The following is a 225,521-nucleotide window of genomic DNA, read 5'->3' as shown; positions in this document are numbered from 1 at the left end:
AAAATAGGGAGTGAGCTTTTGAGTCCAGCAGAACTCTTCATTTGGCTGAATGTTAAGCCACTAAAGCGGAGGGAGGGGGAATTGAGAAGGGGGCAAACTGGCTTGGTTTTGAAACCATAATGTTTCTCCTGGCAAGTGGAAACGTGACTGTAGAAGGAGGTCTGAGCACCAGCTAATGCACAGGGAGTCCAATCCAGTTTGCATTGGCAACCCCAGACCCTGCAAAAAGCAGGATTTAACTCAGCTGACACACAGGGAGCTAAATTCTGCTTTTCTGCAGTTTCACATGGACACACACACCAGCTCCATCCTTATTTCAGACATGGTGATATCGGTATACCACAATGTTTAGCTGGTGATATATCGCACTGTTGAAGACCAGGGGTCGCCCAGCCCTAGCTGTGACCTGTCCCAGTCAGGCTATGCCCAGAAGGATCAAAACACAGATGACATAATACAGATAAAGTAAATGAGTTTAACCAAAGGTAAGAAAAGTGTTGCAATATTTTCAGAATATTTGAGGTGGGGAAGTGTGTCCTGACTATACTCTTATCTCTGCAGCAAGCATGAAGCACTTTCCTTGAACTGAGCAAGCAGTACACCCCCCCCCCCCGCCTTTCCTCTCACACAAAATAGGCGCGGTTTTCGCTTGCCTCTGACTGCAAACAGTTTACGCTGCTTTTTTTACTGCATTCAAAGTGATGGTGGCCCCTTGGCTGACTGCACCCCCCCCCCAATCCCATTCGCATTTAGCTTCTTCTCGGGGTCATGGGTTCAAGCTCCATGTTGGGCAAAATGATTCCTACATTGCAGGGGGCTGGACTAGATGACCCCCGTGGTCCCTTCCAGGTCTGCAGTTCTATGGGTCTGTGATCCCAGAAGGTTCTTCTCCTACAATGTGGGGCTACCTTTGAAGGTGACCCGGAAACTACAACTAATCCAGAATGCGGCAGCTAGACTGGTGACTGAGCGGCCGCCGAGACCACATAACTCCGGTCTTGAAAGACCTACATTGGCTCCCAGTACGTTTCCGAGCACAATTCAAAGTGTTGGTGCTGACCTTTAAAGCCCTAAACGGCCTCGGTCCAGTATATCTGAAGGAGCGTCTCCACCCCCATCGTTCTACCCGGACACTGAGGTCCAGCTCCGAGGGCCTTCTGGCAGTTCCCTCACTGCGAGAAGCCAAGTTACAGGGAACCAGGCAAAGGGCCTTCTCGGTGGTGGCACCCGCCCTGTGGAACACCCTCCCACCAGATGTCAAAGAGAGCAACAACTACCAGACTTTTAGAAGACATCTGAAGGCAGCCCTGTTTAGGGAAGCTTTTAATGTTTGATGTATTACAGTATTTTAATATTTTTTGGAAGCCGCCCAGAGTGGCTGGAGAGGCCCAGCCAGATGGGTAGGGTATAAATAATAAATTATTATTATTATTATTATTATTATTATTATTATTATTATTATTATTATTATTATTACAATGTGTTCTACTCTCTTTTTTAAAAAAAAATTTTTTAATTAGGAGTTTCAAAATAACAATTTATCAAAAATACATCCTCCTCACCCCCCCCATTTTTCTCTCCCCCCTCCCCGAAAAGAGATTTCTTGATGTTAGCCATATCCCTAAATACTCGACCTTTTTATGGACTTCTATCTCAATATTTTGCTCTAAATCCTTTTTTTCCCCTTCCTTCAAATTTCTGACTAATAGTTGGGTTTTATTCCTATTTAATTTAAATCCTGCCACTTCCCCAAATTTCTGAATCTTTTCTATTTACTTTGGGGACAATGAGTTCTACTTTCATCCAAATGTAAGAACTTGTTTTCTCCGTTTGCTGATTTCCCCAATTCCTAGCAGGTTTTCTTCTCTGGGCGGCAGTGGTGGTAGGGAGAGCTCCAGCCCTCTTCCAAAATCCCCAGTCTTCTTTGAGTCCCCCTTCCACACTCACCAGCCCGGATTCAACTGGCTAAAACACACACACAACCAGATTTATTGTTTGTCCTCGTCGTTTCTCTCCCAAGCGACGGTGCTGTTTTTGCAGAGGATGGAGATGGGTGTGTGGAATTGAAAGAGGAAGATAACAGCACCGTTGCTGCTTCACAACCGTTTCGGAACTTCCTCTCGTGTTGAAATGTCAAATGAGAAAATGCCAGCGAAATCAGGACGACGGAAACCTGCACACACACACACGCACACACGGGTGTTGTTGGCCAAGGTGGTTTTTTTTTATTATGCCCGCATGGCCACAGCCACAAACACAGAAGCAAGGAATGCCTTAAGGCACAGGAATCCCACCACGGGCTGCTCTCAGCTCCTCTGTGTCCTTTGCAAAGGGCTTGTTTAAGAAAAGGAGGGTCTAAAAAGCCAGGAGACGAGGAGGATTCAGGTCCCTGCAGCAGCTGGGGATGCCTGGAGGGCTCCCGTCCCCGCTGCTGCTGGCTTGGGTTAAAATCCAGACATAAAACAAAACCCGTTCGCAAAAATTGATAACGAGAGGCCCACAGCCCGACTTTCCCCAGGAGAGAGAGAGAGAGTCACTGTAGGATGAGGCCCTTTGAGGATGTTGCTTTGGCAGTGTCAGCTGGGCACAATCCATCTCCGGACATGGGAGCCGGTCACTCCTCGCCACCAGGCCTCTTCAGCACCGCACTGTACTTCAAGGGGACGTTGTCGGACCTCAGGACGACCTCCACCAAGGTGAAAACAGTAATGACCTTGAGCGACAAGGAAGAAGAAGGGCAGCAGGTTAGCTGGCTGGCAAGTGATTGATTCGAAAAGGCTGAGATGTCCCTGAAAGCCACCCCTTCTGGTCTAGGAAAGCAGGAAGTTCACAGAAGGTGATCTGAAGGTAAAAGGTAAAGGTAAAGGGACCCTTGACCATTAGGTCCAGTCATGGACGACTCTGGGGTTGCAGCGCTCATCTCGCTTTATTGGCCAAGGGAGCTGGCGTACAGGTTACAGGTCATGTGGCCAGCAGGACTAAGCCACTTCTGGCGAACCAGAGCAGTGCACGGAAACACCATTTACCTTCCCGCTGGAGCAGTACCTATTTATCTACTTGCACTTTGACGTGCTTTTGAACTGCTAGGTTGGCAGGAGCAGGGACCAAGCAACGGGAGCTGACCCCGTCGCAGGGATTCAAACCACCGCCCTTCTGATTGGCAAGTCCTAGGCTCTGTAGTTTAACCCACAGTACCACCTGCGTCCCTGATCTGAAGGTATTTGGTAGCTAAACAGAACCTCTCTACACAGAGGCAGTCTATCTTAGAATCCCTGACAAGCACTACCCAGGCAGGAAGGTGCAAGAAGGCCGGTGCCAAAGATTATAGTGCTAAGCCCCATTTAGTTTTGTGTGGATGGCAAAGGTCAACAAGGGGCACAGGGTTATAACTTCGTCAGTATTTATAAGGCAGCTTCCTGTGTCCCTGTGGATTCTTCAGGGAAGGACCACAGCTCAGTGCATGCAGAAGTTCTCGGGGGGAAGCAGGGTCTTCCTTTCTCTGGCGCTGATGACACTGGGGGCCGCGTGAAATGCCGCTGTGGGCCACAGGCAGCATGTGAGCTGAAGGTCCCGGGAGTTTTCTCTTCCGGCAAGAGACAGTCCTATTGCTCCACCCTTTGGTTCTGCCTTACTTTGCAGAAGCATCTCCTTGGAAGGACTAGGGATCTCTGCTTGCGCGTTAGTAGCCCCCTTTGCCTTACGCCCAGCGCCCCTCGTTCCCAGCCAGGTGGCAGGACCAGGGGCCCCTTGCCAAGGACTGCAAAACAATTAGCCAGGGCGCTGCAGGGAGGGCTGCCAACTTGTGCTTGGCACCAGAGCAGAGCTTAATCAAACCCAACAAATGCCTCCCTGCGGCTGAGTTACTTATTTAATGGATGCGAGGGACACGCACAAGAGAGAGGGAGGGAGAGAGGTTCTATTAAAGCATCTGACACCACGTCACAGGAAATCTGTTTTAGGAGCAGGGGGCTGGCATGCAAGGATTCTTGGATCTGAGCACTGCCGCGGGAATTGGAGGCAGAGCAGGATGCATGCTAGGACAGCACAGTGGGAAGGCTGGGGATCGTGGTCTCCCCAGGAGGAGAGACGAGACAAGAACAAGAGCAACAGCCTGGAAGGGGAAGGAGCAAACAGCGTATCAATTAAGTTTTTGGAAGAGGGCTTAACCAGGAAGGCATTGCAAAGAAGTCAGACAATACAGCTGCCAAGTAATGCCAATGAGCCTAAATTCCATCGTTTTTATTAATTAATTTTACACACTGTCCTCTCTCTGAAGATCACAGGGCGGTCTGCAACATAAACAGCCCTGATCACAGAAAGCTGCCTTCTGCGTAGTTGGACCACTGGTCCATCTAGCTCAGTGCTGTCTACACTGACTGGCAGCAGCTCCACAGGTTTCAGAGAGGAGTCTTCTCCCAGGCCTACCTGAGATGTCGCCAGGGATTGAACCAGGTACCGCCTGCAGATGGGCTACTACAGCCCTTACCTGTTCAGTTTGGGGGAATTGTCCATAATGGGGGAATTGCAGAGGAGCAAAGGGGCCACTCCACAAATTGGCAGGCCGGGAGGTAATGTGGATGGGCTTGAATGGAAGGGACAGTATTGGAGTATTTGGTTCCAATTACCCACTGAAACCTTTTTAGTATCATTAAGATAGTGAATCTTGGTTAGACAGCAGACTTGCAATCACACACACACAGACCCAGACCCAGACCCAGACACACACACACACACACACACACACACACACACACACACACACACACACAGTGCTTGTAGGTAAGAGAATAAAAGTGAAGCAAGTTATTGTAGGAAAGACATACAGCCAAACCACGGTTGTCGAATGTAATCCATTCCGGAAGCCTGTCTGGCTTCCAAAATGTTTGACAACCGAGGTGTGGCTTCTGATTGGCTGCAGGAGCTTCCTGCACTCAAAAAGAAGCCGCGTTGGAAGTTAGGCTTCTGAAAAACGTTCGTAAACCGGAACACTTCCAGGTTTTTGGTGTTTGGAAGCCGAAACGTTCCAAAACGGAGGTGTCTGGGAACCGAGGTTTGACTGTACCTGGACAGAAAAGTTCCTAGTTCTACCTAGTCTAAGCCATCTGTAGCACAACAAGGCAGCCACACCGGCTACTTGCTCTCTCAGAGGATAGCTGCAGCCTGACCTCTGATCTTTAGGACGCAGACTGACCGAACCCAAAGGGTGCTCATCAATGGTTCCTCTTCATCCTGGGGTGCCACAGGGTTCTGTCTTGGGCCCGGTCTTATTCAACATCTTTATCAACGACTTGGATGATGGACTCAAGGGCATCCTGATCAAATTTGCAGATGACACCAAACTGGGAGGGGTGGCTAACACCCCAGAGGACAGGATCACACTTCAAAACGACCCTGACAGATTAGAGAACTGGGCCAAAACAAACAAGATGAACTTTAACAGGGAGAAATGTAAAGTATTGCACTTGGGCAAAAAAAATGAGAGGCACAAATACAAGATGGGGGACACCTGGCTTGAGAGCAGTACATGTGAAAAGGATCTAGGAGTCTTGGTTGACCACAAACTTGACATGAGCCAACAGTGTGACGCGGCAGCTAAAAAAGCCAATGCAATTCTGGGCTGCATCAATAGGAGTATAGCATCTAGATCAAGGGAAGTAATAGTGCCACTGTATTCTGCTCTGGTCAGACCTCACCTGGAGTGCTGTGTCCAGTTCTGGGCACCACAGTTTAAGAAGGACACTGACAAACTGGAACGTGTCCAGAGGAGGGCAACCAAAATGGTCAAAGGCCTGGAAACGATGCCTTATGAGGAACGGCTAAGGGAGCTGGGCATGTTTAGCCTGGAGAAGAGGAGGGTAAGGGGTGATATGATAGCCATGTTCAAATATATAAAAGGATGTCACATAGAGGAGGGAGAAAGGTTGTTTTCTGCTGCTCCAGAGAAGCGGACACGGAGCAATGGATCCAAACTACAAGAAAGAAGATTCCACCTAAACATTAGGAAGAACTTCCTGACAGTAAGAGCTGTTTGACAGTGGAATTTGCTGCCAAGGAGTGTGGTGGAGTCTCCTTCTTTGGAGGTCTTTAAGCAGAGGCTTGACAACCATATGTCAGGAGTGCTCTGATGGTGTTTCCTGCTTGGCAGGGGGTTGGACTCGATGGCCCTTGTGGTCTATTCCAACTCTATGCTTCTATGATTCTAAGAAGGAAGAAGCTGTAAGCATGAAGCAACCTGAGAGGCACCAGTCTAAACACCAAAGAGGTCAGCTCAAGAGGTTCAAGTGGAGGGATAGTCTGGGAACCTGGAGGCCGCCAAGTCCGTTTGTCTTAACTCATGCAAGAGTCCTCTTCTGTGCAAGCTCAGTTGCACCCTAACGTACAACAGAGAGAGTGAGTGAGGGTGCAAGCAAGCGAGAGAGGCAGGAGGAGGGGCTGCAAGTGCAGCAGTAGGACACCTGCTTTGCATGTAGAAGGCCTCTGGCTCAATGCCCTGAGGGCACCCCTGGTTAAAAGGATCAGGAAGGAATTAATAGGAAAGGCACGAGGCAACTTCCTGCATTCACCCACAGCCATGCCCCACACTCCTGGCGAAGGGAAGGACTGGGGCGGGCAGGGGCTTTACCTGTTGCACAGCATCCTGCTCCAAGCTCTCTGGCTCCCACATCAGAGTCAGCTGTGGCTTCTTGCCCAGCTTCTGGAACTGGAAGCCCACCAGCGGCAGGGCCTGCAAGAGGAAAGAAGAGACCAGGTGCTCTTACGGAAATGCGCAAAACGGTGCGTGGCATCGGGTGCTGATGCAGCCACTGTTATGACGGCCATTTATTGCGTTTACATTATTCACGTTTATTAGATTTCTATCCCGTCCTTCCTCCCCAAGGGCAGGAAACACACAAACGGTGCAACCATCAAAACATGCCAGCCTAGGATCCTTGTACCTACAGGACCGCCTCTCCCGATATGCCCCGCGGAAGACCTTAAGGTCCATAAATAGCAACACCCTAGAGGTCCTGGGCCCTAAGGAAGTCAGATTAGCCTCAACCAGAGCCAAGGCCTTTTCAGCACTGGCTCCGGCCTGGTGGAACGCTCTGTCTCATGAGACCAGGGCCCTGCAGGATCTGATTTCTTTCCGCAGGACCTCTAAGACAGAGTTGTTCTGCCTGGCCTTTGGCTTGGAATCAACTTGATTCCCTCCCCTCTTTTCTTTTTCCTTTCTCCTTCTGTGATGGAACTCCTATTTGGGGACTTCCCTGGCTTTTTTTCTGGCCCACGTAGGACCAGTCTGGATAGTTGGCTTTAGGGAAAATATGACGTTTTCATCCCCAAAAAGTTTTTGGTTTGAGTTTCTACTGAAATGGGGCTGCATTTTAATGTTGTATTTTAATCTTGTTTTTAAGTTGTATTTTAATCAACTGTTTTTATACCTGGTGTTAGCCGCCCTGAGCCCGGTCTTGGCTGGGAAGGGCAGGGTATGAATAAAATTATTATTATTATTATTATTATTATTATTATTATTATTATTATTATTATTATTTAAAGTGGGCGTTCTGGCTGTTGCATGATGGGACTTGTGGTCCTATTCTTCTGGAAGGCACGTGAATGGTGAAGGCTGGGCTAGGCACATCCCTGGGATCTCAGGGAGAAGAGGTCTGGAATGGGCCAGGTGTATCTTCCTCAAGCGTTTTCCTGATTTCACCCACTGCCAACCACCCTGGTTCTGTGAGATGGCTCCTGCCAAAGCTCAGCATAGGTGCAGAACAACCAGAGAAAGGCTGGCTGCTGGTTTCAAAGGGATTGGAGCCAGGAGTAATCTACCCCGGGATTCAGGGGTATATAATAATTTATAATTTATACCCCACCCATCTGGCTGAGTTTCCCCAGCCACTTCCCAATCGAGTGTTGAAAACAATACAGCATTAAATATTTAAAAAATCCCTAAACAGGGCTGCCTTCAGATGTCTTCTGAATGTCAGGTACTTGTTTATCTCTTTGACATCTGATGGGAGGGCGTTCCACAGGGCGGGTGCCACCACCGAGAAGGCCCTCTCCCTGGTTCCCTGTAACCTCACTTCTCGCAGGGAGGGAACCGCCAGAAGGTCCTTGGAGCTGGACCTCAGTGTCCAGGCAGAACGATGGAGGTGGAGACGCTCCTTCAGGTATACTGGACCGAGGCCGTTTAGGGCTTTAAAGGTCAGCACCAACATTTTTAATTGTGCTCGGAAACGTACTGGGAGCCAATGAAGATCTCTCAGGACCGATGTTATGCAACAATTTTCTGCAGGCACCCCATGCTCAAAATGTAATTAAAATTGGATGACCGAAAGTCTGCATTGATCAGATAGGCCGTCCCCAAGGTGAGCGACAGCTTGTGAGGCAGGAGAGTCTGCCTGTGTGTGTACAGATTCCATTTGCAATTAAAAAATAAATAAATCTTTTCTCTAAGTCCAGAGAGCTCTCTGTGCAAAGCACAGGAAACACACAAAGCAGAAGCCACAGGAGACCCCCCCCCTCATCGCCCCCCCGACTCCCTTCCATGTCGCATAACCTTGTAGCTGGCAGAAGCTTCTACCTCTCACAAGTGCCAGGGAACAGCGGACCGAGTGCCCGGCGCCCCTGAGCTCCCGTTTCCGAAGCTGAAATTAAAACCAAGGTCTCCCCGTTCCCTCGTTTGCAGAGGCAAAAGCCCTCGCCACGCCGCCTCTCCTCGGTTTTATGGCTGCTGCGAAGGGATAACGACCCCCCCTGGAAGGGTCTGATGGAGGGGCAGATGGCGGGCGGAGGAGTCGGAGGCACCCCCTCGAGGCAGCTGCGCTGAGGACGGTTCATTATCGCCGAACGCCAAGGCACAAGAGCCCCCCAAACAGCAATCAGGGAAGGCAAACGAGCCGGGATGGCGGCAAAGAGGACTTACAGGGGACGGGGAAGGGAAGCTGCCTGGAGAAGACGGCTGCTGCGTCTCCAAGAACTGGAGAGCTCCAGGATCCCCCTAAAACCCCTCAGAGCCAGAGCTTGCTAGGAATGGCAACCTAGCCCTGGCCGTGTTCGACTAAGAGGCATGCCTCTCTCTCGAGTGTCTCTTATACACCGGCCCTGCCTCACTCCCATTTCACAGATGGAGGAGCGGAGACTGAGAAAACAGGCCTTAAAGAGAACCAAGGGGAGAAAAAGCCCTTGAACCACGATGGGGCAAGACGGACTGCAGAAGCAGTTAAAGGGGCCCCTACTCTTTTTTCTTTTTTGAAATCATTTTTCTTTGATTTTACAAAGAACCCATCGTTCTACCCGGACACTGAGGTCCAGCGCCAAGGGCCTTCTGGTGGTTCCCTCACTGCGAGAAGCCAAGTTACAGGGAACCAGGCAGAGGGCCTTCTCGGTGGTGGCACCCGCCCTGTGGAACGCCCTCCCATCAGATGTCAAAGAGAACAAGAACTACCAGGCTTTTAGAAGACATCTGAAGGCAGCCCTGTTTAGGGAAGCTTTTAATGTTTGATGCATAAATAAATTATTATTATTATTATTATTAATTTAAACAATACCAAATATATATCCGTATAAAGAGATTTCTCTGAATCTGGAGACTCCCCCCCCCCATCCCCTCCATGGGTCCTATTGCCAACATTTTCTACTGCGTATTATATTGTAATCTCTATTGTATATCTATCCATATTGTCCATAGTAACTGTAACATTACAAGTGAGCTCTCCCCCCCCCCCCCCGGCACTCTTAAGGCTGTGGGACACCATCTGACAGGAACATCTCTTGCATGAGGCCCTTGGAAGAAGCTACTAGATAGATAGATAAATTTATTGTCATTGTCCGTATATACACAGTATACACAACAACGAAAATCAAACACCCACCCAAAGACCGGGTTCACATACACATTTGCACGTATCTCCTAGCCAAGATGGCATCAAGATGGGGAGGGGAGGTGGTTCTCAGTGCTAACAATTCAAAAACAATTATGTTCCTTGGCGTTCCAAATTCTGGGGGTGGGGGGAACATCCTGAATTCTTCAACCTTTATGTGGGAAATGATACTCAAATAACTTCTTATGTTATTTAATTATTACAGTCATACCTCGGGTTACAGCCACTTCAGATTGCGTTTTTTTGGGTTGTGGACTGCCGAAACCCAGAAGTACGGGAACAGGTTACTTCCAGGTTTCAGCAGTTGTGCATGCGCAGAAGCCCTAAATTGTGTTTCGCGCATGCGCAGTAGCGCTGAATCACAACCTGCGCGTGTGCAGACACGCAGACCTGGGTTGCGAACATGCATCCCACACGGATCACATTCGCAACCCGAGCATCCACTGTATTATTATTATTATTACTACATAAAATGAATGCACCACCTGACTGCGTTCTCCAGGGATCAAAGGGGAACCTGGGGACTGCAAGGAGCTGCAGATGCTGCTGGCACAGGCCTGGCAGGGGATTTGCTTACAAACTGCCTCTCTGCCCAAGGAGCCCAAAGACATACGGCGCAGGGAGATGATAAGCAATCAGGCAGCACAGCACAGTTAAATCAAAAATCTATACCCAGTTAAAAAGATTCAAGCCAATGTCATGATTGGATCCATGGGCGCCTGCATGGCTGGGAGAGAGGACACTTACGTTGCAGTAGATCCGCTTCTGGACGCCAAACCTCAGAACCAGGACGTCGAAGGCTTCATTGAGGACGCCCATCACCATGGCTTCCGACTCCAGGGGGCCGCACTCCTGGGAGAGGATAAAGGGAGGGTGTGTTAAGCAGAGCGGGCACAAGACCCTCCTTCCTAGCGGACCCTGGGATATTGCCCAGGCAGACCCCAGGCAACAGAGACGGGCTGTGCAAAAGACCCAAGGAAAACAGGAGGGATAAGCCCCCCCGCCACACCCCCAAGGGCTGCCTCGCCTCACCTTGACAAAGATGGCAAAGAAGAGATCGGCGCTGAGCTCCTGCACCCGCTTGGAAGCCATTTTCCTGTCGTTGCAGTGCTCAGCCTGCTGCTGGATATCGCCCTCCTCCATCCTTTGGGCAGGGCCATCGCCTGGAAAAGGGGGTGGGGGGTCGTCAGAAGAGGCAGAGGGAGCAGCAGCCTGCTCACCCCCTTTGGGGCTGCGCTGCATCTGGGGCCAAACCAGGAGGTGGGGGCCTGCGGCTTGGATCCCAACTTGCTTTCCCGTTAACACAAGGGCTTGCGATTTCTGCCAAACACCTCTCCGTAAGAACATAGGCAGAGCCCTGCAGGATCAGGCCAAAGACCCATTTAGTCCAGCATCCTGTTCCCACAAGCAGCCCCCAAATCATCTTCCCGGCTGAGTTCTACAAGAGCAACCCTAAGATGCAGGAGGACACCAATAGGCAGCACCACCCTGGGCAGGATGCCACCCTCGTTGGTGTGGCCCAGCAGGGCGGGTCATGCAGTGGCCCAGCCCCTCTCCCTTCTCCTGAGCAGCCCAGCCTGACCCCAGGGAGGGGGAGCTGGGGGCATCTCCCCAGGGAAACCCACCCAGGGAAGCAGAGAGCAGTCGGTGCACCATGATGTCCGGGTAGCGGCGGATGGGCGACGTGAAGTGGGTGTAGAGGGGCACGTTGAGGGCATAGTGGCGGAAGAGGGTCTCGTCCTCCAGGGTCCCAGCACAGAAATACACAGCCATCTGCGAGGAGAGAAAGGAGGCGGGGTCAGAGCTCTTGCAAGTGGGGGGGCGGGGGCGGGCAAAAGGCAGAACAAGGCCCAAAGAGGGTGCACGGTCGCACAAGTGGCTCCTTACGGCAAAGCTTTGTGATCCACACGTGGTGGTGGAAATGTCTCCATTTCCTAATGCCAAGGAGCGAGCCGGCAGTAAATCACACCGTTCAAAGTTGGAGTTAACTCTTTATTAGCAAAAGCACAATCTCCGCAGACTTGGCTGCGTGTCAAGCCTAATGAGGACAGCAACTCATCCCCATGAATCAAGTTGCCGAGACTGAAAATCCTCGCTCGCCTCGCCACAGCCCTCACCCCTAGGGCTTTTTTCCAAGCAACTGGAGACTGCGCCCGCACGAAGCCTGCTGCTGCCCTGCCCTTTTCATGCCTCTTCTGGTTCTGGGAGACCAGTGGGGAGGAGAGCTTGTTGCAGCAGGAGGGGGAGACAGCTGTGACTCTTCACCAGCTGGACTCATCTCTGCCTCTTGGCCTCACCCGTTCCCCTTGCCTGCTTCAGTTTCTCCTTCCGAGTCTGGACTTCTCTTTGCCACTGCCATCCCACCACCACTCCCTGGGCTCTGAGCCTTCTTCACTTGGGGGTTCCCCAGCTGCTGCCTCTTACCAGGGGTGCCAGCTTGGCCCTTTGACCGTGGGTGCCTGGGTCCGTGGGTGCCATGCAGCATGCATGGCCCTGGCACTGAAATTTGTGGGTGCCCAGTCCTTTCATGGGGAATTTTGTGGGTGCTTGGGCACCCAGGACCCCAGGGAGTTGCCCCCCGCCATTTCTCTGTGACCAACCAGTCTGTGACACCCAATAGATTAATGCAGCCCTTTCCCAACCTGGTGCTCTTCAGGGATTTTATCGGCTGGGGTTGATGGGAGCTGTGGTCCAAAATCATTGGACAGCACCACATTGGAGAAGGCTGGATTAGTGCCTGGAACAGGATTCTCCCCACTCCGCCCCACCAGAAAAGGGCTTGAACACCCATCTCTTTTCTGACAGCTTTTCCTCCTCCACCGTCTTGCCGTGCTGACAACTGATTGACAACTGCCCATCAAGCATTTAATGAAGCAGAACAGCTACCGCCTCTTGCTTTCTCGACATGCCTGCTTTTGGAGAACGGACGCTCAAGGCAAGGAGGCGGCTGGATATTGTTAAGCACTTGCTAGCTGCCATTGCTGCACTAATGGTTAGAAAAGGGAAGGGGAAAAGGAAGCTGCGCGTTGGGTTCTCATCCGTGGGATTAGCAGTGGAAATGTTAACTGAGTGCAACCTCCTCTGGCTGAGAGGCTGAGTTGGGGACTCACTTCTTCATCAGCTTTGTCTTCCTTACAACCCTCCTGCAAGGTAGGCCCAGGCAGGATCATAAGGCTGTTAATGGCTGCTAGCCGTGATGGCTCTGCTCTGCTTCATGAACGCTGGAAGATTCAGGAGAGACAAAAGAGAATACGGTGGTACCTCGGGTTACGAACTTAATTTGTTCCAGAGGTCCATTCTTAACCCAAAACCATTCTTAACCTGAGGCATGCTTTCACTAACGGGGCCTCCCACTGCCGCGCAATTTCCGTTCTCATCCTGGGGCAAAGTTCGCAACCCGAGGTACTACTCCCGGGTTAGCGGAGTTTGTAACCCGAAGCGTTTGTAACCTGAGGTACCACTGTACTTCTTCACAAAACACATCGTGAAACTGCGGAACTCGCTGCCACAAGAGGCAATGCTCACCACCAACCTAGAGGACTTTAAAAAGAGGGCTGGACAGATCCGTGGAGCAGGAGACTCTTGAGGGGCACCAGCTACAATGGCTCTGCTCTGCTGCCACAGCTGGAGGCACAGGAGGGGAGAGGGCTCTTGGGCTCGGATCCTGCTTCTGAGTTACTTACAGAAACGGTCTCCCTCCCTCAGGAAGTTGTGGACTCTCCTTCCTTGGAGGTTTTTAAGGTGAGGTTGGATGGCCATCTGCCATGGATAATTCAGCAGAAATTTCTGCATTGCAGGGGGTTGGGTTAAGGACCCTTCGAGTCTCTTCCAACTATTTGATTTGATGTTCTGGGTAGCCACTGTGAGAACAGGATGCTGGACCAAATGGGTCATTGACCTGTGGGGTTATTCTTATGTTCTTAGCCCTGCCTCCGTATCACAGAAGAGGCGGCTGAGAAAAGAAACCCCTGTTCTCTTCACCCCTCCTTCTGAAATGGGGGTCGGGGAGGGGAGAGTAATAATGCAAGAGTGATCTACTTGATGGAAGAGCTGTTTGAGTGACAGGGCTAACATATAAATGAAAAATAAAATAAACGCAGCATCAGCAGCAAGTATTATTAGGATGAAGGAAACAGAACGTCAAAATGGGTCGTCTTTCTCCAGAGTTTTAGGCAGGCTCTGTTTCATCTCTCGCGTTGCCAAACTCAGGAGCGTGACCTCCTTTTGCAGCCAGACTCGTCCGAGGCAAAGGAGGCTGGAAACAAGCAAAGGAGGAGGGACGGCTGTGCCTGTGAAGGGGCAGGGCAAGCCCAGGTGATGGATGGGGCAGGAGGACCAGGCAAACGGTTGAACAGATGGGCTTGCGCGTCACGGAAGGATTTCCGCTGGGGCTGCCACGGGCCTCGGAGCGAGGGAGTCGGAGCCAGGGGATCGGCCTTTTTCGGCACCCCAAATCCACCTCGGAGCGGTCCAAGGTCCCCTCGACCTTGTTTGCGGAGCACAGCTTCCCGTCGGCAGGGTTCCCGCGCAGCCACACACGCACAGGAGCACACCTGCCTCTCTCGCCGTCCGCAACGGGAGTCATCCTTCATCTCCTGATGCAATCACTCATGGAGACCGAGGGAAGGACTTGGCACCGTGTGCTTCCCCCTCCCGACGGCTTTCGATCTAAAGATCAGCCCCGTAATAAATCAAGGCCCACTCTGCACAGACCGCCTTACTCTGTGGAAAGGCGCAATCTCCTCGAGACGGCTGCCTAAACCGCAGGAGGTCAGGCTGCTTTGCTCTGGGGCTTTGGATAAACACGGCAAAACCCCTGCCCGGGGGAGGCTTGGGCAGGAGGGAGCAGTTTCAAAACGCTGATATTCCCATGAGGAAGTGGGACACAGCCACACACCAGGAGCCGGGATCTAGACTGACCCCATTTCTGCTTCGGTTCCTGAGTTTCTCATGCTGGGCAGAGTCCCCATGTTGTTTTTCTCCCTACCCCACACCCACCTCCATTGGAGGGGAGGCTGGAACCCACAAGGAAGGTGTCCTTGACTGAGACCCCAGTGAGCTGTTGTCGGTCAGTGCTGGCAATGCTGAGCTAGATCGACCAATTGTCTATCTCAGTGTAAGGCGGCTTCCTAGGCTGTGGCTACCGCCACTCCTTGTGGCAGTGAGTTCTGTAAGCTAATCAGTAGAAAAACAGCCCATTTAGTCTCCACCAAGATTATTGTGGGAACTTAAGAGATGAACAAGTTTATAGAGGGTGCGCTTTCATGGGTTGTTGTAAAATGAATCCACACGCATTGTGGGCTTGATTAGGCGCTGTCTAAAGAAACTGGGGAGGCAGAAGGGAGAGGGAGAGGACTGGGAAGAGGAGGCACGGAAGCTGAAGGGGCTACAAGGCAACTGATTTCTTGGAGCAAAACCCACCAGGGATGAGCTGCTGGGCTCACTGGGCCCGACACTCAGCCAAATCTGGGCGGCAACTAGACTAGTGACTGGAAGTGGCTGCTGAGACCATATAACACCAGTCTTGGAAGACCTACATTGTCTCCCAGTACATTTCCGAGCACAATTCAAAGTGTTGGTGCTGACCTTTCAAGCCCTAAACGGCCTCAGCCCAGTATACCTGAAGAAGCGTCTCCATCCCCATCTTTCTGCCTGGACACTGAGGTCCAGCGCCGAGGGCCTTCTGGCGGTTCCCTCATTGCGAGAAGCAAAGCTACAGGGAACCAGGCAGAGGGCCTTCTCGGTGGTGGCACCCGCCCTGTGGAACGCTCTCCCACCAGATGTCAAAGAGAACAACAACTACCAGACTTTTAGAAGACATCTGAAGGCAGCCCTGTTTAGGGAAGCTTTTAATGTTTAATAAACTATTGTATTTTAATATCCTGTTGGAAGCCGCCCAGAGTGGCTGGGGAAATGCAGCCAGATGGGCAGGGTATAAATAATAAATTGTTGTTGTTGTTGTTGTTGTTGTTATTTTTCTGCTATAAAAAAAGGAGTTAACTCCAACTCTGAACTGTGCAAGATTTACTTTTGCTCTGTGACACGGACGTCGGTGGCAGTGACTGCAGGGCTCCCACTTACTTGCATGGGGCGGGAGAACATGTTGGTCAGCACCTCCTTCCTGGCTTCGGCATATTTGTCCGCTCCAAAGGTTTTGTTCAGGCTTTCCTGGCGATAAGAGAAAAGGAAAAGGTCAGCTGATGTGGCATAATATCTAAGCCTGGGAGGCGGATGGCCACAGGCCCTCCAGAAGTTGCCCGACTTCTCTCATCCTTCCTGACCCTTGGCGATGCCGGCTGCTGGAGCGCAGCAACATCTGGAGGGCGTCAGGTTGGGGAAGGCTGGTCTAAGAGAATGAGCCTGGGTTCAAGGGAGTCCCTCCCTCAAGCCTGGCCTCTATTATGAACTCAAAAGGCAGCCTCTTATTGGACTCTTAATGGGAATCTCCTCGCCGCCTCCTTGGGCATTAATAATAGTAATATTAATTGCACAGCGATCATCGTTGCAAGCATAATAATAGGCACCGCTTGCTCTCGCCTCTCTTGCAAAACGTGCTGCCGGCAGCCATTTCTCCAAGTGTCAGGACATTCTAAAAAGCGGCACGGCACAGGGAGATTATTAGCCACTGAAAAAACCCTTACAAGAGTCATTATTACTATTATTATTAATTGATGGAGTACTTCATGCCAAATGTAGTTTGCAAGCACGAAAACCAACCGTGCACACATTAAAATATCGGCATCCATGATTAAAACACACAATAAAACAATCCATTTTTTAAAAAATAAACAAGTTGTCAAGTCTAGGGAGAGGCAGCCGCATTTCCCGCCCCCGCCCCCCAAGCCCGCAGAGGCCCTGGCTCTCAGCATCTCCCATGCACAGACTCACATGCAAGGCCTTGGCAGAGCTGCAGTCTATCTCCAGGCCCATCTGGCTGCAAAAATCCATAAGGTCTTTGAGCATCTTGCTCTGGGGCGGAGGATGACGGCGCAGCAAGGCCTTTGACGGGAAGGAGCGGTGCATCTGGTGGGCGACGGCCATGTTTGCCAGCAGCATAAACTCTTCCACCAGCCTGGAGGGGAGGAAGGAACCCTTAGGACAGTGGTTCTCAAAGGGAGAGTGAGGGTAGCAGGAGAGGGTGGCAGGAAGATTCAAGGGCAATCAAAGAAACAGGTAAGCATTTCACTGTAGTAAAGCACAGCATAGTATAGAAATAATCTTTACTTTTAGTGGTTTGGGGTTAAACCACAGAGCCTAGGGCTTGCTGATCGGAAGGTCAGCGGTTTGAATCCCCGCGACGGGGTGAGCTCCCATTGCTCAGTCCCTGCTCCTGCCAACCTAGCAGTTTGAAAGCACATCAAAGTGCAAGTAGATAAATAGGTACCACTCTGGCGGGAAGGCAAATGGCGTTTCCATGTGCTGCTCTGGTTCGCCAGAAGCGGCTTAGTCCTGCTGGCCACATGACCCAGAAGCTGTACGCCGGCTCCCTTGGCCAATAAAGCGAGATGAGCACACAACTCTAGAGTGGTCCATGACTGGACCTAACAGTCAGGGGTCCCTTTACCTATGTTAGAAATCAAGCACTGCTGGGAGTTGCTGCTTTTTGTTTGCCAATGTATTTCGTATCAATAAAAAAAAATGGTGTGTCATGAGCAAATTTTTATTCTGAAAGTGTGGCCTGGGGGGACGGACGGATGGAGAACCACTGTAATAGGAGGAGCAGGGAGCGCTAAGGAGGACCAAAAAAGCGTATCTTGAGAATAATTTGAGAATTGCCAAAGATACTGGATGGCCGTCTGTCAGCGATGCTTTAGTTGAGATTCCTGCATTGCAGGGGTTGGGCTAGATGACGTCCCGGGGTCTCCTCCACCTCTACACCTCTATGATTCCCAGAAGCCCTTGATCCCAAAGTCCTCTCCTTCTCCTAGCTTTTCTATGTCACAGTCAAAGGAGGTTGATGGGCAGGGTATAAATAATAAATTATTTTTTTCTTATTATTTATCTCAAAACAGAATTGCTTTTCGCGACGGCTGGCAAGAGGAGGCCCAGGGGCTGTCTCCACATTGGAAGACGGGACTTGGAGCAGAGGCTTTGGCTTGAGGGGTCAGATCTGTCACCACTCTTGCTGTCCTGACAGCACCCCAAATCTACCCCCCCTCCACCCCCACCTCTTATAACCTGTTCATTTACTGGGGCTTGTTCTCCAGAGCAACATCAACATTGCCAGTGATGTGGTGCAGAATTATTTTGCCTATGCAAACAAATCCTCGCCAGGTGGCAGTGTTGCTTCCTTTATGGACACAAGAAAATGCCCAGCAGAATCTGAGCAGCCGCTCTTCCTAGGAGTAAGAAGGAAAGAACAAGACATGAAAACCAGGCAGGAGAACCTGCTCAGATTTCCACCTGCGGCACAGGAGAGAAGCACACAGAGAGTGCCTGCAAGCTCCTCGAGGCAAGGACCTGCTCTTGTGGTTTAACGCTTCTCTGCAAAATCCTGTCCACATTCAATGCTGCGCTTGCCCAGTCACAGCGGGGAAAGGACGCAGTCAAGCTGTAGTCTGAGGGGGAAAGTTAGGGGTCTGCCCCGCTCCCCCTGCAATGCTAATAACAATTAATTAATTACACACCAGGTTCCCAATTGCACCTGGAGTGACCAAATGTCCACAGGACTGTGGCAGCCAAGCTGCTTGAGTGTAAAATTTAACACCCACCGAAACCTAGCACTGCCCAGTGATTCCTTTTGCCAAATGCCCATGTGTGGTTTATGAGAGAATGGCAGGCAGAAATGCAATGGTCAAAGGACCCCCCCCCCATTTATGGCACTCCTGGCCCACCCCTCCTCCTGCTGCCCCCTTTCCCACTCTAGCCTACTTTAACCTTTTCAAGGTACTTCACAGTCAATTGAATTGAAGTTAGGGACCCAACCTGTGGGCCCCAAAGTTGCTCCCTGCCCTGATCAGATCACAGACATTCCCAGGGTTTGCAGTGCAGTTTGGGTGCGCAAAAAGTGTGCAAAGTAATCCATATTTTTACATTTATACAGAATGCATGTTTGACAGAGATGCGCATGGAAAGATGCGTATTTTTTGGAGGGGAGCATGTGTACGAAAAAGTGCACAATTTGAACGTGAGCCTTTCCACGCATTATTTCACAAAGCCCGCAGAAAATGGATCGGGAGAGATCTGTGACTGAGCGTGAGTGGAAACAAGACGAGGCAGACTTAAGCTGATCTGTTCATCCCTACTTGAGGTCACCGTTGTCCCTGTTTCATAGATGAAAAGTCTGAGGTCAGAATGGCAGCAGCTTGTCCCTAGGGGAGCTGAGAGAGCCGAACGCAGCAGCCCTTGACCCAAGCGCAGCTCCTGAGCTGCTGTGGAGTCCTCTAGTTCTCCCTTCCCCTTCCAGGGGCCAGAGGTGAACAGGGTTCGAGGAAGAAAAGACGGGTGAGGCTGAGCTACGTCTTCCCAAGGTGACCCCGGGGCTGAACCCTGCACCCCAGAAACAACACCAAGCAGCACGGATAGAGCAGACCTTTCCTGCCCTGGCCTGATCTCTGGTTATCCTCCTGTTCTTATCAGGGATTTGTGTCTGCCAGACCACCTCCCCAGCAATCCCTTTGGTGCAGAAGTGTGTCAGGATATGAGCAAAACTTTGCCGATTAGGAAGAAAGCGGCCATATCGCTGGGCCTGGAGTCTTCCTACTAGACAATCAAGGAGTGCATCAGGCAGGCTGATTCCTACCCACGAGGAGCTCACAGTGGCACAGTCCTTCAAATGCAAAAGACTTAATATGGGGGCGAGTGTAGAAGGAGAATGTACCACTACACTGATTGGGAGGGGGAGTTTATTTATTTATATTTACCATTGCACTAATGCCACCTTAAAGAAGGCTGATTGCCGAAGAATGGATGCTTTTGAATTATGGTGCTGGAGGAGAATCTTGAGAGTCCCATGGACTGCAAGGAGATCAAACGTATCCATTCTGAAGGAAATCAGCCCTGAGTGCTGACTGGAAGGACAGATCCTGAAGCTGAGGCTCCAAGACTTTGGCCACCTCATGAGAAGAGAAGACTCCCTGGAAAAGACCCTGATGCTGGGAAAGATGGAGGGCACAAGGAGAAGGGGACGGCAGAGGACGAGATGGTGGGACAGTGTTCTCGAAGCTACCAGCATGAGTTTGACTAAACTGCGGGAGACAGTGGAAGACAGAAGTGCCTGGCATGCTCTGGTCCAGGGGGTCACGAAGAGTCGGACACGACTAAACGACTAAACAACAATATGCCACCTTTTCCTCCAAGGAGCTCACGGTAGCACCCGTGGTTTGCCCACCCCTGTCATTTACTTCCTCACAGCAACTATGTGAGGTAGGCTAGGCTGAGAGGCACTGACCGGCCCCCAAGGTCACCCAGCGAGCCTCATGGCCAGGTGGGGATTCAAACCCTGATCTCCCAGGTCCCAGTCCGACACTCTAACCGCTCTGCCGCACCGGCTTAAGTGTGCTATACTTAACTCTTAAGTTAAGAGTTGCATTTCAGGGAGGCCAGGAAGAACATGCAGCTGTCAGAATCGAGAGCAGAGCTTCTACTGGGCATGCAGAGTTCTACAGATCTGGAAATACAGAGAAATAAGACACTGGTATCTAGCCGCCTGGGGTTCCCAAGGAAGGACGGGGTGGGAGGGATCTGGGGCTTCTCTCAGCATTTGGTGGGCTCCAGAAGCAGCCCTGATAAGCAGGAATGTTTGAGGCACACGGCGGGGCGCTGGGAATTTTGCAACTCCCTTAGCAGCAGCAGAGAGAGAGAGAGAGAGATTAAGTCAGGAAATACTGCTTTGCGGTTCGGAAAAAGAAATGGATCATAAGGCAAAGCTGGAGCTGGAGCCCGGCTGGCAGTGAGGGGAGGGTGAGCCGGATCCTGGCTCAGCTGTTAACAGGAGCAGAGGGCCGGAGCACTCCTGCCTGCCTGCCGTCCGCTCCAAAGGCAGGAGGGTTCTTTTCTTTCTTTTCTTTTCTTTTCCTGAACACAGCCGAGCTTGGCCGGAGGACGCCTGGCAGGCCGAAGTGAGAAGAAAAATATTTCATGGCACAGGGAAGCAAGAAAACAAAACCAAACCCCAAAAGAATCCCAGAGACAGAGACAGAGAGACTAGGACTCTTTGAAATCGCGCTGAATGAATCCCATGTGAGAGGCGCACTCCCAGGCCATTGCTCAGGTTTCCTCCGGTGCGACTGAGCCAGCCTTGGCTCCCGGCTCTGTGGCAGATCCCACAAAGTGGTGAGATCTGAACTTTTGCCCTTCGGGGCACCCAGGCAAAGTTTCCATCGCAGCTGCCCAGAGGTGCACATCAAACAGGTGCTCAGTTTTGCCACAAGGGGACAGTGAGAGCTGCGCTCCCCGCCCCCTCCACCCAACAGAAGGACAAAGGCGTCCAGGAGACTCTCGCAATGTGGTGTCCCCCAGTGAAGACAGTTTGACATTTGACAGGTTATTTCTGGCTTTTCAGCTGGTTGACGTAGGATTGTATTTTCCTTGGTTTGGGGGGCTGCTCCGTTGCCTTAGAGGAAGCTCGGAGCTCTGGTGGGCGGGAGCACGGCGTTTCAAATAAATAAAATAAACAGGGCAGCAGCGGTCTTCAGTCCCAGTTGTTTTCCACATTCACAAAAATGGGGATTAATTAATTAATCCGGAAGAATGACTGCGCCCCCAGGCTGAGCATGCTCAGTGATTAACACGAGGAAATGACTTCATCCGCGGGCATGCGCCAGGGGGGAAGGAAATCCATTTCTCCTTTTCTACCACGGAGGAAGGAGGGCTAAAGAGTGCTTTGGGTGGAACTTGCCCAAGATTTGCTCCCAGAGCCAGCATCCCCAAGTAACTTTGCCCAGACACGCTCAGGCACAGAGACGGCCAAATTCTGTACTCTTGGAAGGCGCTCTGTGCTCCAGGCAGTGGCTCGGTAGCCAGAAAGTGCGCTTGGCCATACAAAGCGACCCCCTGGGGAGAGGTCAAGCCCCTTAATAAAGCCAAGGCCATGCGGCAGGGAGCGCTTTTCACAAATACGGAGCGCAGGGGCTCAGTCAGAACATTACACACTCCTATGCCGGTGCCACATAATGTTCATTCCACACTCTCAAGGAATCAATCTTTCAGCGTGCTCTGGATGTTGCTGCCCATTAAGATGAGGCAAGCTGAACCTTCGCTGGTCTGCTTCTGACGCCTGCTATAAACCTTTTCTGTTTAGGCTAAGCCTACCCAGCCATGTAATTTTATTACGTGTATTTGTTTTTAAAACTGTTTGATTTTATCCATATTTTGATAAGTTTCTTAAGTCTAATGTTATTTTTAAAAAATCTGTTTTTAGCGCTATTTTTTAAAATAAACAGTTAATACTATTTTACGTAAGCGGCATATGCGTGTGTGTGTATGCAAAGTATACAAAACTTGGTTATTAAATAAAAAAGCATAAATAGATATATTTCTTATCTCACATTCTGAAGGACATCAGAGGAGAGAGGGAACGAAAGAGGGACAGAGGCCAGTGCTGCCCACGGCACCCCAGGGTGCCACGGCTGAAAACCACTGCCCTATGCTATTTAACATCTACATGAAACTGCTGAGTGGGGTCATCCAGAGTTTTTGGAGTGTGGTGTCAGCAATATGGCAATGGCACTCAGATCTGCAGGTGAGGCAATGGAAGTGCTATACCATTGCCTTGCCTCAGAAATGGACTGGATGAGAGCCAACAAACTGAAGCTCAATCCAGATAAGACGGAAGCAATGTTAGTGGACGGTTCCCTAGAACCAGGCCGCAGCCTTCATTATACACCTCCAGGCGCCAGGCGAAAACGTTCCTCTTTAATCAGGCCTTTGGCTGATGGACACCTGGTGCCCTTCCAAATGTGTTGTGGGGTTGTGGGGTTATTGGGTTGTCTTTGTTCCTTTTTATAATGTATTTTGTGTGTTTTATATATTGTAATTTGATGTTGTGAAGCGCCCCGAGATCTACGGGTATGCAAATTTAATAAACAATATTTAGCTTTAGTATTTTTGTAAGCCGCTTTTAATTTATTGATAAAGAAAAGTGGGGTAGGAACAAACAAAGCCTTGCTGCAGGAGTAGGGTGCCTCTCGCTGCCAGATCTGGGATGATGATGATGATGATTAAAATTTGTATACCGCTCTAAAGCTGCAGGACTTCTTTGTCTGTAGCGGCCCACAAATATGCCTTTATTAAGGCAAGATTTAACGCCTTTCCTTCCAATGTCTTGAATAATAGATTTTCCAATGGTCGGATCTCAGCGGTGTGTGTATGTGATAATAGATCTATAGAATCTTTACAACATATACTATTCTGTTGTTCACTACATTCAGTTTCTCGGATCAGATTTTTGTCCCCTTTATTATTGGAAATCTCAGGTGACTCCTTGGAAACACAGCTAATACATTTATTGCAAGATTCTGATCCGAGTAGGTCCCTTTCTGTTGCCAGATTTCTGATAACAGTATTAGCCTATAAAAGGAAAAATGGATTACTCTATGATTATTGATTTTGCCTAAATAATATTGATTTATACTGATAATTTGATATTTTAAGCGCTATATTGTTCTTATTTTAATGGAATTTAGAAACTTACGGTTTGAGATGTACTTGATTTAAACGTAATTTAATTTATTAATTTTATCTTGTTATACCTGTTTTGCTGTATGATGTATTGAATATGGGCCTATGGCCGTAATAAACTATCTATCTATCTATCTATCTATCTATCTATCTATCTATCTATCTATCTATCTATCTAAAGCTGCAGGTCTCAGGGCAGTTATGGGCAGACCCAGATTGGGGGAGGAGTGTCAGGATTTGCTTAGCAAAGAGGCTGCTTGTCTCTTTGGCTCTTTACAACAATCCGGCTTTTGAAAAACAAAATCACGCCCGGCTTTGCTGCGTCGCCAGCAGCTTTCCATTAAAACGCCGCTACCGCATGGTCCATGCCTGGCTGGTCCAGCCCTGCTGCCGAAAGGCCATTTGTCTCTTCGCGCCGCCAGGGATGAACATAGTGGAGCTGGAGAAGGGAGGACAGGAAGGGAGCAACTTTCCCAAGATTGCTCCCTGAGCTCTCACCTCGAGCCGTGAGCCGCCAGAGCTTGATGAGGAAGGCATTTTGCGATGAGCGCTGACGGTTTCCCTTGCTAATGAACTCCTACGCAGGAGCGTAATGCCCTCCTCTGTCAGCAAAGGATGCCTAGAGCAAGCAAGACTCGGGTGACAGAGCTGTCTCCCCCACTCCGGGAAGAAAGCGAAGGCGGATGCAGAAAAATCCAGACAGGGCTATGCAAAAACCAGTGGGTGTCATTGGGAGCACCACAGACCTTATCCTAGACAGCTAAATATCCTGTCTGGGCCAAAATGTTCGCCGCTCGTTACCCTCAAAATGGCACAGAGAACACAAGGGTTACTTAGAGGAGAACAGCCTCTATTTCTGCTGACGTGGCACACTTTTTACGCAGAGGGTCCAACTCGGCCCCTCAGTGCAGGAATGAGGCACAAGAATCTCCCTGCCTCCTTCTGTTGCCACAGGAACGCAAACCCAACCAGCGTACTATGATGAATTATTCAAATCCTTTATTAGCCAGTGCCTTTCTAGTGCTCAAAGGCCACCCAACGAAGAAAAAAGCAGAGAACAAAACGGAACAGCTTGCAAAACTAGAAACAGTCCCCGTTTGCTTCTTTTTTAAAAAGACCAGATGGAAGGGGCATGTTTTGCAACCTCTCTTTGTGTCAACCAGGGAAGGGCCATAAGCAGAGTGGAATCACAGATCCTCATAGGACGCTACCTTATACCCTGTGCCAATCTAGCTCACGGATGCTTATGTCAACCTGGGGCTCTTCTCGGACTCCAGCTACCACCGCCTCTGACCATCGACCACACTGGTCGAGGCTGGTGGGAGTTGGAGCACAACTGCCTCTGGGGGGCACAAGGTTGGGGAATGCTGCTCTACACTGACTGGTAGCAGCTCCGGTGGGCTTTGGGCAGGAGCTTATCCCAGCCTAACCTGGAGATGCCGGGAACCTTCTGTGCTTAAGGGCATGCGCCCTGCCACTGAGGCATGATCTCTGGTGCAGCCACAAGAAATGGATGGAAATTGCTTGCTCTGTGCCACGGCAATCCTCACTTTGGGCAGACTTGGAGCTCTGAACCATGTTTGATCAGAGCTGGGGTGGCAGTGTCAGAGAGAGGCGCTCTCTGGGGTATGCGGTACCCAGGTTGCGCTAAGGGTTTTGTGTAGGTTGGTTGGCAACCGTCTGTCTTCGGAGTGCGCCTTTGGGGGTAAAGGCAAGCTGTTGGAAGGTTGCAGTGCCTGCTGTGGCTGTAGAGGCCGATACAGGAGAGACATGTTTTGTTGCAGCCGGGGCAGATGAAGGCATCTTTTCTCTGTGCTCCTTGCAGCAAATTAGCAGACCGTGCAGCTGGAATAAAACTGCCTGAATAGCACTGCACTGCCCCATATCCACAAAAGGAGCCACAGCTCTTTCCTGGAACAGTGAAGGGATCGGGAAGGGTCACAAGAGCATTAGGAACAAAAGGCACCACAAAAGAGGATTCCTGCTGCCCAGTTGCCAGCAACTGAGTGCAAATTCTCCTCTGAAGTTCAATAGCCACAGGAGATTTAATGCAAGGGACTTGGGGCCGTATCCAGTGTAGCGCTATGGGAACATTTGGTCAACACAAGGTTTTCTGCTTACGCAATGGAATGTCCTCCTCCCCACTTGTTTTAGTGGTTCTTGGGACCCTCTAGAGCAGATCTGGCGATGACACAAGGCGCGAGGGCAGTCCTGTTGCAAACCGACATGCTTGCACTGACGGGATGCATTAGTCAAATACAACCCATAACAATCAGCAGGTGGTGGTGGAGAAGAAGAGGCAAAATATGGAAAGCGAAGGCTGCTGGCAGGCTGCAGTGCGCAGCCCAGCGAAGCGCTGAGACCCATTAGGCGAAAGCACAGAGGAGGAAGGTTAACAACGCCATTTGATCTTTATGATAGCAGCTCCATTAAGGCACACTTCCTTAAATGCATTTGGGGTCAAAGGCAGCCGTGCGGAGGGTGTGGGAGGGGAGACACCTACTCGAGAGCCACTTCTACATTTCAATCAACCTGACTGCTGCCTGAGCTGTGGGCAAGCATCCTCATTACAGTTTCAACAGAGCCTTTGCCCAGCCTCTTTTAACATCTTCCTGCACCTTCTCCTCCCTCTGAACACCCCTCTTTCGGCTGCCTGCTTTCCTCCTTTCCTACTCGCAGGTCTCTCTGCATCTCCATCGGTTAGCCTTCCCTCTCTGTGGCCCCAAACAGGCATACTCTTCTCCTGCAACCATCATCCCCTTCAGATCCCCTTTTCAGTCTTCTCTTCGGCAGCCTGTTCCCCTCTTTCCCTCCCCCAGTCTCTGTTCTTGTCTCCCTGCCTCAATCCCTACTTGCTGAATTTGGAGGCAAAAAGCACACAAGGATTTCCCTCTCCCAGCAATTCAGGCACAGAGGGAATTTCAGGCACCGGAGGGACAGACAGCATGGCTGGCTGGCTGGCAAAACTGGTGCCGAGTCTATCAAAAACATCTAAATCCAGGGAAAGGAGAAGCAATGCAGAGACAGTGCCATAGACAACCTCTCACCATCACGTTTGCCATATGCAGGTATTAGAATTCCACCAGAGGCTGCAAATTTTATGTTTGTATATGGTTGCAAGCAGATGTGATATATTTTTTACAATACAGCGGTATATAAATGTAAATAAATAGCCAGACACCAGGAGATGGGGGGAAATGGGCCTTAGGAGCGCCTTTATTTTGCACCACAGCTTTCTCCATGAAAACTCGCTCTTTAAAGCTTCCTTGGAGCAAACAGCAATCCGCTGAAAACTCGAATTGACGTTTGCTGACTGAGCGCTGAAGAGTGAGTTTTTGCAGGGAGAGCTCGGGTGCAAGGAAACCCAACAACAACACCACTCGGTCAGAGAGCTTTTAAGAGCGGATCTGTGAATGGAACAAGCAGGGCTAAAGTAAGTGTGGAAAGGGCCCAAATGTATGTTAAAGGAGCAGGTGTAAAAATAGTCTGGGCTTTCCCTCACAACCTTTGGCACTGCAGCTGTTTTCATGTGACAAGTTGTTGCTTGAGCCATTCGTTTCCCCCTGTACAATTGTCACTGACCCATCTTTTTCCACCCAGCCTCTTCTCCCATACGCATGGGCTTCGTCAGCGCAACACTGAGCAGATAATGTTATCAGCAATGCAGGCAACACATTAATATCAACACAACACCCAGCAAATGCAAACAGAGAATCCATTAGGACTGATGGCTGGAATATCTCGTCCCCAGCCCCGTTCAGAACCTCTCTGCTGAAATGCCATGGCACTCGGGAGACGCCTGGAGCCGATTCCCAAAAGATTGAGAGCAGCTACCGAGCAGAGGTTTGCTTGAGATGCAAAATGGCTCGCTGGAAAGCTGTGCTGTGACCCCAAAAGATTAAAAGGGATTGTCAGGGGGAAGGGACTGTTGACAGAGGCACAAAACGAGGATCATGCAGAAGAAGAAGAAGGAAAAGATCAGCTTGAACCGGTGTCCAGGGCCCTTGGAGAACACAAGCTCGGGATTAGGCTCTAATCTGATACGGATTAGTGCCCTCAGTGCCCTCGGAGAGAAAGACACGCAAAACAGCTGGTTCAAAATGGGCAGGCAGGAGGCAGGGGGAGGCGCTGGAAGCGAGCTGTGTACACACTGTGTCTGCACTAGCAAGGCCCAGCCAACTTCAGCAAGAGAAACTGTTTTGCATCTTCCAGTCAACTCTTGCATGTCGAAAACCTGGCTCCGAGAAGCCCTCGCTTAGCCAGCGGGCAAAGCCGCTCCAAAACTGTGAACAAGCGGCGAAGGGGACGGTACCAAATCTCGAGCGCAACCTGCCAACAGAACCTGCGGTGTGAGTGTGAGTGTGTGAAAGCTCTGCACAAAAACCAGAGCGAGGGGTGGGGGCGATTGCACACGCGCACCACAACCCCCATGCTTGCTGGGCCACCATCGCCACATCCCCCAGGCTCTCCTAAAGGAGCCAGGAGGGTCACTGTGCATGCGGCCCCCACCCCAGCCTGGCAGCTCCTCTAGTCACAAGCTTCAGCGGCTGCCATAGGATATTGTGGATATAGTGGCTGTGCCGAATTCTCACTTCGCTGCTGAGGAAATGGGGCACGTGGATGATTTGTGCCGAAGCACCCTGGGACCCAGGCTCACTTGATACATTTCCCTTTTCCAAAGATGTCCAGAGTGCACTCTTTACAATCCCCCAAAAACCAGCTGCTTCATGTTTCAAGCTCACGCCCTTTTGATAGGGGAGGGGATGCTTTTTCGGTACAAGGCAGCAGATTTACCAAGGATGGTGAATGAGTGCAATGGTGCCGTGTGATCTAAGAAAGAATCATTTAAAATATGGGGTGGGTAGGGCGACGAAGGGCAAATGCAGGTGGAGAGAGACTTCCTGGCATTATAGAGCACCTTGTGAGTGTTCAGGTTATTCCAGTCGGCTCTGCAACCAGGACTCTGCATGGGTGGCCAGGACTGTAACCAGACTGCAGATGGGCCACTGAAGCTAAGAGCTTGTGCCTTAATGGAAGAGGCGAGATATGTTGGAGACTGATGGACGGCCGGAAACGAAAGGGTCCGAAAACAGCCTTAGGCATACAAGGTGCTGGAATCAGGCATCCTGGGGGACGTGCGGGGAGTGTTGGTGGAACATCACTGGCTGACAATAGACAGGCTCTTCCTTCCGTATCTTTGAGGAGGAATCCAAGTTGGGAGTGATCTGGGGAGCTCATAGAGTTCACAGCCTTGCCAAGCACAGGATCCGCAATGTAGGTTGAAACAACAGCATCCGCGACAGGTGGCCTCGCAGCCTCAGAAGAGCAGCCGTCACCTGCCGAGGGAGCGTATTCCTCTGCTAGAGAGTTGCTCCTAACATTTAGGTGAAATCTGCTTCCCCGCAAATTCCACCTGTTGGGTGCTCTCCAAGCGATGGAACTCTCCCTCCCATGCGCCCCCGAAATCTGTCCTAGGTTTTTCACAACCTTCTGCAGCAGATTTGAGGAGGGAGCAGGGTGCTGGGGGAAATCCAACAGATTAGAGCCCATTCCCACACTCTTATTCGAAAAGGCCCCTGGACACCGTTTTGTGTTAACAATCTGATCTTCTCTTCTCCTTCTGCCTTCCACCAGGCCAGGCCTTTGCTCCATCTAGCTCAGTATTGTCCACCCTGACCACCAGCAGCTCTCCAGAGCTCCAGATTTCTCAATCCAACCTTGAAACCAGGTTTCTCAGTCCAACCTTTCCCATGAAAACCATGTGCTTTTCCGCTGAGCTACAGGCCTTCCTGTCTGTATCACCCCTCCTTACGTTCAAAACTTCCTCTGGGTTGCCTTCCCAGGCCGCCGTGTTTTGCACGCTTCAGACTGCAGTTGTCAACTGGAGCCTGAAGGGGGAAACGTGAGCAGGCTGGTTAGGCAAACAAGTAGCATGCAGTTCCCCTGGCTCTTGGTTTGCCGATTCTGGGAGGGAGCAATGAAAAAATGTTGAAATCACTTTGATATATTTTATGGGAAATGACTCATAAATGGAAATAAATGAATGAGTTCTGAAGCCCAATCTCTAGAATAGCAAGAATGTAGAATCACCTAATTGGGGGGGAGGGGGGGAGATCACAGGAGGCAAGAAGGGGCAAGAAGGGGTTAAGCGAGGAGGAGGGCCATTTGGCAAGGGTGAAGGGGGTGGAAGTGGAGTTGGTTTATTTGTACAGTGACTGCGCAGGATTTCTGGACAAACTCGACTTTACGGGGCATGCAGAAAAGAGGCCAAGCTTTCATCAGGTCCAAAGATGCCAAGACGCTGCATGCTCAGCCCGGCCAACCTTTTGAGTAAAGGCTGAAGAAGGAGCCTCCCTTTCTTCTTCAAGGATTCAAGTCCTCCCCTTAAGGCAAGCTGACAGGCTGCCAATATGGTTTGTTTGTTGAGCGTGCAATCAATCAGAAATCTCTTGCTAACTCAACACACACAGCGTCAAATCAGCAAAGAAGCAGCACTGCGGTTGAGCTTAGAGATTTCATACAAGGCTTGTAAGATAAGTGAAATCTTAAGAGCACTGCTTTTTCGTATCTCAACAACAGCTCCAGGGCTGAACAACTCAGCTTATGTACCTGACTAGGGATGTCTACATGCCATGATTTTGCAGACCACACAGTTAAGGTGAGGGTGGCACTTAGCTGCACAAGAATCTGAAGTTTAACCATTAGCTGTTTCCGGGGCCAAAACCCAAGGCTATCTGAACCCAACAGGCTGTGCAAGCAGCTGTCAGCTGCAGAATTCTAGGGCTACCAGGCTAATTTGAAATATCTTCTAAGGGTAATAGAAATCCCCCCTTTGTAGCCCCAAGTTTTCCAAATGGCAGCCATTCACCTCCCCTCAAATGGGACAAAAGTTTCCTTGCACTTGTACGAAGCAGGGGAAAGGGTGTATCATTGGGAAAACCACTGTTTACGTTGCCTAACGTAAGTCACCTCGAGACCCTTTGTGTAAGGCAATGAATAGATTGCAACGATCGCCGGAAGTCTGGATGCAACTCGGCTTGCTGAGAGAGATTTGCTTGGGATTAAAAGCAGACAGGCTCATCTCTGCTCAGCCAGTTCATGCCAGAGCAGCAGGGCTCGCTTGCGCTGTCTAAAACAAGGCCCTGCCATCTAAGCCCTGCTCTCCAATTTGTTCCCGGAACCTCAGGGCTGTGCCTGGGCTGCCTCTACAGAGCGAGGTGCAGCTTCCAGGGAACGCTCCTTGCCTTGGCCTGATTAAGAAAAACGGCAGCTCCCCTCATCTGAAGCAGCGCAAAGTGTCGGCCCTTGCAGTAAAAATTTAATAACCGCCCAGCATAATCAGTTTTGCTGATCTTGCCTTTTCACAGTCAAAACTTGACACTCGGCGCTTGGAAGGCTTTGAGTGTCTTTGGTTTGGCTGCTTCTCTTCCAACGTCTGCAACGTGGGGCAGAAGGTGGGGGGAGCCGCTACCCAAGGCTGGTTCCACTAAGGTCAGTGGGTCAGATGCTATCAGTATGGGGCACCAGGGCTCCACAGAAGGATGCTTCTCTCGTCAGGCCGGTTGGGAGCCGGTCTTTTGCACAGCAGCTGCCTATACTGGCTCAGTATTTTAACCAAGGTGCCCATCACAAACACAAAGACAGCTCCCTGGTGGTCAGTCACTGCCAACTCGGATCCCATCAGTGTGCATGTGAAATTGGGGGCCACTGTACCCCTGAATCCAAGTCCTGGGGCCAGACAACAGTGAAGATCTACTGTCTCCACGCCTCGCTTGTGGGCTTCCTCGAAGCGTCAACCTGGAAACAAGACACTAGACCTTAATCTAGTGCCAGTGTGGTGTAGTGGTTAAGAGCGATAGACTCGTAATCTGGTGAACCGGGTTCGCTTCCCTGCTCCTCCACATGCAGCTGCTGGCTGACCTTGGGCTAGTCACACTTCTCTGAAGTCTCTCAGCCCCACTCTCCTCACAGAGTGTTTGTTGTGGGGGAGGAAGGGAAAGGAGAATGTTAGCCGCTTTGAGACTCCTTCGGGTAGTGATAAAGCGGGATATCAAATCCAAACTCTTCTTAATCTGACCCAACAGGGTGCCTCTCATTTTCTTAGAGAGCAGGTGCTCCCGCCAGCGTTTAATCACCAGCTTCCAATACTTTGAATCCTCAGGTAATGGGTGGCCCGTCCTGTCTCTTGCAGGCTCTTTTGCTTCAGGCTGTGTGCTGTTTCCATATTGGGGGTCACTGGGAAAAGGGATCGAAAGCAGAACTGCCAATATACAAATCTATTGTGTGGCTGCACTTGGAATACCATGCGCCATTGTGCTCACCATATATATATATATATATATATATATATATATATATATATATATGCAGGTTTTGGTGTCCTCGGGTGTCTTCCCGTGTAAAAGTTGGGGTGTCTAGGCGACGTTTCGACGAGGTCTCACTCGTCATCTTCAGGCTGGTGCTTTCGGCTGAAGATGACGAGTGAGACCTCGTCGAAACGTCGCCTAGACACCCCAACTTTTACACGGGAAGACACCCGAGGACACCAAAACCTGCATTCCTGTACCCGTGAAAATCTACGAAAGCAAATATATATATATATATATATATATAGTATTTTTCTGAACTTTTTGGTTCCTTTTTTATTTTTTTCACTTTATTTTAGTTATTTATTTTTTTAAAAAAAGATTTTGTTGTGCAGTAAAAAGGTTCAGAAAATGGTAACCAAAATGACACAGGCTTCAGGCTTTTTTAGTTTAGAAATGGGTGGGTGGGGCATGACAGAGATGTGGGATAGACAGAGGTTTTTCTCTATCACTCAAAAATTCTAGAGCCTGGGACCACATTGGAAGATTTAGGAATCAGTTCAGATGAAAGAAGGTACTTCTTCATACAGCACATACTAAACTAAAGAATTTGCTCCCAACAAGATGAAGCAACTCATCTTGCAGAAGAGGGGTTTACATGGGGCTAAGACACATAGACCCTATCTGCAAATGCTATATTCTAGGCTCCACTCTCTAATCACCTCTGTCCCAAATATCTCCTTTTTTCTAAACTAAAAAGCCATATAGCTAGCATTCCAAATATACCTGCTGTCTCATTGCATCACTCAGACTTAGTGCTTTGGAAACATGCTGGAATTATTCCTAAGAGGCTTTCTCTAGGTTTGATATCCTGCCCCACCTGCCTCTGAGCACTCTGGCAATCTTTGAAGGGAACATAAGCCCCCCCTGCCCCAAACCAACAGTAAAGCTTGAACTGGAGGGGGTGAGCCCCTTCTCTTGCAAAGCAATCCAGGTCTACTCAATTAGCAAAAATTCATGGGGGCTGTAGGATTATGAGCTTTCTGGTAATTGAAAGCAACAGAAGCAACACCTCCCACAGACAAAGCACAAAATTCAAGCGCTAAGGAAACGGCTGGAAGTGCAGACATGAAAACTCAGGTTGCAGTGAAGGCTGCAGGGTTTGCATGGAGAGAAAGGAGAAAGGAGGGAGGGAGGAACCTCCACGCTTCCTAGACTTTCTCTGACCTAACCTGTGTATCTTTTCTCAGATGCTACACCCTTGACCTCGCTTCCTGCTTTCCCCTCCTTCTTTGCTCCACCTTGCAGACGTATTTCCTCTGTGTCTCTCCTGCAAAAGTCAAAGAGCAAGCATGGCTGTTTGCACATCCACCTTAAAGGTAAAGGTACCCCGCCCATACGGGCCAGTCTTGACAGACTCTGGGGTTGTGCGCCCATCTCGCTTAAGAGGCCGGGGGCCAGCACTGTCCGAAGACACTTCCGGGTCACGTGGCCAGCGTGACAAGCTGCATCTGGCGAGCCAGCGCAGCACACAGAAACGCCGTTTACCTTCCCACTTGTAAGTGGTCCCTATTTATCTACTTGCACCCGGGGGTGCTTTCGAACTGCTAGGTTGGCAGGCGCTGGGACCGAGCAACGGGAGCGCACCCCGCCGCGGGGATTCGAACCGCCGACCTTTCGATCGGCAAGCCCTAGGCGCTGAGGCTTTTACCCACAGCGCCACCCGTGTCCCACATCCACCTTAGCTACCTAGAATTAGCATCTTTACCATGTATTGCCTATAAGAAGTTCGGCTTTTTTATTTTCCAAACTCAAAAACCTCAGTGTGATTACATCAAGGGTAAAGTCCTCTAATACAGGCCGGAAGTTCAAGGTATTCATTTAAACTCCAAAGGCCATCAGAAACACCAACCCTAATAATGGATTTCTAAATCTCTGACAAGGCTGTACAGTAAAAAGTTTTGGGCATCATTAGCAGCCTGGAAACCAAGCCTTAAGAGGAGGAGGGAGTTGGGTTGAGAGAGTTGGGTATCTTTAGCCTGGATAAGAGGAGACTGAGAGGAGATATGATAGCTATCTTCAAATACCTGAATGGCTGTCACATGGAAGGTGGAGCAAACTTGTTTTCTGCTGCTCTAGAGGGTAGGACCTGGACCAATGGATTCAAATGACAAGGAAGGGGAGTCCCAGAGGGTTGGACCCAAACATTAGGAAGACGTTTCTGATGGCAAGAGCTGTTCGAATCTGGAACAGGCCCCCTTGGAAGGTGGTGGACTCTCCTTCACTGGAGGTTTTCGAACGGAGGTTGGATGGCCACCTGCCATGTCCAATCTAGTTGAGATTCCTGCATTGCAGGGGGTTGGACTAGATGACTCACTGGGTCCCTTCCAATGCTACAATTCTACGATTCATCAAAGCACGAACCTGGGCCTGGAGCATCAGAGTTCAGAGAAGGCTGGAGGAAACAGGGCCAGAAGCGCCTTGCAACTCGCAAAGCCCAGCACGTGCCGGAAACGCAGGCACAAACAAAGCCGCAACCTGCAACGGCTGAGCCTGCTGTTCCTCTAGAGCACATTTTCAAAACGACACTCCATCATAACGCTAAACCCACTTTGCTCGCTGCACACCCAGATGCCAGATGCCTAATGAATACGGGCCGCAGCGTGTGGCTCTCAGCGTGCCACTTCCTTGACCCCCTTCTGCAGCACGAGGCCCCGTTAGGTTGCCTGCGAAGCTGCTCCTCCTCCGAGCGAGCGGCGGGAGCGGGAGATGAGTAATTACGATCTGCCGTTATTAAATGTTTCCTCGCTGGCCAATTTAGCAGCTAATCTTTGTGAAATGTGGGGCCGGTCCCTCAGCAGCGGCATTTGCATGGCACAGCCGAGCCCGGCTATTAAAGCAGGATCTGCAACAATGGCGATGCTGCCGTGCCCCATTTGCAGCCTCTCCCCCGGTGCTGCTATAATGAGGCCTACATACACAGAGAGAGAAGGGGGGGAGCACAGCAGCACCCTGCCCACAACAGGAAACTGGGGACAGGGAAGCCTCACCCACATTGCATCTCTGGCCAGGTCTCTGTTCTGCCTGTGTGTAACAGGAAGACATCTCAGAAGGCCCTGGAGTTGTGTGGCCTTGAACCAGGGGTTGTGGCAGCCAGGAGTTACTCAGTGCACCATCACTGCTCAGCCAGGCACTGCTTTTGGGTGCAACCACTAAAACTGGGGCTGCAGCTCACCAGGTGACACAAAGGCTCAGTGGCGTCTTACCTGGTTCTGAAAGGTACGACTGGGAAACTGTGTCCCTCTCGCTGTTGCTAGCTTGTGGCTTCCATCAGTCCCAATCAACATGGTGACCCATGGCCATGGATGATGGAACCTGTAGCCTAACCATCTCAGGATGGCCAAAGGTTCTCCATTCTCAGTCTATAGGGACCAACAGAATCGGTCCTTAAGCTGCTGGGAAACCCCTGGCTTTTCCTGGGAGGGCCACTGACCCTCCCATTCCTGCTCTTGCTGAATCTGGCCCCACCCCAAGTTCACCTCTCCTGTATTATATATGCATTTATTATTCCCATTTATACACCGCTTGGGGTGGTTTATATACACAATAAGTACAATAAAACGACATCAAATGATTCACATAATATAAAATTTCAAACAACGCAGCATACATACACCCAATTCATTCAATCTCACTCACCATCCATTTGATATAAATGTTCACTACTTCAAACATTACATCTATCAAATACCCATACATAAACCACTCACACTCAACAATATTACAACCCAAGCAGACATAAATAAGAGACCACTCCTAATATCCAAAGGAGTAATGGACTCATGGCCCCAAACTGGAGCGTCTAATGCTCCTCATCCATCTCTCATCTGAAAGGGGCCCAGACCATAGCAGAGCAGGATCTCACCCTGGAAGGTACACAACTCCTTCCACCCACTGCAGCATCATAACAAACCTGGCACTGCACAACCTCAACACCTAATGAAGGAACAAGCAGACACAAATACCAACCCACACTTAAAAGGTAAAGGGACCCCTGACCGTTAAGTCCAGTCGTGGACGACTCTGGGGTTGTGGCGCTCATCTCGCTTTACTGGCCGAGGGAGCCGGCGTTTGTCTGCAGACAGCTTCCAGGTCATGTGGCCAGCATGACTAAGCCGCTTCTGGCGAACCAGAGCAGCGCACGGAAACGCCGTTTACCTTCCCGCTGGAGCAGTACCTATTTATCTACTTGCACTTTGTGCTTTCGAACTGCTAGGTTGGCAGGACCTCACACTTAAGGTGGTTGTAAAGATCACCATAAATTCCAATTGTTGCAGCCAACCAGATGAGGGGCTCTCCTTTTCCACCCGTGATTGGGCCTGCTCATGCTCCAATTGTTTGCATTAAAGATCTTCTTCTCAACTCTACCCCACCGGGGTCTCCAGATGACCCCCCACCAAACAACCCTCTCCCTCTTTTTCTGCCTACTGTGGCAGAGTTTGGCCAGAGTCGGAGGGCACTCCTCCGTGCCAGTTGCCACTTGACTCCCCCTGCCCCAAGGCAGAAGCTGATCGGCAACACTTGGAGAAGTGCCGGAAGCAGCGCACCATCGGCATGGCCAGAAGGCAGCATTTCCCATTTCGCCTCAGGTGGCGGAATGGGACGGGCCGCCCGTCGGCACCCAATGCATACAGACTTACACAGCAACAAAGAACATGGGAGGCTGCCTTACAGTGAGGGGGGGGGGAGTATTTGATCCCCTGCTAAATTTGCCCGTTTGCTCTCTAACGAAGAAATGACCAGTCCATAATTTTAATGGTAGGTTTATTGCAGCTGTGAGAGACAGAATAACAACAGGAAAACCCCCAGAAACCCAGAAGACAAAAGTCAGAGGTGGATGTGCATTATAATGAGTGAAGTAAGTATCTGATCCCCTAGCAACCAGCCAGATGTCAGGCTACCCGGTATCCTCACTGTATGTAAAGAGCTGAGATTACGAGTACGTGCTGTAAGGAAGAGGTCTTACCTGTAATCCCAGCTTGTTACAGTACCTGTACAAAAGATACCTGTCAACAGAAGCAATCAATCCAAGTAGCCACCATGACCAAGACCAAAGAGCTGTCCGAGGATGTCAGGGACAAGATTGTAGACTTGCACAAGGTTGGACTGGGCTACAAGACTATTGCCAAGCAGCTTGGTGAGAAGGTGACAGCTGATCGGCAACACTTGGAGAAGTGCCGGAAGTGGCGCACCATCGGCATGGCCAGAAGGCAGCAATTCCCATTTCGCCTCAGGTGGCGGAATGGGAGGGCCTCCCCTGTCGGCACCCAATGCATACAGACTTAAAGGTAAAGGTACCCCTGCCCGTACGGGCCAGTCGTGTCCGACTCTAGGGTTGTGCGCTCATCTCACTCAAGAGGCCGGGGGCCAGCGCTGTCCGGAGACACTTCCGGGTCACGTGGCCAGCGTGACGAAGCTGCTCTGGCGAGCCAGCACCAGCGCAGCACACAGAAACGCCAATGCATACAGACTTACATAGCAACAAAGAACATGAGAGGCTGCCTTATACAGAGCCAAGCCATTGGTCCAGCTTCTTCACTATTGCCTACACTGACTGGCTGAGGCTCTCCAGGATGCCAGGCAGGTGTCTCTCCCAATGTTACCTGGAGATGCCACTGGGAATAGAACCTGGGACCTCCTGCTTGTAAGGCAGAGACTCGGCCGGCCAGCTATGGCCCTTACAAAAGAGGAGAGCTGAGAAAAGGCCAGCTTTCATCTCGGCCTTTAGAGGACTTGGATTGAGTTCCGTCCGTGTTTTGGCAGCTCCCTCACCTGTTTGCAACATTCCGTAGGTTATTGATGTCTGCTCTCTTCCTTTTTCTTCCCCACCTGCCACCCAAGATGATTAACTGGTGCATCTGAGCAGGCGAGGAACCATCTGGGCTGTTGGAGGGGAGGCAGGAGGAGAACAAACACCAGTATTTTTTTGTAATAAACACAACTAACAGGTGAGGGAGTTGCCAGAACACTGACGGAGCTAGATCTAAAGAGAGGAGCTGCAAGAAGCAAAGAGCCCAAAGCTTTCTTTCTCTCCGGAGTTGGGCTTCTGGTGCCCCCAGGCAATCCTGGCTGAGTGGAGTTCATCAGTCATCTCAGCAACAAAGCCCCTTGTTCTCTCCGCAAAAAGGGCCGCGGTCCAGAGGTGTGTGTTATGTCAAAGTCTAAGTTGTTCCTTTACAGTCGTGGGGGGGGGGGGGGGAGGAAGAGCCAAAAGGAGCCTGTGGTTTGTTGGCTCCCAGCTGGCTCTCAGGGGAGGCTTCCTCCATTGTCTGAAAGGTGAAGCGACCATTCTGCAGAGGGGGCTGCCAGCTCATTTGGAGCGGTGCAGAGCATATGGGGACGCCTCTTGGACCGATGACAAAGAGCCAAGTCAGGTCATAAGAACATCACAGGAGCCTGGCATACTGGATCAGGCCACCGGCTCACAGTGACCAACCAACCAGAGTCACTGCCAAAGTATTCCTTGAAGGGGACCTGCACAGGACTGCCCAAACCAAGTTCCTGTGTGCCCGTTGGCAAACCCAGAGGCCAGTTAGAAACCTTCTTTCACTACCAGTTTTAAAGAGTGAATTTCTAGTTCTCGTGGCTTCGGAAGGAAGCTAGAGAAATGGTGTGCTGTGTTTTCTCTGCAGAATCACAAACAGGTCCCCAGTACACTGTGCCACCTGCTCCAATCCTGTGTCCCAAGGCAGGTTCCCACATATCAGACCTAGGAACCCTGTAGGCTTCCAGATGTTGCTGCACTACAACTCCCATCATTCCTGCCCCTTGGCCATGCTGGCTGGGGCTGATGGGAGCTGGAATCCAGCAATACCTGGAGGGTCACATCAGGTTCACCATCTCTGCTCTTAGGGAAGTGACTTTCACTGCGATACTGCTGCCCATTCCCACATCTCAAACACAAGCCCACCAGAAAGAACTGCTGGGAACGCGTTAAAAACACTGCCCTCAGTTTCAGAGCTGAAAACAGGCTGGTTTTTTACTTATTTAAGAATATACATATGGTAGCTCTGTTACTGGTGGGGAGGGCAGGGCAGAGGCAGCACAAACTCAGGAGAGTTGCGGTGCTCCAACTCTTCCTGACCTCCTACCAGGTTAGGTTGCTGGGTTGACCCCCTCCAGAAGCTCAGAGCGGGCACAGATTTGTTGCAGGCAGCCAGAAAACCTCCCCCTCCCTCTCTTTCTCTCTCTCATCCTTTTAACGCCCAGCATCTTCCCTGTGATGGCAGCTGCAATTTTTCCTGGATGTTGCCTGCGTTTATGTCTTCAGGGAGCCTCATTCACCTCTCAGCCAGAACTTCAAGGAACAGGCCTGGCTTTGTCTTCAAGGAACTTAATGAGCAAGATGCCAATGTCTGCTGGGCTGTTGTTAATGAGACACTTCTCTTTCCAAACATCCTGGGGCTGATACTCATCAGAAATGTCAACGTTTCAAATGCCTTTCCTCTCCTGGTCCGCAGTGTGTGTTTGTGCGTATGTGCAAAAGCACAGCATCAGCCTGGCCTGTTGGTGCCCAACACCTACGCAATATCTAAGTTCACAACAGGGGCAGAAGGAAAGAGTGCGTGCCCTGCTTTGGTCAGGGGCCAGAGCAGCACAGAATTGGGGAGAACTGGAGACATGCAGCTGCACTGCCCCAGAAGATGCTCAGTGACAATTATCATGCAGCTCAGGCACTCCATCAGCCAATGGAGGCTGCTCCATTCGGACAAATGTGGTGCTGTCTCACAAACCTCAGTCTGCTCCCAGCTGGTCCTCAGCTGCCCACCTGTCCAGAGGGTGGCACTGCCTGTGGCATCTTCCTCCTCCTCCTCCTTAGTCTCTGCACTGCCCATGTTGAAACTGAGCAGAGAGTTGGCTATGTCTGTCAGTGGCTCTGTCTCCACCCGCTGATTGGGCTCCCCACCTTCTGACCTGGCCGCTCCAGTGGGCACTAGCCACCACACCACCCAGCCACTAGCTCAGGCTGGATCTATGGAGCAGCCCAGGAAACTCCAGCGAATCTTAGGGCCACATCTCTGGCAGGGGGCTCAATGAAGTGGGAAACCCATTTCTGGACCATCCCACCGGCCAGGTGTGCGTCCCTGTACAAAAACAATTCCCCACACATAGAAAACCAGCTTTCAAGGAGAAGCTCCAAGCCAAACCTCCTGCCTGAGATGTTGGTTTCCTATGCATCAGTATCTTGCTGTGAAAGCCAGGGCTTTTGGGGGGAGGGAGTGGGTGATTGACTCTAAAGCCGAGTTGAGATTTCTTTGCCTCCTAAGCTTTTGGCTTGTACTGGGTGGGGATTTGCAGCTCGAAATGTGTTTGAAATCACTCTCCTCATTTTGACTTCCTTTGCCACTGCCGCTTGCGTTGCGTGATGGCGGCAGGGGCAGGTGTGTTCCCCAAAGTGACTGCTATTCCTTCCCACAGTGAGATGTTTGGCAACTTCTATCCCATCCCAAAACTCTCCTCCTCCCAAGCCAATCCTCAGAAAGTTGCAGCATGTCCCATAATGGGCCTGGGAATTTTGACTCAGAACTAAATTCCCATCGTGGAAGGGATGGAGCCTTGGTTCAGGTTTAGCACCTGACTGTGGCTCTGTCCCTGCAGGTGGCCTCGCCACCTGTATTTTAAACATCTCCTTTGCAGCCTTAAGATGATGTCCACAGCACAAACAGAAGCCAAGTTTCAGATTGGTCCATGAGCCCCAGGGCAAGGGACCCTGGCAGTGCCCAGAGGTTTGTGTTCTCTCGCAAGGAAACACCGCTAGTCTCCAAAAACTACAATTCCCAAGGTGCTTAGGGGAGGGGGGAGAGCCCAGGAAATGAAACAGGTTTACATTTGTAGTATTTGAACCCCATTCTTTAAGCCAACAAAGTTACAGGTGGGGAACTGAGGGTTAGAGACCGCATTTGACCCAAGTTCGCTGTCAGAGCAGTGATCATGCCAACCTCCTCCAAAAAGGCCACAGTGGACGTTGCAGTCTCCTTGCTATGGCTGGCCCACTGGGTTTCTAGTGGATTCAGTACAAACATCACTTGCCATGAATATGCGAAAGACAACAAAATGCACTGCCAGCAGCACCACCACCGTAAAACTCAGAGCCAGACCTACTTAGAACTCAGACGGCATTCTGGCCAAGGAGCCCCCCTGTTTGCAAGGAAGACCACTGAGTTGGAGGCTGAGAAGGGAGCCCAGGGGCCATGCCCTGACCCCACGACAGGATCCTCCTCACTTTAACTCTGACACCCTTAACCAGCAAAATCAAGGCTGGCGCACAAGGAGCCAAAGCAAAGAGCAAGTAGCTCCGGACGACTCGAGCGACAGAGCCAAGCCACGTTCTACAGGAGAAGGGGGGAAGGAAACACACTGCCTTACGGGAAAATGCCTTCCCAACCCCGAATCTGCTGGATCCCGAGTCTGAAGCAAGTCTGCAGTTTACAGAGTCAAAATCTTTGAAATGAGCATAGGGGACCTGTCTTCTGTTGCTTCCAAGGCAGAATGCAGGTGTTCAATGCACAAATTTGGTCCGGTAAAGTCTTCTGCAACTATAAAGAGGGGGCAGCAGTCATCCCTAAAGAGACTGTGGCTGTGTACACACACACACACACACACACACACACACACACACACACACACATGCTCATTCACTCTGCATGCAGCACTCCCCCAACTCTGCTTTGTGAAGCCATCTACCTTAGTCACCACCCACCATGTCCATTACAGAGTTTCTCGAGAAAGGCTGCAGGGCTCCCCGCCCCCCATGCATTTCACGCCAAACCAGCTTTGATGGAAAATGTGGTCCATGGGAAGACATCCATGCCCTCTCTCTGACCACCAGTGAGCATGGACGGTGCACAACTTGGAAAAGTATCCAGCTGTGCTGATGTGTGCAATGACATGCAAATGTGTTTTGAAATGCAGTCCTGTTGCCTTTTATGCCGGTGTTGAGCGCACAGCCTACAGCCCATAAGTGGAGCTGGCTGGATCAGGCCAAAGGCCCATTCAGTCCAGCATCCTGCTCTCCCGGTGGCCAACCAGGTGCCTGTGGGAAACCAGCAAGCAGGATCCGACCACAAGAGCCCTCTCCCCTCCCATATTTCCAACAACTAGTACTCAAAACTTTACGGCCTCCAACCATGAACACGGAGGACGGACATCATGGCTAGTTGCCTCTCCTTCTGTCTCTCTCCTCTGCCTGTCTCTCAAGAGGTCTGGATCTCACCCACTTTAAGGGTGCATTCACATTATTGCCTTAGAGCCAGTGACGCTGTTCCCAAACAAAAACATCTTGGAGGTCCCGGGCCACAGGGAGGTTAGGCTGGCCTCAGCCAGAGCCAGGGCTTTTTCAGCTGTGGCCCCGATCTGGTGGAACACTCTGTCACAAGAGACTAGGGCCCTGCAAGACTTGACATCTTTCCGCAGGGCCTGCAAGACAGAGCTGTTCCACCAGGCCTTTGGCCAAGGCACAGTCTGACCCCCTCCTTTGGTAATCCTCACAGAACTCCAGCCCAATGGTTGCCATTAATTTGATTTTGAATTGATTTTAAAATGAATTGATTTTAAAATGCTGTGTTACAGTGGTGCCTCGCAAGACTAAATTAATTCGTTCCGCAAGTTTTTTCTTCTTGCGAGTTTTTTGTCTTGCGAAGCACGGTTTCCCATAGGAATGCATTGAAAATCAATCAATGCGTTCCTATGGAGACCGTCCGGGGACAGAGGGGAAGCGCCGCGCGCCTTCCCCTCTGTCCCCGGACCTGTTTTAAAGCAAGGGGCAGCGGGGAGAAGATTGCTTCTCCCCGTTGCCGCCCCTTGGTTCAAAAGGGGTCCGGGGACAGCGGGGAAGACGCGCTGCGCTTCCCCGCTATCCCCGGAGCTTGCGGCGCAAGCTTCGTTTTGCGAAGCAAGCCCATAGGGAAATGCGTCTTGCGAAGCGGCTAAGAAAACGAAAAACTCCTTCGTCTAGCGAGTTTTTCGTCTTCCGAGGCGTTCGTCTTGCGGGGTACCACTGTACTTTTACTATTGTTAGCCACTCTGAGCCCAGCTTCAGCTGGGGAGGGCAGGATATAAATAAAAAAATTATTATTATTATTATTATTATTATTATTATTATTACCCTCTGGTATGTTTCACAGGGCTTCCCCGCCTAGCTGTTCACATCAGCACAGCTTCCTTAGTGTCCGATTGGTTTTGGTTTGTATTCACAGCAAGGGTCGTTGATAATGTGGGGGTATCTGTCCCCATGCATGCTCAATGTTGTCACCAGTGCATGCTCACAGGGGTTGAGGTCAACTGAGGTACAGGAGGCTGTGGTTTCAAATGGGGCAACCAGGGGTCAGCAGGAGGCTCTGTGGCAGAAGTCAAAAGGCAAGAGCTACTGAAAAAAGCTTCCCAGGATCTAAGACACAAATGAAGCAGGATTAAGGTGATCTTTGTGGCTCAAAAAGCAGGTAATTTAGCTTAAGTCAATCAATCTCAGAAAACATTACAGAAGATGAGACTCAAAGGCAAGCTGAGGAAGCTGGGGGACTCAAATGGACAGGAGCCCCCCCCCCCTGCTCCCCCACTCAAATGGTGTCAGGTAGTAAATCACCACTAGGAATTAATCCAGTGCCATGAATTACTGACAGAACTTGATTTAATAACAGGCAACTGCTGTTGGAAATGAATTCATCTGAGCAATCAATCCCCAGTAAACCGACAACAGAAGCAGGCAGAGTTAACTGAGCTGCAGGCCCTGATCAGGGCTCAAGGAAACAATGCCCAAGAGGGGAAGAAACACAAGACAGCGAGCTTTAGAGAAATGCTAATGCGTTCACACCTCATGTGAGCACAGACTAGAAACCCAACACTGGAAATGCGGTAAGTGCACAGTAAAGGGGAGTGTGAACACAGCCTAAGCCTGATTCAATGGCTAATTTGGTGCAGCGTGGGGTGGAATCTGAGTACAGTGGTGCCCCGCAAGACGAATGCCTCGCAAGACGGAAAACTCGCTAGACGAAAGGGTTTTCCGTTTTTTGAGTTGTTCCGCTAGATGAATTTCCCTATGGGCTTGCTTCACAAGACGAAACATCTTGCAAGTTCTTGCGAGTTTGTTTCCTTTTTCTTAAAGCCGCTAAGCCGTTAATAGCCGCTAAGCCGCTAATAGCCGCTAATAGCCGTGCTTCGCAAGACGAAAAAACTGCAAGACGAAGAGACTCATGGAACGGATTAATTTCGTCTTGCGAGGCACCACTGTAGGTGCAAGAGAAGAGGTGCTGCATCAAGCTATTGGGAACATCCGTCTGAATAAGAGATGGCAGAATCCTATGGCAATATGACCTCCCAGTTGCCAGGGCATCTTTGACCTGAGCAGTCAGCAGAACTAGCAGCAACATGATAGAAAAACAATAATAATAAAAAGCCATCCTGCTGATAGGTAAAGGTAAAGGGGCCCCTGACCATTAGGTCCAGTCGTGGCCGACTCTGGGGTTGCGGAGCTCATCTCGCTTTCTTGGCCGAGGGAGCCGGCGTGCAGCTTCCGGTTCACGTGGCCAGCAGGACTAAGCCCCTTCTGGCAAACCAGAGCAGCGCACGGAAACACCGTTTACCTTCCCACCAGAGTGGTACCTATTTATCTACTTGCACTTTGACGTGCTTTCGAACTGCTAGGTTGGCAGGAGCAGGGACTGAGCAATGGGAGGTCACCCTGTTGCGGGGATTCGAACCGCCGACCTTCTGATCGGCAAGTCCTAGGCTCTGCGGTTTAACTCACAGAGCCACCCGCGTCCCTTCCATCCTACTGATACATGGTGGCAATATTACAATATTTCCTGCTTGGCAGGGGGTTGGACTCGATGGCCCTTGTGGTCTCTTCCAACTCTATGATTCTATGATTCTATTCTATTACAAGTTAATCAATCAATCACCTTCAACACAAGCCTATCAAGGCAATGTACAGGCCAGGGCTGAGAGATAAGAGGCCACCTAAAGCCAACCACGTTGGAGAAGGCGTTTGTACTGGGGCCTCCTACAGGCATGCACAATTCCTGAATAAACTACAGGAATACAGGTGTGTACATATATGCACTATGAACACAAAAACCTAGATGTTACACACAGAGTTCAATTCTGGTGGGTGTTGTGTTTTCACGTCGCACAGCAATGCTATCGGTGATGCACCCACAGTGGCCCAAACAGTGTTGAATGCATTTCATTAAAAGTTTGATTAATTGCTGCTTGCTCGGTTTCCATTAGAGGCGACAACTGCTGCGCTTGGCGTGGCATGCACAAGCTGCGTTATTTGGAACAGACTTGCTTTAAGCCACCTTAGAAATCCATGTTGAGACTGCAGATTACAATAAGCTGCAATTAACCAATTTGATAGGAATGCCAAAAGGCCGCAGTGGTTGAAGTTTTCCATCAATGGACTCCAGCGTATTTCGGGAGGGTAGGGGGAAAAAACAGATTTTCAATGGCAAAAATATTGTCAGAAAAATACCCAAGTTTTGTGAGTATGTAAGTTGCACAAGTAAGGAAGTTGCACTGAAAGCCGGTCTGTTTAGAAGATGAAGCTCAAAGCATCTGGGGGTGTCATCTGGCTAAAGTGCTTTCCAGACCCACTGATTTGGTAGAGCTAAGCCAGGTTAGGAACACAGAAAGCTGCCTTACACTGAGTCTGACAGGTCAGCTATGCTGACTGGTACGTGTTCTCCAGGCTTCCAGACAGGGAATTTCTCCCCATCCTGCCTGGAGATGCCAGGGATGTTAAGAGGCTCAGGTGCTAATGTGAAACCTTAGCTACTTGCTATGTGAATGACCCTGCTTTGTGACTGCACAAGCTTGGGACTGCAAGCTCCCCACTCCCCAATCCCCTTCTCTTTCAAAGGAGGAAATTCACCTGCTTTCAAACAAGCCACGGTTCCTCATCATGCCTAAATTCAGGAACTGTAGCTTGCTTAAACTTTAGCAAGTGAACAAGCCCAGATCAAAAACCATGGTCAATCCTAACCAAAGTTAAAACAAACCACAGTTCCCTGACTTCAGATGCAATGAGGAATTAGGCTAATTCAAAAGCAAAAGTGGTTGTTCCAGCTTCCTTGCAGTTGAAAAAACCCCGAACAAACAGGGAGGGAGGAAGAATATGTTTCTTTCCTGCACTGTATGAAAAAGTACTTTCTGTGTGTGTCTAGTGGGGAGCAGACTTACAAGGGGCAAATGTTTTCTAGATGCCAAATTCCTTCTCCTTATAAGACACAGTGTTACTTCACCTGTTGCCTATGGCTAAACTGGCTCACTCTTTTCAGTGATGCGCTGCGCATTCCCAGTTCTTGCTTTGTGCTTGTGACACAGACGGTTGTGTTGGGTGTGGAGCACATTCCCTTGTGGAGGGTGCATCGAAAGTGGGCATGATCAGGCAGAGACCATACTTCGTCCTGCATCCATGCGTTCAAGAGTTTCAAGGTCACACGGCAGCCACGCAATATCTCTAGAGAAGGGCAGGGGGGCAGGGCCAGAGAAGGGCGTGGCATGGAAAGGGGCAGCCAAGTCAAGAGTCCTGAGGGCCAGGCAGAGAGGCAGGGAGGGCCACACTCAGTGCCTGGGCCTGCCATTTCCGATCCTATCCTGGCCTGGTCTGGGTGGTAGAATGTTTGCAAACACAGGCAATAGCTGTGCACCTTGAATGAGCAGAATGTTTCCTCTGCCTGTATATCCCATTGTGCTCCTGTATCTGGGCTGGGTTGGCAGTGCCAATCTATAACTCTCCTCTGCCCCCTCGCCTGCAAGCTTCCACCCCTCAACTCCCAAATCCCCCACCCACCTGCAAGGAAACCAACAGCCTCCAGTTGGCTGTGGTAGTCTTCAATGTGTTCAGACCTGGGATTCACCTTTCACTCAAGCGTGCAATTGGGGATCCATTTAAACAAAACAAAACAAATATTTCTATGGTGGGAGTGCTGCTGTGGCCACCCATCTTAGATCCAGACCCACCAATAGTTTGCCGGACCCCCGGTAGGCGTGCCACATTTGTTTGCCTCAGAGGACAGCTGCAAATGCAGTCGTTCTGAGGCTCCAATCCACGTTTAACTACGTGGCTTGTGGGGAGGCAAACGGTCACTGCCCTAGCCTACCTTACATGGCTGTTGCTGCAAGGCTAAACTGCCACCCTGAGTTTCCAAGAGAAAGGGTGGGATGCAAAGAAGCAGAAGGGGGTCCAAAATCCACTGTGCCCCTTACGTGCCCAAGCAGTTCTGATTCCCCAGGGCCAGAGAGAAGGGGGTCAGCCTTGCACTCCTGTTCCTCCTACACACTTACACACACTAGTTGTGTAGGGTTTTTGCAGGCCTTACTTGTTGCTGTCCCGGTACTGATAGATGTAACATCCTTGTGGCATCCCGCTCTCCTTGTCCAAAGTAAACGAGAGTTTCAGCTGCAGAAAGGAGGAGAACGAAAGAAAGGAAGGAAGGAAGGAAGGAGGGAGGGAGGGAGGTGGGGGGAAAGAGAAAGATTTTTTTAAAAAAACAACAACACACACACAACCACATTTAGGCAATGTTCTCAGCCGCGGCAGCAACCCCATGAAAGGCTGAGGGGAGAGACCAACCTCACCAAGGCTGACACTCAACCGCTGAGGCCTGGAACATAGAGCAGGGCTCCAAACCTCAGGGAAGACAGAGTCACATGCCTTGCAGAAAAAGCACTGGCTTTTTCCACTCCTTTGTTGCTATAAAGTGTTTGCGGTTCTCCCGAAATGGCGTGGGTCATGACAGCTCCCTCCCCCCCCCACCTTCGAACACACTCCAAATCCACCACCCACACACATCCATGGCCATGCAAGAAGCAGCTCTCCGCCTCCTCTGGGGTGCAGGATTCTCCCCCAGCGGCCGGACTTCCCACGAGCCCCTTTCTCTGAAAGTTTCTGCCCTGCGGCCCTCCAAGCACATTTGGGAGGGAGAGAGAAAGAGAGAGGAGGAAAACCGCAAAGGGAAAGGCGACAAATTCTTCCTTTGGCACAGAGTTAATCCAAAAGCCAGTTGGAAGAGCTTGCAGTTTGGCCCCGTGTCCAGCAGGGGGCTGCACAGGGTGACCTGGAAAAAACGTGGGGAGCCCAGGAGGGGCTGGGAGGGAGTATTTGCTGGAAATCCAAGAAAGGGTTTCGGAATAGTGGGTCAAGTCCTGTGTTATCTAAGGCCAGTTCATTTGAGGCAGGGAAAAACTCATTTGGCTACTACACTGAAGAAGAAGAAGAGGAGGAGGAAAAATGGAATTTAATACAGCTCTGCACAGATTTTGTTGAAGGACGGTGGAGTTTCTGAACAAGCAACTCGCTAATAAACACACATTGGGGCTTACTTAGAGTCCCCCCCCCAACAGCTGGAATGGGTTTGAAAGGGAAAGGGGTGAGGAGGTAGCCATCCAAACCATGCCTGGTCTAAGGAGAGAATGAACCACCCCCTGTTCCTACACTTATCACCCTAAGCCAGGGGCTGGGGACCTAGCTGCTATGCGGATGTCATGGGACTACATTTCCCATCATCCTGGGTCATGCTGGCTGCTGGGGCTGCTGGGAGATGGAATCCAGCAACACCTCGAGGGCCACAGGTTCCTCAAGCAGGTGAATCGAGCAACTGAGCCAAGCCACACAGGGACAAGAGTGTCAGGAAGGAGGGGAATGCGGGTGTGTGCAGGAGAGAGAGAGAGAGCGCCCAGATTCTCAGGCCCATTCAATCTAAGCAAAAAGTCTTTCTCCAACCCAAGTATGATGCTCCGACAGTCCCTGAGAGCAGCGCTAGGCTGGTCAATTGTAGGCATGGAAGAAGCTGCCTTCTACTGTTCCACTGAACTCAAGATTGTTGACTGCGACTGATGGTGGTTCTCCAGGAGCTCAGGCAGGGGGTCTTTTCCTACCCTACCTGGAGTTCCTGGGGATCAAACATGAGATTTCCTGCATGCAAACTCCACCAGTGAGCTGTGGCCCTTCCCAGAGGAGGAGGAAGAGTAGAATGTGTGTTTGCGCACGCGCACATGCCATGTTTTTGAATGCTTCGCCACATTAAAATAAAAACCCAGGGACGCGGGGGGTGGTGTGGGTTAAACCACAGAGCCTAGGGCTTGCCGATCAGCAGGTCGGCGGTTCAAATCCCCGCGGCGGGGTGAGCTCCCGTTGCTCGGTCCCTGCTCCTGCCAACCTAGCAGTTCGAAAGCACCTCAAAGTGCAAGTAGATAAATAGGTACCACTCTGGCGGGAAGGTAAGTGGTGTTTCCGTGCGCTGCTCTGGTTTGCCAGAAGGGGCTCAGTCATGCTGGTCACATGACCCGGAAGCTGTACGCAGGCTCGCTCAGCCAATAAAGCGAGATGAGCGCCGCAACCCCAGAGTCGTCCGCGACTGGACCTAGCGGTCAGGGGTCCCTTTACCTTTAATCTAGCATATCAGGGTTGAAGATAGAGCATAGCCCTTTCCCTCATCCACTAGTCTATTAAATGCCGGGAGGTTTTTAATAGAAGGGTGTGTGAGAGCAAGCAGCCCAGAATCCTACCACCTTGGCCAAATGCTCACCAAGGGTTCCCTACAGATCAGGATTCACATTGGCAAACAAATGCTCTGTCAAACTAGGGGTGGCACACATTGCCAGCAAGATAGCTCAGCTGATAAGAGTGTGAACCAGGGTTGTGCGTTCGAGCCCCACGCTGGGCAAAAAGATTCCTGCACGGCACGGGGTTGGACTAGATGACCCTCGTGGTCCCTTCCAACTCCACAATTCTATGATGTGCCCATTTTGCATGTGTTCAATCAATTACCAGCCCATTCTGTCATGCTTTCTGAACTTAGCAAAAGAGACTTGAAAACGCACATTTTAAATTGCACACATTCCCCCACCCCAAACACATTTTTGCAGCATCTTTTTAAGCCGAGAACGGAAACACAAAATTCAGAGCACAATCGAAAGGATAAGCGCCTCCCAATCTGCGCATTAGTCTGGGAAGCAAACACTGGAGTGGACAACTTTGCTTACAAGTGCAAACCAAGTGAAATTCTCAAATAAGCCTACGTCAAACAAAAGCCTTTCCTGCACACACAAAACTGGCATGTCAAGGAGCACGTTCCTCATTTATCTTCTCCCGGACACACTGGTCTTGTGTGAGTGGGAATCTTTCTCTCCCCCCCCCCCCCCATTCAATTATAGGAGTCCTGTCCCCCACCAAACACTCATGGCCTCCAGGGAGACTAACTGCTCTTAGAGAAGCAGCTCTTTAGGACTGGATAACCTCTTGGCAGTCTGCCTTGCTTGAAGAGGGAGTTATTCTGATCTAGCCTGATGAGGTGTGGCGGAGATGCTAATGAAACGGCTTTCACAAGGAGGACTCCTGGAGTGAGCCGCAGGTTGCCCTCAACGCTTCTGGACATTTTGCAGAATGGACAGCGGACCTGACCTTTGCAAACGAAGCAAACACCACAGAGAGACTGGCTTTATTTGCAGACAGTTCCTGGACCCGAGGAAAAACCCGAGAAGTAAAATTAACAGCCTATGAAAGAGCAAAGGCTTTATTAAGTCGCCCTTCCACCAGTGGGCCCTTTGCACAGCCAGCATGCCGGCTCATTAGACGCTGAGCCAATTCGCACTCCCCTGCAAGGCAGCAAGCGGAAATCGAAGCAGCCGAGCTCCCCTGACCCTAATTAAGACTGCCCAAGGTGCAGCCGCTGCAGAGTCCACACATCTCTGCACAGGTGCAAACCTGCAATTTTATTCAAACCCAGCTATTTGTGTACCAAAGCCCAATACACCCACAAGCTGGGTTCTCCAGTTTGTTCCGATGCCTCAACCTCATCTGGAGCAGGTCGATCAGCCACAACTTGATGTTGCGCCACTGGGATTCATCAGAAACCCTCACTGGACATCCAGGCAGGTTTTGTATTGGGAGCGGCCTTGGGAGGAGGCCGTGTGGCGAGCTGGGCATTTGAATCCCTGCCACCCTGGAAAGCTAGACCAGTTTTCTCATGGAGTAATGTAAGCCACACCATAGGGCAGGGGGAGGGGAGGCTCACACCAGTTATTCTCCAAACCAAAAATAAATATAAAATTCAATTTAAATATGGGGGGGGGGGGGTCTGCCGTAGAGAGTAGACATGCCGGGGCTTGTGAGGTCTGACTCAGAAGGAGGAAATTTCTAAATGTTACGATGCTAAACTTGCAGGCTGCGGACCATAATGAGTGACAGCAATTGGTCCAGCAGCCCAACACCCCACCCTGTATTTGTGGGGTCCAGGTCCAACTAGCTTTGACAAAAGCCTCCGTCGTTGCCCCTCTGTTCACAAAGGCAAAGTTCACTGCTGCTTCCGCGCTTGGGGACCGCAGAAAGGACAGCGAGGTGAGGCCCTGCTGGATCCCGTCACGGCAAGCCGTTTCTGGGATATATGCCTGCCGTCATTTTGTTCCATCAACTTGCCACCAGGTTCAACTTGCGGCAGGGAAGAGAGACACGGAGCTCATCCATCACCCGGCTGCATTCTTCGGAGGAGAGCGCTGCGGCACAGCCGTCTCCGTGCCTGACAAATCGCCCTTTCCAGCTCATTGGCACTGGGCACAAAAGGGCCGTTCTTCATGCCGGGGGGCGGATTCGGTGGGAATGAGGGGGATTGGGAAGGCTGAGAACAACAGAGGCTCACCTACCCAAGGAGGCTCACTGATAAATTAAGATGTCATAGGCCCTTGAATAAGAGCTGCCAAGAAGACTAGTTGGGATTTCTTGAGGGTGGCAAACGCCTTCAGCACCACATGAGCAGAAAAATGCCAGAGGTGGCATAGGGGGCAGCTTGGCTTGGCAGGAACATAACCAACGGTGGTTAGAGTTAGTCAAATGTTTCTAGGTCTCCATTTTTAAACGCTCTCCTGTCCACGGGCTTGTAACCTTCAGCACACTGTCAGAAACAAAAGGAAGTCTGACGTTCTTCCAATTTGCATCATCTCTGTCTGGCTGCATGGAAGAAACTCCTAGCCCACCCCAAGTGAACAGGTTGAATGTCTCTACTAACAAACCAAGGCTCGCTTCCCATGTGTTCTTACCCCAAAGTTGTGTGGTGTCACATGCTGAAGATCAGGCCCTAAAACAGGGTGCATTCCTTCCTCTCAGCTTATCCCCACCTCCTAGTTTTGTGGTCCTGTGCAACAGACCAGGGTTGGGATCCTCATTTCACCTACAAGCAAGTATTGAGCTGGTGGGAGAAATCGTATCGCTGCCCTGACTGAGAATTCAACAGGGCCATTAAAAGGTGTGATGTGTTGTGAGAGGTATCTACCCTGTCCAGCAACATCTGCAGGGCCAAAGGTGAACTGCCTTTGCAAGAGAAATACCTGCCATGCAGCCTGTATCTCAACAGTGGGGTCTGAAGAGGCAACGGGTGGAGGAAAAAGGGATCAGGCAGGCCGCCACGGGTTGAAGATCGTTATGCATTTTGGAAGAATTTGTTCTGATTTTAAGGTACTATAGGTCTCGCTAGCTCCTGCAGCAGGTTTTGAGAAAGGCGGTGTGGCTTATCTTTTGCAAAGCTCCATGCGCACAGGTGGCACCCTAAGGCCCTTGCCAAGACTCTGGAGAGCCACTTCCAGGCAAAATGGGCAGCGAAAGCAGCTTCCCATGTTCCTGGGGGCAGGGGCCACAGCTCAGGGGCAGAGCATGTGCTCTGCATGCAGAAATTCCTGGGTCCATTCACTAGAAGCGTGTACTTTTAAAACGAGGCTGCATTTTACATTGCATTTTAACCTGTATTTTAAATTCGCTCCCCCCCCCCTTATGTTGTTACTGTAATTTTACTGGTGTTAGCAGCCCTGAGCCCAGCTCTGGCCGGGGAGGGTGGGGTATGTATGTATGTATGTATAATTAATTAATTAATTAATTAATTATAGACGCTGCTACTGGAGGAGACTCTTGAGACTCTTGAGAGTCCCATGGACTGCAAGAAGATCCAACCTATCCATTCTTAAGGAAATCAGCCCTGAGTGCTCACTGGAAGGACAGATCCTGAAGCTGAGGCTCCAGTACTTTGACCACCTCATGAGAAGAGAAGACTCCCTGGAAAAGACCCTGATGTTGGGAAAGATGGAGGGCACAAGGAGAAGGGGACGACAGAGGACGAGATGGTTGGACAGTGTTCTCGAAGCTACCAGCATGAGTTTGACCAAACTGCGGGAGGCAGTGGAAGAAAGAAGTGCCTGGCGTGCTGTGGTCCAGGGGGTCACGAAGAGTCAGACACGACTAAATGACTAAACAACAACAACAAATAATTATAGACGCTGAGCTAGGCCTGATCTGGTAGGAGGCACCGTCTGACTATCTCTAACATCTCCATCTCTAGGCACAAAAAGACCTTGAGCCATGCGGCTTCTTTTCGCTCGAGATTGCAAGAGCTGCTTCTAGCCAGAGCAAGCAAAACCATTCTGCTGTGCAGCAGCTTCAGCCACGCCTATCTGGATGACGATCTCCTTTGCTCCGCTGACCAGCGAAAGGTTTAAGTTAAAAACATTCTGGCCCCAAGCCTGCTTTTCACTCGGCTGTGCCTGCCTTCAGTAAAGAACCTACGAACTTTCCCCTAAGAGAAAGGCTTTTGTCACCGTAACCTTGGCTCTGCGCCCAGGGCAACCTTCTGCACTTGACATAAATAGCAGCGTGTCTTTCCTAAAGGCATGGCAGAGAGGACACAGCAGAGCATCTTTCCCTGCATGAATGGAAAGCGAGAACGTGGCTGAGTTACAGCCCCGGGGGTGGGGGCAAAACCCATCTTTTTGAAAAAGGGAAGTGTGATGGAGAAACATACAGGTGTCACACATTGGACAGACACCCAAACACAGGGCTGTGTGTGAGCACTGGGGTTCTGTGAGCGACACCACCAAAGCTCATAATCCAATACGGAGTATAAAATTCAACACCTCTACCTGAATAAATTTTTTTAAAGGAGAGATTCTAGTCCCTATGGCTGTGAAACCAAACTTAAAACAGTGGGGGTGGGATGGTGAAAGTTGTAGGAAACTTGAAGGCTTCAGTGCCTCGTTGTCTTGCTCTGCGCTGGGCTTGAGAGCGGATTAAAATGCAATTCATTTGCATAATCAATTTGGGCCCCCCAAATTCAGCTTTTCATCGGATGGAATTTGGGTTCCCCTGCAGCTGATTTTTAAAACTTGCTTAAGCTCGGAGCACAAAGAGCCCCATTTATAACCTTCTCTTTTTGAATGTGCTGCTTCGCTGGAGATTCAACATGGTCCCCACCCCGCCGCCCCCCCGTTCAGCGGCTGTGGTCATGGTTCACAGGCAGGATCGCAATTTTTTTGCCAGACATTTTCTTTTCCATATATATAGATATACGCGCATGCCTCCAATATAAACGGTGCTTTTAGAGCCACTTGCAAATCTAGGAACTCTGACGTCACTCTTCCTTCCACCTACTCAATCTTGACCACAACAAAGAAGAGTGGTGGGAAAGTTCAGATGGAAAACCGGCCGCCGCGTGCCAAGCCTCAGCCAGAGGAGAGGATATTTATTAGGCGATCCAGCGCAGGGCAGCAGTTTGCCCATCAGGCTGACAGAGCCCTGGGTTCAAACTCCAGCCAAAGCCTCTCGCCGGCTGTCGTGCCTGCTTTGCATCATCAGAGAGAGGCGCACGAGGGAAGAACCCAGAGGCACTGCACAGAAATCTAGGGGGACTCTCCTCCCTGGGACTCCCCAAAACATGGCTGCTTCAAGCAATCCCTGCAGAGCACCACTGGACAGTGCCAAGGCAACTCGCTACATCTCTTGCCTCGGCAATCCTACCTGTGAACCGGGAATGTTGGTGGCCCACCTCTCAGGGTCGTTGTGAGAACCGACAGTGCAAAGGCGGCAAAGCACGTTACGCATGTCTGAGGTTCAAATGGTCAACAGGAACCCCAAACCCTGTTATGGAGCAGAAGAAGACAAAGACAAGCCCAGAAGCTGGGTCAGGTGTTAAGACAGGGAGATGCTTCCCTGGGTGAACTCTAAAAATACTCCTCGCTGTGGTGGCAGTGGGGAGGGAGAGAGGTTTCTTTGAAGGAGCTCAGCCCTGCACTCGCTCTATTCCCAAGCATCCCACGCCTTTCTGCTGGCTGGTTTCACACATCTGGGGAACTTGGTAGGGTAAAGTCAGCCTGCGATTTGGCCACGTTCCTTTTCAGAAGTAGGTTTTAAGGAGCAGAAACTAATACCACATTTAATGGACACTCGAGCTCTCAAAACGAATTATTTATCCAAAAAGTTTATTTTATTCTATTCTAATTTTTTTTTTTTTAAGGAGGAGATGTGAACGGCTCTCGCAGCAAATTTTCCATCCGTGGTGTTTTCTTTTAAGTCTTCAACCCCAATCCCGGCTCTTGCCCTGGAAAAGCATTCAAGGAGAAATTCACAGGGCGAGGAGGGGAAGCAGGGTAATTCAGCATTAGTGGCGGGGGGGGGGGCGCCTTCCATTAATTAGCCCCTATTGCTCCTGTGAGCGCTCCAATGGGAGAACAGCCTTTACCGAAGGTGTCATGGGCTTTGAAGACACTCAAACTCAGGAGGCTAGGGAGAAACGTGCTAAGAGGAAGGCACGCTTGGCAAACGCTCACCAGATCAACTCCTGCCTGGAAATCTATGTCCCCACTGTGGAAGGACATGTGGATCCAGAATTGGCCTCCGCAGTCACTTACAGACTCACTGTTTTAAGACCGTGTTCATGGAAGACAACCTTACTCGGCTACGAGGGATCGCCAAAGCAGCAGCAACAGCAGCTCCTGCAATCCCTTCCCTCTGCTTTTCTCAAAATAGCCGGAATCGGTTTTCCCCGAGGACTCAGGGCCCTCTGGGAGAGGAACAGAGGACCAAAGTGGGTGATTAAATTAGGGGACGCATGACTGCGCCCCAATGCAGATCGTCACTCAAGCACCGGACAAAAACTGCGGCAACAATGCAAGTCCCAGCCCCGGAGGTCACCTCTAACAAGATTAGCTATGCGTGCTGGGAGAGGAGACTGACGAAACTCCCAACGTGTTTGAAACCTCCATTGTTCAAGGGAGGGGGGCCCTCTTTGAGCTGCTGGCAGACCACAAATCCTCCATTAAGTGATGTGCCCAAGGCCACTGACAAACAGAACAAAAAAAGCAGGGGGTTTGAAGAAAACAGTGGGCATTCAGTGAGCCTCAATATACCCCAGGGAATTGTTCCCGCCTTTCCGTAGCACCAGCAGGGGTAGTTCCCCAGGGTGCCCCGATTTGAAAGCCCGGGCACACCATGAATCCTCCTTCACCCCCCACCCCACCCCCAGCTCCAAGTTGACTTTTCAACTCCATTCCGCATCAGAGGCTTTGTGCCTTTGAAACCACAGAAAGCTGCCTCTCCATCCATCACTGACACTGAGCCCTCCAAAGTCTTAAACTCCTTTGCAGTGGGAAAGGCTGTGGGCACATGGAAGGAGACACAAGAGGAGGAGAGCCCAGAAGATCTCTCCGCTGCCAGGTGCTGGACCTGAGAGGCTGCTGCATCTGGAACAGACCAGCTTGTGGCAAGGAGAAGGGAGACGAGGGAGAGGGGCTGGCCATCTGCACCAGGGGGCAGGCAGGGCAGGAGTGCCCTCACTATGCTGAATGAAGCAACAGAGCAGGCACACAAAGCGGGCGCTACAGGAGAGGAACACTCAGCTATTACAGCAACACTGAAGCCACCAAACGTTTTCTTTTTGGCTTGAAGTCCCGAGGTGTGTTTTCAATGTACCTGTCATCCGCTCGCTGGTTGGCCTGGCAAGGGGTGAGGGCCAGGGCAGAGTGGCACCGCTGCAGCTGTGCATCTGAGACCTAACACAGTTTAACACATTCAGCCACTGAACGTAGCTGGTGGGAGAAGGGAAGGGGGATGACACAAGGCCTGTTGGTGTGGAAGATTGTGTGAGTGAATGTGTTTGTGCAAGAGAGCCCAGGAGGACCACACTTCTTGCACATTACTGTAGACCCAGTGGAGAAGCACAAACCTGGAGCTTCAGTAGCAGAAACCATCAAAGGGTCCAAGTTAGCTTTCATTCTTTCAAAGGTTATCAGTGATCTCAGCAGCTATCAATATTGATATCTATAGTTGTATATCTGGACGGGATTCAACTAATGAGCGCCAGCAGCAAACACCCTGCACAGGGTCTTCCTCTCATGCAATATAGCTTTCCTTTGTGGGGCTACCTTTGAAGGTGACCTGGAAACTACAACTAATGCAGAATGCATCAGTGAGACTGGTGACTGGGAGCGGCCGAGACCACATAACACCGGTCTTGAAAGATCTACATTGGTTCCCGGTACGTTTCCGAGCACAATTCAAAGTGCTGCCGCTGACCTTTAAAGCCCTAAACGGCCTCGGTCCAGTATACCTGAAAGAGCGTCTCCACCCCCATTGTTCTGCCCGGACACTGAGGTCCAGCGCTGAGGGCCTTCTGGCGGTTCCCTCGCTGCGAGAAGCAAAGCTACAGGGAACCAGGCAGAGAGCCTTCTGGTGGTGGCGCCCGCCCTGTGGAACGCCCTCCCACCAGATGTCAAAGGGAACAACAACTACCAGACTTTTAGAAGACATCTAAAGGCAGCCCTGTTTAGGGAAGCTTTTAATGTTTAACAGACCATTGTATTTTAATACTTTGTTGGAAGCTGCCCAGGGTGGCTGGGGAGACCCAACCAGATGGGCGGGGTATAAATAATAAATTGTTGTTGTTGTTGTTGTTATTGTTGTTGTTGTTGTTGTTATTCCTTCTCCCCGCTGTGCCCCCTGAAACCTGCTCTGGGGAGGGTGTCAGAAGAACCCACAGAACAGCCTGCAGGGGCAGAAGAAGTGGGATTTTTCCGTCTGGCAAGCCGAAAGATCGCCTTACCATAATGCCGAATTCCGTTCTATATTTTAGCTTCTTTGACTACTGAGCGGAAGTGAGCTGAGATGCACCTGCTGGTCTTTAGGTACACAGGAAGCTGCTTTATGCAGGAGTCAAACCCCCCGTCCTCCGACACTGACAGGCAGCGCCTCTCCAGGATTTCAAGTGGGGGCTCTCCTCCAGCTCCATCTGGACATGCCAGCGATTGAACCCGGGACCATCTGCAAGCAAGGCAGGTGCTCTGTCACGGAGCCTTCTAGCAGAGAAGTCAAAGGGCTGAGGGTTACCCACCTGTGTCTTCACTGGTTTCTGCAGTCTCCTTCCTTGTTATACAGGAGACCGGTTTGGGAAACCCTGTTTTAGTGAACTGTGGTGTGAGCAGAGAAACCTAATTAATAATAATACTCGGCTTGTTGTTTTTAAAGTAGATATATAGCCTGCTTAATTTGCAAAGATACTCAACACGGCTTACAATCTACGACACAATAACAATAATGCTATCACTATTGAACTAACCGATATGAAGGAAGCCACAACAAGGAACATCAAAGCCAAGCCCCCATAACAAAATCCAAAACAGCCACTGAAGCGAAGATGCCAAAGATGTAAACGAGGTGCCTGAAGCTGTGGAAGTGAAATGGACTTTTGCTCAAAAAGGAACGCCTTCTTCCTTTGCAAGCATGCCTTGGAGCAAAGCCACAGCCTTTGAGAAAGGCTCCTGCGCATGGCTGCCAACATGTGCCCCTTTCGCAAGGCAGGGTGTGGTGCCCACACAACAGAGGGGAAGGGGAACAAGCTGTCTGGCTCAACGGGAGAGCGAAGCAGCAGTGCCACCAGGCAGTCACTAGGGGGCACCTCACGCCCCAAGATCTCTCCCTCTTTCCTGGAGATGCACTTTTGCTCCGTGACTCAAGCCCCACATTACTCGGGGCAATGACCAATTAAGCAATCTTCACCGGTGATAATTTAAAACACACACACACAATGTCGAGGCTGAAGGTGGCACACTGAGTTGTTCAGCAGGTGGACCAGAGGTTGGCTGAAACTTTGCCCTAGCTTGCCTCGCAAAGGCTAAATAAAGATGAAGGCCCATTTCCTATGAACATCACATTCTCTGCTGCTTGGTCTGCTTTGGAATGGAGGTGAGGAACCTTCACGACTGTCGCCCCCTCCATGGAAAAAGAGTCACTTTATTCAGAAAGCCAGCAAGACAGGGAGGTGAGGCCACAACCCTTCCCCTGGCAAGCTCGTTTTCTGTGTGCAGGGATGCATATTTATTGTTTAATGCAGAGAAGCACTCCAACCTATAAAACACCCCCGCCCCACTTGCAGCCTGATGTGGCGAAATCCACAAACAGGGTTTATCGCCGGTTTGTGATGACCCGGCACAAGTAAGAAGGTACGGTCCAAAGCCATTGGGTAGAATCAAGCCCGAGTTCTGTTCATGCTAGAGGGAAGGACTGCGGTGACAGACTCAAATAACTTGGAGGGCCAGTTCAGATGCCATAAATTTTACAGATAGGTTGAGCTGAGGCAGATGGAGATTTATTGGTTCTCTAAAGACCTACACTGGCTCCCAGTATGTTTCCGAGCACAATTCAAAGTGTTGGTGCTAACCTATAAAGCCCTAAATGGCCTCGGTCCAGTATACCTGAAGGAGCGTCTCCACCCCCATAGTTCTGCCTGGACACTGAGGTCCAGCTCCGAGGGCCTTCTGGCAGTTCCCTCACTGCGAGAAGCCAAGTTACAGGGAACCAGGCAGAGGGCCTTCTCGGTAGTGGCACCCACCCTGTGGAACTCCCTCCCATCAGATGTCAAAGAGAACAACAACTACCAAACTTTTAGAAGACATCTGAAGGCAGCCCTGTTTCGGGAAGCTTTTAATGTTTAATAGGTTGTTGTATTTTAGTGTTTTGTTGGAAGCCGCCCAGAGTGGCTGGGGAAACCCAGCCGGATGGGCGGGGTATAAATAATAAATTATTATTATTATTATTATTATTATTATTATTATTATTATTATTATTATTGGTTCAAGCCCAAAGTGATGGTCAAAGCTGAACCCACATCCCTTTCTTATGTCCCAAGACATATAAACTATGTTTTGCTCATTTTTTTTCATTCCCATCATCTCCTGCACCTTTCTGTCCTTTCTCCAAGGTCAGCTATAAACTGGAAGCTCCTTAGAACAGGGTTCTCTTGCTTTTTCATTCTCTTAAAGCGCCGTGCAGACTTCACCGTTGTCATTGAGGTGATAACGGAGACTGAGAGCCAAGCGTCGGCATTTCTGGGCGTGCAGGAAGAGAGGTTTCTTAAATCCTCGCCTCCTTTTCTCCAGGCCACACGTCTCCTTGCAATGCTATGAACTTTCACCCAGACATTTGCTGGCAGGTGAAACAATGCAGACTTTTGACACCCGGGCGTCACGTTGCCACTTAAGTCGGCCTCTGCTCACATCACTCGACAGGCGGTGACTCAGGGTGACAGAAAAGAAAACACCGGCCACGTCGGCGGCTGTAATTAATACTTGGAAGAAAATCACAAGAGCCTCCTCGAGGCCCGGCCCAGATCCACGGGAAACCAAAAGGATGGGAGGCTTTCGGACACCTTCTGGAGGGTGCAAGTTTCATCCGATTCCTTCCCTGGAAAGGAACTCATGCCTCACCTTGCCATTTGACTCTCCACACATGTGCCACAAGCATATTAGGAGGGCAGCCACTTCTAACGCTTCTACCTGAAAACCAAGGCCTTTCAGCTATGGGTGCTGAAGGAATCTGACTGCTGTGCGGATCAGAATGCAGCGTTATCTTCCGCAACCTACATCGCCTCCAAACTTTGCAGCACAATTCTGAGCTGGAGAAAAATGTACCAACTTCCCACCCCCTTTAAATGCCACTTTAAGGGGGGTGGGGGTGGAGAGAGATGTTTTAGAAATGCTCACACTGAGAAAAATATAGATATGCATTCTTCTTGTACAGTTTCTTTCTTTAAGAAAAACTGCACATTGATGAGGAAGTGGGACGGGACGGGCTTATGAATAAACTTGCTGAAACCTGGCAAGAGCTGGAAATGGAATGGTCTCCCACCCAAAGGATCTTCAAAGGCTGGAACTACCATGTTTTATTCTCCACCTCTTCTTTGAAAACATGACACTGCGCATTCCACCCACCCACCCTGGCATCTCTAGCCGGAAGGAGCCTAGTTAGGAGTCTTGGAATGTCCCTGAGGAACTGCTGCAGCCAGAGCACAAAAATTTGGCAGCTCAGCCAGGTGTGAGTCACCTTCCCAGGTGAGCTGGGAGGCAGGAATGAGCCGGTGGACAGAGCTGCAAGTTTTCACATCAGATATGTTTTCAGCTGGTTAAACTGGATTTTCATAGCATTTAAAACCATTGTTTTCATAGTTGCTTTTTAAAATGTACTGCCCCACTGGGACAGCACAGGTTATCCTTTCAGAAAACACACCCATACATGCATATAATGACCACTATTTGCATTTTAAAGAGAAGGCAAAAGCAACGTAGGGGGTAGGGGGAATACTGCTTCCTTGAAGACCCCCCCTCCCCCTTTCCTTTCACACACCAGAAAACTAGGCCACCCATCAAACGAATGCAGTTCCAGTGTTTGAAATCACCAAGGGGAGCAGGAGGCCAGATTGCCTGTAGAGCAAACACCACTTTGCCTCCTCATTTTAATGAAATTACTGCACAGTCCCATTTCCCACTCATCTTTCCGCCGCGACTCATTTCGAAATGCTCCGCTGGCTTCCCAGTGCCCGGAGGCTGGCGTGCGGCTTCACTCAGCTGCTGCTGTTGCAGCAAATGTTAAAAAGCCGAGCTCGAGAGGACAGGGCATCCCATAATCTCAGAGCGCTCGTGCACTTTTTGATCATGCTCAAACGTTTGGCAACGGAGCGGGAAGGATCACAGGGAGATCTGAGCAGCTGGATCAGCCGGCAAGGTCTGCCTCTAGTCCCTCGGTTCTGTTTCCCAGCATGGTGCAGGTGCCTCTGGGAAGTTCGTAGGCAAGAGCCAAGGGGAAGCCTGGAAAAAAAACCTTTCCAAATCCCTGTGCAGTTCAAGAGCAGTGCAGCTGAGCTGCAGGACGGCCCTGTTTGGTCTCCAAGGGGAACCCAGCACTTCTGAGAACTCTTGGGCATGGCTCTTGGGCCATCACTCTTTCTCCTCCCAGCAGGTGCTCTTTGCTCTCCAGAGTAGGAACTTGGTCAGCTCCCAGCAGCAAAAAAAGGGTTCTCCGTTAAATCAATCTTGTGTGGACAGGTCGGCTGCAAGCGCCTTTCAGACGCTTCAGTGCCATAGCTAATGGGAAACAATGAAAAGCCCAGAGACTCAGCCACAGGAGAGGCAACAGCACTGGGAAGAGAAACCATAAAGGGGGGGGGGGGCGGGACACAGAGAAGCCGTCTCCCCACATGCATCCAGAATACCGCCTTGTCTCTCGCGTCTTTATGTGTTCCACGGTGTGGGGAGAGGCAGCTTCACCAAGACTGGCCTCTGACGTTACAGGCAGCGCCACTAGCCAGATCTGTGAGTGTCGCCTGCAACTGAAACACTCGAACCCTGCCTTTCTGCCCTAGCGACAGGACCTGGATATCTTCTATATGGTCTGACCTTTAGTCTCACCCACCCCATTCCTCCCTTTGCAAGCTCGTTTTCTGATGGCTTACTGGAAATGCCATTAACTAAATAAATATCCAGGAGATGTGCTGGCCTCGTGGACAGTGAGAGGTTTCTTGCCATCCAAGTTCCCAATGCATCACTACCCCTGCTTATCTGGAAAATTATGAAACCACTGCCCTTATTAGAAAAGCGACTGGGCGATGCAGGTATCTTGAGCCACAGGATGAGCTGCAAGTCCGACATGCTTAAGACAGCAGCAAAAGGCCCGGTTTTCCTTTGGATTTGCAGAGTGCTACTCAGATAATCTGCTTGTGCCACCTCTTAGACGGGCATCTCCTCTCTGCCCATGGCACCAGGCAGTCTAGATTGCAAACAATGTGTCCATGGTGCCCCCGTCATCAGTACCGATAAGCAGGCAGCAAGCCTATGCAGCACACCAATGGGAAGTTCTCCCCGTGATCGTTACTCACCTAAATTGTCTTCTTCAATTATTGTTACTACTATTATTATTATTACTAATTGAATTTATATACTGCCTTATACCCGGAGGTCTCAGGGCAGTTGACAATAAAATCACAGTCTATGAAATAAAAATAAAAACAATAACCCAATAATAACTCCCCCCACGAAAAAAGAGCCAGATTTTAAAAGGGTATAGGATGCCTAAATGCGCCTAAATGTGTATAATGAAGGTGCCAGGCAAATTTTCCTGGGGAGAGCATTCCACAGACGAGGAGCCACTGCAGAGAAGGCAGCGCCACCCATTCTCGTGTTGCCACCCTCTGGACCTCTGGGGGAGGAGGCACACGAAGGAGGGCCTCAGGAAGATCATATGGAAAGATGCGGTCCTCTCAACATGAGAGATAACCTTCACACACTTAGCAACGATAGCCAGCATTTATACAGTGCTTTAGAGAGCGCTCAAAGTGCCTCAAGATGCCTTATCGGGTGCTAATCCTGACCACAACCTCCATAAGGTAGGTCAGCATCTTTACCACAAATTGAGAAAGGCTGAATGTGGCTTGTCTTAAGGGTTACCTAGACCGATGTGGCTCCACCCCAACGTTGTTAGGCTACCTCCCATCATCCCTGGCCAGTGGCCGTGCTCGCTGAGGCTGATGGGAGCTGGAATTCAACCATTTACGGAGGGCACCACATTTGGTGCATTCAGCACTGGTAGTATTTGCTCAGACCTGCCTTCCTTCCAAGGGCCTTCCTGCAGGTTCTGTTGTTAATCCCCTTTGCGGGAGCTTGCTATTGCTTATTCATCCTCGCCATAAAGCAGGGACGGGACTGACCTGGTCTAAGCGGAGAGCCCCGTCCATGAACCGCTGCTCACGCAGCTGCTTGGCAATCTGGTGGAGGTTGAGGACTGCCTGGCGAACTTCATCTACCGAGTGCCGGGGAGAGATAGCGGGGATTTCCTCTGCCACAAACGCCTTCTCCGGGTTCTCAATCATGCTCTGGGCATGGTCATAGCTGAGCTTTGCGCAGGAGCAGATCACAGTCCGTCCAAACCACTCGTCAAGAATCTGCAACGACAAGATGGCAAACGAGGAAAAATGAGTTGGTTAGGGCTCTTTTTCATGTAGAAGAGATACTCCAGGAACAGTCATTGCAGGAACACGTCTAGAAAAATTTGAGGGGTGCGGTTCTTACCTTGCCTTACAGACATGGCCATATGAGAGTCAGTGCGTTTCACATGACCGAAGAAGCCACATTGTCCAAATAAGTGTCTGGAACTTTACTAAGGTTGTAAGGATGGCACCCCATGGGCCATTGTTCTCAATACTAGCAGTGTCTTCTCATGGTCTCAGGCAGAAGCTTTCTTAGCCTCCGGACCTGAGACCATGAGTTCTTGTATACATTCCAAAAGGAACAGGCTAAAAGTCCCTCCCACCAACAACTAATAAACACAGAGGATGAGATACTAAGGAAGTGAAGGGGAAAGTGGGGAGGCAGGGGGGAAAGAGAGGCAAAAAGCAGCTCACACTCCAGTGGAAATTTTCTGCTGCCCCCCTAAACGTCAGGCCATCAGCAGGAAAAAGAAGAAGCAGCCAAGCCAGTGGGAGACAAATAATTAGCTAGCTAATGAGGAATACACAGTTCCTATCTTTTGCTCCGCTTAGCACGGCAAGGCACTTTTCTTCCCAGGCTGCCCTCCTGCAAGCTGCTGCGGAGCAAAAATGAAGAATTGTGTTGCTGGAGACAAGCCCTAATTGCCTTGCAACCATATGAACTCTCCATGAAGAGAGGCATGTGCCCTCTTAGCGCGACACATTAAATGGCTCTTAAGCCCTTCCCTCCATCTTCTCCTCACCCAGGAACAGCTGCATTAAGCCAAGGTCCTCATTAATCTCGACCCGCGCCGTTACAGCTCAATGCAAGACATCTCAGAGCTATTGGAAGCATTAACACTGCCGATCTGTACATGAGCTAATTCCATAAATCCAGGCAAATCTGCCTTAAAGGTGTTACTGCCTGGGCATGGGCACAGGCAGAGATTTCCCGTCAAGTGCAGCTCTCCAGAGCCAAGGGCAACCGGAGCACAGCCTCTGGGCAAGATGAAATAAATTTAAAAAGGAAGAAGGAGGATGGAAGCAGCTTCCAGCCCAACGCAAAAGCTGCAGAGATCTGAATTCAGGCCAGGTGAACTGGTTGGGATGTAGAGCAACCCTTTGGCTGTTCAGTTTGGGGCTGATGGGAGCTGTGGTTCAAAGAACATTGAGATGGCAGTGGTTTGTGGAAGGCTGATTCACAAGGATTGGAAGCAACGGAGATGCAGGCAACAGTTGTGGTATGAAGGGGTGGAGAACAACATTAATTCATGGAGGAAAGAGATCAGTCTATAGCTATTAACCAGGGTGGCTAAATAAAGCCTCCGCATTCAGAGGCAATGTGGGAAATAACTCCAGGCCTTTCTACCCTGCTGTGCACCCCAAGTGTTTTTTCCTGGCTTAAATGTGTCCTTGAACTCTGACTTTTGACTTTGGCCCTGCCCACCGCTGGGCAGGAGGCCCCTGGAAAATTGCATAGAGAAGAATGCAGCCCTAAGGCCTAGACGTGTCTTTGAACCCTGCAATGTATCTTTGAGAGCCAGTGTGGTGTAGTGGTTAAGAGCGGTAGACTTGTAATCTGGGGAACCGGGTTCGCATCTCCGCTCCTCCACATGCAGCTGCTGGGTGACCTTGGGCCAGTCACAGTTCTCTGAAGTCTCTCAGCCCCACTCACCTCACAGAGTGTTTGTTGTGGGGGAGGAAGGGAAAGGAGAATGTTAGCCGCTTTGAGACTCCCTAGGGTAGTGATAAAGCGGGATATCAAATCCAAACTCTTCTTCTTCTTCTGAACACCATTTGCAGGGGTGCTGTGTGAGTTTCTGGGCTTCTTGGAGACAGCTGATTAAACCAATCAGGGTGCTTGACAAGATGGACTTTTTGACCGACCCAACATGGAAATTCTTAAGTTTTATGTTCCACCCAGAAATGAACCTATCTGGACCAATTTGCACCCAACAGCTCTTGTGCTTCCTAACTAGCAGGAAGCCTCCGATTCATGTCTCCCGGCTGTGATGTCGGCGCTGCCAACTTGTGCCTGCACACTTGATGTTGTGTTTTTTTGAGCTTATCTGCTCAATCAATGGGACAATCCAAGGGGCAACGCTGAATGATTTATACCTAGTCCTGCAAAGCTGCCGGGTCTTACCTTGCCTTGAGGAGTCAGCTTCCATATGACGGAGAAGGTGAGTCTGTCCGTCATAGGATTGAGACTGCACAGCTGCTCACAGAGAAGTTTGGGGAGCATGGGGATCACCTAGGAAACAAAAGTACTGTATGTGAAAAGGAATTCAGTTTCCCTGAAAGCAGTATTTTAGTTTTCCACTGACACCGGTGCAAAGATTTCTGCTTGTACAAAGAGTCTGTCCTCCCTCTGTTCACCACCCCCATCTGCTCCAGAGGGTTGGGAGAAGCCCCAAGGGCAGAGTTAGGAGAGGAGGAGAATGCCTGGTTGCACAAGCAAATAAAGTCCTTGTGCCGATGGAACAATTGCCTTAGTGCTACGTTGGATCCCACCCATAAGCAGTAATATCGTGCTTCTACTACTTTGCCATGCTATGTACACATATTTATTTTTCTTACTGTCTGTGCCATCTGTATGGCAAATTTGGACAGTGACAGCCAAGAATTGGGCTTTTCCAATAACATCCTACTCTCATGTGAAATCCCCTTCCTCCAAAGGTAAGGAAAGGTACGGTTCTCCACCCAGGAAGAATGGCAGATGAAGCTGATGGACTACATGGAGTTGGCGGAAATGACTGGCAGAATCCGTGACCAGGGAGAAGAGTCGGTGGAAGAAGAGTGGAAAAAATTTAAAGTTTATTTACAGAAATATTGTAAAATTAATGAATGTTAGAAGGATGCTGGAATGAAGTTATATGGCTCTAGCAGAAATATCATAAAGAATTAAGTAAAAATAGATTGTTAATGGGTCAAAGTGGAAATTTAAGGTTAGATTGTGATAAGATAAATTATAGCACAAAAATTAAGAAAGATGGAAAGGATTTGCTGAAATAGCTAATTGAACAATAATACAAAAAAGGGAGGTGTGAGGAGGTCGATGATATAAGTAAATGAAAGGTAGAGATATAGAGATACTGGATGTGTTTTTAAATGTTTTTGTTTTTCTTGTTGTTTTGCTGTGTTGTTTTTAGTTTTTTCCTTTTATTTTTGATGTATTGTGAACTTTTTATTGTTTTTTTCTTTTTGTTTTTCTTTCTTTATTCTGTAACTATTAAACCCTTAATAAATATATTATTTTTTTTTAAAAGGAAAGGTATGGTTCTTTGGTATGGCTTTTTGGGAAAGATGGAACGCACACCTCCTCTGTCAGCCTTCTGGGTGACAACATTGAGCTGCTTCACGCAACACACTAAGCCAAACATTGGCTTTGGGAGACCACACAAATGAGAAGAGCCTACGGCCAATTTGCTCCCCCCGCCCCCCAGTCCTTTGTGCTGCCTTGGCTTAGCACGGTGTCTGAGCTAGGACTTGTGGTTAAGCTCCCCCCTTGCTAAGCTCAAGCTGTACCTAAGGTTTGGTTTCAGGTACCACATGAACAAGGCCATTGTTCTCAGTGTTTCTTCTACAGTTGCCTTTCTGTAGTGTTGATATTGCATTGTTAGTGTTTGAACTGCTACTTCTGATGTGATATTTTTCTCCAGTTAGGGGCTCTCTGGGTAAGCAAGGGCAACAGCTGCATTTCCTGTCAAAAGGGCTCCCCATACCATTCGGGGTCACTGGCTGCATTTACACCAAGTGATGCAAAAACCTGCCGATAACGTCACCACTATTGCTAAATGAAGTAAGCATGCAGGTTACAAAAGAAAAAAGAAAAACACCCAGTCCCGCCAAAAAAAGTGGGGTGGAGGATGAAAAAATCCCAGGACCCTGTGTAAGTTTCACAATGCAAACATTTTCTATCTACATGCCAAGCCTTCACGGGAAAGCTCTTAAAATATTTAATCACGTTTGTGGCTTGGCACCCAATCCCTGCTCATAAATCCACTCTAATTGCCTGGCAGAGTTTGGGATAGCAGGCCTGGCTGTTGAGTCTCCAGCCAGCCGGGGAAGAAATCGCTTTTCCATATGAATCAGCAGGGCAGGCTGAACTGGAAGGTCAGGAGGGCAGCAGGGTCCGATAAGCTGTTCCTCTAGACACAAAAGGCTGCCAGCTGTGTTATTCCAACGGCAAGGGAGCACGTTGACAATAGGAGCCGGCCCATAACTCACAGATGTCCTACGTGAGGCCGGCCATGCCTCGGCCTGCTTAATGGGAGGCTATCCGCTTGAGAAGGGGCAGAGCCCTTCAAGGAGTGTCAGAAAGGCCCACCGCCAATCATAGATGGGAGCGCTAGCTGCAAGGTATTGCAATCTCAGATAACAACCAGGAGCAAGCAGAAAGAGATTAGCAAAAAGCCCAGCTGGAGCCAAGGATGCAGCTGGAGAGCGACTCTCCGTGACCAGGAGGCACCTACTCAGACTCTTTACTGGTAAAAAGAAGAGCAAAGGAGGGAAACCTCCGCTGCCAAGGTGGGACGTTTGGCTACTGATCGCTTATCTAAAGTGCCCCTGATAAGGGCCAGAGCTGCGTGGTAGAACTTCTGTTTTGGATGCAGAAGGCCTCAGGTTTAATCCTGAGCATCTCCAGGTCAGGCTAGGAAACCCTGCCTGAAACCCTGCAGAGCTGTTGCCAGGCAGAGTAGACACTACCAAATTAGATGAACCAAAGGTCTGGCTTAGTATGGCCCAATATTCCTCCGTTCGCCTACCTTCAGAGGTAAGGTAGGTGGAGGCTGGGGAGAGGGCACCATTCGTGGTGGCAGCGCCATTTGGGGAGAACTCTCCCACAGGCTTGCCTGGTGCTGAAAGCAAGGTCTTTCTGAACGGCTTTTTCGGCAAGGCTTTTAAATCTCTCTGCTTAGATCCATTAAATGCTGCTGAGATAATGTTAGGTTGTCCCGCTGTTTCAACTATTATTTTGCAAGTTCCCTCTTTGCATGTTTGGGCTACAAATTGTAAACCTGGAAGCTGTGACTGAAACTGAAGAAGGGCAGGGCATATTGTTAAATACGCAAATAAATGAAGTTATTTGGCCACCTGCAGTGTGCCACTGAACATCCTAGTCTCTCCTTAAGGTAAGAGCACAACCTGTATAGGCCAGGCTGCACACAGAGGCAGCAATCTGACAACCATTTGTGTAAACTGAGAGAGAGAGCACACCCACAGTTGTCATTTTTATCCCTGGTGTTGCATTTTTAGATTTACATTACAAGAAGCCCGCTTCCTACCAGATCCACCCAGCAGAGTAATGTTTTTCCTTGTTTATTTTATAAGATTTCTTACCCATCCTTCACCGTAAGGCCCCAGCAATATAATTAAAAACAAGTAAAAAGTGTAACAGTTTATATACAATTTTATATAGATATAGTTATATATACACACACAATTCCAAGCAAAAGCAGCACAAGATTAAACGAAATAGGAGAGGTGGTCACACTTTGTTTCTTGAAATCATTTCTACAGCACACCATCAGCCACAAAATTTCCTGGGTGGTTTTTGATAATAACAGCAACAATAATTTAAAAATGCAGCATCACAAAACAATAACAAAACAGTGAATTCTAGTTGTATTTAAACAATGAAATATTTTAAAGGACAGAATAGAAAGGTGTTCACTTGTCCCCCAGAATAAAACAAGGTAGGCATCAGGCAAGCTTCCATGGGGAGAGAACTCTAAAGTTGGAGTTCTGCCGCAGAGAAGGCTGTCTCTCCTTCATCCCATGCCTGGAACGGGATGGGTGGGTGAGGGAGTAAGAAGAAAGTTTGCAGATGACATCAGTGCACAAAGAGGACAATGTGGCTGCTGAACTGTACAATGGATCAACCCAATTAAGTCACATCTTTGCCATTCTGACGGGGCAGGAAGCAGATCGGGAGCAGAAGACATGGGGTGGTGGCATTTCTGAGATTCCCAAAAAGCCAAACAAAAGAGGGCTCTGCAACTATGCAGCAACAGCAGAATAAGCTCAGGGCTCTTTAAGGACTGCAGACAGCTCTCCCAGCCTTCAGAGCCGCTGAAAAGGAAGGCCCTGGCAGTCTCCACCCCCATCGTCCAGCCCGGACACTGAGATCCAGCACCGAGGGCCTTCTGGCGGTTCCCTCATTGCGAGAAGTGAGGCTACAGGGAACCAGACAGAGGGCCTTCTCGGTAGTGGCGCCCGCCCTGTGGAACGCCCTCCCATCAGATGTCAAAGCGATAAACAATTACCTGACATTCAGAAGACATCTTAAGGCAGCCCTGTTCAGGGAAGTTTTTAATATGTAACGCTGTACTGTTTTTAACACTTGATTGGGAGCCGCCCAGAGTGGCTGGGGAAACTCAGCCAGATGGGTGGGGTATAAATAATAAATTATTATTATTATTATTATTATTATTATTATTATTATTATTATTATTATTATTATTATTATTATTATTTCAGGTGACCCTGGTCCTTTGCTAAGTCACCACCTTTCATAGCTCAGCCAGAAGAATCCACTGGGAGCTGCCCAGGGTCCTGATCTGCCTTGCCTTGCCTGGACTTGCCCTGACCTTACTGGAAGGGGACCTGGCAACTGTCACCACCTCCCCTGCAAGCCCCATGAGATTAGAGGCCCACCCAGGTTTGGACTGAGCGAGATGAGCGGGTGTCTGAGCTCCACCCTCCTCTGCCCAAACCCACCAACTGCACCATACCAGCCTTGACCTCCAGTTTCCCCAAACATCCCTCTCTCCTGAGTTTGCCTTGAGCTGTTATGCTTCCAGACTCTGGGCTGGTCCTGGGATAGGAGGGCTCACGGTGAGCATTGTAATCGAGCTCCAGGAGGGTTCGGGGGCCACCAAGTTCAAACGCAGGCCAGCCAGGGAAGGTCCATCCCCAGCGGGAATCGCGGCGGGGAAGCCTGGAGTAGATCAGCACGGCCAAAGGACAAAACCCCTTTTCATGGGAAGTAAAATGGAGCGCTTCCACCAAGTCCCACTGACAATCTTGTTCCCACCGCTCAACCTGGCTGCCTGCCCACACCCACCCAGTTTGAGGGCTCGTTCAGGCTTCCCAGAACAGGCCCTCCACCAGTGGCCTTTGAATCAGGTGGAGCCATGCTTACAGCCTGATGGCTTCCATGGCTCTGAGCCCGTGGTTTAGGGAGGGGACTCGGAGACTTAATCATGGGGTGGCCTCACGCACTGAAAGACACTCAAAGGAAACAGGCAATTTGTTTATGAGCCAAGAGTTTCTGCTCAAGAGTTTCCTTTCTTTCCCTCTTACTTTCTGTATCAACACTTCCATGAATTCAAACTTCGATCACCTCTTTGTTATTCCGCTTGAAGCTATCAAAATATCAACACCCCGACAACCTGCTGGTGTCAGAAGTGAACGTCTTGAGGCCCTTGGACTCGACATGAAGACTGGCTTCCAGTTCCGATCTTTGATCTCCATTATAAAAGAGGACCAGTAAAATATTGTAGGGATTTATGGCTGACCTTCCCCACTCAAACTACTTCACACCTAAAACAACACACAGGGACGTGCCAGAAGGGAGAAAACTGTTTAGGTTTGCCTGCTTTGTAGAACCTGATACACTCATCACTAAGCCTTGCACTTTCTCAAAACAAACCATTAGCCTTTTGCACAACTACTCCTTCTCTCCCAGACAGGCAAGTTCAAGTGAATTAGTTATGCAGATCTATTTGATTTCCTTGCAAGGTTCCCCCACTGCCACCACCACAATGTTCAACTGGAGCAGCAACACTACCCACGTCAAGCCTGGTTTTCTCCAGGGCTGCTTTCCCATGGTATTTCCACCATACTGACATTTAGCGCTTAGAACAAAGAAGATTTGCACGGAAAAATATACATTTCTCCATTTTAAAAAACCTATTGCCTACTGAATAAAGAGTATTTCTTATTTTCAGCTTCTGCCTCTTGGGATAAGCACTGGGCTTGGGTGCCCTCTCCCTAACAAAGAACCATGATCAATAACTTCCATGATCAATAATCAGCAACACACAAGCAGCTAATAGAGTTCTAAACTGAAATATTCCATTTTATTGTCCCTCCCCCTTTGTCTCTCCCTAGTCTGAATGCAAGCTATAAGCTCCTGGCAGGTTTTATGTTATTCTATAAAGAGTCAAATACAGCAGCTCTGCAATTAATACTAAGAATAAAGGAATAAATCACTAATTAGCAAAACATGCCTATTCAGAAGCATCACAGTGTTGCATTGCAGCAACATGGGCACCTGAAAGACGAAGACAGCTTTGCACAATGAACATGATTAATGTATGGACTTCACTATCAATTCTGCACCAATTGCACTGGCTACCAGTGTGTTCTGGGCCCAGTTTAAAGTGCCGGTAGTAACCACTCAGGCCTTAAAGGGTTTGGGACTGAGTTACCTAAAGAACCACTGGTACTCGTATAACCTGCCTGTAATCTAAGATCTGTGTCTGGGGTCCCAGTTGCATGGGTACCATGCGGTTAACGCCTGGCTTGGCATTCCAGAAGGTCTTAAAAACCGAACTTGCTGCTATTGCCTTAAGGAGGCTCAGGTGAGGGAATTCAGCTCCCATTGCTGCATCCGGTTAATGTTTCCTAGTCCGCCTGCACGTTCTGTTGCTTTTATTTCTCACTGGACACCACCTTGTGGAGGGCTGGCCTCTGAAAAGCAACTGCTAAATAACCCATATAAATAAAGAGCCTGGAGGATACAAACCTGTCAATAGCGATTAACCGTGACAGTTGCATGGAATTTCCCATTTGGGAGCAGTAAAGCACAGGAAATGTCTCATTTCCGCCCAGTTTCTTGGCAGAAAACCACGATCTGTTTGGACTTGTGGGCAGCATCCAGAAGAACGTTATCTGCCTGTGTTTCGCTCTGGGGCACTGATGTGAATCTCACCTTCTGCACGAGGTAGACACTCGTTGCTCTCTTGCTCGCGATTTCATCCAGGGCCGTGTCCTCCTTCACAAAGTAGCTCACATCTGCAATGTGGACGCCCACTTCGAAGTTACCTGAAACGGCAGAGGGAAGGTGAAAGGTCAGGTGAGAAAAGGAAGAAGCGGAAAATAAAACAAATGCATGGCCATTCTATTCTGCAGCTGTGAGATTCTTCAAAATGCAGGAGGACCAGATCTTCTACGGTACAAAGCTCAGGCACCGGACATTCACTATGTGACCTCTTCCAGGGGCAAGTGAATTTCCCTGAATTGACTGGATGTCAGTGGTTCATTCTAGACATGCACTCTAAGACTCCTGTTACATTTGAACTGGGGGAGCAGGTAGAGGGGCTCATCATAACTTTTACCGTATTTTTTGCTCCATAACACTCACTTTTTTCCTCCTAGAAAGTAAGGGGAAATGTCTGTGCGTGTTATGGAGTGAATGCCTACGGATGGCGGGGGGATCTGCTGCAGTCGTGAGCAGAGGATCCATGGTTCCCCTTCCTTCCCTCCTCCGTGGCTCGCTTTGAAACAGCAAAGCGGGAGAAGAGCCGCTGAGTGGGGAGAAGAGAGGGACAGAGAGCCTGCTTGCTTTAAAGGAGCAAAGCGGGAGAGGAGAGGAGCCGCTTACACGAGTGTAAGTGGCTCCTGTCCGGTTGGCTCCTTTAAAGCAAGCAGGCTCTCTGTCCCTCTCTCCTCCCCACTCAGCTGGCTAAATAGCAGCAAAGTTTTTCAGCGAGCCGGGGAGGAGGGAGAGAAACAGAGCCTGCTTATCCCCTTATACCCCTCTTCTGCATTATTAGCAGCATCCTTCTCCACACACCCCACGCGTGCTTCTTGTCCCTTGAGTGCTTTTCCTTCCCTCCCCACTTAAAACGTGGTTACAAAGCATGGATCCACATGGATCCTCAGGATTTTTGCACTGGGTCACCCCAAACTCACCATCAGATCACATAGCACGCACCCACTGTTGCCTGGGGCCGCAGTGGTGCAAAAACGTGGTTACAAAGCATGGATCCACACGGATCCTCAGGATTTTTGCATTGGGCTACCCCAAACTCACCGTCAGATCACATGTCTGTGGCCACAGCATGAACCACAAAAATCATACATCCACTGTTTCATTTAGAATATTTTTTTTCTTGTTTTCCTCCTCTAAAAACTATGTGCGTGTTATGGTCGGGTGCGTGTTATAGAGCGAAAAATACGGTATATGCCTGTTGTCTTTGTCCATGGAGTTTTCTTGGCAGGGATACTGGAGTGGCTTGCTGGTTCCTGCTCCAGGCGGATCACGTTTGGTCAAAACTCTCTACTATGACCTGTCCATCTTGGGTGGCCCTGCATGGCATAGCTCATAGCTTCTCTGAGTTATTCAAGCCCCTTCGCCACGGCAAGGCAGTGATCCATGAAGGGACCTCATGAGAAGAGAAGACTCCCTGGAAAAGACCCTGATGTTGGGAAAGATGGAGGGCACAAGGAGAAGGGGACGGCAGAGGACGAGGTGGTTGGACAGTGTTCTCGAAGCTACCAGCATGAATTTGACCAAACTGCGGGAGGCAGTGGAAGACAGGAGTGCCTGGTGTGCTCTGGTCCAGGGGGTCACGAAGAGGCAGACACGACTAAACAACAAAACAACAACAATCAGGGAGAGGAAGGAATACAATTGACTCTAATTAGGGTTACCAGCCAACTTGGGGGAGGGACTCAGGGGAGGCAAACTGGACTTTCTTTCAGCCAAGTTGCCAGAAGAGAAGGATTTTCTTACTGCAAACTCTCATGCCTCAATGTGTACCAAGGAAAGCCTTGACACCCTGGGCAAGCCTCTCCTCTCTGGTCCAGAGGTGGAACCTACTTCCGACTTCCAGGAGGCAAGGTAACCAAATGCCCTACCTTTAGAGAAGCTACAAACAAAACTCACAGGGATCCCACAAAACAAGGACAATTATACAACTGCCCTCATATATCAGAGATACTACATATTTCATCCAACAGGTAGAGGGATAAAGTATTGATAATCGTGAGCATTTTACTACACTAGTTTGGTAGTGCCAAGTATTTCCAATCTGTAAATGGCTGAGCTTGAGAATGCTAGTATTTTAAACTCTGTGCACAGTCCCCCTAAGAAACATATCAGATGTTATGGTTGCCACATAGGAGATATTTTCATTTTATTCTCCAAGTTATCTGAGGCTGGTGAGTTTTTTGGTTGGATCAATTCTGTTAATGATAATGTCAAATTCACTCGCCAAGTGGACCAAATAAATATTTTGTTTTTGGATGTGTTGCTGCCACAACAACATCCTTTGAGTGGCAAGGGATACTAAACCCACAGACAGAAGTTCATTATTTGCATCAGGTTTCTTAAGAATAATTGACTGTATGGACACTTTTCACATTTAACAAAAGACTTCACATTTGATCAAGTTTAGAAATCTCACGCCGATCAATTTTCTCACACTTTACACAGCAGGAGTTTCCCAAAACAGATGGTTTTAGAGTCCAGGTTAAGAGCAGATAGGGTCAGCACACGATCACTCAATCCAGCACTAAAAGAAGTGGGTTATTTTGGTCCTTGGACTTCAACCATGTAGCCCATAATATCAAACGTATTGTATAGAAACACTGGCATATTGCTCAAGGTTTGCTAGGGTGCCAAAGGAGTTCCTTTTGTGGGATTCTGCAGAACTATCAGTTTGGCAGATAAATTAGCCAGTTCAGACATTATGCACAGGAAATCTCTTGGAAATGATCAAATCATTCACGGTAAGTGTGGTCACTGTACACGATGTCCACAAAGTCTGGAAACGAAACAGTTTTTATCTTGTTCGTATAAAAAAAATATGTTTTGAAAGCTTTTTCTAATTGCAATTCATGTTGTATTATGTGACCATGTTCAAAATTATATGTTGGTCAGATCATTAGACCTCTTAACTGAAGTTAACTGAACACAAGCCCAACATTCGTACTAGAAACCCCATTAACCCTGCATTTTCTGGAACGGCATCACAGGACTTCTGGTTATTATTATTTTTTGCTCTAGAAAGAATTCATCCCAGTCCATAAAAAAGATTATCTTTGGACTTGCTACTTTCCCAATGAGAAGTATTTTGGATACACAAGTTAATTCCAGGTCCTCTGGTGGTTTAAATGACAAAATGGATTTAAGTGTATTTCTATGATCGTTTAATAAATGATTTCTTTTTAAAATAGTAGCTCTACTCATAAGTAATTGTTCCACTCAAGTGTAATGCCCATTTTTGGGATTCACATCTGTAGGTGGTACATGGATTGCTAGCTGATTTCCATCCTCCTTTATAAGACCTCAGTTATATTATATTTTGCGCACGGAAGCAAGTTTTCTTTTTAAAGCAGTAACACAGCTACCTCTTTTTTATGTTTTGAAACTTTACCTTTGGATGGTAGGCTTTCATTTTTATATCATACAAACTTCGTATGCAAGAAAGATTCACAAAAGCTATGCAGCCTTTATGCTATAGTCTCTGGGTGTTATTGAATTATATTTTTTACCTGGCGCAGGGACTAGTGTTGATGTAAGATTTTCACACACCCCCCCCCAAAAAAATAATCATCCCCAAATCTACTATGCAGGGTCGGAGGAGACCCAGAGCAGATTTAGGGGGTGCACAAGGGGGGAAAGCAGAATAATATTTTGGCTAAAAACCTGTGAGCAGGTGGCTTGTGTACCTGCTCTGTCTGCTGTCCAGGTTCACTGTTTTTCGAATTTGACACCCAGCTGTTTTTGGACTGCAACTCCCATCATCCCTGACCATGGGTCCTGCTAGCTAGGGATGATGGGAGTTGTAGTCCAACAACCGATGGGGACCCAAATTTGAGAAACACTACCTGTTGATGGGCAGCTCCAAGACCCCTGTTGTGTTCTTTATCCTTAAACCAGATCTAGACAGATACACAATTAAAAAAATAAAAGCAAAAACATTCTAAAACAGATTAAAACAATCTGAAAACAATTGCAATTTCTTTTTTTAAAAAAAGTTTAAAAGCAGTTATGGTTAAAAACATTCTTCCATCCAATTATCTTTGGGGTTGCCAAGCACATTTCTCTTTGTCTCAGGGTCCGAGTCCTGGCCAGGTAGAATTTTAGCGCCCTCTTAAATAAGTGTCTGATTGTAACCTGTGTTCCAGATTCTAGCGAAAAGCAGCACAAACTAATCTTGAAGGCCAGAGCAACAAGGAATCTTCCTAAGGCAAGACCAAAAGAGCTGACCTTAGCACCACCTTATCCTTAGGAAACTCAACAGGGGCGGAAGCCAGGTCAGCATTAACTCACACGGTGTCAGTGAAATTAACCCTTTATTCAGAGAAACAAACAGCTTGGGAGGCCAGGCCTAGTGGGCACAGCAACTGTTCCCGGGAGATCTTGCCACAATGAGAGAGTCGCAAGGACTGGAGGTCCCTGCCTTCCTGCAGCTATCTAACTCTCCTTCCCCAGTTCCTTCCCAAGCAATCAGCGCTGAGAAGAACAAAAAACCCACCCTCATCCTCATTAGAACGGCCTGCTGAGAGAATAATTAAAAATGTGCAAGGGGAAAGAAGGAGCCCCCATCCCACGGCAAGGGATGCATACCACAACTCTTCAGAAACGGCCTCCTCCCGGTGTTATCACAGGCTCTGAAAGCTCTTCCACCGGGAGGCTGGCGGGCCAAGCCTAAAACTACTTAGATGGTAAGCCTTAGACCAACAGCGAGAATATTGCAAGCGACGGGAGCCAAACAGTTGCAGGAGGCGAGGGAAAAAGACACCCCTTTTGAAGTCTATATTCTAATATACCGACCCTACAGGACAAATATTGATGGAAGGAAAAGGAGGGAGTCATTACATCATGAAGATTCCACCTAAACATTAGGAAGAACTTCCTGACAGTAAGAGCTGTTCGACAGTGGAATTTGCTGCCAAGGAGTGTGGTGGAGTCTCCTTCTTTGGAGGTCTTTAAGCAGAGGCTTGACAACCATATGTCAGGAGTGCTCTGATGGTGTTTCCTGCTTGGCAGGGGGTTGGACTCGATGGCCCTTGTGGTCTCTTCCAACTCTATGATTCTATGATTCTATGGCGTTAATCGCGGCCTAATCCGATACCCAGGCTCTTGCAGATATGAACTCTCTGCCCCAAACCGAATGTTGACAAACCGAGAGGGATCCCGTTACGTGAGATAACACAACGGGGAAGCCGCCAAGGAAAACAACACCGAGAGAGAGAGTTTGCTTGGTGCTTGGGGTTCCCATCCCAGGTTCTTAAAGCGAGGGGGCAGCCTAACGTCTCCTGATTCCCACCCCACCCTTCACACTTGACCTCAAAGTGGCAGATCATCTGCCTTGCATTAAGAGGGTCCCAGCTGCAATCCCCAGAACTCTCCAGGTAGGGTTGGGAGAGACTTCTGTCTGAAATCCTACAGAACCGCTTCTGGCCACAGTAGACCAGAACTTTCCAAACTGTGTGCCACAATACGTTCGTGTGAACACTTCCCGTGCTCCTCTCGGGACAGAAAAGGGGTTCGTTTTACCTCCAGTTTGCTAGTAAAACTGAATTAAAACTGGATAAAAAGTGTGTCATTGATATGAAAAGTTTGGAAAGCTCTGCTGTAGACAATGCTGATCAAGACGGGCCAGTTGTCTGACTCAATATAAGGCATGCTTTCTAAGTGTCTATGTTTGCACCACATTCCATTATAGTGGTACCTCAGGTTACATACGCTTCAGGTTATATATGCTTCAGGTTACAGACTCCGCTAACCCAGAAATAGTGCCTCAGGTTAAGAACTTTGCTTCAGGTTGAGAACAGAAATCGTGCTCTGGTGGCGCGGCAGCAGTGGGAGGTCCCATTAGCTAAAGTGGTGCTTCAGGTTAAGAACAGTTTCAGGTTAAGAACGGACCTCCGGAAGTTAAGTACTTAACCCAAGGTACCACTGTATTATTATTAGTAGTAGTAGTGGCAGTAGTAGTAGTAGCAGTAGCAGTAGTACCCCGCCCATCTGACTGGGTTGCTCCAGCCACTCTGGGCAGCTTCCAGCATACAGAAACACATACTGAAACATTAAACCTTAAAAGCTTCCCTATACAGGGCTGCCTTCAAATGTTTCCTAAATGTTATATAATTACTCATGTCCTTAACATCTGATGGGAGGGTGTTCCACATGGAGGGCGCCACTACCAAGAAGGCCCTCTGCCTGGTTCCCTGTAGTTTCACTTCTTGCAGTGTGGGAACTGCCAGAAAGCCCTTGGTGCTGGATCTCAGTGTCTGGGCTGAACAATCAATCACATCAATACAGTAAATCTGACCCAACTATCACAATGAATTTAAACCTGAGCCAAACTCCTTAGAGAATACCACAAACCTCTTGAGAATACCATATCTGATCCCACTCCCTCTATCAGCTCCCACCTCAGCACATAGTTACTACTTCTGTCATTTGCCTAATTTTCAAAACATCTTTTTATGGGGTTTTATAATCAAGGATCATGGGAATAATAAATGATACAAATAAACATACCACCTCATTTGCCTGATTAGCCCCAAAGCCCAACCAATCATGAATCACATAATGAATGGAATGCCATTATGATTCTTCTAAATCCACCAAATTTGGTCACACGATGACATCGCAGAGGAAAAATCATCTGAGAGCGAGAGCAATGCCTCCTGGATTATTCACATGGGTAATCTCAACCGTAATTCAACTTTTGAACTCTGGTGCTGGAGGAGGCTCTTGAGAGTCCCATGGACTGCAAGAAGATCAAACCTCTCCATTCTGAAGGAAATCAGCCCTGAGTGCTCACTGGAAGGACAGATCCTGAAGCTGAGGCTCCAAGACTTTGGCCACCTCATGAGAAGAGGAGACTCCCTGGAAAAGACCCTGATGTTGGGAAAGATTGAGGGCACAAGGAGAAGGGGACAACAGAGGACGAGATGGACAGAGATGGACAGTGACGAGATGACGAGATGGACAGTGTTCTCGAAGCTACCAGCATGAGTCTGACCAAACTGTGGGAGGCAATGGAAGACAGGAGTGCCTGGCGTGCTCTGGTCCATGGGGTCACGAAGAGTCGGACACAACTAAACGACTAAACAACGACAACAATCTCAACCAATCAAAGACCACAGAATGAACAAGGTGGCATCCTTAAGGGAAAACAAACTCTGCTGAGAGAGAGCAAAAGGAGGCAATGGAAAGAATAGGCCAAACATCTTCAGAGTTACTGCTGAAAATGTTTTAATGTTCCCTCAAGACTGCCAAAAACATGCCCCCCAAACAGTAAGCAGTTTTGGCTTAGCCCTAATCAACTCCGATGTCATATGTAAACTCGCAATGATTGAAGTTAAAAATGGCACCCATCCATTGGAACAGTTTCTTCCCATGTTACACATGGTTATACAAAGGGCTTGTTGAGATCTGAAAAAAGAGTCTAATGGGTTTGAACCTATTCCAGGATGCTGTGCGTAACCCCAATCCTATGTGGCAACTGAAGGAGGAATGATTTATACAACACACCTATGAGAAGAGTTTAAAGCAAGCTGGGATTTCAACTTCTCCACTGATGACCTCACCTCCCCGAACAAAAACAGCCCAGAGAACTCAATTTTCCTTTATTACCAAAGAAATAATAATAATAAAACAGGATGAAGAAAGAGAGGGAGGAAGGGTCTGTAAGTACTCAGTAAAAGCTGCCAACGCAGCAATTTGAATCAAGTGTTCACTCCTGGAATGGGGAAACTGGAGTTTAAGTTTGTGTGAACAGCAGGAGCAGGAAGAGCGGGAGAGATACCCTGGTGGTAAATTCACATTCACTTTCCTAAGCAACTTTTTCACCACCCAAATTAAAACAGGGAAAGAGAAAATTAGCCAGTTCTGTGAGAACAGATACACTGGTACCTCGGGATGCGAACAGGATCCGTTCCGGAGCCCTGTTCGCATCCTGAATGGAACGTAAGACGCGACGGTGCACCTGCGCATGTGTGGGTCGCGTTTTGCTGCTTCCGCGCATGCGCGTGACGGCATTTTGAGCATCTGCGAATGCGCGAGCAGCGAAACCCAAAAGTAACGCGCTCTGTTACTTCTGGGCTGCCGCGGAGTGCAACCCAAAAGCGCTCAACTTGAAGCACATTCAACCCGAGGTATGACCGTACATCCAGCAGGACTATGAGATGCAGTGCTCTGAAAGCAGCTTGAAAGGCTATCACCACTACAGAGTACGCAAGATAATTAAACCCTATTTTAAGCCCTATTTCAAGATCTGAGCCATGCTAACAGGCATGAAACAGGGATGCCATCAAGACAGAGACTTGGTTTTCCAAGGCTAACTTTAACCTCTGTTGACAAGGAATGGCCGTGGCTCAACGGTAAAGCAAGAATTCTCCTGAAAGCATTCAAGCACACCTCAACTTTTCTCATATGGAGTTGGGGCCAATTCATCCTCAAAGCTAGCTATGTTTATTTATGGCTTCTATAGCTGCTGAAGGCATTCACCGAGGTACCCAGAGTTTGCCAGTGGGAGACCATGGGCCCCTGAAATCAGCTGGCGTTTTGAAGGCCGGCAGTCCGGTCCCTCTTCACGCCAAAACCCATGCCAATTCATTGTTCAGGGCTTTATTTGGCTTACATAAACCTTCCTTGCCTGGCCTGGGGGCATTCTGGTTTTCGCAAAGTGCCAAGGAGCGGAACGTGAACTGGCGGCTTTGTTTACCAGACCACGGTAAAACTGAATGTCATAGAAGGCAGATTCAGCCAAGGGACATGGAAGAAGGCAAGCCCATTCCATCCACTCAGTGTTTCCCCCCCCAAAAAAACTGAACTCAACAGTTACCAACTTCCCCCACCCCTCACTCCTTTTGACATGAAACACTGAAGAAAAACACAGCGAGAACAAAAGACCCAAAGAGAACCCAATGTTCTCAGAGTTTCAGAATCTCCCGGGGTGAGCCTCCAAAACAAAGAACGGGGGGGGGGGGGGGTGTGTTTAGAAAAGGTCAGTCTCCCCAGGGCTTCCCACCAACCTGACCATCAGAAACGCACCTCCTCATATCATCTCAAGGACAGGTTCCAAAATATCTTGCTTGGTGCAGAAGACCAAATGGCACCTTCTCCATTTCACATGCAGAAACAGATCGGAGCAGCAGCTGAATCTCACTTCCACACCGGGGGTGGAATAGCATCCTCCAGCACACCTGAGGACCACAGAGCTCTATCCTCCAGCGCCCCGGAATCAAATGCCCAAGACAGCTCTCTACCCAATGGTTGGGCTGGCCTTGCTCCAAGTGGATGGGAAAACGGAGGTCTCTTTTTTTCACCCAAGGAGGGCTCACTGGGAAAACATGTTCAGAGGAGGCTCCAGGAGCTCCACCTCCTTGCGCCAGTAAATGTACACACACACACACACACACACACACACACACACACACCCCTCTCAAGCAGTCCACTGAAAGCACACGGAGGTGGCCACAGAATTCCCAAGCCTAACCACGCATACAGTACTGGAGCATATGTGGAGTTCCACATCAATGAAGCTTCTCAGTAACAGATCTCAGTTTTCAGATACCAGGAAACACCTTTCTCTGAGTGATTCCTGGTCAAATCAGACAATTCGTACCTGGCTGGGCAAACAGCCTTATAGCTTCTTCTGTTCTTTTGATGAAGGGCACATAAATATTGCTCATAACTAACAGAGGTATATGTGGGTAAGTCGCTCTGGAGTTTTGCTGTGAAGCAGTGTCGATTTTTCTATTTATTTAGAAGTTTGCACACTAGTATGTGCAAGCATCTGCACAACTCCACCTCAAAAAGCAGAGTGCAAAAGAGGACGCAATCTGAAATACCCCATCTCCTCCCACTTCGGCCTGGATTAAAACAAAAACTGGGCCTCACAGGAATCACTTTTGCATGCTCACACACAGGCGTGTCACCAATTTTTCTGCACACACACACACACACACACACACACACACACTGAATGACGACCCTGGGTCAACATGGCTTCTGACTGTCCCCTGTGGCTCTTTGAGAGGTATGAGGAACTAGATCGGGGTGGGGTGGGGAGATGTAGTAGGGGTGGGATCAGCCATACACACTGTGTGTGAGTGCACTGTGTGTGGGTCCTTGTCCACGCAGCTCTGCATAGCCCAGCTGATGATCAGCAGCAGACCCAATGGAAAGTCACCAAATAGCAGAAATGAAAGCGGAGCTGAGGACCGTGCCTTCGAAAGACGCATTTTCAAAGTTTTCCATGAGGCACTGGAAGTGGGAGTTGTACTGGGGGAGGAAGCCCCAACGCCGTGCATTACAAAATTAAAAGCCTGATAGGGTTACGTGCGTGTTTTGTCTGCAGCAGCTAATAAATCATGCATCCAGACTCCTAAATCCCATTATGAAGCAGCGTTAAGACATACACTTCACATTGCAAAACAAGAGGTGTATGGTTGCTCCAGCTCTATTGGCCAGCACCTTAAGCCTGACAAATAATTTAGATGTGGGACAGGCCTGGCCTTTTAAGCCGCTGCAGAGAGTGATTTCCACATGCTCCAGCCAGCTCAAAAGCATGGGTGCCAAGTGGACATTGGTAGAGCATATGGCTGAGGAACAGACAGAATGCGAGGTACCCTGCTGTGAGCACAGAAGCGAGGTGCACGGACTTGTTCTAAGGATGGGTGCTGAACATCCAGATCCTGCCATTAGCCAGGCTGGAGGATGCTTTAGCCAGATCGCTGCTCTGTAAAATATGTCACAGGCTTATGAAGTTGTGGAGCTCAGGACATGGGCTGCTTCAGAAATGCCCCGAGGTGCTTCCAGGTTGCCATGAATGAAAATGTAAGCAGCTCTTCCTGGAGAGGGATGGAGCAAGCAGCATCTTAGCAGGACCAGGGGAAGATGGAAGAAGGCCAAAAGGAGCACAGGCAGGGTCGAGGGCAGGCATGTCAACAGGCGCCACTTCACTCTCCCACATTGGTACTAACTAGCCTCTCCTTTCTGAGATAGCCCCTGTATCCAAAGAGAAATCACTCAGACCATGAGCCCCTCTAGGGCAAAAGAATCTTGCTCCCTTTCCCTAAGAAGGGGCAGATACTCAGCGCATTCTTGGCTGCTACCAAGTCCAACACCTCCCATGCCCCACACCATGTTCAAATTGGCTGGGGGAGAAAATATCCCGAGTTTTGACTATTCTGTGTAAAAACGCCCTCGTTTTCACATTTTTCCAGCAATCAGAGTATTCTTGAAATGAATATGCTCTAAATTTAAATTTTCTGGGTGGCTTGGAAATATCCTAATCATTTTGTAGTACACTTTGGGTCATAGAATCATAGAGTTGGAATAGACCACAAGGGCCATCGAGTCCAACCCCCTGCCAAGCAGGAAACACCATCAGAGCACTCCTGACATATGGTTGTCAAGCCTCTCCTTAAAGACCTCCAAAGAAGGAGACTCCACCACACTCCTGGGCAGCAAATTCCACTGTCGAACAGCTCTTACTGTCAGGAAGTTCTTCCTAATGTTTAGGTGGAATCTTCTTTCTTGTAGTTTGGATCCATTGCTCCGTGTCCGCTTCTCTGGAGCAGCAGAAAACAACCTTTCTCCCTCCTCTATGTGACATCCTTTTATATATTTGAACATGACTATCATATCACCCCTTAACCTCCTCTTCTCCAGGCTAAACATGCCCAGCTCCCTTAGCCGTTCCTCATAAGGCATCGTTTCCAGGCCTTTGACCATTTTGGTTGCCCTCCTCTGGACACGTTCCAGTTTGTCAGTGTCCTTCTTGAACTGTGGTGCCCAGAACTGGTTTTGAGGGAGGGGGAAAACAAATACCCTGATTTTGACCCTGATTTTGACCCTGGTTTTGAGGGAGGGGGGAAACAAATACCCTACTTTTGAGATTTTTCTGGCAATTGGGCCATTCTGGGCTGCGCATGAGAACGCAGGAAGTTGCCCATCTGTGCAGCACTGCTCATTCCTCCAAGCTTCCTTTAGAGACTAATCCACGTTCCCTCCATGGACCACAGAATGCTTGTATCACTCCTCTCCCACCTGCACCTATCCCACTTCAGCCCAGAACTCTCCCACCTGAAACTCCTGTTCTGTTCCTGCCCCCCCCCCCCATCCTAAACTATTAAACTGCCTCATTCAGGCCTGCCCTCAGCCTGTCCTCAGGCCTCTTTCCCAACACAAGGCTGCAAAGTTCAAAATAAAAAAACCTCGCAGAAAGAGGACAAGCAGCTAAGAAAGCCATATCCAAGAGGCAAGAGTGCTTCTGTTAAGATCAGATTTCTCTCTCTGTGTGTGAGGGGGGGGGGGAGAGAATATGACAGCTCTGACAAGGGGAGAACTTCTTGAATTTGGCTGATGCCAGAAGCCCCCACTCAACATCAAGGCTCTCAGCCAAAGAGATGAAGAGAGAAAGGACCATTTCTGGCAAATCGCACCTCAAGCTGTTTTTTATTACTATTCCATGCTCCATTCTAGAGGGCTAATTCTACCAGGAAATTAATACTCATTGAATTTACAGAGATGGGAAGTGGCACCCAACAGCCTTCGCAAATTGGAATCCTTCTGGGTGTAGAGGAAGGTAATCCTGTTCCTGGAAGGAAAGCCCTGGGGTCGGGAGGGCGCAAGTCCTCTTTGACGTGTCTCCACTGAACACTGCTAAGGTCGTGCATGTTGCTTGGTCTTTGGCCTCTGGAGATGTTCCAGGATGCAGGGCGCCAGATGCGAAACGAGTTCTTAGCTCAAATAATATTTCAGTAAAAGAGGAGGACAAGAAGGTCTCCTGGAAACTTTTGCTCTGATTTGGTTTTGCAGTCTCTGGAGGAGAAGACACATTAACGCCTCTTGTCCAAGGGGAAAGTGACTGTGTCCTGGCTCTCACCCTCGGACACCGTATTCAGACTTACGGCTCGAGGAAACCCAAAATCTTTACTCAAGAAATAAGCACACTGTTGATTTTGGGAAATGATATACAATGAGCTGAAGAAAATGTTCCAATAATCATTTGTAAAAAAAGCCCAAAGCTTTCTTGTTAGGGATTGTAGGAAAAGACCTGCCAAGGAAATTAAAAAACATTTTCATGTATGCGACAGCGGCGGCAAGAGTCTTAGTAGCACAAGGATGGAAGAATGAGGAAATCCCGACTAAAGAACTGTGGCAAGAGAAATTGATGGACCATGCGGAACTGGCGAAATTGACACATAAACTACGTGACGAGGATAACTGTGACTTTAAAGAAGAATGGGAACCTTTTACGAAGTATTTAAAGAAACAACAAAATCAAGTGGACTCCTTGGCAGGTTTTGAATAAACACTCACAAATTCTTTATTGGTAACATACAGGTAGATAAATTGAGGATCTTTACAATTTTGTAACATGCAGAGAATAACATGTGCTGAGAAACCAGAGAGAGGAGCTGAGGGAAGTCTCATGGAGGGGTGAGAGGGTGGGTTTTTTCTTTTTTGGGAGGGAATGGGAATGATGTATTTTTGATAAATTGTTATGTTGAAATCCCTAATAAAAAATACCTTAAAAAAAGAGAAAAGAAATAAGAAATGAGCACACCGTTTCAGCATCAGTTCAGAATACCGGGTACACCTCTGCTTAGGGCAGTGGGGGGGGGGCATGGAGTTCAGAGACCAAGGGTGGCAGCAGTGCCTACACGGAGGATTCTCAAAGAGAGGAGGCTGAGGGAACGCTCCACAAGGGAGGGTGTTCCAAAGAGGGTGAGGGGCTGCCAGCTCTGCAGGCAAGGGGGGACCTCACTGGGCTCCTGAGCCCCACAGGGGGGCCGCAGAAAGAAGGGAGTTGGTCAAGGGAGCCGTGGACTCAAATAGGTTGAAAACCTCTGATCTAAGTTGTCACATAGTCCCAGATTTTTCCAGGTTTCAAGGATGGAAAGTGAAACCCAGTATTAACACTGGTAACCAGAACCGACACCAGTCTGGGGCTAAATGGTGAATTGGCCTTTCACAGCAGCCTCCTAAGACATTCCTCCAAATGAATGAATGAATGAATGAATGAATGACTGTCCAGCAACAGCATGAGGACCTGTTTCCCTCAATTGAATTAAGCTCTCAGCCTGAGATTTTGCTCAGATACAACCTGATCACTTTGACAATCTGGGTGCAATATGCAGAAATATGTGGGCAAGCAGCCTTCTAAATTAAACACGACAGAAATATTCACCAGTAGGAGCTACACAACGCAGCAAGCATTATTCGGGAGAGGGCATGTAGCGAGCTGTCATTCAAGACCAATTCCTAACTACGCAGATGCAGAGACCTGTTTCCAATCTCCGTAATGGACTGCCAGCACTCATTTTCTAACGACAAAACGCAGGCCAAGGAAGCTGCCACTGCCCTGGCCATCTTGCAGCACTGAATCAACCATCCCAGGAATTCAGACGTCACTTGCGGTACCTTTGTGGGTTCCTCTCCCCTCCACATTCAATTCCACCCCCATCCTGTTATCCAGCCCCTTTGCCAAAAGGGCTGCGCCAGCTGCTGCGATGGTACCAAGCCGAGTTTGCCGTTGGCACATGAAAGCTCAGAACAATTTCAGAGCAGGTTAGCAGTGGGAACACCTTGCCGTGTTTGCTTGATTTATTTATTTAAATTTATACACTGCTTGATTGCAAAACAACAACAACAACCCTCAAAGTGGTTTACAAAACATAAAGCAGTAAAATCAAGAAAAATTCACAACCCTACTTTAAAACATGCAAAGGTTAATAAGGAATGGGGGGAATTTATAACTTATCTTAAAAATCATTGTAAAGAGTTAAAATCATTAGTAGGATTGGAATAGCACTTGTACAGTGGTACCCCGCAAGACGAACGCCTCGGAAGACGAAAAAACTCGCTAGACGAAGGAGTTTTTCGTTTTCTTAGCCGCTTCGCAAGATGCATTTCCCTATGGGCTTGCTTCGCAAAACGAAGCTTGCCCCGCAAGCTCCGGGGATAGCGGGGAAGCGCAGGGCGTCTTCCCCGCTGTCCCCGGACCTCTTTTGAAGCTAGGGGCGGCGGGGAGAAGATCGCTTCTCCCCGTTGCCAGCCCCGCAATCTCCGGGGACAGAGGGGAAGGCGCGCGCGCCTTCCCCTCTGTCCCCAGACCCCTTTTGAACCAAGGGGCGGCAACGGGGAGAAGCGATTCTCCCCGCTGCCCCTTCCCTTGCTTTAAAACAGGTCCGGGGACAGAGGGGAAAGGCGCACAGCGCTTCCCCTCTGTCCCCGGACGGTCTCCATAGGAACGCATTGATTGATTTTCAATGCATTCCTATGGGAAACTGTGCTTCGCAAGACGAAAAACTCGCAAGAAGAAAAAACTTGCGGAACGAATTAATTTCGTCTTGCGAGGCACCACTGTAGTTTAATCGTGAGTTTTGGATAAAATGGAGAGGTAAAAGATTTGGATTATTATAAAACACGCAGGAGGAAAGGACTAACAATAGGACCCACAAAGGGGAGAAGGGAATTCTTTGGAATCTTGCTTTTATGATGTATGTTGGATATGCGATTGTAGAACTTTAATTTGAAAAACCAAATAAATAAATTTATAAATAAAATACTAAAACAGATTAAAATTGCCTCAACTTTCTAAGCGTCTGAATTCTTAGAAATGCAAAACGGGTACAGGACCCTCAACCACCCGATGGAACAATACTAAAAAGTGGAATCAGGAGACGCGCTTCCTATGCTATGCAAGGCTTTATTTCTGTGTCCTAAGATGCGTCTCCTGGAAGGAACTGCAAGGCCTGCAGCTGGGCATCTAGGAGACCCCACTGCCTCATCTCTTCCATTAACAGAAAGGCCTCGTTCCATCTGCCTCTGCAGCCACAGGTTTTATTTACTAAAATAAAAGGCCAGCAACCTTCATTAAAGATTTGTAACAATGCAGAGGCGGCGAGGCAAACATGACGGCCTCCCATTTTAGTTTATTAACAACATAGTCACTGCTTACCTCATTTCAAGAAGTTCCCATCACTGGAAAGTGACTCAGCCCAAGTGGAAAAGAAGGAGAGAGCTTTTCCAGCTGCTTCCCTGCCATTCCAGCAGCACCTACTTGAAACCAAGCTCCAGTTCACGGGCAGGTGACCTCACACCATGTTGGATCACTGGTCTGCCTGGCATTCCACTGTCTATAGCAGCCTTCCCCAACCCAATGCCCGCTCCAGATGTTTTGGGCTACAACTCCCATCACAAAGTTGCTGGTTGGGGCTGTGGACCGAAACATCTGGAGGGCAACGGGTTGGGGAACACAGAGTGGCAGCCGGACCCAGGATTTCCGGCAGGAGTCTTTCCCCGTCCTCCTTAGGGACGCCAGAAATTGCATCAGGGAACCTTTTGCATACAAAGCACATACTGAACAAAGAGGAGATGGGAGACGATGAGCATATACAGGCAACTCCTAACGGATGTGCATCCAGTTGACGCACAATCGCACATGCACACATCACTTCGAACCTGGAAGTGACTGTAAAAATGGCAGAAACAACCCTAAAGAGAGCCCAGCAAATAGGGCAAACAGGCACGAAAACAGCAGCTAGCTATCCCACAAGCCTTTGCAAGGGAAATCCCAGGAGCAGTTGCACTGCCATTGAGGCCTGTGGCAAGTTGGAATTTGAGTGATTGTGGTGGGGTTTGGCATCTGGTAGTCTCCATCAGCACCATAATTGATGCTTTTGAATTATGGTGCTGGAGGAGACTCTTGAGAGTCAAACCTATCCATTCTGAAGGAAATCAGCCCTGAGTGCTCACTGGAAGGACAGGTCCTGAAGCTGAGGCTCCAAGACTTTGGCCACCTCATGAGAAGAGAAGACTCCCCGGAAAAGACCCTGATGTTGGGAAAGATGGAGGGCACAAGGAGAAGGGGACGACAGACAATGAGATGGTTGGACAATGTTCTCGAAGCTACAAACATGAGTTTGACCAAACTGTGGGAGGCAGTGGAAGACAGGAGTGCCCGGCATGCTCTGGTCCAGGGGGTCACGAAGAGTCGGACACGACTAAACGACTAAACAACAAGTGCTGCTGTTTTTTTCTAGGGTTGCCAGAGGTCAGAGGGTGTTTGCAGGCTTTTCCAATGGTGTTTCAAATATACGCAATTTCACGTAAACACAGGGTGCCTTGGAGTGTAACCCCCACGTAAATTGAGAGTTGCCTGTACACTCGAGGCTTCCTAATAATGTATCAGCTCAATGGACAAGCTAACCTTGGACCGTCCACTCTGACCACTAGTGGCTCTCACAAAGTTTTATAAGACATCTGAAGGCAGCCCTGTTTAGGGAAGCTTTTAATGTTTAATAGGTTATTGTATTTTAGTGTTCTGTTGGAAGCCGCCCAGAGTGGCTGGGGAAACCCAGCCAGATGGGCGGGGTATGTATGTATGTATGTATGTATGAATGAATGAATGAATGAATAAATAAATAAATAAATGTTATTATTATTAAGCAGGGCTGCTGGGGTGTGAACACGATTAACGTTCATCCACGTAGAGCCCTGTTCAAGTTCTTAACGCGCCTGATGAGCTACATGTTTGAAAACACACAGCAGCTGCTATAAACGGACATCCATGCGCACAGACACTAAAGCAACATAGGAAACGCATCTTACCATCTGGAAGCGGCTTGCAAGACAAAGCGTCGTCAAGGTCCCTGGCGGTTGAGGGGTCAATGGTGAAGATGCATTCTTGCCTATCAAAAACAGGGAAGAAACAAAGAAAACTCAGCACCGGGGGCAGCAAGTTCATCTATTTGAAAACCGGCTTCTGAAAGGAGCATGGATGTTATAGTAGGTGGGCTTTTGGTCTGGTCCAGCAGGGAAATTATTAGGTTCATGTGCTTTGTTCAGATCACATGTCTCCAAATTGAGGGATAGTATATCACGAGGGCTGAGCTGGGGGCCAGGAAACTGCCAATTCAAATCTTGCCTCCTCGGCTATTTACCGTATTTTTCACTCTATAACACGCACCAGACCATAACACGCACGTGGTTTTTAGAGGAGGAAAACAAGGAAAAAAATATTCTAAACGAAATAGTGGATATATGATTTTTGTGGTTCATGCTGTGGCCACAGACATGTGATGACAGGCAGTGAGTTTGGAGTAGCCCAGTGCAAAAATCCTGAGGATCCATGTGGATCCATGCTTTGTAACCACGGAGGAGGGAAGGAAGGGGAACCATGGATCCTCTGCTCACGACTGCAGCAGATCCCCACCACCACCTGCAGGCATTCGCTCCATAACACGCACAAACATTTCCCCTTACTTTCTAGGAGGAAAAAAGTGAGTGTTATGGTGCAAAAAATACGGTACAGTGGTGCCTCGCAAGACGAAAAGAATCCGTTCCGCGATTCTCTTCGTCTAGCGGTTTTTTCGTCTTGCGAAGCAACCCTATTAGCGCTATTAGCGGCTTAGCGGCTATTAGCGGCTTAGCGGCTAAGCTGCTAAAAGGCTATTAGCGGATTAGCGGCTTAGAAAAAAGGGGAGGGAAGCGAGGGGAAAAAACGCAAGACTAGCAAGACGTTTTGTCTTGTGAAGCAAGCCCATAGGGAAAATTGTCTTGCGAAGCAGCTCAGAAACGGAAAACCCTTTCGTCTAGTGGGTTTTCCGTCTTGCGAGGCATTCGTCTTGCGGGGCACCACTGTATTTAGAATCATAGAGTGGGGGGGACGACCCCGAAGGCTGTCTAGTCCAACCCCCAGGAACGCAGGAACCTCAACTAAAGCATCCATGACGATAAATAGGAGTAGCTGGGAAAGCTCAGTAGGTGGAGCATGAGACTCTTAATCTCAGGGTCGTCGGTTCTAGCCCCACGTTGGGCAAATGATTTCTGAAATGCAAGGCCCCCTTGCAACTCTACAATTCTATGACCTGCAGACCACTTAATAACAATAAAAAGATCACTAAGTGGTTTACCTAAATTAATATAAAATATTTATAAGAAAGCATCTATGAAATCAACACTTTAAAACCAAGAAGACATTACAGTGGTACCTTGGTTCTCAAACGTAATCCAGAAGTCCGTTTGACTTCCAAAATGTTCGAAAACCAAGGTGTGGTTTCCGATTGGCACAGGCACCCCAGAAACAATAGCTGACAGCCTCATCGGACGTTCGGCTTCCAAAAAACATTCGAAAACCGGAATACTTTCTTCCAGTTTTTCAGCATTCAGGAGCTGAAATGTTCGAGTACCAAGGTGTTCGAGAACCAAGGTTCCACTGTATAAAAATTATCATAGCATAGAACAAGCGTGCATAATAAAATGGCATGCCGTGAACCAACTCCCTCCTCAGTCCCTCTGTCTGCAGGTTGGGGCAACAGCGCTCGCCTGTCAAAAGCAGTGTATAAATTCTACTGCACCCACAACACACACATTTATTTATGTATTTCATATGAATGGCAGGTGGGGCTCTTTTGCCAATTTTTATTCCTTCATGTTTGCCCTTCACATGGTATTGTTGTTGTTAGATTTGCATAACCTGCCTCGGGCTTTAGGTTATGCAGCTTTAGAGCTAGCGAGAGAATTCCTCTTTCATGTGCTCGGAGACCCGCTATCCGGTGACAAACCGACTGCAGCTATAACCTGCTTCCACAGATACATATTCCTTCAATTAAAAACCCATTAATGAATGGAATTTCAAAAAAGCGACCGCATTCCAAGATACACTGCTTACATAACGTCTCGATTTACAGTCTTCGGCAGAATCAGGTCCGAACAGAGACGGAACGCCCCACTCGTGCAAAGGGTCCCACGTGCCCTTATCAGGCCGAGTTAGAGCCCGGGGCACTACGACTGTGACCCCGGACGCCAGCCCTCAGACACTTTGAGCTCGGCCGGGCAGATGACGTGCAGCGGTAGACAGCAGGGAGCTTAAAACAACTGCTCTCTTGTGCTGACAGGTCTTAAGAGAAAGGATTAAGGGCTCCTCAAGAAACCAGAGGCCGCATGGGTTTTGTTTCAATGGAACAGGTCGCTTAGTCCAGCTGTTTGGTGCTGCAACCGCAAAGCTCTGCCACCCATCGCGATCTGTAGCTGCAGGCAGTTTAGAAATTAATAGGCTGGCAGCGGCAAAGGGCCTGCGTTGGAAATGAACGGAACATAAATACGCCGTTGCCAGAACTCTCAAAGCACATCGAGGGAAATGTAGCAACAAGCAGGCGCTCCGCTTTGAGACGCTCGGCCAATTAAATCTATTAGCGAGGTCAACAATGGGGCCCCGGTTCACGAGAGTCCATGCCTGCAGGGAGTGCGGTATGGAATCCCAGCTCCGGACCACTGAACGCCCAAAACATATCAGGCCCCCTTTTTCTCCTGTGCAAGAAGGGAGAGGCAGCATGCAACAGATCTGCTGACGGACTTGCAGGGCTGAGTTTATGGCAGCTTATTTAAAGCATCCCTGGATGCAGCCTTCATGGGCTTGTTCGCAGTTGTAGCCTACCCCATCCTGAAGCCTTATAAGGTGGCTTAAAGAAAAACTAAAACCCCAAGCTCACTCCTAATTAATGCAACTTATTTAGGCTGTAATAACTGGTGGGTGGGTGGGAGCTGAAACTTCTGTCTGTGCCTCTGGTGACTGGTTGCAATGAGCAGATGATGTCTGATGGTCTTGTTCTCCCTGCGGCTTGTTGCTCATTGCAAAATATTTATTCAGACGGAAGCCAAAGCGGCTTACAGCAGAAACAAAAGTGGTCAAACGGCCAGGCTGCTAAGTCATTTCAGGCTGCAGCTGAGAGCTCACATAGTTGAATACTCCTCTCCAAACACATACACACAAAATCCCTGCATACGGAAAAGCAGCACATCAGTGTCCTGGCTCCCACTCCAAAACACACATGCAGAGGCTCTTACTTGCAAGTAAGAAAGATATACAGTGGTACCTCAGGTTAAGTACTTAATTCGTTCCGGAGGTCCGTTCTTAACCTGAAACTGTTCTTAACCTGAAGCACCACTTTAGCTAATGGGGCCTCCTGCTGCTGCCGCCGCCGCACAATTTCTGTTCTCATCCTGAAGCAAAGTTCTTAACCCGAGGTACTATTTCTGGGTTAGCGGAGTCTGTAACCTGAAGCGTATGTAACCTGAAGCGTATGTAACCTGAAGCGTACGTAACCTGAGGTACCACTGTATTTAATCAGGCAAACAAAAGTACAGTCATACCTCAGGTTGAAGACGCTTCGAGTTGAGCGTGTTCGAGTTGCGCTCCGTGGCAACCCGGAAGTAACGGAGCGTGATACTTCCGGGTTTCGCCGCTTGCGCATCCGCAGATGCTGAAACTGACGTCACGCGCATGCGCAGAAGCAGCAAAAAGCGACGCGTGCATGCGCAGACGTGCCATTGCTAGTTACGTTTGCCTCTAGATGCGAACGGGGCTCCGGAACGGATCCCGTTCGTATCTAGAGGTACCACTGTATAGGCTCAGGGACACTCTCAATTCAACCCCTGCTCCTTTGGAAATGACCATGCAAGGCCCAAAGCAGTATTTCAACTTGAAATGTAGAATTGCCTCCTGAACATGCAGGCTAGCTCCCTATCTGATCTCCTAGCACAGCATGGAGGCCATGCAGGCATGCTGAACTAGAGACCTCCCTTCACCCACTCAACTCATTTCACAAAGACAAAATGTAAGATATAAACACACTTCAGCAACAACCGTCATCCATGAGAGGTGAGAGCTCAGCTACGGCCTTTTGTTTACTACAGTTTGGATTTTGTGGGTCTCGTTTAAACTTTAACAAGGCACCGCCATGACATTTAACTGTAAAAGGTGACTACATGTCTAGACAACTACATCTTGAAGCTGGTCTCATTTCTCTTCCCATTGTGAGCAGACACAAGGGAACGCTGACCTGCGAGGTATTCAACCCGGCACCCAGACTTCTGCGCACTTGCTCTCTCGACTCAAGAGGGCTGGCATTTCAAAACCGGGTGGGTGGGGTATTTTCAGATCCTTGAAAGTCTCAACCATTGTTTCTAGGACCTTGATGAGCTCCTTCTTGGAACGATGCGTCTCAGGCCTGGAAAACAACCATTTTCACTCAGGAATAGGCGCCCCTCCTTGCTTCAAGCATGTTTTATGTTTTATAAACAGTATTTCATAGCAACAGCAGGAATACACCCCAATCTCATCACAGCAAACACCTGTCCCCAATCACTGGGTAAGTTAGACGCATACAATCGTAGAATTGTAGAGTCAGAAGGGTCCCCCAAGCGGCATCTAGGCCGACCCCACTTCAAGGCAGGAATCTCAGCTCAAGCATCCATGACAGGTGGCCATCCAACCTCTGCTTAAAAATCTCGTAGGAAGGAGAGTCCACCACCTCTCGTGGGAGAGTGTTCCACTGTGGAACAGCACTCACTGTCAGAAAGTTCTTCCAGACGTTTAGTCGGAATCTCCTTTCTTGTAACTTGAAGCCACTGGTTCAGATCCTCCCTCCTGGAGCAAGAGAAAACAAGCTTGTTCCTCTTCCATAGGACAGCCCCTGAGATATCTGATCATATCTCCTCTCAGTCTCCTCTTTACCAGGCTAAACATACCCAGCTCCTTCAACCGTTCCTCATCAGGCTTGGTTTCCAGACCCTTGACCATCTTGCTTGCCCTCCTCTGCACACCTTCCAGCTTGTCAACATCCTTCTTAAACTGTGGTGCCCATAATTGGACACAGTATTCTAGGTGTGGTCTGACCAAGGCAGAATAGAGTGGTTCTGCAAGAAGATCAAACGTATCAATTCTTAAGGAAATCAGCCCTGAGTGCTCACTGGAAGGACAGATCGTGAAGCTGAGGCTCCAGTACTTTGGCCACCTCATGAGAAGAGAAGACTCCCTGGAAAAGACCCTGATGTTGGGAAAGATGGAGGGCAGAAGGAGAAGAGGAGGACAGAGGACGAGATGGTTGGATAGTGTTCTCGAAGCTACCAGCATGAGTTTGACCAAACTGCGGGAAGTAGTGGAGGACAGAGGTGCCTGGCGTGCTCTGGTCCATGGGGTCACGAAGAGTCGGACACGACTAAACGACTAAACAACAACAATTACTTCCCTTGATCTGGACACTAGACTTCTGTTGATGCAGCCTAGAATAGAATTAGCTTTTTTTTTTGCTGCTGAATTACACTGTTGTTCTTTAAAAAAGAAAAGATCTGGCTATGCTAACCCCATCTATCATTTTTTACAGACACCAGGACTCCTATTCTGCCAAAAAACGTAACAGAAAGCACAGCTATACAACAAATCATTCTGGTTAGAGTGAAAGCTAAACCTGTTTGTGACTGCAAGGTACACACATCCATAATAATCTAGCTATTGCGACCCGGGGAAACATAATATGTCCTCCTGCTAGATTTCTGTGGGTTGGAACTGGCACACCATCAAAGCACCGGTCTGCTCCATGAGCTGCAAGCCACCAGCACTAGTCTACAGCTAAATTTTCTTACAGAGGCAAAGAGGATAGGGGAGAGACCAGGAAAGCTTCAAGAAGCAAAGTTTCAGCACCATCAATACTCCTCAAATGTCCACCTTGACGTAATAAAGGAATCTGGCCCTGCTATTTCTGCTGAGATAATGAGATTTCTGGGCTCCTGTGATCCACTTATGCTCCCACTCTCACTCCTACACAGGAAACCCACTTGCATCATCATGCCAAACAACTTTTAATCAGGAGACACCGGCTCGTCTAATCCTGCTGGGCTGAGACAGGCTTTCTGTCACATGGTTTTGTGCATCTGAAAGTCTTCCGCCTTGTCTAGGCTGAGAAGCTGGTGAGACAGGGCTTCAGGGCTGCCATTTTGCATTACAGCTCAACTTCTGAGCTGTTCCTGCTCAGGCTTGGTCCCATGTTATCAAGAAGCTGTCATCAACTGCAGGAGATAGGGAGAAGAGTGGCTTGTTAAAACCCACAATTGCAATCTCCTAGATTAGATGGGACTAATCTATTGAAATCACGGAAGGACAGGCCACTGAGACCATTTGGTGTCATCCTCAGGCTTGTTAACTCCACTGCTCAGCCCTAACACCACATCATTTATTAATAAGTTAACTTCCAAGTGCAGATTCTTGGGAGAATACATTTCTCTCCATTGCAAGAGCCGGCCGTTTACGCCAGCTCTCTTCTCCCTCTCGCTTTCCCAGTTGCCATTCCATTGGTTTTGCCAGAGTTTGTGCTCCTTTCTGTTCTTCTCATTTGGGCAAGCCTTGTTTCCTCAAAGGAGCCTTCTTTCCTTTCATAGCTTCCATCAGGCGACAGAATGCTCCTCCATAGAAAACAATATCCCCTTAAACAGAACACAAGCACATCAGGGAGAAGGATCCTAAGTCTGGCTCCCAACATGCTGGTTTTCCACACGGAGGGTTTTATTCCGGCCGGCTGACATTCAATTCCATCTTGCGATTCCCTTGCCTGTCATCTGAATTGGCACCGCCCCAACCCAGGTCAACCATCTCAGGGAAAGGTAGACACACCAGCAAATTATATACATGGGGGTACTAAGCCCAAGTAAATTGCTAACATGAAGCGGCAGGCCTGAATAGCTCAGTTGGTTAGAGTGTGGTGCTGATAACACCAAGTTTGCAGGTTCAATCCCCCTATGGGACAGCTGCATACAGTGGTGCCCCGCAAGACGAATGCCTCACAAGACGGAAAACCTGCTAGACGAAAGGGTTTTCCGTTTTGGAGGCGCTTCGCAAGACGAATTTCCCTATGGGCTTGCTTCGCAAGACGAAAATGTCTTGCAAGTCTTGCCATTTTTTTTCCACTCCCCCCCCCCTTTTTCTAAGCCGCTAAGCCGCTAATAGCCTTCTAGCAGCTTAGCCGCTAATCCTTTAATAACAGCTAAGCCGCTAAACTGCTAATAGCGCTAATCCTCTTAGCCGCTAATGGGGTTGCTTCGCAAGAAGAAAAAACCGCTAGACGAAGAGAATCGCGGAACGGATTCTTTTCGTCTTGCGAGGCACCACTGTATTCCTGAACTGCAGAGGGTTGGACCAGATGACCCTCAGGGTCCCTTCCAACTCGACAGTTTTATTATTCTTTAGCCCCCTTTCCATGCCTATGAAGCAACTTATATCCCACTGTTTCTACCATCACAATATCCCTTTTCCTTGACTCCAGTTTAAAATGGTTTTTAATGCTGTTTTGATGCTGTTACCCACCCTGGGATCTTAAACAGTGAAGGGCAGGTAATAAATATAAGAGCAGCAGCGATAAACTACTTGACTTGAATGAGACCCATTAATTTGCGGTTTGGTGCACCTCCGTTGGTTCTGACAGACGGCAGCCAGGATTAGCAACCTCCACACCACCAGTTTGTCGTCTCCACAACTTATCAGTTCCCTGCACATTTCTACACATCCTGTTCCAGGAGCACAGGTTTTGCTGCTCCTAGAGTTATCACCAGCTTGTGGCGTGGACAGTTTCCAGGCACTGATTTTATCAGATCTGCGCCTTCCACCTGCTGAGGGGAACCCCTCTGTCCCCGGGAGCCATGCTCCTTCCCGTCCAGCTCCCCGAGCCAAATCTGTCCCCTCCACCTCTCGTTTTGTCAGCCGACAAACCTCTAAATACTAGCGTTGTTAATCCCAACGGGCGGGCAGTGCTACAATGCAGGGACTTCCCCGTTGCCTGGAGTTTCCAGCTAGAAACAGTGCTAAGAACAGCACCTCCCTGCCTAGGACAGAACAAAAGCCAGGCGAGGAATGCTTTGGCACGCTGGTTTGACTGACGCCAAGGAAATCTTTAGTCCCCTCGGAAGATCCTGCTTGCCATTTTAAGTAACATCCAGAATCACCTGGTGCCATATCTCTGAACCCGCGAAGATTTCAAGCGGATCACCTTGATCCCTGTCAGGACACCAGGGAGTGGTGGGTGGAAACTGATGTGTGGGGCAGCGGGAGAAGCAGGGTTGGAGACTGACTTGGGAGAAGGGGTCAGTGGTTACAGAGGAATCTGTATCAGCCGGAAGACGAGAGGCAGAGGCAGGAGAAGCTGCAGGATTGAAGAGGGAAGAACAAGTGTAAGAGAAGGGAGAGGCTGGTCAGGCTGGTGGAGAGTCAAGGGCTCCCAAACCATTTATCTATCTATCTATCTATCTATCTATCTATCTATCTATCTATCTATCTATCTATCTCAGGGTGGTTCACCATCTCTTCCTGCCCTGCTATCTCCCAGGACCAGAAGAGAACTGAAGAGAAAGGAGCAGAAACACAGTGCACTTGGGCATAGTCTCTGCCTGATTGCATGTGGCTTGGATTCTTCCCCTTTCTATCAATGCCTCTCTTTTAAAAAAAAAAAAAAACTGTTCACTTAATGGACCCTGCCTCTATAACCCTGACAACGACCCTGCAATGTTGGCCAGCCTTATTCACATGCTGCAGCTACAGCGAAGGAGGCTAAAGCTCAGGAAAAGAGGAGTAGTGCATTAGGCCAGCTCATGTATTTGTGACCATGGGCCAGACCTCGCCTCTCTCACAGCTCATGCTCCTAACTAACCAGCAAACTAACTCAGTCAAGAATCCTCTGCCTGTAAACTTCTCTTAAATGTGGGTGGGGGGACCCCCCGAACCACAGGGGGTCCCTCCTTGGAGATTCCCATCGATGAAAGCAACGTTTCATTAACTCCGCCTACAGGGATGCAGCAGGCTCATTAACTACTGCCGGTTTTAACAGAGCTCCTCTTCTGGGCTTAGGTCTCTCAGGCAACAATGCTTGTTTGCTTGTCTGTTGTGTTCAAAGCCTGGCACCCCTAACATCTGAGACAGGGTTTCAGGCGGCTTAGAACAAACTCCCCATTTCGGACGGCAACCCACCTCACGGATCCGTCCGATTTCCTTGCCGCAACACCCTTTTACTGCACTAGGTATTTTTAGTTCATTGTTTTCTATTTTGGCAGCTGAGAAAGTGCAGCGTGTAATTCTACCTCCAGTTTCATATTCCTTCTTAAAAGTGAATACAACATCCTGTTTATAATAATAAAATCACTGGTTGGCAGGATGACACTCGGTGGAAAAAAGAGGGAGAGAGTGAAGAATAAAGAGAAAGAGAGAGAGAGAGAAAGCAACTGGAAAATTGAGAGCCAGCACATTTTGGTGCCAAGTTTCACATTTGCAACGGTCCAGAGGAGGTCACTGGTCTCGCTCGCAACCGAAGGCGAGGAGTGAAGAACGATCCCCACAAACTCTCCCTTGTTAGACTGTGTACGCCATCTTCTTTCGAGCAAGGGATTTGCCCTTTTCAGGAAAAGTGACGTGAGGCTTTTCCCGCAGTCATCCGAACAGGAGACATGGAAAAGGCAGTGCGGCTCAGCCCAGAATGACCCTTCTCTCTCTCTCTCCTTCTCTCTCTCTCTCTCTCTCTCTCTCCAGGATTTGGGGTTTTCTTTCTTTTCCCACTCTGGGAGGACTTTCCTGGCTAGGTTTCTTGCCCCAGTTTAGCAGCAAGAGAAACAAAAAGATATGAATGAAATTAAAAACACTTGGAAGAAGCCACAGAAGCAGCTCTGGGGTTTCTTAGGTTCACTTCACATTTCCTTCCCCAGCGTTGCCCCTGCGCCCTGGGTGGAAAGTTGCGCTTCAACGTTTCCTTCGACACCCCCCCCCTTGCTTTTCTCCTGCACTCTGTGCCATAAAAACTGGCAAGGGGGGAGGGAGGCAAGGAAAAAGACAGAAGGAGGTGGGGAGGAGGAAGAGGCCTTGGACCCTGCAACTCTGGACGCTCCATCCCTTCAGCCTTCTCAATGCCGTTTGGAATTCCCAAAGAACACATCGCCGTTTCCACCTTTGTCTTCGCTTGCTTTGTTCGGCTGTGAAACATTGGCTCTAATCAACCCAGCCAGAAGAGCAAAAAATAAATGAAACTGTGCCCCCCCCCCCCACTTCCTTAAATGAAGACATCTCGGACATGAGAAAGGGAGCGATTTTATTTTTCACTCTTCTCGGAGAGGACAGGGCAGGAATGGATGGGCTCCCATTGCAGGTAAAGGTAAAAGGTAAAGGACCCCTGGGCGGTTAAGTCCAGTCAAAGGCGACTGTGGAGTTGTGGCGCTCATCTCGCTTTCAGGCCAAGGGAGCCGACGTTCGTCCACAGACAGCCTTTCCAGGTCGTGTGGCCAGCATGACTAAACCGCTTCTGGTGCAACAGAACACCATGACGGAAACCAGAGCACAAGGAAATGCAGTTTATCTTCCCGCTGCAGTGGTACCTATTTATCTACTTGCACTGGTGTGCTTTCAAACTGCTAGGTTAGCAGGAGCTAGGACGGAGCAACGGGAGCTCACCCTGTTGCAGGGATTCGAACTGCTGACCTTCTGATCAGCAAGCCCAAGAGGCTCAGTGATTTAAGTAGAACTCCTACAAGCAAAGGAACAAGCTGCCTTCCTCCCTGGGGGTTTTCTCAAGAGAAGGTGGAGGTGGGAAAGTCTGTAGTACAGGATGGCTTACGAAGAGAGCAGGGGCTGGGTCTTCTGGAAACTTGGCAACCTGGAACACACTACCTGCAGCAGCAATGGGCTCTTCCGCCCTGAGGGTAGAAAGGTCTTGGGCTATACCACTACAGACTGCAGGTGGGAGTTTGTGCTGTGTGTGCATACACAAAATCCCTGTACATATAAGATTAGCATAAGAATGTAAGAGTCCTGCAGCTGGATCTAGAGGCCAGCGGCTGATCTAGTCAAGTATCCTGTTCTCACAGCAGCCAACCAGATGCCTATGCCCGCAAGGGAGAAGAGTTTTAATCCTTTTCAAACCCTGTTCATCTCCTTGACATGCTGGTTTTATATACGCAGGAAGGGGTCCTGCTTTGTTGCACGAAAGAGGATTCAGCTATATAAGTCCCCACCAGTAACGTGAAGCGAAACAGTCCAGAGACAGGGCTCTCGCCACGGTGAGAATTAGGCCTGAGCTCCCATGGGCACTGGTGGGTTCTGAGGCTCTGCCAAGGCTGAAGCAGGAGGCTTAAGGAACAGGGGTGTACGACAAGCAGCACTGACACTCCAAGCAGTGCGGTTTAGAGACGCTCCTGGACAAGAGCACCGAAGGAACATCACCAGCAGAGGCCTCCCCCATGCTTCGAAGGTGTCTGCTGCCCTGATCAGCCTAATAGAAGGGCCAGGCACCCATCTGCCAGCTTGTCAAAGCAACTGTTCCTGGCGCTCTAGGAAAATGGGTGCCCAGTCGCGCCCCAGCCCCCAGAACTCACGCTGTGGTTTGGAGAAGAAGGCGTGCAAGAGCTCAAGCAGAAGAGCACTCTCCCCTTCTTGCAGTTTCCAGCAACTGGTATTCAGATGCACTGCTGCCTCTAGCTCTGGAAGGAGAGCACAGGCATTGTGGCTCGTAGCCCTCGATCCCAGATGCTTTCTGCGTGCCGCAGAATTTGAGGAAGTGGAATACCGCAGTTAGTGCAGATAACTGCAGCGTGATTGCCGACAGGAGTGAGACCTTGCCAGCATGTTATACTCCTGCTCTGAGATTCGCACTGGCTGCTGATTCATTACTCTCTGGAACTCTCTGCTGTATTGTTTTTGGCATCTGCTAAAAACCTTCACTTCAACAAAGCTACCCAGACATGTCAGAAACTGCACGTTACAATCGCTTATAGTTTTATTGCACGCAATCGTTTTAAAAATACTGATTTTATTTATCTTTTGTTAACATTTCGTGTCAACTTGTTTTTTAAATTTTCTTTCGGCTGACTTTTTTAAATGAACATTTTAAGTTGTTTTATGTGATCTGCTTAGAGGCTGGCTGGCAATCCGAGCCAAGATCTGTAGACTCAAGAGATGGGCCTTTGATGAGGTACGCAGCTTATGAAAAGAGAGGAAGCAAAAGCTGCTCTCAGCGCTTTCGTGGCAAAGAGTGCATGAGCCACCAAAGCCCACAGGCAGGCCTGAAGATTTCCAACAATCCTCACCACGTTTCCTTCTTTCCATACGCTGGTCAACAGACACGACCCATAAACCGTGTTCTACAAAGTTGACAGTTTTATTATTAAAATGTGCCCGGCAAGAGGGATCCACGCTACTGAGAAACCTGCTACTGTCGCAGTCCCAATTAGATCCATGAAAAAGAAAAAGAAATTAAAGGTACTGTCTGTACATTTTGCACCCCACCATGCCAAAAGCTGTAATACTGGACCAAAGATAAATAAGTCAAGGCCCCAAAGTTCTCCAGTTTGAGTCTTTCGTTCGAATATGCCCTCCTGTCCTCACAAGTCCTTTAAAGGCAAAACCTCCCAAGCACAGAAGCTGTCTGCATCCAACCGAAACTCGAGACAACTTGGCCTATTTTCCCTGTGAAAGAATCCCAGACCAACTACAGCCCCATCCCAAGGCAACCTGTAAGCGGACAAGAGGCCTGAAAGAAAACGGCTGAGATTTTTACCTTAAATCTCTCCTCTTGGCAAATTCTTCTGGTGGGATAACCCAGGGGAGGCTCTGGGGGAGACACTGCAGGACATCTGGCTGGAAGTCCGAAAAATCCACGCCGTATTCCGTGAGGATGCCTTCCGTTTCCGGCTCAATTTCACCAGCCTGCCCAAGACTCTGAGCCAACTGCCTATGAAAAGGAGACACAGAAGTCGAAGAAGAAGGGCATAATCATTCTGAGCAGGTTACAGGATACTTTAACGGCTAAGAGGATACAGCAGCCTGCTCCATCCTGATGCTGTCCAGACAATATAATAATAATAATTTATTATTTATACCCCACCCATCTGGCAGGGTTTCCCCAGCTACTCTGGGCGGCTTCCAACAGAATATTAAAATACAATAACCTATTAAACATTAAAAGCTTCCCTAAACAGGGCTGCCTTCAGACGTCTTCTAAAAGTCAGGTGGTTGTTTATTTCCTTGACATCTGGTGGGAGGGAGTTCCACAGGGCACGCGCCACTACCGAGAAGGCCCAATGGCCACACAGGCTAAGGGTGATGGGAGTTCTATTCGAAAACATCTGGAAGGCACCAAAATGGGGGAAGGCTGGGGCACACTTTTTGCTGGATTACGATATGCATGAAACCTTGCAGAGCAGCAGAAACCAACCTGCCTATATTCTACACTAAGGATGGGAGGCCCCACACAGTAGACAAGAAAGTCAGGTCTGAACACTAAAGACCCAGGCTCAAATTCTTTGCTCAGCTGGAGGGGGGGGGAATCATCTGGGCTACTGCTTGATCACACAACTGCCTGCTAGCTTGTAAACTAATTGCAAACTCTGAAACACTTTCTGGGCATTGTATTAGAAAGAAAGATTAGAAATCTTTACCCTGCGGCAAAAGATTTGAAGGAAGGGAGAAGTTCTCCCTTAGGGATTGCCACATACATGCAAGGATTAGTTACAAAAGTGGCCTGAATATAAGCCTCACTTTTTCCCAAATTCCGACCATGAAAAGTTAAAGTGCATCTTAATTTTGCGACCTTACAAAAACTGGCCTTTACGATATCGCTGCTGCAACAGACATACGGTAAAACAGAACGGGTGTGAGTGCCTGCAGAATTTTAAGGGAGCGACTTATATTCGGGTATTGTCTTTTTCCCTTCTTTCCCCTTGAATTTTAAAGGTGCGGCTTATATTCGGGCCAATACGGTATCTTGGTCCCATGGCCAACAAAGTGGTTCTCTCCAGCTCAGGGAGAGACCCTCCTGCTACAGATCTCCATTTGGCTTCCCCTGGCTTAAAACACACCGGTTCAGACTTAAAGAAGGGGAAGGGAGATTAGTAGCAAGGTTCAAAGACCTATTCTTGGATAAATTCAGGATTAATTTGCCCAGCATATTGCTGCAGGTGCTTTTTACATCCAGCAAGAAAGGGCCACAAACAATGGGATCTTCCCCATGGGACAGGACAATACGTTGTGCAGACCTGCATCAGACAGAGCTAAGAGGCAGACATGACTGGTTCTTGGAGAAAATGGGATGCGTAGAGCAGTCTGGCCTGGCAACAAGGATGAGTCATTTGAAAAAGAAAATTATTCTATCATTAAGTTTGTTGGGGAAATCTCCGAGACAAATGGCAAAGTAGCAAGTTACAGGAAACAGGGAGGTTCCCCAGACGCAACACTGAGGACTCAAGCAGAGCTGTTCTGCGCAAAGTTGAATAGTTAGAGGCAGGCAAGCCATCTACCCTGTGCTGGAAAGAAAGCTTTTCCTACACCTAGGTGAGACGTGTGCCTTATTCCTTGACACATCCAAGCCCCTCCACGGTTATGCATATTCAAATGCAAGCACTTTGGGGCAGGAAAGGGAAAGAGATGGGAAGCAAAGTCCAATACCAACAGCAGCCTGAGCCTGGATCAAGGGACTTTTTGCAACCAGCAACAGCAGCTGAGCAGAACTATTGGTAATGAGGGCCAGACACATTTGCACTATCACAAATGGTGTGTGTGTGAAAAAATTGAACTGTTCACAGTTCTTAACCGTTCCCTTTTTGTGATGCCAGTCTGGGCATTACAGCTCCCCAGGGAACTTCCTTAATGCCCTTCTGCAGATCCCCAGACAACACTAATGTCCTGCTACAGAGAACAGCAAGAGGATATCTTAGGCGGTTGGAAAAGCAGACAATGGTAATGTTGTGCAGATGCATCCGTATTAACTGGCAGATCTCAGCCAAAGGGCCTCAATAACGTCGAACAGCTGTTTTTCACAAGTGTTTCCAGTAATGCCAAAAAGCACCTCCTCTTTCGGTGATTTATCCACACCCCACGCAAAAATATTTGAATACTCACTTTTATAATGCCCTTCACTTGCCCTCACTGCCCAACTGCACTCAGTGACCTCATTTTGTAGCCACAGCCAACTGGGTAATTAGCAAGGTGACCTCATTGCATCACCCAGGTAAGTAATTCAGGAAAGAAGGAGGAATGTTGCCAAAATGCAGACAACAGAGGAAACAATGGCACCAGGCAAGATTTTTTTTTTTAAGAGGACAATAAATCTTCGTAATATCTAAGTGGTTGCATTTTTTACATTTTCAGGAAAAATGCCTACGCCACTGAATTTGGTATTGCAAAATCGAAACTGGAAAGCTTTCGTATCAGCTCTTTCTCAGCTCAAACTGACCCAAGCTCTATCAATCTCAGGCGCTTGCCCACTGTTGAAGAGCAAAGTTTGGTGGGTGTTGGGAGCCAATGCAGCTTGGGGGCTCAGCTCTGACTGATTTGCCAAGTGTGCCCTTGCTTTCAAAAACCAAAGAGGCAACAGAGGTCAGGAAATGATAGTCAGATCAGCGCCAAGAGACTCAGTGAGGCCTCCAGGTCTTCGGACCCTTGCACCCAGCAAACCTTGGCGTATTCCGGCCAAGTGTCCCAAGCGATATCTCTAAATCCTGACCCCTCCAGAGATGCAAAATGCTTAACCCTGAACCACCTGCACACCTGCCTCTTATCTGCCTCCTGCAGCTGCTCTCTTTCAGGTGAAGCTATGAGCCAGCCAAGGGCAATGCAGGTACCACCCTAAGACCTGTAGGGGGGTATGATGGGATTCTTCCACAGAGCCACACCTTCAGCCACACACACACACACACACCATTATCTTTCCTCTGCTGCTACTTTCCCCACATAAAGCAAACTGCAAAAAACAACAAGACCCTCCTCTGTTCACCTGTCGAAGCAGCCACCTTCCAAGAGGAAGGACCTTTCGATTGACCACCAGGTGGCACCCAAGAGTTGCGGAAGTGAACCCCCTCCCCTAAAAGCACACCACCGGAACGCAGTCCAGGTTTCACTTGCCCCTGAGCAGGATCCACTTCCAAGGGGGAGTCTGAGGGCACAACCTCAAAGGAAACCCCCTTCCCTTTTTCACTTTTCTTAGGGTAAGTGGCAGGGCAAGCAGAGAAGGTTCACACCACTCAAGACCAACGTCTTCCAGGTGGGGCAGTCCCTTCCCTGAAACCCTGGCAAGCTGCAGACAGGGACACCATTGGGTCACCACTAGGCAGAGGGACTTCTCAGTAGTGGCACCCGCTTTGTGGAACACCCTCCCATCAGATGTCAATGAGATAGGTAACTATACAACCTTTAGAAGACATCTGAAGACAGCCCTGTATAGGGAGGTTTTTTATGATGTTTCATTATGTTTTTATATTCTGTTGGGAGCCGCTCAGAATGGCTGGGGCAACCTAGTCAGATGGGTTGCATATAAATTATTATTATTATTATTATTATTATTATTATTATTATTATTATTATTCATGCCACCTCCTCACTTAAGATGATGATGATGATGATAAATTTATACCCCACCCATCTGGCCGGGTTTCCCCAGCCTCTCTGGGTGGCTCCCAATAGAATATTATTATTAATAATAATCATAAAAGCGATAAAAGATCAAACATTAAAAACCTCCCTGAAGGCTGCCTTCAGATATCCTTCAGCTAGCAGCCACATGCTGGATGACTACAATGTGCTCCATGTGCAGCTTCCCTTGGCTTGGTCCAGAAGATGCAGCCAGTGCCGAATCGGCACCAAGATTGCTAACTGGGATGTCCCATCAGCGCCATGCTAGGCTCCTGCTAAGGGAGCTGTACTGCTTGCCACTATTTTGCCAGTGCAGTTCATGATTTGACCCTCAGCCCTGAATAACCTGGGACCAGGTTACCTAAGGCACCACCTTGCCCAGTATATCACTAACTGGCAACAGCACTCCTCAAATGGTTCACTGCTGAGAATGCTACATACCATCAGCAGTGGGCTTCATATGCACTAGGAACTGGGCTTTTAGTGTTGATGCACCAGCCCTCTGGAATCAGTTACCTATGGCTGCCTTGGGCTCCTATATCCTGCCTTGGGCAGGATATAAATTAATCAGACAAACACCCAGTGTTTCTTACATTAAGGCATCTACTGAAGCATCTTTTGTTTGAGAAGGCTCCCCCCTTAAGTGTGACCCAGTCATTTTATAGGAGTATTAACTTCAGAACTGTAGGTATTGCTTTATAGCTTTTAGCATACTGAGTCGGTAACCTTGTGCTTTGATTTTATTCTTTTGACTGCCAAGGCAGCTTATGAAACCTGCGAATACATAAATAAATACAGTCATATCTCGGGATAAATACGCTTCAGGTTGAGCGCTTTCAGGTTGTGCTCTGCGGTGACCCAGAAGTAACAGAGCGTGTTACTTCCAGGTTTCGCCACTTGCGCATGCGCAGACCACACGCGCAGATGCATCTTACATTCTGTTCGGGATGCAAACGGGGCTCCGGAACGGATCCTGTTCGCATCTCGAGGTAGCACTGTACCTATGTGCACACATACCCGAGGGCAAAGTTGCTGTCTTCCCTCCAGTCCACGATACGGCAGATGAACAGCGTGTTGGAATAGTCCTCAGGCCTGGTGATGAAGTCCGGCGGGCAGTCAGCCAAGGCCACGTACGCACGAGGCACTCTGTGGTCCACGGGCGAGAACATGGCGCACTTCTTGAAGAGCTCGCTGTTGCGGTCGGTCAGGAGGCGGATGAAGCCAGTGGCTGCCCTGGAATGCTTTTTCTCCAAGATGTAGACCACCTGCAGGAGCCACAGGGAGATGCCCACAGGAGCGCAGGAAAGGGATGCATTTAATTCCAAACAACAGAGCAAAGGAGCCAAGCCCAGAACAAACCCACGGCGTGCTGAAATTGCTTTCACGTGGGCCATGACTACTCCTCTTTTTAAAGAACACTCCCCAGAGGCGAGAAGCAGCTGGCCGGTCTTGAGCCTACAGGACAGCCACGGCCACATAAGAACAAGGAGGGGAGGCAGCCTGTTCTGGACTGGACACTGCACTCGCCTGGAAGGAACAGCTCCAAATCTCTGGGGGAACTCCAGGATCCAATGCTCTCGTGGGAGGCGCAGGTGGTGACATCAGAGGTTAGGAGTGCCTATTTCCACAAACAGCTGGTTTGGCAGCTATAGCCCCTTGACTTGGCCATGGCACTCCGTGCTCTGATAACCTCCAGACTGGACTACTACAACGTGCTTTGCATAGGCTGCCCTTAAAGACAACTTGGGAGCTTCAGTTGGTCCAAAATGCTGCAGCCAGGTTACGTTTAGGACTACATAACCCGGTTTAAAATAGCAGTGCTGGTTGCCAGTTTGTTCACACGCCCTAAACAAATCAGGTCCCCCCAATATCAGATGTCCTTGAGCTGAAATAGGATTTTATTTATCGCACCAGCATCCTGCTTTTCCTGCAAGGAGCTCAAGGATGAGACACGGTGCAGCCCTGTCTGATCACCCCAACAAGAACAGTGTGGTAAGTGAGGCTGAGAGAGAGAGACCAGCCCAAATGAACCCAGGGAGCGCTTCATGGCTGAGTAGGGATTTCTTAACATGACCCCATTTCAACACATGTCGCCCCGAGCATTCGTGGCACCCAAAGCTGAGCATCTCACAAACAGCCAGTGAGTGGGTGATTGGAAGAAGCAAAATGACTCTTGGATGAGAGTCTTATGCCCAAGGAGCTAGAATGCAGGAAGCGACATTATACCAAGCCAGGTCACAGCATCCATTTGGCTTAATACTGACTACACTGACTGCCAGCAGCTCTCCATGATTTCAGGGTATGGGGTTCTCCCCTAGCTCTACCTAGAGATGCCTGGGACCTGGGTGGGACCTGGGACCCTCTGCCCCCTTGCTTTCAGGGGAATGGAAACAAACCCTCCAAACAGCACACTGAGGTCAGTTCCAGCGGGATGCTACCTTGGCGGTCTTCTGCAGGAACTGGTCCGGATCGTTCGGCTTGGAAGAGTCTTCCTGTTTCGCATGGCGGGGGCCGCAGGTCTCCAGGTCCCTCCCTACAGGACACACACATACAAACGCACACATTACAATTGCTTCCTTCCCTTCCTTTTAATGCCTTTTAATGTCCCTGCTTGGCAGTCCCGAGGGGCAGCTTGGAGCGCCGGCCCGGACTGAAAGAAGCCAAAGGAAGAGGAAAGGGCATGTCAAAATTGCCTTGGAACAAATAGCGGCATTGCAATATCCCTCCAGGCTGCAATGGGAAACAGATATATGGTCAACTTCCATTGTGCACATCTGCTAAAATAAAAATAAACCCCAAAATTTACAAGTACATCTATACCAGCCATAATAAACAAAATGGTGGAAAACACGCTCTATTTATTAAATGCAAATAAAAAGCGTTAGAGTTTCCTGGCATTTCTTGCGTTGGGGTCACTTTAACTTTTCGCATTACATAAATAGTCCCCTTTAAGTGATCGCGTTCATTAAAATATTTAATTTCCTTTAAAGAATGTTATGAAAGGTTATAAAATGCACATTTAGCCTAGAATTCAAAACCGCACCTTGCAAGGAGATAGTCTTCGGCGAAGGGCCAGCCGTAGTTATTTCATAAAGCTTATGAAAAGCCCTGCATCAGTCATCCAGGGCCGGGTGGGGGACGTGTGGCCCTCCACATGCCGCTAGGCTCCAACTCCCAGCAGCCCCAGCAGCCAGCATGCCCAATGGGATGGTCAGAGTTAAACAATTTCTAGAGAGCCGCAGGTTCACCACCCTGCTCTAAGGGAGGGAGGGGTGAGAGAGGATGCCAGCAAGACGTAAACCAAGAGGCAACGGTTATCCATTTATTTACTTATGAATGTTCAGCCCCAAAGGCTCCCAGAGTGGCTTACAGAACAAGGAATTAAAACAAGGCAGGCCCTGTGATCTTTTTCTTTTTCTTTTTTAAAAAGCCACAGCATGCAAAAAGTGAGGGACAGGGAGGGAAGAGGAAAAAACCAAGTTCAGGCACCAATTCTTAGATCCAGTGTGGTACAATGGTTATAGAGTTTTGGAGTAGGACCTGGGAGAGCAAGTTCGAATCCCCACTCAGCTACGCAGCAGCTCCCTGGGTGACCTTGGGCCAGTCACCATCTCTTGGTCGAACCTTCCTCACAGGGTTGTTGTGAGGGTGAAATGGGGAGGAGGAGAACCAGGTACACCACCATGAGATCCTTGGAAGTTAAAAGTGGCATATAAATTAAATAAATAAATATAAACTTTAGTTCTCGTAATGACCAGGCGGCATAGAAACAGCTCAGGGGCAGGAGGTGCCTATGGAGGGAGCCCTGCTTCCCATCTCTCCCACTGAGGCTGTCAGGTGGAATTGCAGCTGCCAGGTGACAGGACAGGTGACATGACACAGGTGACACGCTTGTGCTCTTCCAATTCATTTCCCTGTCTACTTAACTTAATTTCCCACCTGCAATCTTAATTGTTCTCTGTTCCACATGGGTGTGCAAGAAGAACCAAAAGAACCAGAGGAATGCCCAAAACTCAAGCTTCCACTGTTGAAAATTAATACTGCTGCTGTGGTGCCCCTCCTATTCCTCTCCCGTTCCCCACTGCTGAAGAACTTCCAAGTGCCCCTCTTTTCCAGGGATATTCCTAGATTTACAGAAGCCGTCCTGGTTTCTGATTTTATCCTGCAATGTCCCGCTTTTCCTTAGGACATCCCTATTTTCATCAGAGAAATGTTGGAAGGTATGGAGTTATGCAGCCCCCGAGCCAAGGAGATGAGTAACTATACAACCTTGAGGAGCCATCTGAAGGCAGCCCTGATTAAGAAGGCTTTTTAATGTTTAATGTTTTGTTATGTTTTTATATATATTTGAAGCTGCCCAGAGTGGCTGGGGCAACACAATCAAATGTGTGGGGTATAAATAATAAAATGATTGTGATTATTTAAAGGTAAAGGTAAAGGTACCCCTGCCCGTACGGGCCAGTCTTGACAGACTCTAGGGTTGTGCGCCCATCTCACTCAAGAGGCCGGGGGCCAGCGCTGTCCGGAGACACTTCCGGGTCACGTGGCCAGCGTGACATCACTGCTCTGGCGAGCCAGAGCCGCACACAGAAACGCCGTTCACCTTCCCGCTAGTAAGCGGTCCCTATTTATCTACTTGCACCCAGGGGTACTTTCGAACTGCTAGGTTGGCAGGCGCTGGGACCGAGCAGCGGGAGTGCACCCCACCGCAGGGATTCGAACTGCCGACCTTTTGATCGGCAAGCCCTAGGCGCTGAGGCTTTTACCCACAGCGCCACCCGCGTCCCTTGTGATTATTTAGGATGTCTCTATTTTCACTGGGGAAGTTTTCATTGGAGAAATATAGCACAAGGAGACCATTCCATCTGCAAAAGCACTCCTGCTATCCCAGTGGATCAATCATCTCCTCTGCTCCCCCTGCATGATGTTCTGGGGGGTTCCCCTGTTCCCCAGAGCAGATTTTTGGGGGGCCCAGGGGGAATGCAGAGAGAGGGGCGAAAGCATCCTTTCAGTAGCAGGAATCCTTGCACTAGCTTATGCAAGTGGAGCAGGTTAGCTGAATCCGACCCACACGACCTACGGCTGTGCAGGAGGAACTTGCCACCGTAGAAACTGGTGCTGGGGGCACGTCCAACACAGCCTCTCCCTCTTCCTTGGGTTTATCTAACGTCCTTGAAAAGCCATCTAAATCTGGTGGCCGTCCCTGCATCTTGTAGCAGTAAGCTCCACAAAACACCTTGTGTTTCGTTTTGCTTTGCTTCTTTCTATTCCAAATCCCTTGCCCATCCGTTCGTCCCTGAAACGTGCACCACAGCAAAGAGATCTGAGACATTAAGGAAGAAGCAATCATGACCGGGCATTTAACTGGGTGCTTCCAGGACCATTCTAGGAAGAGCGCTGCTCCCTCGCCAACCTTGCATGCCCAAGCTGCTTATGAACAACGGGCCAATGCTTGCACCCATTGCTCCAGCAGTCAATGAGGGGCCACAATCAGGCAGAGGCAGAATAACTTAAAAAGCGGCACCAGCAGCCCACAACTTCTATTGGCCTCCAGTGGCGGGGAGTCACGTGGGCACACGCCCAATGAGAACTGCTGTGCAGACGAGTCTGGAGCAGCGAAGATGCGGGCGAGCAAAGGGAGAATCAAGGAAACTGGGAGAAATCCCAGACAGCTGAACAGGGAGGTAAAAGTGTGGGGATAAGGTGGGGAGGGGCAGAGAAAAGGAGGCGGCTGCCATTTGCCAAACCAGAAATAAACTATGCCGAACCTTTGCTGTCGTGGTTATCCGGTGACCATTCAATATTTCCACCCTGGGCAGCGCTGTGTTTGCAGTGGGAGATTTACTATGTTAGCTTGGGCAGGGCTTGCTAAGCTTATCTTACAGTGAAAACACCCGCCAGGAGCTCCAGCCCAGGGAAAAACGGTGCTTTAATCCCCTTGTTTTCCTTTTGGGTGATTACCTGACAAAACCAAAAATTGTTATAGCTTTGCTGAAAAGAAAATTAGGCACTAATGGCAAGAAACCTCTCCAATTAGTTCTGTTATTACCAGCAAATTAGAATTGCAGCGTTAGCACCCCTCCGAGACGGCAGCTTTTCAGAGGCCTGGTAAACTGAGCTTGAGCCACCAGCCCCTCCTCCTGGTCCAAGACAGAGAGAGGTTATATTCATATATGTACATATTTAAACCTTTTCTTGAAAGTCTCTTGCACAAATTAGATTAACCAGGACAGCTGAAGTGGCCAAAACGAGCCCTTAAAGCCGTCAGATTAAAACACTTATTAACCATGACAGATCCAAAGTTATTTTTTCCAGGCTTGCTGCTGTGGAAATTTGCGACTCTCTCCAAGAGGAGCACAATTAATGTTAGCAATTCCCACTCCCAAATGAAAATATATTGTGTTTTCTGACTTTTTTAAAAAGAAAGAAAGAAAGAAAGAAATATCCAGCAAACGGTGAGAAAATGCATCCTCCAGACTGGATGGAAAGGAAAGCAGTGAGGAGATGCTCACTGTCCCAGTAATGAAATTCTGGCAAGAGTAATGATTGTGTTTGCCCAAGATCCAAGCTCCTTTAAAAAAAAAAATGCAGTACCTGATGCAGTTAATGCTCCTGAGTTTTCTTGCCCATGTGAGCAAGAAGTAAGGAGCAGGTGTGTGCTTGGTGCTACCCCAAGTACACTAACATCAGGTAAAAGGAAAGGGTAGCTCAGGGAAGACTTAGCATCCCTGTCCTTTCTTCCTCCACCTGCTGCATCCACACACCTGGGGCTCCTAAACAGCTACATAAGAGGTGGGGGACCTCATGCCCATGGGCCAACTGAGATGCGTGCACACACAAACACACAGCACCTCCATCTGACCCTTGTGACTCTCATGGTTGAGAAACCTTGAGATACTTTGAGATAGGTAAAGGTAAAGGGACCCCTGACCATTAGGTCCAGTCGTGGCCGACTCTGAGGTTGTGGCGCTCATCTCGCTTTACTGGCCGTGGGAGCCGGTGTACAGCTTCCGGGTCATGTGGCCAGCATGACTAAGCCGCTTCTGGCAAACCAGAGCAGCGCACAGAAACGCCATTTACCTTCCCGCTGGAGCGGTACCTATTGATCTACTTGCACTTTGACGTGCTTTCGAACTGCTAGGTTGGCAGGAGCAGGGACCGAGCAACGGGAGCTCACCCCATTGTGGGGATTCAAACTGCCGACCTTCTGATCGGCAAGCCCTAGGCTTTGTGGTTTAACCCACAGCGCCACCCGCGTCCCATACTTTGAGATAAAGGTAAATTAAATAGCACTAAGAGAGAACAACAGGCTTCCGCATTCCTTGCCGACCCATTTTTCCTTATTTCCGGGGCGTGGGGGGCAGAGCATGAAGTCTCCCAGTGTTCATGGTGTATTTTGCGTGTTTTTCTTGTAATTTTATGTTGTGAATTGCCCTGAGATCTACAGATGAAGGACAGAATATGAATTAGATATCAATTAACCAATCCCTGCAGGTCCTGTATGGCAGCACAGCACCAGGCAGGGCCGAATCATTTAATTTCCAGTTGCTGGGTGCAAATGGGCACTCCCTGTGAGAGACCGTGCCTTCCAAGAAATTTGTGCACTTCTACTTGCGACATGCTGCTGTTAGCCAGACGCGAGATATCTTTGCACCAAATTCCTGAACTACAACTTCCAAGCTAGCCGATGAAGCCCAATTCTTGGTCGTATACACAACCTCATCCTGTTTTCAAGACCAAGCTCAGACTCCAAAGCTTCTCCTTCAGAGGTTCAGATTCCTTCATCAGCGGTGACATTCCGTGTCTTATAGATCCCATGGCGAGACTGGAATTTCCAGCTACGTAATGAAAGGGCCAGGAGGCTAGAAGCAAACCTGGTGAGCAAAACATGGAATATCCCCTTTCCCAGAACCAGGAAGTGCCAGACCAACGTGTTTAACCACAGCGTCCTCTTACCTGGAAATGTTTCTCAATTAAAGGTTTAGCTCATCTTGCCTGAAATCGCCCGATCAGGCAGTGCAGAATGCCGCCTACCTGCCATGTGTATTTGGGGGGTGGGGGGTGGGAGAAAGGGAACACCAGCCAGGGCAGTCTATACAGTGCATTCCCAAAGTCTACAGGAAAGTTTCTCAAAAAAATCCCCCACCAAACGCAACTTCCCTGATGATGTTTCCTTCCAACTCTTTCTTTGGAAATCCCGCCTTGCTACTATACCTCCTCTTTCCTGGTTCCCGTATTTGCTGTGCCTATTTAGCTAAGGGAGTTTACACAACTGGGAGCACTGAATGAAAACGCAAATTATGTGGATAAACGCCAGGCAGGCTGGAGGATCTGACAAATGAGTGCATCTCAGGGCTGGGACAAGCTCAGGTGCTAGGACCAGCCTAGAAAAGAGTGCTATTTTCCTCCCATCTGCCTCTGCCTTGGGTGGTGTTTTTCTTAAGACTCCCCTCATTCCCAGTCCCTTCCATCTGAAGGCTGCTTTAGCTAGAAAGGCCAGAGAGCACTTCACAACCAAAAGGGTCACTCACAATAACAGCTCCTGGGTGTGTTGCTAAGAATGGCTTCAAAATCAGGGAAGCTCGCATGAAGTTTTGGCTGCATCTGAGCCCAGCTAGGCTTGCTGCGTAATAGAGCCCTGAACACAGCATTTTCTAGGCCTCCCCCGAGCTTGGGCAGATTGAAAATTTGAGGCTCACTGAACAATCTGCATGCAAGAGGAACCCACACAACTGCAGTATCCTCTCCTACCAACATCACAAGCACATCTACATCAAAGTTCGGCTACCCAAGCAGCGTCAGTCATGCCTGGGAAGCTTCCAAGGATACCCTTGGAGCAATTTGCTTATGTTTCACGGCTGCACAGAGTGGAGGGGATTTCTTTTTAAAACACGGCCAAGATACTCGATTCCCACCCCCCAGATGTAGAATCAAGCCTAGGGAGGATTAACCTTGTTTCTCGGCAAGCGGCATTTTGTGAAATAAACCACCAACAGATACCTGGCATCAACAGAAATGGTGAGCATCTTATTTTCACAGAAAACGCTTTGTTAAAGACTGTGCCAAATGGAAGGAGAAGGCACAACAGCACAAGAAAGGACTCCAAGGCTATTGCAGGACTAAAGGGCCTGGGAGGAAGGACAGCGAGTGAAGAAGTGCAAGGAAGCCTGCCACCCTCTGGATACTGCTAATGAATTAGCTGGGGAACCTCTGGTGCTGCTGAGCTTTTTTATTCAGACTTCATCACAATCCTGCGGCCTGTGGCTCATTACCTGCTCTACAAGGAGCTGCCCTTGAAGACTGTTTCAGAACCATCTCTGAGCAAAACCAACCACAAAAGCAGAGATAGAATTCACTGGCAGGCAAAAAAATTCCAGGTGCTAGGACTGAGAAATACTCCAGGCACAATGCAGGGCCTTTGAGGGGAGGGGAGGGTGGGATTTTTTTTTGGGGGGGGGGCACTAATAATATAGACAAATAGGAAATGAGGTAATAGGTACTAAATGCAATACATTGCAATACTCCCACACCCAATTAATGCCAACCTTAAGTTATTTGGCTACATTCTGCAAAATAAAAAATACTGCAATAATTAAAAATGTATAAACAGATGTATTGAGAAAACTTGCGTAGCAAAAACAAAGCAACAGGGCCCCCCAAAATTTAAAACAACCTGTAGAAACTGAAAACTACCCCAAAAGCCTGATTAGTAAGGCTCAAATCGTAACATAAAAGTCTTCAAAATATATACAGAGGCCTAAATAGTTGCATACACACATAAGAAAATTAAATAAAAATGTCTAGATGCAATTCTCAAAAGGAAAGGACGCCAGAGACTCGTGTTGCAAGAGGGATCCAAAATGAAACCTTTTATATCAACTGGAACCAACTGCCTATAATAGTCCAGTGATATCAATGGAAAGGAACTTTTAATGTGTACAATGGAATCAAGGGAGGGCTTTTGACCCTTACTGGCAGAAAGCCAGAATAAATAGGTAACGGAATGGAAGACTCAAAAAGTAGCAGGAAAACAGTGACAATGAAAAAGAGGGAAACATGCATGTGGATATTCCCAGCAAAGAGAGAAAATCCATTTCCTCACTGAAACCTTTCGGAGTTAAATTGCATAGGGCAAAGATCTAATGCAGCTCCCTCCCTTATCAATGGCTTGGCATTCTGCTCAAATGCCCCTTCAAAGGCCAGGTCAAACGTCGGGTGCTGAAGCTCTGCAGAATGTCCCACCAGATCTACAAACGGAGACGTCTCTGATGCGTTCCATTGCATGTCTTTTCAAAGCTCTTGCAGCCTGCCCTGTTTAAATCTTTCCACGTGACCATTTGATGTCACAAGCCACATGGGTGCTACTACATGCAGTAACTTTTATATAAATGCATCCTATTGGTGTGTTTGCAGTGAATAAAGACAACAGCAACAAGGGAATCAAAGGGATCCCAATGAAGTCGGCCCCAAATATTGGGGTCCTTTTGAAAGTGTTGGTGCTGACCTTTAAAGCCCTAAACGGCCTCAGTCCAGTATAACTGAAGGAGCATCTCCACCTCCATTGTTCTGCCCGGACACTGAGGTCCAGCTCCGAGGGCCATCTGGTGGTTCCCTCACTGTGAGAAGCCAAGTTACAGGGAACCAGGCAGAGGGCCTTCTCGGTAGTGCCACCCGCCCTGTGGAACGCCCTCCCAGCAGATGTCAAAGAGAAAAATTAGCTACCAAACTTTTAGAAGACATCTGAAGGCAGCCCTATTTAGGGAAGCTTTTAATGTTTTGTAGGTTATTGTATTTTAGTGTTTTGTTGGAAGCCGCCCAGAGTGGCTGGGGAAACCCAGCCAGATGTGTGGGGTATAAATAATAAATTATTATTATTATATAGTTGTGGGTTACTTTCCACAGACTGGTATATTGCATGGCAAGTGCCAATATTTGCTTAAACAGCATTGCAAGGGTATGCTTACATGATTAAATGTCAGGCTGCAGGTGAGTCTATTCTGGGCTCCATAGAATCACTCCTGCCACACAAATGACTCTTTCAGGGTGCCTCCCCGTTGCAAAAATGCATTCTGTGGCTCCCCACTGCCTTTCAGACACAATACAAATGACCCAGGCCCAGCAGCCCTTCAGGTCCACCCAGAATTGCTTTCCTTATATTTTTATTTATTTGTGGTTTTGTTTTCAGGTATGTCTATAGACACCTGTCCCTCCCCGCCCCGCCCCCAGCCAAAAAAAAAAAGTTATAGGCTGCACAACAGAACTAAAGCAATTTAAGCTCCTGAGTTGCTTTTAAAGGAAACGGAAGTGGAAAAGGCAGGGGAAGAACAGCTGGCCCTACCATTTTCAGCTGAACCCCAACTCACCATTTTCTCCAGCGCCCAGGGACAGCTGCTTCTGATCCTTGATCTCCCTTGAGCCATCTTGCTTGCCCTCAACATCTTCGTCATCAAACTGAGCCTCTATAACAACGTCCGGGCTGTTAACGTCGCCTTTTCCTGGATCACGAAGCACACAAGCGCCCGGGGAACTCCCAGGAGGATCTGATCCTTGAGTTGTTTCTGTTGTTTCATTGTCACAACCGTCCGGCTTGATTACCTGGAGAGTAAAGAGGGAGAAAAGTTGCATTCTGAACTGCATGGTCCAGCATGGCTGAGGGGCAGCCGCACAATGCTTCCGACCCTGCTAGGTCTCCCCGCCCCTCCAAATCCTTCATCCCAGAGCCCTTTCACATTGACATGGGAGGGGTGACGGCCTGTGAGGAGCAGCAGCAGGATGGGACCGGCCTAGATGGCAACTCTTCCAGGTCAGCTTCACCCAGAAAGGAATACTAGCACACAAGAAAGAAACACACCATGTGTCCCAACACACCTTGGTGCCAAATTATGTGAAGGTCATCATGAAGAGTGGGGGGGGGGGCATTTCCCCACCATTCCTTCTTCACAACACAAAAGGTCTGAAAGGGGAAAAACTGGGAACTGCGAGCAGAGGAGTGAAAAACCCTCCAATGGCATAACCCTTTTAGAACGGTGACTGAAACAGTCTTAAAGCTGTCTTTTAAAATCACAATGTTAAATTGTCATGATCGGACCAAGGCTGCAGAGTTAAGAGGGGAGAGTGCCTGGGCTAGGCACCCCCCCCCCCAAAAGTCCCACGAGGGTCTGTGGGACGTCGAGAGGTCCAGCGGAAGCGCCAATCTCCCGTCACTCCCCCCTCAAAAAGTACCGATAAAAGGCGGGGTGGGGAATGGTTGAAAGTGCTCAAAACAGCAACACGACCCTACGAGCCGAATCCACAAGCTGCCACCCAAAGCAGGAAATTTTCCTAATAACACTATGTAGCCGAAGAAAAAGTAAGAGGGTTTTATCTATTCTCTGAGAAATAACTGCACTGATATTGCCTTTGACCGGGTGATGGAACAGGCAACGCTCCTAGGATTCAGTGGTGGGGAAACTACTTTCAGAAGTTGCAGAGTGCAGAACATTGTCAGGGGTTTGGGGTAACTGTGAAGAAGACTCCGTCTGGGTCAGATCCAAGGCCCATCTAGTCTAGCATCCCATTTCCTACAGTAGCTAACCAGATGTCTTTAAGAAGCGCAGGAGCAGGGCATGAAGGCAACAGAACTTTCTCACTCATGTTCAGCAACCGGCATTCAGAAGAAAACTGCCTCCAACATGCCAGTGGTAGAGAGTCATCATGACTAGTAGCCATTGATCACCTTATCCTCCCTGAAATTGTTTAACTATATATTACATGAATCACTTCCTTTTATCTGTCCTGAATCTGCAACCATTCTGCTTCACTGGACAGCTGTCGTTATTTGTATGATCGTCCGCAGGACAACTAGTGTCACTTTGCGTTTGTTAAACAAACCACAGTTTAGTGTTACGTGCAAACAAGACCAATTTCAATCATAAAGTGAGGCACCTACAACTCCAGATGTGATCTGACCAGCGCAGAACAGTTTTCATGGAGAACTGTTTGAATCCCCTATAGTTTTATCAGCTACAGGGCTATTGATGCATCCTGATGGACAGAGAGTCTGCTGTGAGTTTAGAGTGAGGAGCTCAACAGGAAAATGGTGAATGCTTCTCAGCTCACCCGGTTAAGCATCTTGAGATAAGCAAGCCTGCAAACATGGATAGCGAAATTGATGGACTATGCCGAAAAGGAGAAAATGACAGGGAAGTTCAGACACCAAGAAGATAAAAGATTTTTTAAAAGAATGGACTAACTTTGTAGAATAACTGAAGGAGCACTTTTTGTTGTTGTTGTTTAGTCGTTTAGTCGTGTCCGACTCTTCGTGACCCCATGGACCAGAGCACGCCAGGCACCTCTGTCCCCCACTACTTCCCGCAGTTTGGTCAGACTCATGCTGGTAACCTCGAAAACACTATCCAACCATCTCGTCCTCTGTCGCCCCCTTCTCCTTGTGCCCTCCATCTTTCCCAGCATCAGTGTCTTCTCCAGGGAGTCTTCTCTTCTCATGAGGTGGCCAAAGTACTGGAGCCTCAGCTTCACGATCTGTCCTTCCAGTGAGCACTCAGGGCTGATTTCCTTAAGAATGGATGCGTTTGATCTTCTTGCAGTCCATGGGACTCTCAAGAGTCTCCTCCAGCACCAGAATTCAAAAGCATCAATTCTTCGGCGATCAGCCTTCTTGATGGTCCAGCTCTCACTTCCATACATCACTACTGGGAAAACCATGGCTTTAACTATACAGACCTTTGTTGGCAAGGTGACGTCTCTACTTCTCAAGATGCTGTCTAGGCCTGTCATTGCCCTTCTCCCAAGAAGGAGGCGTCTTTTAATTTCGTGGCTGCTGAAGGAGCACTATAAACACTTAAAAACATTAGAAGGTTTAGAATAGCACCAGTGATATAATTAGGGTAAATTTTGAAACAAGGAAGATGAAATAAATTTGATAAAGATATAAAGATGCAGAAAAGCTAGTAAGTAATGATGGGAAACCGCGGGGGGGGGGGGGAGAGTCTGGGGGTTGAGAACCCCCAAAAGATAAATGTTTTGTTGAATTGATATGAATGTAAAAATGTAAGCAAAAAAATCCTTAAAATAAAATATTTTTTAAAAGCAAGCCTGCAAACAAGGGACGGGGTTGCATCTGCCTCTGATGAGTGGGTATCGGGTTTTTGAAGATTGATAGGTAGACAGACACATGCACCCTCTTAAAAGCGTACTAAGTCCTGCCAAAACGCTAAGAACCTGAAAACATCAGATACAAAAAGGGGAGGGGGGAGGAAGGAAATGGGATAAGGAAAAAAGGAAGGACACTAAGTAACTGTGAAAGGGGCAGAGCACACCTTGCGAACAAAGCACCTTTAACAAATAGTTGGAAGGTACTTCCTAAAATAAAGAAAGAGAACACTCAAGGAACGTAAGAACTGCCTTGCCGGATCTCATGAGGGAGCCATCTAGTCTAGCATCCTGTTTTCCTCGGCACCTGGGCCCCCGTCCTTCTCACTGGTCCTTGGGGCAAGGAAACACAAAGCTCCCCGGTGCAACATTATGCATCGCCCCACACTCACTGCAGCTGGCCATCTCTGTAGCGCTCAGGCACAAGGCAAAGCTCTCTGGAAGGAAAGGTAACCAACAGGTTATGTTGCCTGAAGAGCTGAGACACCCGGTTTGCTCAAGTGCTGCTCATGAAGAGGTGAGAGTTTTGGGGAGTCCAGGTGCAGCCCTTCTCTGGAGCCACCGCTTAGCGTGATTTATTGTCTGATAAATACAACCTGTGGGGGAAGTCCAGTTCATGCTCCTAGATAGACCAACACCAAACAATTTATTGCAGGCCATTAAAAATGTTGACCAAATAGATCTTTTCCACCAAACCACACAACACTCAAGAGTTCTACTCTTGCTTTCTCCTTCACAAATGGCATTTGCACCAACCAGAAATATGTGTATGTGGTTTGAAAAGAACTGTTCTCATTACACTCCCCTCCAGGAGACTCTGCCATGCTCCCCCCCCCCCCCCGGAGGGTGCTCAGAAAGGAATGAGGCCCTTGAGCTGGAAAAGATTCCCACCCCCCTGGCCTAAAGCAAGCTTTGACCACGTTCCATTAGAAATCCAGTATTCCATCATCAAGTGCGGTTCTCATAAATGCAAATGGGCTGGGCCAAAGACGATAAACGCAAAATCAAGAGGGGCTTCTAAAACTGCTGGAAGGGGCCAAGTGAAAATCAAGGCAGGGGCCGGGGAGTGATCAAAAGGGTGAAAATTGTCATCTCTCCCTCCCATGCCAACCTCTGGACTAACATGGAAATTGGTACCTAATGCAAAGGGACTGCACAAGAGTCATGATGAGTAGCTGTGGAATCAATGGCATTGAAAAACTATGGTCTGCCCACGCTGGTACCTTTTTTTAAAAAAAAGAAGTTACAAAATTTAACTTAATTTGTACCACAAAAATGTAAGTGTTCTCCAGCAGCCCTTAAAAAGAAAGGCAAAAAAAGCCTTTCAGCAAAGTGACGCTTGACAGAGTTGTTGGTCCTCCAAGACTGTGTAAGCGCTCAGCTCAAGAACTGAACATGGGGATTTAGAGAAGAATTCAGCAATCCAAGAATTTGACTTTTTTTAAAAAAGAAAAGAAATGCAAGCTTCTGTCCCTGAACTTAAACGTATGCAAACAATGCCTAGTAAGATCTCACAGGCCAGAAGAATCAGTAAGCAGGATTTCCAGCATCTATGGGGCAGGGGATGTTCCTGCCAACCCCCAGGTTGAACAAAACCAGAATAAATTACAAACAGTAAAAGGTACGGTTGATGTCAATTTTCGCGAAATATACCAGTAGCAGAATTTAGCTTTCTGTGCCACGGAAAATGGATTGCCTTGGTGCATAATTTTCTTCCTTCCTTTTTGGCTCTATTCTATTCTGCTGCTTTAGCAGAGGATAATACACTCCTGACCTTTAAGGAAAGAAAATTGCTGTGATGTAACATATTCAGAAGCATGGGGGCTGGGGGGGGAGCAAATTTAGTCTTGGACCATCGCAGGTCCGTAGCGCCAAATCAAGCTCATCCGGACAAGTTCCAAAGCTGAGCGGGCGAGCCTTGAACAGCCTTTCCCCAATTCCTCTGCCAAATTCGGGATTTTAGGGAGCTGCTGCATCAAAGCAGCAAAGGCGAGAAGCAGGAACAGCTCGGTGCAAAAGCCAGCCCTGCAGGAGCTGTCCTTCTGCTCACAGGTGGTAGACTCTGCAGCAATTAGCAGAATTTCACTGGAACAGCATTGCAGATTCCGGTTGTTATAAATACGATGCCTCCAGGGATGTCACGCATTTATGAAACCCAAATTTAATTACACTTCATGTTTCTATTACTGCAGCTCGTACATGCAGCAATAAAACCCAAGGCAACTATAATTATTAAGGAGATACCATTTCGGGCTGCTAGCTCAGGCAATTTGCAGCCCTAGCTCCGCAGACGCCGTCAAGAGCGAGCGCGCAGCCCCTGCCCATTATTAGGCTCTGCCTGCGTCAATCGTTTTCTATAAAGCAATTTTGCACTTGCTCTGAAGTTAGCAGCTTTCCAGCGGACGGCTGGAAGTGCTCAGCAAGAAAACAGCCCCTGAGTGAGCCATCCGTCAGCTGCGGCGTTGTTCTTCCTCTTCCTAGTTGCAGGCTATGGCCCTTTAGCGGACATTTGCCTGACCTAGTTTCTGTGCCTCAGTGCAGCCCCTCAAAGCGCATTCGAAGAGGAGGCAGGTTTGGTTAACAGCCCGGTGGATTTAATCAGGAAACCTGGAACTTAACCCAAAAGTAGGGTGAGGGCGGAGAGCGGTTTTACAGCCCAGGGAACGCTCTTTAAGGTCTGTGGCGTGGCTCTGCTACTGAACCTAAGTGGCTCCCCTCCTACAAGCAGCCTGGGCAGGAGATCTGCATTGGGAACGGGACGTAAGCTGCCTGGAGAAGGAAGAACAGGAAGGTGCTGATAAAATAAACAGCATGCAAGAACAGCTTGCTCTGCTGCGAGAGATCTTGAGATAATTGGCTTGGGCGGGGGGCTTGCCAGAATTCCTACATCCCCACGGCCAACAGGTACCATTTTGGCTTTCGGCCCCCAGCTTCGCTCACAAGGCATGTGAAGTTGCTCCTGAGGGGGCGTGAAAGGCACAGAGGACCATCAGCCTCGAATGTCACATCTTTTTCTGGGCATCGTATGTGACGTCCCGGTGGGTTGACAGCTACTTGGAGAAGAAAGAAGACACCGGATGCGTCACGGGGAAATTTTATCGTGCTGCTATCTCAGTGTGCTTCTCAAGAAGCCCAAGCAGCCACTGCCAATCCGTTTCTTGAGAGAAGAGGAGATTTGGAGCAGGACATTCACTCCTCAGCCCCAACTGATAAGCCTCCTGCCACCTGCACACATGGGTTTCATAGCTGCGAGGTCCTAACTCTAAGATGAGATGGACTTTATTATCAAAGTCCGGCCACCTCTTGGAGGATCAGGTTGACCAGCAAAATATATTTCCTTAGATGGCCACCAGGCCACTGTCCGGAGAACAGTCTGGACCCTGAGCATATGGAACATTGCTGCTTGAGGTACGGGGGGCCAAATGTGCCTCCTTCCAGTTTTAACAAGTTCTGCCCTCCTCCCAAGTTTCCAGCTCAGGGGGAACATTGTGAGCAGACTGCAAGCCTCTGAAGAGAAGGCCTGGAAGCACAGAGCCAGCAGCTCACAGCCATAATTAACGGCATGAAAGGAGAGCAGGGAGAAGCCTCCCTGCAGGAGGAAGAGAAGACCCAAACCACACAGGGGATCTCTCTCCGAATTGCGCTCCAAGAGCACTCAGTTCTTCTTGAGAAGGAATTAGTTTTAGGCCAAGAACAAAGCTTTGCTATTGAGTTTATTCAGGCATGGTTAAGAAGCTGAAGGAATCCAGTCTCACCTCTGCTTTGGGGAGAACATGACTTTTCCAGGACAGCTCCAAACAGTTAACTTGTAGTCCCTAAATCTTAAAACTGGAAATGGGGGTGGGGGGGGAGAGAGACTTTTAATGTCACCAGGGAGCTGGAGGCTTCCAAATTGCAATTGACACACTCCCGGTGCAAAGAAAAACAAGTGGCTCAGTTCATTGGTTACAAACCCCATCCTCAAGCCATGGTTCGGAGCAGCCTGCTCTAAACTAATGCGATCTAGATTTTTCTGGACTAGAAACAACATCTTCCCTAACCATCATCCATGTTGGCTGGGGCAGATAGGAGTTGTAGCCTAAACATCTGGAGGACTCAATGTGAGGACATGCTAGTTTAGGAACTGGAAACGAGCTGCAGATTCTGTCCTCAGGTCTCTTGCCCTCTTATGCTCAGATGCCCTCCACCCTTTCCTTGATTGCTCCAATCGTAGCCTGACGTTCTCTCCCAATCAGACAAGCTATGGTTACTGCTAACCAGAATTCCCTCCAAACTATTGTTTGCAGACCTGCCCCACTGCAAACTATGGTTTGGAGGCAATCTCCACTGTCAGACTCCACTCTATCATCAGTTGGGAGAGTGCTGTTGGGTGCTTCATGTGGGCTGCCTGTAGGCATCAGTCCGGCCACTGTGAGAGCAGGATGCTGTGCCATGCTGAAGCTTTGGCCTGATCCAGCTGCAGGGCTCTTCGTATGTTACTATGCTGCTCTGTAAATGGCTCTGTAGAAAGGCAAGAAATTCAAAAACCTCCGCCAGCATTGCCCACTGCTGCAGAGAACAATCCCCCAAAAAAGGCATTTTAATTCCTGCCCCAAAAACAAAAATAAAAATCTTTAGCTCCCGTCTGGATCCAAACGCCTCATATACACCCCTGCAGCAGGCCAGCGTGTTAATAAAGCTAACACAAAAACCAGAAGTGCTGGACTTCAGAGGGGAAGAGACACTGGATCCAGCACGCCAACTTGACCACAAGGCTTTCTTTTGGGGGTGGGGAGGGGACACCGAATGCTTTGGAGAAAACTGCTGCCTCAGCAGTCATCGCAGCGTTGCCACCACAACACACCACAAAAAAACACAACACACCATTCCTGCCGAGCACCCGCATCCATCAGCCCAGGAGGTTTTGCCATCTCGCCCTCCCCCACCGAGTTGGACACACGTCCCAAATGCCCACTGGGTGGGGAAAGCCAGCAGGGCCTGGCCGGGAGAGGAAGGCCAGGGCTTGTGTGCCTGCAAGCTCAAGCCAAGCAAGTTTAAAGATTAGCATCTTGGAAGGAAGGACCGCGGCTTTGCCGAAAGGAAAGGACACCAGCGCTTGTTTGTTCCCACCTGGCTAAATAGAGAGGGGCTGGTTCCAGTAAAGGGAAAACCACCTGTCCCCTGTCCCTGTACTGCCAGAGAGGATGGGCAGCACAGTACAAATGCTATAGGCATTTGTATTGGGGGAGGGCGTTAAGGCAGGCAACTGGGGGGGGGGGGGGCGGGAATCAGGCAGCCAAACCCAGGTTCCCAAGTCTGCACTGCCAGAAGCGGGTGCTGAGAACTTCATTTTTGCTACAGTGCAGGATCACTACTGTCAATGGCGAGAAGGCACAGCTACCAGCTCAGCAAATGACAGGTGGCAGGAGAGGGTTCCACCAGCTTCTCCTCAGATCCTCCTGTCTAAGCAATGTATCTTGTGAGTAAAAGGAAGCTACCAGCATCAGGGTGGACCCCACTTGCCAGCCAACTACCTGTCATCCCAGTTATCTGTCTTCAGACCTCCGGGCCTGGCAGTACGCACCTGATTTTGCAGGGGTGGGGGATAGGGGATGAGAAAAGGCAAGCCCTTAAGAGCCTGGTGGAGCGTATGGGGTGTTAGGGGAAGGCTAGTACATCTGGTGGAGGACGCATTGTGCTCCTTCTGGGAGGGTTTGTCCACCTTTGGTCCCTACCCTGCACTCAGCTCTCACCTGTGGCTCTTAGAAGCTATCAGCACGTGACAACGGCCACATCCCAGGAACGGCTTTGTCTGGCTAAACCAGGTGAGGGTGGCCGATGGCTCTCAAACCCTTGGTGAGTTAGGAGTCAACCCTACACAAATCCAGAGTGGAGTCCCTAAGACGGCTGGATGGTACTTTGTGTGCCTCCTTCCGGAGACTCCTGAAGCCAGACTAGTGCCTAACATATTTCTCTGCTTTCCTTTGGACCACATCAGTGAGGCCAAGAGTTCTTGTTGTCTGGGCAGCCCAGGACCTCCAGACACACTGCCCAGGCTTACACCCCAGGGAGGTCACTTTGGTGCTGCTAAAGCAACAGTTTGACTTCACCGCCTCCGTTGTCTCTTGAGATAGGTAAAAAGGTAAAAAGTAAAGTACCCTGGACAGTTAAGTCCAGCCAAAGGCGACTATGGGGTCCAGCACTCATCTCGCTTCAGACCGGGGGAGCTGGCATTTGTCCGCAGACAGCTTTCCGGGTCATGTGGCCAGCATGACTAAACCGCTTCTGGTGCAATGGAACACCGTGACGGAAGCCAGAGCCATTTACATTCCTGCCATAGCATAACTGCCAGGGTGCCAAACAGCACTCTCCCTCTCTGGGCTCGGTAGGACCACTGTAACAGATTGCCCCAATTCCAATCCCACAGAGCCTTACTAGGAGGAGACCATGGCTCCATAGTATCAAAAGCCACAGAGAGATCAAGGAGGAGGAGCAAGGTTGTCCCGTTCTCAATAGAAGGTCATCCATCAGGTTGACCAAGACACCTGATTGGCACACCAGTACCCAAATCTAATCAAGTCCTGTTCAGACATCCCATTCAGGGTACTGCTGGATCTGTTGGTGTCCATGGAAAACAGGGGGGTTTTCTGTGTTCTGTGTAACATGCTTTCCAAGGAAGCTTATCTTGGGGGGGGGGGTCTTCCTTCTTAATATTATGCTCTGGACCACTCAATTGACTAAACCCTTACACTGCCATCTTCACCAATCCTTATAAAATGCTGAGCAAAACCATGAGATGCGCTTACATAAACTCTGAGCGTTACATATTCCTGTGCGTTTTACAAGCCTGTTTATTTAGGAAAAGACATTCACCCCCACCCCACCCCCACCCATTCCCAAAGATATTTGCTGGAGACTTATTTAACACTTATAAAAGGAGCAAGCCTGCACCAGCACATGCCCAGAGGGGGGAAATAAACTGACAATGCTAACTGGGCCTAATGGCGGGGTACCTCTCCAAAATGTTTGCATAAACCTGCCTGCTAAGGGCTAAAAGCACACAATGAAGAGATGTGTTCAGAATTGCTATGCTGCTCTTTGGAGTTAAAACTATCACAAAAGGCAGCACACACATTTGCCTGCTGCCCACACAACACAGCGAACATGAGCAAGATTTGCAAAGGGGCAGCTTACCACAAAGTACATGAAACCACTTGGTAAGCTGTCTGTCTGTGTTGCCCTGAAAAGTACTGAAAAGAATCTTAAGAAGACTCTGGATTTCTGCTCAAGAATAGAACTGCATAGATTTTTTATTTAACTGAGCTTTGCTGCTTGATTGCTGACCATCTCCCTGCATTGTACGTCTTTGGGCTCCTTGGGCAGAGAGGCAGTATATAAGTAAGTCCTCCACCAGGTCTGTGCTGGGCAGCATCCGCAGCTCCTTGCAGAGCCCAGGTACCCCATTGACCCCTGGAGAACGCTGATAGTTGTATCAATTGATCCTGGCTCAGGGTGGGCAGGGGTTCTCAGTGCTAACAATTCAAAAACTTTTGTACCTTGGCATTCCAAATTCTGTAGCCAGGGGGAACACCCCTGAATTCTGCAACCTTTATAACATAGAATCATAGAACTGTAGAATTGGAAGAAACACGCAGGGGTCATCTAGCCCCCAACCTCCTGCAATGCAGGAATCTCAGCTAGAGCATCCATGACAGGTAGCCATCGAACCTCTGCTTAAAAACCTCCAAGGAAGGAGAGTCTACCACCTTCCACAGCTCTTACCATCAGAATGTTCTTCCTAAAGTTTAGTCGGAATCTCCTTTCTTATAATTTGAATTTATCGGTTTAGGTCCTACCTTCCAGAGCAGCAGAAAACAGGCTTGTTCCACCTTCCATGTGGCAGCCCTTTAAAAGCGTGGCAAGACTCTCACTGGGGTGTGGCAGGGCAGTTCAGATGTCCCCATGACAAGCCACCACTTGGCAAGTGTCAGCTGCTTCTGCGCGTGAGTGCACAGAAGCGCACCTCCGAGCTCAGGGTCAAAGCACTTGTCCATGCTTTACTGCTGCGTCGGCACTTGGGCTTTTGATGGGGCTTTAAGTGCCGGTTCCCGGGGGTCCCCACCGCTGCACATGCCTTGACACACTTTCAAAGGCCAGAATGGCACACCTGGGACAAAGCACGCACTGCTCAGGAAGCAGGCTGTGGCCAAGGAAAGCAATAGAAATTTCCACAGTTAACTCGCGCCACTGGCTGCCAACAAGAAGGCTGCTGTGATTAATGAAAAAGAGAAAGAGAGAGTGAGAGTGAGAAGAGAAAGAGGGGGGGGGGCATAATTGAAATCTGACATATTTGGAAGCTCTTCCAAAAAAGTGTGCAAGCATCAGTGGGAAATTTCCCCAATTGCTACTTGCCACCCAAGATATGCTTGTAGCAGAAGATTGGGGGGAGAGAGAGAGACAGACAGACAGACAGACCAAGCTGAACCGTAGCATGAATTCCCCAAGCTCCTTCCACTCTATGAAATGCACCCAGTCAACAGCTAGGCTGCATGGTTATTTTAATCTGGAAAAATGCACATTGTTGTGATGGGTGTGTGTGCTTGTGGCAGAAGGGATTAAATAATAATAATAAATCAGGGCTGCATATCACAAGAGTCAAGTTCTAAAATCTGGAGGGACGCACGCCATGGTGGGAAAGGACACAGAAGTCAAGGAGCCATTAGGAAAAGAAACGTTGACAGAATTGGTGAGTTCCTGCTAGTGCTTGCAACATGGGCGCTCTTGCATTTTTGTGGCACACCAGGAACTCAAAATAAACAACGTGAAACTTTTCAAACGGACCCAGAAGTGGTGCAATAGAGGGAGGGAATCGTGTCCCTTGACAACAATGCAATTAGTTAGTTGGTCCAGGTGACTCCTGTCCAACCACATTCCATTAACCACCATGACTTCCATATTAGCCCATACGTTTGGGGGAGAGAGAGATCACAATTGTGACCAGTGTCAAAACAGTGGGATGGAATCCAGTGGTTTCCCCACAAATGAAGCAACAACTTAAGGACGAAACGCTGCGTCCCACACTGAAATCTGGGTCCGTCTGTTCTCAGCATCCTGGACTCCAGCTCCCAAGTTCTGCCTTATGCAGATGCCAAAAAACAGTTGCTGACTTAAAACCATACAGATCAGAATGTTTGCATGGCAGGAAAGGCCAGTGAGGATGGGCAACTGAAGCAGAACAACAAGGTGAGCTGCCTTCAGAGGTGCTTTCCTGCTGCTAAGAGAGATGGCAGGAAGAAGTGTCCTGTTTGCTCAGTCCAGCCTGATGCAATTCCTCTGGCTGCATTGTTTCTGAGGTCAGGGACATTCCTGCTTTCTAGGAACTCCATGCTCTTTTGTACTAGCAGGGACCGCCGCACAACTCCAGAGCCCATTCTGGTTTTTACAGCTGCAGGCTGGCGATATTTATAGCCTCTGCCCCTGCAAGACGGGGAGGTCGCTGTTTAGTTTATTGACAACTGCTGGTTGAAATTAGCAATTTATGTGAAAAATGCACCAAGACAAACAACAGTAGCATCAAACGGTGCAAGCTAAATATTTTGCAAGCTGCCCCAGATGTCAGGGAGGACAGGCCGTTTCCCGCTGAAGCGTCCATGAGTTTCAAAAGAAGAATGAAGTGGGCAGATAGCAGACAGGGCATTATGTAAGAGGGGCTTACTGAAGCGCTGCAGACTGGGAAGAAGAATCAAGCATGAGTATAGGTTGGAGAAGTGGGGAGAGATTAGCACAGCACTTCCATGAATGATTTAAGGCACAAGCTAAACTTCACTTTAAACCTATACTGGTTTTATGGCAATTTGACTAGCTCAGCTCTTCCCACACCCAAAGAATTCAGGGACCTGTAAGAACATTATAAGATCTGTGCTGGATCAGGCCAATGGCCTATGTAGTCCAGCATCCTGTTCTCACAGTGGCCAGCCAGATGCTTGTGGGCAGGATCCGAGCACAAGAGCCCTCTCCCTTCCTGTGGCTTCCAGCAGCCGGTATTCAGAATCATTGCTGCTTCCAACTATAGAGGCAGAGCACAGCCATCTTGACTAGGAGCCAATGATAGTCTTCTCGTCCACAAATTTGTCTAATCCTCTTTTAAAGCCATCTATCCTATCCATTCTTAAGGAAATCAGCCCAGAGCACTCACTGGAAGGACAGATCCTGATACTTTGGCCACCTCATGAGAAGAGAAGACTCCCTGGAAAAGACCCTGATGTTGGGAAAGATGGAGGGCACAAGGAGAAGGGGACGACAGAGGACGAGATGGTTGGACAGTGTTCTCGAAGCTACGAACATGAGTTTGACCAAACTGTGGGAGGCAGTGGAAGACAGGAGTGCCTGGCATGCTCTGGTCCAGGGGGTCACGAAGAGGCGGACACGACTAAATGACTAAACAACAACAACAACAACAATCTAGGTTGGTGGCCATCCTTGTTTCCTGTAGCTTGACAGGGCGCAGAGAAGTCTGTTAGAGATACCTAGCCTTCCCCCACAAACAGTCCTGCAATTCCCAGTGTTCCCTGGGAAGTGAGGAAGGTTGTTAAATGGATTTAAGGCTGTAGGTGGACCACATGAATCACCACGGTTCTTAATGGCCAAAGCCCCGTTTCCAGCACCCCAGGCGGTGTTCTGTAACTGGAGTGGTAGAGGTCATGCTCTGCATGCAGAAAATCAAGTTCCAAGGCAGCTTCCTTTCCAAGGAACTCAAGAAACAGGATGGAGAGAGAGCCTCTGCTGGAGACCATGGGCAGTCACCGCAAGCCAGACAGGGGAGCCCTGGGCCAGCTGGGCCAGCAAGTCTATCTAAATGCAACTTCAGAGGTTCATCAGCCGCTGCTGGTCGCAATTAGCAGGCCTATGGAGAAAGGCCAGCAGCACTGAGTTGGGTACCAGAGTTAAAGGAGGGTAGGCTGGAAAGATGCAGAGAAATAGGAGGACGATAAGGCCGCAGAAGACAAAGCAGACCTGGACTTTGTTTAGCCAAGACTGAAGGAGTGCTCTCGTTAGTGACCGCTGGGTTATTTTAAAGGTTTCTCAAAGAAAGCAGCTTTTTCCTCGGAACCACGGATAAGGCAAGAAGCATCGCAGGGATCCAAACGAAGAGTATTAAAACAGCAGAGGGTAAAGAAATTTAAGAGCACTTCTGCAATGGAAGAAGCTGCTCAGGGATCGTGCAGAGTCTCCCTCCACAAAGGAAAAGAAAGTTGGGCAAGGACCAGAAATGCTTTTAGGTGCAGGATGTCCTTACCAATTGGAAACCAGAATTTGAAAAGGGATTGAAAAGCACAGGGGGAAAATGCCTGGATTCTGCATTCTGGTCTAGAAAGGCAATGATCATTCTTCCCACCAGGAACTTGGGAGCAGCAACCGTGGGTGGCCGCCACCTCCTCCATGCCTTGGAATCAGGTTCACAGAATCAGAGAACTGTAGAGTTGGAAGGGACCCTGAGGGTCATCTATCCCAACCCCCCGCAATGCAGAAACGTTTGTCCTTATGGACTAGAGCAGGGATGGATGGGTGACCTGCCCCTCTTGGCCCAATTTCATGCAGGCGGTGGAAGTCTGGAGGTGTGAGGAAGAGGAGGTCGGATATGGGTCCAAACCCAAAGGAGCAATGGGGGGGGGGAGCTGGGGAGGGAGGGGAAGTCTTCTGCCAAGGGATCCTTCTCCATTCAGTCAGTGTGATGGCCTGGGATTCGGACTCAGATGCTAAACCTGAGGGATCCCAGCCTGCACAGCATTCCCCGCCTCCAGAACCAGCTGAGCCGGGGCTGGGGCCTGAGCCTGAAGGGTCCTCACCTGTGCTGGGTCCTCAGGTGCAGGCACCAGCTGAGTCTGCTCTGGCTCCTGAGGTGATGGAGGACCCATTGCCTGCAGGTGCTCCACTCTCAGCCCCGTCAGGGGAAGCTGAGGTTGCCTCTGGGTCCAGTAACCCTCCAGCCTCTCCTGAGCTGCAGAGGCTCAGGGCAGAGAGGCGGAGGGAACTAAGTTCCCACAGGAGGAGTGCTCACCTCCAGGCCAGGAGAGGCGAGTCAGCAGAGGATCGGGGCCGCCCTATGCCTTGGGGGAGATAAAAGCCGGCCAGCCCCAGTCCCAAGTTCCTGCCTGAACCCTGTCCTGCTTTCCTGCCTGAGCTCCTGACCCACCCTGGCTCCCTGCTTGCATGCCTATTCCTGACTTCACCCGACTCCCTGCCCTGCACCCAGCTTCAGCTACTATGGACTGCCTCCACGTTGCACCTTTGACCACGGACAGGACTTGGACCTCACCTCTCAGGCAGGGAGATCTGGGTGGCAGCAGCTGCCCTGTCTTACCTGGCTTGGGCATTGTGGTCATTCTCTGCTCCCCATCCTATGGGGGGCGGGGGGTGCTTCCAAAAGGAACTGCTCTTTCTCAAGCGGCCAAGGCAGCCAGAATAGCCACTGACACATGCAAAGAGCTGGAGGCTCTTCTAGGCAGCCAGAACCTGCTGGAATTGGCACACGTGCCGCAGAATACCTGCTCCTCATTTGTAAGAACTCGGTCCTTTAGTGTGGCAGCACCTACACTTCGGAACTCCTCGCCTACTGATATCAGGCAAGCGCCTTTGCTGTACTCTTTCCTTCGCCTGCTGGAAACATTTTTTTGTTTAGACAAGCCTACTCACATATATAGGCAGTGGGTGGGTGCAAGTTTTAATGTGTTTCTAGTCTATCGTTATTTTAGCCTTTCGAAAGCCTTAAATGATTGCTGTCTTATTTTTTCTTATTGATAATTTCATCGTTCTATCCTTTTTGTAAACCGCTTTGAGGTTGCTGGGGTACTTTCTTTCTTTCTTTCTTTATTGCGATCATGCGTCGCATAAATTTTATGAAATAAATTTAATTAATAAATAAAAGCTGAAATACATACTTGGATTATATAAGAAATGTAGCTTGAAGAATTTGTGCTTAAACTGGCTTTCCCCTCCTCCTTCCCATCCCTTTTAATTCGTGTGTCATTGTCTTGTTTAGATGGTGAGCCTGAGGCCTGGGATCGTCTTGGTGATGGGGTTTTCCATACAGAACCCTTTTGGGGTAAAAAAAATGTCACAAACAAGCCCCCCCCCCCACCCTACTGACTTCAGCCACATCCACCAGAAGGATGCAGCAGCAGGAGGCAGCAGCAATGCTTCTGAATACCAGTTGCTTGAAATCTCAGGAGGGGAGAGTTGCTCTTGTGCTCGGATCCTGCTGGCAGGTTTTCCGGAGGCACCTGGCCGGCCACTGTGAGAACAGGATGCTGGACTAGAAGGGCCGTTGGCTGGATCCAGCAGGATCTCCCTATGTTCTTATTCCCCCAGCACATCACTTGAGGGCAGGCAGGCTTTGACAAGGGAGAAAAAGCGTTCCCCAGCCCTGTACTAAGACCCTTGGCTTTCCCCCCCACTGAAGCAAAAATCTTTTGCACGTGCATTAAAAGGGGGGGGATGCTAACAAAAACAATAAAGAAGGAAAAATCAGAAATTAACAAAAATAATTTATTATAGAATGCAAGGGGGGAAGATAGAAAGAAATATAAAGAAGTTGAATTGCTGTGGAGGGAAGTAGAGGGTGGGTAGTGGGTTTTATAATTAAGTGTATAAATATGCGGCTGTTGTAATTTAGATATTATATTTTATGTGAAGGAATCATTGGGAATTTTGGTTATTATGTATATATGTTAAGTTTCAATAAAGATCTTTGGAGAAAGAAAAGGGGGGGTGCATGCAAAGACCCCTCCACCAGCACTGACATGGGGAGTGTTTTGAGCTTGTGCCTGAAGGGAAATGAAAACAAGACACTCTGCGACTCCATCAACAGCCCAAATTGTTTGCCCAATTCTTTATCCAGAAGCAGCAGGTTCCTCCCACGCTTCGGAGGCGGCACACACGTCACTTCGTGACCACTTGTAATGAGTGAAGAGTAAGTTACCTGGAAAAGGACGTCACCTGCATTTACCAAGCAAGGTGTGGCCCCACCAGACTTCAAAGCAGGGCTTCTTAGGAAGAGCATCAGTTTACCCCACCAGGCCTTCTGGGTTTCACTTCTTGATGTCACTATCCAAATTTGTTTAGCTCAAAAGAAAACACACTTCTCATTCCACTTCAGTAGCCAACCAGCCGGGGAAACGAAGCCCAGGAGCTGAGCCTGCCGCATATCAGCTCCCTCAAAAGAAAGGCCACAAATGGCATTCGAGGCTCGCGAAAAAAAGGCCTAGATAATTGTCTACGCAGCTGAGCATTCTCACTGTGGAAAGCCAGCCAGATGCCACCAAGAAAATCAGCAGCCCCCAGGTAACTGAAACCATCTCAGGATAAGAAAAGCCAGGCAGGATTAGACCAAACACCCACCTAGTGCAGCATCTGGCCCCTCGGAAGTTCATACAGAGGGAGGAAGAAAAGTCAACCAACTTCCCAAAGCATCTGCCCCAAGCATCTGGTCCTCAGAGGGAACGTGCCCCTGAAGCTGGAATGGCAAGACTGACATGTGTTCTCATAACCAGAAGAAGCAGAATAAAATATGCTTGCAAAATGTGCATATGCAGACATGCGAGCACACTCAATCACATGCGATTGCATGTATGTATTTGGCTTGCTTCGAACAGACTTTGGGATACCATGCATCGGACTTCTTAAGTTTTATTTTCTTTATGACAACATACAGATGACCATGCACATCCTCTGCAAGAACCATGGTATATTTTAAATTCATGTATTTATGTAAATTTATCTGTCGCAATGTCCAGTGGCAAGGAGGCTAAGAGGTTCACAATGCACTGGGTGCACAAGTACGTTTGGGTTCTCTTAAAGGTAAAGGGAGCCCCTGACCGTTAGGTCCAGTCGTGGCCGACTCTGGGGTTGTGGCGCTCATCTCGCTTTATTGGCCGAGGGAGCCGGCATACAGATTCCGGGTCATGTGACTAGCATGACTAAGCCGCTTCTGGCGAACCAGAGCAGCGCATGGAAATGGCGTTTACCTTCCCGCCGGAGCGGTACCTATTTATCTACTTGCACTTTGTGCTTTCGAACTGCTAGGTTGGCAGGAGCAGGGACCAAGAAACAGGAGCTCACCCCGTCACAGGGATTCGAACCGCCGACCTTCTGATCGGCAAGCCCTAGGCTCTGTGGTTTAATCCACAGCGCCACCCGCATCCCTGGGTTCTCTTACCTCCCAGTTATCAATTCCAGAAGATGCCATGAGTTTCACCCATTGAGAATGAAGGCACCAATATTCCCTCTCCACACTGCTGCTTCTCAGTTACCCACAGGAGATAGTGCTGGTTTAGCTGCCCTCTGCCAGGTCCGTTCCCTATCCTCCCTCAACATCAAGCAGCACATATAAGGGGCATTGTGCATGAGAGCTGTCCCCTGAACTAGGCCAGTGTAACTTGCGGCCCACCAAGCCAAACACAGCCAGCCATTCTGCCCTGCCAAGCTTTTGGTATCCTCCTTGCTTTTGCAATCCAAGGCAGTGAGCAAAACCAGGAGGCTTAAATGAAGATCCCCAATGAGCTGCCTACCACACATTCAAAGCAGCATTAACGTCCCAGAAATATCTTGACTTTGCTAATACAGCTGGCCAAGGGAAGTGAACACATGAATTGATTTTGTGACACTGGATCAGGGCCTTCAAGCAAGGGATTCTCAGCGACACCAGCACAGCTTGGATATCCCAGAGGCCCAGATTCAGGAGAAGGCTTCTTCCTTAGTAGAGAACCCACCAAACGAGGCTCTGGGGCTAGAAAAGCCTGCAGCTCAAGGCTTCGCAACTGAGTTCTAGCCTGCCACAAACACAAGCTCCGCTAGGTCCAGAACTGCGCTCTCAAATTTGATTTGATTTTTTTTTTAAGCACGCCTGATTCAAATGGACCTTTTGTATATACCATTTCATCCAAGAACAAATTTTTACAGAGGACTTATAAATCCCCCTTAAAAAAAAGCACAGCAGTTTATAATGGAAACAGTGACGGGGCGCTGAGCTATGCACACTTAAGACCCATTCATTATTGCAAGAGGGTTGCCTCCCTCGTCTAAAAGAACTGGGAGTCCCACATGGGACTCAAAAACAATGTGACAGACCAGGAAGTGCAGGTGTAAGCAGAAAAGCTTATGGAACTTAAAGATCAGGATACATGTGGATAATGTGGACTTCTTGAGACTCGGGCTGAGTAAAGCAAAAGGACTGTAAGACCGTTTCTCTAATTATTTCATTGCAAAAGACCTTCCGGAGGAGAAGGTGGGGTGACAGCATACAGAACAGCGTATCTGCCCCAGTTGTTTACATTGCTTATTGAGTTGCATAAATGATTAACGGAGTACTCTATAATTACCCCGTCAATTTTATTTCATAACTTGCCCCCAGGAGCTCCACAGCTACTCTTAATATTTACAGACGGATTCCAGGTTAGAAAGGAATCATTCGGTTACCAAACAACACCTGTCACCTCAACAGGGCTCCGTGATCCAACCAGCCTTCCAGGATCCCATTGTCTATTGTATGCCTACAGCAGAGGAAGAATCAATGGCTCAAAGACTGGGCTTTCTCAGATCATATTATTTGCTCTGGAAATGCCAGAATTAGATTTCTCAGCCGTGAGGAGGTTTGCAGCATTGGGAAAGCCTGAAGGGTACGGACCCTCTTTGTGGCGTTCTAAAAAGATTCCAAAGAAAGGTCTGAGAAACTGGTAGGACACAGCTTTGAAACACTTATGGCTAGAAAAAGTGTTCTAATTCATAGGATACAGGTCACAGGCAGCCCAAGACATTTCGCTACCTGAGGCAAACGACAAGATGGCACACACACCCCTCCCATTTCACGTACAGAAGCTGACCAGAGTAGCAGCTGAATCTTGCCCCAAACACAATGGTGATGGGTTGGCACCTTCCACTGCAGCTGAAGACAGCAAGTTAGCACAGAGGCTGCATGGCACACATAGCTCAACCCTCCAGTGCCTTGCCTTCATTCCCCACTCACCTGTACCAGCCGCCTGAAGCAGCTGTCTCCCTAAACCTGAAGCAGCAGGAGTCTCCCTAGCCCAACCTGAACCTTCTGTACGCAACGCAGAAGCTCTCCCCTTTCCTCTGCAGCAATATTGAAACTCCCTAAGGACCAGTATAGGATGGGGGAGACCTGGCTTGGCAGTAATACATGTGGAAAAGATCGAGGTGCATTACTGGATCACAAGCTCACCTCCCACCAGATGTAAACTTGGGTGGTTTTAAAAGAGGGTTAGGCAAATTCATGGATGATGAGGCTTTCAATGACTGCATTCCATCTCTGCTGCAGGAGGCAGCATGTCTCTGACTACCCATTCCAGAGAAGAGGGCTGTTTTAAATGTTGCAAGCCACCTTGAATCCCAACACAGGAGAAAGCAAAGATATAAATACATGAAATGGCCCTCACACATGGCCTTGGAGGACCATTGATCGAACTGTAGACAGTACTGGGTAGACAGATGAACCAAGGACCCGAGTTCTCGACAGGTTCGTAAGACAGTCCCAACAAACATCTAGGCAGCTAGCCGCTGTGGTGCAGCAAAAACCTCCTCGCTCTCTTTCATTTGGCACTAGTCAGCAGTACCTTCTCACTCGGTGCAAATCTGCATTGAGAATCCAATCAAAGCCAGCAATCGGAACCAACATTAAAAGCACAGACTGCTGATTCAGCAGGAGTCACCAGAGGCTTTGAATACGAGCTCGTTCTCCCTTGAGCAACACACCCACCCCTTCCATACCACCCCTGGGTTGGAGGAGAGGCCTCGCAAATGTAGTGTTCCTAATAAACCGCATGCCATTCCTTTAATTGCCTCTTACCGAAATGAATCCCCGGGTTTTATTTCACAGATGGATGAAGAAGCTCTTTCAGGCCACCTGATCCAAAACAAATTGAGGTGGCTCCCACACCCAAGGCACACATCCGGTGGCCGACACAAGCTGGCAGGGGAACAATTGAACGCCTGGCAGTGAGCAAAAGGTTATCAGCGGCGGGAGCAGCTGGCTTTGTTTTCGCTTCCGCTGCCCTATCAGAAAAGGGCACCTGTGCTACCACAGGGTGAGAAGAGCCACAGCCGGCCCTCCACTTCCCATTACGCTGCTACAACAAACAGCCGCACACCTGGATTGCAAATAAGGAAAGGCTCACATGCTCTCTCGCACACAGACAATCATGCTTGGCAATGAATAACACATTGGTGCCAGAGTGTGTGGCTGGAGGGACTGGATCGGGGAAGAGCACGACATACATTAAAGACGGCGGAAGGGCTAGCAAACCAGAAAAGCACAAATTTTAAAAATATATCGTAAGAAAACTATAAAGAAATTTAGGCTGAAAAACCTAAGGGAAAAGGGACACATTGGAAGAGAAAAAATAACATTCAGAATTACAAAGCTGGGAACCGTGGTGTTTTGGGTTTTGGTTTACTCTTGTTCTCAACTATAGACTTTGACTGCTCTATAGCTCCGTGCTACCTTATTTTGAATTTCTGAAACTCCTTCCCGATCAATACGACAGGTGCTGCCTCTATCGTCTTTTTGGTACCTGTTGAAAACCTTCATTTTCCAGCAAGCCTTTTAAAGCAGATTTATCCCACCGGGTATCTTTATCGGATCAGAAATGGTTTAAGTATGCCATTGATTTTTTTTAAACTACCATATTTTGCGCCCCATAGGACGCACCAGCCCATAAGGCGCACCTAGTTTTTTTGGGGGGAAATAAAGAAAAAAAATTTATTCCCCCCCCCCCCCAGGTGGCTCGAGCTTCCCCCGACCCCAGCCCCCAGAAAAGGCTGCTCTGCGCAAGCCGTGGGAGCCCTCCCACGGCTTGCGCAGAGCTACCCAAAGTCCTGACGAGACTGCCCAGTGTGCCGGGGCTTTGGGATAAGAGGCGGCTCTGCGCAAGCCGGGGAAGGGCTCCCACGGCTTGTGCAGAGCTACCCGAAGCCCCGGCACGACTGCTGAGCGCGCCGGGGCTTCAGGATAAGAGGCAGCGTTGCACAAGCCGGGGGAGAGCTCCCGCGGCTTGTGCGGAGCTACCCGAAGCCCCGACGCGACTGCTGAGTGCGCCGGGGCTTCGGGATAAGAGGCAGCACTGCGCAAGCCGGGGGAGGGCTCCTGCGGCTTGCGCAGAGTTTCCTGAAGCCTGGAGAGCGAGAGGGGTCAGTGCGCACCAATCCCTCTCGCTCTCCAGGCTTCAGCGAAAGCCTGCATTCGCCCCATAGGACGCACACACATTTCCCCTTCCTTTTTGGAGGGGAAAAAGTGCGTCCTATAGGGCGAAAAATACGGTGCATGCAAGTGTTTTCATTGTTGTTTTTAATTGTTAAAATGCGCTGCGATGTTTCAAAGGAAGCACCTTAATAAATGAAAGGGTAATAGAACAAATAACACCGGGGGGGGGGAGAAAGCTGGAGAACTGAGGTGTGAAGCCAAAGCTTAAACCAAAGAAAAGGTTTTTGTTTATGGATACACCAAAACAAAAGAGCAGCAGTATAAGCTAAAGACGTGCTGGGGAGCCTGAGGGTCTCCAGGGTTGTTGAACTACAATGCCCATCATCGCTGGCCATTGGCCGTGTTGGGAGGGGCTGATGGGAGCTGGAGCCCCCCATCTAGAGGACTGACAGCTCAAGGAACAGCACCGCTTTAGGAGGATTTGAGGGCAACTGCGTGCGATCATCATTATACGAGCATGATACAATTTCAGTGTGACGCTTTGTCAGCTGCAGAACCAAGAACACAACACAACTGCCCCTTTATGAAGTCACAAATATTTGGTATGCACTTTCAAGCTGCTTGGCAATGGCAATGCCCACAGGATATTGTCCACCCCATTGCTGAGGGACCACTGAAAACCCTACACAAATCCAGAGTCCCTAAGACAGTTGGATGGTGCCTTGTACACCTCCTTCCAGCAATTCCGGCTTTCCTTTGGACCCCATCAGTGAGGCCAAGAGGGGGGTCTTGTCTCCTGGAGAGCCCAGGACCTCCAGACTGGGCAGCCCAGCCCGAGCGCTGGGGAGGATGCTTCAGTGCTGCTAACGCAGCGGTTTGACTTCACCCCCGGAGGCGCACTCCATTGTCTCTCGAGACGGACAGATGCCAACAACCACCATCTGGCAGAGCTGCACATGGGGATTCCCAATTCTTATACGTGCCAGCATCCAATTCTTGGGCCTCTAGGCAACTAGGATTTTTTCCAGCAGATGTCTGATCAGTCAGTTGATGAAAATATATACCAGGCACTATTATAGCTGCCCCACCACCTCCAACAAGGAGACTGATCTCCACGTGGAAAAGCATGGAAGAGGCCAAGATGCTACCCATAATCCTCCTTCTTCCCATTTCAGCATTTATACAGCCCTTCAGAGAGGTAGCATACCTGCACATGCATTATCTTCTTGGAACTTTTACAACAGCCCCCTAAAATCTCATATGGATAAGGCTGGATTCTGATAAAGTGGAAAGTGCTGTGGGCTGGTGGTTCCTGGGAATTATATGTTCTGGGAGGGGCTGCACTCCCCCTGAAGGAACAGGGCAGTCTGGGAGTACTTCCTGAATTCCAGCTTTTCAATGCAGTCTCCAGTAGCTTCAGTGTGGCTGGAAGTGCTTATGCCCAAGCTTAGGCTGGTTCGCCAGCTACGGCTGTTCCGGGGCCAGGATAGCTTGCCCTCAGTTGCCCTTAGAATAATCGAATTGTAGAATTGTAGAGTTGGAAGGGACCACAAGGATCATCTAATCCAAACCCCTGCAGTGCAGGAACCTTACTCCAGTGACCTCCCATTAAGCTCCCAGTACAAGCATATAAAGTCTTAAATGACTTGGGGCCCAAGTACCTCAGTATCAACCATCACAGCCCCTACGATTGGCAGGTGAGGCCCTCTTGGTGGTGCCGCTGTTGGGGACTGCCTGCCTCGTGCCTACCCATGCCAGTGTCAGCATCGCCCTTGAGCCAGTGCACCAACTGGACTCATGCACCTCAACCCCGACTGGGCTAGGCGAGCTGGGTAGCACTGCCAGAGACCTTCTTTCTCACAGGAACAGGTCACAGTACTGTGGACTCACAGCTTAGAGCTGAGAGCACTGGATTCGCTGTCTCAATAATATAGTCGTTGCGCAGCAGAGTTTTGCAGAGTCTTGCAGAGTATAAACCACTCGGAGAGCAGCTCTGTAAAATATCTTCCTTTTATTCTGTAACTACAACTATGATACAAAACTATATACAGAGCTGAATATTCTAAGCATAAATCAATGCTACACTGAGAGTCTGCAGCTGCTCTTAGCAGCAACCTTATCTCTAGGATCTCTAGGATCTCTAACACTCTCTCTCTCTCTCTCTCTCCGATACACTGACTGACTGACTCTCTCACACACACACAGACTGATGTGGTGCTGGGCAGAATAAGTAGATAGCAGGACACGCCTCCTCCTCTCTGGAGAGTCAGCAGAGACCATCAGGAGATCATCAGGAGATTCTTGGGTATGGGAGGGGTGAAATCTCCTCAGCCATGGCCCTTTCAGTGGCAGCTCCCTGTGCGTGGAATGCCCTCCCTGGTGAAGCGTGCCTGTCATCCTCATTTAAAATCATTCCAGTTCACCCAGGCATCTGACAGCAGAAAGATACTGTTCCCGAAACCCCTAAGCTTTCTGAATGTTGGATAATCCTTTATCATTGCTGTGTTTGCTGCCCTCAGCAACGTTTAGAAGAGCAGCAGGTTATAAATCGAATAAGGAACCAAGCAGGCCAGTATTATCTTCTCCATATTGCAAATTTGGGTCTGACACTGAGGGTGCCCTACCCCACCCCAAGTCAGCCTGTGAGAGCTGTAATAGTCAAATGAGGGACTTCCTGATTAGCATCTCTCTTTTTCTCTCTGTGCCATTAAAAGCAAACAGATTTACACTCTGCAGGGACATGGGAGAAGAAGCTGGTTTGGTAACTTTCGGCTTCTACCCAGCTCCCTCCTGTTCCAGTGCGCTCCACTCTCTTACGGATCAGCACAATTTCCACCCAGTAAAACGCAGCGAGATTCAAAGGGTGCCATTTCTAAGAATATCTGACGAGCACTTGAAGCTACTCCACATGCTGGGTTTATTTTAACTCAGAAACCACTCAAACACATTTATCAAGTTCTGCCCATAAAAAGAGCTGGCTCCCAAGGCTGGTCGCGGGTGCCAACTTTCTGCCCAGAACAACTTTTACAGTAGTTATACTCCATTTTCTCAGAAGATTGTAGCACGGAAAGGCTGACTAACCTCGGCTATAACCATAATGTTTATGCAAGTATGCATGTACAATATTTCACAACAGAAGCGGAATTACCTTTAAATCCTCTCCGGAGGAAAAGCAGGAATTTGTTGGCCGCGAGAAATAGTGTGCTCACCTTCACACTCTCAACTGTCATCTAATAATAACTGGCGTTTGTTCAACAGCAAAATGCCCCAAGAGTTCTTGAAAATGCTTGGCCCCTTTCTTCCTTGCAGGCTGGATTGGGGACTCCAGAAAAGTGGAAAAGGGGTAGCATAGAATCGGGAATGCATGCACGAGACCCTCAAATACAACCCTAGGCACCTCCAGTTATTTATCAGCCATTCTGAAAAAGCACCCACAAAGTTTCTTACAGAATATTAAGACCAACTGATGGAGGATCATGCTACCAACAGCTTCTAGCCCTGATGATTGCTTTCTACCTCCACTGCCAGAGACAATACACCTCTGAATACCAGCTGGGGTGAGCGCTGTCACGTTCAGCTCCTCCTGGTTCGCCGCTGTGAGAAGAGGACGTTGGGCTATGATGGTGTTTGAATGATCTACCAGGCCCTTCTTACAATCTTAAAATTAAGGGAAGTCTCTCAGGTAGCAGCTACGGAGAAGTCCTCAGTGACCCCAGCAATACTCAGGGCATGTTCTGCACTGGAATTGTGGCCCAAGTGACTGGATGAGAGCCAGACCACATTCTCCTACCTACGAGCACCCAGTGTGGGGAAGAGCACCGTTTCCCGGCTCTCAAAATGCAAATTTGAATTGCTGGCGGAAAACACCCTTCCTTCCACGTCTCCTGAGCAGAGAAGCCTATTTGGGATGCATGTATACCATGGCTACCAGTTACACAGGTGCCTGTGACATCACCTATTACCTGCCGACTCACTCCTGCATGCCCCACCTATAAGGACTCAATTCCCAAGGTGTGCAATCAGCTCCTCCACTACTGGAGAATGTGCACATCACTTCTTCTTTTTATGTGGCCAGCTGGCAATCCAGCAGCTCAACTGCACCCACAAGCCACCCATCCCTCCACACCCAGCTTCTACCTCGTTTACCCCTGGGTACTCCTTGGTCCAGACAAGAACCATTCCAGCAGCAACAGAAACATTTGCTATTTGCAGACATCTGGATATGCCTTCAAATAAGTATCCTCACATCTCAGTAGGCTATCCTTCAGTTATCCAACCAGCATATTTTTGTCCATAGCTCATAAGCACATTTTATATATATATAAAAGTGGGAAGACTCTGTGCGCTCTTTTCTGATGTGATTTATGCTTTCACAAGTTCAAATAAATACAGCACCATTTTAAAAATTGTTAAGGCAGAGCCCTACAAGTTCTGATTGTACCACTGGGGTTGGGGTGGGGGGAGAGAGAGAGGGAGAGAGAATCATTTCCAGGACTTGTTCTGTTGTTTAACTACTGATATATAAAATAAAATTACATTTTTCTTAAAAAAAAATGATAACCGACTGATCCATTAAAAAGGAATGGTTGGGGGAACCCATCCAGATGGGAGGGGTGTAAATAAAAAAATTATTGTTTAAAATATTATTATTATTATGACTACTCTAACTGACCGACTGAACACCGCAGCCTGATTTTTCAAGGGCTCAGTCGGTAGAGCACGAGACTCTTAATCTCAGAGTTCTGGGTTCAAGCCCCACTTTGAGCAAAAGATTCCTGCATTGAAATGGTTTGGACTGGATGACCCTCACTGTCCCTTCCATCTGTGTAATTCTAAAAAGCAGGTTGTGTTTTCATTCTGCCCTCTCCAACCCTGGGGAAGGCTCCAAGATTCTGTGGGCCTAAAGGGAAAGAGAACTTCCTCCCCCTCCTCTACACATGCACACCCCAAAAGAGCATGGGCACAGGACCCACGCATTTCCACAATCCTGCATCCATTCTGCCAATCCCCTCTCCCACATGTCAGGAGTGCAGAACTGAGTGAAGATCCTACGGAGCCCTGCGTTCACCTCAATACGTCCTTCAGCTCCCCAGGGACCCTGGGAAGTTGCCCAACCTGGTTTGATGCTGATGCCAAGCCCCGTGAATAGTGAATTAATTGCTTTGTGCTCCACCATTGTGCCACATCTGCCAAAAAGGCTGCTATAGCCACCCAGGCTGGATCACCAGCAGAGAGGTCGCGCCAGTTAATGCCCACACGGCACTCCTTGGCCCCGCTCCTGGGTTCTCTCATGCTAGCGTGGTGTGACTCGTGAGATTACACCATGGAACAAATCCCCGAAAAGGTATTTCATGGAGGTTACGTCAATCCGTGACGCCTCTGAGTCCCCGTTGCTGGGCAGCAACAACGGGAGAGGGCCAAGTTGTCTTCTCGTGCTGCTTCCGGCTTTCCAGAAGCACGTGGAGGGAGACCGGGCACTGGAGGAGGCACATCCTTGGTCCAATCCGGCAGGTCTTTTCTTACTACGCCCTGCCACCGTTGACAGTTCGAAGAAGCCAGGCTGGAAGAATTCACAAGAAAACCACTTCAGCAACTGCCGGCGGCTGTTTGCTTACCTGGAAAGCGTTTAAATTGCAAGTGACGCAATGCAAGTCACAGCACTTGGCATCGCAGAGAAAAGAAACCATTGCATCACCCTGTGCTGCCATCGCGTACATCTGCTTATTTTAGCAGGCAGCCAAAGAGAGCATTCCAAAAGACAAAAGTGGAGGCCGGGGGGGTGGGGTGGAAATGTGTTCCCTTGGGAAAGGACTTCCCACCACAGGGATGGAAGAGGAAGAATCAACTCTGGAGGACCCACAACTCACTGGAAAAGCATGCGCCTCACAGGCTGAAGACCCCGGGTTCAATTTCAGGCGGCAGCACTGAAGAAAAAGAGCCTGGAGGGTCACTGCCAGTCAAAGAAGACAGTACTAGGTTAGATGGATCAAATGCCCAACACAATATAATTAAATTTTGAATCTTTGTTTTTATATCTCATTATGAATTATGTGGGAATTGTTCACCTTGGTCGTTTATTTCTTGATGTGTTCTATTGTTTATTACTACTTTGATTATGTTTGCAATAATGCAAATATTTTCATGTTGCAAGCCGTTGTGAGCATGGCTTTAACTATGAAAAGGTGTCACACAAATAAAACGATGATGATGATAGTTTAAGCAAAGTTTCATGTGTCTACTTCAAAAAGATGTCCAGATAAATTAACTGCAAGAAACGCAAAGCAAATATTCGGCCTCTGATTTAACTTGCCCTCACACCCCCACCATGAGAAATCATTGCCATTTTACAGATGGGGAAAACTGAGGCTGAATAACAGCATCTTGCTCAGGGCTGCCAAATGAAACTACGGCAGTGGTGGGACCTAAACCGCTGAATCTCTTCTTATATCTGCAGCAACCCAGTCGTCCAATGTCCCAAATATCTCGGTGGCCTTGAGGCGGGGAGCCCCTGCCTCAAACACTCCTCAGTTCTGCAACCCTGAAATGTGCTTCTGGGTTCAACCAGCAGAGAGGCTGCTCCATCTCCCTCATCAGATCACCAGCCACCAAAAGCTCCCCACTCCCCGTAAGACACACACATACCAACAACAGAAGGTGATTTGCATTCAGAGGGACCTGAACTCTCAAGTGAAGACTCTGTTCCCTTTAAGAACCTTCCAGTTCATAGTTGGAGGGGGGAAAGCTTAGGCATCAATCAGCCCCCTCCCTCTGCTTTTTAAGAGCCAAGTCTCATCAGCCAAGCAATCCTCAGAGCAACGTCTGTCCTCCATGGGTGCTGTCCAATGTCCTGCATCCAACAGCCTGCTACTTCCACTACCAGCCACTGTCTTCCTATTATTCAGCACTCCCAATTCAACACTTTGGGTCTCTCCCGGAATCTGGGATCTTTCTAGGCTCACTTTGGCCTAACTAGCCACACTCGCGTCCATTTTGCATAATGAGAAACTGGCACTAACAATAATGTCAGTTGACAATAACAATAAAACTATACCATCAGTCCTGATTTAAGCTGCCAAGAGTCTCTGTCATTTGACAAAGGTTGCTCAGTGAGGAAGCATCATGGCTTTGTCATCTAGCTTTGGAGCAAGATGGGCAACGTACATATTTACCCAGCCTGGAAAATCTCACATGTGGCTTCTCCAATTTTGCTTTATTTTTGTAAAATAAATCATGACACGGTGTAATATTTCATATGCTGTTGTTCATCTGAGGTTGTATTTACCTAATTTTAAGACCTGCTAAGGAACAGATGGTTGTTATTATGTCCTGAGATGTAAAATTACAGAATTCAAAGAGGGTGTACTTTCTTTTCCCCATGACTGTATATTCCTGCAGTATGGGGATGAACAGCAGGACAACAAAAATGGACTCTGCAAACCCTTGTGGTTGCTAAATGACTTATACTTCAACCCTGGTATGATTCATACCCACCGTTCACTGCAAAGGTCACTCCCCTGGCTACATTTGAACATATTTCGTATAGACGTCAATTTTGCATGAATACCTACCTGGACATTTGGAGAGCTCATATTAACTTATACATTTAATCTAAGCTGCATGTACAGATGGTTATTGCATTCAGATTGTGAAATGGTTTTTGGTTATTAATTATACACTACTTTTTCTTTTAATTATTGTCTTCCAGTTTTAAGTTTTGCTACAATTGCAAATGAAACAATTAAGTTTTTAAAAAAGGATTTGTAGCTGACAGAGCTTGGCCAGGGCATTTAAGGTCTTCAGAAATTCTTACTGGGCCTTAGAAATTGAAAAACGGGGAAGAAAGAAAGAAAAGAAGAAAGGAAGTTAGTTTACGGTACAGAGCATCTCAGGATCTTCTACCTGTGCACGCCCATAGTCCATCAGGCTCTCCACACTGATAGCTGTGGGAAGCGCCAGTTCAGCCAGATGCTAAATCTGACTCCAAGATTAAGTGGTTCAACTGAAAGGCTTGCAGTTGGCCAATCAAGGCCACTTCAGAGATAAGGAGGAAACAATAAGAAATGAGAAATGCATTTTGAAAGCAGTGTTTGCCCAAGCCCCAAAAAGCTCAGAGGAAATTACTGTAAAGAAAAGCCTGACCCAGCCCTGACAAGGCCACTTCCGCTCTCCCTGCCTTTCCTTTATTTAAGTTAAAGTTGAAGCCACACCTAGGCTGGACCTCTGCCATATCTCAAGAAATGATGGGATGCAACCCATGGGAAGGGATGACCTCAGAAACTAGCTAGAGCTTTGCTTTCCACCACCCCCCTCCCACATCTGGGCCTTACAAAATCTTTGAACAGCTCAGAGGTCGACCATCTGCTTCTGTGCTGTTTGGGAAGCTCGGCTGCTAGCGTGGCAGCTCCCAGCAGAAGTGCTGTTTTGACTGGGGATGGTGCAAAAAGACAGGGCATATTCATAAGCTGAGTGAAGGGCAAATTTGCACCGCTGTATTTCTGTAGCGCCAATGGAAGATTAAGACCAGCAGATGCTCCCTATCTTTCTCCAGTAGGTGAGAACAAAGGGCGACCAGATCTCCTAAAAAGAGGCCTCCGCTGCCAGGTGATGGCCAGATGTTTGGGATTATGATTCTCAACGGCCCTAGCCAGCACAGCTGAAGGCTGAGGCTGATGAGAGCTGTCGTCCCAAACATCTGGAGGGCACCTGATTGGGAAAGGCTGGTCTGAAATGACCTGATAAGCAACCAGTGGCCAAAAGACTGGCTTGTCCGTCACTGGTGGGCCCCTTTTCAGTCATCATCCCTCAGTGTCTACAAGAGAAGGAAAAGTCCCCTTAGAGAACGAGATAAAGATATATGATATATCCATTCAATATCACTGTAAGTGGATGTTTTCTTTTTCCAGCAAATCTTTTCCTTCTCCAACAAATGCAGCCATTATGACCCACCATATCCCAGTTCAATTATTGTAATTTCCCAAGGCAAAAAAGTGGGATACATTTCCTAGGGAAATGATATATAAGGAAATGAAAAGGATGTTTAAAATAACCTTTGTAAAAATAAAAACCAGAAGCTTTTCTTTGGGGAATTATAGGGACAGTAGTACCTAAAATGTATAGAAACTCATTCATGTATGCTATTACAGTGGCAGGAATGTTATTCGCCCCAGAATGGAAAGAAGCAGAAGTCCCAGCAAAGGTAGAATGGATACAAAACTTACAGAATATGCAGAAATGGCGAAACTTACCGGAAGAATAAGAAATCAAGATAACAATTTTTTAAATAAAAGAATGGAAATGGTTTATTGAATATTTACAAATAAATTGTAAACAGATAAGAACATTGGCAAGATTATTGTAATAACCTGCAGTTTCATAAAAGTATATATTTAAAGAAGGTGAATAAATGAGCAAGTTAAGTTAATTCGGATATGCCATTTCGTTATCTTGATTTCTTATTCTTCTGGTAAGTTTCACCATTTCTGCATATTCCATATCTTTCTGTTAACCTCCACGCTGTGGGGCATCCCCTCCCATTAACCTCCAATGCAGATGGCGACCCAGCCCACTTCCCAGCTAATAAAATGACGGAAAGGAAGTGAGAGTGTTCACTTGGAAGGACCACACCCTTTGCCCTGGGAAAAGACTTGACTTCTGTTGCACCTTCAAAAGGAATGGCAGGCCAGGAGCAGCGAGAGAGGCCAGCTGGGCTGACAACTGCTGCTTGGAAGTCACTGTCTACATCCGCACAGGCCTTTCCAAAAGGACTCCAGAAGAAGTCTTCAACGGCAACCAGTTGCAAAGCAAAGAGCACTGCATTCTCAACCACAAGAGGCCTCCAAAACCCAGATTACAGAGAGCAGCCCCCAATCTGCACAATCCGAGGGGTGAGAAAGATTTGCAGGAAGAGGGATAAGTAGAATATCTTGAGCAGGAGGAACTCCACAAACAGGGAGTGGAGAAAGGTCCACTCAGTTCCTCTGCACCATTGCCCAGAGCTGCTGAAAAGGCCATAGAAGAAGAGTTTGGATTTGATATCCCGCCTTTCACTCCCCTTCAGGAGTCTCAAAGCGGCTAACAATCTCCTTTCCCTTCCTCCCCCACAACAAACACTCTGTGAGGTGAGTGGGGCTGAGAGACTTCAAAGAAGTGTGACTGGCCCAAGGTCACCCAGCAGCTGCATGTGGAGGAGCGGAGATGCGAACCCGGTTCCCCAGATTACGTGACTCTTAACCACTACACCACACTGGCTCTGTAGAAGGGCATGTACTTTGCATGCAGAAGGTACGAGGTTCAATCCCTGCTATCTCCAAATAGGGTTAAAAAAGACGCCCTGACTGCAACCCTAGAGAGCTGCTGCCAGTAGGCCAAACTGAGCTGGATGGACCAAGGGCATGACATGATGTAAGCCTGTGTTCATTACGATACATTACAATACGATAAACTTTATTGTCATTGTCCGATACAGAACAACGAAATTTTTTTTGGGGGGGGGGGATCTACATAGGACATTCAAAAGCCAACAAGCCTGCTATCCCAGCTATCCCAGCCTGGTTAGCCCCCTAAAAACTCTGATACCCCATTTTAAAATACAATATACTCCCATAGAGACTCCTTACACTGTGTTTAAAACCAAAATCGCATTTGGATAGAAACTGTTTCTCAGGAGGCTAGTCCTAGTCTTAATAACCCTGTACCCTCTTCCAGAAGGCAGAAGCTGAAAGAGATAATTTCCGGGGTGCGCACTATCCTGCGCTATCTCTGCAGCTTGCTTATAGCTCCTGGAAGCATAGATTTGATCCAAGGTGGGAAGAGTGCACCCAATTATTCTCTCCGCAGTCTTTACAACCCTGGACAGAATTATTTTTTCCCCTGACCATGCAGCTCATCCAGCCTACCAGAACTTCCAAACAAGTAGTCTCCATGCCAATGCCAGCCAGATTCATCATCTTATTTATTTATTTACTTCTTTTCCATTGTTTTAGGCCGCCTCTCAAGGCTACCACTCCCAAGGCAGCACATTAGAACCCTTCAAGCAACTGGCCATAAAACTGCAACGACATAATATCTTTGTCTGCTGTCAATTTTATGCCAACAACAGAACCCTCTTTTTACATTGTGGTGGTCCTTGTTGTTTGCATCTTCTTAGCATCATTTTGCATGTGGTCGTTCTGTAAAATCTTTCATCATATATCACTTCCATTTAAAAATATATATATATGAAGCAATTAATACATTCTTCAAATAAATAAAAAGAACTGTAGCAGCAGCAAATAGAACAGTATCAGCTAAACAGACTGTGTGTGTGTGTGTGTGTGTGTGTGTGCGCAATAAAATCCCAACATAAACATCATATGAAAGCAGTTTGGAACGAAAAGGTCTGGAAGCCTAGGCAGAAGCTGCATGAAGCAAAAGCCGCTAAGATCAAGCAGAATTTGCTGGAACCAGGAAGGAGTCAGAATTCACCTCTCAGTGCTTTTACTGGTGCTCACGGATCTTGGATCTCGATTTTAAGAGTGCTGGACGCTGTTTCTCAGGATATTGTATGAAGAGAAGGATATTGTATTGTCAGAAATCCTACTACAGTTAGAGATTCCAAGGCAATGCTTAGGACTTTTAACAGCCCATAGAAGTAGGAAGAGCTGCAAAATAAAACTGGGGGTGGGAAGCCCTACCAAGGCAGACCAAAGCATGTTAGCCTGTTCACAGAGTCAGCCCAAAACTCATTCCTAATCTGGTAACTATTAGGGGTTTAGCTCTCTGCAGAGATGCAACTTTTTCATCAATGTAGGAACTGGCAGTCCATAAAGAGGCACCCAAAGGTGCTATAGCTGAGAAAACTGCCATTCAGCACAAGCAGGTAAGGGGTATCTAAACGGCAAAATTGAAAATGACAAAAGAATTGCCATCTGATCCGATCTAATGTCTAAATCTAACTATCAGCCACGAAAAGGAGTGCCTCTCTATTTCCAAAGGAAATAAATGATCTGTGGCAAAATATTAATCTTGAGTGTATTAACTTTATCCCGAATTCTAAGTAATGACCATCTTTCTAAATCATGAGTTATTTCTGTCATCTACTTCCAGCTCTACAATATTCTATTCTATGACTCTACTTAAATTCAATTTAATAATTTGAGAAATATGTCTAGGATCCAAAACATGCCTCCAGGCACCAACAAAATTGTCAATTAGTGCATAAACTGGGTAACTTAATTTCGATTTTAACCAATTAACTGTATAGCAAGAAATCGCATCAAAATAATTAATAAATTCTGTTAGCTCAGATGTGGATGATTCAGGCCTACTAATAAATAATAATAATAATAAATCATCTGCATACACAACTATTTTAAATCCCATTTGTTCATGCACAAAACCACAAACATCTAGTCTGCCTAACTGCATATGCCACCACCTTCAAATATAAATCAAACATCGAAGGAGAAAGAGAGTAGTTCTGCCTTGTATCTCTCTCTAAACCAAACATGCTTGAAAGAATTCCATGTGTTCTCACCTGTGACTGAGGAGACAGGTATGAGAGTCTAATCCAGTTCATAAATTCCTGAAGAACCCCAGTTCCCCCACCCACCCAAGTAACAGAAATAAACTGCCAATATATTTTGTTGAAATCTTTTTCAGCATCAAGAAAAAGAATAGCAGTCACATCAGTTATATTACCATGTGAAGCAACAAAATCTGCTACCAACCTTACAGTATCTGCTCTCTACCTTTGACAAATAAAGCTCACCTAATTAATCTGTGTGTATTAAAGTTGCTACTACAGCCCAAAGTCTGATAGCAAGTATTTCTGATAATATCTGCACAACTAGCAAGTCCTTTACCAGGCTTGGGAATAATAGAGATAAGAGTATACGAGAGAAGCTGAGATCCTGAAGCTGAGACTCCAAGACTTTGGCCACCTCATGAGAAGAGAAGACTCCCTGGAAAAGACCCTGATGTTGGGAAAGATAGAGGGCACAAGGAGAAGGGGACGACAGAGGATGAGATGGTTGGACAGTGTTCTCGAAGCTACCAGCATGAGTTTGACCAAACTGTGGGAGGCAGTGGAAGACAGGAGTGCCTGGTGTGCTCTGGTCCAGGGGGTCACGGAGAGCCGGACACGACTAAACGACTAAACAACAACATACGAGAGAAGGGTACCTTGATCAAGAGCCTTTATATAAAGGCAAAACAAATAGCACCTTTAAAAACTGAATATACCTTCTACCATCCTATAGAAAAACCATATGGCCCCAGAACTTTCCTAGCCTTCATACTATTAATGGAATTCTTGATTTCATCCCTCTGCAAAGTCTCTGAAAGAAATTCCCTGTGCCGCAAATCTAACTGTGGAAGGACTGACATTTCGCATTCCATAGCCTCAATATCCTTCCTATAGAGTAGTACTTTTGAAATCTAAATTTATATCCTTTGGCGTTGAGTACACATTATTGCATACACCCTGAATCATAATTCTGAGTTTTATTGTCCTTCTAAATGGGAAGCCAAAATCTCACCCAACGTCTCTCAGCTTTCCCGATACTTCTGGCACAAACATATCAATGCAAATTCGACCTGAGCTGAAACTAAATTATTCAGCTCATATTTAGCAAGTTGCAAGCTTTAATAAAGATCCGGGGGAAGGACATGATACAAACTGACTTAATAAAGACTTGTTCTATCCAAATTCTTCTCTTGCAAAGCCCTACGCTGCTGTTCTTAAGAAGCACTTCCCATGATCTTTCCCCACAGGACAAAGTGGAACCTTCAACATTTACACAATGATGCAGAGCACTGGAAGAACTCCTTCCAATCAGGATCCACCCCCCCCCCAAAAAAAAAAACATTTTTAGTAGAAATCAAAGTAAATATTGTTATCTTTTAATGCTGAAGAGGATATTGCTACATTGCCTTTTAATTTAAACAGTTCCTGGCTTTCTTGAAAACTAGCAGAGCACAGTTTTCAACATGAGACTTGTTTTCTGAACATGCAAATGTAATGCGAATATCTCAATCTTCAACATGCATATTTTGTTTTAGTTTACTGTACATTTTCCTCTCATCTTGAAAAAAACTTGAAGCACAGAACTGTACCTTGAGCTTGTAGGCTAAGTTTCCTTCAGATATCTAAGTGTGCAATGGAGTTATTGCATTTCAAGGAAACTTATAAGCCAATGAAACGCCAACTTAAATAAATCTCTCATTTTACTTAGATAAATAAGCAACTTAAATAAATCTCTCATTTTACTTAGATAAATAAGATCTACCCATAAATAAAAACCTATAAGCGAAAGACTGTCCAAACTAGGAAGTTTTTGATCTCCTTCAGAATATGCTAAGGCACAGATTTTGAGCACTCTCAAGTGGAAGAGAGTTCCAGAGATGGGAAGCAACTCTCAGCAACTCATCTCTGCGTGAATCTCTGTAAGTACAGGGTGCAGCAGTTACAAAAATGAGAATTAAAAAAAATAAATCCTTCCAGTAGCACCTTAGAGACCAACTAAGTTTGTTACTGGTATGAGCTTTCGTGTGCATGCAGAATGGCATTCTAGGAACCATTAGGAAAGTGAATGAAAATAAAACTGCCAATTTCATAATGCTGTTCTACAAAACTGCAGCGCAGCCGCATTTGGAATACATTTGGAAGCTACAGTATACAAGCCTGGTCGTCTCACCTCAAAAAAAAAAAAAGGATATTATAGAATTGGAAGAGGTTCAAGAAAGAGTAACCAAAATTATCACGAGGGTGGAATGAGTGCCCTGTGAGGAAAGGATGCAGACTCTTTAGAGAAAAGGCAAGAATGAGGTGGCATGGTAGATGGTTATGAAATTGTGCGTTGCAGGGTACAAACCAAATAAAAAGAAGCTTTTCTTCCTCTCTTTCTCATAAGGCTAGAACTCACGGATATCCAAGGAAGCTGAACGCTGGAAGAGGCAGGACAGGCAAAAGAAAAATGCTACTTCACAGTAAGAATACCGTATTTTTCTCTATAAGACGCACTTTTTCCCTCCTAAAAAGTAAGGGGAAATGTGTGTGCATCTTATGGAGTGAATGCAGGCTGCACAGCTGACCTGAAGAGGCTTCGCGCGGTTATCCCAGAAGCCAGAACAGCGAGAGGGATCACTGTGCAGCGATCCCTCTTGCTGTTCTGGCTTCTGGGATTCAGAATGGTTTTTTTCCTTGTTTTCCTCCTCCAAAAACTAGGTGCGTCTTATGGTCTGGTGTGTCTTATAGAGTGAAAAATACAGTACTTAAAACTATGGAATGTGCTCCTGCACAGGATGGTAGTGATGGTGGCCACAAATTTGGGTGGCTCTGAACTAAATCACAAAGAATGGAGCTTTCAATGGCTCCTAGCCAAGTTGGCTGTGTTCTGCCTCCTCTGTCAGAGACAGGTTGCCTCTGGAAACCAGTTGCTTGGAATCACAAGTTGAGAAAGCACTGGTGCTGAACTAGGCGGGCCTTGGGCCTGATCCAGCATGGCTCCTCTTATGTTCTTATGATATTTCAGCACAATGTGAACAAGGCACACATCAAGATCTAAATGATGTTGGACGTAGTGGTAAAACATTTGGAGAAGGGTCTCTTGGATACACGAGGTTCATGCTGTTGAGGATTAGCTAAACACTGCTAGAGCAGGCAGTCTGTTTTGGGAAAGGCATTACGTGGATTATATGCTTCCCATTAAACTATTGTTCCATGCTTCTCTTCCTTTAGCCATTTTATCATCAGAATAGTTAGCTTCTCAAACATTTCTTCTTTGGCAGATCCAAAAGGATCCGAGAACAAAGGAACACTGCAAATACAATCGGGGCGAATTTTTAATGCGGAACATTCGATTGGGAGCAACAGGTAAGCGGACTTTTCCAAAGCGTGGATTCCAAGACACCCATACAATTCAATTACATTGCAAATGAGTCCATGCTGGTAGGAGAAAAACAATTCTAAGAAAAATTAGTTCCATGAGAACCAAAGATGCAGATAGACACAGAATGACAGCAGTTATATAAGAGATTGGATTAACCATAATCTAGCGTAATGTGTCCATGTTTAGAAAAGGGCTTGGAAGGGAAGGACTTAAATCAATCGTTTCACGAAGAGCTGGATGTTAAAGGAAGCAAACAATCTGTTGTACTCAAGGCATCATTCCTACAAGCAAAGGGGGGGGGGTGGAGGGGTGGATGAACAAACCATAACAGAAGATTAAGTATTGTGTTGGCTTGCCCCTTGTTTCCAGATCAGTTACACCCATCTGCACTTCCCTTCGTCCTTCAAAATAGGAAGACCTTTAACTCAAATTAACTCAATCCTAATAATATTCAACTCTGTCTGGGCAAACCCATCGCCGCAGGCTTGTCCCGCACTCTCTCACGGTGGAATTAACACCTCAACACATGGGACTGCTTAGGGAAACGAATCCCATTTCCCCCTCGGATTTACAAATTACCTAATGTTTGGTTGCTAACCTCAGGGTGAGATTGAGATATTTACTGTGCAAAGCACACGCAGGCACCCAAACAAGAGTCTCTAAGCAATTATGGTCTGGGAGACAAGACGGCAAGGGCGAGCGAGCAGACAAGGCAGGGTTCTCTCAAGGTCATCTTTATGCCTGTTCAATGGCCAAGAACTCCTATCCAGCGCAGAGTCAAAAAAATAAGGTTAAGGCGGTTTAAATGCACCACAGTAAGAAAAGCAAAACCAAGCATTCAAGGGCCAGTGTAGTAAGGATAAGACCACAGAATGGACACAAATCACAGTCCTCTGCCCTTAAAATAAAAGCATTGTTATATTCTGAAGCAAAAAATAAATAGGAAAATAGAAAGCATGATCAGAACAAGAAGTTCCAGTTTTTTGAACATGCGGAGGGACCCACATGAAGCTGCATAAAAAGCAAAGGTACACGGAAAAGAAAAATGACAAGGAGGTTAGAGCAACCATCACCACAAGGAAAACATTGAGAAGGTGATAGTTGGCTGAACAGGCACATAAATTTGAAAAACAGCCCCATTCACGATTGCTGTGGACTCTGCGAGAAAGGGTCAGAGTCTTCTTTCCAAATAAATTTAACTGGTAAGGTTGAGCACTGACCTTCCACTGATCTTTCGGAAGCAGAGTCACCACCACGATGTCACCGTTCAGAGCTCTGTTCCGAGCAACGACGCCATCAATGAAGATATCTCGGGTGCTGTCCTAGAGGAGACAAGGAAAGAAACAGCTCTTACACAGAGGAAGAGGGTTTGGGAAAGTTACAAGCGGGTTTCAGAATGCATCACACCTCGAGGACAACAAACCAAGGGAGGTCATGAGAGTCATTTCAGAGCCTGCACCTGAGAAGAGGGGAAGTCAGGGATAGTCAGTCTCTACTGCCTCTTAAAGGTTCCCTTGGGGTACATACAGGAGCCAAAACCCAAAAACAAGAAGACTGCCCTTTGATCTGCAAGGACACGAAAGGATTTCTGAAGGTAATACATGGTCTGCGACTAGAGAGGAAGCAACCACATATTCACATTGTGAAGTGTGCTTCTACTGACTACTGTTTGAACAGACACAGCTAAGACCCTCCTTTTGGCCTCAACTGTGTCTCAGAAGAACTTCCTTTTCACCCCAGACAACTAAAGCAGAGTCTGTGGCACTCCAGATGTTGCAGACCTATAAATCCCCATCATCCATGAAGACCTCCCTCATTTGTGCCCAGCAGGATATTATAATTATAATTATTTTGTATACTGCCCTATACTGCAGGTCTCAGGGCGGCTGACCGGATAAAATCACAATATAAAAACAAAAAAATACATCAGCAAAATAAAAACAATAACCCCTTGTTGACTCCCCCTGGAGAAGCTCCGTAGTTCAGTGATGAAGCATCTGCTTTTGCTTGCAGAAGGACCAGCTTCGATCTCCAATAGGAGCTCCAGGTAGGGCTCAAAACTGTCCCCCGCCTGAGACCCTGAAGAGCTGCTGCCAGTCAATGTACCAGGTGACCCCATAGGTCTGCCCCTCCCTTCTTCCCTGGCCCCAAGCCCTTCATGAGCAGAAGCGTGTTCACCGAAACAGCCCAGGAGAGCAGGCTTCTCGGTTTCACGGTTCTGGAACGGAAGGGCCGCGCCATGCAGCCTCATGGGGCTGCCTTGTGGTGAAGCCAGAGGGAGTCCTCCGCTGCCAGGAATTCCAGGCCGCTCCCAGGCATGAAATCCGGCAAGTGGTGTGAAATGGACAAGATAGCACAGCGCTCAGGGAGAAGGGCAACCATCGCGGAGAGAAATTGGATCCCGAGCAAAAGCTGTGCTGAACCAATCCCACCGAGGGGATGAAGGCACAGCCAACGGATAAGTAGCTGGAAATGAGATGTGCTGGTGAAAATGTCTTCTGCGGAGGCAGAGAAACATTGGAATCTGTCCTCATTCGTTTCACAGAGCCACGGGGGATCTTTTCAGCAGCGGTCGCCTCTGTTAAATCTCCATTTCAGCCATACCAAAAGTGGGGTGGGGACATAAGAGGACCAAGCCTAAACCGCAGCAGTCATTTGAGGAGGCAAAGAAAGTGAGGTGTTGGGAGCAATTTCAAAAGCACGGGAGCAATATCAGAATCACACCTGCAAAGGAGAAGTGAATATATGGCACCTGTCAGAGTAACACAAACTTTAGGGTACAACCTACCAAAGCATCGGCAGCTACAATGACACCTCCATGATAAAGGAAGGAGATCTTTGGTATATGGATTTGTGCTGGGGGCTAGGTAGTAAGCCTCTATGGAGCAGAATGAGACCACCAGTTACCTCACTCAGAGCACTTTGTTTTTTTGTTTGTTTTTTTCAAATAATTTTTTATTAATTTTCCAACAAAATTATACAATTTTATCCAAATTTTAACAAAATTTAACAAATTAAATCTTTTTTTTTGGACTTCCTTCAGTTGCTCTGATAATCATTCATAGTTATTCCTATAGTACGCATTCCCTTCATTATATTGCCATTTGTCTTCCCTCACCTTTCTATTTCTTTTTGACAATACATCTTAGCTGTTACAGTGCTTCTTCAAACCCCACTAGCATTGTTTGCACATTACACACATTTTTCAGATACTCTACAAACTTTTCCCAGTCTTTGGAAAACTTCTGATTTTTCACATATCTAATTTTTCCAGTTAGTCTGTCCAGTTCCGCATAGTCTATCAATTTCATTCTCCACTCTTGTATCGTCGGTATTTCCTCTTGTTTCCATTTCTGGGCCAGTAAAATTCTTGCCGCTGTAACTGCATATTGGAAAAGTTTACAGTCTTTTCTTCTTATCTCGTTACCTGTAATCCCTAAGAGAAAAGCCTCTGGCTTCTTCACAAAGGTATACTTTAACATCTTTTTCAATTCAGAGAATGAGACCACCAGTTACCTCACTCAGAGCACTTTGCACAAGGACCCCTATCATTTCTATGTGCCATATGGCTCATAGATGTTTTCCTAGCACATCACAAAGCTGCCTGTCACATGCACCTGGAAGAAGAATCAACACCTTCATTAGGAGAATTGACTCTAAAAGCTGCATGCTGAAGAGCTAGGTGGGCAGGGTATTTTATATTATTATCATCATCATCATCATCATCATCATCATCATCATCACAGGATCAAGCGCAGTTTTGCCCCATGTAGACTCTCCCCAGTGAAACACCCAGCACCGTGACCCAGGCCAAGAAGTTTAATTCTTACTTGGGTTTTTGGGGGGGAGGGGGAATCCAGCACATTAGCACATCTGGATCCCTGTCTGAAATTGCTTCCGCTTCACAGAGTTCTGCACATTTCAGTGTGCAATGTCGGGAGTGGGTGACAACACATTAAACCACTCAGAACCAAAGAAAGCTTCCATCTGTTCCAGAAGAGCATGTAGTGATTTGGATAGTCTCGGGGGGGGGGGGTGTTTACAAGGATGCTTTAATCAAGTTGGTTCTCCCTTTTTATCCTGATGCGCATAATGAAGGCTTTGAGAAACAATGGGATTCAATGGCCTGATTCACAAATCAAGCTCTCACCGATCTGACTTATTATAAGCCAACGGTTCCAAAACCCTTAGAAAATCCACGGCCAATTGCAAATTGCCTGCCCTCCAAGCACCTTCACTGCTGCCATGGGCTGGGAAGTGCATCGCAATTCCTCAGCCTCCCCCCCTCTCTCCCCTCAGCACTCTTTTCGGTTCATCTCCCTGCCCCCCCAGAATTGCACATTCACCGTCTCCTCACCCTAGTAGTGAAAGCCTGGAGCCGCAATGGCCTGACGTCGGATGGCTTTTACATGCAGGGCCATTGCTAAGGAAGCTGCTCCAGAGAAGCGGACACGGAGCAATGGATCCAAGCTACAAGAAAGTAGATTCCACCTAAACATTAGGAAGAACTTCCTGACAGTAAGAGCTGTTCGACAGTGGAATTTGCTGCCAAGGATTGTGGTGGAGTCTCCTTCTTTGGAGGTCTTTAAGCAGAAGGCTTGACAACCATATGTCAGGAGTGCTCTGATGGTGTTTCCTGCTTGGCAGGGGGTTGGACTCGATGGCCCTTGTGGTCTATTCCAACTCTATGATTCTATGATTCTAAGTTAAAGGCATGGGGCACAGATGCACGAGGACACAAATGTGCCTCTGGGGAAATTAAGGAGGCAGAAGGCTGTGGTCTCAACAGCCTGCACTATCCACCCAGCCACCCTGAAAGGAAAGCTCTGTGTTTTGCTTTGTTTTAATGGCTTTTCAAAGGAGATGCAGAGCCCAATCCAAAAGACTCAAGGCTCGGGTCCAATGGGCCACCCCTGGACAACACCCCTCTGCATGCGTGTCCCCTGAGAGTAGCATGAAGCTCTCCAGCCCACCACAGCCCCTCCGTCTGTCTGATGGGTGGGCAGAAGCAGCATGGAAGGCAAACAGACCCCAGGGAGGAGAACGAGGACTGAAAAGTTACGCCAAAGGCTTCAACGAAGAGGTGGGTTTTTGAGGGATTTAAAGAGGGAGAGTGGTGGCATTACACATATGGAGAAGAGCGGTACACAAGTTACTGATTTGCCACAGCAATAAAAGCAAGAAGATTCAAATAATGGCACTCAGAAACCTTCCAGATTCTGAAATGGGAAGCAATTCCATCAGTCTTTTGAACCACAGTAAGATGCCACCACTCAAATGACCAAAAACAGGAGTTTATCCATGAGCAAAGCACTATTAGATGCTAGCAGTATGGAGTCTCTTGTTTTTCTAAGGCAAGCTCGGCTGCTGCCTTAATTATCTGCTAATTATTGCTGCCAGCCAACAGAAGCACCACTTTCCCTCGCTGGCAATAAAAATCCTCTTTCCTTAAAATTGGTTCAAGCCACGTAGACTCGGGGGCTTGATTTAGAAAAAGGAAAGAAACTGCACTGTGAAAAAGACACCAGCATGTGAAGAGTGGCAAGGCATCAAGGTAAGGAGCGAGTCAATGGACAGCAGCAGAAGACATGCAGGTAGAAAGCTAACAGCTTAAGGTACGTCACATGTCTGACAATCTGCCTGCTGGGTACAAGTTGTGGGTGTTTGCTTGGTGCAATGAGCTCCTGGCCCTCAGAGAACAGCTTCATTTCCTTGAGGCCAAGGTGGCTGACCTGAAGAAGATGAGAGGGTAGATGTGGCTCTCAGGAATGCAAGAGTGGGATGCCACCTCCCAGGGTGGCAGGTCCCCCCCACTGTGGGGTGGGGGAAGACGGAGTGTGGGGAGAGGCTATGGAGGACAGATTTGAAATTCACAGCATGTTGTACACTGAAAGAAAATTATATGAAAATGATGTACCGGTGGTATGTGACCATCAAGAAGGCTGATTGCCGAAGAATTGACGCTTTTGAATTATGGTGCTGGAGGAGACTCTTGAGAGTCCCATGGACTGCAAGAAGATCAAACCTCTCCATTCTGAAGGAAATCAGCCCTGAGTGCTCACTGGAAGGACAGATCCTGAAGCTGAGGCTCCAAGACTTTGGCCACCTCCTGAGAAGAGAAGACTCCCTGGAAAAGACCCATGATGTTGGGAAAGATGGAGGGCACATGGAATAGAATAGAATAGAATAGAATAGAATAGAATAGAATAGAATAGAATAGAATAGAATCATAGAGTTGGAATAGACCACAACGGCCATCGAGTCCAACCCCCTGCCAAGCAGGAAACACCATCAGAGCACTCGACACATGGTTGTCAAGCCTCTGCTTAAAGACCTCCAAAGAAGGAGACTCCACCACACTCCTTGGCATGGAGAAGGGGACGACAGAGGACGAGATGGTTGGACAGTGTTCTCAAAGCTACCAGCATGAGTTTGACTAAACGGTGGGAGGCAGTGGAAGACAGGAGTGCCTGGCGTGCTCTGGTCCAGGGGGTCACGAAGAGGCGGACACGACTAAACAACAACAACAACAAAGTTATTCAAAATGTATAGAACAAGTTCCAATATTTGCTGGAAGTATAAAGAAAAGGAGGGTACCTTTTATCATATGTAGTTGTCATGCAAGATAACAAAGTCCTTTTGAGAATCTATTAGGAATTACAGGCTCCGATATCCCAAAAGACCAGAAAAGACTGCTTATGTATGCAGCAACAGCTGCAAGGATGCTACTAGCCCAAAGATTGAAAGAACCAACAGTTCCGACCAAGGAAGAATGGCAAGCCAAACTGCTGGAGTATGCAGAAATGGCAAAACTAACTGGGAGACTCAGGAATCAAGAGATAATGACTTTTAAAAAAGATTGGGGGAAATTTAGAATGTACTTAGGAGACCATTATAAACACATAAAAACGTTAGCTGGACTTTAAAAATAACTTGTAAAGAAACGAAAAATATAGATAATTCAGAGAGATGAAAACTGTGGAGAACGTGATGATATGTAGTTTTAGAAAAATTATTTTAAGGACCCATGCAGAAGATGGGGGGGGGGGGAGTCGTGAGATTCAGAGAATCTCATATATGGATATGGTAAAAGTTTTTTCTCTTTATTATTTTGAATTTGTTTCTCTCTCTATATATATGAGAGAAGACATAAGCAGAGTTATAGGGCAATTTGCAAGGCTAACTTAAGGGTAGGCATCTATCTTATGGGTTACTAACTTAGGGGTAGGCATCTATCTTATGGGTTACTGTGCTGGCTGTCAGAATAAAATACAGGCTCACCTCAAAAAAATGGAAAAGAAAGATGAACTGTGCATTTTCTCATCAAGATATCACTGGGGGAAAGGCTGTCTCCTTTGCAGCAAGTGTCCCGGGGGAAGAGCTCTTGCACCACCACCACCACACCTGCAAGAACTGTGCATTTATTACAAAGGAGTAAATGATTGCCTGGGAAGGCCCACCTTCCATGTGGCTCCAAGGCTGGGATTCTTTGCTGAAGAGGCAGAAGGCTGCTGCCCTGATGTGAAACGGAGGCGATTCCACAGCAAGACAAGCGACCGGCCGTAGCAGCAGCTCAACAGCTGTGCAAAGGCTGCCTCCCATGACAAGATGCAGAAAAATTGCAAAGCTTCTTGGACTAGCGTAATTCCGCCTGGAAGCTGTTCCTCTGACGAGTCCAGATTTTCTCTTCCCCATCCCCCTCTCACCTCAACTCCCCAAGTAATCCCACCACGTCCTTAAAAAATGCTTTACATCATCATTCAGGAGAAGGGCCCTCTTATTTCAGTCATCACCCGCGTGCTGCAGCAACCCCTCCCCTGGCAAAGTTAGCCATGCCAGGAGGTGACGGATGGCAGTTTCTTCGAAAAAAACACCAACCCATCGTTTAGCTCTTTGTCAGTAAGGGAAGACATAAAAAGTGAGCTTGCCATCTGCCAGCTGCAGTGCCAGACAGGCCACCCCAGCCAGGGAGACTAGAAACGTCTCTCTCTTCGTTCTGTCGTTTATCATAAACAGGTTGTTTGCACAAAAGAACGGGGCCTAAGAGGTTAAATCACACGGTCCCCATACGCCCCCAAGAGTGCATGGGATTTCGGGAATGGATTCCTCCTCAGCAAAGCCTATGCACACCGAAACACAGCGGGAGCTGCTTCAAGGAAACTCAAATTTCAGTTTTGTTTTTAATATATTTTTATTAAAGATTTATTAGTTTACGAAAAGTATGTGCAATGTCTCTTTTATTCAAGCTGCGTTTTCTACAGATCAGTTTCATTTGCTGTGAGACGTTAGTGTTACATTAGGAAGAAAAGGGGGAAAGAGGTGGAGGGGGGAATGCTTCTGTTCTACCTAGCGTATGTGTGGGGTTTTGTGTCAGCGTCAATTAAATTTCAGTTTTGAAAAACATTATTTCATTCTTTGCAGACCTCGTTTTAACCTGGTGCCACTTTAACATTTGCCCACCGGACTGTTGATGACTAAAAATTATAAATGACCATAGGATTGGATCTTAAGGAGAACGGCTGGCTTTTCTGGAGATGCCAGCCAACACAGCCTTTGACCCCTTGGAAACACCTGCAAGCCCTGGGATGGTGCCCACCCTGTGGTAAAAAGCAAAGTAGAGGATAGCAAGGCCTCTGCACATATCCATGCACCTGTGCTGTATAAAACTGGAAAAATAAGCTCTTAAAACTATCACAGCTAATGAGCAACAGCAATTATCTACAAGGCTGTTTGGTTTGTTTGAATAATGAATACAGTGGTACAGTGGTACCCCGCAAGATGAACGCCTCGCAAGACGGAAAACCCGCTAGACGAAAGGGTTTTCCGTTTTGGAGGCGCTTCGCAAAACGAATTTCCCTATGGGCTTGCTTCGCAAGACGAAAGCCCATAGGGAAATCTCCGGGGACCTCTTTTAAATGCTAGCGGTGGGGAGCAAAGCCTTTTCCCCCCCTCCGGCCTTCAGAAGAGGTCCAGGAAGGCTGGCGGGGGCCGAAAGGCTTTGCTCCCCACCGCCAGCATTTTAAAAGCAGTCCGGGATAGCAGGGAAGCGCTTCCCGCTATCCCGGACGGCTTTTGAAGGCAGGAGAGATCCGCGAAGCCTGGGCACGCTGATCTCAGCGCGCGCAGGCTTCGGCATGCCGGCAACTCACTGCAAGCAGCGGCAGCGCTGCCGCTGCTTGCGGAGAGGTCCGCGAAGCCTTGGCCGGACAGCTTTTGAAGGCAGGCGGGGGGGAGCAAAGACTTTCGCCCCCGCCAGCCTTCAGAAGAGGTCCTGGACCTCTTCTGAAGGCTGGCGGGGGGCAAAAGTCTTTGTCCCCCCTGCCTGCCTTCCCAGGGGCTTTTAAATCGCCCCGGACAGCGGAGAAGTCCTCCGCTGTCCCGGGGCGATTTTAAAATGCCGCCCGCCAGCATTTTAAGATCGCCCCGGACAGCGGAGAAGCCCTCCGCTGTCCCGGGGTTTTTTAAAATGCTGGGGGTGGGAAGAAAAGCCCTTGTCCCCCCCCCCCAGCCTTCAGAAGAGGTCGGGGGACAGACTGTCCCTGGACCTGGTCTGAAGTCGGTTTCCCTAGGAACGCATTAATTGATTTTCAATGCATTCCTATGGGAAACCGTGCATCGCAAGACGAAAAACTCGCAAGAAGAAAAAACTTGCGGAACGAATTAATTTCGTCTTGCGAGGCACCACTGTACCTCACAAGACGAATGCCTCGCAAGACGAAAAACTCGCAAGACGAAAGGGTTTTTGGTTTTTTTAGTTACAGATAGGTAGCCGTGTTGGTCTGCCATAGTCAAAACAAAAAAAATTCCTTCCAGTAGCACCTTAAAGACCAACTAAGTTAGTTCTTAGTATGAGCTTTCGTGTGCATGCACACTTCTTCAGATACACTGAAACAGAAGTTGCCAGATCCTCGTCTTGCGAGGCACCACTGTATACAGTCCCCTCAAAATGTAAATAGGTGCCTTTTTATGTACCAGCATAACTGCATATTCAAAACAGCATGCATTTCAATATACCGGATTTACTAATGCCAATTTTTTGTCAAATTATGTTGCAGAAATTAAGGTGTGCATTAGATTTGATGGCATGTTTACATTTGCCAGCAAATACTTTTTTTGTTGTTTGTTTGTTTCAAGGTTCTGGAAACAGAGGTGTGCATTAGATTCAATGGCACACCAGTAAATGTGATGCGTCTACCGCTCTAGAGGTCTAGAGGTGGGCAGGCTTAACGTTAACTAATCATTCGATCCCCGCATCATCCCAGCCGTGGGCTGACACTATCCTGAAGTAGATGCCTTACACCTCTCATGCATCCCTGGGCAAGTGACAAGGAATATGTGAAGAAGAACCCACTCAGCTGCCCTCTTCCACACACATTTTTAAAGGGGGAAGAACCCTGCAATGTGGTCCTCTGCCAAACTGAGCACCTGCATGAGTTGCCCAGCTCACACACGACGACTTAAGGGTGCTCCATGAGGTAAACCTTGTTGCGCCCATCTAGAGGTGGGCAGGCTTAACATTAACTCATCATTCGATCCCTGCATCATCCCAGTCGTGGGCTGACACTATCCTGAAGTAGATGCCTTACAACCTCTCATGAACGACTTCTAGCAATAGGGTTGAGAGGTTACAATAGAAATATTAAACAATGAATGTAAAACAATGTATAAAATGTATAAAATACTGTTGGAATGGCACTTGAAAGATGAGGAAGTGAAACCGGTAATGATACATTGGGCAAAAGACTTTGGATATAATATATAGCTTGAAGAATGGGAAAGGTTGTGGAATCAAAGGATAAAATTTACAGCCTGTAATGCTCTGAAAGAGAATATGATGAAATGATGTATAGATGGTATATTACACCAGTGAAATTAGCTAAAATGTATAAGACAAATAATAAATGTTGGAAATGTAAAGAAAAGAAGGAACATTTTATCACATGTGGTGGGAATGTAAAAAAGTAAAGAACTTCTGGGAAATGATATATAATGAGATGAAAAAGATGTTGAAATATACATTTTTTTAAAAAACCAGAAGCATTTTTACTTGGTATTGTAAGTGAGGCTATTAACAGACAGGATTTTAAATTGTTTTTATATGCAACAACAGCGGCAAGTGTTTTGTTGGCCCAGAAATGGAAGCAAGAAGAAATACTGACGAAAGAAGAATGGCAGACGAAATTAATGGACTATGCAGAATTGGACAAAATGTCAGGAAGGATTCGAAACCTGCGGGACCAGAGATTCACAGAAGATTGGAAGAAGTATATGAATTATTTGAAGAGCAACTGTAATCAACAAATTACGCTAGTAGGACTACAAGAAATTTTGTAAGGAGGAACATACGAAGCGTTACAAACTAGAAAAAGATAGGGATATTGGTAATGAGTTTGAAATGTAACAGGGAGGATAAGAAATGCATACTGAGAGATTAGATTGGAAAATTTCCAGACAGGATTGATGGAAGTCAAAAAATTGAATAAGATGTAAAAGTATGTTTAATTACTGTTGAAAATGATATGTTAAAAAAAACTAATAAAAAATTATATATATAAAAAAAGAGAAAGAGGGGTTAGAATGCAGGACTTCATAGAGCTAGAAGGGACCACAAGAGTCGTGCAGCCCAATCCTCTGAAAAGCAGGAATCTTTATATCCAATGTGGGACTTGAACCCACAACCCTGAAATTAAGAGTCTCTTGTTCTACCGACTAAGCTATCCCCCACAAAGCCCCACTCTGCTATAAAGCTTGCTGTAAACCTCGGGACAGTTGCCATCTCTCAGACAAACCTACCTTGCAGGACTGTTGTCGGCCAGCCTAAAAGATGTCCACCACACTGAAGTCCTTTGAGAAAGGACAGGATTATAAGCAAGCAAAGCAGCCCAAGGTTTGTAGGAGTGGGGAACGGGGGTTATTGTTTGGTTTCTGTTCCTATTTTTATTGCGTATTTTGTGTTTTTATCTTGTATTTTTATGCTGTGAACTGCGGGCGAAGGGGTGGGCAGTAATACAAAATTAATAAAGAAAGAAAACAAAAGCAAGCTTATGAGAACATAAGAAGATCCTGCTGGATGAGGCCAACGGCCTGTCCAGTCCAGCATCCTGTTCTCACAGAGGCCAACTAGATGCCTATGGGAAACCAGCAAGAAGGATTCCAACAGGGCAGCAGTCTCTCCCGCCTGGGGTTTCCAGAAACTGCTGTTCAGAAGCGTTGCTGACTCTGATTGTAGAGGCAGAGCAAAGCCATCCTGGCTATTGCGATACGATACGATACGATACGATACGATACGATACGATGATACGATAATCTTTATTGTCATTATCCCATACAGAACAATGAAATTGAAAAAAATCTACCTCAGACATTCAAAAACCAGCAAGCCAGCTATCCCAGCTATCCCAGCCTGGTTAACCCCCTAAAAACTCTAATACCCCATAATTAAATACAATATACTCCCACAGAGACTACCTTATACTGCGTTTAACACCAAAATCGCATTTGGATAAAAACTCTTTCTCAGGCAGCTAGTCCTAGTCTTTATAACCCTGTACCTTCTTCCAGAAGGCAGAAGCTGAAAGAGATCATTTCTGGGGTGCACACTATCCTGCGCCATCTCTGCAGCTTTCTTATGACACCTGGAAGCATAGATTTGATCCAAGGTGGGAAGAGTGCACCGAATTATTCTCTCCGCAGTCTTTACAACCCTGGACAGCATTGTTTTTTCTCTGACACACACAGATCATAAGTTAATAAACTCTCAACAGTACAATAGTAAAATGCCATCAACAGGTCCTTTGAGAGATTATTTTTCCGGAGGATTCTCAGAAAATATAACCTCTGCTGTGCTCTCTTCATCAGGTCTTTACTGTTTTTTCCCCAGGTTAGGTCATCTCTCAACTCCATTCCCTTGATGGCCCTCTCCTCCTCCACGAATTTGTCTAATCCTTTTTTAAAGCCATCCAACTCAGTGGCCCTCACTGCCTCCTGTGGCAGTGAGTTCCATAGATTAGTTACGTAAAGAAGTGCTTCCTTTTATGTGTCCAGAATTCTCAACATTCAGCTTCACTGGATGAACAAGTTGACTCCTACTAGTGTAGCAATGTGCGCACACCCTGCATTCACAAGGCACCATAGATCCGAAACCCCGGCGTCCCTAATTTCTCTTAACCAGTGGCCCCGCAAAAAAAGAAAAAGAAGAAAGTGGAGGCATGCACAGTCCATGATTGAAGGAGGTTTCACAAACCGCACGTGGTTTGGCATTCAGACGCAAGAACGTTAAAATGCAGCATGCACATTACTTTGATATCAAGTTCGCAAATTAGCTCATGCTGCAAACCAGCAGCAGAGAAGCACATTTGTTTGGGGGAGCTTAACTTAAAGTCAGGGGAAAATCTGTAAGCCATCTGTAAGCGTAATCATAAAGCCTTGGGTTTAGAGCTAGCCGGTGGTCTCCAACCTGGGCTCAGCTGGCTTCGCCAAACTCAGAACGAACATCACCTCTAGCACTAAAAGTTCGGATCATCGTGTACCAGAACACCCATCTCCCCTCCTGTTATACAGGCGTTCGTTTCAGTGAGGTTTGCATAGATCAGAGGCAGGGGAGCAGCAATGCTTCATGGACTGCGCCCAAAGGTTTGGCATGCTCTGTGCACGTCTTGGGACTTAATTCCTTGGTGCTCCAGCCGTTCACCTTCTGCACATTCGCTGATTACTGTGTTACACATTACTTACTGGAGATGGAATGAAGGCCTCGTGGTATTTCTTGGGGTTTATTCTCAGGGGTCCCTTTAAAAAAAAAAGACAAAAGAACAGAAATTAGATCAGGCGAGAAATGAGTTGTTTTAATGCAGGTCAGCAAGGTTTATCTTGCCTGGGCCGAATCATTGCCATGGAGATCCCTCTGTGGGCCGGATAGCACCGTGCGCGCCTGTGATTTCTGGCATCTGCGCATGTGCAGACATGATTTCCAGCACCGTGGAAGCGAGTCCCCATGCCGAATTGCGCCGGTTTAGCACAGCACGCGAGCGGGCAACTCGGTTCAGGGGCGGCTCGTGGGCCGGTCAAATGACTTCCGCGGGCCACTTAGGTTGCTGACCCCAGTTTTAATGCAATACCAATAAGACTACCAGAGCCAATTTGCTGCTGTTTGCTTATTGTGATGATGCCACCTTAACCCTCCCTTCCATGTTATAGTCCTGGAAAAAGACTGAATAATAATCACACTGATGTCAGCGACAAGGGCTTTCATCAGAAATAACACCAGAAAGGTGATGGGCAGAGGAATTCCAGCCATGCAAAACAGGCAGGTGTTTCAATGGAGCCACTCCTATCTATCCTCCAGCCAGACAAGCAAAAGGCACCATCAGAGTTCAAGGACACGTTCTAGCTCGGGGGGGGAGGGATTTGGGGAGGCCATAGTGGAGGCCCTGGAAGTGTCCCGGCCTGGGAAGAGGGACATGGAATAGGGAACACCCCAAGGGCAGTTACAGGGGCATGGGTGGCTGGATTCAACCTGCAGGTCAGAGGTGCCCTATGCAGGGTCTGGACATTCTGGCAGCAAAGAATGCAAACAGCATGGTTTCAGTGGAGCTGGGTGTAAGTCCAGCTCTTCCAGCAGAGATGGAGACTTGCTCCTGGCAGCACCAGCAGCCCTCAAGTGGCTTCACTGGAACAGAGTCTGGAGGAGCTCCAGATGAGGAAGTCGGGAGGCCAGTGCTGCAGCCACATCAATGCCATAAAAGGCCGGTCAAGCCCCTGCCCAAAATGTGAATCGCTTGCTGCCCAGAAAGTCAAAGGACTGGGCCCTGCCACCAACCATGCATCTTTCATGGTGGCCTGAAGTGAGGGCCAAACCTGGCCACAGGAAGGGCATTCCTGTCCAAGGTTCAGAGCTTGAAGTAAGGAAAAGGATGTTCTGACCTCTGGCCCCAGCTACACTAGTGCTGCGCAACTCTGACCTGCAGGCCTAACTAGGCTTATCTCCATTTGGTCTGCAAAGCTGTGTCAGCCAAGTCATGCTTATGTGTAGGGCAAGTAATGGCTTGATTCCAAACCAGGGGTCAGAGGGATGGGTCACCTATCAAACTTGGCCTGCAGCAGGTGGCCAGATCTAGCTCCCCACCCCCAATCTAGAGGACCAAGGGTCACCAGGAATCTGCACCCTCCTCCTCCCAGAAAGAATGCCGCAACCTCAGCCATTAGCCAGAGGAGAGGCAGCAAAGATCTTGCTTCCACCTCCTCTGCCAGAATGCGCCCGGCATCGACCGCCAACCGTCCTGAGGCTGCAGAAGCAAAGGAAGGGCACCAGCCAGGGGAACAGGGATTACTGGGTCGTATTGTTTTTGCAAGCTGCCATGGAGATCAAGAGGCAAGGCATCAATCTTTTTAAACAAGTACAATCCACAGCCAGAAGCAGGTACATAAAATACCCAGCTGTCGTGAGCATTAGCAACCTCCTGGCTTGTATGAATCATTTTTTCTAATAACGGCCAACACTGGATGTGCCTTTTTCATGTCCGTCGTGAATCAAGCAACCTCGAAACTAGACTTCAGAGAGGCATGGGGCTGTGTCTTGGTTCTTGCTGAGGGAACAGCGCCCTAAACCTGCCTTCACCAATCTGCTGCCTCCAGAAGTTTCAAAACACCAGTTGCTGGAAAATGCAGGGGAGATGGCTCTTAAGCTTGAATCCTCCTTGCCAGTTTCCCACTGGAGCATCTAGTCGGCCACTGTGGAAGCAGGATGCTGGACTAGATGGGCCATTGGCCTGACCCAGGAGGGCATTTCTTATGTTCAGATGTTATGGACTACAACTCCCATCATTCCTGACCACTGTCCATGATGGCTGAATGGGAGTTGTAGTCCAGCACCTGGAACCCTCCCCGCACCCGCTTCAGCCTCCCCACTGATCACAGAATCATAGATCATAGAATCACAGAGTCGAAAAGGACCCTGAGGATCATCTAGTCCAGGCATCCCCAAATTCGGCCCTCCAGCTGTTTCGGGACTACAATTCCCATCATCCCTGACCACTGGTCCTGTTAGCTAAGGATGATGGGAGTTGTAGTACCAAAACAGCTGGAGGGCTTGAGTTTGGGGGGGGCTGATCTAGTCCGATCCCCTGCGGTGCAAAAATATGCAGCTGTCCTATACAGGGATCAAACCTGCAACCCGGCTGTTATCAGCACCATGCTCTAACAACCAGGAAACAAGCTTGTTTTTCTCCTGCTCCGGAGGGTAGGACTCAAACCAATGGCTTCCAGTTACAAGGAAGGAGATTCCGACTCAACATACAGGGAAAAAAACTATCTGACAGCAAGAGCTGCTTGACAGTGGAACTGTCTCCCTTGGGAAGTTATAGACTCTCCCTTCCTTGGAGGTTTCTAAGTAGAGGGTGGATGGCCACCTGTCATGGGTGCTTTAGCTTTAGATTCCCGCATTGCAGGGAGACCCTTCCAATTCTATGATTCTATGATTTAAACTGAACTATCCAAGATGATCTTTATGGCTGAGTAAGGATTTTGTCTCAGCAGTTCAAATGCTTTTATTTTAATAAATAAATAAATGCCCATCTTTCTTGTCCAGAGGTGGTAGCTACTGCAAGCATCTTAGATTGGTATGTATCCACTAAACTACAAAACTATTTAGTATGTATCTGCAAAACTATAGGACTTTTCTTGCATTCAAGCTGAAATCAAGGAGTTGAAAGTGAAGCGAGCATTTCAAGTTATGATTTATATGAATCTATAATGAAATAAAACGAGTGGAATCCCAACCCTCTGGAGAAAACCTGGGGAGGGTATGGGGCGCATGTCAGGGGGAGTCCCACTGAACAACCAGAAATCCTTGTGCTAACATTAGCAGAATAGCTCTTAATCTCTCACCTTCCTTAGATTCGATCATACTCATTGCTTTACTTGAGGAACCCCATTTTATTATGGGTACTTCTTAGAAGTAAACTCATAAAGCATTCTGGAAAACATAGCAGGTGCCTTCAGTTAAAAACTGCATCTAAGTTTACATAAAGCATCCGTGTCAGCATTTGAAATTGCAGCCAAACTTTAATCAGAGGCATTTAAGTAGGCTTTAAAGTGGAAGTTTTCAGAATTATTCCATTTGCGATTGATAACAATCATGGAACGAAAACGTTTTATTCCCCCATATAAATTCACTGTAATGGGTCGGGGGAGGGTGGCATTTTGGTAGGACTTGGAATGTGGGTGACCATACACGAAAAATATGCTGATTTATGGGGGGGGGGGAGCAGCCAGTTCTCAGATTTTTTTCATTCACGCAAGGGACTCACCACTTGAAAAAGGACACATTACTCATCCTCCAGCCTATACTTCTATAGAAAAGATGCTTTGTTTTGCACGGCTAAAAGTCACTTAGCAGGCACATTCCAAACCATTTGAGGAACAAAGATATTGCGCTGCAGCCTGGCACTAGACCCTTTTGGACATATAACGTTCTTTGCTCACATGTGGAAAACAGAGCGGGAGCTTTGAGTCATGTATGCAAGGAACTGTGCCGCAACAGTAAGCGTGCACACACACACAAAAACACAGAGAGAGAAAGTGATTTTAATGCTAAGAGCACAAAGCGTTGGGAATTCCTGCTGGAACTAGCAGCAGTAGCATAAGAATGCATATGTGCGATTCTGTTTCATTCCAATGAATGGACTTGAGCCACTGCCCCAAGGGAGTAATGTAAGGTGAGCAGCCAGCCTGTGGCCACCCCACCAGAATGCCCTCTGAAGTGGGGGTCACAAATGGGGAGAGTTTTTGTTGCTCTCGTGTCCTGGTTGCAGGCTTCCCTGAGGCACCTTGTTGACCAAGCTGAGAACAGCATGCTGGGCGATGGGCCTGACCCAAGATGGCTCTGCTTACGTTCTCAACCAAGGAAGCCTCCTGACACCAACAGGCCATGAGAGATTATGTGCAACTCCCAGGCACTTCTGAATCAGGCTGATCAGAGGCCTGTTCTTGCTGGCTACAGGCCCCCTTTGCCTTCCTCCACTTTAACTGCGCAGGAACCAGATCTGGCAGAGGCTGGTGCAAGAGAGGTTCCGAGCGAACTACCCACCAGAGATAACCAGCAGCCTTGGACAGAGAGAGAACATCTGAAAGGAACTCTTCTTTCAACCCATCATTCAATTCTAGTTCTTGATATGTAAGAAGATTGCAGGGAGCATACCTTATGTAAACCATCATCACCAAAGGCCAACAATTCCAAGACTGCCATACAGTGGAGTCGTAGGGGGGCCACCAGGACAGCTGCCTCAGGTGCAAAATTGTTAGGTAAAGGTAAAGGTACCCCTGCCCGTGCGGGCCAGTCTTGCCAGACTCTAGGGTTGTGCGCTCATCTCACTCTATAGGCCGGGGGCCAGCGCTGTCCGCAGACACTTCCGGGTCACATGGGCAGCGTGACAAGCTGCATCTGGCGAGCCAGCGCAGCACACGGAACGCCGTTTACCTTCCCGCTGGTAAGCGGTCCCTATTTATCTACTTGCACCCGGGGGTGCTTTCGAACTGCTAGGTTGGCAGGCGCTGGGACCGAACGACGTGAGCGCACCCCGCTGCGGGGATTTGAACCGCCGACCATGCGATCGGCAAGTCCTAGGCGCTGAGGTTTTACCCACAGCGCCACATAATTTCAACTATTGGTGCTGCCTCAGCACAGCTACTTGCTTCCATCACTGGGCTGAGTTGGAAACGGTTTCTCCTTGTGAACCAGGAAGCAACCTCTCAGACAACGGAGCAACTCTTATTTTATTTTCTCTATGGCTGCGATCTCCCGGGTGACGCGGACGTCGTTAGGCAGTTGAATACGCATGCGTACTCCATCCCGTTTCCCTCCCACCCCCTCTGTGTGGCCCCGGGCACTGGCAACCCAAGCTATGCCACTGCAGCCGTATGACTGCAGCCCATCTGCGCAGCAATAGCAGGAATTGCATACATGGCAGGTGCATACCTAACATGGCCCACCACGTGTGTCACCACCCAAATGTCAACAAACCAAAATAGAAAGGGCTTGTATACTCCACCCCAAAGCAAAGACAGTCAGCCTCGCAACGCACACATATGCACCTCACTTTTTCCTCCGGTGCTTTTCTTCTGGAAAAAGGGAGGAACTCCCCACGTTCCTCCTCGAAAGCAGATGGGCCTTATTATCTGTGCCTATGAAAATCCTATTTACAATGTTGTGCATTTCACGCTGTGATATCATATCTGGAACCAGCCGCTCTCCCCATCTGCAAAGAACAACTGTTCTCACATGTGTGTCAGGGGCCGAGGCTCTGGCTGCAGAATCTCATGATGTCATCCTTAACCCGCATTACTTTGCAATCACTCACAAACAATAGCTGCTATATTTATCGGTGGAGATTTTTGCGTTTTCCTCCCCCAATTGTGCAGGAAGAGGCAGGCATTCAAGAGGGGGAATATGCACTGAACGAATGCTCTTTTGACTCTTCAGAACAGGTTACCTCCACACCTGCCAGAGGGTGTCAGTACTCTCAAGACTTTTTTTGTAGGGCCTCAGTCACAATATTCTGACTTTCTCCTTCAAAAACCATGACCATGACCACAGAGCTGGACAGGATCCACTAGGTCATTTAAGCCAACCCCCTGAGAGTGGATAATCTACGCCTCAAACATCCTCTGACAGATGCCTCTTTGGGAAAATCTCAGAGGAAGGAGATCCCAAGCCTCCTCAATAGATCTGTATTCTGCTGCTGATCTGCTCTTACTAGCTAGACCAGGAACGGTGAACTTAAGAGGAGCTGGAAGGCTAATTTATTCCACCAGCAATATCAACCCTGCATGAATTCACCACTACTTCTGCTCTGATTAACCCCATCTCAGCCTCTCATCTTTCATACCCAGCTTCCTATTTAGACAGAAGAAAGGGGAGCACACAGAACTGGTTCCTAGCCTTCAAAATGGCTTAAGAAGTTATGTGGAGTCTGGGAAAGCGGTGACGCAGTAGGGACTCGAGGAGGGTCTAACGTTTGAAGCCCACTAACTTGGGAGATTTAGGTTCAAGGTTAGGCGAGAGCATCCCACCTTCCTAACCTATAAAACCATTTCTTCCCTGTCCTCAGTGAAGAGGCAGGGAGGAAGAGAAGGAAAAGGTTTCCCCTCTTCTGCCTGAAATAGTTTTAAATACCGAAAAGCTACTCTCCAATCTGTTCCGCTGATTAACATGCCCATCTACCAATTCAGCCCACTGATGCCTGCAGTCCTACCTGAGAGCTACACAGGTAAACAAGCACTGGGGGGGAAATACAGAAGGACTGACTCCATCATCGCATCCCAAAATGCAAATCCACAGCAACAACAGCTTGCTGCTTTTGCAGTCCTTCCAAGTTCAAAGTACCTGGATAAGTGTTTTCCTTTTCAGTCCTGCTGAGACATCCTCCCTTGACATGTAGGCTTCAAATACTTTCTTCCTCCCCCGAGTCGGCTTGCTCCGATTCTTTCTGTCGCCAGGGGCCAAGCAGGTGGTGTAGGGACCGCCTGGGAAAAAATAAGCCAGAATCACTGCCTCACCATATATAACAAAGCTGTTTGTTTTTACAGAGACCAATGGCTCAGTTCAGACATGCAAAAACCATGGCTAAGGAGGTTTAATTTCCCAGCAACCCAGAATGATCATTTAAGGGAGTCCTTTCTTCACACTTGCCGCCCACCCTTTGCACCAGCCACCAAACAAACCAGGAAGCCTTCAATTAACAGTTTACCTGTTCAAAGAAAACAGGAAATGGTTGTCAACAGAAGACATCCTGGCTAGTCCCCTAGTTCACCCAAAGGGTGGATCTCGGGGATGTCATGGATAGCTCAGAGAGGATGCTAGCCTGGAGCACGCCTATTGTGAAGAAGCTAAATTCCATGCTCGAGATCATTAGGAAAGGGGTTGAAAATAAAACGGCCAGTATCATAAATGCTGTTTTAAGAACCTAGAGTGCTTCCACACTGTGTCCAGTTTGGGTTGCCTTGACTCAAAAAGGACCTCGTAGTGCTGGGGAAGGTTCAAAAAGGCCAACCAAAATGACCAAGTGGCTGGAGCATCTCCCTTATAAGGAAAGGTTGTGATATTTGGTGGAAGGGTAATGAGTAAGTGGGGGCATGACAGAAAGTTATTGATGCTGCGGAGAAACTGACCAGAAAAAAGTTATTCTTCCTCTTTTGTGATATCAGAATCCCGGGTCATCCAGTAAAACTGAATGGCAGAAGGTCAGGGGCAGACAAATGGGAGAACTTCTCCACATTTAAGGCATAGTTAAAACCAGTGCTTTTTTTCTGGGGGGGACACAGGGGGACACATACCCCTAAACATTTTGTGAATCTAATTGGAGAAGAAACTAAAAAAATTAGTTTGTTCTCTAGCACAGAGAATCGTCAGTTCTGTTGCTACCCCTGATGGAGGCCCCATTTCCTGTCACAGTGTTCCCTGAGTCTCAGATGGAAGCGAGCGTTTAATGTGTGAAGTAGGAGTTGAAAGTAGGAGGGAAGATGTTAGTGCACACAACCTCATGCCAATGTGGAAGTTACTGTCAGCTGTGTAATGAGGTAATGCACGTTCTTTATACTTTTGTCCATTTACTGTATTTATTTTCCCCGATTTGAACAATAAAATGGTGGTTTTCTTGATTCAACATGAGAGTACCCCTAAACATTTTTTTTTAGGGGGGGAAAGCACCGGTTAAAACTATGGTATTCTTTACCACAAGTTGGGGCAACAACCACCACCTTAGGTGGTTTTGAGATCAAACAACTTCGTGGAGGATCAAGGTTATCAATGGCTGCTGGTCATGACATCAATATGTTTACTCCAAAATCAAAGGCAGCATGCTCTGAGGGCAGAACTTCCACAGCCACTCTAGGAAAGAGGACGCTGGACGTGATGGGCCTTGGAGCAGCAGGGCTGAGGGCACAGAAAGGAGTTTGTTCATTTCTTGGCTGATTAAGCTGAGATCTAACGACCGTGTTTGAATGATTGTAACTCCATGATATTTACTCCTTGCTGTTTGTCTCTATTCCATAATTGCTCCAAACGATTAAAAAAAACCAAACTGCAGGTTTACCATACTTTGCAACAGTCGGTAATCTGGACATTTTAGCAAGAGAGATAGGATGTATGGGGAGACATGGAAATTAGAAAGGAAGACGAGAAGAGAATGGGGGTCTACAGGACAGGTGTTCTGCGTCATCTACAACAGGCTTCCTCAGACTTGGCCCTCCAGATGTTTTTGGCCTACAACTCCCATGATCCCTAGCTAACAGGACCAGTGGTCAGGGATGATGGGAATTGAAGTCTCAAAACATCTGGAGGGCCGAGTTTGAGGAAGCCTGATCTACAACCATGAGCACCAAAAATTTGTTGGCTCCCTGAAGAGAATAAAGGACCCAAGGTTTTCATGAGGTCTGATTCTGAATTCCTACAGATGCACAGTGACTTGTAAAGCTGATCTGAGACACCTGAATGAGAATTCAGAATCACAACATCAGGGTTTGAAAGAGCACGCAGCCGATCATCCAAGGCGATTCCCATTTCTGAGCAGACTTCCATGCAGCTCATCTTTTATGGGCATCGAGAGCATGCATGCAGAAAGCAAGCTTCACTTTTCAACTGTGGAACCTCCCCATTCATACCTCTGGGGGTCCCCAGCTGCCGCTGGCCCATTCTGCAGTCAGAGTTGCTCATGGTGTCTGTATGTGATTCAGAGAGCTGCCGCCTCCTTTCCACATTTGGGGGGGCTCTGGCCGATTCAGAGTGGTTTCTGGTCCTCGCCAAGCCTTGCTTGTGTGCACCTAGAAGAATCAAAGCACAAGGGTGGTATATAGGCAAAAGAGTCTCAGAGCAAGGCCTCTCGCTGGCTATAATCCTGCCCCTCCTCATTAGAGCCTCTCACTGTATTGGTTTTACAATGCTCCCACGAAAACTAATGATGGCCACCAACTTGAAATGGCTTTGAAAAAGGATGAGACAATTTTATGGAGGGTAAGGCTATCAATGGCAACTAACCACAATGGCCGTGTTATCCCTGCCCTCTTGGAAGCAATATGACCCCAAATACTAGTTTCTGGGCTCTTGTGCTCGGATCCCGCTTGTGGGCTTTCCCTCGAGGCCTCTGTTTGGCCACTGCGAGAACAGGATGCTGGGCTAAATGGATCTTTGGCCAAGCGGATTGCTCCGTCGGTTAGAATGTGGTGGCCAATAACCCCAAGGTTGCAGGTTCGGTCCCCGTATGGGACAGCTGCATATTCCTGCATTGCAGGGGGTTGGACTGGAAGACCCTCAGGGTTCCATCCAACTCTACAATCTATTAACTTAAGCTGAGTTTTGCACCTTTAATAATAATAATAATAATAATAATAATAATAATAATAATAATAATAATAATTTTTTTATTTATACCCCGTCCTTCCCAGTTCAAAAACCGGGCTCAGGGCGGCTAACAACAAATTTAAAACACTTTAAAACACTTAATTATAAAAGCAGCATAAAATACAGTATAAAAACATGAATAACAATAAAAATCAATTAGATAATCCCCAGGGCTAGCTGGCTGAATTGGTCCTACTTGGGCCAGCGAGGAGGCCAGGGGAGAATTAGCTGTGGGGTCCCAGAGTGGGTGATCTTCATAAAAGGGGAGGGGGAGAGGAGAGGAGAGGAGAGGAGAGGAGAGAAGAGAAGAGAAGAGAAGAGAAGAGAAGAGAAGAGAAGAGAAGAGAAGAGAAGAGAAGGGAAGGGAAGGGAAGGGAAATTAAAGATCAGGCTGAATTCAAATTAAAGGCCAGGCAGAATAGCTCTGTCTTACAGGCCCAACGGAACCAGGTTAAATCCTGAAGGGCCCTAGTCTCATGGGACAGAGCGTTCCTTTGCACTTGGGGGGGCAATCATCAAATTTCACAGCAAAACCTGGCTCCTTTACTATTCATTTATTTTGCACAGATGTCACACGCCAACCACCACCACCAAAGCCAGCACTTTAACACATTGCTGCACTATTGAGACGTCGATTCCTGTCTTCATACATCCCCCACCACCAGTGCTGCCTGAAGCAGATAAAACTTCTTCCTGCAGCATGGCAATGCCAACCCACCCACTCACCCACTTCCAGGTGTGTCAAAAATGATGGGGGGGAAATCTCTCTTGGAAAGGGGGAAAGGAGCACACATGCAGAATCTGTGTGACTGAGTGTCTCCTGTCTGTGTGCATGCGAGGGGTGGCTGAACCTCTTTGCCCTGGCCCTGCTGTGCCAGTCCTGTGAAGGAGGGATGCCATGGGTTCAGCCTGGGGTGTTTGGCATGCAAGGCACACGCTCTGCCCCAGAGCGACAGCTCCTCTACTGCACTGCACCTTGAGAAAGGAAGGCAACCCAAAGGACAGAAGGCCAGTCTCGGGTTCCTAGAAAACCTTTCACCCAGCACACAGCTTCAGTCGTGAGAGACAGCAAGCCAACTGAAGTCAGAGAAAAGAGAGGAGGAGAGAGAGGTTCTCTGCCCATATACAATCTTGCAACTCAAGCGCTGGGCGTTTTCGCCTGCCGATGAACTCTCAGCTTTGTTTACATTGCGGTTATTTATGTCTTTAACCCAGATCTCCCAGGGCGAGAGGAACCAGGCGAGAGCATCGTTAAAGGCTTGTACGGTTCCCAGGTGACTCCCTACCAAGCAGAGCAATGGATTCCGACCGTCGGCTCACAGCACTAAATTGTTCCTTTTGATTTTTAAACACAATTTGGCGTAGAAGTGTTTGAAATGGGGGGCGGGGGGAAGAGAATGGACAAAGTCTCCCATTGTTCGGTAACTTTCCCCACTAAAACGCTTCCATCTGCAACCTTCTGAGGCTAGTCCATAACTAGGGGTCAGACCCTTTCAGTTTCTTCCACTTGCCTTCAAGTAGCGTCTCATTGTTCTCAGTGTTAGATCACAATCTAATTATAGGCAAAGTGAGCCTAGTATACACACACACACAGAGAGAGAGAGAGAGAGAGAGAGAGAGAGATAGGGTTTTTATATGGTTTTTTAAAAAAGAAAAAAGAAAAACTTCCACATTTGCAGGAAACAGGAGCAAAGCCAAAGAACTGATAAAACAAATTAGAAGAATTTGCTTTCAGGTAACAAGATGGTTTCGACACATCGTTGCCTAGATAGGAAGGCTCCTGCACTGTTTCCAAGTACAGTGGTATCTCTGGTTACAAACTTAATTCGTTCCGGAGGTCCATTCTTAACCTGAAACTGTTCTTAACCTGAAGCACCACTTTAGCTAATGGGGCCTCCCGCTGCTGCCGCACGGATTTCTGTTCTCATCCTGAAGCAAAGTTCTTAACCCGAGGTACTATTTCTGGGTTAGTGGAGTCTGTAACCTGAAGCGTATATAACCCGAGGTACCACTGTATTTCCTGCAGATATGGGGAGTTCAAAGGAGCCTAGCCAATCCCTTTGGCTTTAACTCACAGTTGTCCAAGAATATGTAGGAATTGGGGAGGGGGGTCCCCTGGTTTTTGCAACAAAAGGGTAGGATGAGGAGTGCCAAGCCCTCCCACGGCTCCTTAAGAGCCTTGCCCTGAGGCCCAGAAGTGAATGGCAGCCCTCAAACGCAGCCCGCCTGACTCTGCCAAGCCACACCCTCTCACAAGGCCACACCCCTCACAAGTGCGCTATTGAACCGGGATGCATGCTGGGGTGAGGGAGGAAGGGGTGAGAGTCCGTGGACTGTGAGCGCATAGAGACCACTGGCTTTTGGGTGGCTGGGGTGCACCCTAGCACACATAAAGGCAAGAGTAGAACCCGTTGCTCCCTCCACTTCCCCCCCGAAGCCCCCACCCCACCTCTGCCCCCTGCCCCTTGGAAGTCTGCCCCAGAGCGAAGGTGCTCCACCCTTCTGTTGCAGCAACCACAGCCAAATCCCTTGTCGTGACTTACTTCTGCCGTCGCTACAACATGACTCTTAACCTTACCGCGTGGAAATTTACTTATTTAAGCTTAAACAAAAATCTGCCACTCGGCCAGCAAGGCTCACAGAGCGGCATACATGAAACAGATAAACAAACAAAGCCGTAAACGCATGGAAATGCCTCCAACGAGAAAAGCAGCACTTATACAGCCGAGATCGCTAAACGGATTTCAAAACCCAGCATTAGAAGGCCTGGGCCAATAAACTATTCAACTGGTGCTGAACATAAAAACAGAGACGGCACCAGGAGAGCGTCTCAGGGAAGGAGGCTCCATAAATGGGGTGCTACAACTGTAAAGGCCCTGTGGCCAGTCTCCATGGGCCTTACTGTAGGCTGGTGGAGGAGCAAAGATACAGGACGGGAGGTCTGTGGCTTAAAAACTGGGCAAATCCATATGCATGAAGTTTAGGTCTTTAGGTGCCATGGTCCTAAGCCATTTAGAGCTTTATAGATTTCAGAGTCCAGAAATGTTGGCTTGGTTACTAGCCAGACGTAATTTGTGGCTGCCACAAGTCCTCTGCACATGCCAGGGAACTGCAGGGTGTGATAATGGTGGTGGGGCTTGCCTTCATATCACGATGAACATGGGAGGTGGCAAAAGCAGAGCAAGAATCTGTCTACTGCAACGCCCAGAGCAACACGCAAGACCCGTCCTCCCTTCTGCAGAGCTGGAGTAGGAGAAGGGGCTTCCCATACTGTGCTAAACACGAGCTTGCACCAGACAACTGGGGCAGGGAGCAGATTTGTGGAGATTTGCTTGAGGATGCTGGAAGGAAAGAAGAAAAAGCCCCAAGCAATGTAGGGGGGCGGGATAATAAACTATCCAAAAAGGGAAATGTCATGAGGATGCAAACAGGGCATGGGCAATGCAACATGTAGCCTGGTCCTCAGTTCTTAGAGCAATTCCTGGATAAGCATCCACTGCACTTCAAGAGCGCCTTCTTGTTGGTGTGGCAAATATGCGTGTAAGCACACAACTCCAAAATACTTGGAAAAACCCCACAGATCAGAGGTAGGAATGACACTTTGCTTGTAGGAGCTGCTGGGTTCTAGGGCCGCCACCCCCCGCCATCCTACATAGCAAGACCTCTGCCAGAGACCTTGAAAGCAGTCTTCGAAATTAGCCAGGCACATTTTGAACCTTGCTATTGGCCACTTTTATATGCCTGTTGTCTTTGTCCATGGAGTTTTCTTGGCAGGGATACTGGAGTGGCTTGCCGGTTCCTCCTTCAGGTGGATCACGTTTGGTCAAAACTCTCCACTATGACCTGTCCATCTTGGGTGCCCTGCACGGCATAGTTCATAGCTTTTCTGAGTTATTCAAGCCCCTTCTCCACAGCAAGGCAGTGATCTATGAAGGGGACATCACCTTGCCAACAAAGGTCAAAGCTATGGTTTCCCCACTAGTGATGTATGGAAGTGAGAGCTGGACCATAAAGAAGGCTGATCGCCAAAGAATTGATGCTTTTGAATTATGGTGCTGGAGGAGACTCTGGAGAGTCCCATGGACTGCAAGAAGATCAAACGTATCCATTCGGAAGGAAATCATCCCTGAGTGCTCACTGGAAGGACAGATCGTGAAGCTGAGGCTCCAATACTTTGGCCACCTCATGAGAAGAGAAGACTCCCTAGAAAAGACCCTGATGTTGGGAAAGATGGAGGGCACAAGGAGAAGGGGATGATAGAGGATGAGATGGTGGGACAGTGTTCTCGAAGCTACCAGCATGAGTTTGACCAAACTGCGGGAGGCAGTGGAAAACAGGAGTGCCTGGCATGCTCTGGTCCAGGGGGTCACAAAGAGGCGGACACAACTAAATGACTAAACAACAAACTGGCCACTTGCGACCAAGTGAAGGTGCCTGGGCACCAGGATGGCGTCTGACATCTCCACCATCTTGAGGTGCATGCCTGGGGATCCTTGGATCTGGATTGTTTTCCCACACTAATATCACATCCTGTAGAATTCTATCAGTTATATTTTATCTGCACAATCGGAACGAATTTCAGGAACCAAAATGCTTTTTCTGTGCAATTTCAGCAGGAGCAGTGAACAACGTTACACTTAATTGTTGTTGCTTGTCTTCACTTCCCCCCACCTCACTGCCCTGCTCTCAGATGTGAAGAATATTCTTAGATTATGAATGGTCCTGAAGAAGGAACTGGCAAACCACTCCAGTATTTTGGCAAGAAAACTCCATGGACACAAAAACGGAGAAGCTTTGAGAAGAAAATGAGAGTTTCCAAGGCATGCTCTGGTTCATGGGGTCACGGAGAGTCGAACACGACTAAGACGACTAAACAATAACAACAATGAATGGTCCATGTCACCCTTAAGAAAGAGGTAGGAATAGGCCAGTAGATATGTGGATTATCCCTGGATCAAGGGACTTTTCTTCTTTAAGTTCTCAAAGTTCTTAACCAAGCTCAAGGTTGTCATCTGAACTAGCCAGATGTTTAACTGATAATCAATCACAGTCAGTCCATCATTGAAAAATAAGACTTTAGAGCAGTCTTGCCCCAAAATGGCAACTACACATTGCATTTAAGCAACCTTGGTTTAAGGAGCCATTTGGCGCCAGCTTATATATCTGAGTTTCTAACACTGCTTGGAGGGCCACTCTAAGTAGTTTATACTGGGATCAATGGACGAAAGGCAGCTTCCAACACGAAATCAAATACTCTGCAAGGAATAAGGAACAGGTCTGGGGTGTTGCATTTCCGAACCTTCCACCCGGCTCACTGCTGCTCCAGCCATGTGCAGCATTACCTAAGGAGAAAAAGTTGCCAAATCAAAATCCCACAATGAGTTCCCACAATTACTCGTGCGCCTGGTATGAAGGAAGCCGGCGACGTCAAGCTGCGCAAACCAGGCAGAACAGCAAACACGGGTGCCATGGTCTTGAATGTGGATCGCAGCGGCACACACAGATTCTGTTTGACAGATCAAAAGTGACCCTCTTGTTTTATCAAAATAACTCGAGAGATCAAATGTCCTGCCTGAAAAACCCCGTCAAACACAGGTTTTTTTGTAAGAAAACAGAGGCAGCTGTTGGTTGTGCTGTTTTGATGGGAAGCAGTCACGGAGCCAGGCTTAACCAAACCAAACTCACACACACAGATGCAGCGTTCTTGACAAATTCCACCTCCCCTCCAGCTCATGTGGTGACAGCCTCTGGCTCAAGTGGCTTTAAAAGGGGAATAGACGAGTTAATAGAGGAGCAGCATGTGTCCCAATGGCTATTAGTAAAGATGGCAGTGTGGAGCACCCATGTTCAGAGGCAGTATATCTCTGAATACTTGGTGTGGGGATAAACAGCAAGGGGAGGGGCGTTCCAGTAGTCACTGGTGGAAACAGGGTTCTGAACTGGACAGACTATTGATCTCATCCAGCACAGCTTGTATATGCTTAAGTTGCTTTCACAGTTGCATTGTAGTCTGGTTCGGATTTGCATCCCTATCAGTGTTAGAAACTCAGATGTATAAGCTGGGCGTCAAATGGCTCCTTAAACCAAGGTTACAATCACCAGAACAGAATGTCTAGTTGCCATTTTTGAGCAAGACAGCTCTAAAGTCTTATTTTTCAAATGATGGACCAACTGTGATTGATGATCAGTTAAACATCTGGCTAGTTCAGATGACAACCTTGAGCTATGTTAAGAACTTTTGAGAACTTAAAGAGGAAGAATGCGGCTGCCAGACTAGTGACTGGGAGAGGCTACCAGGACCATTTACTGTTGGTCTTAAAGGATCTACATTGGCTTCCAGTACGTTTCGGAGCACAATTCGGAGCACAAGTGTTGGTGCTGACCTTCAAAGCCCTAAACAGTCTCAGCCCAGTATACCTGAAAGAGCGTACCCACCCCCATCGTTCTGCCCGGACACTGAGGTCCAGCTCCGATGGCCTTCTGGCAGTTCCTTCACTGCGAGAAGTGAGGTTACAGGGAACAAGGCAGAGGGCCTTCTTGGTAGTGGCACCTGCCCTGTGGAACGCCTTCCCACCAGATGTCAAAGAGAAAAACAACTACCAGACTTTTAGAAGACATCTAAAGGCAACCCTGTTTGGGGAAGTTTTTAATGGTTGGTGTTCTATTGGGTTTTTAATATTTTGTTGGGAGCCACCCAGAGTGGCAGGGGCAACCAGTCAGATGGGCGGCATATAATTATCATTATCATCATTATTATATAAGGCAAGGAGAATAGAATCATGTGCCACTAACCATTAATGAGAGAGAGAGAGAGAGAGAATTGTCCTCCATAGCCATGCAGAAATGTACGGCTAGTAGCCCCTGTGCTTCAGGAGGACACCGGCAACCTGAGCAAATACAGAACAGAATATTGTAGAGAGCGAGGAAGTTATGCAAGGCCCACAGATACACCATCCTGGCGTGCTCGGCTGAGGCTTGGCCCCAGAGCCATTTAGTAGCAGGGGGCCGAAAGTTTATCAAAACAGTTCCCGCGCTCCAGCTGAGCGCAAGGCAACATCTGCTTTGTCAGGGAGGGGCTGCGGCACGCCAATGGTTTTTCAGGACTCTCCGTGAACCTGCTCCACCCTGCTCGTGACCCCCTGGCCACCTCCTCTGCCTGCTAGCTGCTCTCCGTCAGTGCTGGGCTCTGAGACGCGGCCGGCCGTGGGTCTCTCCTTCCAGCTGCTGCACAGGCTCCACCCCCACCACCCACCCACCTGCCCCGAGACACCAGCTGAAATTCCCCCCTTTTTCTCTTTGGCCAAGGGCAGGCCCGCTGCACTATAAAAAGCCTCGAAGATGGTTCAGAATGCAAGCAAAGGAAAACATGGCCAAGGATACTTCTCTGCTTTCTTTGGACCCAGAAAGGAAGAAATAAAAAGCCTACAGGAAGCTCTTAAAAGAAGGCAGAGAAAGAAGGCAAAAGGGAGTTTAAATATTCCAGAGCACAGTGAAATGTGCAATTGTGCCGTGTGACAGGGGCTTGTTGGCTGCAAGTGGCGGGGGGGGGGCACACTTCATGTGTCTGAAGAACAGGATATGGGGCATGACATTGAGCTTGCTGACTGGGAGCAGTTATGGACCACTGGTGTTAAATTCACGGCATGTAATGCCTTAAGAGAAAACATTATGAAAATGATCTACAGGTGGTACATGACTCCGGCTAAGTTAGCAAAGATATATCATTTGCCCAATAACAAGTGTTGGAAATGTAATGAAACGGAGGGAACCTTCTATCACCTTTGGTGGACCTGCCCGAAGATTAAGGCTTTCTGGGAAATGATCTATAATGAAATTAAAAAAGTTCTGAAGAGAACCTTTATTAAAAAACCAGAAGCCTTTCTCTTGGGCATGGTGGGCCAAATGGTGCCAAAGAAGGATAGGACATTTTTTATGTATGCCACAACAGCAGCAAGAATCCTTCTAGCAAAGTATTGGAAGACGCAAGATTTACCCACGTTGGAAGAATGGCAGACGAAGGTGATTGACTATATGGGACTGGCAGAGATGACTGGCAGAATTCGAGACCGGGGGAAAGAGGCGGTGGATGAAGATTGGAACAAATTCAAAGTTTATCTTAAAAACTGTTGTAATTTGGAAAATTAGGGGCTCAGGGCAATAAGAGATAAAGAACTACAGTTGTATTAATAACTTATGGAAGTTAAATCTATGAAATATAAACAAGTTTATCACGAAAGGGTTGCTGAAAAATCTTGAAACAAGAATGCAGAAAAGGGGTGGTACGGGGAAGTCGATTTTGTGTTTGTTTATGTTTTTGCTTTGTTTCTTTTTTACTTGTGAAAAACTAATAAAAATTTATTTCAAAAAAAAAAAAAAAGAAGCAGCTGTCTTGCTGAAAACCAAGCAGGCCTAGATCTGGTCACTAAGAGACAGTGTGGGAAACCCAAGTTTGCTGCCTGAAGTGCAGAAAGGTAGAATAAAAATAAAAATAAGTTAAAGTTTGGTGGAATGCTCCAATGTTTAAAACAAACAAGCCTCTCTTTGCATGCAGAAACTTAGCAGGACAGGGAGAAGAGCAGGCAGGAACCTTTCTCCCAAATAGCTTTCTATACTCAAGGAGGTTTGCTTTTATTTTTATGGAAAACTGTCAGCAACATTCAGCAGAGATGACAGAGGGACCAGGAAGGCTAGTTGAAGGTCCCAACTGCTGGGAGAGGAGACAATGTGAGCCAAGAGCACTTAGATTCACCCAGAAGCCTGCAAAGGAGATGGCCATAGCAAGGAGGGATGAAGGGACAAAGCTAGCAGAAAGACAGATGACATCAAGGTCCGAGAAGCCAGTGTTAGAAACTCAAAAGAGATATGAAGCTAGGAGCCAAATGGCTCCTTAAACCTAGACTGGAGTCGCCAAAACGGGATGTCTAGTTGCCATTTTGGGTCAAGACTAAAGTCTTCTTTTTCAAATTATGGACTGACAGTGACTGATTATCTGTTAAACATCTGGCAAGTTCAGATGGCAACCTCAAGCTTGGTTAAGAACTTTGAGAACTTAAAGAAGAAAAGTTACTTGATCCAGGGACAGTCCATGTATGTATTGGCCTATTCCTACCTCTTTTTCTTAATAGTGACTGCTTCTGATGAGGTTGCACAGAAAAAGCATTTTGATTCCTGAAATTCGTTCCAATTGTGCAGATAAAATATAACAGATATAAATTTGTTTGTTTTTTTTTATAAGATATTTATTAGCATTTTACAAAAAACCTAAGTTTACAGAATAAAAAGAATACAGAATAAAAAGAAAACATACAAGAGGGGGGGGAAATAAAGAGAAAAATACAAGAATTACCAAAAAATACATAGAAAGAAAAAAAGAAAAAAGGAATACCAAATACAAAAAAAAAATAACTAAGAATTTTTTTAAAAAATAAATCAATTTTTCGATGTCTTTAAGCTCATTTGCTTGTTTCCTTGACCTCCTCACACCTCCCCTTTTTTGTATTCCCATTTACATAATCAATTCAGCAAATCCTTACCCTCTTTCATTTATCTTAACTCTATATCTTAACCTATTATAACTATTTATTTTCATCCAATATCAAACCATATTTGCATATTCTTATTAGCCTTGTTACCAATACCACTTATTTTCAATCCAACATCATTTTAACATTCATTAATTTTACAATATTTCTGCAAACAGTCTTTAAATTTCTTCCAATCTTCTTCCACCAACTCTTCTCCCTGGTCTCGGATTCTGCCAGTCATTTCCATAACAGATATAAATTTGAACACTGTTAGGAAGGACAGATTGTGAAGCTGAGACTCCAGTACTTTGGCCTCCTCATGAGAAGAGAAGACTCCATGGAAAAGACCCTGATGTTGGGAAAGATGGAGGGCACAAGGAGAAGGGGACGACAGAGGACGAGATGGTTGGACAGTGTTATCGAAGCTACCAGCATAAGTTTGACCAAACTGCAGGAGGCAGTGGAAGACAGGAGTGCCTGGCGTGCTCTGGTCCATGGGGTCACAAAGAGTCGGACAAGACTAAACAACTAAACAACAACAAGAAGTAACCAACAGTTGGGGATGATGGTAGAAACAGAGGAGGAGGAGGAGGAGGAGGAGGAGGAGGAGGAGGAGGAGGAGGAGGAGAGAGGATAAACAAGAACTGTCAGGTGTTTGGCATACTTCCTGACAACCCCAGCAAACAAGGCCTTGCTGGCTGGGGCTGATGGAAGCTGTAGTCACAAAGATATGGAGGGCATATGATAATGCACCTTTGGGAACACTGGCACAAGTTCCTCTCCTTGTTTGAGACTTTCACAGGGCTCCAATTGCTTACACTGTGTTTTGAATATGTGGTTTTAAGAACAGTAGCCCTGCACAAGAGCATGATATAAGCTCCCAAGAGAAGATCTACCCACTGTTGTACTAACACTGTTCTTGGTGCAAGCCAAAAAACATCACATCACAACTGCACAAAGTTTAGGAATGCATGCATCCCTTCCCTACCAAGAAATCAGGAGAGAAATTTGCAAAGACATTTTGAAACAATTGGAGAGTCAGTGCCATGCTATAAATCCAGACTCCCTTCTTTTCTGTATCCTATTACTCTTATTAACGTCATTTACAGATAGTAAACTGGATTTAAGGGGGGAATTGTTTGGGGCTTGAAGGTTTCCACACCAAGTGATGCTCTGGCCTTCCAATAAATTGGAACCTCACAGGTCTTGGCTAGATAGATGGTTGTAGTCCCAGTTAAAAAGGCCCAGAGTCTCAAACTCCTGGGCCACCCCAGACCTAGAGATGATGTCAGGCTCAGTACCCTCAGCAGAGTCAGCATAAGATCCCACAGATCTCATCAGAGATCAGTTGCATGCCCACCCACCAGCAATGGAACTGAATTAAATCAGCTCACTTTCCTAAGCACTTCCATTCGATCAGGAACCAGGATTAAGATAAATCTGAACAGTCTTCGGAGAAGACCGGTCTAAACAAACACAGAACGGATTTTGGTCCCTTGCGCCAAAACGTTGCTCTATAAATTACGACTCCTGGCACCTGCATGGGTTCGATAAAGCTGGGTCTGTTGAGCACATTTTGCGCAACCCCTGAGTCAACACTTCAGAAAAACTCACATTTAGTACCCGAGGACATAAGGTCCCCTGGCCCAGTTTCCACAGCAAAGAGGGCTCCACGTAATATGGCATATGACTCACCCTAAATGGACCAGAGGGGTGCAATTTTGCAATATGAAATTGTGTCCAGAGTTTATTAGATTTCTGTCTTGCAAACTGTTAAAAGGGAGCTCCATCACCCTGCCAGACTCAAAGTAACCCTGAATAGCCAGAGCAGCCTTCTCCAACCGACTACCCTCGAGACCAGTCCTAGCTCCAAATATCTGGAAGGAACTGGGGGAGAGGCTGAGTCAGAAATTACAGCATGCTAATATATAGCAGTGTATAAGCCACCTGCAGGAAACAAACCCCAAGCATTAGTGGTGTTCAAAGTGTCTGCTCACAGATGCCAAAATCACATCTTCCCATGTGAACAAGCTATAGCTTGATTTAAAAGGGGTCAAGTTTAATCACTGGTTTAAACCAGCTTTCTAATTTGTATTCTTTATTGGGTACTGTGTGTACCAATAGGTTGCTATACGAATATATGCGTGTATGTTTGCTATTAAATACAGTCTTCATTCAGCCCAGAAGCGTAACCCAAAACTTCTGGTCATACAGTCCACAGACCTACTGCACTGCACAAGCCTTCCTCAACCAGGGGATGTCCAGATATTTTGGACTTCAACTTCTGCCTGGCCTAGCCAATGCAACTGTGCACTGCAAAAGGATATCCAAAGTGAGGAGGCAGATTTCTGTTTGGTTCTCTATTTAAGCAAGATCACTTGAAGACCAAGGGTCCAGAACAAAGACTGTTAGTTAACAGGGTTTTTCCAAGACACAGAAGCTAAATATTGAACATGGAAGTGAACCTCCTCATATATAAAGATGCTCATTGGAGGACCTGATCCATTCCCCTCCATCACCTTACAGCGGGTGGCCATCAGGTCAAAAGTCCTTTCAATAGTGGTGTAGAACTGTAGAACTTCCTTCCTAAGCAGATGTGTCTCACTCCATCTTTTTGGCCTTTGAAACTGCAAGTAAAGGTGAATCTTTGGGGGTTCACTAAGTTTGTGTGCTACTAAACTTTTACTACCAGAGCAGCAGTCAAGTTAGTCAGTTGCAGAAAACACAACCAAGTCCTATGGCACCTTAAAGACTACCATCTTTAACTATCACTACTGCTTTGCTAAGAACATGAGATGAGCTTCACCAATGAACCAGACCCAAAGATTAGATTTTTGATAGACTAAAACAGGGTTTCCCAAATTTGGGTCTCTGGCTGTTTTTGGACTACAGTTCCCATCATCCCTGACCACTGGTCCTGCCAGCTAGGAGACCCAAACAGCTGGAGACCCAAATTTGGGAAACTCCAGGCTAAAATATTGCCATGATTTATTGAGCATGAGAATGTCATAAAAGTCCTGCTGGATCAGACCAAAGAACCACCTAGTCCAACAATCTGTTCTCACAACAGCCAACCTGATCACCATGGGAAACCAGCAAGAAGGATTCGAGTGCCACTGCGCTCTCCCGATTTGTGATTCTCAGCAACTGGATTCAGAGGCCATGTCTAACAGAACATTGCCATCTGGGCTAGTAGCAATTGGCAGCTTTACCCTCTTCAAATTTGTTTAAACTTGTTTTTAAGCCGTTCAGGTTGCCGGCCACTACTCTACCTTGTAGCAGCAAAGTTTTAACTATGCTCTGTTTGCCCTGAAACTTCCAGCGCCCAGCACCTTCATTGTTTTGGTTGCCCTTTTCTGCCACTTCCTTACTTCCATCTATTAGTTTTTGTTGCTGTGCTGTTCAGTCTTTATTTTGTTTTTCGTAAGGATTTCAAATACGCTGTAAGCTGCCTTGTGGATCCACAGATCAAAAGGTGGCAGCATTACTATTGCAATGGGCTGGAATCAAATATATTACGCAAGATTTCAAGACACTCAATTACTCAACGCTTCGCCGATGTCATCAGATTTTCCACCTATCACCATCCTTCCGCCATTCACATCTTTTCATCTTCCTGGTTAGAACAACTGAGGACTCTCCCATGGCACTTTGCCTGCCAGGAAGCTCATTTCATACCACAAAATAGCCAATAGTTTGAAACAGTCTCTCAGCATCTCATCTCCCTGTCCATCCCACAGCCAGCTCAACCTGTACAATCCACACCTCGGTGTGTCTTGTGCGGAAAGCAGGAGCAAACTAAGTGCCCCACCTACGCCAAGGTGCGCCTGTAGAACAGAAACTCCATGCGGCTTAAGCAAGCTTGACCTGACTGGCCGCCTGCTGCAATGGAAGGCAAAAGTCACCACCAAGCACAACTGGTGCGACGGAATCACTGCTAGCCAATCTGAGCTGTTGCTAAGGGAGGGTTCTACAAAACATCAACAGTCACTGGTCCTAGAGCTTTCTACAGCTCTTGTTCCTGGTAAGTAGCTCTCCCAATTTTGCCATCATTTTGGGCTGATGCATTTTTTTAAAAAATAACATGGCTGGCGCAAGCTTCTCTTTTATCCTCACACACTCAGTTCATCCACTTAGTTTAACCTGCTGCTGAATGAAACCTAGTTCTTATTCTCTTATAAAGGCAATCACACCTTGACCGGAAGGGCTATTAAACGCTTCCAAGTGTCTTTAAAAATGTAAAACCCCTTGAAGGCTAAAAAGCTTGGCATGTATTTGAAAAATAAAAATTAAGAAATATAGATGAGGAAAGAGAAGTGTTGCGGTCAGTTTACAAACTTGCCTACTTCGGAAATCTGCCAATGTGAAACAGGCGATCATACAACAAATAGATACAGCAGGCAGAGGAACTTACAGAAAAGTCAAAACCCTTAAGCGGGAGAGGCAGTGATGCTTAGTGGCTAGAAACAAGCATAGATGTGTGCCCCGATTTTGCATGTAAAATAGCTGGAATGCTTCCCTCTCAAACACAAAAGGCCCAAACTGCTAAGCAGAATTAAGCTGCGTACACATATACATTTAAAGCACATTCTTCCTCCACCCCATGAATCCTGGGCACTGTAGTTTGTTAAGGGTGCTGGGAACTGTAGCTCTGTAAGTGGTAAACTGCAATTCCCAAGATTCTTGGGCGGAGGCAGGGAGGGAATGTGCTTTAAATGTATGGGGCGTGGTTTCAGCTAACTGGTCCTGCCAGCAAAAGGGCTTTCACCAGCTCAAAGGGACTTTCCTACCTCCTCTCCCTCTGTGCCTCCCCCAAATTGGCTTGGGAGAGGAGTCGGAGAACCACCAGAACAACACACAGCGGGATGAGAGGGGAGATGGTTCCATCAGGAAAGTGGAAATGTTTGCGCTGGTGGCATGATCTACTTAGCACTACACTGAATTCCTTCCATGGTGTGCAGGCAGACACCCACCCACCCCTGCAACCAGGGCTGGAATTAACTCAATGGGCTTGGGCAATGCTTAAAAGAAGAGGAAGGGACGGGAAGGAGAGGGAGGGAGACCCTCCCATCACCACTGCCCACCCGTCATCGAGGGGAAGGGAAAACAAAGCATGAAACAGATGCTAAGAATAATTATTGGCATCTGTGTAGCACTTTAGAATGCTCCAAGAGAGTAACACACAATATTTTGTTATGACCCTTACAACAATCCTGGGAGGTAGGCCAGTATTATCCCAATACTGCAGATCTGCGGGTGCTGGGAGAGAGTGTGACTTGTCTGAGGCCCTGTAATGTGTTCATGGTAGAAGCAAGACCTGAGCTTCCCAATTTAGCTCAGTCTCTAGGCTATTATGCTGCACCGCAACCGTATTTTTCGCTCTATAACACGCACCAGACCATAACACGCACGTAGTTTGTAGAGGAGGAAAACAAGAAAAAAAATATTCTAAACGAAACAGTGGATGTATGATTTTTTGTGGTTCATGCTGTGGCCACAGACATGTGATCTGACAGTGAGTTTGGAGTAGCCCAATACAAAAATCCTGAGGATCCATGTGGATCCGTGCTTTGTAACCACGTTTTTGCACCACTGCGACCCCAGGCAACATTGGGTGCGTGATTTTTTTGGTGCAAGATGTAGCCATGGACATGCTATGTGATCTGATGGTGAATTTGGGGTGACCCAGTGCAAAAATCCTGAGGATCCATGTGGATCCGTGCTTTGTAACCACGTTTTAAGTGGGGAGGGAAGGAAAAGCACTCAAGGGACAAGGAGCACGTGTGGGGTGGGTGGAGAAGGATGCTGCTAATAATGCTATTTAGCGAGCTGAGGGGGGAGGAGAGAGGGACAGAGAGCCTGCTTGCTTTAAAGGAGCCAACCGGACAGGAGCCGCTTACACTCGTGTAAGCGGCTCCTCTCCTCTCCCACTTTGCTCCTTTAAAGCAAGCAGGCTCTCTGTCCCTCTCTCCTCCCCACTCAGCGGCTCTTCTCCCGCTTTGCTGTTTCAAAGTGAGCCACGGAGGAGGGAAGGAAGGGGAACCATGGATCCTCTGCTCACAACTGCAGCAGATCCCCCCACCATCCGTAGGCATTCACTCCATAACACGCACAGACATTTCCCCTTACTTTCTAGGAGGAAAAAAGTGAGTGTTATGGAGCAAAAAATACGGTACCTCATTTGTGGTACCCTAAGCCCAGAAATGAGCTCCTAGATTGGCCTCAAACTTGACAGCAGCAGGATATCATATTGGGGTGCTGCAGCAGTAAGATTACACAGGCAAGAGTGACAGGACCCCCTATATACAGAGGCCCAGCATCCCCTACAAAGCTGGCAACTGCTGGGACGTGCATGTAGGCTTGATGAGACCAGGGTGTGCCCCTGTTTACAAAGAGGTGCTCTGCGCGCCCTGTAATAACAAGCAGGCACAAACAAGCTCGCTGCCTTGACGGCAAGCCCAAGCAAGGAATCACTGGAGCTATCTGGGATCTTGCTGATGGGTAAAGCTAGCAATACAGACCACACGGCACACGGATGAATGGTGACAGAGAGAAACAGGGCTGAAAAATATTCCAGACACCCAAACACCTGAGGCCAACGCCTAACAATTCGGTTAGAGGTGGCTTCTAAGCAACCGAAATCTATATATAGCCTATTTGTTCCTGGCTGGGGATGCCAGCAGGTTAAACCAGCTGCAAGCCTTCAGCTGCTCTTACCACCATCATCCTCATGCGAGCCCGGGTAACACCAGCGATTAACACGGCACTCAAGCTGTAACAATCTCAGGTTACACAGATAAGCCACACGCTGCTATTCGCATCAACAACTGCAACCATTTAAGACATTCGGTAGCTCACCATGCATTTGGCTGGAGAAGGGGCTGGCCTTCCTGGAACTCACTGCGGGCAAATCCACGCCGAACTGTCCGGCAGATACGGATCTGTCTGCTCTCTCCAAAGCGGCAGGACCGTCACTGCCGCTGCACTTGCTCTTCCAATACTCCTCTCTGCCCCTCTCTCCAGAGCTGGGGGTTTTCGGCAGAAAAGAGGCCGTTGTGGACAACGTCCTGTGGCCCCCCAACGCCTGCCCTGCCCTTGCAGAGGCAGCTGCATCACCATGGCGGTTAGGAGAGATGTCATCATCCTCTTCCACCGCGACGTCCTCCTCGCAGTCACCTTTGCCAGCCTCGCTTGGACGGCTCTGCCTCTTGATCAAACCTTCCTCAGTCAGGCGGTCAGACTTTTCCGGCTGGCCTGGATGCAGGGCTCTGGCCAGCAAAGTCCCAGGCGCTTTCACCCCGTTTTTCGACAGGGCCTCTCTCACCAGGCCTCTTTTCAAGGACGGCTCTGCGTCCGAACCCGAGTCGTTGAGGCTCCCCTCCTCCAGCTGCAGCTTCTGAGCGATGTGGTTCAGGTAGGAGCGGAACCTCCCGCTGTGGTGCTTTTGCACGAGCCTCGCGTACGCGTTCTTCTGAGGGATGGCGGGCTTGCTGGGTCCATCCCTCGGAGCGTGGGCAGGAGCGCCTCGTGCACATCCTTGCAGTTCCATATCCCGGGAGTGTCACCTGCCATCAAAGGAGCGCAAACATGAGGTCGGCGTTGAGCAGAGGAGCAGTTTTACTTACTAGCGTCAGAACAACTACGCGACAGGACTGCAGGAGCAAATCAGAAACAAAGAAGACAGGCAAGAAGGAAGATGTGAACGCCACGAGGACAGAGATTTGGCTCCGTTATTTTAAATGGCCCTTTCCCACATCCTTTCCCACCAAGGCCGCACAGCCACTCCTGTCTCCGGGTCAGCCTGGTGCCCCCATAGTTCACTTGGACTACAACTCCCATCAGCTGTGCTAGCTGGGGTTGATGGGAGTTGTAGTCCAAAGCTTCTGGAGGGCACCAAGTTGGGGAAAGGTTGCCCTTGGTCCTGTATGAAGCTCTCATCCCACCCTTTCCTTGGTTCCTTGGCTCTCAGTTCCCCCAAACCGCCTGTCTCGCAGCCTAACCTACCTCACAGGGTTGTTGTGGGGGTTAAATGAGGACAGGGAGAACCATGTATGCCACCCTGAGCTCCCTGGACAAAAAGGCAGGATATAAATGCAATAAATAAATTCATGACAAAGATGATCAACAGTCTGGAATCTAAGCCTGCTGAGAAAAGGTTGAGGGAGTTAGGTATGTTTAGCCTAGAAAAGAGGAGACTGAGAGGAAATGCAATAAATATCTGTAGGGCTGCCACATGGAAGATGGAGCAAGCTTGTTTTCTGCTGCTCCGGAGGGTAGGACCTGAACCAATGGATTGAAGTTATAAGAAAGGAAATTCTGACAGGACATCTCCTTCCATGGAGGTTTTTAAGTAGAGTTTGGATGGCCATCTGTCATGGATGCTTTAGCTGAGACTCCTGCACTGGGGGTTGGACTGGATGAGGTCCCTAGCAACTTTCTATGCTTCTATGGTTCTAAAAATAAATAATCAAAGCTCCAATAATTGTTATAAGTGCCTTCTTCTTGGGGGATAGGAATATTTGCAAAGCAATTCATCTCAAGACTTGGAAGAATGGTTTGCGTACTGGTGAAAGCCCATTTAAAGAGATGCTTAAAGAGAGTGCAAGTGGAGGTCCTTATCTGGAACGCTGAGCTTGGGATTCTCCACTGCCAAACATGCTTTCCACTACAGAGCTACAAGCCTTCCCTTTAGTCTTTCTCTGTTTTTCATTTGTGAGGCGAGTGGGGAGAGAGAGAGAGGTAGAACGTGGTAGCAGCACTTCAATAAGCTCTGTAGTTTTATTACATCAGAAGACTCACAATATTTAACTGGGGCAGGAGTGACCAGTTTATGACCCGAGCAGCGCATATGGCGGTATTCCAGAGAGGGAGAGACAGAGAGAGGCATCTGAGCCAAATATTTTCATCCTAGCCGTGCACAAATCATTTCAACCCACTCTGCTCCTAAGAAGAAAATGTGGCCAAGCTAAAGGAGCAGCCATCATACAAAAACAAAAACCCGATCATGTCCATTCTCAGGCTCTCCAAAAATAACCATGTTTCTTTTTTCTCACTCTCTCTCTCTTTCTGAAACTCTTACGACGGTTTCAACAGGAAGGGTGGAGATTCCCTCGTAAGTGGTGGAGATAGATAGAAACTTTATTTGCATTAGCCACTAGCCATAGCAATAAGATAACATATACTGGGGATAGAGCTAAATAGTTAGCTATACAAAATAAGTTCTGGAGGTTTACATCAATGCAAACATCGTAAGTGGTAAACTCCAGCAACTGAGGACAGCACCGTTCCTCAGTCCCGTACAGACCACCCTGATCATTTAATTGTACAGCAGTGTCGACCAGTGTACAGGACACAGGGCAGAGTAAGACAAGCAGAAGATAGTTCTCTGTCCCAAGGAACTTCCAGCCAACTTTCGATTCAGGGGTGGAGGCAGGACTGACAGGCAAGAGGGTTCGGCCAAGTTATTATAACCTTAAAACAGTAGAAATCCTCAAGGGAGCTCAGCGCAAAAGCACTAAAAATGTAATTATTCATCAGCAGTTAAAACCAATACAAACACAGTACAGGAGGAGGAGGCTCCAGATCTTTGCAACAGAGTCACACCAGCTAGCTAGCTATCTTCCTTCCCTCTGTCAGGAATGGGCAATCTGTGCCACTTCAGATATTCTTGGCCCAAGATGCCATCATCTCTGATTGTGGGCCTGCTAGCTGGGGCAGGTGGGACAACATCTGGAAAGCCACAGATTCCCCTTCCCTGGTATATGTAAAACAAAACTAAATGGAAATGGAATGAGCTACAAAGTGAGGATCAAACTGCACACAAAACACCAGGGCTGGGCGATGTATCAATACACAGTCCAAAATCGGTTGAAGACCACATCATAATAACAGTTTCCTAATATTTGACATGGCAATAAATCACAGGTCACGATGTGTGCCTGTGCTATGTAAAAATCGTAATATGGGAAAAACCATGAAGCTAGTCATCACTTCTCTCGTGATTCCTGCTGCCCCTGTTGTTCTGTATTATTTTTATTAAAAATGGTTGTAACAACAGGTTAAAGGCAAGTAAAAATGTGTCTGCTTTAGACCCTTAAGTCTATGTCAGTTACATATACTTATTTCAAACGCTGTGATATATCGGCATACCACAATGTTTAGTGGATGATATATCATGATGTTGAAAAGCAGGTATCACCCAGCCCTGACAGACATCTGCTCCAATTACATATAAATTGGGGGAGGGGGGGCACCTGAGAGAAAAGAGCAGAACCCTCCCTTTCATTCCCAGCAATCTCTCACCTGAACACTCCTTTCTCCTTCAGGCACCCCTTGTGGTGCCAGGGTCAGACCCACTCATCCCCACGTGGGACTTCATGGTGTCAACATATTTCAGAGATGTGTGACGTTCAGGAGGAAAGCTTATCGCAGCAGCAGATATTTCCCAGTGACCTACACCTCTGAGCTCAACCAGCAACCACCCTTTTACTTGCACACACAGCTGCATGCGGGTAGATATTTACAATTCCAGGAAAAAGCAATGGGGGTCCACAGCCACACAGCCCAACACACCTGCCCCCACCAACCAAACACAGGTCCATTGGCTCACCAGCCCATGCAGACCAGAGAGTTTCACAAGCAGAGTGAAAGTACAAAGGAAAAGGCAGCACCTTACAGGGGAAACGGTTCTGTGTGTCTCACAAAGGAGTATCCGACTGCATACAAGCCATCAAGCTCCCACACAAACACACACACACACACCAGAGTCTCTATCTCATTTGACTGGAGGTGTGGGTGGGGGCAAGGGGAGGGATTCCTTCAAACCTTTAATATCGTCCTCAAGGAGGCTCACAGTAAAAATAGAAAAGCTTATTAAGCATGGCCAGTGCTATAATCACACCCAGATACTTAATAAAGGTATTCCCAAAACAAAATTATACAGAGGATGTAGTGTTGCCCCACCCAACTTCATGCTTTTATGTTGTGGCAGTCCAGGATGACCCAAAAAAATGGGTGGAGTGAACACACTCACTTGTGGTGCAAAGGAGATCAAAGTTCTTCCTAACACAGCAAGCCATTATAAATGACTAGACACTGGAAGATAGCTCCTTTTTGTTGTTTCACACTCAGTGAGTTTCTTTACATCCCACAAATGGAATGTCTATATACAGTGTACCTCGGAATACCAGATCCTGAAACACTAGAAAATGGGCTTTGGCCTGATCTACATTTTCAGTTCTTTGGGGATATCCCACTCAGCACAGGGGCACACAGGCTGCCCTGATTAGGAGAAAGTTGCTGTCACTCACCCTTTTGATCCAAGAAAGAAAGAAGACAGTCTAGCAAGAAAAAAAACTACCCATCTCCCTGGGCAACAATGCCCTCCTTTCTAGGAAACTCATCTCAACACACTATATCCCCTTGCAATGAAAAATACTGGGTGTCCCCAAGGCAGCAGATCAAAGCTGCATTAGGCCCAAGTTGCAGCCTTTGCTATATGTCATAACGGGTAAATATAATGGACAAGTCCCTGCCCTTCAGAGTTTGCAATCACAGGGGAGGCAAGAGACGAAGGGGAAGAAAATGGAGGCAGGGACAAACAAGGGAAGAATATGTATTTATTTCAGTTACAATATACTAAAGTCTTAGCTACGGTATACCACTTTTATAGTAGGGTAAGTCCCATGCCTTGCTAGAAGTATAACAAGTGGAAGCAGGCAGCAAGCAGCCACAGAAAGAAGGGGAAAGAAAAGACTTTCAGCACATTGTTCTGGCTTGTGAGGAACCCACTGAAGAACTACCAACAATTCTGGCCAGACTATAATGTTTTAACCCCTCTGGAGTACAAGAAATAATCACAAATTAAATTAGATAGACCCTTACATATTTCTCATACCCTGGGGGTCAGTCATAGCTTTGTGGTACAGGATCTGCTTTCCATGCAAAATCCTGAGTTCAATTCCTAGCGGCTTCTCCGGGTAGAACCCATAGAGACTTGTCTAAAACCCTAGAGAGGCACTTGCTATGTCAGTGTGGACAATACTGAGCTATATGGTCCAACACTACAAGGTGGTTTCCGATGTTCACACCAAGAATTCCCTATACAGGACGCCTGGGAGGTTGCCTGCTCCTGAGGGGGGTACTATCCCTCTGAAGGAGCACGTAGGCAGTTTGGAGGTACTTCTGCATCCACTGCTGTCGCTTGAGGCTCAGGTGGCCTCAGTGGCCTGGAGTGCCTTCCATTGACTTGGCTGATGGCCCAGCTGTTCCCTTATCTGGACAGGGATAGCCTAACTTCTGTCCTCTATGCTCTGGCAACCACTAGGTTAGCTTACTGCAACACATTATACGTGGGGCTGCCTCTGAAGATGGTTCAGAAATTACAGCTGGTGAAGAACTTGGCAGCCAGATTACTCACCGGGGCAAGACGGTTTGAGCATATTACACCAATCCTGGTCCGACTGCGCTGGCTGCCAATGCGTTTTTGGGCCCGATTCAAAGTGCTGGTTTTGTCCTGTAAGCCTTAAATGGCTCAGGACTGCAGTAAGTCAAGGACTACCTCTCCTCATATGAACCAACTAGGACCCTGTGATCATCATCTGAGGCCTTTCTTCATGTGCCTCCTCTGTGAGAGGTCCAAAGGGCAACAACATGAGAACAGGCCTCTTTTGTGGTAGCCCCCGTTTGAGGAATGCTTTCCCCAGGGATGCTCACCTGGTGTCTTCATACACTTTAGGCACCAGGCAAAAACATTCCTATTATCTCAGGCCTTTGGCTAATTAAGCAATATATGGCCTTTAAACTGTGGGGGTAATGTTTTTGTTTGTTATTATGGAATGCATTTTGTGTCTCTATATTGTAAACGGCCCTGTGATCTTTGGGCAGAGGGTGGTATAGAAATTTAAATAATAATAATTAATCTTTGCGTTCTCTCTCCTCACACAGGCTCCTCCATCACATATTGCACAAGACTCATATTTGCCTGCTATATTTATTTACTCAGCAGCAGCTTGCCCTGCGCAGCCTTCTTTAGAGGCAAGCACATGCCCTGGAACTGACACCAATAGCTTCCTTTTATTTATATAGATAGTATTTCAATTTTACAATAGTTATTATTTGTATGCCTAGCTGTACTTTTAGGTCAAAGACCTTCAGGCACACTGCTATTTAGGCAAAATAGTTTCAGAAGGAGATGGGTACGAGGGGGGTTTGTGTGCTCAACCGCATGTGTGAACACATTAATTACACTTTTTTAAAAAATTCACCAAAGGAAAATTAGGGACTGAGCTTGAGGTCCAGAAAACAGAGCTGTTGCTGGGACCCCTCCTCCATCCCCACAATTCCACTCTGGTCATAGTGTTTTTCTCTCTGCTGAGTTGTATTAACACCACCTTTAACATTTGTTTCATGTTTTATGTTTGACGTTTTTGGATTTCACTGCCGATGTTGCAAACCATTCCAGGCACACGGGACAAACAGGCAAAGACAAAGAAAAACACACTCTGAAGTGAACAGGGGCAAAGAGGTAGGCAAGTCAGACATCATGCATGCATAAGGCAATACAGCACACTGAACAGTGGCAGGATAAGAATATGCAAATCCCTTTTTAAAATAGAAAGAAAAAGAATAAAGGTGGAGAGGCAATTGATTTGGTACCCAGGGCTACAGAAGGCCCTGGGAAAGCGCATAGCTCGGTAGGCAAAGCACCTGCCTTGCATGCAGAAGGCCCTTCGGCCTTTCTCAACCTGTGGGTCCCCAGATGTTGTTGAACTACAACTCCCATCACCCTTAGCTAGGAAGGCCAGAGCTCAGGGATGATGGGAGTTGTAGTCGCAACAACATCTGAGGACCCACAGGTTGAGAACCGCCTAAGTTCACCCCCTGCTCAGCACCCCCAGGTAGTGCCGGGAGAGACAGACACAGGCCCCCGCCTGATACCCTGGAGTGCCGCTGCCAGTCCGTGCAGGCAATACTGGGCCGAGTGAGCCTGTGGCCTGACTCAGAACAAGGCAGAAGAGCCGTAGCCTAATGGTTAGCGCACCCTAGGCCCAACCCCCACGTGGCATCTCCAGGGAGGGCTGGGGAGACCCCGGAGAGCTGCTGCCAGCCCGTGCAGGCAACGCTACGCGAGATGGGGCGGCGGCCTGGCTCGGTGTGAGGCAGCTTCCCGGGGGCAACTGGGGCGGGGGGGGGGGTCGAAGCCCACCGGGGGGTCCTTTCCCCCCCACACACCCGCGACCCAGCCCCAGCCCTAGAGCCAGCCGGGGAAGGCAACGCGGGGAAAGGCGACCCGCCCAGCCCCATGGCCACAAGCGGCGGCGCCCCCCACCCGCAAACGGGCAATGAGCACCCCCCCACCCTGCCCCTCACTCACCTGCCCCAAACTCCCCACTCGCATCACTGAGGAGCCTTCAAAGGTTCCCCCACTTCCTGCCTCCCCTCTACTTCCGGGTCAGGCGTGGCTCTACGGGCAGCGGCAGGGCCCAAAAGCCCGCGGGGCGCGAAGCCGCACCTCGCGGCGCGAAGGTTCGAGGAGAGCGCGCAGGCGCGAAGTCCCGCTGGCCTGGGGTGGCCTCGGCGGCCGGGCGCCCCTTGCGAGGGGACATTACCGTATTCCCTCGAAAGCAGGGGCTTTCGTTTGCACGTGCGTTTTTATATTTATTTACTTAGCTTCTATCGGTTTATTTGTGCGTTTACGTTTATTTCGTTAGCTTCCAGTTATATATGTATATGCTTATTATTTATTAATTGTCTATACGTGTTCGGGTGTCTGTGTTTCTATTAATATACTGTATATAGTTAGCTTAGGTTGGCTGGTTATATATTTATTTACAGCCGCCTTTTTTTTTCCCCTGACAGGGACTCGAGGTCGTTTACAGATTACAACCAAGAACCGCTAAAAACAAAGAAAAAACCATCGTTGAAAAAGCAAGCTTTTGTTTGTTTAAATTAAATGCATTTTTTGAACTGCTTAATATTTATTTTTATTTTATTTTTAAAGAAAAAGCGCCCAAGCAGTTTGCAAAAATAAGTTGTGAAGGGCCTAAATAATAGAGATAACCAGATACATTTACCAGGAATAAGTCCCTTTAGGATCCCCCAATATGTTTGCTGAGGATCCTTGTTTATTGTTTATGGACTACAAGTTCTGTGTGTCTTAATGTCTGCAAGGAGTGTGTTTGCTACAGCATGGAAGAATGTCCCGAAACAAAAATAAATTAGACACCACTAGGAAAACGTGGGAGTAAAACATGCTCCGACCACAACGCTCTGAAATTAGAATTTAGACTAACTCAATCCGGTTCCTTCAGATGGAGAATGAATGACACACTATTAAGAGATCAAGAGATTGTGAAAAAGGCCCAAAAACCGCTAAAGGACTATTTTGAGATAAATCTGAATACTACAGTAGAAAAAAGAACGATCTGGGACGCAAGCAAAGCTGTTATGAGAGGGTTTCTGATACAACAGAACACAATTAAGAAAAAGCTCTGGAATGGAAAGAAGGATAAAATACTGGAGAAAATACATCAAGGAGAGAAAAAATTGAGAACTAAACCAAAGTCAAAGGAGGTGCTGAGAGAAATCAAATTCCATCAAGCAGAATATTCTAAGTTGATAAATCAGGAGATTGAATGGAAAATTAAACAGATGAAGCAAAGATCGTTTGAATCAGCAAATAAATGTGGAAAGCTGCTAGCTTGGCAGCTGAAAAAAAGACAAAAGCTAAACACAGTTACAAATCTAGAGATTGAAGGAAGAATGGTACAGAAACCAGAAGAAATTAGGAAGTGCTTCCACAGATATTTTAAAGAACTTTATGCACAGGGGCCTCAGAAAGAATCAGAGATAGATCAATTCTTAAAGACAAATGGACTATCAAAAATAACTCAAGATAAAAGATCAATCTTGAACTCTACAATAACTTCACAGGAAATCGAAGGTGCCATTCAGAATATGCAACTAGGCAAATCTCCAGGCCCGGATGGGCTTACCTCCAAATACTACAAGACTTTGAAGGATTATCTGACACAACCTCTGTTGGAGGTATGCAACCAGATTATGGATGGGAAGAGGGCACCAGAAACGTGGAAAGAAGCTTTCATCACATTGATACCTAAGACAGAATCTGAAAAGACTCAGCTTAAGAACTACCGTCCCATCTCACTCCTGAATGTGGATTACAAAATATTTGCAGACATTTTGTCAAGTAGACTTAAAAATGTCTTAAATGAAGTAATTCACAAAGACCAAGCAGGCTTTCTCCCTGGTAGACATTTATATGAGAATACCGAAAACGTGGGAGTAGCTGAATGTGGTTAAACTAACAATGTTGAAGGATAAGAAAGAACATGTGGGAGTGTTGAATCAATGGAATCCGGTGAGTGTGCGTGTGAAAGAAAACAGGGAATATCCAGAAGTGGAGCAGAATATTTGTTACTACAACCGATGACTGAAGATCTATGAATGTAGCACCTTGACAAATTCTTTTTTAGGGTGTAAAGCACATGAGCAAAGTACATGACTTTAGATATCAGTTATGTGAAGAAAAACATGTTGAATGTTGTGCAGCTCTGATCACATTTTGACAAATTATTATCATTATTATTTATTAAATCTGTATACTGCCCTTCAGGGCAGTTCGCAACATAAAATCACGATAAATCACAAAAATACATCACAATCACAAAATACATAATAACAATGAAATCAAGGCAGACCCAATCATTTCCACTTCTACAACACATTTAAAGGGGCATTGAATGACAATCAACCAAAAGCCTGGTTAAAGAGGAACGTTTTTGCCTGGCGCCTAAAGGTGTGTAATGAAGGCATCAGCCGAGCATCCCTGGGGAGAACATTCCACAAACAGGGAGCCACTGCAGAAAAGCCCCTGTTCTCGTGTTGCCACCCTCTGGACCTCTTGTGGAGGAGGCACATGAAGAAGGGCCTCTGATGATGATCAGAGGGTCTGGGTCAGTTCCTATGGGGAGAAGTGGTCCTTGAGGTATTGCAGTCCTGGGCCATTTAAGGCTTTATAGGTCAAAGCCTGCATTGAATTGGGCACAGAAACTAATTGGCAGCCGGTGGAGTCGGACCAGGATCCGTGTAATATGCTCAAACCGTCTTGTCCCAGTGAGCAACCTGGCCATTGAATTCTGTACCAGCTGAAGTTTCTGAACTGTCTTCAGAGGCAGCCCTACATATAAAACATTGCAGTAATCTAACCTAGAGGTTACTAGAGCATAGACAGTAGTTAGGCTATTCCTGTCCAAATAGGGGCGTAGCTGGGTCACCAGCTGAAGCTGATGGAAGGCACTCCAGGTCACTGAGGCCACCTGAGCCTTGAGCGACAGCAAGTGTTCCAGGAGGACCCCCAAGCTATGTACCCGATCCTTCAGAGGGAGAGTAACCCCATCAAGAGCAGGCAACCTGCCCGACATCCAGTCTAGGGAACTGCCCACTAACAGTGCCTCCATCTAATCTGGATTGAACTTCAGTTTGTTAGCTCTCATTTGGTCCATTAGTGAGGCATTAGTGAGGAAGTCCAGCACTTCCACTGCCTCACCTGCCGATGTAAAGGAGAAGTAGAGCTGTGTGTCATCAGCATATTGCTGACAACATACTCCAGAACGCCAGATAATCCCACTCAATGGTTTCATGTAGATTTTAAGCAGCGTAGGGCATGGGTAGGCAAACTAAGGCCTGGGGGCCGGATCCAGCCCAATCGCCTTCTAAATCCGGCCCACGGACGGTCCAGGAATCAGCGTCTTTTTACATGAGTAGAATGTGTGCTTTTATTTAAAATGCATCTCTGGGTTATTTGTGGGGCATAGGAATTCATTCATATCCTTTTTTCAAAATATAGTCCAGCCCCCCACAAGGTCTGAGGGACGGTGGACCAGCCCACGGCTGAAAAGGTTTGCTGACCCCTGGCGTAGGGGATAAAAATGAACATGAGGAACTCCACACTGAAGGCTCCATGGAGCTGAAGAGCATTTCCCAAGCATCACCCTCTGGAAATGACCATCCAACTGAGTCTACCTAGCAATACAACTCTCTGGTCTTTATCCTCTTCGTGTGCTAAGTAGCAGCCATGCATAGCTATGTTTGGCTGCCATCTCCTACTGTGATATTGTCGTGCTTCAAACATATGGTACAGATGTAGCCACAGCCTTTGGAAGAGCCAGACTCTGCCTCCCATTCCGCAAAGTGCTCAATTGCATGAAAAAAGATCTTTTGTGGCCTCACTCAGCTTCAGCCTGAATATGATGGCTCCGTGCCCTGAAATCCTGAAGGGAGATCAAGGTTCTAGTCCCTAGCTGGCCACAGGCTCCTCCCCACACACCTGGAAAGCCGACTTGGATGGCTAGCTGGCTTCCATACAGTAAAACAAACAGAAGCTGCCAAGGATTCAGATTAGGACACTTGCCTCTGGCCAGGGAGCATCGCATATGAGAAGCTTCTTTCCTGGCAAAGATAAGTAATGTGCAAGTGGTGCCACCTGGGTCTTAATCATCTGTGGCTGAAGCATGTCCACCACTGTGATGCTCCCTTCCATGTGTGCTTCATAAATGTAAAGGCATAAAGGTGGTCACTAGTGCAAAACAATGAAACCTCCTCATCTGAGTACCTGTGGGATCAATTGCACTCTGCAAAGCAGCTATTCTTGGAAACATTTTCAAGGAAACTACAAATCATGTCATTTTAGTGTGTGACGCAGTACGGTATATTTCTATCACTTTTTAAGTAAAAAAAAGAAACCATTTGGATTTAAATGTTGTTGTGTTGTGTTTTTGTTTTTGTTTTTGTTTTTGAGCTACTGTCAAACCACCCAGTTAAGTACAACTACTATGCAAATAATCATTAGAACATTGATTGTAGCTTGTATTCATGTTGCTCTGCCGCCCCACCCAAACTATTTCCTTTAAATGAACAGGGCCTTTACATTGCGCACGTACACACACACACACATATATATATGAGGCATTTATACCCTTATATATATATATAAGGCATTATAGCAGAAGTATGTTCTCAGAGCAACTTACAATATTCAGGACAAAGAAGATCCCTGCCATGACACACAAAGAAAAGAGAATGGGGAGGGTAGAGGAAAAAAGCAAGCTCAAGGACAAGTTCTTAAAGGAACAGTTATTCTATATCGCCCTGTCCATGCTCATTCTGGCTAACTAGAAGAACAGCAGCTCCTCATCAGTGTCTGTAGGGAGGGTGCTAGGATGGCTGGGGTCAATCAGTCATATAGTCCAAAGCATTTGAAGTGCACCAGGTTCAGGAAGGCTGCTTTAGAGGGAGTTGTGGGGGAAGCACACACTTGGCCACTCCACCGTCTCTCCTGCAACAGGCTGAGCTCTGCAAGCCAGCTCCGTGGCACACGGGTGTGGACTACATAGGAATCAGAGAACTGTAGAGTTAGAAAGGACAACGAGGGTCGTCTAATCCAACCTTCAGCAATGCAGGAATTGTTTGCCCAACATAGGGCTCAAACCCACAATCCTGACAATAAAAGTCTCACGCCCTACCATCTGAGCTATCCTAGCTTTTAGAGCCTCCTGGATCAGGCCAGTGGCCGACCTAGTCCAGCACCCTGTTCTCACAGTGGCCAACCAGATCCCTCTGGGCATTGCTTTTCTACATACAGTGGTACCTCGCAAGACGAATGCCTCGCAAGACGAAAGGGTTTTTGGTTTTTTGAGTTGCTTCGCAAGACGAATTTCCCTATGGGCTTGCTTCGCAAGACGAAAACGTCTTGCAAGTTTGTTTCCTTTTTCTTAACACCGTTAATACAGTTGCGACTTGACTTCGAGGAGCAACTCATAGCACGCGGTGTGGTAGCCTTTTTTGAGGTTTTTGAAGACTGGTGATTTTTGAAGCTTTTCCAAAACTTTTCCGAAACCGTGCTTCGCAAGACAAAAAAAATCGCAAGACGAAAAAACTCACAGAACGAATTAATTTCGTCTTGTGAGGCACCACTGTGTGTGTGTGTGTGTGTGTGTGTGTGTATATATATATATTATTGGTTTTCAAATACAAAACAAAATTATACACTCCATACATCTTAGTTACATCTTATTTCTCTTTTTTTGACTTCCCTCAACTTGCCTGCAAATCCTTCATATTTTAACTTTTAACACATTTCTATTTTGTTGTTTATATTATTACTATGAACTTCATCCCATTTTAATACTTATTATAACATTCCCATCACAGCGCTTCATTAAAACTTACAAACGTAATCTGATTATCGCTTAATTTTTGCAAATATTCAATAAATTTTTCCCAATCTTCTGTGAATCTTTGATCTTGTCGGTTTCGGATCCTTCCTGTCATTCTGTCCAGTTCTGCATAGTCTATCATTTTTGTTCTCCATTCTTCTAATGTAGGTAGCTCCTCTTGTTTCCATTTCTGGGCCATCAATATTCTTGCTGCTGTCACTGCATATAGAAATAACTTCTTTTCTTGTGGGCAGTGCTTTTTTCTGGGGGGTACGCAGGGGTACGCATACCCCTAAACATTTTGTGAATCTCTGTACTTTTGTCCATTTACTGTATTTATTTTTCTTGATTTGAACTACAAAATGGTGGTTTTCTTGAGTCAAAATGAGAGTACAGTGGATGCTCGCGATGTGAACGTGTGGGGTGCATGTTCGCAACCCGCATTTGCACACGCACGGGTTGTGATTCGACGCTTCTGCGCATGTGCAAAGTGCAATTTAGCGCTTCTGCGCATGCGCGGCTGCCAAAACCCAGAAGTAACCCGTTCCAGTACTTTCAGGTTTTGGCGGTCCGTAACCTGAAAAAACGCAACCTGAAGCGTCTGTAACCCGAGGTATGACTGTACCCCTAAAGAAAAAAAGCACTGCCTGTGAGAAACCAGCAAGCTGGATTTGAACACAAGACCACTCTCTTCCCTCCTGTGGTTTCCAGCGACTGGTTTCCTCCAACTGTGGAGGCAGAATAAAGCCATTATCCACTGACAGTATTACCCTTTTTGAATTTGTCCAGTCCTCTTTTGAAGCCATCTAGGGTGGAAACTTTGGCCACCTCATGAGAAGAGAAAAGACCCTGATGTTGGGAAAGATGGAGGGCCCAAGGAGAAGGGGACGACAGAGGACGAGATGGTTGGACGGTGTTCTCGAAGCTACAAACATGAGCCTGACCAAACTGCGGGAGGCAGTGGAAGACAGGAGTGCCTGGCGTGCTCTGGTCCAGGGGGTCACAAAGAGCCAGACACGACTAAACGACTAAACAACAACAAGGGTGGTGGTCTATGGGACGCGGGTGGCACTGTGGGTAAAAGCCTCAGCGCCTAGGGCTTGCCGATCAAAACGTCAGTGGTTCGAATCCCCGCGGTGGGGTGCGCTCCCGCTGCTCGGTCCCAGCGCCTGCCAACCTAGCAGTTCGAAAGCACCCCCGGGTGCAAGTAGATAAATAGGGACCGCTTACTAGCGGGAAGGTAGACGGCGTTCCATGTGCTGCGCTGGCTCACCAGATGCAGCTTTGTCACGCTGGCCACGTGACCCGGAAGTGTCTCCGGACAGCGCTGGCCCCCGGCCTCTAGAGTGAGATGGGCGCACAACCCCAGAGTCTGTCAAGACTGGCCCATACGGGCAGGGGTACCTTTACCTTTAGGGTGGTGGTCATTGCTGCCTCCTGTGGCAATGAGTTCCATAGTTCACCCATGTGCTGCGTGAAGAAGGACATTCTTTTATCTGTCCCGAGCCTTCCAATGGTCAGCTTCATTGGATATCCACCGCTTCTGGCATTATGAGAGAAGGAGAAAACCTTTGCCTGCTTCCTCCATGGCTAGCACAAATTTATAAGCTTCTCGTGCCACCAGTTACTCAGCTTTTCTCATAGGGGGAATCACCCCCATTCCCCTCGACCATTTTGGTTCTTGATCATACTTCAGGGGTTGACACCCCTCCCACACACACACATAGACTGGTAATGGGGTAGCTCTGTCAGTAGAGCATGAGATGCTTAATCTCAAGGTTGTGGGTTCGAGTCCCACCCTGGGCAAAAGATTCCTGGATTGCAGGGGGTTGGACTAGATGACTTCGTGGTCCCTCCCAAATCTACAATTCTATTATTTCATGTTGACAGACTCCAACTCCCAGCAGCCAGCATGGTCACTGGTCAGGGGTGTCAGGAGTTGGAGTCCAGTACAGTGGTACCTCAGGTTAAGAACTTAATTCGTTCTGGAGGTCCGTTCTTAACCTGAAACTGTTCTTAACCTGAGGTACCACTTTAGCTAATGGGGCCTACTGCTGCCGCCGCGCGATTTCTGTTCTCATCCTGAAGCAAAGTTCTTAACCTGAGGTATTATTTCTGGGTTAGCAGAGTCTGTCACCTGAAGCTTCCGTAACCTGAAGCGTCTGTAACCCGAGGTACCACTGTACCAGCTAGTGAACCACAGGTTGACCCAGCCTGTGACCTGCGCTCTGTGCAGAAGTGCTGCTAGTGGCAGGGTTTTTTTTAATACTTGGTGGGCTCTGCTACGTGATACACACCATCATTGCTTCTGACTCACAGCTGCGAGGGGTGAACCCCAGGCCACACGCGTGCTTTCCGGGAGACGAGAACCGCCACCCCTACTTATCAGTATTAGTTCATGCGCGAGCTTTCTCAGAAAAGCACAACCCATTCTTCTCCCTGCCATTGTTGTGCTGTCTGGCTGCAAAAAGGGAGGTTGGTGGCACACGGCACGTCCGAGGCCCAGGCTCCTGAGAGAGGCGGGGTGGGGGCCCTGTCCCACCACACCGTCCCCTCGAAGGATGGGAAGCCCAGCAGCCCTGCTTCCCAGGCATGTCTGAAGCTCCGAGGACCCTCAGTGATCTGGAGAGAAATTCTCCCACAGTAGCTGCACCCAGAGCTCATAAATCTCTTTCTGTCTCGGCTCCTGCACCTTGTGAGTCGAGGACCTGCCACCCGCATAGGATTATAATAAGACACAGTAAAGGTAAAGGGACCCCTGGCCGTTAGGTCCAGTCGTGACCGACTCTGGGGTTGCGGAGCTCATCTCGCTTTACTGGCCGAGGGAGCCGGCGTACAGCTCCAGGTCATGTGGCCAGCATGACTAAGCCGCTTCTGGCGAACCAGAGCAGCGCACGGAAACGCCGTTTACCTTCCCGCCAGAGCGTTACCTATTTATCTACTTGCACTTTGACATGCTTTCGAACTGCTAGGTTGGCAGGAGCGGGGACCGAGCATTGGAAGCTCACCCCGTCGCGGGGATTCGAACTGACGACCTTCTGATCGGCAAGTCCTAGGCTCTGTGGTTTACAAAATTAGGCATGGCTTGGGAAAAGTGTATGGAGAAAAGTTTCCCTCCCTGTTATGTACTGAGTGGAATAGGATCCAGAATGCAGCAGTCTTGATTGGTCCGCAGGAGCCACCCAATCCAGCTCTAGGTGGAAGTGAATCCGCAACCTGATTGGCCTACAGGAGAATCCCGGAATTAGCCAATCACGTGGTGCCCATTGTCTAAATAATCTATATAAAGCAGACAGTTTGGGGGAACTGTGATTCCTCGCTATTATGAGCTGAATAAAGAGCATGAAATCCACACTCGACTCTGAGTATATTTCACTCCCTGTCTCCTAACTCTAGAACTTGTGGACATCCAGTTAAACTAAATGCCGGAAGATTTAGGACAGATAGAATCCGGAAGGGGAAGACAGGAGTGCCTGGCATGCTCTGGTCCATGGGGTCACGAAGAGTCGGACACAACTAAACAACAACAACAACAGAATTTGAAAGTCGTTCTTCGAGCAGTGCCTAGTTAACTATGGAACTCATTGCCACGGGGGCCAGTGATGGCCATCAATCAAATGGACCCTGTCCTCTGTCTTCACAAAATGCCCTATGAAGGGGTGAGAGAAGTAAAATCCCCTCTTTCAGCTGACTCTTAAAGGTTCCTTAATGGTTTTTAATGTTTAATGTTTTATTATGTTTTTATATATGTTGGAAGCCTCTCAGAGTGGCTGGGGCAACTGAGCCAGATGGGTGGGATATTATTATTGTTGTTGTTGTTATGGAATAGGACATCCCTGTTTTCATCGGAGAAATGTTGAAGGGTATGCAACATTACCGAGCCAGGTGGACCAGTGCTCTGACCTGGTTATAAACCAGCTTTCTCTGTTTCTGCATTTGCATCTTGGGCAACTTGCTTGCCTCTCTGCCTTTTGTGAAATGGATTGTCACAGGGAATTCCCAGCAGCCAGGTTGACCACAGGGTAACTGGAGATGACGAAAGAGTCAAATTTGTTTTGGCTCCTCCATGGCCTGTATGCACCCCTTCTTATCTACTCAGGCGGATCTGGGATGGGCACCCAGAAAAACCAATGGCCTCAGGCACGTGCTTGAGGCTGCTTGGTTGACAGAAGGAGACCATGAGAACATAAAAACATAAGAGCCCTGCTGGCCCATCTTGACGGGCATCGTGTCTTCGTGGTGGGAGATGCCTGTGGGAAGCCTTTAGGCTGAGCAAAAAAAGCAGCCTTGCCTCCTGAGGCTTCCGGCAATTGGCGTTCAGAAGCAATGCTGCTGTCCTGGGCCCAGGGGCAACCTGTGAAACATGGTCCAAGACCAGTCCAGAATCCAAAGGTTCCGCTAGGAGTCACTCTGACAGGGCCAAGGCAGGAAACCAGGCAAGGACAGGTACAGGATCTCAGGCAGGATCTGGCATACAGCAATGTTGCTCCCGCAACCTGGGGTGGGGTCCGACAGCCTTTTATCTCTGTCGGGGTAGCGGCCGGTCCTGATCCCCCGGTGATTCACCTCCCTGTCTCGCCTGAAGGTAAGCCCTCCTCCTGCGAGTACTCAGGTCTCTCCTTCTCTCAGACCTGAGTCTCTGCAACTCAGGAGACGTCGGTGTGTTACTAGACCCAGAGGCCGCCTCAGCCTCCCCTGACCCAACCGGTAGTGGAGCAGCTGTAGGTGATGGCCCAGCTGGAGGCAACGAGGTCATCTGGAGCCAGGGCAGGCTCAGGCCCCTGACACGGCCCAGCTGGTGCTTGTTGCAGGGGAACCTGTGCAGACTGGGACTCTTCAGGATCAGGCCCCAGACTTGGTTCAGGTGATGCCTGAGGCAAAGGATCCAGTGCAGACTGAGTCTCCTCTGGTTCCAAGTCCAAGCCCCAGTCCCAGGCCATCACAGCTGCCTCTGGCTGCAGAGTCAGAACATAGCTCTGCTAGTCTGCTCTCTCTTAGAGGATGCTGCTGGGTTGATTGATTGATTGATTGATTGATTGACTGGCTGCATCTATATCTCACCTTTTTCTCCAAAAGGTGGAGAACATAGTTGTGCACCTCTTCGCTTCATCCCCACAACAACCCTGTGAGGTGGGTTAGGTGCTGAGCACCCAAAGTCGCCCAAGGAGCTTCATGGCCGAGTGGGGATTTGAGCCCAGCTCTCTCCCAAGTTCTAGTCTGACACTCAAACCAGTGCACCACACTTGCTCTTTAATTTAATTGGCAGCAGGACACTCGTCACCAGCCACACACGCTGGCACGTCCCACAAGGACTTTCACCTCAAAGTTGCATAGGAAGAGATCTCTTGGGACACACCTCTTTATGGGGGACGACCGCTCAGTGCCTGCCGTCCACAAGACCCGCTGGAGCACTCTTCCAGTCAGAGATTGCCAACAAGACACTGTTGCTTTATAATTGATTATACCCCACTTCCCCCCTCCAAATGGAGATGGCCAAAATGGCTAAGGGTACTTAGCCATCTCCCTATTCTCTTTTTTTAAAGAAATAATTTTTATTAATTTTAACATATAAATTATAATACATACCACAAAATCTCACCACTTATACAATCTTCTTCTTTTTTGGACTTCCATCAGCACCTCTGATGATCCACCGTTTTAACCACTTCTTATGCATTTCTTAAATTCATATTGCCTTTAATTATCTTAACTAACCATCCTCCCCTTTATCCATTTTTGCAATAGTTCCAATAATTCACCTCACAAAACTTCTTGCAAACCTACAAACGTAGTCTGATCATCACAATTACTTTTCAAATAGTCAGCCATCTCCCTATTCTTGGGGAACCTGGCAGTTCGAAAGCACATCAAAGTGCAAGTAGCTAAATAGGTACTGCTCCGGCGGGAAGGTAAACGGCATTTCTGTGCGCTGCTCTGGTTCGCCAGAAGCAGCTTAGTCATGCTGGCCACATGACCCGGAAGCTGTCTGCGGACAAACGCCAGCTCCCTCGGCCTATAGAGCGAGATGAGCACCGCAACCCCAGAGTCGTTCGCGACTGGACTTAACTGTCAGGGGTCCTTTACCTTTTTTTACTCAGCCATCTCCCTATTCTTGGGGGCCTCAGACACACCCACCCTGCCAGGGACCCTTGCCCCTTCCAAAAAAAAAAAAAATATTTTAATTTTAAAAAGAAGTTGTTTTCTTTGGTTGTTTGGTTTGGGGAGGGCTTCCTGTTGTTTGATCGGTCATATCTGTGCTTTATTTGTTGTGGAGAGGGGGGAAGTGTTTCTCTTGGATTTTTTTGCCTGAAGTTTTCCTTCCATGACGTGGGTATTTTGTGAGGGCCATGGTGGTTTATTAGATCTTCAAATGTGCCCTCAGGACAACAAAAAAAGGTTGGGAGCTCCTTCTGTATTCTCTCTCTCTCTCACACACACAGTCAAAATATAAACTGTAAGCAACTTGAGGTTGAGAAAGTGAACTATGGAGTATTTGGGACAGGCAAAAGGCATGACTTCTTTGTGCAGCACCTATGGAACTCACTGCCACAAGAGGCAGTGATGACACCAGACTTGGAGGATTAGACAAATCTATGGAGGGGAGGGCTACTGGTGGCTACTAGCTTCACAGTCGGAGGCAGCAAAGCTTCTGAATCCTGAATTTCTTTTTTAATTTATTTTATCTACTTGCACTTTGATGTGCTTTCAAACTGCTAGGTTGGCAGAAGCAGGGAGTGAGCAATGGGAGCTCACCCCGTCGCGGGGATTCAAACTGTCGACCTTCTGATCGGCAAGTCCTAGGCTTTGTGGCTTAACCCACAGTGCCACCCGCGTCCCCTTTTGCTAATTTACTAGGAGTTAAATACCATCAGCACATCAAATTTCAGCATTGCTCTTGTTCTCGCGTCTCATTCATGGGCTTTGTTTTGGGCTTTAGCCACTGTGAGAGCAGGATCTTGGATCAGGTGGATCCCCTTTGACCTAATTCAGTTCTTACCTCCTTACATCATTGCACAGGCAGTCCTTTAAAGTGCCACATGGCATATAGCTAGATAACAATACTGTATAGACATTATTATTAATCATAGAATCATAGTAAAAACAAAGGTTCTATTTATAAATATAAGTCTGCGTGAGAGTGGACTTTGCATCTCAGGTGATAAGCCATAAAACTGATACCAGCAGTGAGTGTACACCTCGGCTTAAGAAGGGGGGGCCGGGATAACAGCAACAAAGACTCAGAAACAATTTGCAGTGCAAACAGCTCCAGTAATAAAATAAGCCGCTCCAAATAAAATAAGCAGCTGAACCAAATTGCTGGAGGTAAAGTGGGACGCAGACAGTTCCCCCCCACACCTCTAAAAAGAGAAGAGAGATGGCGGCTGCAGAAACTCCAGGGGGCGTGTTCAAAAGAAGTGGGGCCACGAAGAAAAAGTCCCTGCTCCTTCTTAAGGACAACCTAGAAGCTGCAGCTGATAGTACCCAGAACAAGATTTCATTGGCAGATCTTAATGCTGTGCTGCTGGTGTAGTGTGATATGAGAGAGGCTGAGATACTCAGGACCCATATAGTTTAGGGCAGCCTTCTCCAACGTGGTGCCCTCCAGTTAGTGTGCTGGCTGAGACTGATGGGAGTTGTACTCCAAAGCTGTTCCTTTGGGAGAGCATGAGACTCTGCAAGAAGTGAGGTTACAGGGAACCAGGCAGAGGGTCTTCTCGGTGGTGGCTCCCACCCGGTGGAACGCCCTCCCAGCAGATGTCAAGGAAATAAACAACTATCTGACTTTTAGAAGACGTCTGAAGGCAGCCCTGTTTAGGGAAGCTTTTAATGTTTGATGTTTTATCGTGTTTTTAATATTCTGTTGGGAGCTGCCCAGATTGGCCGGGGAAACCCAGCCAGATGGGTGGCATAATATTATTATTATTATTATTATTATTATTATTATTATTATTTGGACTACAATTCCCATCATCCTTAATTAGCATGGTTAGAGATGATGGGAGTTGTAGTCCCAAACATCTCTGAAGAATGCACCATGTTGGATACCCATGCTCTTGTATCAACAACAGCAAGACCAAGAATATAAAAGTGTTACTGTGCTGTAAGATAGATGATAGATGATAGATAGATAGATGATAGATAGATAGATAGATGATAGATAGATAGATAGATAGATAGATAGATAGATAGATAGATAGATGATAGGTAGATAGATGATAGAGAGATAGATGATAGATGATAGATAGATAGATAGATAGATAGATAGATAGATAGATAGATAGATAGATGATAGATAGATAGATAGATAGATAGATATAGATAGATGATAGATAGATAGATAGATAGATAGATAGATAGATAGATAGATTAAGCAGCATCAGTTATGATGCAATGAAAGCAAACCAAATAATATTAATCAGAAGATGGAACACAGAGAACAGATTCATACGCCTTGTTTCAAAGGGAAAGATCCACATCTAGTATTATGCAGCCATGAGGCTTGCTGGATTTTCACTTTAAACTCTGAAAATGCTAATGTGTCCAATGTTAACTTTGATTTATCCTCATATTTGAAACATCTGTTTGTAATCTATCACATGCGAAGGTATTATCAGTCATTGTCAATGGTGTCTCTTTTTTGCCTGAGAGGAACACATGAATATTGTTTGGGCAACACATGTAGTTTGGGCAAGTGCAACAATTGCATATTATTTATATGTTTTTGGCATTATTGTGCTAGATATTTAGTGGTCAGTTGTGCTTATGGCTGAGACTTTATCAATGGGAAAACAGCTGGATTTAAAAATCCGAGCAGTCAAATAGGTTTTTCAACCAGTGTCCCACCTTCTGATTAATATCACTTGGTTTGATTTCGTTATATCTCAGTTTATGTAGCTCATGATATAGAGAGATAGAGATAGTACAATACTGTATAGGTTTTGTTGCTGTTGCTTTTATAATTTTTTTGTTTCTGTTTCTACCCTGCCTTTTTCACAGACCAGGACTCAAGGCAGCTGACACAAATTTGCCTGGCTAAAATAAAGAAAGCAAAAAACAAACAAACCCCATATAAAGGATATTTGTTAAAAAGCAAACTTAAATATAATCAAAACAATATTTTTTTAAAAAAGCAGATCTATTAAAATACAGATAATACAGACTGTAGTTCCACTTTGATATTCTGGGTCTTGTCTATGCTGTCGCTTCTAGAGCCTGTTGCTGCTTTTTGTTCTGCTCTAGGTCTAGACCATGATCCCTGTAACACAGCCAGTTCTGTTCAACTCTTCCACAGCCTGCAAGGAAGTTGTTAGGGGGGTTGTGCAAATTTGTATGGTGGGCCTTGGCCCCAAATCCTTTAAGTACTGTCTTAGCAACATCCTTCTCCCTCCCCTTGATGGTAGCTGCACTGGCTTCACAGCCCATCTCTCCAGACAGGGGGGTCTACTCTGAGTAAGACTCTCCTTGGACACAACCCTTTCCTTGCCCGTGTAAATTTGGCGGCAGGGAGGAGCTCATCAGGGTGACTTAATATGTCTGCCTGAGTCGTAATCAGAATTAATAAAATGGCTATTAAAAACCCCCAGGCTGTCGTTTTGATTTTAGGAGCTGTCTGTTGACTTGTTTGGGTGCTTTGGCTCGCCGAAAAGGTTAGCAATCTGCTCTGCTTACCAGAATCTGCAAGTGATGTCAAAAACGGTTACAAAATAGGCTTGGTGATGTCATTTATCGGACACCAATGGAAAATATTCTGCGAAACCTCAACTTTAACCTGCTCTGCATGTCTCAATTCTACATATTTCTTTGTTTCTCCAAGGCAAAGAAATCGACATTTCAGTCAACTGGCTGGATTTATGCCTTTTTAATACCTTCTTATAAATGCCAGCTAAAGAGGTCTGCATGGTTTTACATTTACAGTAAATATGAGGTCAGGGACTGAAGTTGTTCTGTCTGACGTTTCTCCAATGGAGATCTGAGACAGATAGTCTCTGCTGGACAGTTCCTGGAGTAAAGCAATCATAGAAGCATCAAGAGCTGCTTTATACTTAGTCAGACTATTTCTCCATCTCTAGCCCCAAGACTGAGAGAAAGGTAAAGGTTCCCTCAAGTCTTCATAAAGCTCAATTTGACTTCGGTTCCAGGGAAGATACAAGATTATAAAGGAGTCGCTTTGGAGGAAGCAGTTTTAATAAGCAGTTTCTATGATTAGTAGAAACCAGCATGGGTTAGTTGATTGCGAATCCTACCAAACTTGTCTTATCTCATTTTTTGGTTGGGTTGCTAGCTTAGTGGATCATGGGAATGCTGCAGACATAATTTAATAATAATAATAATAATAATAATAATAATAATAACAACAATAACAATAACAATAACAACAACAACAACAATAATAATAATTTATACCCCGCCCATCTGGCTGGGCTTCCCCAGCCACTCTGGGTGGCTTCCAAAAGAATATTAAAATACATCAAACATTAAAAGCTTCCCTGAACAGGGCTTACTTCAGATGTCTTCTAAAAGCCTGGTAGTTGTTGTTCTCTTTGACATCTGGTGGGAGGGTGTTCCACAGGGAAGGTGCCACTACCGAGAAGGCCCTCTGCCTGGTTCCCTGTAACTTGGCTTCTCGCAGTGAGGGAACCACCAGAAGGCCCTCGGTGCTGGACCTCAGTGTCCGGGTAGAACGATGGGGGTGGAGACGCTCCTTCAATTTAACTAGTAAAGGTAAAGGGACCCCTGATCATTAGGTCCAGTCATGGCCGACCCTGGGGTTGCAGCGCTCATCTCGCTTTATTGGCCGAGGGAGTCGGCATACAGCTTTCGGGTCATGTGGCCAGCATGACTAAGCCGCTTCTGGCGAACCAGAGCAGCACACGGAAACGCCGTTTACCTTCCCGCCGGAGCGGTACCTATTTATCTACTTACATTTTGAGGTGCTTTTGAACTGCTAGGTTGGCAGGAGCAGGGACCGAGCAATGGGAGCTCACCCCGTCATTGTGGGGATTCGAACCGCCAACCTTCCGATCGGCAAGTCCTAGACTGTGGTTTAACCCACAGCGCCACCCGCGTCCCATAATTTAACTAAGTTTCAGCAAAGCATTTCACAACATCCCCCGTGATGTTTCAGTTAGTAAAACAGGTTGAACATGGGGTAGATAATTTAAAAAATCTGTAGGATGCAGATTGGTTGGAAAACTGAACAAAAAATGTGACATCATTTTAAAGATACATGGCATGGCATTCTGGGGCAAATGCTTCTATTGCCCCACTCTCGTTATTACTTAAGCCACCGGTCTCAGTCTGCTGGTAGGATCAGCTTTCCTGAGGCACTTTTGCCACCGCCAGCCTGTCACTGTCTTTGGGTGAGATTCAATCACATACCAGGAAATTCAGGTTGTGCAATTAAGAGTACCGGTACATTGTGTCTTGCGCAACAAACCTGCTTCCAGAAAAGATTGGGGTTTTTTGTGTGTGTGTGATAAGGAAAGTGAGGCTGAAACGCACTGGAAAGTGTGAAGCAACACCTGCTTAGACACAGCATCATCTAACCTCCCTGCTCACGAATCAGAGTGAACGCTCATTCAATCGCTGGCATGTTCTAAGCTTCCTGCAGACAAATCTGAATTAATGTTCAGTGAGCAGGTCGTCTGCAAGTGCCCTTTGCCTGCTTGTTGATGGTGCCAGTATGGTGTAGTGGTTAAGAGCGGTAGTCTCGTAATCTGGTGAACCAGGTTCGCTTCCCTGCTCCTCCACATGCAGCTGCTGGGTGACCTTGGGCCAGTCACACTTCTTTGAAGTCTCTCAGCCTCACTCACCTCACAGAGTGTTTGTGGTGGGGGAGGAAGGGAAAGGAGAATGTTAGCCGCTTTGAGACTCCTTAAAGGGAGTGAAAGGCGGGATATCAAATCCAAACTCTTCTTCTTCTTCTTCTGATGGTGGCCGAGGGGGTTACAGCCTTGGAAAGAGGCCTTCCAGAACACTTTCTTTTCTTTTTCTAATAATTTTTAAATTTGATTTTCAGAAAGAAAAAAAGGGGGTGGGGAGAAACAAAAAGAAATAGTGATAAGGTTACATCCAAATATCTTACACATTCACTTATCGAGATGACTCTGAATCTCCTGACTTCCCTCCATCCCATCCATGGGTCCTCTTAATTCTGTTTTCATCTGCATATCAATACTTCTAAATTTTAATCTTCCGAAATTATCTGTAGTTTCTATTACATTACATTTGAAACCCTGCTAATGTTTTAACCTGTTTGCCATGATTTTGTATATACATTATAAACACTTCCCATTCTTTTTTAAATTTCTTGTCTTCTTGGTTCCTGATCTTCCCAGTTAATTTTGCCGTTTTGGCACAGTCCATCAGCTTGATCTGCCATTCTTCTTTGGTCGGGGTTGATTCTTCCTTCCATCTCTGGGCTAGCAGCATCCGGGCGGCCATTGTAGCATACATAAAGAGTTTCTTCTGCTCTTTTGGGATTTCGGTACCTATAATCCCTAATAAGAAAGCTTCTGGCTTTTTAACAAAAGTTAATTTAAACTTTTTTTTATTTCATTATAGATCATTTCCCATAATTTTTTAATTACATTACAGTTCCACCACATATGATAAAAGGTACCCTCTTTTTCTTTACATTCCCAGCATATATTGGTGCTTGTTCTATATATTTTTGCTAGTTTTACTGGGGTTAAGTACCACTATTACCTCATTTTCATATACAGTCATACCTTGGGTTACAGATGCTTCAGGTTGCGTTTTTTCAGGTTATGGACCTGCCGAAACCCGGAAGTACCGGAACAGGTTACTTCCGGGTTTCAAGGGTCGCGCATGTGCAGAAGCACCGAATCGCAACCCGCGCATGTGCAGATGTGCAGCTGCGAGTTGCGAACACTGTGGGTTGTGAATGTGCATCCCGCACAGATCACGTTCGCAACCCGAGCATCCACTGTAGTTTTCTTTCAATGAAGAATATGCCGTAAATTTCAGATCGGTTTTCGATAGCCTCTCCCAATCCGCCATTTGTATGTTATGTCCATAGCTGTCAACTTTTCCCTTTTCTTATGAGGAATCCTATTCGGAATAAGGGAATTTCCCTTTTTTAAAAAAGGGAAGCGTTGACAGCTATGGTTATGTCCCACATCTTTCGCCCATTGCCTTCCAGAAAGCTTTCTCTGCCTACCAGGGCTCACTCCTTAACCTGAGAAGCAGGGAGCTTGCCTAACCATGTTCACACATCTAGATAAGCCCTGGGTTCCTTTGCCAGGGGCCTCACTGGGGCAGCTATGCTCCCAGCCAATGGTTCTTTCTCGCTCCCGGGAGGAAAGAGAGACCCAAGGCATCCACTGCCTAAAATTTAATAGTAGAGGAAGACAGAGAGGAACGACCAGGATGACGAGGAGCAAGCACAAGCAAATGCAGTTTTTGCAGATGGAGACTTTTATTTCTATTGGAGGGAGGAGAGTCACAACTCGCTGGCAAAGGACATGTTTTGCACACCCAGGTTTAAAATGCCTGGCAGCCGCAGCCGAGAGAGAGATGAAAAGCAGCAGATCTGTGGAAGACCCTCTGCTGGAGACCTTTGGGAGTCGTTGACAGGGGGAATAACAGGCAGCCCAGGAGTACAGACAGTGGTACAGGGAGGCCGGAATGAAGTCAAAGATTTAATCTGCTGGGACACTTTCTACCCATTCTCTGTCTGCCAAATGCACAACTTGAGAGAAAACACACTAAATGAGCTAAACGAAGAAAGATCTAGCACATTGTTAAGGCTTCAACTCCAACTTTTGTATTGAAAAAAATTCCCAAAGTCCCATACCAACTCAAATGTCACAAAACAGGGAGTCCAGAAAACTTCTTCATCAGCAAAGTAGAAGTAGTAGGGGGCCGAGAAGGGGGTGGGATCTCCCTTGGTATTGATTTCATAGAATCATAGAATTATAAAGTTGGAAGGGACCCCAAGGGTCATCTAGTCCAACCCCCTGCAATGCAGGAATCTTTCACCCAACGTGGAACTCGAACCCACAGCCCTGAGATGAAGAGTCTCATGCTTTACCAGTTTGAAGCCAGAATGTCTGCAGTGGGCAAAAATGCAAAGCAGTCCTCTTTATTTATTTTATTTGTTTATAAAAATAATTATATACTGCTGTGTCATAAAAACATACATCACAGTGGTTTACAACAACAGTAAAATATAAAACTAGACAGCAAAATCACAAAAAGTTAAAAGCAATAATAAATAAACACATCAGTAGACCATAGTGGGCGATGTACTCTTAATTACCTTTATAGGTCTTTCAGAATAGAAAAGTTTTCAGCGTGTGTTTAAAAGTTGCCACAGAAGGCTCCTGCTGAATCTCTAGTGGCAGAGAGTTCCACAGGACTGGGCCAATGACTCTAGAGGCTTGGTTTAGTGTTGTTGTTGAACGAGTCTCACCAGCTCAGAAGCACTCCTACAGAAGATCTCAGTGATCAAGCTGGGATACAAGAGGTATGGCTGTCATAAAAATAAAAAAAACACCTGCGGGTCAGGATTTACCATTGCAACGCTGAGGGTTAGTGGGCGGAGGAAGCTCTGTCTCCAGAGCAGGGGGTTGGACTAGATGACCCTTGTGGTCCTTCCTAGTCCACAATTCTAGGATTCTAGGAAAGCAACGTCTTATGTTCATGGTTTCATGTGCTTGTTTTTTCTTTTCCTACGAAAATGTCCCATTTTTCTTTCTCTCCACGTGGTCCTGCAAGCACCTTCACTTCTTTGGGGTTCACTTCTAGCTCCACCTTTCTAAAGAGAGATCCCCCAAATTAAGACTTCAGTAGTATTCAAAGGGACTCAGGCTATGTGCCGTCCAAACTTCAGTTTTGTACTGAATGTCAGAGCAGCGCAAACATTTCCCTGTTGAGAGAGAAAGAGGGAGAGACCTACAAACGTTTCCCTTTCAAAATGTTTCTGAGCTTCTTGGGATATGCATACCTAAACTCTGCTTTCTGGCTAATATAACCATTTGAGATACATCTGGAGTTCCCTGTTTTGGGGAGAAAGTGTACAGAAGTTGTCTGTTTCCCTGCCTAATCATCACAACTGTTCATCTTTCAGTAAGGTGGGGCAGGATCTGTCCTTTTTATTCTCATTCTTGGATGAAGACCTTTAAGTAATTTTTGTTCTAATTGGGCTTTATTTTGTGAATTCGGTTTTGAATGACTGACTGGTCTTTTATATATTTGAAAGCTGCTTTTTCTTTAAAAAGAAAGTAATGAATAAACGCAAATAGTGATGATTGTGGTGGTGGTTTTGTACCAAATTCAAGGGTTCTGGTTCTGAATGAACCTAACATTTTGGTTCCCCTAACATTGACACCCATCTGTCTCGTGAGACAATGGAAGAACACGCCTCAGGAGGCAAAATCAAACTGAGAGTTACAGCGCCTGCTGTGGCCGTAGAGACAGATGTGGGAGAGACATGTTTTGTTGCAGCTGGGGCAGAGGAAGGCGTCTGGTTGTGCTGCTGCAGATGCACCAGGGCTTTTCTTCTCTGCAATTCCTCCCAGCGGTCATTCCTCCTCTGGTCACAGCTATGGATGCACAACCTGTTACAGGTAGGTAGCCATGTTGGTCTGCCATAGTCGAAACAAAATAAAAAAATTCCTTCCAGTAGCACCTTAGAGATGCACACGAAAGCTCATACCAATAACTAACTAGTTGTTGTTTAGTCATTTAGTCGTGTCCGCCTCTTCGTGACCCCCTGGACCAGAGCACACCAGGCACTCCTGTCTTCCACTGCCTCCCGCAGTTTGGTCAAACTCATGCTGGTAGCTTTGAGAACACTGTTCAGCCATCTTGTCCTCTGTCGTCCCCTTCTCCTTGTGCCCTCCATCTTTCCCAACATCAGGGTCTTTTCCAGGGAGTCTTCTCTTCTCATGAGGTGGCCAAAGTCTTGGAGCCTCAGCTTCAGGATCTGTCCTTCCAGTGAGCACTCAGGACTGATTTCCTTCAGAATGGAGAGGTTTGATCTTCTTGCAGTCCATGGGACTCTCAAGAGTCTCCTCCAGCACCAGAATTCAAAAGCATCCAT

General features: G+C 47.8%; 1 protein-coding gene and 1 long non-coding RNA gene across 3 annotated transcripts; one reads left to right on the top strand and one right to left on the bottom strand.

Annotated features, from left to right (window-relative positions):
* Positions 1-2,202: 2,202 nt before the first annotated feature.
* On the bottom strand, positions 2,203-203,703 carry DIS3L2 (DIS3 like 3'-5' exoribonuclease 2). 2 transcript variants are annotated; one of them, XM_028731804.2, is made up of 22 exons: positions 203,590-203,703; positions 196,074-196,780; positions 178,956-179,114; positions 176,680-176,819; positions 170,034-170,087; positions 157,523-157,624; positions 118,454-118,685; positions 109,529-109,623; positions 108,108-108,355; positions 103,243-103,416; positions 90,494-90,573; positions 72,833-72,945; positions 66,038-66,145; positions 63,634-63,867; positions 47,170-47,249; positions 16,755-16,938; positions 15,948-16,034; positions 11,492-11,639; positions 10,899-11,029; positions 10,614-10,718; positions 6,623-6,724; positions 2,203-2,713 (listed from the first exon to the last, which is right to left on the bottom strand). In XM_028731804.2, the coding sequence occupies exons 2-22, from the start codon at positions 196,762-196,764 to the stop codon at positions 2,615-2,617; spliced, it is 3,366 nt and encodes a 1,121-aa protein (XP_028587637.2). In that variant the 5' UTR covers positions 196,765-196,780; positions 203,590-203,703; the 3' UTR covers positions 2,203-2,614. The 2 variants fall into 2 exon arrangements, with proteins under 2 accessions (XP_028587637.2, XP_077785759.1); XM_077929633.1 differs by lacking the exon at positions 203,590-203,703 and adding an exon at positions 199,518-199,670.
* On the top strand, positions 203,679-204,190 carry LOC114598112 (uncharacterized). Its single transcript, XR_003706967.2, has 2 exons — positions 203,679-203,859; positions 204,075-204,190. It is a non-coding gene; the product is annotated as an uncharacterized LOC114598112 (long non-coding RNA).
* The last annotated feature ends 21,331 nt before the right edge of the window (positions 204,191-225,521 follow it).

The sequence above is a fragment of the Podarcis muralis genome, chromosome 6 (genome assembly GCF_964188315.1).
Source record: "Podarcis muralis chromosome 6, rPodMur119.hap1.1, whole genome shotgun sequence".
Taxonomy (NCBI): Eukaryota; Metazoa; Chordata; class Lepidosauria; order Squamata; family Lacertidae; genus Podarcis; species Podarcis muralis.
This window is presented reverse-complemented; position numbering and strand designations above follow the sequence as displayed.

Coding starts and splice junctions, on each gene's coding strand:
- DIS3L2 (XM_028731804.2), bottom strand. CDS start 196,764: ATGGAACTGCAAGGATGTGCACGAGGCGCTCCTGCCCACGCTCCGAGG. Junction 109,624..118,453: donor CCTGGGCGCTGGAGAAAATG/GTGAGTTGGGGT, acceptor TGTGTCCTGTAG/GGAGGGACCTGGAGACCTGC. Junction 63,868..66,037: donor AGCTGACTCCTCAAGGCAAG/GTAAGACCCGGC, acceptor TTGTCGTTGCAG/ATTCTTGACGAGTGGTTTGG.